The following is a 208,643-nucleotide window of genomic DNA, read 5'->3' as shown; positions in this document are numbered from 1 at the left end:
CAAATGGATGTCGAATCTGCATTTTTGAACGGAAAAATTGTATCAGAGGTTTATGTTAAACAACCAGAGGGTTACGAAGATGGTACTAACCGTGTATGTAAACTTAAAAAGGCTCTATATGGCCTGAGAGAGAGAGTCCTAGAGCTTGGTACGAGTGTTTAGATAGATACCTTGTAAAACTAGGATTTAAACGAAGTGATCACGATTACTGTTTATTCAGTATGAACGTGCAAAATGATAAAATTTATTTAATAGTTTTTGTAGATGATATGTTAATCTGTTGTAAAGATCAAAGAAATTTGAACAATATTAAAAAGCTGTTGACTGATAGATTTAATGTTAAAGATATGGGGAAAATTAAAACGTACTTAGGAATAGACATCGAACATGACGAGAAAAATAGTGAAATGTCATTGAGTCAAAGAAATTATATCGAGTCGTTAGGTAGAAAATATAAACTAGAAAACACAAAGTTATATAACACTCCAATGGAGCAAAATTTAAAGTGTGAGCCAGCACACACGTTATGTGAGAATATTCAATATAGAAATTTGATAGGAGCGCTTTTATATATAAGTACCGGAACGAGACCCGATATAAGTTACAGCGTAAATTACTTAAGCCGTTTTCAGAATTGTTATGATAATAACCATTATAAATACGCATTAAGAATTCTAAAATATTTATATCTAACCAAAGATTTGAAGTTGAACTTTAAGAAAAATGAAAAACATGAAATACTAGATTGTTTTGTTGATGCGGATTGGGCAGGAGACCCTATAGATAGAAAATCAACTACAGGCTATATCATAAGAATGTTTGGTAATGTAATAGAATGGAAATCCAGGAAACAAGGTAGTGTGGCCAAATCCTCTACGGGTGCTGAGTATGTCGCATTATCTGAATCAGTGAGTGAAGTTTTAGCATTGGGAGAATTATTAAAAGACTTTAATATTGAAATGAAAGGGCCAATTAAGATTTACGAAGATAATATAGGAGCAGTTGATATTAGTCACTTGGGAAACTTCACAAAAAGGTCAAAGTATATAGAGGTACACTATCATTTCGTAAACGAAAATTATGTAGCAGATAAAATTGATATCGAAAAAATAGACTCAAATGAAAATATTGCAGATATATTCACCAAGTCTTTGGGTAGAAATAAGTTTGAATATTTTAGAAAAGAAATGAGTTTGTTTTGAAAAGAATTTATAAATTGGGCTATTTATGACCAAAGATTATTATATTGTTTTTGAATTTGTATTTTAAATTTAAGGAGGTGTGTTGAGAATAGGCGTAAATTTAAAATTAGCGCGGTAGTATACACTCAGTCAAAAAAGTCTCCGTACAGTACCATATTTGAACTTCAACTATGTATAACTAAAAAAGTATACTTGATATCAAAATTTTTAATGTATTATTTAAAAGTGCGTTCTTCCATTAACTCATATACATGCACTTATGTAAATCCTATAATTAGTTTTGCTATACTCAAATGTTGAATACAAAGTGAACGGATATAGCGTCAAATAAGTTTCCGTACACTATCATAAAAGTTCGTGTTGTCAATAAACATATTGAGAAACTCGAGTCATATGATTCGTGGAGGTCATACCTTCCTTCAGTTTCCTATGATCAAGCAGAAAGTACGGATCAAATTCATAATAACGTACAAAAATGGAGATACCGGTTCCAATTCGCGAACTAATTATAAAACTACGAAAAGATGGAAAATCCTTAAGAGTAATTGCAGGAATAGTGAATAAATCTCGTTCTACGGTGCAATACATTATTAATAAATATCAGCAAACAAATTCTCTTGAAAATCGCAAACGTACCGGTCGTCCAACAAAATTAGAACACCATCATGAGCGTGCAATTTTGAAAGTTATACGCAGTGAACCGAAAACAAGTGCTCGCAAACTTGCGAATATGATTCACAATGATTATGGTGTTAAGGTTGTTCCTCAAACTATACGCAATGTGTTAAAAAAGTCGGGGTATAATGGTCGTACAGCAAGAAGAAAGCCCTTTATCAGCAAAATAAATAAGCAGAAGCGTATGGATTTTGCTAAAGCCCACATGTATAGGCCAAGGGAGTTTTGGAATTCAGTAATATTTAGTGACGAATGCAAATTTAACCTGTTTGGGTCTGATGGACGTGTAAAAATTTGGAGGATGAAAAATACAGAAATGGAATGCAAAAATCTGCGTGCAACCGTAAAACACGGCGGAGGGAGCATAATGGTATGGGGTTGTATGAATGCTGCAGGTACAGGAAACTTGGTATTCATCGACGGTATTATGGACCAAGATGTGTATTTGAATATTTTAAAGGATAATTTGGACTATAGTGCAAGAAAATTGGGACTGGATCGGAGATTTATCTTTCAGCAGGATAATGATCCAAAGCATACCGCACGACGAGTTAAGGAATGGCTTCTGTATAATACGCCAAAACAGTTGCACACACCACCTCAATCGCCGGATATTAATCCAATAGAACACCTATGGGACGAAATAAAAAGGCGTTTACAAAAACATAATATTAAAAACAAAACAGAACTGAAAAATGCGATATTACTAGAATGGAATAGTATTACGAGTGATGTGACAGAAAAATTAATTAATAGTATGCAAAAACGAATGTTTGCCATACATAAAGCTAAAGGCGGTCCAACTACTTATTAATGTTGCGAAAAAAAAAGAAAAAATTCTATTATTCTATATTTCTGTCTTTTTATGTTCCTGTACGGAGACTTTTTTTGTTCTGAATTGGTTATGTTTGCATATATGTTTAATTTTCTTGTTAAATAATAATCGTATGACAATAGCATTTGCCACGTGAATAAAAAAGACAATTAAAAAAATAATTGCAGAAGAATTACTCATTTACTACCACGTAAAATAAAATTATTAACCATTTAAATAGTATGAGTTAGGTGTACGGAGACTTATTTTACTGAGTGTAGTATGCGTACAGCGCTCAGTGTGTAAGAGAGGGGAACTAGAACAAGACAAAGCACTGCGCGTAGAAAGCCCGAGAATACGGTCCTGTTCCTTTGTAGACGTCGTATAGAGAAGACGTTAGAAGACGTGTTACGTATAAAAGTGTATTAAGTATATATTAAATAAAACATGTTAATTATCCACGAATATTAACACAAACCTTCAAGGGTTTAAGGGTTATACGACCGGAATTACCCCGAAGGTTTTACCTAGGCCCATTACGAATCAGCCGAGGATGGGCCTGCCATACATCTGGCAACCAGACTCGCCTGGTCCGATATCGTCTTGCCGGTAAATGGCCTTGGTTCGCGACGGGTCCAACTATCCCAGGTATACGCACATACAGGTTTCCGCATCTGGCGGACTATTCCGATGACGACCTTCGTCTCCCCTCCATGGGACGTTGTCCTTTGTAGAGGACAAAATAAAAAGCCCTCGGTAGGCGTCGGAGGGCCTCATTGACATCACTGTGTCTTGCTAGTCTGCATTAGATGTATGTATATTCCGCAAGCTTTGAATAAACTCTGTCTTCGCAAATCTGAAACTGGATAGACTTCCTTGGCATCTCCTTTCACCTTCGCCCTATCCACTTCAGCATAAACATCACGAGTTTAGGTATTCTAAGCAGGTTCATTAGAAGAGTCTCTTGATTGTTAACTATGATTCAATGATTGGTACACTTACCCAAAAACAGTGTGGATGCTCACTATGAAAAACTGTTATGCATACTACTTAAAACTGTTATACATACTTTCAGTATCAGATGAATGATAATGTGATATCACCAACGTACTAAAGGACTAAAATGTGGAAACACTTTTGTTTTTTCAATGATCGTCGCAAAAAATTGTTCTTACTTGAAAATGGATGGTACTATGGTATTGAGTTGTAAAAGAGTGTTAAACAGAGCTGCAATGCAGCCCATAAAAAATTAGTAGAACGGTGAAATAAAGAGTAAACTAGAATGTTTTCGTGTAAAATTATTTAAAAACAGTTCGAATATGTTTTTAAAGTCATCTAGTAAAAATCCTATGGTGCGGAGGTGGGAAAAATATTTATTCATGAAAGAAAAATTTTTTAATTAATAATAACTGTATAATATATGAAATAATATATGAAAAAAATGTACGATTGTGTTGATCACAATATCTCATTATAAAATTAATGTTCAGGATGGTCGCTTTTAAACTTCGATATGAAATCTGTTTGTTCGAAGTTTTCCGGGTTTTCCATTTTTTACAACTAGAATTTGCAACTACAAAATTGGAAAAAAATAAAATACGTGTAGCGACCATGGTGCGTGCAAATGTTGGAATTTTCGGACGCGGAAATTCTATCCTTCCCAAGTGCGTGCCGTAGGAGGTCGGGTTGAGGGCCTGGTCATTTAAATGACGATTGCCAGAACCTCCTCGGCCCGACCGTTACAGCATCCTCAAGAATAACGTTCCCGGATGCAGTTGTTTTGGGGAAGGAAACTTTCTCCATGCCCTTGTGGGGTGGAGAACTTCTCCCCTTATTTTAACGGTTTTCGGGGACTTTATATACGCGCCTTCAGGAAGCAGGAAAGGCAGAAAGCTACGAATGTTCTGTCTTGACGCATCCCGTTACGTTTGCGACCCGTCGATTCCTTGTGATATTGTAGCATTTTCTCATTGACGCCTTCAGTATATTAAACAGTTTTTTAACCCTTAGCACTCGAATGGCGACTGTAAGGCGCCACTAAACATTGCTGTATCATTATTCAAAATATTTTTTACATTATTAAATGTGTTTGTATTTAATAAGTTACTAAACACTTCGGTATTGTACAAGTAAATTGCACCATTTTTGTATATATAACATGAAAAAAATATTCAGAAGGGAAATATACTAGGTCAGAAGAAATGTTTCGTTTTGGAATTAAAATAGCTTCGAGTGCAAAGGGTTAATACCAATACGAGTTACAACATTCTTCTCTACCTAAATATCCTAAATACGTATCATTACAATTAATATTATACTTAATTTATATTAATTAGAGATTTTGTATATAAGATTTATATGTTAGTTGCATATTTCATGTAAAGCAATTAAGCTATACGTTCTAGTCTTGGTTAAAAAAATAATATGCGTTCGGCTTTATGCTAAAAGCTGCTCGGTTCTGTGCCATGTAAAAACGGCGACGTCACGAAAGTGGGAACGCCGAAACCCCAGGCGTGAGCACTCTCCTAACCTCTCTGTACAAAATGATTGACGAGTTGCGTCTGTGATGTTATGACTATATGTTCAAATTATATTTTTTTATTTGATGTCTTTATATTATATATCTATGATTATCTTTATCAATACAATATTCATAAATGCGGATACCACGTTTTCAAATTATAGATATACAATTTTTATCTATCTCGAACGTAAATAACTTTACGCATACATTTATTTTATACTGTTGGACATAGTTCAAATTGTGCATTTGTGTTTAAAATCTGCATCGGCGGATTTCTCGTCGCCGTCTTCATTATAATTCGATTCCCCGAATTAACCGTTTAATCCGGGTATTATTGCCACCGACACCGGCGTCGTGCATGAGCGATCACGCATCGGCGTTTTTGCCCGTCGCCGGTAAACACCGTCTTCCTCGCGCGACAACAGTCAGCTGTTCGAATTTGTAAACACTGGCTCTCGTGCGATTCTCATGCACGCGCCGCGCGGGCCGTTGGTTGTTTTCCAAACTCCGAAATCCACTGCCTCTACCCTTTGTTCCCATCGCAGCCCCGACCGTTGGGACGCCGTTAGGACGTCCTAACGAACGGGCTGCTCTGCCTCATCCGTGCCTATTTCGAAAACCCCACTCCTCATCCTGCCGAAACCAACGGCCCGCGTTAGTATAAGTAGACCTGCGTTTCCGAAACGGGTCTCCTTTTTGACTCCTGCTCGTGATCGACTGATCCTTGCATAGCGCTGATTTATTGTCTTTACGATCGACTGATCGCCGTCTAATACAAGTGTCTGCGGGCTTCGCGTTCACTCCTGTACCGTTACTGTTACCGTTCGTGAATATATCTCTTGTTTTCATTATATACTCTCTCGTTCGTCACACTATCCTCCTTCCTTACGTATTTCACTTTTCTTTCTCTACTGCACCTTTTCTGAGTCCTTCTGACTCAGCACTTGGCTATATTCCGCAACATTTGGTCCTTCGAGCCGGATACCTTTCCACCTTTCCATCCACGCGCACTTCTCCATCTCTTTTCTTGTATACTTTTCCTTTCTCTTCTTCTCCTTTCTACTCGTCATGGACTCGCTTATCGCCCATCAACACATTCTGTTCGGGCGCATCGCACGAACCGTGGACAATCTCCGGAAGCAGGGCAAAGCGAATATCAACAAGGGGACGATTTTGGCCAAATTGTCTTGTTTGGACCAGGCCTGGGCGCAGTTTCAAGACCGCGACGCTCAAATCATCGCCTCCACTACTGAGGAGAACCGTCAGGTGGACTACTTCACCGAGGACTTCTTCGACCAAACGCAGGATGTGTACTGCAATCAGAAGGGAATTCTGTCCACGATGCTCGAAGACGTCGAGCAGAGTCAGGCACCCTCAACTGCAGGACATCCACCCACGCCAGGGCCCAGACCTCGATCGTCACTGCCACGGATCACACTGCCCACGTTCTCCGGTCAATTTACTGACTGGACGCGATTCCGGGACCTCTTCATGTCCTTGGTCATCGACGACGAGGCCTGGACGGATGCAGAGCGCTTCCACTACCTGTCGGCGAGCCTCACCGGGGAAGCAGCGCAGCTGATTCAACGGATTCCCGTCACTGCCGCCAACTTTGACCAGGCCTGGAAACTGCTAGAGCACCGCTACCAGAATCGACGACTTCTGGTTGCCGCGCAGTTCGACGCATTGTACAACATCAAGCCATGTGTCAATCACAGTGCAACGGAGCTCAAGGGCCTCTTGAACTCCACGTGCAACGCGACGGCGGTCCTGAACAGCCTCGGGGTACCAGTCACCGACGAATCCCACTGGATCGTCCACCATACCATCCGTCGACTGGACAGACACACCTTGAAGGAGTGGGAAAAGTCCCTGGGAAACAGCGTGAATCTCCCCGCCTTCTCGGAACTCCTCGAATTTCTCGAGACGACGACGAGAACTCTCGAGGCTTTCGAGTTCCGTCAGGGGACTCGCACTCCCGCACCATCAAAACCGCCGCCCACGAAGGTCAAGGCGCTACACACCGCCACGGACGCCGCATCGAGGCCTCGGTGCAACCTGTGCCAAGGAGACCACATTTTGTGTTTTTGCAGCGCGTTCCGATCCTTGACCCCTGCAGCCCGTCTCCAAATGGTCACGAGTCGCCGCTGGTGTAAAAACTGCCTCGGTCCGCACACCGTCGGGAACTGTCCGTCGGCAAAGCGGTGCCAACGGTGTGCCCAACCACACCACACGATGCTGCACGAGGCGTCCGACGGATCCAGCAACGCATCGACGGTCGCAACGCTGCACACCACGAAGAGGCTCAACTCCACCTCGGACTCAGGTCCTGTCTTGCTCGCCACCGCCCTGGTCACAGCGACTGCAGGACGCCGGATGGTCACAGCTCGCGCACTGATTGACCCCTGCTCTGAGGTGTCGCTCATCAGCGAAGCACTGGCCCAGACGATGCGACTTCCTCGGACGTCGTGTTCGCGCCTGGTCCTCGGCGCCGGAGGAAAGGCCACAGCAACCTCCCGAGGAAAGGTCAGACTGACCCTGACGTCAACCGTTCCCGGACTCGGACGGTCATGCACGGTGGAGGCACTGGTGCTGCCCAGGCTGACGGCCTACAAGCCCTCTGGTGCCACCCACACTCCGCGCTGGCCCCACATCAACGGCCTGCCGCTCGCAGACCCCAGGGCAACCTCGGCGACACCGATCGAGCTCCTGCTCGGAGCGGATGTGTATCCCCAGATTCTTCTGGAAGGGATACGTCGCGGTGGACAACACGCTCCAGTCGCTCAAGAAACCATCTTCGGGTGGATTCTTTCAGGGCCGACTGCGAGAGGAGGATCACCCTCCCGAATCGTCTCCACTCACACGACCACCACGGACGATCTGGCCGCTCTGGTGCGTCGCTTCTGGGAACAGGAGGAAGTTCCAACAACCACCAGGCACTGGAACGCAGAAGAAGAGGCCTGCGACGAGGGGTTTCGTCAGACCCACTACCGGCAGTCGGACGGACGGTACGTGGTTCGCCTCTGCTTCAAGGACGCAGGCCACGGATTAGGGGAGACGCACAGCGTTGCCCGACGCATCCTGCTGTCCACCGAACGGCGCCTCCAGACCAGTACGACCCTCCGTGACCACTATCACAACTTCATGAGAGAGTACCTGCAGCTCGGCCACATGCAGGAGGTCGCCAGGGAACTCGAGTGTCCCCAAGCGCCGCACTTTTACCTGCCTCATCACGGAGTAATGAAGGGCACGGGCGCCTCCGCAAAATTGAGGGTGGTCTTCAACGGGTCCCGACCATCTTCGACCGGCCGCTCGTTGAATGACCTCCTCTCCGCTGGTCCCAAGTTACAGCGCAACCTCATGGACATCTTACTGAGGTGGAGGCGACACAAGTTCGCTTTCCTTACGGACGTGGAAAAGATGTACCGCCAAATCCAGGTGCATCCCGACGACCGGGACTACCAGCGAGTGCTCTGGAGGGACAACCCGGACCAGAGGATCCAGGTGTTCCACCTCACCACCGTCACATACGGACTGACCTGCGCCCCTTTTCTGGCCATCCGCACCCTGCTGCAGCTTGCGGACGACGAAGAGGAGCAATTCCCACGAGGTGCCGCCATCCTGAGGGAAGCCACCTACGTGGACGACATCCTGTCCGGAGCCGATAGCGAGGACGAGGCCCGACAAACCCAGGAGGAACTCGTCGGAGTCTGCAGGGCGGGCGGCTTCACGCTAAAAAAGTGGAGCGCCAACAGCACCGCCCTGACCTCGCACCTGCCCGACGAGGACCTTGCCCTGTCCTCCACGTTACCTTGGCAGCCAGAGCTGGGATGCAGTGCCTTGGGGCTGAAGTGGCACACACAGTCTGACACTCTGACCTTCAGTTTCCAGGGCCCTCCGACGTCTCCACTTCCGACACTATCGAAGCGGTATGTGTTGTCCCAGGTGGCAAGATTGTTCGACCCCCTCGGATGGCTGGCACCCGCGACCATCCGAGGGAAAATATTCCTTCAGCAGCTGTGGCAGCACCGCCTCGACTGGGACGAGCAGCTTCCATCGACCGCAGCTGAAACGTGGAGGAAACTTTCCGCCGACGCGGCCAACCTAACGTCGCTGAGGCTCCCACGATGGCTGGGCACGGAGCCAGCTACGACCACTCAGCAACTCCACGTCTTCGTGGACGCCTCCGAACGAGCCTACGCTGCAGCCGCCTACATCCGGACCAGCAACCCACACCGGACACAGGTCACTCTGGTTGCAGCAAAAACAAAGACAGCGCCGCTCCAGAGCCTGTCTCTCCCACGGCTCGAGCTGTGCGCTGCAGTACTGGGGGCCCGACTGCTATCCCACCTACGCCGCGAGATGGGACTGCAGTTCGACACGAGTCACCTCTGGTCAGACTCCACCGTCACCCTCGCATGGCTACACGGTGAACCGACGCGGTGGCGTACTTTTGTCGCCAACAGGGTGGCTGAATTCCACCGAACTGTACCGGACGTCCGCCTACACCACGTCGGCAGCCAGGACAACCCTGCCGACTGTGCCTCGCGAGGCATTCCCGCCAGCCAGCTCGCGAGTCACCCCCTATGGTGGCACGGACCCGCGTGGCTCACCGAACATCCCACGACGTGGGACACGACCTCGCCCACGCTCGACACCACCGAGGAGGAGCGGGCCCCGACGACGACCAGCTTCCACACCCGGATAGCCGACACGGAGCACGAGTCCCTGCTGCATCGTTACTCATCGCTGACCCGACTTTTGAGGGTCACTGCCTGGTGTCTGCGTTGGACGAGACGTCGACCAGCTCCGTCACCAGGAGACGTCTTCCCGATCCTGCATCCAGAGGAGGTGAGCCAAGCGGAGGCGCTCTGGATCAAGATTGTGCAGGGATCGACCTTCGAACGAGAGCTCTCTGCTCTCAATAATGGACAACCTCTTCGACCGTCCAGTGCCCTCCGAGCGACGACCCCGTTCCTCGACAACCAGGGCATTCTACGGGTGGGAGGGAGATTAAAAAACTCCCTGCTCTCCTATGACGAGCAGCACCCCATCATTCTGCCATCAGGATCAAAGTTGACCGAGATGATCGTCGAGCAGCACCACCGACGGACACTGCATGGGGGTGTGCAGTTGACCCTGGCATCCGTCCGCCAACGATTTTGGATACCACAAGGACGCCAAAACGTGAAGAAATGCGTCTCCCGCTGCATCAGATGTCTCCGATGGCGGGCGGCAACCGCCAGCCAATTAATGGGCGACCTACCACTCCACCGGGTCACGCCATCGCGCCCATTCACCCACACAGGCGTGGACTACGCCGGCCCGTTCAAATTAAAAACGGCGCCAGGACGTGGCCACAAATCTATCAAGGGGTATGTGGCCATTTTCGTTTGTTACAGCTCCCGGGCAGTCCATCTCGAAGCTGTGTCGGACTACACCACGGCCGCCTTTCTCGCAGCATTCCGGCGATTCACTGGCCGACGGGGACCATGCGCCTCTGTAACGAGCGACTGCGGCACAAATTTCGTGGGGGCTGACCAGGAACTGCGCCGCATGTTCCGGGCATCGTCCAAGGAAGCAGCTGCCATCGCCGGACAGCTGTCCAAGGAGGGAGTGCGGTGGAAATTCATTCCACCAGGAGCACCTCACTTCGGCGGGCTATGGGAGGCAGCCGTCCGCTCCGTGAAGCACCATCTCCGTCGCGTCGTCGGCGACAACGCTCACACGTACGAGGAGCTGGCGACGTTCCTCTGCCAGGTGGAGGCGTGCCTGAATTCGCGTCCACTCCAGGCACTGACGGACGACCCAGAGGACCTGACCCCCCTGACGCCGGGACACTTCCTCGTCGGAGGCCCCCTCCTGGCCACCCCGGAGCCCACGCTGCACGACGTCCCTACCTCGCGGCTCTCCCGGTGGCAACAACTCCAACAGCGGGTGGAACATTTTTGGCGACGTTGGTCCGCAGAATACCTGCACCAAATTCAAACGCGAAGGAAGTGGACAACCACCCAGCCATCCCTGGGCGTCGGGGACCTCGTGCTGGTGAAGTCCGAAGCCACCCCCCCCACGAAGTGGCCGCTCGCACGCATCACCGACGTCCACCCTGGAGCCGACGGCCATGTCCGGGTCATCACCGGTAGAACAGCCACCACTTCGTTCACCCGGCCGGTAACAAAAATAGTCCGACTTCTCCAGACCGGAGAGAACCAGGCATAACCTGCCGTCGCGCCGCGCCGTCCGTCGACATTCCCCCGCTTCCGCGATCTGTCCACATTCGGCGATAGCCGAAGGCGGGCGGAATGTTTAAAATCTGCATCGGCGGATTTCTCGTCGCCGTCTTCATTATAATTCGATTCCCCGAATTAACCGTTTAATCCGGGTATTATTGCCACCGACACCGGCGTCGTGCATGAGCGATCACGCATCGGCGTTTTTGCCCGTCGCCGGTAAACACCGTCTTCCTCGCGCGACAACAGTCAGCTGTTCGAATTTGTAAACACTGGCTCTCGTGCGATTCTCATGCACGCGCCGCGCGGGCCGTTGGTTGTTTTCCAAACTCCGAAATCCACTGCCTCTACCCTTTGTTCCCATCGCAGCCCCGACCGTTGGGACGCCGTTAGGACGTCCTAACGAACGGGCTGCTCTGCCTCATCCGTGCCTATTTCGAAAACCCCACTCCTCATCCTGCCGAAACCAACGGCCCGCGTTAGTATAAGTAGACCTGCGTTTCCGAAACGGGTCTCCTTTTTGACTCCTGCTCGTGATCGACTGATCCTTGCATAGCGCTGATTTATTGTCTTTACGATCGACTGATCGCCGTCTAATACAAGTGTCTGCGGGCTTCGCGTTCACTCCTGTACCGTTACTGTTACCGTTCGTGAATATATCTCTTGTTTTCATTATATACTCTCTCGTTCGTCACACTATCCTCCTTCCTTACGTATTTCACTTTTCTTTCTCTACTGCACCTTTTCTGAGTCCTTCTGACTCAGCACTTGGCTATATTCCGCAACAATTTGTGTGAACGTAAGGCTATCACCTTGGTGTTTACATTTCACTATTGGTCTGTCTACGAAGGAGAGTTAGTCGTCTGTACAATGGCCATGCGAATAACTGAGTCGTCGCCAGCTACGGTTTGTACGAGTCCTTGAACGCTTCGAACGACCAATAGTTTATCTGAACGCTATTATATTTATCATTACGCCGTAAAGGCTTATTAAACAATTCTTTTTATTCGTTTTCAAACCTTTCGGCTCCGTTTTGTTCACCAACCTTTACATATACATTTCCACATACGTATAATTATCATTCGTATTCCTGCAATTTTCTAACACTATTAATACGCATCTCTTTTGAATATATCTTGTAACTGAATTTAAAAAAGAAATTAATTAATATACTTTTACAATATAATCTTAATTGTAAAATTCAAAAAAAGTTAGGAATTGATTAATCAATAATTATGTAGTAGATCATTTTTTACGAGATGTCAATGTACTATATTTGACCAATGACTCAGAATGTAGTTATATTGAAATCTCAAAAGAAATCCATAACATATGATGCATTTATAAAATATTATTTAAAAAGTTGTCATCTTTGTAAAAGTGTCCCAATATTACTGTCGCAATTGGATATGTCATTTTTACAAAAATCTAAAAAATTGTGTCAAGTGTAAATGCAAAGTGCACTCTAAAAATTAAAGAATATCTATACTGCTACATGCATATTACAAGGTATACTTCAATTCATTATTTAGTATAGAATTTAAAAAATAATTAAGCATTTATACACAAGTATTATCATAGACCAGTTACAAAACGGTGGTCATTCGCGTAACTTTTTTATCGATGGTTATGCGAGTCTTAATAATCAAACGGTGTTATGTATGAAATAATCTCAACTCTATTATAAATAACATATCAAATATAACATCTGTATACATATATAGATTGTGTTTTCATTTTCATCGCTTGCTAGTCGGAGAATATTCAATTCAACAATACTGTAAAACACAATACCTTACAATATTCAATTCGAGCTAAGAATGTGTGACTCCATACACAATAACACGGGCTCGTCACCGATGTCTAAGTACTTGATCTTATCCTTCGTCGCAGGTTCCCAGACGACTTTTACGTATTCATCGATGCACGGTGTAGGATTTCTAGGTGACAAATAATCATCATATAATACAGAAACTGACCAAACTAACTACATAAGCCTGATTCGCAGCCGTGCAGTTGAATAAACAAAGTTATATGTATAAGGTGGTCATTAACTGATGGTACAACCGAAAAGGAGGTGATTCTTCATTAAAAAAATAAATGAAAAATGTAGAATAAAATTCATTCATATAAAGATTAGTTTTCAAGAAAATCTCGTTTGAAAATTTGACAAACACGCATCCTGTTGAATAGGAATCGTTTAACGCGTCTGTTCATGACCTACCAGTTCTACTTCTTACAAATACTAAGCTCGCGAACTTGGCAGATTTTCAAACTCCAAAAATTCTATTCTACATTTTCAACTTATTTTTTTATGTAGAATCTCCCCCTTTTCAGCTCTACCACCAGTTACCGATCACCCAGTATGTACAATGCTATTCTTCGTATTTAGTATACGCTCAAATAATTCGTTCAACATTCATATTCATGATATTGATCGAACTTTTTACTATAAACTAGTATCTATAAGTTAGTAAAAATTACTGTTAGTACAAGTTATTGTCGTAAGCTTAAGCCATTCGAGAAGCTACAGGCTCTTTCAACTCACCCTGTTTTACCGAAATTGGACCACATACGAGTTAGTCGTTCCAATGTTGCTCTGTCTTTCGTTCCTAATGCTGGTGGTTCTGGGTCCTCCAGTTTAAGAGGACCCAGGTAAAACAGGTACGCCATTTCATCGACATGTGATGCTCCTAAAGTATACAATTGTCTCAATACACTGCGGGTTTTATGTATTCACGACTAGACTGCGGATTCTTGTGCATGTATGAAGAAACTGACTGAGTAAAATATAAAATAGCAAAAGATTACAACAATTTAACAGTATTGGTATATTGTTTTCAACATGTCAAAATTATTAACGGAAGAAATTAAACATTTTATTTTGCATAAAGATCTGCAATCTATTAATGACAAACGGGAATATGCAAATCAAATGCAAGGCATTGAATATATTTGAAGAATTTAAGAATACTGTTACGTTAAGTGTATGCAAAAATTTTAGTCTTTTCCAATGGTAATTTTCATAATGACTGATAATTACGCTGGTTACGATCTTCCGTCTTTCTGCGCAATTTTTTATTTGCCACTATAAGTAAAGAATTCTAAAAAAGACTGAAACTTTTGCATTTACCTAATATTATTAGGCTCTTACAATTAGTTTTATCCATGCATCTAACTTGAATTCGCAATCGTACAAACTAATATGAATAACAAACTTTAAGTGCCTATCTACCCTCATATTTTAATTGTTATATTCTCTAGCTTCACAAACAAATTCAAAATTATAATATCTTCATATGTGACAAAGCAAACGTAAAAAATTTCATGCTTTGGTTTCTGTCAAGTCTACACATAGGCACCACTTTCGATGACTATGCTACATCGAAACGAAACAGAAAAAACTTCTATCGAATAATAATTTCAAAAGAAATTATTGCATTACGTTACTGAAGGGTGACTACTGGTCCTAGTGATTCTACAATTACGAGTAATATTACTATTGCTAATAGTAAACTGAACAACTTTGTTACTATGAATTAGTTTCAATAGCTGGACATAGTGCGTCGGTATGCGTAAATTTTTTTAATCTTTCTACTGCCTAAAATTACGCCCACTCAGTTTTGTCACAAATGCATAAATCCGCAATCTACTGTTAAATGAGTAGAGTGAGCAAAACGCGTCCTTGAAATTTATCTTACTTAATTAGTGCTGCTGCGATAGTCGATATGTATACTAAATGAGCTGCATGTAAGATATTTAAGAAACTAGATTACCTTTAATGACACGATCGACCAAGATGTCCGTATGTGTTTTCTGAGTGCCGACATATGTGTATATATAAAAGTAAGTAGGGGCTGATGTTCTCTTCACCCGATCCTCTACATACAATTTTGCGGAAATGCCGAAATAAACATCACTCAGGAAACGTACAGCTTGCTCTAATTTTTCCGGACCGATTTCTCCATCGAAATAAGTCATCTCAACAGCTTTTAATAACTTCTTGGTTTCTTCGGGACCTAAATCTTTTAGCGACGCTAATTTTTTCACTTGCGACGTTATAAGTTCATTGGGCTTTTTCGTTATCGCTTCTGAAATGCCTAAAAAATTACACAAATATGAAGTATGAATATACTTAACATTAGACTTACAAAGCACTAAAGGTGACTATTTTACAATACCACAAAAATAACAACAGTGTATGTATTCAAATTTTTAGCAATTTTTATAATATGTCTGAAGAAATGTATTTATTCAATAATTCAAGTAGTTCTAATATTAATGGAAACAGCTGAAGGAATATTATTGATAATAATCACCTCTTATAAACATTAGAAACTCGTGAGACGTGTATCCAACAATAACGGGAACACAAGCTTCTTTTGTGGCCATTTCCTCCATAGGAAATGGCAAAACTGGATTTTCCGCCATATCATCAGTGTTCAGCCCAATCGTAAGAGCAAAATCTTTCTTTTCCTATGAAAAGAACGCAAGAGGAATTATTATCTAACTGTGTATGTTTTTACGTGAACTATATTACTTTGCATAAATGCTACAGTCATCTTTAAATTGGCGACCCACAACAGTAGAATTCCATTTACGGTGACGCAAACATCTTTTTGACTTCTATTATATCCTCACATAAACGAATCGGTAAACAGGAAATTGAAATGTTCACAGTCCATTGAAATATTAAATTTTGAATACGTGTATGAATTGTAACAGTTTAAATTTGACATTATAAAACACCAGTGTTATTATTTAATAAATGATAACTTTAACGAAGTTTAGAGTTTCGATTTTACTTTTAATTTCTAATGTGCTTCAGAAATATATTGTAAAAATATATCGAAATTATAAAAGTTTGAAAACGGTAATGTACATGAAGTGCTAAAATATTAAACACAGATAGCTCAACATGTATATCTTATAACAATGTTTCTCAGATTTTTTTGCCATGATACGTGGGTCGAGCGAATATTAACCGGAATTAACCGGCAGAAGAAAATAAATTCCGGACTCTAGCAAAGGAATTCCAACTTTTTGAGTCCACTGGAAAAAGGACACCCAATTTTCAGCAACTTTTGGATGTTCTGTATACGATAAAGCCAACATCCGCACAAAATGAAAGAAATTTTTCTACGGCTACAGATTTTGTTACAAAAAAAAAGAAGTAGATTGTCTGATTCTACATTAGACGCATTATGCTTCTTAAGAAGTCGTTTCAAAACAAAAGCGTAATGTTTCACTTTATAAAAATTTGGTAAAAGTTTCCCAATATCCTTTTATTTTATTAAAAATTCTCGAGAATTCTCGAGAATTATCGAGAAATATAGTCTTATTTCTCATTTCTCGAGAAATGAAAAATGTTGAGAAATCAGGAACACTAGTAACAACTAACAATTAAAACAAGTAAGTAACAAGAGAGTGTTGAAAATGAAAATCACTAATGTCGCCCGTGGACCAACATGACAGGGGAGACAATTTGCACTGTTAACTGCCTTCACGGCAGTGCTCAAACAATTATTACTGACACTTGCAAATCGTCAGAAAAGACGCGAATTTCCCATTCGAGACATTATTCTGCTTTACGACAACGCCCAGCCCCGTACAGCTACACTAACACAACAAAATATTAAGGATTTCCCCTGGACTCATCTCTCTCATTTGTCATGTCTTCACTCTAAAAAATACTTGGAGGACGGAGATTTGACGACAATGCTGCTTTCGAAGTATTCTTGCGCAAATGGCTCGTGTCATAACCACCTTCATTTTACAACAGCGGCATAAAAAAACTACTTATTCGTTGGGAAAAATGTGTTTCCAAGTCAGGAGATTACGTAGAAAAGTAAGATTCATATTTTTATGATGATTCAATAAATTAAAAAAATAATAATTCAGATTTATATTTGATACACCTCATATCACAAGATCTGATCCAGAGATAAATTAAGCCTGTGTGTCCCCAATACACCTGTCACGATAACCCGTATCGCAGTTAATTACCACGTTAAACACGGAAGTACTGTATATTTACTGTCACATAAAATACATGTACACAGTCTTGTCCTACAGTTTTTCAATTTTCAAAATACTTGTTGCACAAGATAAAGAGTATAGTCTCAGTTATAGAGTATAGTCGCTTATACTAAATAAGAATCTAAATTTCTGACTTACTCAAAAGCATAATTACTAGAATCATAGATAGCCATTTGAACATTTTGTTCACGAACGTACTTGATCACTTCTAACAAACTCAATTTCGATTTTGTAATTCCCTAAATTTTTATATTTCTTAATCTTTTAACCGAGTGAGTTTGCAATTATGAACACATACGAAGACGTAACAAAAGACAAGTGACATTGGGTTAATAAAAATATTATCTTAATCGACGTAAGTGCGACATGGTTTATACCAATACGAATAGTGGAAGACAATTAAGGGACAGAGTTATTCGTTGAATTAAAGAAAAAATAAAGAATTTCTTAAAGATGATAGCGAATACCGATAACGAATTAAGTCGTCATCCTCGGTTAAGAGGTTAAAGCATGAATGAAAGCATAAAATAAATGTGATACTAACTATAACAGTTCCCTAAACGACTAAATAAAATACAATTTAATGCTCGTGTTGAAAAGTAGTCTAAAAAACTGTAAACCTACATGAAAAACCCAGTTACATGAACCACATGAATCCACTCGTTTCCCGCTGCGTTCACACGAATGAAGATTCTACTGTATCGTAGGGTTGCCCGTCATTATTAAATGCATTAAAAAAAAACTTATTTGCCTGCTGCGTAAGTACGCCCTCCAAAGCCATGACGATATCATTAGCGTCAATGGTACGAAGGTATCGAACAACTTCTTCAGGATCAGTGGAATCTGTGCCAAGGATTTTCGCAAGTCTGAAACCTCGCTCAGGTTTACTTTGATTCCAGCTCCACGGGCACGTCAACAATCCACTTTGCATAATCGCTTTGTGAAAGAGTCCTACGGACAACAATGACTACATAGTTTTTTATCAGAACGTAAATGTAGTTTATCGCTTTTCTACATTTTTGCAAACGAACGTCGGGCTTATTAATGTACGGGCTTATTAATGCTCGAGTTATCAGTCAATAAACAACGACTATTACTCTCATGCAAGTAGTGTCTAATATTGTAAACCCTCTGTGCTCTTATGAAAAGTTCACAAATGTATAAAAATTATATTTTTATAAAATTTGAACCTTCTTTCATTAATACTAACTGTACCGAGCACAAAATGTGACTAATAGATGTTATTTTATAAACATTGGAAGACTTAATTTATTTAGATTTTACGCAGTTTTATAACAACAAGTATTTTAATGAAGACGTTTATTTAATAATATCTCATGGAAGCATTTTTGTAATTTCAATAATTATCATAAAACAAGAAATGTGAAACCAGCAACCTGATCGATCGTAGTACGGTTAGTGTTAAGTACGAGAGAAATTAGTATAGGTATCAAGTACTCAATTGTAAATATTATATGCTAGACAGTAATTTTTGGAACGGACAATTTCTTACGTACAAGTGAACAACTTGTATATCATTGCATTAATCGTTAACTTAAAACTGAAAATACTTAATATTTCGAAATAATAGAAAATTGAGTTTAAAGATCCGTCGGGTTCGCGTGTTTAGTACCTATATGCAAGAAGTAGAATTGGGTGGTCATGATCAGACGCGTCAGACGATTCCTATCGAATAACATGCGTATTCGCTGCATTTTCAAACTGGATTGTCTCGAAAACAAAGCTGCGGTAAAAAAATTGTATTTCATATTTTCGACTTCTTTTCTCATGTAGAATCACCCCCTCCAAGATTGTACCATCAATATCGGGACACCCTCTATTTCTGCACATTGAACCAAATCATCTCAATGGGGTTGAGTTCTAGAGATTGTACCGAACATTTAAAAAACTGAAGATTCTGGTCTGTTGAAAATCATTTAAGGACACGTGCGCTATGTTTTCAGTAGTTATCAGCTTGATACACCCAAACAATTGCAATTCATCTCTGCGCATATAATTGCAATAACTTTTTTGTTACATTTAAATAAACATAACGGTCCATGATTTCTTGCAATCAATGAATGGGGCCCACACCATTCATGAACATCGCACCCCAAACAAATACCGATGTATCACCTTCATCGATCGTCAATTTTGTAAAATTTTGTGACGCTTAACGTTGCCTAAGTTTCGCCATTACATCCGAATCTGTATTTTGATGCACCTGTAAAAATTACCATGAACATTATTCTTTCGCAACAGCTATTCTGGCAAGTCGATTTTTGACCGAAACAAAGAACTTCTTTCTTGCAGCCCTTCCTTTTAATAGAAATTCATTTAATCGACGATGGACTGTGCTAACACTAACATTTTTATAAAGATTTGGTATTACAGTGAATTCGCGTAGTATGGCAGCAGTACGGGTCTTGATGTCGCTTGTTTTCCAGGAGTTACTCTACGTAGAAAAGGGCAACGAAGTGGCCTCGGTCGCTGAGGAGTGCAAACATAATACTAAAATAACAAAAATTCTTTATTTTTCATTATTTTTTAATGGGACTTTCACCATCATATTCGTGACATTTTTCTAATGAAAATGATATCAAATATGATATAGTTCCGATGATATTTACTTGTACAATGAACAATGAAAGTTACTTCCCATTACAATTATATTAACGGAAAATTAGTGTAAATATGATCCGAATGATATCGTGTTTTATATCATTTTAATCAGAAAAATTCCACAAATATATTCGTGAAAGTCTCATAAAAAAATAGTTAATAATAAAAAAAGTTTAAGTTTTGATTCAAAGGCCAGAGCTCACGCCAGTCTTTCATCTTTCCCGAACGCTTCGACTCTCCGCGTCTCTTTCTTTCCCATACGATGTCCTTTCCTACACGAAACTTTAATCGTTTATTACAAAAGTAATTATCATCGAAATTATATCATATTTAGTATCATTTTCATTAGAAAAATGTCACAAATATGTTGATGAAAGTCTCGTAAAAAAATAATTCGTAATAAAAAAGTTTAAGATTTGATTTGAAGGCCTGAGCTCACCCCAGTCTTTCCCGAACACTTCGACTCTCTACCTCTCTTTCTTTCCCATACGCTGTCCTTCTTTGCGTCCGAAACTTTAATCGTTCATTACATAAGTAAATATCATCGTTACTATATCATATTTGGTATCATTTTCACTAGAAAGATGCAATGAATATGTTGGTGAAAGTCCCATAAAAAAATAATGAAAAATAAAGAAGTTTTGTTATTGGATTAGTAGTGGTCTTCTGATCAACCCATATTGTGGTACACTCCTCGGCGACCGAGGTCTCTCAAGCTTCTTGGACCCTCACGTGGTATACCCCGCGATAGTGGGGATAATTCCGCGACCTTTATCATCCAGGCCTCGGCGACATATATCACGAACTCATTGTATTTCTTTATAAATGCCAACAGCTGTCTCAAATCTGTTCATTTTGGATAATTGATAAATAACCTGGTCTGTTCTAGAGTCCGTTTTTCATGATCTATATTTGCGAAGAATGTTATATGACGCTAAATATGTTGAATTTCATGGCAGCAAGTCATTACAGATGTCCCTGGTCTTCAACTATCTCTCGGAATTTTTTTCTAGCTTTGCGATGCATTTATACTTAACGTGGTCGATCTGATATCACATTCTTTCCTTTGTAGCGGCTAGCTGGGCGCCGGAAGAGAAATCTTCAGCGCACCGGCACCAAGAAAGATTTATGGTTTGCACAGCATAAGACGCTATTTGTGAGAAAACGTCTGTAACGTTTTTGGCCACTTAGCGGACAGATGTGTCCTTGTAGTTCCTAGCGACGAACTCAATAGCGCAAGTGGACGCCATAAATTTTCGGTAGTCTAAGGGTCTCCAGCCTAGAGTGTCTCAGCGACGCATGCCTGGTTTCTATCACCCGGGAAAGCTGGGCCCGTTGACGTAAGCCAGCAGTCACGTACCGCACTTGGCACGGGGCCCGGAAGACACCCCGCTGCATCGGGACAAGCATTTTCGAGGATATAAGGCAGCAGACTACCGACGCGAGCTAGTCGGTCACGAAGTCTAGTCACAGCCGATTCTCCGCCGAGTCACTTAGAGTCTAGTCGCAGTCCGGTCGCTGCTAAATCGCAGTCCAAGTTCAATCGCGAGTCGAAGCTAATCGCCGTTCTAGTTGAACTACCCCGGACGTTCTCGCGACATCACTCATAATAAATAAACGACTCAGCCACGTACACCTGATTTGAACACTTATTCTGAGGCACCCGTCTCCGACAACCCTGTTCCTTCACCTTCACTCATCGCGGTCACTTACAACGCACTTCTAATTGTCTCAAGTGTTCAATGAATATTGATAAAAGTTCCTTACAACGTTGATATATAGACGTACCGAGCTACTATCACAATGTACGCAAGTAATTGTCCGCCTCGATACTGTCAGCCCGGAACAAAGTGTACATAAATGTCATTGGAATCTCGGAATTAACAGAAACATTATTGAGACTTTATACCAGGAGGTACAAACTTGACGAAAGTATTGTTAGGATGCTTTTGCAAGCTTCCCAAGAAACTATACGCCACTTGGTATTCAAAAGATCATTAGTACGTAAGCAAATAGCCGCCATTGTGGTCATCAATTACCTTGCGCTCGTGGCGATATTGCCAATGCATGTGCCAAAGTTCCTCCAACACTGGCCCCGAATATTGTGACATTATTAGGATCGCCCCCAAAATTCGCTATGTTCTCTTTGACCCATTCCAGAGCAGCGATCAGATCTTTCAGTCCCTGATTGCCTGGCGCAGCCTTGTGACCCAGATTTAAAAAACCTGCGACATACCGTTTCAAATTTAATTACCTGAAATAAGACTAAACTCTTTTATTCATCCCTCGCCTTAGGGTTCTACTACTGATCGATACATATTTACAAAGAAGGACTTAGCCTCAATGACCTTTGTTTGATTCCGGGGTGAAGCGATCGAACACAAGTTAATAATAATTGCTCTTTGATCCATTTCAGAACTTATTTTAAAGCCTTACGACGCGTACAATGTTCGACAGAAGATCGGCGAGATAGTTATATAAGTATAGTACGAGACTGATTTAGAAATGTTGAATGGTTAAAGAATGCTGATTAGTAGGAGTGTGCGAGAACCCGAAATATCGGGTCGGTTCGGAAACACGAAATTTTTTCGGGTTCGGGACGGGTACCCGAAAATTTCGAAATTCTCGAAAGTATTAGGATTTCCGAAAAAGTCGGGATTCTCTAAAGAATCGTGATTTCCGGAAAAGAAGATTTGTGTAATGAGAAGTAACTTTCTTAGTTCCTTACACAAATAAATATCATCGGATTTATATCATATTTGGTATCAATTTGATTAGAAAAATACCACGAATATGTTCGTGAAAGTCCCATAAAAAAATAATGAAAAATAAAAAAGTTTTGTAATTGAATTAGCAGTGGTCTTCTGGTCTCACACCGATATACCCGATCGTGTTATGTCAGGGCCCGCTCTAGCGGTTACGACGCCCCGGGCAAAAAAACAAATTGCCGCCCTTTTTTAAGCACTAAGCACCGCGCTGAACAAAATGACCTTCTTTTTTTTAGCAAAATTGTCTGGCAAGGGTAGTCTGAAATTTTTTATTAATTGGGTATTTAACACATCAATATTTTTCTCACACTTACAGCCAAAGCCAAAATGGCGCCCCAGGCAAATGCCCGGGTTGTCTCCCCCCCCCCCTAGAGCGGGCCCTGTTTATGTACACTCCTTGATGGCGACGGCTCTCGAGCAGAGTTGAGCATTATTTAAATAACGATTCGAATAAAAGATACTTTACCTTTATTCGTTATTCGAAGGTTCGAATAAAAAAAGTATCTTTATTCGACGAGTATCGAATAAATAATTTTATTCGACGAGAATTTATCCGACGAATAAAGATGATTTTTTTTATTCGAAGCGGATTTATTCGAACTTCGAATAATTTTTTCATCTTTTATCTGTATCTTTTATTCGAAGGCTTCGAATAAATCTTCGAATAACTTTTGCCGAGCGCCGAGCTTCAAAGACCCAGCGACGACAGACGACTTACAATGTAAGCGAATGGAGAATCGCGCACGTATGAAAGTTTAAACTTTTAGATTTTTCAATATATCCTCATGAAATTGTGACGAGCGAATGGAGGGGATTTTCCTGATGAAAGTGAGGTCAAATTCGTGTGTAATCGAACAAGTTTCACTGATACGTAATGTTACGATAAAAATTACAATCTCGTTAAAGCCTTTCGAAGCCTTCGAATAAAAGATGTAGATAAAAGATGAAAAAATTATTCGAAGTTCGAATAAATCCGCTTCGAATAAAAAAAAATATCTTTATTCGTCGGATAAATTCTCGTCGAATAAAATTATTTATTCGATACTCGTCGAATAAAGATACTTTTTTAATCTTTTATTCGTTATACGAAATTTTTATTTAGATAAATATTTTGCCCAACTCTGCTCTCGAGCTTCGCTGTCCGTTTCTCCGTGCAACATTGTATCAGAGAAAGACATTTTGTCAGCCTTCTTGTCCCTATCCGACTGTGTGTCGAAATTTTGTTTCTATCTCTTACAATTTGTAAGATACAAAATAAACTCATAAAACAGCTAAATTTTCAGGAGTTAATTGTAATCCTTTAGAGGAAATTAGGGCAGCCAAATATGTAATAAGTAGACTGTGACTTTCTTCATTTATAACAAATAAATAAAATGTTTAATCGTATGAAGATTAAACTTTAAGGATACATTATCATTATCCAATTAAAATTATTTCAGAAATAAAGGCATTGCGATTTAGCTCCTGTCTCTTGTAATTGATGTAGAACATTTTTATTTTGCATAGAGATCCGCACTCCAGTAATAAATATCCATATATTTATTGACACAGAGTGTTATTAATTTTCTAAACTTTCGAATTGAAGATACTCCTTTTTCAAAAAGGTCGAATGATAACGCGTTTGTCGAATTCATCATATGGCAAGGGATTAATTAATTCATTATTTTAAATAAGCGTTAGATTAAAATGTTATTAATACATTTCAAATAACTAACCAAAAGCGCCAAGTCTATAATTAGTTGAAACCACCACGACGTCCTTTGCAACCAAGTAATCTGGCCGTTTATCTACGAAACTTCCTGTTCCTATTAGGAATGAGCCGCCATGGATCCAAAACATTACCGGTTTACGTTCACTAAGTGAATTAGTGTAAACATTAAGGTAGAGACAATCCTCTTGGCCGACTACATCGATCGGGGGCACTTCTCGTAATTGTGGACCACGTATCCCATGAGCTTCTGCGGTATCCTTGATACCGGTCCATGGAGTCGGTGGTTGTGGATCCTATTCGTTGAATCGAGAAAAAAATGATCGATCAATTTAAATCTAATAAACACCGTGTTCGGTACACAGATAAATCCAAAGTTTCCTCGTGATTTGCTTAAAGTAAAGCGTAAAAAGTATTTGACATTAGAGTTTGCTAAGAGTTGACATTCGAAACGTATCTGAACGAATATTAATCGATTTAGAAGATTTATTACCTTAAATCTGAGTTCTCCGATAGGGGGAGCAGCGAATGGTATCTCATGAAACGCGATGAAAGAGCTACCAAAGACACTTTTTTGTACAGCTCCTCGTAATTTACCTTGCTTTACTGTAACTATCGGTTCGTTCATTGTTGACCACGCTCTAACAAACTTGACAACGGTCCAATGTCCTCTGCGGAGAGTTTTGGTGTAAGGCGCGAATCGTATCCGCACTGTAATCATGTTATCTACTTATTGTATCAAAGTGTTGATATCAGAAAGGTGACATCAGAATCGTAGATGGAACAGTTTCAGAGAACCTTGCGTGATCTCAACAAACGTCTGTTTAAGTTTTTTAACGCTTTAACGTTGAAATATGGTACCGTGTTTAAGGTTAGAAAGTGAAGTCAGCAGAATGAACATGAAGTAAGCATTTTTTAGAATAAAGTAAGCAGTTTTCATAAACATCGACAATGATGTGTACAATAGTCGTTGATAATAGTCGAAATTAACGATTAATCTATCTATATACATCCAATACTTTTCACAATTCTATCAATCTCTATATTGCTTGGATTATTAAGAGTTGCTAAAAATGAAATAGATAATACTCGTTTGTGAGTAATTTTTGCGATACATTTACAATTTGCTTCTAGTCTCGTAGCCTACTTTGAGATACAGCAGATGAATAAGCGGAAATTGTGTACTTAATGATGTCAGGATTGAATAAAGTTACTACCGTGTCTATTTTAAAAAATGTAGAAAATCACGACTGTCGGTTGAACTTTGAATCTGCACTTCCCTAAAATTTTTTATACGTGTGATGCTGATCGTGACGACATAAGCCTGTCCATTAAGCGATCTCGAACTTTTTTACTAGATTTTTTATTTTATTAAAGACTATAGCCTGTTGAAGTAAACACTGCTTATTTTTCAAAGTTATAAACACAGTATCTACATATAATTCTAGTATACATTATACATGTATATGCATATACAACTTCGAAATTTTTGAAAGTCATTTATCTTTCCCGATCTCATTCAATCTGCTCGATATAAAAGTTTTTGTGATGACTTTTCCACAAACAATAAACCATTTACTTTTATCAGATCGTGTATTAATGATTTAAAGATAACAATGATAAGGACATTGACCTTTAATACAGTCTTTGATCTTCCAGTTCCTGTATCAAACTCGTTTATTGCGAAGAAGAAATAAATATTAATCATTGTTAGCGATTTTGAAAATTGTGAGCCTTTATGTACATCATTACAATTTTTTCAATAACAAAGTTACTCGATCGAATTAAAAATGATTGTTTCCTCGTTCTTTACAATTTACCTTCAAGAGGATATAATAAAAAATGATGGGATATTCATTTTCATAAGTTATCCTTGGTCGATCGTTTTTGTTAGTTCATTTATAATAACCGATCGCTCACAGTCGACGTAGCTTGCTTGCTCTTGCTATTACTTTGAACTTAAACGTTTCCGGCGAGTAACGCACTATTATAGGTAGACAGTTCTCTCTCTCTCTCTCTCTCTCTCTCTCTCTCTCTCTCTCTCTTTCTTTCTTATTACCCTATTTATTACATCCTTCCCTATTCTCTTACATTTTTATTATATATTCTTATTCTTATATATTAATTATATATTCTTTAATTCGTTATTATACGTTGAACATAAAATTTTATTTGTTGCTAAAAACTTGTAGTCCCATAATTGATATTCTCGACTCGTCACCAATATCCAGACAATTCAATTCGTCCTTTATCACAGGCTTCTAAAGAACCTTGACATATTTTATCGGTATTTGGAGTAGGATTCCTAGATTAAATGTATACGTCGTATATGAATATATAAATATTGAAAATAAGTTAAATTATATTTGGAATGTTATCATTACTATACCCCATTTTGGTAAAGTTGGTCCATATTTTACATAGGCATTTTATGAATAATTCTTTCCTTCGTCTCTTCCCTTCATAGCACAGAGTTTATATCTAATAGTAGGGCAATAGAACAGATACCCCACTTCATCCAAATGAGTCGTCTCTACAATATGATTAATTATGTTCCTTGTCGATAAACTTACAGTAAGGAGCAAAACTGAATCCACACTATTTGAAACAGCATAACTTTTTTAAAATTAGACCAAATGAATTGAGTGTTTTTAAGAAGTTGGAAGGATTAGTTTATTAGACGAGATGCAAAAAATTAAAAAAAAATTTGAATTGGTCGGAATCGCAAAAGAAATAGTAGAAGTTGGTTTTTTCAGCTTTTTTTACAATTGTACTCTTTTATTTGAGCCCCAAATAAAAGAAATATTTGATCACTCAAATAAATTATATCCATGCTGACAATTTCATCGATATTGGTTAAATCGTTTACGAGTTATGAACAATTAAAAGTGCGATTTTAAGTAAAAAATCGTGAAAAATAACAATTTTCCCACTTTTAATCGGTTAAATGACAGTAATTACGATTACAATTATTAAATACGCGACTAAAGTTTTGGGCGTCAAAAAGAATGGCGAACGGAAAAGAAAGAGAGACAGAGAATCGAAGCGTTAAACCTCAGTCCCTCTTTCTTCTTCAATCCCTAAGGCAGACCCGAAGTTTTCACAGTTACGAAAAGAATACTGTAATAGAACTTCTAAAGTAAAAGGAAGATAAAAAGAATTTCTTGCCTGTTCCGCAGAATTTGTCCTAGAAATTTGCTAACTGCCCAATTAGCCCACACTTTGCAAGCAAAAGATTTGCCCATTTGGTACCAAACCCTGCTTGGAGCAGAATTTGGTCCCCATTTTATATAAATTTGGCACCCAAATGTGTCGACAAATTCCTAGTCAAATAGCGGAGACAGATGGATCGCAAATTGAGTGCAAAGTATGCAGGCAAAATTTCATACCAAATGTTGCCAAAACTTGGCTACGTTCGGCCCTTGTTATAGAGGGCAGGTTCGTCGCACTAAGAGCGGACGTAACCTTGTTCGCAAAAGTGATGCGTAAACACCACAATATGCAGTGAAAGACAAAGCGCCGTAAAAAATTTATTGTAAAAAATAAAATATGTGTATAAATGTATTATGCTCCGATTTTCCCCGATATTTACTTTCAGAACAAGGTTAGGTTTCCCTCTTAATACGACCGACCTGCCCTCTATAACGAAGCTGAACGCAGCCAAGGTTTGGCTTCAATTTGGCATGAAATTTTGGCTATAGACTTTGCACTCAAATACTGAGCCTAATGCGGAAACGTATGGATAGCAATTTGGAGACAAATTCAAACCAAATTGTTTACTGTGCATTTCTCGCGGAATTTTAACTATTTTCTTGGGATCCTTAGAGTCTATGCAAAAGTTTAGGCTCATATTGTTCACCTGATAGCCAAGGACATAGCAAACATCCAGCATGTGCAATTGTTTTATGAAAAAATCCTATATTTGGAAATGAAAATATAAATTTTGAGAACCATTTTTCAATGTTCATTAAATTATAATCACCATCCGCAAAATTATTTCCAACAATGAAAATTGTTTTGTCATCAAAAGGGTGACAAGTTCAAAAGCAAGCCTAGGTGAAAGTAACTGAGAATCTCTGCAAAATATTACAGTACTTTATTCATTTAATCTGAGATAACGCTAATAAAACATGTTATGTTTTAACAACAATTTAAGGCCATAGAAATAAAAGATCAGAAGTCTCCAACTTCATCAACTCATGGAATCTTTAAGATTATAAATTTCTTTGTGGAACCTGTACCAAAAGAAATTAATATGTATAAACAATTGTGAGTTTTTAACTTTCCTGGTTTTCTGACTTTTTATAAATAACTGTCCAACATACAGGGAACTATCTTTAAAATGGATAACCATTGCTTTCTTGATACACTGTATAGATAGTATGTCCTCGTTTAAATGATGCAGTCAAATATTTCATAAAATACTTTGTAATTTCATTTACTTGCACTTCATTTTTTTTAAACAAGGTCATGGTCAGTTACAAATGTATGAGTTCATATAGAAACTGGTAAGTACATATAGACAAGCGTTAAGAGTATTAATGAGCTCTTATTATATGCTGCCATGCCAATCAATCGTCATGCTCCCAATATGCTCTAATAAATGGGATTTTACTATGTTCAAGTTACATTTCTAAATGCAAATTACATGGTTCAGAAGGATACACTTATTCATAAAACTGAACTATTTGTTAAAGTACTTTGGTACCGTAAAATTGAATAATAATAACAATTTTGAGCAAAAATAAAATATGAACATATATTTACAGTTTTAAAATCAGTTTTTCATCAGTTACAATAGAAATGTGAAAAAACCTTCGATAATATTGAAAACTCAAACTATATAACTTTTTCCTCATACACTTTTGTATGTGCTTTTGTAAACGAAACATCCAGTACTTACCCGTTATATTGTACTTACACATGTTGAGGATGTTAGAAACGTTTGAAATTTATTACAAATATATGAAGTTGTACCTTTCGTAAGTGGTGATACTACTAAATAATATGTTATAGCTGCTCTAACGCTATCACCAATAACTGTGACATTGTTTGATCACCTCCACTTTTAGCAATGTTTTCATTAACCAATTCCAAAGCAGCAATCACATATTTTACCCTCTGGTTACTGGATTGATTTTCATTGAACAGTGTACCGCTTTTGCTGTTAAATATTAAATTCGAAATTACTTGATTTAATGAAAGTACAGGCATGCATTTTGATATTGCTTTTATAAATATAAAGGTGCAACTAACCGAAAATATCCAATCTATAATTAGTTATAACGACGATGACTGTAAGTACAAGCAATCAGTAGACTACAGATTCTTTGCATTTGTGGCAATAATGCGTGGTTGTAATTTTAAACAATAGGAAGATTAAATGAATTTATGAATATCTAATTAATTCTTACAACTTAATAAAGCCGCGAAACAGAAAAGTAGACTGTTGTTTGGTTCCTATGTGTTGCAATTAATACGAACAATTTTTAGTTTGCATAAATATCCGCAGTTTAGTAATCAGGTCTGAAGAATTGTAGCTGCTGGATCCTTCTATGAATGTACCTTCGTGCTACCAGAACATAACTGGTTTACATCCGATCAAGGAATTAGTATAAACATTAAGGTATAGACAATCCTCACTTCCGTGGATCTTATCACAAAATTCATCTGATTTTTGTGTGCATACTATTCCAGTACTTTGGGAAACATCCTTCATATACCTTCCCATAATGCAACTGGTTGTGGATCCTAGGATATAATAATACAACATACAAACTAATAACATTTTTTCAACAGTTTGCTTAATAAAAGTAAAATATAGACGTAAACGTAAAAAGATAAATAATAATTCCTTTCTTGTAATGTCTTCTGCAACAGAACTTAATACAAAGAAAAAGTTATTTAATTTGTGAGAGAAAATGATATAGTTTTAAACACCAAATGGTTTCTTGAATAAAAATAATAATAGCTAAACGAGTATACTTGTAATTGTTCGAAGTATGTACAAATTTTTAATCTCGAGCTTAAGTTGAATTTGGTAAGCATTACCAAAGCATTATTAACCCTTTGCACTCGAAGGCATTTTAACTCCAAAACGAAACATTTCTTCCGACCTAGAATATTTCCTTCCTATACATATTTGTTCATGCTGTACATACGAAAATGGTGCAATTTACTCGTACACTACTGAAATGTTTAGTAATTTATTAAATACACACAAATTTAATAATGTAAAAAATATTTTGAATAATGATACAGCAATTTTTAGTGGCGCCTTACAGTCGCCATTCGAGTGGTAAGGGTTAATAACGACCAACTCACCAACTTAACAAGTTTTTCTAACTTATTCTCGTAAATTAGACAGATTTATGTTGATATATGAAAATAGCCAGCCACTTCATGTGTTCTATTATCAACGACCATATTAGTGCACATTGTCAAAGTAATTGCCATGAGTATAGAAATTATAGATTATATGTTTTCTACTCCGTTTTAGAATACAATAAAACTACATAGGTAAAACGTAACACAACAAAAATAAAAAAGTTTTTAAATCATAAGTAAAATAAAATTACTACATACGCTATTGAAATAAAAAATTCGGAAATTGAGAAAACTGGCTGTATTACGTTCACAAAAAGAAAGTTACTTTTCTTTTAAAAAAGCGTGAATATAATCAATATAGATATACATATACATTATAAATATTACATAACAATGTATATAAATATAATATCAAGTCACATCGTTATCTTCATAAACTATTGTATAAAAAATATAGTTCTGTTATTTTAGTACAGGCACTGTGTTGAACATTTATAGCAGTTTGGTAGGTTTCATCTAATTAAATCCATTACGTTTGTTTAGGAATGACATATTCGTGCTGATCATGTATCAATTAAAACGAAAGAAAGAAATATTGCATTGATAACTAGCGTTTCATCTTATCGAGTATCGGAACAACCATGTCAAATGATGGACGTTTCCCTGGATCTTCATTCATACAGATCCTGATCAGTTTAGCAAGGTGAGGTGAGATTCCCGGTGGTATACTAACACGCAAATCTTCGAGAGCAATCTATAACATATATACAATGAAATTATTCTAAAAATTTAGGATTTACAGTAAATTTTCTTTAAGCTTAATAAACTAACCTTCATGCCGCATTCCATCGGAGAAAGATCAGCGAATGGAACTTCTCTGGTTGCAAGTTCCCATAATAAAACAGCAAAACTCCACATATCACTGGCTTCCAAATTTATATCTGCTGGACGCTTGCTTAGTGCCTCTGGTGACATCCAGGCTGGTTCATAAATTCGTCCCACCTCTTGGAATGAGAATTTCGAATCTGCCATATTTACACGAGCCGTTAAATCTTCGTCAATCTGTAACATCACGGTCATTTGTTACATACGTATTTAAACAATGGCACCAATATAAGACGCTCCATTCACCAATATACAATTTAAAAAACAGAAGTACCATAATATGTTTACTATTCAACTGAAACCTGCATCTGTTTTGCCTCTCGAGTCCGTGAAGAAACGCCATAGCTCTTGCAACGTCAAGAGCAAGTCTCAATGCTCGTGCTGTGTCGACTACTACGCCTGTACCGCCGTGTAATAATCGGTGTAAACTACCACGAGCCATGTACTGCGAGACAGTTGCTAATTGTGGTGGTTGATTTACACATCCGAGAACTGGTAGAACGTTCGGATGTGAGAAAATTCTTAACTTCGGAAACTCTTCATTGAAATCTCTGGAGATCCTCGATGTACATTCGCGTATGGTCAAAAGCTTTGCTACTATGTCATTGTTTTGCCAACGTCCTCGCCAAGTTTCACCACTTGGAGTACTGGCCAAAAGAGTGTGCAACAACAAATCTGCCATATTAATTCCTTTATGCCTTGATAATGTTGCATCCCCTGCATGGAATAATTCGAGTTATCATTGTATATAGAGCTAATATCATTGTAATTGATTTTCAATAATCTGTATGGGTCATTCCATACCGATCGCTTTTTTCACTATGTCTTTGTGTAGAAGGGGAGAGGAGACAATAGGGCATGTACTGGAGGATTGTTACAAAACAAGGACAACGGAACACGTGGAAAGAGTGTTGGGGGCTGTGGAGCAAGAAATTGAATACTAAAGAAAATAAGTCAAAGAATATGGGTGGTACAACGGAAGAAGAGTGGGAGTACATATATGGACAATTGGATAGCTGGGGGCCTAATACTACCATAAATAATAGGATAAATATTAAGATAGATATAGAGTTAGTATTTCTGATATAGACAATGCAGTATAGACAGTATGGGTGAAACAATAGAGAGAGAGGATGAAAGAGAGAAGATGGACAAACAAGTGCAATGTATGGGTAGTATGTAGTTACACGATAACTGGAAGTCTGTATAAAGCCGAGAGGCAAAAGAACTATGTAAAAATTAAAAATAAAAAGAATAATAAACATAAACTTCCTTACGGCTTCTAGTTTTCAAACCCAGCCAACTTTGATCCTTGAACTGAATCTTTTTCAAGTCCTGCCCATATTCTACAGCCAGATCTAGAAATTAAAATCATACAATAAAATAGTTCGCAGTAATCACTCCCTTAATGGTAGCTTTATATAGTAAGTATTTTTATCCGTACCATGTAATCTTTTAGCAAGTAGACCTCTTGCCTTATCCAATGGGGTATCACCATCTTTATTTGCAATAGAGACAAGAGCACCTGCTGCAACTAATTCTTCAGCAACAGCCTGGTCACCCCAGAAGCATGCATAATGGAGGGCAGTGTTTCCATGCTCATTTGTAACATTAACATCAGCCCGATTTCTCAGCAACTATAAATTTGTATCTGATTAAGCTCATTATGTCTTATAAGATTTTCATAGTTTCGAGAAGTGCTTAAATCTTTTATATATATATTTTTTTTTACCAGCTGAACTATCTCCTTGTGTCCATGTGCAGAAGCTAAATGAAGAGGAGTATCATCTCCTCTATTGGTAGCATTTATTCGTGCACCTCTACTAACTAGTAATTCTGCCAATTTTAGGTGTCCCTCTTTACAGCACCAGTGAAGTGGACTAAATCCGTGGTCATCACTACACACAAATGAAATAAAATTATCATCAAAGCTAATTATAGTACATGGAATTCAGTCAATTGTAATCAAGCGAACATTATCAAGCACGAGAAAAATATGGAAAGATAGAAAACTTTCATTATTCATAACTAAGTAAACTATAAATTTAGTAAACATTCTAATCCGAAGTGATAGAAAATGGAATAAACATAACTGTGATAATACGAAACAAAATAAAATAGTTATCATTTCAGAGAAAGATTAGACAAAAATCGAATGCAAAAGATTAAACAACTGCTTCGAAAAGAAAAGAATTTTCTTGTATTTACCCTTGATTCATGTCATGTTCAGTATCATCAAGCCAAACGCGCACTTGCATGGCATTTCCTTCGCGACACCATTGAAAAATATCTTCCATTTTTTGAAATTATTAAAAAAAATGAAGATGTGTAAATACTGTGGCAGAGGAGTGGCAGTGTTCTGTGCTCCACAACAGTGGTCGTCATATACTAAATATAACCATATTTCTGCGGAACTGACGCTGACACAAAAACTACATAACTTCAATTAGAATACACAGTAAATGATACTTCTTCGAAGATCTTCTTCGATTACACATTGGAAACGAAAAAGTCAACTAATATGTTTATAACATCAAAGAATGTTTAATGCAACAGTTTTGGATGATACCACACACATGCACAATTATGCATGTTACCATATATGACCCGACGTATCACAACTACCACAACCAGCCAGGACGTGGTTACTTCATGTATCCCAATGTATCCTCCCCACATACTGCCATAAAAATTGAATGTGAAGAATGGTGACATAAAGTATTTTTACTTAGACTCAAATCTCCTGCGAATTTTTTTTTATTTTGAAGTCTCCAGAAAGGGAAAGCTGACATTATTTACAGAAAACGTTGCAGGGTATTTTTCAAATCTGCGACCCCATTACTTTATGTCCAACTGTTATGTATGAAAAGAAAAATGAGAACTAGGTAAAAATGAAAACATTTGGAAATACAGGCAGTATAATAATATTCAAGCTATAATATGTATTATAACAAAATCTATCATTTTTTTATTAATTTGTTGCCGAAATGATATCCTGATTAAAGATTGAACTGAAATAAAATACATATGAGGTTGTTCAGTTACCCGCAATAATTCCTTTAGAAAATAATTCTATGAGAAAAAATAAAACGAAAGACATAAGTAGCGAAATTGCGCTAGTAAAAATTGCGCTGTGCCTAAACCATAAACGAGGTATAGGCCTCTCTGTATATAGTAACGGAGACTTCCAGAATAAATTATAACATAAACCCATCTCCCATTTTAATTTAATTATATTTACCGTATTTCAATTTTGTTAAAATCGATACGATGTACAGAAAATTATAAAATATAAGATTGAATAATTTTCAATTTAGATACGTTCACATGTATCATTTCTTCAGAGCTACAGTTACAGTGTGATTGCATGCTAGTCGATCTCTTCATGTAGTTTTGTAGTTTTGTTGTTGCACTGCTATATAGTACAAAGCTGTATTGTTATTAGAATAGAAATTTTTATAATTTTTAAAGAAACTTTAAAATATAATATCATATAAACAAAAACAAAAAAATTAATTAATACAACTCTACCACGTATACTTAATTTCAATAATAGTGTATGTACATATGTTTACATATTTTTAAGGTTATGTGTCCCGGTATTTCCAAAGTATTTTGCTTCATTTTATAGTCATTATATTCCAATAAGCTGTACTGTGTGAAGTGTGTACGGTCTATTATGATTAAAGTTATAATACTTCGAACATTATAATAATGGATCAGCTGCAAACTGCATTGACTGCAATTAAAGTACTACGATCTAGTGTTGGTCAAGTGTTTGATTCTCTTGGAAATGGTTTACGGGCAGACCATGGAGAAGAAAATAAGGAAAATAAATATTTACTCGAATTGCAAGAACTTTTAACAACTGTCAGTGTTAATTTAAGGTATGATCTGGTTTTATATATGCACAGTATTGAGTGGGCACCCTTTAAAAACTAATAGCTTTTTTAAAATTGGACCAAACGACTTAAATTTTTCTAGATGTCAGAAGGATTAGTTTACTAGGTAATGTGTAAACAAATATTTTTGAAATTTCGAAGAACAAAGTGGTTATGATTTTTAACTTTTTCATTTGTGTTCATAACAAAAATTTAAAACATGTATTTTGTAAATCTAAGTGAGTTATATGTATACATATACAAATTTTCATCGAAATCGGTTAATGTTGCTATGAGCTACATGATGAGAGCTTAAGGGTAAAAGTCGCAGATTATCAATTATTATTAATTCGTAATGATTAGATTATCATTAATTCAATTTACTTCTTCGATATCTCAGATACGATTATCTTGTAAACAATGCATAATATCAATTTTTTACCTAATATGATTTTAACTGCAAATGTCTCCTCCTTCATAAATGTGTAAAAAAATGGGGGTATTATTTTAAAAAAATGATGGTGACCTTCATAACTCGCAAAGGTCACGAGTAAAACAAAATATTTTACATGCACATTATAGCAGACTTAAAACCTTGCAAATTTGTTTTATTAAACTTTGTCGTAACTTCAACCAGTTATGAAATATTTGCTCGGACATTTATATACGACACCCTGTATACCTCTGTCACTAATATATATTATAGTAAATATCTTTTATGTTTAGAGATGTTGAACAAGCTGTAAGCAGTTTGAATCCACCACCTGGACCATTTAATTTAGCAAGTACTGCATATTTAAGTCAAGAAACAACGCAAGAAAGACAAGCATTATATGGTACTCTTGTCAATAGTTATAAGTGGACTGATAAGGTTCACGAATATAGTCATGTTGCTCAAACGCTCCTTAGTCAAAATTCATTGAAGAGATCTTACATTAATACTAGTAGAGCAAAGAGAGGTAGAGTTCAAACGAGTAACCATAATGTTCCTCAACAGTAAGTTAAATTGCTTTACTAACATAAAATTTGAAGTGTTCTAATAACATTTTGTAATAATACATATTTTATATTTTTTCTAGGCAAGTGGATTCAATGATAGCCACATTTGATAGACTTTTCAATGATATGACAATATCTGTGTCCCGACCATTTGCATCAAATGCAGTATTACATGTTACTCTAGGACATGTTTTGAAAGGTGTAATAGCGTTTAAAGGTTTAATGATTGAATGGGTAGTAGTGAAAGGTTATGGAGAAACTATGGATTTGTGGACAGAATCAAGGCATAAAGTTTTTCGAAAAGTAACAGAAAATGCTCATGCTGCAATGTTACACTTTTATTCTCCAGCATTACCTGAATTAGCAGTTCGATCATTTATGGTAACTAATCTAACAAGATCATTACTTCTAAGATCTTACTATTTTAGGTAACTAACAATCTCCAATTCTTCTTTTAGACATGGTTTCATAGTCTGAATAATTTATTTAGTGACCCTTGTAAACGTTGTGGTTTGCATTTACATAGTGCTTTACCCCCAACATGGAGAGATTTTCGAACTTTAGAACCCTACCATCAAGAATGTAAACCATAATAATTTATATCAGAAATTGGTATATTTAATTGTATATTTATTACATAATGTAATTTTGATAAATAAACTAAATTAAAACTACATATCTATTTTGTCAGTTAATAACAATATAATTAAAAACACATACGTCTTACTTTGTAAATATTTTTATTTATAGATTTAAAAGATATCATGTATGATCTTTCCACTTAAATTGATCTGTTCACCTTAAATACATTAATCATAATTAATTAAAATATTATAAACAATTGTTACGTATATATACAATTGCAAAGAAACCCACGTTACAATATTACAAATTCACATGTCTCTTTATTAATCAAAATTCAAAATTATGTTGTACGTATCAGAAATTAGTCAAATGTTTCTCTAGATAATTTAATATCATTCCTTAAAAAAAAATAAAACGTAGTTATTAATTGCTACGTACATTTGGATTAAAATATCTTCTTGAATAGAAAGACTATAAATTATCACAAAGATATTTGTCAGTCAAAGGTTGCTTGAACTTACTTCACGAATTAGTTTTAAATTATTATAATAGCAGGGTGCAGTTAAGTTGGAAATAATTAAGTGTGATATATTTTATGATTAAAGTAAGTATCACCAAAAAAAAATATGGGGAGGATAATTAGAAGTTAGCATCTTTTACCAGAGAAACACTTATTTTCTCACTAAGATTTACGTATAATATACAAATGAGCAGGCATAAATTTTTCTTGTTTTGGAATATAATAATCCTGCAATCAATGATTTTCTTTCTTTTTTTTTAATCTGTACCCTACATCTGTATACCATTCTTTAATATTATTACATGTTATTTAGTTTCACGTAACTCTAAATAATATTATGTGTAAATATAATTACGATATAAGTACTTTTCACATAACTGTACACATTCACATTTGGAGTATCGGCGCTCTTCAAAAGAGCGCAAGTTGTTTGAGTGGCAGTGAACTTATTTTACAAATTGTTATTGTAATCACTTTGCTTGACTGTTCCGAATTCTTGTTCATTTATTCTCTTTCTTTTTTCTTTGTTTTACTTTAAGGTTCTATAAACGTTGCAATATTCGGTGAATTTTCATATCATATCATTGACTCCAACTACGTATGCAATCATTATTGATTTCCTTTATCAAAGTTGTAGTGAGTGTGCGGAATAGGTACTCTCATAAGAGTTACCATTGCATATGTATATATTAATATATGCATAATGTTACAGTTTTAGAAACGAGTTCACTAAATAGATTGTTACGTGTGTGAATGAATTATAGTGAAATTAAATCTGTTCTTATTTTTTTCTCTGGTATAACTAAAGTGTTTCTTGAAACCACTTTGAACACCTTACGTTACGTTGCTTTAGAACTTTGAGAAACAAGAAAAACATTTCCTGTTGTTTCACTGATTTTGTATGCATACTTGACATAACTGAATTTCAGTAGAATATTTATCTAACAACGCTAATTGTATTTTTAATCCTGGCGAAGGTAGAAAAATCGTTTATAGCTTATTCTTGTCTAGGTGTAGATCGTGTTGTCATTTGCTTGGAAATTTTCATTGAAGGTGTATCACAGCATGCCTTTTCTCAACAGGATAATAGTCCGAAAAGAATAATCACGTTTAAACTCGAAGACGCAACGAATCATAAATTCATGTGTCCGTTCTCGAGCGATTTCTATCGACTCGTTACGTCGCAACTGAAAGAATGTAGAAATATGAAAAGTAAAAGATACACAATTGTATTTAAAAATATCTTTAACCTAGCGCGGTACTATATAGGTCTCTTTTGAATTCAACTTATTTATTTCAATGATTTCGTCAATCGAATTCATAGTTAGTATATACGAGTCGGAGCGATTGCAACTACGATCGTATGTTTACGTGTGCACGTGTAGGTGTGAGTGTCCGTTATGTCAAGACTTTAATCGATTTAAAAAATGGATATGCTGCCAGTACTCGGTCCGCGTTTATTGTACAGCCATTACGAGTGAGAGAGGCGCGTATGTTTGTCCCCGTTCAACATACGTGTATGATATTAGCGAAATTTGCGATTTTCTTTATCATTAGTCTGTTTATATCGTGCTACTATAGACTAGTAGCTATGTATGTATTCATATACCTAGTCTAAGTATCAGTGATCAATAGACTAGAATTCTGATAATACCTATTATGCAAGGAAATCTACATTAGCATAAGTTTCAGTTCCATAGCGTTTATTGCCTTTCTCACCGATTCTGTATGATTTGGACAGCTTATACTTAAAGTGTTTCTTTCTTTCATTTTCGTTAAATTAGCACATGTGATTTTAGTGCATATGCCCCTTATTCATTTACTTTTTTTTCCTTCTATTCTACATATTAGTATGGTGATTACGTTGCCATACGAACCGATTTGAAAGTGTTTAATTTTATTCGATACGAGCTAACATGAAAGTGTCTCCGACTGTCAGCGTTGGCAGACCTCGTTAAGTGATGTTACGTTATTTCCCAAGGAAATCAAAAACTCTCCAAATCGCCTAAGAATTTCCAGTGTCTGCTTCTTAACAATTAAAATGAGTAAGTATACGTATATGTGTATTATATAGTTTGTTTCCTTCCAATTGATAATACATGCAAGCAAAATGGCAACAGAAAATGGATTTAAATAACACTCTAATTTTCGTCTAATTGAAAATTATAGTTTCATGTTCTGTATTATAGAATTTGTCTCGTAGTGTCAATAATAAATATATATATATATATATATATATATTTCGAAGAACATATGTTCGAAAGTAGTTTGTTCTCCAGTTAGAAGATGTCGCCTCAAACAGTGTACGGTGTTTCCGGTCGATGACCACCTCAGTTCGAGTGGTCAGGTCAGTAGAAAGGGATTCAGTGTCGAAATAGACAAATATCGTATGAACGACACAATCAATTTTTGTGTAACGCTATCTTAATAGGGAATCGGATATACTATGTCGAATAGTATAGGATTATCATACAATTGCTTATGCAACGACGTGGTAAGTACGATAGAAGTATACAGTATATACATATTATATACATACATATAAGGGAAGTTTCTCCCGAAGAGTTTTGCGTAACATCAAATTACGTGTATTTTCGTGTAAAATATCAACGACAAAATGTAGTAAGAAAAGGCATGCCTCCGAATGTGCTGGGTGTTGTCGAATCTGGTTGTTCAATCGAACGGGTGTATAATAGTAGAACTAACCCTTAAAATTTATCAAACGAAAAATTAACGTGTAGTTAGTCTTTTCATTTATCGAAATATTCATTAGAATTTCAACGTTATCGAACGCAGGTACGAAATTTGGAAAATGGAATTTGTTGAAGTATGCCGTTTTGAGACTAGCGACGGACAGTTCGTTCTCGCGTGCGCGCCGTTTGAATTTCGTAGTAATAGCTGACTCTCGCTCGTTTATTCTACCGCGTATTGTGTTACGAGTTCGAATGATCGATTTTTTAAACGTTGCTATTAAGAGGCACCATATTAAAAACGACGTTAAATAGCGCGATTAACGTCACTAGTAATTCGAATGTCGAAAAGCTAGTCCGAGTAAAATTTGGTCGATACCAGATTTCTCAACTTTTATGGTTCGAGAGATTCGTTCCGAATTCGATTTTTCAATCAACGAATAGATAATCATTTAGTACAGTGCAATCAGTTACAAAGACGACAGTGATACAAAATGTCATATAACCGCAATAAATCCTATGAAATGAACGATATAAAAGTGAAGTATATAGATATACACCATTCCATATTTCTCTCTGGGGTTTCGTTATACGATTCATCGCATCTAGCAATTATATCTTCTATATTCTTCGATGTCGCACGAAGTTCAATTTCATTCTCATTCAGTGATCATTATCTAACCTTCTCACGCGTTTCGTTCGAACGTAAATGTTTAGGCACAATCACTTTCGCAAAACGTTTCGTTATCTTTCGCGGGCTTTTCGAGCTATCCCCTTCCCAGTTATACTAGCAAGTTTTCCGCGGACCTACAGATACTCTCACTTTATCCGTTCGAAGTATTCTCATCATTCGGGATATTGGTATCGAAAATAAGATCGCGTTCAAGCGTATTCGTTACCGACCGAGTTACCGGCCGAGTTCCGACCGTTTTCGATCGACGTTGTCTCGAGTCAGCGTTCAAATGCGATCAACAGGTGACCCGGCTTGGTTGTCTCTGGTTGATTCAGGCACGAGACTCGTTAATGATCTACGAATCCTCTGTTGGCAGTCCAGCCGTTGTTGGACGACGACGCGTTCATTGCTCGACGAAAACCATTGCGCAGGTAGGCCGCACAGGTCTTGCCCCCCTCCGTGATGATCTCGTAGAGTTGATTTTCCAAAGTGAAGCTGTCAGTGGTGAACAGTAGCGGCAGTAGAATTGACGCGTTCGTGATCACTAGATTACCGATATTAAGAGGAGCTGTTTCCCATTGTCAGACACCGCTGTTCGGAAAGCGTGGCGGGGGAAGCGGGGGCGGTGGTCTCTCCGGCTGAGCGGGTGCGCCGGAAGATCGCTCTGACCCAGCTGCAAACACAACTGTTCATCCGGATTAATCAGATGTACAATTCCAATTCCGGCGAAACTGCAGAACAACTACCTACCCACCGATTTTCATAATTTTTCGATATGTTATAATTATAAATCTCAACACTTCGAACTACTTTTTCGTTTACATATTAGTGGCGGTTCCCGTTTAAGTTCCAAGATATTCACGAAAAACTATCGGACCGAAATGTAAAATACCGGATCTATACCGGTACGTTTACTTACATTTATCGGTCACTTTTTGGGTTCTTTTAGTTTATCGCAATACAATTTTCAGAATATTTTTAGACAAAGATTTAAAATGCATGATATTGATATCGCAGTAATGCCGGAACGAAGATATAGGGGTTTTGTAGGCATTATGGGCGAACCGGAGTGATTTTTAAAAGAACGTTAATAATACAGATACGGTTGCTCCGAAATACATACAGCGGCGGCCATATACTTACGTACACTTCATATTTTAACTTTAAAACCTGACTTATTTCTACGGAACTCAGATAGTAGTATCAACAATTTATTTCTAAGAGTGTTAGACCCTGGTGTACATATCTGCAGTAGAACTTTGACTTATTTCGAGAAAATAAGTATTTTGTAAATATTTTGTTTCGATCTGTCGGTTTTGTAGCGGACAACTACTTACGTACGCTGCTGTATCGCACAGCTAAGTCAAATGTAAACAATATTTTTACAGTTTACAGTTAGATGTATTACAATTGTGCTGTGATGAGTAAAGGAAGAAATATCACGCCAGAACAGCGGCGATTAGTGCAACAGCTTCGGAAGGATGGAATGTCCTCCGGAAGATTTCCGCAAAATTAGAAATATTCGTTATGGCTTGCCATTATTCTATACAACATATTAAACTTCATGGAACACCAGACAACGTCCCTCGTAAAACGAGATCTCGAAAAACTGATCAAAGAACTGATCGCAAGATTCACCGATTGTTTGAAGCGGACAGATTCAAAACTGCAGTTGCCATCCACAATGAAATATCAATAGATCTCCATGAAAAAATAAGTGTTAGAACTGTCCAGCGAAGACTTAATGGGTTTCAACTATACGGGCGCGTTGCCAGAAAGAAACCGCTCATTTCAGAAAAAAATCGTCGGGCTAGGATTGCTTTCGCGAAAGAACATTTAAACTGGACGCCCCAGAAATGGTGCAGAGTAATTTTTACAGACGAATCGAAATTTAATCGATTTGGATCTGATGATAAAGTATACCTGAGACGTCGCAAAGGAAATGAATTTTATAAAAATTCAATTAAACCGACTGTAAAAGGTGGTGGTAGATCGGTGCTCGTTTGGGGGGGGGGGGGGAGCTATGGCAGTGAAAGGTACAGGTCCTATTCATCGGATAATTGAAATCATGGACAGATACGTGTATTTGGATATTGTAAAAAATGTATTGCTACCATTCGCCAAAGAATACATACCAAAAGAGTGGATCTATCAAGCGGATAATGATACGAAACATTCCGCAAAAGTCGTCAAGACTTTCTTGAGTGACAATAATATTCACGTAATGAAGTGGCCAGCACAATTTCCGGATCTGAATCCAATCGAGATGCTGTGGATTGATGTCGACAAACATATAAATAAACAAACACCGAAAAATATTGATGAATTGTACACTATACTCAGAAGATGTGTCGCAGTTATAAAAAATATGGGTCTACATACAAAATATTGATGTATTATAATTATGAGTTAAAGAAACATGCGAAAATATAGGTGTTTCGATGTGTACTTAACTATGTGTCCGCAGAAAATTTTACACTTCAGTATAAAAATATAAAAAACTTTTTAATTATAGTAAATTAAGGGAAGCTATTTTGGTATCTTATTATATATATTGTGAACTTATAAAAAATATAATCGATTTTCGTATACTTGTTTAACGTATAAGTGTACAGGAAATAATATTTAATTTTATTAACTGTACATAAGTATATGGCCGCCACTGTATAATAGCGTGTGCTCTCTTACTGCGCGACGTTTGTTACCGGAGCGGCGCACAGTGGGCAATTTGGACGAAATCGGATTCAAAATCAAGGAACTTTCGATAGGAATGAGGTAGAGAGATGAAATTTTTTTTAAATGAAAGCTGAAACTTTGTAGAATATGGGAAAAATAGAGAGATTGTGGTACGAACGCTTTTCAACCTCGAGAAAATTCGTTAAACGCGCACAAATTCAAGAAAATTTTAGTTTTTCCAATACCACGCGCGGAAAAAAATTTTTTTTTTAACATGCTATACATCATTTCCCATAGATTTTTTCACGCTGATTTCAAATCTGGTCTCAAAATTTGTCTACGACCTCAGGATTTTGCAAAAAATAGATTTTTGTGACAAAAACTAATGAAGTCATTTTTTCGTTGAAATGATTGGATGGTAATAATCTCCCTATTTTTCCCATATTCTCCAAAGTTTCAGCTTTAATTTAAAAAAAGTTTCATCGCTCTACCTCATTTCTATCGAAAGTTCTTTGATTTTGAATCCGATTTCGTCCAAATTGCCCACTGTGCGGCGCGCAGCTGCTCCGAAATCCTCGCTCCTAATACCGGTATCAAAATCACACCCGTTTTAAGCCGCTGCTATCGGTACCACTACAACGAATTCTGTCTATACAAGGTGATTCAGTTGTGTGCCACCTAAATTACTCCTGAAACCATACAACTTTTGTTTCAATTATTTTTTCACATACCAAATCGTCGGTAGCACACTTAGTTGGGCTAAAGTTCCGAAAATTGGTCAAGTCGTATTGAGCACAAATTTTGCACATTGCCTCATTTTGCATTAAAAACATGTTTCTCAAAAGGATTTTTGGCGACTCGAAAGAAGTTATTTTCTACTACACCAATATAACATTTTATACCTTATCAGCATTTTCGTACCAACTTCATCATGTTTTTGTATCAAACCGATCAATGTGATCGCGTCACTTTTATTGTCTGTACACATTTCTCAGCGATATCTCCGCCACGCTCAACCGTGCCTATAAAACAATAAAAACTAAACATAATCATATCCAAACTTAACCCAGACCTAACCCAGACCTGACCCAAGTTGGGCTGTGCGAGTACTCGAAAAAGCGAGCCGAGCGTAGCTTTTAATTAAAATGTCATGATGCGAGTTACTGAGGGGAGATCGGCACGTCGATATTATCAAGCATTTTAGTATATTGAGAATGCTATGTTTGAGATGTTTTATTATATATTTTGATAGTGAAATAAATATAATGTTGAGTAATGTGGATTCAGAATTTGTATAACCTTTATTGAAGATAGTTATGCAATAACAACTATTTCCTAAAATGTAAATAACTAGATATGATCTCTGCAAAGAATATTATTTTATATACTTCTTTATATTACATTCTGGTTTAGTGTACAACGGTAAAAAGGTGTTGTCGCGAAATTGTTTATAATGTTGAAAATTAACGTTAGATGTATATATAATGTATATATAAATATTGTATAATATTGATATGTATGTATACGTGTACGTTCCAGTATGTGCCAGTCTACAACCTACCACCACCCAGTCATTCGGTACTGTGCAAGTATAGGTGAGAAGATTTTTACTTTAAATTTTGAAGAGATTTACAAGGAGAGCGCAAGTCCTTCGGGTCACCGATTTAGTTCTAATTTTGAACATTTGTAGATTTTGTCCCCCGGTTCCTGGAGATACATGATTATATGGGCCAACACTCAATCGTTCTTTAAATATTTATAATTAAAGATTCGCTATTAAATTGAGGCTTATTTATAACCTACCCGACTTCATTACGCTGTAGACCCGGGTTCAATCCCAAGTGGACGGATATAATTTTTTTTATAGTTTTTTAAAATTTTGTATCTATTTTTCGCATGTAAAAACACGTAATAAATTTTAAATAAATTTTAAATAAAATATCTACTTACTCGAAAACTTATAAGAGTTTTATTTGCTATAGAAAAAGTATAAAAATATAAACTATTGTTAATCGCAAATAGTACAGATTTTTTTGTAATAATTATATACTTATATAAATAACAAAATTTGAGCTCAGTCAGATTTGACCGATTTTCGGAACTTCAGCCGTCAGCTGAATCACCCTGTAGACAGATTCACTGTAGCGACTAGAGACAGTTTTGCGAATATCTCGGATACTAAGCGAAACGCCACTAACATGCACGGGAGAAAGATGTTCAAAATATTGGGATTTGTAACGTATCTAAAAATCATCGAAATCGGAAGGTAGATAGATAGCTATTCCACAGTATCACCTCCAATTTCACTCGCGGATTTGTTACACTACGTTCACATTCATCTACCAGATCGTTTCAATTTAAAAGACGACATACAGCAAGCCTCTACGATTCTTGTAGAAAGAAATTGTTACGGACAGTATCAGATGTTGCTTTTATTAGCGTATGTGTTCCTCGAGGTACCGATATGTTCAGGCGTTCTAATTACTCTTCTTAATCAGTAGGTAGCAATCGTAGGTTGTATGAAAATCAAGATGAAATGATCGTTGTACTGAAATTAAAATATAAAAGCATTATATTCGTTCTCTTCTCGGGATATGTAATTCAAATAAAATATACGTCTCCTCCGTTGTCTTCTCTTTTTAAAATAAATATAATGTATACTTTATGATCGTGTGTGTCAATAAATGTTTACTGTGTTATTTTAAGATCATCCTCCTGATTATCGGACCGTGCCTTGACTTTTTAACGTCATAGATGTCTGAGTTTACGAATTCAACAATAAAAAATCTTCTCATAGTACTCTTAGAAGCAAATGCAATAAATAGAATTTGCCTCGGTTCTCCTGAAAACATAACACAGATATAATTTATTATTAGAGAATCGGAGAAAATTAATTTTATTGTCCGTGATTAGTGTTTCCTGTGGTCTGATCATTGAATTGTAAAAATTTGAAAAATAAGCACCTGAGAACATAGAAATAATAATAATAATAATCATAATAATTCTTCAACTTGATGATTATTTACATACGCAGGCGAAGTGCTTACAAACATTAATAGTGAGCTCGGTAGACAGACGAAATGTTCCTGTTAAATATAATATCATCGTGTCCATAAAAACGATATTATTAATGTGGAAGGCTTTGATATTAGGAAGCGTGTATGTCATTTATTTTAAATGAATTGATGGGTTGATGATAATCAGTGGGAAATTTCTGTCCCACATTGCATCTTCTCGTGTCCAATATCATAAGGAATTAAGCTTAAGGGTAACCAAATTTTGAAATAAAAATGCGAGAGATTGATCAGTACTATTTAGATTTTCTTTTAATCTAAGTAAAATAAGATTACATTCATGCGCACATGCCCATTATATCATTCATGCTCTAACTGTGGTAGTATTGAAGTCGGTTTTACAGTTTTCATATAAAAAATAATAATAATGTGATATAATTTGTTTTGAAATCTTTGTTGAATCTCGATATACTCGTATAACACCTTCGTTATTTTTCTTGTTTACATCTTTTTTACGCTTACAAATTGATCTGTTAGAGACCATATTTGCGTTAGTGCGAAATCCATAATGGCCTACCTCCACTTACACTACTACAAAGGCCAGTGTTAATAGCACATAGTATTGTATATATATATATATATGTATATTCTTAGAATAGAAGTGAAAACAATATCATGTATATCTACCAATTTCGTTTATAAAAATACTTAGAATCGACTAGTTAGATACAATAACAGGATGACAGATTATCATACTGCACACAGATGATAGAAGAGAGACATTATATACCATAGAGCTTATAATACTGAGAGTTTCTTATATTATAGTAAAAACGGAAAAAATTAACTATAATAACGTCATCGTATCGCTATCTCTATTCGCGATAGTACGTCTCATTTGGTTTGTTTTATTTACAATCGCTGTCGTATGGTTTCCACGTATGTTGCGATATTATCAGAAATATAAGCTCTACATATATGGAAACAAAAATGCTTCAACTATTGTTCAACGTTTATTCGACTGTGTAGTGTGAGTGTTTTGCTGAAGCACTGTGAGTCGTGGAAAGCCACAATAAAGCTATGACCGATGCATGAAATGCCAACAGTTACCGAAAGTGGAAAACAAATTCGACAATAACCAATGCGTTTTTCATTAATGATATCATTACAAATTCCGACTTCGTCCTAGAAAATGGAAAAAAAATCAAACGACAATACAACTCGATCGAAAGTCAATCGAAGAAGTACCATTGCGTTTTTTCAGATAGATAAAAAGTGATTTCTACGAAAATCCTTACCATAGAACAATGAAAGACAAGAACGACTAGAAACGAACAATCGGAAATAACGCATATTTACAGGAATATGTATATATATATAAATAAACTTTAAACTGTCTAACGTCTTAATTACAGAAATACGCTTTGCATAAACCAATACAGTATCATGGTCAAGTGGCTCCTTGGCATTTGATAATTGTGATATATGTATATATATGTTCAATTGCACTCTCCTAAATATTTGCTATTGTCAACACGAAAATATAGGTAGTGTGATTTATTGTTCTCTGCTAGGACCACTTGTATGTCTTGTAGTAGCGAAGCAGCAATGTAATTTTTGTTTGTTTTTTTTTGTCACAGAATCAGCGGTTTGATTCCTCTGCACGTTTGAATCATACTGAAAGCAGAAAAATAATAGTCGCAAATAAATTTAAAAAGTATGTATCACAATGAGACTACAAATAAACAAAATTTACAAACATACATAGATGACATTATGACATGCACAATGATCGGTAGATGTAAGAGGCGACCACTGACAAACAATTCTCTTGTTCACGGGTCGTTAACACGATCTTAAACAAAGCGTTGCATCATCTTCTCTTAAAAATAAAATGTAGAATTAGTTATTGAATCAAGAACCTTTCATTCAGGCTTCATTTCATAGAGCTGATCTTTTAGTCTACAAAATGGCCGTGCTACAGCCGTATCTTGTTGAGGTGGACCTTTCCGCAACATTATACATAATATCAATAATTTTTAACGACTCTTATACTAGCACCGTGATTTACGTCATTATTATTATCCGCAGCGAGACATGTTTGGATACAGATTCAATGATTTCATGAGATGCACATGCTGGTGTTATTAGTTTTTTTGCGGGTGGACGCATCAACGACTTATGAAAGTCAACTTTAATTTATTTAATGGAACCGTTTACTCTTTTATGCACGAATCGATGTAGCTTCTTATTCTCTATAAAAAGAGTATTAACCTATGTATGTTGAGAAATGATTAGTTTAGGAGATATTTTAATTGAAATATACCTACAAAAAACTAATAACACCAGTATGTGCTTCTCTTGAAACAATTTAATCTCCATCCAAATATTTCTCGCTGCGAATAATAATAATGACGTAACTCAAGATGGTAGTATCTGGTGTACCACCCTGTGTAAAGAAGTACTGTGTTTACTCTATATATGTATGTCCCAAATGCCTAGTCGTTAAAAATCCCAGAACTATTCCCGCTGGCGCTCTTGTTTTGGACATATACCGACTAAACACTGTATATGGGATGTTTGCAATATATTGAAAACTTTTCTTGTACATTATACTTTTATACGAAAGTTTTAAAGCGTGAGATTTTCTTAGAGACATTTTTTTAGATTATAGAGACTGTACATTACGTTGGTCACAGAGTTTGCGTTATTCTGTTTAGTTTATCGATGGTATCTTTCGCCAGAATAAATATTAAAACCAAATAAAAACATTGCAAGATGCCAGAATGTTTTCGAATAGAATAGGCGACACACATATACTTCGTTAATTTCAATCCAGTGAAGCAGAACTTACCTGTAAACATTAACACTAAATCCACTGAGCATTAAAAGTCGCTGGTATATGTTGTCTTACAAAAATAAGTAGAACGAACTTATTTAGATTTTGAGCAATTGTTATTATATCATATGCTTAAATAAACAAATCTATCGAATTAATTGTCATGGAATTGCATCATTACTTTCAATAATTGTGAAATAAAAAATCTAAATACCCATTTGATCGGTGCACAGTGGGCCGTTTCTATAGAAAAGGTGGAATGAGCAACAAAATTTTTGTTGTGTCGTTTCAGTGTCCAACAATATTAGGGGACCGCTGAGTCCACTCTCCTCAAGAGAGAGGTAAATAAATCACAGTCAGTAGGTTAGAAAACTTGAGGTTGACTGTAGTATAGTGTTGCGACTCCTAATAAGATATTTTTTATCAAGGTATGTAGACTATGTATACAAATTTTTATGAAAAAATTGTAATGTTTTATAAAAAAGTTAATTTTTTAAACAATTTATTATTTTTTTAATCAGTTCAGACTAAAAGATTCGCCATTCAAAGATGCACAAATTGGATGTTTAAATTTTCATCTAGACCTAACAGTTTCGGAGGTATTCGATAAAATATATTTTTGAACCCAACTTCGAGGGCTATTTTTACCCCCTTAACATGAATGTCGGCAGATAAACAAAAATACGCGTTAAATATTTTTTTCGAGTTCTATATTATACAAAAATTCCATCAAAAGTAAGATAGGAATTTTGTAACTTTTTAATATGGTTAGATATGCAAAAATTTTCCATTGTTACGTTTAGGAAACACTACGGTTGAGATGAATTAAAAATTTAGCTGCAGCAACTTGTAACTGTAACCGTGAGGCAATTTTTTGTTTTAGGAAGTAGTTCCGTAATAAGTAGAGAATTGAATGTTCATGTTACGTTGTTTCGCAACTTTAAGTCTCTATTCGTTTAAAATTTGTTTTGGCGTGTCAGACTCGAAATCGGTAAAAATCATAACTTTCAGTAACATTAACTCTTTAAATATTTATTTACGAGGGTACGTCCATCAGACATTATTTGCTTAAAATCACATTCGAAATCGACTAGCAAAGTTTCAATTTCTTAGATTAAAACGCCTCCTATAAGGGTAGTTTTGTAAAAACAGTTTCAGAATTAGACATTACGACCTCGAAACCCCAAAAACCGTTCTGTTTGTAATGAATAGACTGCGGGTATTTATGCCAATTATAATTTTCAAGCATCAATTGCAGGTTACAGAAGTACAAATTTATTTTCGTCATTGATAATTTTAACATGTTGATAATAGTGACATTTGCGAATTCTTTCAATCTTTTTACTGTTTTAAATTGTACCTACACATTTTTCTCATAAATGCATAAAATCCGCAGTCTACTAATGAATAGCTTATAATTAACAGAGACATGAATTTTTTCCAGCTTGTTGTGATTCTGGCCCACTGTGCGGTGATAGTAGGTTTAGTGTTGAAACATACGAAGAGACTTTCCAACGAACCAAGTATTTCCAAGTTCAAGTGGATTGAATGAATTATATGAAAATGATGCATAAACACCGCGAAGAGGTCCGGTTTAAGAAAGACAGTGTAACGTCTATCATTTAAGATACATACAGGGTGTCCCAAAAATGTTGTACTTTCTTGAAAGAGGTGATTCCTGGGGTCATTTGAAGTCACTTTTTCCTCTGCGAAAATGTTCTCCGCGGCTTTGTTAAGGTGTTATGTATTAACGAAAAACACGGATCAATCAGAGTGCGGCTATTTTCGTAGAGGAAAAAGTTACTTCGAATGACATCAGGAATCACCCCTCTCGAGGAAGTGCAACATTTTTGGGACACCCTGTATAATACAGTTTCTATGAAATGTTTTTGACTGAATCTTTGATTTTCCATAAAACGTTCCATACGTAAATGTTATTTCTAGATAATAAGATGGGGCAACCCTTTAGAAAATAATTTTTGGTAGATGCTTTCGATAGAACTCGCGACGAAGGTACTAAAATGATATTGTATGTTCGAATGCGAGGTGAAAGAATTGTTTGCGACATAGAGACGGATATGATAATAGTAGTAGATGACTGTGGGCGATTTTGGTGAGGTTTTTAAGCCTTACATGAATCAGGATGTGGCTTCTCCTCGGCCACCATCAGGGCTGCACTCTCTGCTGGCGGTATGTGTCCCTCTAATGCATTCACACAGTTTAGCATGCTCCTGCAAAACATCACGCGACTTGTCCAAGTTTCCGCTTCTTCACACATGTCTATTGAATCTCTCCTTCTCTTATTACATTCCAGATCTTCGTCGAGGGCATCGATTCAACATGCACCGACGTCGTCGAACCATGAGAAAACAGTATCGCGCGGCATATCAACGACTCGTCAACGTAACTTTACATATCCGGAGGTTTTTTGTATTTATCTTATCCTAATTGACCTGGATTTGAATTTGAAAATTCAAAAGGTTTGTGACGTTGTAACCGGTTACAATGGTAAATTACGGTAAGTTTTCTTTGTTTTACGATACATTATAACACACACTTTTGTAAAGCAACCATTAGTCGAACTTTAATTTTGCCGTTTTATTTAATTCTTTTTTTGCTTTGTTTTCGGGTAATCTTTTCGTTTTATTTTTTTTTGTATTCCACTTAATCGCAGTCTTCGTTTCGTTGGATTTTTTTTTTGTTTTTTTGAGCATTGCTCGATCCCACTTTAACTTGTACTTGTACGTGAATCATTTTCAAGAAATGATTGTTCATTTCACAGTTTCTAGCCTTGTGTAGGATTACAGTGGTTCACTGGCCTGTGTAGTAGACTTGAGACATGTACTTATCGTCCAACATACTAAATATTGAACTTCGAATGTTCCCTGTCCCCATATTCGCCTAATAGAACGTTGAATGAGAGTCCATCGGACTTGTCTTCGAAAATCGAAACGGAAAAAGAAAAGTCGCGATAATTTCTGGTCGACTAATTTCCTCCTGCAAGATGAATAAAAATCGGGGCTGTGGTTATCTATAAGATAAAAAAAACATTAGAAAAGAAATAACGAACATAATTCCGCGTCAAGGTCGTTCGAATAAGTGGAAGTGAACTGAAACCGATAATTAAATAAACAAACAGATTTATTGTACAAGATCTAATATATACGTCGTATATATATATTAGATCCATGATCGGATATACGTATGTATATATTATATGGAACTTTATCGGTGATGCCGAAATATTCGTCGGTTAATACAATAACACTAGTTAACGAGTGTTCTAAAAAGTCGTAAACGCGTAATCAGTGATTACAATAATCCATATTAACGGTTTCTCCGCTACTAGTGTAATGCTATATCGTTGTCGATAACAATTACATATTTCGATTAGATTGACTGGATACGAGAAATCTAGAGTTACAGTTTCATATTATTTTCTCTCTTTATCTCTTTCGTTTCTTTCTCAGCGAATAATATTCGACACTAGGACTGATATTAAAATCGTTCACAAGTTATTATATGGTTTTTTTTTTGTTTATGGTTTGTCAGTAGCGTGGGTATGGTTGGCAGTGGTGGCGTCAGATAGGACGGTCTCCTTGCTAGAGTTAGTGGCGAGCTCCTCTTCCCTGCAATATAATAATGTTACATGCCCATCGAGTCTCGAATTGTTGTCAAGATCGATATTTTGTTTTTTTTTCGTTTGATTCAAGAGAGAAAAATCTTAGATTTGCGTAAGTCGTATGAACAAAGTATAAGCTTTTTACTTTAAGGATAACGTTTACATAAACATCCTACGCCGAGAATAACAAAAAGATCTGTTCAAAATTCTCAACTACGTATTTTCTTCAAACTTGGAAGGACACTCGTTCGGAATTATTAACACAATGGACACAACTAACTCTAAATTAGTTAGGCTGTCGACTAACCACAACGTATTTCGTGATGTAAACGGGTGGGGTCTATTGTTCTTGTGTAAATGATTGACAAAGAAAACATTAGACTAAATTTCTCAGTGTTTTTGAATTCGATCTTACAAATCAATCGTGTGTAAATAGTGTTTACCCGATATATGTCCAAAACACGGGTCTAGCCAGGGACATATATCGGCCAGGAGATACTATTCTTTGATTCACGCTGAACGTAGAAAAGGACAGCGAAGGTTTAATTTTAACTATACTTCTACAACTTTTAGAGGCCTCGGTTGATTGCCCCTCACGGGGTATGTATATCCCACGGCAGTGGGGATAGTTCTGGGACTTTTATCGGCTAGGCATTACGGACATATATAGTGTAAACACTGTATTAATTCAGGGTAAATTCCTATTGTCCTTTTCAATACAACGATATCTCGCTAATAGATCGAATTGATAATTATGGAAAATTTACGAGAAACAAGGATTGCATATACAGTACGTTCTTTAGCAATATTAATACGTTTATGTAAGATCTTTGTGAAGTGTCTTGGATGACAGAGAAGGAAACGCGTTGTTATGTGATAAATAGATTGCGGATTTTTATACATTTATAAAGAAATTCGCTGGATGAGATATAAAACAATAAAAGATTAGGAAAATCTAAGTATATTATTATGATGTTTTCAATGTAAAAATACTATTAACGAATGAAACGAATTTTGATTTAGCCCCTACGATGCAGAACATTTTTATTTTGCATGAAACTCCGCAAGCTAGTAATAAGAAACTTTATTGAAGTTTTCATTCTAATTAATAAATATTTTAAAAAACATATAAATCTGATTCTCCGTTAAATAGCATACTTCACTTGTACGTAGCTCGCGGGTTTTCTTTTCCGAAAAATGTTTATGTGTTGTAATATGTACCGGGTGGCATATATAATAATTCGTGATATAATAAAAACAGTTCGACTTTGTATAAAAATAACGAGCAGTAAAACTCTTTTATTAGACATTCTGTTCTCAAGGTTATTCTGGACACATACTGGCTTCAGAAGGTACTGGTATTCTTTTCTGATCGCCGAAAAATTGCGGTTATTTCTGTGGCTGCAAGGAAAAACGCCGACACAATTTCAAACAATTAAGTTTATGCAATAATTGAACTTTATAATATAGGATTTACGTATGTCTTTACCAGAAAAAAGTCATGAAAACAAATACGATAGGCTCAAAAAAATAATGCAGCAAGGAAAGATTACTAGTACAATGAATCAGTAATCACAACTTTAAACGGCAATACAGTGCTTACTCAATATATGTCCAAAACACGGCTTTAGCCAGGGACACATATCGGCCAAGCGATACTATTGTTTGATCCACGCCGAACGTATAAAAGGATAGCGAAGCTCTAAAGGCCTCGGTTCGTGTCCCATCACGAGGTATGTATACCCCGGCGCAGCGGGGATAGTTATGAGACTTTTATCGGCTAGGCATTTGGGACATATACAGAGTAAACACTGTATCTCGAAAGTGAATTTAACCTGTTATAATTTTATAAAAGAAGATCGTAAAGCAATAAACCTTTGTTCAATTTTAAAGCTTGAACCCTCCACTTTTCTAACACATCCTTCATTTTTCAGGACATTTTTGAAACGTCTTTAACCCTTCGTATGCTATGCCGAAGTCATTCGTGACCCGTAACGGTGTGGATAAGCTCGAGCTACCGTCAATATGTACAATTTTATTCCGATATGAGACGATGCTTTTCATTTCGAAATATCGGCGTGGGTCAGAAATGACTCTAGGCACAGATTTAAAACTCACAGGAGTCCCAGGATTAAAAACATTAAAACATTTTTTCGTAACTGAATTTATCATAGATTTGAAGCTTTTTCGTACGTTTTTTTCTTTTTTCGCTGTTTCGTGGAACAGGGGTGAAGAATAAATTCGTGTATTTCATGATCAGACTGTAGATTTTGTGTAATTATAGAAAAACTTGATGAGCGAGAAACAAAACTGAAAACATTGTTATTGACAGATGAAGTATTATACATTCTCATCTAACGTCTACAGCTTACGATCTATTTAGAAAATGTATTTTGCATAAAAATCTGCAATCTACTCGTGATGTATTTTATATACACAACGGCATATATTTCGTTCAAAGCTCAGTAAACCGACAAAAAAAAATCGTACATCAAGTTTTAGAGTGTAGTTGTAAAGAGAGAGCTTTAATCTTCAAATTCGTAGTGAATTTACGCATCAAAAAAGATTGTTGCACGTTTCTAGAGGCGTTTCAATTAACAGTATTTTCGACAAAAAGTTGTTTTCAAATTCGGCACTCGCTATCATGCAAAAAAAAAAATTGGAATGAAACGAATGATAGACTGCGAAAGTAGAGGTTTCGAGGCTTTGCTATACGACTTTTTTTTACGAACTTAGAACATTTTAAATATCAAGAACTTTTCGAAAATCGGGAACTTCATAATACAGTTTCTACTCGATATATGACCCAAACATCTAGCCGATAAAAGTCCTAGAATTATCCCCACTGCCGCGGCTGCACCCCGTGAGGGGCCCTAAAGCCGCAGTGGCCTCGGTCGTCGAGGACTGTAAACACAATACGGATCGAATATGTCGTTGTGAGACCAGGAGACCACTACTAATCCAATCACAAAACTTCTTTATTTTTCAATATTTTTTTATGGGACTTTCACCAACATATTCGTGGCATTTTTCTAATGAAAATGACACCAAATATGATACAAAGTCCTATAAAAAAATATTGACAGATATTGAAGTTTTGTTATTGGATTAGTAGTGGTCTCATCCCGATACACCCAACTCGTATTATGTTTACACTCCTCGGCGATCGAGGTCACAGATATATGTCCCTGGGTAGACCCGTGTTGTGGACAAATATCGAGAAAACACTGTACTTTTTGAAGCCACTCTAATAGCATGATTCTATCATAATAGCGCAAATATAAAAGATATAATTGTAATATCTATTTATTATAATAAACGTTCTGTGTGTTTGTAGAAACGAACATAATTCTGACATTACTATCTGTTACATCTTATGGTCGGACATGACAGGTAAATTTTACTGTATAAAGGCAAGTTGAAACGAAGGTGTTTTGGTACAAATTGCAAGCAAAATCGTCCATGAGCGTTTTTAAATGCATTTCCTTGAGAACAAAAGACACTATATTTTTATCTTAATTACCTACAGAAAAACATTGACATTTTCATCTTATCACGTTTTACACACGAGCCAAAAGTTAGTTGGAGTGAAGAAGATGGAGTCGATGAGCGATCATGAATAAAACAGTGTGAACCACATTGTAATTGTAAAATCATACCACAGACCGCCTAAGCGATTGAAAAATACAAACAGGTGTAATATATTAATGATCACGCGAATATGTTCAACGAACACGTAAAAGTCGATTCGAACACATACACAGTTGTAGGTTGTGAACAATTAAGTTCCATTCTGTATTGTAATGAGAATATTATAAAACAGCTTTCAATACTAATTCTATATCGTTCATCAACACTAGCGTTCAACGATCGTCGCAAACGAACAAATCGAATGAAAAATTCCACCAAATCATAAGTAACAAATGGACCATAACTATCGATCAGACAATTCATTCATGTAAAAGCTGATAACGATCGATCGAATGTTTCGGCAAAACCTTGTTTCAGCAGAATCGATATAATACAAACGAAACGGAACGGAACGAAAACCAGGAGAAACGGAAAACGAAATTGTTAACGAAATTGCGTAGCTTGCGAGTTTATCAAGAGCTGGCACCGATCAACATTCGAGAATTGTGGACAAAGTGTTCCAACACGTCTCCGTTGATGTTTTCCTTTCGAAGAATTTACTTTTTCTCGTTCTATTCAAGAAATCTCTGTTTTTTTTTCTTTTTTTAGCTTGATGCGCAAACAATGATGGAAGATTATGGAAAACGGGCTCTTGCTGCGTTTGCCTAACGAGCAAAGTAATCTGTCCACTCTGTATACAACTGAGAAACAGGTTTCGTACGCCAAACAGTAAATTGTAAGCACTAACATGCATTCGCATAGTACAGCGCCACATAACTCGTGCCAACTATATCGACATGAAAATAAATCCAAGACTCGAGAGAGACAATTTCTCGTCGAACACTGATCGGGGGAGGGGGGGGGGGGATAAACTGTTAGACTAAAAAAGAAAGGAGCATGCTGTCAAATACAAGGCTCCAGGGTTCGGGAGAAAGGTCAGGTCGTATAGTATAAAAATCGGGGCTGTTATGTAGCGAACCTTACCAACGGGTCATTGGTGCACCGGCGCGTTTTAACACGAGATCGCAAGAAGGCATTGGTATCGATCAACATAATAGCCCTGAGGAAACTATTATAGAAACTGTGAAATGTATCGCCGCAAACGAACCAAAAAACCAAAAGGAAATATTACAATTTCTCGTAACGAGTCTTTTCATGCAAACTATAGAGAACGAAACGTCGTCCTCCCTTTGCTCCCCCTTTCTCTCTCGCTTTCTCTCTCTCTCTCTCTCTCTCTCTCTCTCTCCCTCTTTCATTTGCTTCCTCTCGCTCTCTTTCTCCCCGTACGATTAGGTTAGCCTGACTGATAGCGTATGGAAACGGCGACTCGCAAATGAGCAAGTGACAGGTAGGTAAAGATGTTTCAACATGCCAGGCGCGTCAGACCGAGAAGTTGTATGGTAGTTAGTTAAATAGGCAGGTACAGGATTATTTTTTAAGTATACTCGAATCGATCCGCGTCTCATCTAATTCAATCAGTGAAAGATTACCCCGAGTAACAAAAAAAGAGAAAAGAAAGGAAAATAAACGAACGATTGCGATCGCGGTGGTTTCAGAGAGAGAGACCCGAAGTAATTGGCTAAAAAATAATCCTTTGTTTAAAGGCGACTAGTGGTGTCTTTGGCAAATAATCGATTCTCATGCAGTAAAGATATATAAGTCTTGTAAGTTGATATAAGTATCGTAACAAAGCCACCACAGTAATACAGAGGGTACGTATTGTTAAGACTCACCCATAAAGTCTGCTGTCCCGCAAGCTGCTCCTGCTCCAAATAACACAGAAAGCACAATTACGATAATGTACCAGACAGATGAACATGTAGATTTGTCAATTTGTTCGTTTCGTTTTGTTTTCGTTCGTTTCAGTTAGTTAAATATGTATACGGAAGTTAACTAAAAAAGGATTTACCAGAACCATTAAATAACGATTTATTGAAATAATACATGTACAATACGCTAAACAAATAAATATAATAATATCCACTTGGCCTTGAGGAAGTACGTAACAATAAGGATTATGAAGCGTTCAAGCGTTCAGCATGTTTTACAAATGAATACAATACGTATATACGTATATAGGTATTTAAGCGGAAATGTAAAATAAATCATAAAGCGAAGGTAAAAGAAGCGATCGTAGATTGCTCCGATCTATCGCTTTTTAATCGTATTCTATTAATAGACTGCAGAGCCTTGTGTATTTATAGCGTACAAAAATCTTCGGGAAATGCTCAATCTCGAAATTTAGTCGAATTGATTATAGTTTCCATCTATTCAGAGGTGGGTAATATTTGGCGAAACCGATATTTCAAATACTTTTTGATATTTTAGATTTCACTTGGCTTGAAAAATAATATTTTAAACGGGACATATAATTCCAAAAATAACATAATTTCTAAACCATATAATAAAATATTTTTGTTTCAAGAATCTGATTCACAAAACAAAATATTTCCATTTTAACAATCTAAAACACAAAATAAAATTGTTTATTTTGATGATTGGACATAAAATGAAATACTTTAATCTTACTTGATGTATCGGAATTATCCTATACGTACTGCTGCCTTTTCAATTCATTGTTTGATATCAAATTTAAGAGTTTCTATTGTCGAGTTATTAAAAAAGACATTAGAAAGCAAATTTTAGATGATGGTGATAAAACGTATTTCTGATAAAGTTCGTTTTAATATTCTGACGAATCGAACATTGAATAATATAAACTATTATAACAAACATACAATGTATCTTGCCAATAGGAAATAATTTATACTTGTGAGTATTCTAAATAGGAACCATTATTTTGGTAAAAATATTTAAAATAAGGGAAACAAAGCAAAATAAATCAAATGTTTAAAAATGAAATCAAAAATTTTTCAAATAAAATATAATACTATTTTCAAATTCCAATTTAAAAACTAATTGCATGAAATAAAATATTTTATTTTCGAAGTTGTACGCATACTTCAAAATAAGTAGGATTATTTACTATTTATTATTGAAAATATCATTTTACCCAGCTCTACACTACTTTGATTAATTTTTACTGTACCGACGAGGGAGAAAAGCTTTTGATAAATTCTTCGAGTATGTAAAAATTCGCATTAAGCCTCCGCAGTCTGTTCATAGATCACGATCGCTCGATGGAATGTTGAATCGTTGCTCGATGTGAATCTACGGAAACGGTGTTGTACCTTCTGCGTTTGTTACAAGAAAGACTTTGTTCGGTGTGACATACAAGCCGAAGAGGACGGTCGGCGTATGCTACGACGGTATCAACAATAACTGTTTACTATACAACCATGCGACAATCAGCGTGAACGATTTTACGGGAACATATACATACGATCTGAAAAGGTTGCTGCGTTAACACCTCTCTACGTTATTTTACGTTACGTTACGAGCTAAAAGACGGTGTCTTATTTGCACGAATCTCGAAAATGTCTATTAATGTTCCGAACAGCGTGCATTCGATAAAATTAATCCTGCGCAGTTCGTCGTGATCGAACCGTGACACGCGAAGCGAAATTTTCCGATTTTTCAGCCGATTCTTTCCACAAAGATGGAATATAATACAGCGTTTTCTCGATATATGTCCACACACGGGTCTACCCAAGGACATAGACTGGCTAGAAGATACTATTCTTTGATACACTGCCGAGCGTTGAAAAGGACGGCGAAGCTCGAGGAGTGTAAACAGAATACAGGTCGGGTGTATCAGTGTGAGACCACTACTAATCCAATAACAAAACTTCTTTATCGATCAAGTTCAAAACTTTAATCGTTCATTATATAAGTAAATATCATAGGAATTATATCATATTTGGTATGATTTTCATTAGAAAAATGCCACGAATATGTTGGTGAAAGTCCCATAAAAAAATAAAGAAGTATTTTTATTGGATTCGTAGTGGCCACCTGGTGTCACACAGATATACCCGGCCCGTATTATGTTTACATCACGGGGTATACCCCGCGGCAGTGGGGATACTTCCGGAACTTTTATCAGTTATATATTTGGGACATATATCGAGTAAAGACTGTATACAGTACAGTCGACTGACACAGCGATGCTCGCATTTCTGTTCCTCCTTTTCGAATCGTCTCGGATCGAACACCGAATGTCAACTGTTTCTCTTGTATTTCGAGCACCAAAGAAGTGTTCTTTGTATAAACAAGATCATAGGATCGTCTACTAATAAATACTTGAATTTTTATAATTCACAAAAGGAAAAGATATTCAATCGTTGTTCATTCTCTAAACTTTGAACTTTCGAATTAGAAGAAAAAAAGGTGTGCCGTTGTTTTTTAAATGATTTTAAATCTTTTTAAATCATTTGAGACTGTTCCACGATATACAGCATACATTTTTAGCGCAGCTTTAATATCACCAGGAAACTTTATAAACAGGTATGTAAATTTTCTACGTAAACAAGTTGTTTCATAAAATCTAAAAATGTAATGGTAGATCTTTTATCTGCGGCAAAGAGTATGTATTCTCTTCAATTTTACCAACACCAGAATAGAGAATAGCGAAGGAGAAGAAGGCAAGAAGCGAATAGTGCGTTAAAAATAGTCACGGAATGGTGTCATTGATCTCTATAGTAGCTAAAAAATTTACATAAAACTGAGGCAAAGATCTGCAGTAAACAATAAGAACATAGTAAAATAGCTAAAATATACCCCGACGAAATTGCACCATTTTGTTTATACATAATATAATATTGTACTAGTATAATGAAAAGGAAGCATAAAAATTGAAGCTTTCATTAGTAGATACTTCTTTCTATCGTTAATTAGACGGGCTTATTTCCCTTGTACACTAAATAAAAGAATCTAAAAGCGGAGCAAACATCCGAAGAGAAATTAGGACAGATACCGAGGGAGTTCTGTACTTCTCTCAAGAGTGCTCTCGAGAAATCGAATGAACATTATCACAGTTAAATTTGTATTTATAGCCACGCGGTTAGGCAACAACATACAGTGTCCTTTTTCAAAGCTGTCTTTTATAACATTTTAATTAACAGAGAAACACAGTCAGCGATCACGCCTCATCTACGAGATACATAGAAAGTATTAATTAAAGATTGCACTACGGTATGCTCGATATAATATAAAAGTCACAGAACTGTTGTTCATAATTATTGCTCGCGACACAAAGGTCGTTATGGGTCTCGTTCTTGAATGTGGACAATAGCGTACGTAATTACCATGCAATATTGTATGCGTGATTCGGTATTCTTTGCAGTATATAATTACTGTATTCGTAAATGTTCTGAACGAGTGTCTCTCGATCCATACTAGCTACTGTTAAATGGTACGCAATTAACTATCCCGCGTACGGAAAATGTCCCTAGGGATCGATCGGTAGCCTAACGACGAGTATAAGATGTACACTTGCTAGCCGTCCGTTCGTTCGCAGGAATCAACTGCGAGTTTCGTTTCCTGTCTGCGACCAAAATAATCTCAGAAGTCGCAGGTTAAACGCATTCGATGCTCTTCTTGGTATATGTATGTATAATATACACGGCCGGATGCGTGGACGGATAAGATAATGGTACTTATTTCGCGCATCGAATGCGCAGGAAACATACTACAGTCAATTCGCGGTATATGTCAGCAACACGGGTCTTGATGTCGTTTATTCTCCAGTATTCTTTAGAAAAGGACAACGATGCCCGCCGCCGAGACCTCGGTCGTCGAGTAGTGTAAATTGTCGACGAAATCCTACTAATCATTGATGCAGTATCGCTCGTAGAAAAGGACAGCGAAGCTTGAGTGGCCTCGGTCACTCACAAACTAACAAAACTTCTTTATTTTTCATTTTTTTAAATGGGATTTTCACCAAAATATTCGTGGCATTTTTCTAATGAAAATAATACCAAATATGATATAATTCCGATAATATTCATATGTGTAACGAACGGTGAAAGTTTCAGATGCAAAGAACGACAGCAGCGTATGGGAAAGAAAGAGACGCGGAGAGTCGAAGTGTTCGGGAAAGATGAAAGTCTGGCGTGAGCTCAGGCCTCTCAATCAAATCTTAATTATCTTTTTACGAGACATTCACCAATATATTGTGAAAGTATTGTGGAATTTTTCCGATTAAAATGATACCAAACACCATACAATTCGGATCATATTTACACTACTTTTCCGTTAGTATTGCATAATTGTAATGGGAAATAACTTTCATTGCTCATTAAACAAGTAAATATCATCGCAATTATATGATACTTGGTATCTTTTTCATCAGAAAAGTGCCACAAATATATTGGTGAAAGTGTCATAAAAAATAATTAATAATAAGGAAGTTTTGTTATTGAATTAGTAGTTTCGTGGTCTCACACCGATATACCCGACCTGTATTATACTACATTTCTCGGCGACCGAGATCTCTCGAGGTTCGCGGCCCCTTGCGGAGTATACCCCGCGGTAGTGTGTATTATTCGGTTCCTACTCGAGTTGATTCCGATCGATGATTAAGCACTTTTTACAAAACGATAGATACAAAGTCTTTTACTTATAATATCGGTACTATTAACAAAGGAAAATCATAACTAAAACGACCAAGCTGTCTGCGGCTAGAGTTACATAACATACGGATACATACAATAAAGGTCGACCGAAATCAGCAGAACAGAAAAAGGATTCGAAACTGAAGATTATCTATCTAATGACTTGCTATACGTATTAGGGATGGTATTAAGTGGTTTATTGATTGCGTACCTGTCGTTACCATGCCTGAATAACGCTAGAATTTCTTCGAATGTTTTATTCTTGGTCTCGGGAACCTTCCTGTACGTGAAGATCCAGAAGATGGCTAGGAATGCACTGAATGGTAGGAACGTGTAGTTATCAAGGCTAGTCTGTAACACATCGGCATCGAGAAGAATCAGTTATCCGATCGAGATGACGCGTATGGAAATTACATATTCTTACGTTGTTACTAGACTACGGATTTTATACATCGTGTTTCCGAAATAATTGTACAGGGTGTACAGAAATTGCGAAACTTTAAAGTCGTTTTTTGAGAGAACGGTTGACTCGAGGCCAATAGTTCCGTCGAGACTTTTTATCCTCTCGACGAGTAGATTACGATGCAACAATAAAAAATGTTGACCTTGAAAAAACCGGTCAAGGACAATTTTGCACGTAATTTTTCAAACATATCTCCACCGATCCAAAGGTATAGAATCCAGCTGTGACAGTCTGTACACACAATTTTGGTACACCCTGTACAAACGACCGGGACCGGGTGACTCCACTTGCAGAAACAAATCGCAAAAACGAAATAAAATTTTTTCGTTCTTGAGAAAATCGAGTTTAAAAATTCAGCGAAAACACGCTTCAGAATACTTCCTGAAAATGTTAGGTCGTTACATATGAAATTTCCGATTCATAATAGTAACTTTAAACAAACATAATTTCCTCTAAATAAAGTTTATTAATAATCATCATTGCTTATTGATAAGCATCATTGTACTCATCATATTCTGTAAAAAAATCATCAGTTCACCTTCCTCATTTATTAGATTGTCACCAAGGTTTTGAGCTTTTTCTATCATCGACTGTAACAGTACGTTCATTTACCACTACATTTTTACTAAACATCACATAATGTTCATTTTCTCACTCGTATAAAGAGAATACGCGACAATCACATCGACTGATATCGAAATAAACTATATTCATTGAAAAGGGAGGTTATTGGTGTCATTTGATGTAACCTTTTTCTTCGCGAAAATGTTCTCCGCGGCTTTGTTTAGGAGTTATGAACGAAAAACATGGATCAATCAGAGCGCGACGTTAGCATTGGCACTCTCTGATTGGTCCGTGTTCTTCGTTAATAACTTCTTAACAAAGCCGTGGAGAACATTATCGGAAAGAAAAAAGTTACTTCAAATGATCCCAGGAACTTTCCTTTTCAAGGAAGTACAACGTTTTTGGACACCCTGTATAAGAAACCTGCAGATTATAATAGTATTTCTCGATTAAAACATTTTATAAAACTTGCATTCTAAAATCGGTAATAAATTGTGACGACCTAACTAGAGCAGGCGAATGCGACGGATTTTCAAACTCGCTTTTCTCGAAAACAAGGCGTCAAACGAAAAGAAAATGTTATTCGTTCTTTTCATAATTTCAGCACCAACGCCCTGTGTACATAGTATTTCAGTTAAATGTGTCACCTAGATTACATGCAAACTATTTGGCATATGAAAAAATGGTTGAAACGGAAGTTGTACGGTTTCAGGAGTAGCGTACAAAGTAATAATTAGATTTTGCCTATTCTGCTATTTTATCGAGATATAAAGGTCACCTTGAATTTTTTTATTGTAAAAGGTTAATTTTAATCTTGTAGTGAATTGTATAGAAAAATCTATTCTACACCAAACATCGCAGAATGATCCGCGGTCATCATTTGTTGTATGGATTTTAAATTCGAGAGTTTCTTCTAATTCATTGAAGATTCGTATCTCAATAACTATTAGCTTTTTATCACGAGATACCAATGATGTCAGCAGATATGAAGAAGCGTATCGTTAGAGCATGTAATGTTATAACTCAAAAAACACTCCAAAGTTGGAATTGCACTCCAATTGTACTTATCGATCGACTACGCAACTTTAATGGAGAGCATTTTGAGCATCATTCACATTAAAAAACTTGTATAGAGAATATCTCAGTAATTATTAGTTTTTCGTTCCATATACTCTAATAGTTTTTTATTCAATTTTCTCTTCGACCACGAGATTAAAATTTGCCCTTTACGATAAAAAGAAACTCAAGGTGACTTTTATATCTCGATGAAACGATAAAATAGAAAAGAAATAGTTATTACATTGTATGCTACTCTTGAAACTAACTTTCGTTTCAACCAATTTTTCATATACCAAATAGTTTACAAAGGGTATAGACGGATAAGATGGTCAAAACTGCTCCAAAACCAAATTGATTTTTGGCCACACTATACGATAGGACTCCTAAAGAAAATCCTTATGCTCTTCTTTTTCTGTTCTCCTCAACAAAAAATTACGAGAAAATTCATAAACATTCTGCCTAATAGCACACATGACAGTGAATTATTTTCAAATTTTTGGTTGCAAAATTGATTTTTAAAAATATCCGGAAGCATAAAATTGCCGACTATATCTTGAAATTTTCAGAATACCACGTTTCTATTATTGCGTTGGTTGTATCTCATGCTGATTATTAATGTGATTTTTCGGATTATGCGAATATGTTTAAAAAAAATTGGAAATCTCCAAAAATTCGAAATAAATGAATATTTCGTATTGAAGTTTTGGAGATACCACTTTTATAAAAGTTCAGCAATGAGATATTCTGGAGAATATTGTTCTTAATTTGTTCCTTAATTTTTTATAAATTGCATCGTCGTTAAAAAATTTCAAAATCAATTTTTTCGATGCCTCTTTACCTTTCTGTAGGTTTATTATGTAATATTAAACATGTTTACATTCGGAAACATAATGTACAAGCTTAAAAATGCAATATAAAACATTTTATTTGTGTATATTTCAATGTATGAGGATAACTCCGAACAGTTTCGGTCTGTGTCGACCGAATGCTGCACAAAGCTTTTCTTTCGGAGCCCTTTTTTTTTTGTTCGAGTAGGTAATCTTATTACGTACACCCGACCCCTCCCCCTCGAGGGGGGTGGGGGAGGAGGAGGACCGGGTTATGTGGGACTCCTCGGTAGGGGTGTGCAATACCGACTATACCCACTAACTCAGTGGTGGACACGGTAGGGGCCCCTGAGCTGCCTGCTTCCCCCACCAACGTCTCTTTCGTGGAGCGCGCATCTTCTATCCAGTGTGCCCCCGCCTCTGCATACCTGCCTGGAGAGGTGCGCGGCCCCCTCCTGAAGACACGGTGCCTCGCCACTGTTAGGTCGCCCGATGGATATCCGGGACCCTGCCCAAGAGCCCGACGGCCTTCGGGGACGCCACTGGTGACCGAGTATAAGGGAACCCCCGGTCCCCCGCCTCGAGATCACCAAGGGCGCCTCCTTTTTTGGGAGCCCCATTAAACTTTTAACCATCTTATCCGGCTATACTCTCTACACCAGGGATGTGTATTTTTGTCTTAATTGAGACAAGACCGTCTCAGCCATAGGGCCCACTGTACCCTTCCAGCAAGTGCCGTTACCGTAGGGCAACGAAGACGCGAGACACCAGCGAACGCGACGGAGGTGCGCGCTGCATGAAAGAGAGTTTGGTGGGGGAAGCAGGCGTGCGAGGGGCCCCTACCGTGCCCATTACTGCTTTACGTAGTAGTTTACACTTAGCTGAATCACTCTGTATATCGATATATTACTGTAATAACCGATCGTTTACCAGAGAGGAATTACATATGTTAGGATAAGAACCACTTTACCTTCATACTCGGGAAACCAATGCCAACCAAAAAATTAGCCATCCAATTGACAAGAACCGCGATAGACATGGCGGCGGGTCTTGGACCCTGCGAGAACAGTTCGGCCGTGATCATCCAAGGAATGGAGCCGGGTCCGACAGCGAAGAACACCACGAAACTGAGCGTCGATACGACCGACAGATAAGACATCCAGTCAATCATTTCCTGCACATAACCGAAAAACTCCTATCAGGCAGTAGAATCGTGTTCTTCTTTCCTGAGCAGCCGGAGGAGTCTCTCTCAGGATGAACGAAAATTAGTAAGAAACCTATGGAACTCAATGAACAAATTAAAAAGTACCACATGCACTGGTGCAGCTCAACCCTGTGTCTTAAGGCTTGATGATGCGACTGCAACAATGTGAACGTGCTCTTGTTATGTACAGTTAACGTCTTGTCCTCTGTTTCAGTTTTTGTTCTTTCTTTTTTTGTTTTTTTCTTCAAGCGACGAAGCATGACTGGCTATATATTTACCACAAGGATCGACCGGGGACACTCGTTGCTTAGACCTCATTTAGAATCACAGAAATACACGTGAATTACGTGAAAACACGCCAGAGACATATACCACAATTTTCGTGTTGTTACAGAAAGACGTGGGTAATTACGTAGAACAGGATCCAGCTTGTCGATTTCAATGACCCTGATACATGTTGATACGGTCGAAATCAGGGATCTCATTATACTTGTAATTAAACAGCGGATGCTATGCGAAATGAAAAAATATTCTTCACCCGTTACAAGAAATAGAAACTACTTCAAAATTTCTTTCCGTCTTGTATAATTTTACCGAGTCAGAAACAATACGTCGATACTCATCAAATTTTATAATCTTTCTAACGTTACAAATTACTAATATTCCTTGTAAATTCGTAAAATCCGCAGTCTACTTATAATTGTCACTGACATTCATAAATTATATGAAATTATTTTCATTATCACGCATCGTATTATTTTTCGTTGTTTCAGTTCAGCTTAGGTCAATTTTAAGTCAAATTCGTTTTAAAAATATGCCTGAAAATATTATTGCTCTTTTAACATTGTTTTAGTTCATTTAGGGCAATATTGTATTGATCTTTCGACAATGAAAAGCTTGTAATTTCGTTTATTATTGTTTTGTTACGGGCAATGTATTCGCTGAATGAATAAACGTGTTACATTATTTGCCGGAATAGAAACGCGAAGTAAACATAAAGGAATACAGTGAATTCTCGATATATGTAATATGTAATTCTCGACCGTAGAAAAGGACAGCAATGGTCGCCGCCGAGGCCTCGATCGCCGAGGAGTGTAAACATAACACACGTTGAGTATATCGGTGTGAGATCAAGAGACCACTACTAATCCAATAACAAAACTTCTTTATTTTTCATTATTTTTTATGAGACTTTCACCACTATATTTCTGGTATTTTTCTCATGTTAATGATACCAAATATGATATAATTCCGATGACATTTACTTATGTAATGAACGATTAGTAGTGAGACCGAGGTCTCTCGAGCTTCTTGGCACCTCATGGGGTATACTCTGCCGTGGTGGGGATAATTCCGCGACATTTATCATCCAGGAATCGGCGAAATATATCGAGAATTCACTGTACTTCGAGCTTACATTGGCAAGTTATCATCACGGAACACGGAAAATAAACAAACATCGAACGATTTCCAGGGGCCATGAGTTTAAAGTAATTACAGTACTAGTGGTGTTAACCGAGAATAACTTGAAACAATATGATACGTGTTGAAAATATGTTTGTTCATATCTTTGAAAGCTGAACGGTATATATATATATAATTACTCAGGACCCTGTTCTATGCAATTACTGAAAAAAGGTACAACTGACACGACGAATTTGAATAGTGCGAGGAGAATACAGTCGTGCTTTGAAAATTACTCGTTTGTCATCTTCTTCGATTCTATGCCCTGTGCTGTTCTAAAATGTGTGTTTTAAACATTAACACAATGTACAGGTACTTTTATTTGTACTTATGATGGACACTTATCAAAGTTTTGTAACACAAATGATAAAAAAATACAAAATATACAGGGTAAGTGGTGCTACAAATCGAAAAGAGGGTGACACTACGTAAAAAAATAAGTCGAAGATGTAGAATAACATTTTTTCATAAGGGAGTTCGTTTTTGATAACATCGACTTCGAAAATGGGTCAAGTCCGCGTGTTTAACATTTGCAAGTATGTAATTTACAAGTTATAAAGAACCGGTCGGCCATGATTAGATGCGTTGGATGATTTCTATTCAATCACACGATTTTCTCGAAAACGAATCCGTATATGAAAACATTCTTTTCTACCATTCTCGACTCACCATTTTTACGTAGAATCACTTCCTTTTCGGTTGTACCACCAATTACCACACGTCCTGTATAATTGTGAAACAGTTGACGTATTGATCGTTTACTCAGCAACCACAAAAATTGGGAGTAATCAAAAAGGCTTATTTTAGAAAACGGAAACTGAGAAGTTAAAATTTATGATGTTAATTACATTTTCAATCCTCTTATATTGTATAGATAATAAACAAATTCTGTACACACTATTTATCACTACAGAAACGGATTTTTAAGTCTCGAAAAATAATATCGTCACTCGAGTATGGGTGACATGGCAGTCAACAAGTGAAATGTAAAAAATTTCAGCGACCTACTCAAAAAAATTTTGCAAATGTATAATCTAAAATTAGTTAAGTGTTTGTTATCTGTGATCGCATTGATCCATACATGATTCATCATTATTTTAAAGATTAGTCTAACAGAAGGAAGTTAGAAATTGCTCGTCCACGAGCGATTTTCGAAGCACAAACTCTTGTTCTGTATCTTTTTTGTTCTAAAAGCAGTTGAGGTGCTTCGTGGTGTGTATATTTGTGGACATAAAAGCTACACACAAACGAGAAGTACGTTGGAAAGAGGGTAGCTGTACTCTCCTCACACAGAAGAAATTGATGAAACCAAGTATACACACAGGATATTCTAGGAAGGTAGAACAACTTGGCAAGAAACATCGCTCCACGCGCAAGAATAAACGAAAAATATACCTGAAAACTTTTTCAAATAACGTTTCGCTGTCGAGATAATCGAATTGGACGTGCGATATCAATTATATCTCCAAAAACAAAGTGTCGTATGAAAAAGTTTGATCCTATTCTTTTCATTTTTGCACGTAGAATGACTGAATAAATCGTCTTCACCCCTTATTCTTGAACATTCTGTATAATGGTCCCGAAAGTTAATCAAGCTCTGCAAATATTCTGCATGAAGGAATACAAGGAAAATTTTAAAGATTAAAATATGTACCATATTTTCTCACAAATTTTCAAGAAAGCTTTGTGTACAGCATTTCCCCTACATCTGAGTTTCGTCAACACAGTCCGACTATTTTCGAACACTTTGTGTACCGGTCGAGTTTGTTAGATGAACGAAAGAAATAACGAAGTGTTATAGGTGGCTTTTGTAGCTTCTCTGAATCCGTTTTTGTTTCACAAAATACGTCGATTTGAATTCGAGAAGCAACAATAGCCGTACATTCGGCTCACGGTTGAAGATGTAAGAGATTAAGAGCAAATTAGATTTTTGCATGTATCGAACCAATAATACGTAACATGACAAAGGGTGACAGGTTTGAGCCAAATAGAATGTATACTAATAACAAAGGGAGTGTAAATGTCTCCTCCAGGCAGTCACGAAAGAGGTCGTTGTGAAGGGGATGGGAAGGGAGGGGGGGAAACAAGGGGAGGGAGAGATTCGGTAAAAAGCGGAATTAGTAAGCCTAAGCAACAAAATGTAACTGCATGCAACAAGTATTTGACACATAGATACGAAACATATTAAACCAGTGAGGACATTTCAATTTTGAAAGTAAGAGGAACGAGTTAGTCCTGAAGCTGCGTGTTCACGTGAAAACAGAGACTAGAATTCTCTAATGGACACAGGTTTAAGGGGAATCTCCAGACAGCTTACTCTCCAATAGCTATCGCTTTTGTTCCCGGGAATGAAACTCCTAACACTCTGATTCGAGTCGACGGAGACGCGGAAGCTGCTTAGTGTGGGTGTGTAGCATTACCCTCTGCTAATAGAGTCTCTCAGAAGCCGAGATGATCAAATTTATACTCTACTGATATATTGATAATATTTTATATTCTACTGTACGGGGCGCGTACAGTGTTTACTCTATACATGTCCCAAATGCCTAGCCGATAAAAGTCCCAGAACTATCCCCACTGTCGCGGGGTGTACCACGCGAGGGGCCATAAACCGACGCCTCTAGAGCTTCGTTGTCCTTTTCTACGTTCGGCGTGGATTAAAGAGTAGTATTTTGTGGCCGATACATTTCCCTGGCTAGACCCGCGTGTTGGACATATATCGAGTAAACACTGTATTTAGTAACCGGGCCGAATTACAACTCGATTGTAACTGAAAATAGAAAAGAATTGTAGAGGAAAGTTCTGCCCTGTGCAACACTAGGTTTACGAGATCCGTGAGAATGACGGGTTCTAATATTTTTACTTTAGGATGACTATTGAGAATATAAAGATGAAGAATTATTCATGAAATTTATTCCTTTGGGTGTGTGCATATTATAACAAATGATTGGCTAAAAATTTCAATAGATACATTCCTGTAAATTTTATAAAGTAATGTAGAATAGTCACTTTCAGAACTTCGTAAATGTAACGCAATCTTTATCATGCTATAATACATTTTTTTGAGGAATTTTTTGTTACTCTATGATTTTTATTCCCATGAATCGATTCGTCGCGGTATCAGAGTACAGTCGTGAAAAACTTAATATTTTTCGAAATATTTACCATTTTTCCAAAATGATCAAAATTTCTACCATCGTTGTAATGCAGATTTGCTTTTTGCAATTGTGTGCATTGTGCAATCGTGTGTGATGGACTTCCGTAAAATCATTTTTTTCTATCTTTTATAGCAGTCGAGTTATAATTTGGCCCAGATACTAGACACATTCTGTATAAATGTTTTGTTCTCATACAGGTAGACCACCTTTATCCTTTAAAAAAATCGAATGTTTTTCTAATTTTTCTATAGTTTCACATACGTAGAATGTTGTTGATTAAAACGATTTTTCAAAATTTCAAACATTTATGCTTTCTAAAACGTCCTTACGGTCCGGCTGTAATCAAGAAAATACTGGCGAATTAAAACTTCTCTGGGGCCCTTCTAGAAATGACATTTTCTCACCTGAGGGTTATTCACTTTTTAAAGTAATGCTTTGGATTTTGTTCAAATTTAAATATGTTGTAGTCTTTAGTGACGTATGAACGAATCTTAACGGACTTTTTTTGTGTCACCCTTTTTTCATTAAATTATAAAACTAGAACTAACAAACCGATGAAAATGAGTTTTTAGGAGCTTATAGTAAAAACATAAGAGTGTCAACAATGTGGATACAGAAAAAATGTGGATATAGTCCCAAGAGCGCCCTTTACGGACCTGTTTTTAAAAAAGCGGACACTTTAAAATTTACGAAATTAAAATAATTTGAAGTGAACGGTGCACCGCGATATACAGGGTTATATCCTCATTTTTTCAAAGTTTTGAAAAAGTACCTGCTATGAAAACATTGCATTTGTTTAAAACAATTGCAAAATAAATGGTGAAAAAAACATTTTTTTTCAAATCACAACATTTTTGGGGACACTCTTATGATTTCACTATAAGCTCCTTTTATTATGATATAGTTTAATGAAAAAGGGATGACATGTTTTTTTAGACGTCTGTAAAATCTAACAATTTTTAGGATATCCAAAAGATCTTTCAGATTCGTTCATAGGCTAAACTAAAGACTACAACATATTCAAATTTGAACAAAATCCGAAACATTACTCCGAAAAGTGTCCGATTTCGCGTGGAATGACCCCTGATCGATACAAAATCTACGGAATCCTATGACCGATTTGCTTTAAATTTTAAAATAATATTCTGAATATAGTACTCCAAAATGTCGCGGAGGACTGTTTTCATATCATAAATATCTTTTGAGTTATAAATGATTAAAGATGATTTTTCAACGTGAAAAGCGATGTTTTCGAATGAAACCGCTGCCATTTCTACTAATGATTGAATTTCTTAAAAATTCTACACTACATTTTAGATAATACCTTCTAGCGCGAGAATAAGAACGATTTCTCATTTCAGACGTTTCAATTGTTGTCAGCAATGGCGGCCAACCATCCATGTACCAATAAAAGGCCATTTCAAAAACAGCGAATAATTCTGTCATGTTGAAATACATATTTTGTTTTGAAAAAAATTGAAGAGTAAAGTTATAAATAAAAAGAATAAAAATTAATAAACAGTGGAATGCATTGAGTTCAGCCCTCGGTTGGCTTAGTTAATCATTGTTTCTGGTCCCAAGAGTGACTAAAAAGAAAAAACCCGTGAACCACCATTGAGAGTAACTATAACGTGAACACGTGGCTAAAACACAGGCTCGTTACGTGTCAACGTACCGACCGTACATAATCTTTCGGGCGCAACTAAAGTATAACATGCAGGAAACAGGGGGATAGACCTTACAAGTTACATGAATGTTTGGGAGTAAATTAAAATGAGTCATTGAATGCAAGTTTATATACGTAAAGAGGTGATAATTCTCACTGTCGGTGCAGTGCTGCACTCCAGCTGTGAACAAAGTGTTAGATACACCTTTTGCCAAGGTGCATGAAGTGACAAAGCACAAAGAGATAACTATAGACAATCCACGTTCATTGTGGTGTATTTAAATCTCCTACGAGAACTAATCTCTGCTCGACTTTCTACACAAGACGTTAATCCCCCTCTACGATAATACAAAAATTTCCATAAAAAAAGCGAATATCTTTTTCTTTGACATTCTCCGCGCGACAATCGCCATTGTGGTATAACCGCGACCGTGTCAAGGATCATCGTTACGTTTCGATTCGACGGAACTGTATACTTATACATACTCGGAAATAGACAGGTCCCAGAAGTTGAACTTACCTTTATGAGAAAAGAAATTGTGATGAATATTGAAAAGATAAACATGCCACCAAGACCGTATAAGTGAAGTGTACGTCTTCCTGTTCTATCCATAAGCGGGATGGATACTAACGTCATACAAACCATAATGGCACCTATGCCAATGGTTGCAAACTTGGCACTCTCCTCTGTCAAACCAGAACTAGTGAACAAATTTGTCGAATAATAAAACACCTGGAACATAGAGACATTTTGCTGACTATTACGTGTCCGTGGACAAATCACAGCTGCGGGAACTTAAACAATAGCGCACAGTGGGCCAGATCGTTGAATTAGCTGTTCAGGCCTATTTTAGCATTATTTCAAGACTTGAAGACCACATTAAACAGGTCGTTGGATTCGTCTTGGCGTCAGTTATAACGTTATTGAATAAAAAGTATACAGTGATAAATAAATAATCAAAGTGACCTCAATTTTTTATGAAAAAGAATTCTTCAAATTTTTTATATTGAGATTTGTAGAAAACCACGTACTGATTACATTTTGTAGGAAACATTTTTTTGTCATACCATCGGAAATGTCTGAAAAATCGTATGAATAATGAATAATCATTGAAAACTGGCTGTTCAGGCTTTGAAACAAGAGAAATCCATAATTTTTTAATCAATGAAGTATATTACATATAATAAAATAACAAAAATGTGTTATTACTGTCTTATTTAAAAAATTAAAAATAGTCAAAGAAAAATAAGTATTATATTTTAGAAAGTTACTGACTACAGTCAATTAACAATACAGATTTGTTGCTTATAATTATATTTATCTATTAATAAACAAAAATCTATACAATAATTCTTATTAACAGAAAATGACGAGAAATTTAGATTATAATAATTTTAGAACGTAAGAAACTAAATTTCTCGTTCGTATTTCATATTTGGGTATACACTACTCGCATACAAATGTTCACGAAAATACATTAATATTATAAGTAGAAAAGTGAATAAGTGTTTTTTAATATATTATTTAAACAAATGATGACATTTTACATTTTTCTATGTAAGTGTATCCCCCATAAAAAGACGCATAACTTTGCCATTCATACCATTTATCTATTTTTAATAGTTTCCAAGATATTCGTGAAAATTCTTTTCTACCCTCACTTTTGAGAGCTGTTTTCACCTGGATTCTTCCTTTGTAAGAGTTAGTAGAAAATTCAAATGCTTACGAATGATCCTATATTTTAAACAATTAGTAACATAAGCCTCTGCAATCTCAAGATCCAATGGGTGCTCGTCAACGCGGAATTGCGTGTCACGCAACGCTTTAAACTATCATAACTTTCGGGGTGGGACGAGGGGGGACGTGAACTTTGCTGGAACTTTTAGAGATGTTGCTGAACATGCTTCATTTAATTAGAGCATGCACTTTTACGCACTTCTAAACTTATCCCTCGTCAAATGTGGAAACTTTCTGGGAACTGGATTTTTTTTTGGTTCACTCAATATTTATTTTATAATAAATTATGAACAATAATTTTTAATTCCAGATCATAGATATATAATATTCATAAAAAAAAAATTGGGATCATAATGTTGAATAGGTTTTCCAGGGCATCATTACGAAAAGAAGGTATTTTTTCGGTGATAAATGATATCTAAAAAAGTTTTATCTTTGAACGCTTGTTTTAACGAGAGTTTCTAATAAATTTTATTAATATTATCGTTTTCGAATGTAATGGACATTTAAGAAACCATATACATTCGTTAAAAATCGATTTTTGAGCCCATGAACGGCTAGCGCGTCGATCTGGCCCACTGTGCGGCGCGATGACGCGTCGATACAAATTTCATGGCTTTTCATGTACAGAAGGAATTTATAGCTTGGGCTACTTACAGCATTAATGCCTGAAAGCTGTTGGGAAAGTTGCATAACGACACCGATAACGAGCGGCGTTCTCAGCGTTGGGCTACATATGAGCTCTGTCATTGATATTCTAGACTCGGCTTGTTGAGCCCGTTCTTCGGCTCTCATTTCCTCGATGTCTTCTTCCACTTCGTTACTCGCTCTCAACCTCCTCAGAGCTTTACGAGCTTCCTCCTCCCACTGTTTGGTAATGAGCAAATATCTGCGGAATACAGTTCAAAATGAGAAACCACTCGGCGCATTCACCAATTAACAAAATTGTAGTACTGTCCGTCCGTCAGACGATGGCCAGGCAAAATGTTTACTTTCCCATTCTATTCTGAGTCCCTTACCATCGCAGGCGTTGTCGATACTGGCCGAAGGCGATGACGAATGATGAAAGCGGTCGTATCGAGACCGAGTGAGATGGAACGATCAATTTCACAGGCTTCATAGACTACGCCGATGCTGTGAAATCATACTAATAGTATTATCTCCGTAACTGTCGCAAAGGTGTCTACCATAACTGTCAAGCGGTAAACACGCTCGATGACCGAGCCATCGAGCGGTAGAGTATCGGCGAAACTCACACTGATTGAAACGAAGCAAAAGATTGCAACTTTTCTAATTTTGTATGACTTTTTATGAAACTTTTACCATCGTATTCGTCTCGTTTTTCTAATTAAAACGACACCACACACTATATAGTTAGGATCATAATTATTTATGTAATAAGCGATTAAAGTTTTGGCCGTGAAAGAGGACGGCGGATGGAAAACAAAGAGAGACAGAGAATCGAAGTGTCCCTCTTTCTTTTTCAATCGCTCTCCTTCTCTACGCTTGGCACATTACAAAGAATGTAGCACCTCTACTGGAACCATAGTCACTAGATGAGGGTAGGGAGCACGAATCGAGGGGAAAAGGTTACCCTCTCTCTACTTGTACCGGGTTAGTCACGTGACATTGTGACACAGACACGACAAAGACGGAACGAGTCACGTGACCGGGCAGTGACGAGAGCGTGGGGGAACTAGGGAATTAAAGTGGGGGAACAAGTCTTGATCTGGCGACTATGACTAGCACTGTCACTCGGTAGATCCGACGATGCGACAGTTACGGAGATATTATAATGGATTTCAGTCGGTCTCGGTGTGGCCAGCTGACGTTTTTCGTTACAGTCTTCGGCCAGTAACAACAATGCGTGAGATGGTAGGGGATTCGGAATATAGTCAGACCATATTCTTTACCTAACCATCATCTGACGGACGAACAGTACAGTACACTTTCATATAACCAGTAATGGGCAAAAAGCATTTCTAGAAATACTTGAATAATAAATACATTATCAACTTGTAATTTATTTTCTTTTTTTCGAACGCGAAATGTAATTAGATATTGTATTCAATTACTACGTCATTGGAAAATACTTCTATTGAATACATAAATCAGTTGACGAATACTTTAGCATTTTGTATTTAATCATGTTATGGGAAATACTTCTGACAGACAGAAGATACTTCAGACATTACATTCTGTAATTTGTATTGAAGAGCTTATCGAATGCCAAATACAGTGAATTCTCTATATATGTCGCCGAGGCATGGCCGATAAATGTCGCGGAATTGTCTCCACTACCGCGGGGTATATCCCGTGTTGCTGACATATGTCGAGAATTCACAGTACTTTTCAAAAACATTTCAAAAATATGAAATACAATATCCGGTATTACAGTATTCGGTATTCGATAAGCTCTTAAGTACAAATGACTAAACTGCAGATTTTATGCATTTATAACAAAAATGGATTGGTCAAATATAAAACTATTAACACATTAGTGGAATTGAATGATGTTACATTATCTTCGACTTGCTAAAATTATTAAAAGAGGAAATGCATATTTATTTAGTCTCTGTTTCTTACTACAGTGAATTACCGACATAAGTCCCTACAAACCTAACGCTTAAAGGTCCCTGAACTACCAACACCACCGCGGGGTAAACCGCGTGAGGGGCCAAAGCTCGAGAGAAAAAACTTTTTTATTTTTATTATTTTTTTACGAGACTTAAATACGAAATACGATATACCGATATACGAGATACCAAATATGATATTCGCATCATATTTACATTCCATAACATGATTGAATACAAGATGACAAGGTATTCGTCACCTGATTTATGTATTCAATAGAAGTATTCGGTATTTTCTACTATTTCAAATACAAAAGCATGTGATGCTACCCATCATTACATATAACGCGATCAGAAAATTGTTAAAAAACTAATTGGACATATAATAGATCCAAACAGTATTTAAACACTACATTTCCGATTTTCAAAAAAAATTTCGATATTTCAATTGTGATAATTTCGTAAAAAGAAACGGTGCAACCATAAGCTTGGACTCATAATAAAGCTTGAAGCTTCTACTTTTGCAAAGCAGTGTTCATTTTCCTGTAACAATAAGATATTTTTGTATGGTGTAGCCGTGGGAAACTGAGGAGACATTGTTCCTAAAAATTTGTGCACATTCGAACAACTCGGAAAACTTTCAAAAATTTGTCTCGTAAATGACACTGCCATAGATTTGAAGATCGAAGCCTCCTTTTTATAAGTTTTATGGAACAAAAATGAGGATCAAATCTGGTCGCGTAAAGTCGTCGTGGTGTTACTTATTCTACTTTAAAGTTGGCGACATATCTCTCGCTCAAAGCTTGATAAAACAGCTAAAAATATCGTTCATTAATTTTTAAGGAGTCCTTCGTAAAAAATAAGTTTGAATCTTTAAATTCATGCTGACTTGCGGCCACGGAACAAAGACACGGAACAAACTCTACCCTTCATCTGTAAGGGTAGTTATAGAGAAAAATCGAAAAACCAGTCAGCCCGATACCATATCTGTAAGGGTAGTTATAGAGGAAAATCAAAAAACCAGTTTTGGTCCATTTTCCCTATTTAATGAGAATTTAAAATTCTGAAAAAGTCTGACACATTTCGGATCCCAAGCCACATATTCGGAATCGTTTCCAGATTTTTCCGTTGCAAACTCTGGTTGTAAAAAACGAAAAACAGGAAAAAAATTTTTTTAAATGCAGATTTTATATAGAAATTGAAGAGTTGAAAACCAAAAACTGGTTTTTCGATTTACCTGTATAACTACCCTTACAGATGTGGTATCGGGCTGAAACTTGGCAGAGAGGTTTCTTTTTGGTAGGCTATCCAATGGTTCAAACTCGATTAAAATTGGGCCGGGGGCGAATTTGAACTTCAAAACCGGATATAACCTTTTTAAAGTTTTCACAGACGTTTGAACGTGTAGCATTTTTGAGAAAAAAAGCGTTTTCGGTTTCTCACCCGCTACATCATGAAAAACAATCTTAGAGTAAAATGAACGATGGATTATGAAACTAGGGGCTTCTAGCTTTAAAAGGAGTCCAAACTTATTGTCGTACGATCATTTTTACAAAATTATCATAGTTCAAATAGAGGCAATTTTTCGAGAATGTATAGTGTTGGAATACATTTACGAAACGTATCTTTTGGAGTAGCATCTGCACAGTCATTCTGAAAAATTCTTTCTACAATTACTGTAGATTTACTGCCGCGTAAAACATATGATTAGTCTTTTTAAACAGTTTTTTAATCGCGTTGTACAAGCGTTTACTGTAATCTCGAATTTAATTAAGTTGTTGCACATGAAACGTCCGATTTTGAATAGTAATGGTAAACAAATGTAACTTAGTTTTTGAATGAAATTAATTGATCAAAGTAAACACTATTGTAATTTTTAAGTTAAATACGATCACCTAATTATCTGTACTGTTTACTGCTGTATAAAAAAAAAATCTCAGGACAAGGGGTACATGCAACAGCGAATAGTATCTTATCTCAAGAAAATATTTTAGCGAGATTTCAAGGTCATTGGTGATTTTATAAATGAAAGCTTCACATGAAAACATTAGCAGAAAAAAAGACCGATCTAATGACCTTGATAACCATACCCTTCTGATCACCCAATCTCGAGATATTTTTGTCTGAAAGCATTGTACATCTTACCTTTCAGACACAAATGATTCAGGCTAAATGACTGTAATGGTACGGTTATTAAAGTCGCCAGATTTGTGTTGCTACAATTTTTAAGAATATCGAAGAAAAAATATAAATAAAAATAAATATATAAAAAAATACCTATTACCTTGAAATTTTGTTAAAAAATGGGCCTGAAAAATTATTCTTTCCATTGTTACGTGAATCTACCCCTGAGATAGTATAACTTTGTTCTAAAAATTTATTTTATACAATAGCAAATAAAAGATATTTAGGTGATCCTGTTTAGCTGAAACACCCTGTATACTTGCTGTTCTACTGGTTACTTGCTTGGTGATTAACGATAGCCATACATATGTGTTTAAAACTGATTTATTACACACATATCATATAGATATACATACAAAAATCACATTACAGGGTGTACCAACTAAAGTATTACTGCTTCCTCAGAATCTAATGAAGATATCGACTTCATTTTTTTAAATTAATTGGTTAAGGGGGCTAATAGTTCAATATGTATACAAATTTTGGGAGGAAAAGGGAGGCCGTCAACATTTAAAAAAAATTGGAAGTAGTATTGATTTTTTGTTATCGTGATACCTCTCATTAAATTGAATAGCATTTACTTGAACTATTCTCTTTGATTGTGCATAGTTACAGAATTATAGCGAAAAATTTGTTCTGACTTGAAATTCTAAAGAAATGAAAAGAAAAACGAAAAATATCATAATAGCATTACACACGATTTAGAATTACACTAAATACTTTATAAATTTTGTACAAATACTCTGTCGAACATTTGATAACAATAAAGAGGTAACCAATACATAAGCAGTTCTTAGAACAAACTTAACTAGCCCGTAAATATATTCGCAGAATCAATTTCAATTGTTTGCTATAACTCTGTAACTATGCACAATAAAAAGAATGGTTCAAGTAAATGCTATTCAGTTTAACGAGAGGTATCATAATAATAAAAAGTCAATACTATTTCCCATTTTTAAAAAATGTTGGGGGCCCCCTTTTCCCCCAAAAAATTGTATACATACTAAAATATTAGACCCCCCCCCCTCTCTTAACCATGTAATCAAAAAAATAAAGTCGTTATCTTTATTAGATTCTCAGAAAACAGCTTGTAACATTTTAGTCGGTTCACCCTGTATAGATGTACCCTGATATATATGATATACATGTGTAGTTAACTTTAAAGCATAATTTAACAAACAAACAAGGATCTACTAATATATCATAGATCACGGAAAACATAGGTCCTCTTAAGAAATAAGTTTCAGGATTGTATTACGGTTATAATGTGTTCATTTACCACATTTTCCACTTGTATAAAAAAGAATACACAACAATCACGTTAATTCACATGAAATAAATTTCGTACCCTAAAATGTACAGCTTTGTATCTATTCAAGATATGTTTGTATTGTAACTATATCTGTACAATACATGTTTGTTCAGCTTTGTATTCGTACAATAAACCCGTGTACTAATGTAATAGTGTTTCTTGACCAAAACACTTGATAACATTTCCATTCTAAACTGGAACATTTCATATGCAACAACTCGGTACGCATGTATAAGAACTTGTGGGTACCGTAGCCCCTCGATAATTGCCCCGAAGTCGGGTCCGCTGGAGAGCAAGTAACGATGCGCAGCAGAGAGTTGTAAACCTATGCGATTATTTCTGCAATAAGAAAATATCAAAGATGCGCTCGAAGAGACTGTTTTCGAAAAGGGTAACGAAACGTTGACATAATCAATTTGACTACTCCTGGGCGTACGATTCGCCTGGCACAGATAATCACGGTTGTTTAGGCTGAACGCACGTGCAAGGATAGCTCGTGGATCAATATCGATGCAGTGAATAAGGTCAGATACCGAGGGACTACAGTAGAGAATGTATATAATTGATTAAAGATGCTACGCTGGTGTTTCTACCTTGGTGATTCAGGGCAAACTGGAAGCAGCAATAACTGTAGAATCGCAGGGCAGATAGCTAGCCCTAAGAGAACTGGCCAACCGTCATTTGTTCCAAGGATTTGCTCGATGCCCAGCACCTGGGAGACCAGGAGACCCACCGTAACAGCGAGCTGGTTCACCGTGCCTAGGCCGCCTCTCAGGTTCAGTGGTGCTATCTCCGATATGTACATGGGAACCAATGAGGTGTTTAAGCCACAATTGACACCGATGATGAACCGTCCAAAGAACAAGATTTCGTATGAGTGAGCAATCTTTGTACAACCCATCAGGCACGCCCCCACGATGCCCAGCACGTTGTTTAGCAGTAAGCCCCCCTTTCTGTGAGCGAACGTCAAACAAACAAAAAAACATGAACGATGTAAATGGTTGATTCATAGACAATTGTTACCTGCCAGTTTCACACACGCACGGTTTTCATGACGCAGGATTGTGTAATATTGTGTACAACAAGTCTGGCATATGCAACAGGGTTAGCGGATTACCGGCAAACGATTCTAGATTCTATTCAGAGTGTCGTACAAACCTGCCAAATCTGTTGGCAATTATTCCACCGCTAAAACCACCTAGCATACCACCGATCGCAAATATGCTTACGGCCACCGAGTACAATTTCTTCACGAAGTCGTCGGAAATATCCTCCCCATACCGATCCTTGTACACGTCTTTCATGAAATTTTCTATGTTCTGAAACAGGTTCGAGGGTGTCTCTTCGATTAAACATGATCAGTCATGGTCGCTTGTGAAATGTTTGTGTAGGGGAAAGTTGCCAAATGACCACTAGACACTCAAATTTTGTTGTATTTATGCAATGTCTAACGATCAATTGTATCTGAATCGTTACAGAGAATTCTCGATATATGTCAGCAACACGTGTCTTGGTGTCGTTTATCCTCCAGGAGTAAAGAGGATTCTTTGATCCACGCCGAACGTAGAAAACGACAGCGAAGCTCGAGAGGCCTCGGTCGCCGAGGAGTGCAAACATAATACCGAAATAACAAAACTTCTTTATTTTTTATTATTTTTTTACGGGACTTTCACCAACATATTCATGGGATATTTCTAATGAAAATGATACCAAACACGATACTATTCAGATCATATTTACACTAATTTTCCGTTAATATAATTGTAATGGGAAGTAACTTTCATCGTTCATTACACAAGTAAATATCATCGGAATTATATCATATTTGGTATCATTTTAATCAGAAAAATGCCACAAATATAGTGGTGAAAGTCTCATAAAAAATAATGAAAAATAAAGAAGTTTTGTTATTGGATTAGTAGTGGTCTCCTGGTCTCACACCGACACACCCGACCCGTATTATGTTACATTCCTCGGCGACCGAGGTCTTTCGAGCTTCTTGGCCCCTCACGGTAGTGGGGATAATTCCACGACATTTATCACCCAGGCGACGACGACATACATCGCGAATTCACTGTATTGTATGCAATGTCTAACGATCAATTCTATCTGATACATTATACAGTTTGTTGTGTCTACGTACATATAACGCAACCGTTGTTTTACAGTAGTATGCTGTTTTGTATTCTCTAAATTGAATTTAAAAAATCGAACGTCATTGATGTAGATTTTGCGAAGCACATTTTCTTGTTATTTCTTATTTATGTTTTCTTCGTTCGGTACGTTAATATTCATTTCGAACTCTAATGTTCATTTTCAGTGTTTTATTATCCCCAATCAAGTTTTATTATTTCAGGGGTACGATTTTGGAGAAGAATACGACTCATGATACCGCTAGCTAAAATCGTAATTTCTGAATACTTTTATATTGCAAGAGAATATGTAAATATTGCGTCATTGTAAATAGATTATTTTCTTGGAATATTAGAGCAAGATGCCACTCTATCGTTTTACTTATTATACTTTTTTAAAGAAACATATCATTTCCTGACTACTTCAAATTTTTTAAGTGCTATGATATTGGCAACTTTTCCCCAAATAAAGAGTTTGATATTCGAAACTTTCCTTTTTCCGTATTCAGAGCCAAAAATAACTATCAACGTTCATCTCTAATTACTACACTCTTATAAAAATTAACTAAACAGTTTATCATATTATAATATAGTTACAAGCAAGTATTTCTCCGTAATTATCAATTAATTGCTATCCCATTTAATTCGTAAGATATGGATTAGTGTACAGGAAAGTGGCCAAATATGGAATAGTGTTATTTTTAAGAAATAGAAAATTCTTACAAAAGATTGTTTAAAAACATTTGCTGCTGCAGAGTTTGATATTAGATACATAATTATGGAGAATGACTATTCTTTTATTCACTCTGGATTTTTATCCAGATCACTACGAAGAATAAAAACTATTTCTTGTTTATTTTCTATACGATAGAAATTTTAATATTAGTTCAATATTTCAATAGTTCAAAATTATTTATAATGTTAGAAATGTAAGGCTGCTCAGAACTTGAGCACATACGTATGGCTAATACCAACAAGAGTCTTTCATTTGTTGGAATTGATTTCTTATAAGGACATTCGAAAAACAAAGTGGTACTCCATGTTTGACTACATTCCTCTAACAATTATTTGTACGTATTTAACAAAAAGCTATTCAGTTTATTTCACTTACTGATATAGTTGTGCATACTGCATGTAAGTCTAAATTTCATTGAACAGTTTCAATTTTTCTCAATATTTTACTTTTCTACAACTTATTTACCTTTTTTTTTGAATACTCATTATCAGACTGCGGATTTTATGTATTTCAACTATTTAATTTAAAAGTGGTGCAAACAATTCTTTCCCTGTTTGGTTTAACACCACATTTCAAGAAATTAACCCTTGATTAAATAATGTAATTTTAATATAATATTATCGTGACTTATGTGAAACAAACGTAACACTCTCCGTTGTTATTGTGTTGTGCATAACTTTTACTGACATTCTCAACATCTATTTTATAATTCCTCAACTCCTCAATTTATTATTCCTCAATAATATTTTAACTTGCACCATTTCTGCATTAAACGACTCTTTTATAGTATATGTAAGTACGCTCTGTTTATATTTTTGTATAGAATAATATTTAACAACGTGTCTTGTGATTTTTATTGTGTTTCGAACTGATCAGGACATTTAGTACAGAGAACTAATTTCGATTTGGTTCTAGTTTCAAAAAAGAGATGGATCGGTAATTATTCGTACAACCGAAAAGGGGCGTAGTCAAATAAGTCGAAAATACAGAATAAAATTATTTCATACGAAGCTTTGTTTTCGAGAAAATCGAGTTTAAAAATTCAGCGAATACGCGTGCTATTGAATAGGAATTGTCTCGTTAGGTTCGCGTGGTCATGACCTACCGAATCTACTTCTTACAAATGCTAACAAGGGAGTATGTGCGAGATACATATTCAAGTTGTTAAGCCGATCTTGATGAAACTTATGTGAGACATAGCTCTTCGAAAAATATTTTACGTATTTTACACGAAGGGGTGAAGAGAGCCCTCGAAACCATATTTTTTGAGATATCTCAGAAACCAGAGGTCGAACAAGATTGAATTTTTTTTTAGTTGTGTGTTTTTGAATGGGAAATTCAGTCGTGTAAGCAAATTTTAACAAAAGTTATTTGTTTAAACAATATATTAAACATTTTGCTGCCTAATATTTTGCAAATAGAACCAAATCGAAATTAGTTCTACAAACTTTTTCGGTTGTACTAATCATCCATTTCTTTTTTTTTATAGAACCACTCTCTTTTCGCAGTATACTAATCACAGCTAATCTATCTCGTCCGCTCTGCCACAGACAAAAATTCTGTTGAAAAATTGTTGGCAGAACAGACGTTACCTTAATCTTCGCTAATGTGCGCATTGAACAATCTGTTGTTTAGAAAACGTACCACTTCCGGCGCGTTAATGACTCCGGTATTGTATCCAAACTGCAACATTCCTAAAACCGCTGCCAGTATTGCATACGACAGGAAAAGTGTCAGTCCCTGAAAATACCATCAACATTGTTTAACACATAGACTTGCAAAAGATGGATTTGCAAAAGGATACCAATTCACGTGAAAACATAGTAAAACAATCGCAGCGTCAAATAAAATAATTCGAGTGGTAAAAATCATAAAGATGAAAGGATAAATAAAAGAACGCCAGAGAATGTTAGACTGGTTTATTACAAAATATTCGTCAATATAAAAATCATACGCTACGCTATGAAGTAAAGAATGGTAATTATGAAATGAATCGGGACAGCATAACGAAACAAATACAGTTACGATGTAGGATGATGATGATGATGATCGTACAAACAAGCAGCCATCAAAAGCGGTATCGTACGTTCTCGGTATAAAATAAAAATGACACACCAATAAATAAGCATTCTCGATCGAGATACAAGGATCACCTGTTGCAAAAGTCTAAGTTTCCGCCGATGAGAGTGTTCTTCTAGTCGCTCCACATATTCTCGTAACTCTTCTATTTCTTCTTTCACCTGCTGTACTGTATCGAGTTCGTGCTGCGTTGGATTAGGAAATTATAGTTTACAAACAGGAAGACACTTTTTAACGAAACAACTAAACGATATAGCCAAACGTAAAGAAATTGGAATAAGCGTTTCTGAAATTGTTCGTCAAAACGGTCGATCAGCATTTTTCGTTCCGTCACGCGCAACAGTTGTTCCAAAAGTTTTGAGAATAATATAACAGCATTTACTTTTAGTTTCTTCTAAAATATAATAATACAAAGTAATCGTTTTGAACTTAACGCAAAGAAATCAACAAGATTCGAAACTAAATATCACTTTCTATGATTCATCGCGTACGTTTGAAGTAGTGTAAAACCTTTGGTCAGATGCAAGCGATCTAACAGATGCAAACAATAGTGGTTTAAATTGTCTTTTTATTTAGTGGAATAAATCTTTTTTCTTATTTAAAGATTTATACGTGTAGAAATTGTTTTGTTTCATATTTTATTCAAACTAAACAGGGGTACATCATAAACCGAAGGAGGCTTCTAATACGAAGTAGAAAACTGAATGGAAAAAATTAATTAAATGACTAAAGTTCCGAAAACCGGTCAAACCGGACTGTGCTCAAATTTTGCACATAGTCTCATTTTGCATTAAAAGGGTGCTTCCCAAAAGGATTTTTGGCGATTCGAAAAAAAATTTTTCATCATATTAGTATCATTTTCTACCTTACCGACATAACATTTTCTATCTTCTCGGTACAACGCTTGGGTTAGGTGCCGTTACTGAAGCTATTATTGCTTTACGTGGGTTGGGTCAAGTCTAGGTTAGATCTGGATTAGTTTTGGATGTGATTATGTTTAATTTTTATTGTTTTATAGGGGTGGTTGAGTATGGCGGTAGACATCGCTTGGAAATGTGTCCACACAATAAAAGGGACGCAATTACATTAATTGGTTTGATACAAAAACGTGTTGAGACAAGTTCCGGTAAGGTACAAAATGTTATATTGGTATGGTAGAAAGTGTCAATAAAATGATAAAAAAACTATTTTCGAGTCGCCAAAAATCCTTTTGGGAAACATGTTTTTAATGCAGAATGAGGCTATGTGCAAAATATGAGCTCAATACGATTTGACCGATTTTCGGAACTTTATGGTCAACATAAAATATCTTGATGCGTGGAAAGTATTCAAAATGAAACAATTTGGTGCTCGTAAAACCGAAGTATATTTCGGTTATTGGGGGTTTTTATCAAATGTTATTTTAAAAATATCGGGATCAACAGCTGTAGACATACAAGCTTTAGCAAATACCTGTGAAAAAAGAAGAATTTTATATTATTGGGTCACTCGAATTTTGATTTTAAACAAAGGTACATCAACTTAATCCTATAGCCACGCTGCTTCCAATATGGTGAGGTAAGACAACTTTTAGTACGAGCGGGTACTATTTTCTTTTTTTTTTTGGCGACATCAAGGAAGAATTGGAAAAATTTTGGTCTTAGAATCTTGAAGGTACACAAATTTTTTTTAAACGAAGTAAAGTAATAATACACTACGTATATTTTTTCATTCGAAGACGAGGTAAGAAAGATTGAAAGAGAAGTATCGTGCAAATTGGACACTTATGGTAACTTCCACATTTCTTGGTTTTTAAAGAAGGGTAGGAAGAATACAAAACATTTCACTTAAAAATATAGTGAACTCAGGAATTACTATTCCGATTCGATTATTTAGACTTTTAATCAGTACTATTGCAAGTACAATATTCTCCTATAAATAAATTGAACTTCCAGAAAATAAAAAACATTTTTGCGAAACTTGAAGAATTTAATAACCAGATAAACACACTACATTATGAAACCAAACAAAGATTCAATACACTTTTCTAAGAGTATATACAGTGCAAAATGAAATATGTAGGTTTCTTATTAATCCTCGGCAAAAGCAAGACTTTAAAAGTCAGAATTTGCATGAACAAGGTCTTGTAATAACTACTCTTACATTTATGAATTTATGCGTAGAAATGCAACAAGAACAGCAACTTTTAACAAGTTGCCCTTCTCATTTGTAGTCCGATAAAATCCTTAGCAGAAAAGCTAACTTTCAACTTCATTCCTGTTACCAAAAAGGATGGCCAGAAGTTAGAAAATTAGCACAAAGGTCCGCACGATCTTGTAACGAATAAGCTCAGAAGGAAGCTTTTTGCTCTGTGGTTCTCAAAACCATTGGAACGACCTGTCTGAACGGTATGTACGAATCTACTCGTATGGGAATAGGATGCCGGAATATTAGGTCTGTGCGAGAATTCGAAAATGTCGGCTTGGATTGGGCCGCGACATTTTTTCGAAATCAGGCCGGGCCGAGAGTTTTTCTCGGAATCGGGACAGATTCTCAAAAAATTTTGAAATTCTAGAATATGTCGGGATTACCGAAAATTGTTGGATACTCACATACGTTGGTATTTTCGAAAATTTCGAGATTTTTAATTATGTCGGAATTCCTAACAAATTTGTAAGATTGTTATTTCTCGATATAAGTCAACACGACGATAAATGAATTTCTGCCATCCAAACAATAAATAAAAAGTACAATTAATAAAAAAGATAGTAAATGATAGTAAAAAACAATAAATACAAAAGATAGTCTTTTTGATCACGTTATAAACAGACCTATTATACATTTACTGTCTGTATATGCGTATATATAAGTAGGGTGTTAATTTTAACTCGAATTATTTCCGCTATTATTGAAAGTAAGAAAAAATGACTAAATAAGATGTAAATGGTTTTAAGGAGTGAATCTGATGAAAAAATCCTGTGAAGGTCATTTTAACAGTTTTTTCAAGGTCGTTGCATTTTTTGTATATCAAGATGTACTTTGTATAACGCGACGTGGTAGTTGGCGTCAAGATGAGTTCAACGACCTTGCAGTGATCTTGAAGGCAAAAAAATCAGTTGACATGAGGAATAAGCTGATCATTGTGCTAATTGAAATCTACAAAGTTTGTTAATGGCAGTAGTAGCATTGGCTTATTGTTTTCCCTTCAGGATCTTACTCAGGATCTTAAAATATAATATAGAATAAAATAAAATAAAATCATATAAACAAAACTAACCTAAAATAAAGTAAATAATTTGTAGATATAATAACAGCTCTGATATAAATATTCTTTCAGTAATAAATCAAGTCCTTTGTCTCTCCCTATAATCCCTTACTAAGCTTCGCCTTTTCTTGGTTTCTTTTCTAGGAATTTATTTTTAAATAGGGCACAATTGTCTTACTTGTATTAGGTCCAACAAGATCAACGTTCATTTTAAAGAAGTAAGCAGAAAAATATGTAGACGAAACTTCATACGTTAGGGATTGGAAGGATCTAGCCACGACAGCCATCAAATTGTCGGAAGGCATCACCTCGCGAGGATGAAAGCGAACTTTATCGCGGTAATCGAGTCTTTGAGATGTTTAGAAACCCAGAAGATCCTCAGGTATCCCGAAATTTTCTGAGAATCTGAGCCGTCTCGAACTCAACACCTTCCCGACCCGTCCCTAGCATCGGTTAAGCCAGACATCTTCGGGTCCTCGCGCGTCTTTGCAGAGGATCGTTGGGCGAGCAAGGCAGCCGGAGAGTTTGGCCGTAGATCGACAATACCTTGATCGCGACCATGTCCCGTTTGACCTCGCTGACCTCGCTCTGACAAGACTCTACGCTCTTGGTGAGCTCCTGCAGCTGTGTGCGGATCTCGCATAGGGCGACGGTCGTCTCCAGCTGGCGGTCACCCCGCTGCAGCTCATCCAGCTTGGCACTCAAGTTCATACTCATAACGCTGACCTGTTTCTGCAGACTGCCCACACACATATACCCTAACGTAAATCACGCTGGCTCGCCCCGGGTAAGCAAGATTCGACATTGTCGAGCACATTGACAGACACTAGACACGATCAAGGCTAGAACTATAATGCCTATATGGAGAATATCCCTAAAGAGAAGTCCAACTAAATTTCGCGCGCGAAACTGCCGAGCGTTCACGGTTAGCCTCACGGTTTATACTGCACGCACACACAGCACGCGTGAGACAAACACACGTACACATAGTACTGTGTGTACAATCTCTGTCGCTGTATTTTGCTATCTTACTTCTATTTTTTTCTTTTTTCTCTCTAGTTTTCTTTCCTATTTATCTGGCGCTCGTTTATATTCTCCGTTTGTCACGTGCGAGGATATAAAGCTCTAGCCGGTAGAACGAAAAAAATCTCTGCTACACTATACAATAGAACTGAACGGGTGCAGCGTGTTGTCACACACCTTTTCTCGCCAATGATGCTTTGAAAAATTGTTAGCGAGCCAGCGGTAGCTCGGCAGCTAAGGAAGCGTCGGGTATTACACGATTATAGCATGTTATCAGAGAGAAAGATATATATATATACATATAAATATATGTATGTATATGCATATGCATATACATATATCGGACACAAATATACGTACTATATATATATATATATATCTATATATATCATGATCCGTCTATGTAATAATGAATATATGTATATAGAGAGTAATAATATCGAATCGAAAGAATATAGCACAATGTACAAACGCCACTAAAAGCAGGTCTAAAACTGTGTGTGGGTGAGTGTTAGGGTGAAAAACTACGGTGGTATATATATATACGTACATAAATATATACATATATATATTTATATACACACATTAAACATAGTTGTCAGAGCTGTGCACATTAGATGGGAAGTTTGTGAAGGTGAGAGATGATAACTAATCCCCGCATTTATAACGGGTGTAGGTCCCGGTTCCAGAGAATGATCGCGATTCTAGGATCGACGCGAAAAATATAGCAAATACGGTCACCCCAAGTTCTCGATTTTTCGTTCGAATCGCGATATATACGTAGTATATATTGCGATTCCATTCCCCGTAAATCGGTCGCGATAGCTTCGGCACACGCGAAGCCTAATCTACAAAACACAATGCGGGAATGTGCAAGTGGGTTGAGAGACAAATGTTCCAATGCTCGTATAGATCGTAAACGTTGCATGTAGACAATAAATAAGTAATGAGAACGATCATAAATCTCTTGATCGAGGGAGATTTAGCAAACTTATCGATCGATGTGCACAGCCAAGCAAAAAGGGTGATTTTAATCAACGGTCGAAACGAAAGAACAGAGAGAACCAAAAACCAAACTAAAGAGACAGAACGAAAAAATGAGGAAAAGAGAGAAATAGAAAGAGTGGAGAGAGGAGGAGAGACAGAGACGAGAACAGGGAGAATCACGCAAGGCATGAGTGACGGTGTGAATAGTGAAAAATGAATGGACACATGAACCGTGAGAGAAAAGAGAAAGAGATAGAATGATCCGAATGGAATGCTATCTCTGGCATAAAATATTCGATCGAAATCTTGAATTTGATTGTTGAACGAATTATTCGAGCATATATTAAATACGAAAAATAATACTGTATGTCAGAGAAATAAACACGCTTTCGCTTTTCTATCAGATATAAAATAATAAATTGCCTTCCTTTATGTGGAACCTACAAAGAAATTGAAATAGCATAGTAAAGAACCACACTTGGTTTAAAACATTAAATAAATATTAATAATAGCATGGCGAAGCAATAGAACACGTTTTAGTATTTCTGATGATACAAATATTCTTGGGGTTGTTGAACCCTTCCTTTAAATTTGCTCATTTTGTAGATTATCATTGAACTTGCCTTTGATGGAAATACTTTCCAGATTGAAACTATGAATAATTGGAGACACTTGACCAATGATGGACCAATGATGGATTTGTCCGATCGAATAATTTTTGCCAGGGGTAGCATTCGAATAATCCTGGGAGGAAGAGAAGAAAGAGAGAATGAGAGAGAGAGAGAGAGGGGGGGGATAGTGAACGAAAGGTGTAGTACATGAAATGAAAAGGGTCGAAAGAAAGTCAATGAGAAAAGAAGTGTGAATAGATAGACAGAGAGATAGAGATAGAGAGAAAGAAAGAGCAGTGATGATGTTGCCATGTACCTGGGTGGTAGGGAGACCATGGCTGTGTTCCGAAACTACAGTAGCCTCTATGCCTCCCCACTCACTCCTCTTGATTCAGTATTTCGTCTTATTCTCACAGATCTATTTGTTCTTTGCTTTGTTCACGACATATGTACGTACGTTGGATTATCCACCAAATCCAATCAATTGACTCTGAACGATTGCACAGCTTGTTGTCAAGTGGGTCCACAACCAAAGGTGGAGGGGTAACGTGTGGCGGGGGGTTTAAAGGCCGACGACGCCCGCCCCTGCCTCTTATCTCACTCACTCTGTAAAACTTTACCTAGTTTGGAAACACAGTCGTGGTTCAGTCAAAATCAATGTCACACAATGGTATAGTCGCTCGAATTAGTATCACGTGACGTCCGATTCTTCTAAAGGAAAGGCTCGTCACGTGCAGAGAGACGAATTTTTTGTAAAATAATTTTTTATCATCTTATAAAATTTTATCTTTTTATGCTTTCTCGTATTGTAAATTTCTTTTCTCGCTTAGATTCTCACGCATCGCTCATGCGACGCGCCGCCAGCTTACTCACCCCTGCCTAGTCGCCCGCGTCCACAAGCGAGCTTGCAATTTGAATGGGACCATCACTTTAGTTTTCTAGTTTTTGTCGTTTCTGGTTTTTTCATATTTCTCTTTGATTGATTTTGAAATATACATATATCTCAGCATATGTATATGTATATTGTATAATATATGCGACAAACGAACGGTTTGGCAAAATAATTGACAAAAATCAGCATGATCTCATGAAGTGAGTATAATAACAGACACGCACACAAATAAGTGACAACGGCGAGCACATTGAACAACGAGTGTATATCGATCGGTACCAATGCCCAAGGAAGTGTTTCTGCTATTTTGGCCGTACTGTACGTTATCGCGCGAGCTCGATCTCCGATAATACTCGATGATCTTTGTGCGGTCGCCGGTTGATTTCATTATTACGGTGCCTCTCTCTCTCTCTCTCTCTCTCTCTCTCTCTCTCTCTCTCTCTCTCTCTCGCGCGCTCGCTCGCTCGCTCGCACACACACGTGTAAGACAACGACTCGTGAATTGCATTTCAACTCCGGTGCGTGATTCACAAACTGGGGAGAGAACAAGGATCGTTTCGCGTTTTGCGGTAACCTTTTGTCCCGTCGTCGATATATTCTCTGTTATCGTTCAACGGCGCGGCGTTGCTCGCTTATTTGTGTACCCGACTTCGAAAGAACGTGACATGACATCGAATGGAATGAGCAATCAGTGGTAAGCCTGCGAGCGTCGCAGCCAAAAATAGAGATTCATGGAAAAATCTGTTAATGTTAGGTATGTAAAATGGCTACATATCAAAATGAACGTATTCTCGCCGGGTGTCTCGATAGTAACTGTTATGACCGAGGGGTGTGTTAGTATATGTACAAAGAATAGGACTAGAGCGAGTGATTTATAATATGTATAAATGATAAATGGCACGGCACAAAGCCTTGCAGTTGCATTCTCTGATACATAAAAATAGTCTATAATAAAAAATAATAAGCGGGGAACAAAAAAAAAAAACACGTCTGTCTTGTTGTTTTTTGTTTTTCGCTTTCCGGTCCTTTATCTTTCTTTTCTTTTTTCTTTTAGTATGTTCGTATTTGCGAACTGAACGAAACGAGGCACCGCCACTTAGGCCGGGAATTACCTGGATGCGGTTCCGAGAAAAACACTGACTGACTCAAAGACCGCTGTCATTCGAATGAGCAATGGTTTTGGTGGTAAACAAGGTTCGTTTAGATAGTTAATTCTGGTCTACGAGAGAGTTTTGTCGGTCGATAAAGCAAGTGCTATCGATTCGGGGTACTTCGGGGCGAATAATAGAGAGCGAGAGAAGTGTTCTCTTAATTGGTATGCAAGCCTTAAGAGCTTATACACGCTGTTCTACTGTACTGCTGGTGGCACTAAGCTAAGTTACTTCGATGAGACTTCAAAAGGTTTACGATAATTCCAAAGAACTTCAAACTCGAGTGAAAAGCTACGGTCGGCGCGTCTCAACAATAGACGAAAGAGAAATATGCTAAATGTAACTTTCTACGTTCAAAATCGCTTTAGAAACAGAGCATAGTACAGAGTTGCTATGTAGAAGAGCCTAAGAAAGAGATCACTACGGAATATTAATACAGGATCCTAAGAATAGGCGCTAATCTATTAAATGAAAATGTAAACGTTTCAATCAGCCGAGATCATAGTTCACGTTCGATGACCTTTCCAATTTCATTTGATACCATTAATTACGAATCGCCACGGTAAAAATAATGTCCACCACGTTACGGAGTATGGCAGTGTCTCGCTGCATCGCTATCGATCACATTTCCTATTTTCCATTTAGCTGTCGTTATTTAGCCGTATTTTTAATCAACCATACATTAATAAATCCTTAACACTAAACCTACTAGCATAGGTCAAATGACCAGTTTCATATTTCTGAATTGTTGAGATTGTAAAGACTAGTGTTTACTCGATATATGTCCAAAACACGGATCTAGCCAGGGACATATATCGGTCAGGAGATAGTATTCCACGCCGAACGTAGAAAAGGACAGCGAAGCTCTAGGCCTCGGATTATTATGGGCAGTGGGGATAGTTCTGGGACTTCTATCGGCTAAGCATTTGGGACATATATAGAGTCAACACTGTATTTCGTAGAAAATGGTTGAATCAATTTCTTTATCCAAGCATATATTATAATAAAAATGGTGAAAAATCTAGATAAATTCGATCTTGTCATTTTTATAAGGGACACACCAAACTTTTTTAGTGCTCGGTAGGTTTAGTGGGTTTAATAGCAGGTTTAATATTCATTTATGAGTCGAGACTATGATTTCACAAATTCCGCGGTTGTTGGTATAAAAATATCGTTTTTATTAACAAATTGTATTCAAAGTATTGTCTGAATTGATACAAAAAGATTAACGTATTTACATTTTCTGGTAAGTTACAATTTTTTTATAAGAATTCAGTCACCTCCAGAAGAAATTCACAAATTAATATCAATGTTTGAAAAACTTCGCGAATTAAAAGACACGTTAATTCATTTTTAATATACGTTAACAGTGAAAGCATGATCTCTAGCGGCTAGTTAGCGAGACTCTACGTTAGAATGAAAAATAAATCCGTTGATCGCCGAACGGGAGAGTAATAAAAAAAATGAATAAACCGACCCGAAAACGATCGGTGTTGTGTGGATCCAGTACATCCAACGATCCAGATAATTCTCAAAGACGTCGGTGGCGACGCCCATCGTGCGATACAACGTCCTCGGCAAAACTGAATCCGTGCGTATCGTGTGTTTCTTTGAAATCTTTCGAATTTTTGGTAGGTGAAATTCTCCCCTTTGTGGTGGTGTCGCTCAAGGTCCGGACTCGCGCGACGTATGGACAATCTACAGTTACTCATATTAATATTTGGACACTATACTATTTCTATAATTGTTGCTGTGTGTAAGAAGGATTGATCTAGACATAATATCGTTTATTTTACGAAAAGATATTCTTCTATGATTTGCAAATTTTAGTAGATAGGACTTAAACCTCAGATCGTGAATCTTATTCGTAATAATAAAGTTCGTGTCGCTTAGGACCATTCACCATTTGATTTATCAATTTTCTTTTTAACATGACGTAAGCGGCCAAGTGGCGACTTTACGTGCAAAAACAAGTTTACATGAAAAAATAATATTTTTTTCGAGAAAATCGAGCTGGAAAATTCATCGGGTACGCATGGTACTGGATAGGGATCGGCTGACGCGTCTGACTACAACCCACCGGTTCTACTTCCTGCAGATACCAGGGCACGCGTATCCGACGGATCTTCAAACTCGTTTTTCTCGAAAACGAGGCGTCAAACAAAAAAATGTTATTCCTCCTTATCGACTTGTTTCTGCACATAGAATCAACACTCGGCCGCCTGTACCATAATTTCAGGGACGGCCTGTATTTTCTAAGATAGTTTTTGTAAAAAACCAGTTGTTCCTAATATAATCTTTCTAAAAACTTGAAAATAAATTTTTACTAAATCTGTCACGTAAACCAACTTTTTGTTACGATGTACGAGACGTGAAAATATTGCAAATATCATTGTTACGATAAACTGTGTCTTTTCCATTCTTGTATTATTAAACAAGTTGTTTTGATTTTGTGTGACTTTTATGGGCATTGGTGTGGCTCTCAACATGTTAAATGACGATTTTAATACCTTAGGTTAAAATAGACCAGGGCTCTGCCGCCGAAGAGTTAAATCCTAAAGAGGATCTGTGAGTCGATTTAGTCCGAAGAATCAGAAAAGCAAGTGAGACTAAAAGGGAGAGTTCTGTTTTTTTAGAATATTAACACAAAAATACATACAGAAACGGTTACGCGAAGTTATTAAACAAAACGTACGACAAAACATTAAAATCATAATTTTTCATCAATTTTAGGTAGAAAATATTTACTTTTCATAAGCTGTCTGAACATTAATGTGACAATTCATTGTTGAAAACGTATCGTACAATTAAACGTTATTGTTAAAAAGAAATAGTTTTAGTACAACAGCCTCCCTTAGAACGCGATGATACAATTTTTTTAACAGAGACTGTACATATGTATATCGTTTATAGCATTAACAGTACAGTCCTTTTAAACAATTGTTTAACCATTTACTATACACCTAAAATACACGTATACAGTCTTATTGAAGAGTTTTTCGTTCGTATTATACGGGAGTCTATCGTATTATTGATCCAAAACAAATGTCTCATTTCCTCACACAATAGCCAACAAGATACTGACATCATGCCGTCCCACACACAGTAAGCAAAATACGGAAATAGTACAGTAGATCCCCGTATATGTAGAGCGTTCTTAAAACTTTTTAAAGAAGATTGTATATATGCATTTTACATGGCAGTAAGTGTACAGTCCTTTTAACCAATTTCTTATAAATTTACTGTGACATGAAATGCATATATAGGATGTTTCAGGACGGTGAATCATTGTGGAAAAGTAATGAAAAAAAAACGAATAACAGTTTTTCATTTGTCGCTTTGTTTTCGAGAAAATTAAGGTTGAAAATGTGGCGGTTATGTGTGCTGTTGAATAGGTATTTTCCCGTGTATGGTAGGGCACGCGACTCCGTCGAACATTCAAACTCAATTTTCTCGAAAAAGAAGCGTCAACCGAAAAAATGTTGTTCGTTCTATTGTACTTATTTTTGTATATAGAATCACCTCATGCCGGCTTGCATCGCCATGATTCCTGAGACATCCTGTATACAGTCTTTTTTAAACCGGTTTTTCATCGCTCTACGCAAGGGGAGGGGGGGGGAGGGTGGAGAGATTAGTGTATCGCGAATGAATATTGACATGAGTAACCGTAGCTGATCAAGTCGAGATTAGTGTTCCTGATTTCTCAACATTTTTCAGTTCTCGAGAAATGAGAAATGAGACTATATTTCTCGATAATTCTCGAGAATTCTCGAGAATTTTTAATAAAATAGAAAAATATTGGGAAACTTTTACCAAACTTTTATAAAGTGAAACATTACGCTTTTGTTTTGAAATGACTTCTTAAGAAGCATAATGCGTCTAATGTAGAATCAGACAATCTACTTCTTTTTTTTGTAACAAAATCTGTAGCCGTAGAAAAATTTCTTTCATTTTCGTATACAGAACATCCAAAAGTTGCTGAAGATTGGGTGTCCTTTTTTCAATGGACTCAAAAATTTGGAATTCCTTTGTTAGAGTCCGGAATTTATTTTCTTCTGCCGCTAAACTATTGACACTAAATTCTTGAAGGTTATCTGCAATTTCTAATTCCAACTGTTTTTCCAGTGATAGTTCTCCATTCTGAGAATCTGAAAGTGCTTCACTATTTTCATAAGAATCATTGTTATATTTTCCAAAAAGTCTGCTTAGACTTTGTTTTGCCATTTTATACATATCTGCCTTGGATGTTAAATAAAAAAATGTATCTTCTGAATCTTTTTGCAGAGATTCTGGATTATGCAGATATTTCATAAGGGATGCAACAATCTTGTCTCTTCTTTTAGACATTTCTTCTTTAATAACATCAAGAAACTCCTTACTCGATTCAGTATTCAGTTTTTCTAAAGTTTTAAATAAGAATTTAAGAGAATTGAAGAATTTATATGTTATAAAATAAATGAGACTCATAAGAATTTTCCTAAATTTAAATTTCTCGAGGAATATTGGAATTTTTCTCGAGAAATGAGAAATGATCAATTATAAAATTTCTCGAGAAATTCTCGAGGAGGAACACTAGTCGTGATCGAGTAACCGCGTGTCAACGGGTGGTCGGTACCCGCTTGGGTGTTCCACGGCCGAAATAAAACGAAATATTGTCCGTATCTTTCGAACGGTAAGAAAGAAGAGAAACTAGGTAATAGGGTGTATTCGCGCGGTGAGGGAGGGGTACGTGTGAGCGTACCTTACAAGCAACTCCCGTAGAGTGGCTTCATCGTCCTCCTGTACCTCTTCCTGCGTCTCATTACTGAACGCGCCGTGGCTTGGATGATGATGCTGGTGGTGCCTGCCGATCGGCCTGCCGGTCGGATAGGATCCTCGCAGCCCGTGATGATGGTGGTGATAGTGACCGGTGTTCGTAGAGGCCGAGTGCAAGTATCGGGCCACGGTGTTGCTAGAACGCCCCCTGGTCAGCTTGAGGCCGGGGCCAGGCGGTAATACGGCGCCTGTACTGGGCTCCACGTAGGTGCGTCTCGCGGCATACTGCTCCTCCTCCACCCTGACGATGTCCTGACGTCCGCTCGATGGCCGATCGGCCGATCTGCTGCGCGATCGCGCGCTAGTCCCGACACTTTTATGACTTTTGTTGGTGTTCGCACGCCCGTTGACGGTGCCGCCGATACTGGCGTTTCTCTCGGCTCGTTTGCTTTGCCTCCACCAGCTGCTGCTACCGCCGACCTGTGCGCCGAAATCGAGCCTCCCTCTCTGCCTCTCTTCCTCCTCCTCCTCTTCTTCCTCCTCTTCCTCTTCCTCCTCCTCCTCCCCTTCCTCGCCGACGGCGGCACCAGCCGGCCCTGGTTCCGTATCCTGGGACCCCGAGAGGCCCGCGATCTCTTCGTAGAGGCACTCCGAATCCGGGTCCGTCGACACTGCCGTGCTGTGCCACAACTGGTTTATTGGCTTGAAGCCGCGTGAATCGGCCATCGTTTGAGCTACGCCAGGACACAACACAGAGAATTTTATACGATCGACATCGTCCCCTTCAACGTCTTCCTCGGCTGGGATGAACTAAAGACCATCCGATGCTGCTTTTCCGAGGAATACTAAGAGTAACGTGTAATCAGTTTGGATTTTTTCTCTTATTCTGTACAGCCAGACACACTTTTCTCTAACTAACACGATAGCATTGATGGTGAGATGCGCTGAGAGCGGGATGCTTGAAAAGTTCCTTAAAGAATCGAGGTGATTCGGAGTCGAAGCGGCTAGACCGGTTACCGATCGCAGTTCCGAGTCTCGTTACATTTCTGTGTCTGCGGTCTAATTGGAGTATGGCCAAGTTGTCTATTGGTGTACAAGGGTGGGAACACTCGAGGGGGCTAGCTTTTCACTGCCAAGCGAAATTAGAATTTTCTGAAGAAGTGTGCGCTTGGGAAAATTCGTAAGGGTGCACAGGTACCCGAACTCCGGATCGGATTGTACCGCGGTCAGGGCGGATCAGGATCCTGAAAGTTTATAAAGTTCGGATACTCGCGATCACATTTGAACTCACGGGTACCCGAACTTTATAATCTTTCGGAATTCCGACCCAATCCCAAGCAAATTGCTTGACTCAGCCCGAGCCCGAAATTCCGGGTGCCCGCACACCCTTATAAATCTGTTCCAATCGATTTTTAAATAATCTTAATTTCTTCGGGGTTATCGTAATCCGCAGTAAACTTGGTAGTCACTGTCAAGTTATTGACTATCATTGTGATATCGTTTTCTGTTTTTTAATGATCCTGAAGATATTAACCCTTTGCACTCGATTGGTCCTGTAAGAGGACATCGCAAATCTATTGCGAATCCAGCAACGTGAATGTACCTTCTGAGGGAATGCAAAAAGGCTGCTGGTAATTTTAGAACATAAAACACTCGGAATACTCGTATATACAGAAATATGTGTAATTAACTCGTGTATACTGTGCAGAACGATAAAGAAAGAAAACGAAGATGCTGCCATTTAAAATTTGTAAAACTCTTAGTCGATCGATTGAGAGGCGACTGTCTACAACTTGTCAATCTGTCAAGTATGTTCTACACTATTACTAGACTACAAATTTTACGCATTTATGACAAAAATTAATACAGATTGAATACAAAACTGAGAAAATATCGAAAGAATTTTATGGATATCGTTATATCACTTTCGATTATTTAAGATGATTGAACATACATTTTCGTTTGACTTTGTTTTCTTACAATTGGCTCTGACAATTTTTATTTTCTATAATGATTCGTCGTTTAATTATTATATAGTATTCATATTTTAATCATACGAAAGGCAACGAACGAGATTGCATAGAAAAACTTCAAGACAAAAGACGGCAGACACATCATTATTAACAAACCTATACTGGTATTTGTTATGAAAGTTATTTGTTTAGGTAATTGTTTTGAATGGTATCATATGATCAAAAACTTGAATGTCTAAAATTTTACTCTTGTTTCATCAAATATACATATATTATAAGAATAAAGATTCAGTAGCGCTTAAATAGAATAATTATTATCAACGCTACACTATTTCATATAAAACGATACGTTACACAGTATATGTTCTGTGAAAAATATACGAGTGCGAAGGGTTAAACTAATAGAGAACATTGTGCAATTGAGTTACGCCGATTTTAATACATGTTTAGTATGATATCTATATCATTTGCAAAAATGTTTGACAATTTCTTTATATCGATTAGCGTCTATACAAGAGGAATGAAGATTTGGCTAAATGGGGTTGAAAAAATTAATATTAGTGGATTCTCAGAAACTATTTACGAGTAAACAGAGATTTTACAATGCAGATAACAAATTTTTCTATGCAAACAAACTTAAAAAAAAAGATTCGTTTAAAAAATATACAGTACACCAAATTAATTAAAGGATCATTAAATCGTAACCAACAGATTGTATTGAATACAGGTAATTTTGTGTAAAAGAATCTTACTGTGCTCAATTGAAAGCTCCATTTCCACAACTTTCAATTTAGTTTTTCCAAAAATTCTATTTTTATTATAAAACGGAGTGAAAAAACACAATTGTTTTGTTCCTTTTAAAATTTTATGAAACTAAAGTAGGGAAATAAAAAACTGTGTTCTGTACTCATTTTAATGTGATCTTGAAAAAAAATTATTATAATTTAATTACAATAAACTCTTAACACATTATCTACCAGCAGATATTTAATATTTTTTGAAACTGTACGATGCACTTCCGAGGATGGCTTATTCCATTTTTCAATAGCAATAAGAATTTCAATAATTTCAGTCACATGATCTAATAATTTCTTTCGGGATGATTTTATTGAAGGATTGTTCAGCCCACGCACAACAGCGCAGCGGCGACAATATACATGAGGCATAAGCCATAAGCATTGTGTGCATCATTCTAGTGCAACATGTTAATATTAACATAATAACGTTTATACACTATCCATAGATATAGTTCGTTTCTCATTATTAAATATGATTGCACAAGCAACGGTGTTCTTGTTTTAAAACCCTAACAATTATTTTAAACAATATTTTTAAGTTTCTTTCTAATTAAAAAAAAATTATTGAGAATCCCATATAGGCCAGTAAATAAATTGTTAAAACTTGATTTGCAATTTTTTTGTCGCAGTCCAGCATTAACGGGTTCATCTTATCAACATGGACGTTTGCCAAAATAAAAAATATATCTATCATTTTTGCAAATTCTGTATCTTACTAAAAGAGCATCAAAATCAGTGGTTGTCAATTGCGGATAGACAATTGCAATAAACAGATAGATTATACAGGCTGAACGGTAACAAGGGTGGTACAACTGAAAAAGAAGTGATTCTACATAAAAAAAAAAATAAGTCGAAAATGTAGAAAAAAACTTTTTTCGATATGTTCGAAGAATGATGCGTCTGTTCATGATCTACCGGTTCTACTTCTTACAAATGCTAAGCACGCGAACTTGACGGATTTTCGAAGAACGTTTCTCTCGAAATCAAAGCCTCGGATGAATACATACTGGGACACTCCGTTGACACATGAGATAAAAGCGAATACGCCTGCTATTAGATACGAATCGACTGATGCGTCTGATCATGACCGACCGGTTCTACTTCCTGTGGATACCAGGCCACGTGAACTCGATCTTCAAACTCATTTTTGTCGAAAACAAATAAGCAAAAAAACACACATTAAAAAACTTTATTCTACATTTTGGATTCATTCTTTTTTGTGTAGAATCACTTTTTTCCGGTTACACCGCCAGTTATCGATCAGTCTGTATTTTATCACGTAATGATTCATTTCTTAAATAATCTCGAGAATCAAATTTTTCCATTGATTGTTCCGTAAGAATTGAAACTGTTCACAACGGTTTGTTATTAAGGAATTTTTATCAGAGAATTGCTTTCGATTCGTCTATTATATTTGGTTTGATTTCCCCGCGACTGTGAAAGGATAGCATGTCAAACGTGTCACCAATCTGAAGCAGACCTACGCGTGACACGAATGTGAAAAACGATGAATAGAGTCTTTACTCGATATATGTCCCACATATCTAGCCGATAAAAGTCCCAGAACTATCCCCACTGCCGCGGGGTATACCACGTGAGGGGCCATAAACCGAGGCTTCTAGAGATTCGCTTTCCTTTTCTACGTTCGGCAGTGTAGCAAAGAATAATATCCGATATCCAGGGTATTTCACCTAACTTGACCACCTTAAATATATTGAAATTCCTTCATTTATCGTCCCCGAACGCGTACTGAAGTTACTGACAAACATTTCATAATTTCCTTGCTAAAGGTCACGTGAAGGTCAACATATTGCACCTCGTTGGATTCGTTTTTTTTTTATAAGCTATAAGACTGTTGTAGAGAAAACATGCAATCCCATTAAAAAAAAATGCGATGACCTTGAAATCTCGAAAAAATGACCTTGAGAAAAAAATTCGGCCCATCACCGTATTGGCGCCATCGAACAGAATATTTTCTCCCCCTGACATTTTTTCTGTGATACAAAATAAGCAATATATTTAAGGTGGTCAAGTTAGGTGAAATACCCTGTATAGTAACCGATATATGTTCCTGGCCAGACTAGTGTTATGGGCATATATCGAGTAGACACTGTAATTGAACGGGACGCGTTTCCGGGCCCGTTCTATAAAAAAGTTTTTCCAATACTGAAAGCGTGCTCCTCGTTTCCCTTTTGTTTTTTGAAATCGTGGCAAAACGATTCGAATGTTATTGTTCTCGATGGAGTTTAAGTATTATTGTCGGCTTTCTCTCGTGGCGTTCTGCACGAGGATCTCATCCCGTGGCAGACTGGTTCATATTCGGACGATAATAGCATAAACTATTTCTCTAACGGTTGGTTCATCGACCGCCGCAGTTAAAACAGACGGAATAAACATTACTAACAAATTCCTCGGAACAAAGTTAGTTCGGGAACTTTTCAGACATACCGCGTCTGCGTTCGTGTGCAAATGAACACCCTCGTCCACGTTGTACCACGTCATTATGCAATCGATATTTCAAAGTCAAAAATTTTCTTTCGACGTGGAGCGGCATTCCAACTGTGAAAACGAGTGCGTAAACGGTGACGCTGATTAACGTGATTTGAAATTATGTAATGATAATAAAAAATACCAATATATATGTATACTGTATAAGCACTAGTGTATTCACATATAACGGGTTTCTCGAAATTAAACAATCGAAATTTGTCGACGAAAAACAGAATACATTGCAAAAATGTTACTTCAAGAATAAGATCACAAAAAAACTATTTATTTTCTGTAATTTAAAATAATTAACTGAAATATGCAAATTTTACTGTACATATTATTTAACGCGACTTTTTCGAATAATATCTATGTATATGACCACATTGTTTACTTTTAACTTATAGAATATACCTTCAAAATTGAATTGTTTAATTTCGTGATAACCTGTGTAGTCGATGAAACAAATATAGTGACTTTCTTGGGACCTATTTAAATAGTTTATTAAACGATACATTAGTTAGGAACGGTTTGCCAATATATATTTTTGATTGCTAAAAATTTGTGTTTCGTCAGACTGAGTTTCTTTTGCATTGAATTTTTGGTATCGTTTTGTCTCGTATAATCATATGATTCTGTTTTTGTATTTATTAGTGTTGAAATTGTACACTTCTTCTTTTATAATAGATACAACGTAGAAACATTTGTGATTGGAATGGTATCTTTTTATGTACACGATAAGAAATTACTGTATTTATTAATTGTTTTTTTGGAAGAAGAGAATTTAGCAGATCATCCATCGTGATCTGGTCGGCGTTTCTGTTATTGATTAATGAGACTGTGTATAAACATTGCCAGTGATTCGATAGTATTGAAAACAAAGTGATACGTAGAAGTCAATGATTAGCAGATTACACCATACACTAAATAAAAAAAGAAAACCATTTTTAAGCAATCAACGAACGCATCGACTAATGTCTTAAGGATCTAATTATACCAAAACGACAGATTTGCACAGAAAATTTTCAGAAATGATCATCTCGGAAGTGAAATCGTATACCAGGAAAGGTTATTTTAAAGTTTCGATTGATTTTTATATACGCATGCGCAATCGGAATAGTTAAAAATGGTGGACGCATCGATCAATAATAATAATAATAATAATATCAATAATCAATAATACATTCCTCTATTATTTATTGTATTAAAAGCAGAATTTTTAGTGACTGCAATGTTGTATTTTCAACGACGAAAAATTTGCTCTGGTAATTGTTTCCATAACAGATAGGTGGAATTCATTTCTACACGGCACCTTTAGTTGTCGTCAATTTCATTTTAGCAATACAATACAATTTTCCTGGAAAGTTCGCAATTGATTTATAATTGGCCATGGTAACCGAGAAATTAAAAATTTCAACTCAATATGCTACACTGACTAGCTAACAATCAGTGAATATCTTGTTCCACCATTTTCCATTAAGGCCTCCTCTGAACCGCAAACCAATATCATGAATTATATTATAACCTGTAGGTATAATAATTTGAGCGTCCAGTTTTAATATTTTTATAAAAATTTACCATGGGGATGATAAAATGATGCGTTCGTAAGAAAGCATAGCTATTAACAGTAACCTTTTCACACCATATATAATTATTTCACTATATTCCGTTCACTCTACTAATTTACTAATTAATTTCATGAGTCGGTCTCAAGAATTCACCTTTCATATTTATAGTCATTGTAGCATTGCTTTGTCTTTATTTCACTATTCTTCGCGGTTTTGACTTCTTGTCAGAGCGACTTCACACAAAATTATTTCCCAGTTTACCTCATTCACTAATTAATTTCCGGCATCTGCTTTTGTATCTTTTTGCCAATGCATCCTCACTTTATTTTTATTCCGCTCTTCTTCAGCTTCTCCATGCTTTGCACCGGTAACTTTGTGTAACACCAAATAAATTATTCAATTTCACCCCGACCAACCCCGACCAGTCATCCCGACCAACTACCAATACTTTTATGTGCACTTGCTTTCTGCGTCTATCATGTTTCTATTCATCATTACACTACGAATCTTTATGCATTTCTGGTATACACAGATTTATAAAATACGAGGAAACGTATAGATTAACAATAACCGATAGCGTTCTAGTTTTACTCTTACAATGAGAAATATTTTATATTTTAGTTGACTAAGAAAATTAATCCTCTAATTTCTATTTTATTCACTGATTTTTAAACCTTTGCAATGTAATATCGAGTTAAGCTTGTGACGAAGGTTTTATATGGGATAATATAACACTATTATAAAGTAAAACATTAATGGCTTTAATTTCTTTAATATAGAAATAAAATTCTGTAATTTCAATATTTAAACGTTGAAGCAAATAGTACACTAAAATTCTTAAAGACACTCACCATAGTTTACCATAGTTGCGAAAAAAAATCATTATCAGGAGTGAAAAATGGAAATTTGCATAGAAATCCACAGTCTACGATTACTCCAATCAGTATTATCCTTCATTCTAAAAGAATCTACCCGTCAACAGGCGAGAGCTTTTCACGAAGTCACTATATCTGTTCCACGAAGTATCCGTGGACGAACGTTTATCTTGTCCCCCGGCAATTCGACTTGACGTGCAGACAGACTAGACAAGAATCCACGAACAGTTCATTGCGAATTAATCAGAACGATTCTCGTGTCAATTCGCTGAATGTCTGCCAGCAGCCGGAACGGAGCTAGGTTGATTAATTCACGCGAAGTTAGCCCGGCGCGCGCCGTACCCCGATGCAGCGCGATGCACTCGCGATGCACCGTGCAACAACGCAACGCGCACTACCCTCGATTCAAATTTCATGCCCATTGACAGTTCCTGTTACTCTAAGGATAGCGGCCCCGCGATGGCAGCGTAAATAACGGAGCCCATCGCTCTGCCAGTGACTCTCCTAGTAACGGAATGATTTCGTTTATGCGTACCGTAAAATCTTCGAAACAATCTGCACCTTAAGCTCCTGATAAAGTCAAAATTGTTTGTTCAAATTATACTACGAAGGGAATATGCCCGATGATTCGACATCGGTTCTGCACGCCAAATTGGAAACGAGCAGTCAGTTGCTGCAAGATTGTGCTGCAGTAATTAAGCGTGATGCCTGTATGCGTCGACTCGCCATACCAACGGCGATTAAAGTACCACGGTAACGAACATTATTAATACCGTTCGCTGTCATTAATTCTAAGCGAGTTTGAGTTCACTTTAACTGTGAAACTCCGCGTTCGAAGTAGCTCCTCTTTTTCTCTTTAGAGAGAGTGAGAGAGAGGGAGAGGGAGAGAGAGAAAGAGAGGTAGAGGGAGAGTGAGGGAGAGAGAGAGAGAAACAGAGAGAGACCTTCCGATCGAAAGCTGACAACTCGTTTCGAGTTTCAAGTATTATATTTTTTGTACGAACTTTCGCGTTAATTTCAATTGCTGTGTTGTCTTACGGTGTCTTCTTTTGGAGCGGCGAACATTTTTCACACAAAACCTCGCATGGTTTTCTGTTCAAGAAAATAGTGTGGCATGGAAAGATGACAATCATTTCCTTCAGTTATCAGTCGTCTGTTAGTACGAGCTTTTAAATAAACTTGTCTTCTTCATATGCTTTCCTGGCTGCTTTAAATTCCAATTTTTGGAGATTCTAGAATTACCGCTCGAGGAATTGTTTATTACAATAGAGAGAATAGCATTGCGAGATTTCGTACGATATCACGGTTCACTGTGGTCGGGTTTCGTGCAATACAGCTATTGCATTGAAATCAATATTTAGTTTACTAATCGCAGGTTTTGCTAGTTTGTAATAAATTCATTTCGAAACGGTACTTTCCACTGGTGACAAGAAAATTTGTAATTCGACACTGTGTACCAAATAGCACGTTTCATGTAAATCGATATAATAGATTTAGATTGAATCAATTTAGACTGAATCAATTTCTGATCGACCGACGCATATCGAAGACCGAGAATCATTCTGCATAATTCTTCTACCTTCGGGAAGCGTATGATTGAAGAAAGTGAATCAATAGCAAGAAGCAATTCTTATTAGCATTTGCGAGGTTAACAGCCTCCTGTTTCCTAACATTTTATATTGAAAATTAGTAGGTCATCTACATATATGGTTCAACGCTACATGGCGTTCCATTTCAATCTGCATTCAATATCTGGAGTAAATAATTAAATTTAATATCAGTTCGTTATACAGTGTTTTCTCGATATATGTCTAAAATATGTAGCCAATAAAAGTCCGAGAACTATCCACACTGCCTCGATCGCCGAGGAGTGTAAACATAATACGGGTCGGGTATATCGGTGTGAGACCACTACTAATCCAATAACAAAACTTCTTTATTTTTCATTATTTTTTTATGGGACTTTCATCAACATATTCGTGGCATTTTTTTTACTGAAAATGATACTAAACCCGATATAATTCGGATCATATTTATACTAATTGTCCGTTAATATAATTCTAATGGGAAATAAATTTCATATATATGTACCCGACCTGTATTATATTACACTCCTCGGCAACGAAGCCACTCGTTCGCTAGTGTATCAAAGAATAATATCTCCTGGCCTATATATGTCCCTGGCTAGACCCGTGTTGTGAGCATATATCGAGAAAACACTATAAATATTGGATACTGAAAAAGGTTCATGATACACTTTAAAATCTTCCATTGTATAAATTAGAGATCAGCATTTCCTGACAATCTCCTGTTTCCTACCATTTTGTATTGATAGTAACTCAAGTACATACATAAACACTGTATGGTATCTCAACCTGATTTATAATTAAAGCTTTGAGTGATTAATTAAATTTTATATCAATTCATTACAAATATTGCACACTAGAAAACGTACACGGTGCACTATAAAAGCCCCCATTGTATAAATTAATGACCACCGTATCTCGCCGAGAACAAAATAAACAGTGCTATGGAATAAAATAGTATTTATTAATTTGATTAACAAAATTTAATATGCAGAGGCCATATTTCATTATCGTCGCAATTCGACAGAGAGTCTTCATACGATTCCAATAGAATTATGAGTAAATGAAATAACTGCATATCATGTTCATCATTATCGCGTACAAGTTTGTCAGTTGTAATCTAAATTAAAAATATTTCCATTCAGATAAAATGATCGATGATAATAATTTTATTTTTCGTATGCAGATATGATACGATTCATTGTTACTCTCATTAAACAATGGTAATAGCCGTGTTTGCATGCCGACTGGTTCAATGAAATCCAATAAGTGGTGACAATATGTTAGTAGATTTTATGCAAAATTTAATATAACAGATCCGAACGAAAATAAAAAAAAACACGTTTGGAGGATAAGTATAGTAATACTCGTACAACGCGGATATTGGGTTCTGGGAAACATCGTTATGGGAATCGCATTAACAGGATAATTTCATGCGCGGAGTGAGTTTGCGTTCTAAGAACAATATGTTTTCATTTAACTGTGAAAATCCATTCAACGAAACATTTTCACTACGGGACAAAAAAAAGTGTTCGTATTCAAAATTTAATACAACACGAGAGAAATAGGATAAGGGACCCAATTACTGTGCCTATATTAATTATACTTATTTTTACATTAACTAATTTTAATGAAAAAAAATTTAACATCTCTTTTTTAATATTCATAACGCTTTCAAAATATGTATTTTATATTTATTTTATGCATTTATGACAAAACTGAGTAGGTGAAATTTACAACAGTCAAAAGATTAAAAGATTTTAAGAGTATTAATGCATTATTTTTACTACATTAAAATTTTTGGTGAAAAATATAAACATATGTTTAGCTCCCGTGTCTTGCAATCGGTACACAAACTTTTTATTTTGCATAAAGATCCGGAGTCTAATAATTAATATAGGCACAGGTATTGGCACCCCCACAGTAACTGGATCCCTCACTCAAGGTTAAACCTGTTCTAAAATGTATAACTAAGTCTCTATATTGTGACACGTTGTACAGCCAGATATCAAATTGCAACTTCAATGTATGTTATGCAAGTATTGCTACAATTTGTTAGTCATAAGTTACGTGTGTTTATAGAATGGAAAAATTATGTGCACGTTAAGGTTCGTGGGATTTTACGTGGAGTGTTTGTGGTGTGTCCAACTATACACATAGCTGTAACAATTGTTGGGTATTAACCTCGCATGATACTTAGTAGCATAATAATTCAGCAGGCATGGTTCAACAAGATGTCAAGACCACCAATGTTTACCGTAAATTGCGTCGTCTAGACGCTGACAAACCGTAATAAAGACTCGGTGTTTGCACATATTTACGTTACAAAAAGAGCGTTGTAGATTGTCCCTTGTTTATCTTTAAAAGCTTCACGCAACAATGTCAATGAGAGTAAACCACAAAGAACGAGCCAAATAGATAATTTTTCAATTAACTAGATTTCGCATAACACTAACACCTTTCCGATACTATGTTCGTAGAACAATTTTATTCGATACGTTCATTAACTTTTATTGGTACGCGATTTCTTTATTGATATTTTCTTAATTTCTTCATTAAAACTTTAAGGCAAGAAAAATCTAAAAGACTTTCAGAATGAAAAATCAATTGTGGTACTATCCATAATAGTAACTGTTGCACTGGTACTTGTAGAATTAAACTAATTCAAGAGTAATAATTAAGCAAACGTATCTGCCTATATGTACGTATGTTAGAGCGTACACTTTTATACAAAGTATCTCATTATATATAATTTCAATTGCCTCGAATATTCACAAAATTGATGGTGATGCTAAAAATGTTGCGAAAAAGGTCGAATTGTATCAAGAAGCAATATGATTTCAACTGTTTTGTCTTTTTCCAATCAAATCACATGTTTTTAAATACATTATTCAGTACCTTATCATACCTTATTATATAGTACTAACTACATTAAAGAAATATTTTCATGTAATTGGAGAACAATACGAGTTGTTTAAATTAAAATATATTTTCAATTAATAGTTCTTAGTTGTGAGAAATTTATCGTTTTCTTTTGTGGAGAAAGTCTAAGGACAATCTAATGTATACAAAAAATTTAATTAAACAATGCACAACTAGTTCATATTTTATTTAAGTGAATATTTAAGTGGACTGTTTTAAATGAGACACTCTGTATAAAGTTCCACAAGAAGCTGACAGAGCTCTTCAACTATTAATAATCTGCTTGAAGCTCTTTATTTCGAATCAGTGTTTTATTAGTAGATTTGCAGTTCTTTATGTGATCATGACGTGCAAATATCTCCAGTGATTTGTAAGATATAGAGTTTAATAAGATCCAACCACTTTAATTTCATGTTCGATTCTTCGAAGCCAGAAACGAAGGAAACGAAATTGTACACTCAATTTTGGTCTCTTCAAAGTCTTCTATGAAAATAAGAATCTCCACAAAGATTCTTAGTCCATCACCACTTTTGGAAACAACAATACCTTCGGGAAATTGTTTGAGGTCGTATTGGCCAGATAAAATCAACTTGAACGGTGCAAATTCAGAACGAAACGGGCCGTCTCAGCCTCGGAAACGCGAACGAAACTGCTTCTTGCTCGTGAGTTACGAAATTCAAAGCATGAAATGTATTGTGGGAATGTTTATCAGCATCGTTACGATTCTCGTCGCAAAATATCCCGCGACCTTCCCGCGTTACGGTAATTCACGGATTGTTAAGCCGTCTTGTCTCGACAGATTAGCAGTATACACACCCAGTAAGCAATTTGCTATGAATTTGTCTCAAAAAGTCAACAAATTCCGATCCATCTGTTTCCGCCAAAATTCCATACCAAATCGAGGCCAAATCTTGGCTTCGTTATAGAGGGCAGGTCGGTCGCACTAAGAGCGACCCTAACCTTGTTCCAAGAGTAAACCTTGCTATAGGAGGGAAAACGGAATTAAATGATTGATAATATACGACACTTAAAATTATATAATTTAGAAGTTTAAATAAAATTCTATTTTTCTTCCTGCAACAAGGTATACACCGTTTTTGTCCGATATGACTCGTGGAACAAGGTCTTAGTGCGACCGACCTGCCCTCTATAACGAAACCAAGGTTTAGCCTCGAATTGGCCTGCAGACTTTGCACTCAAATTCCGATCCATCTGTTTCCGCATTTGACTCGGAATTTGTCGACAAGTTTTGGTGCCAGATTCATAGAAAATAGGGACCAAATTCTGCTCCAAGCAGGGTATGGTACCAAATGGACAAGCCTTCTGCTCGCAAAGTGTGATACAAACATTGCGCAAAATTTGTTTGCAACAGGATTTGGCTAACTGGACATAGACAGTGGTTCTGAAAATTATGTCAACACTAAATTTCTGATTGTCGCACATCGTCGATGTTTAAACAGTTGCGATTGTTTCCGAATCGTACGAAAATAAATCTGGCCCCGTATTAAAACTTGAAGCCTCCACTTTCGTAATCCATTTATCTCTTTTCTAATTGTAAGACATTTTTGTGTGATGTAACGGGTAGCAAATTAAAGACCGTTTTCGTCTCGAAAATTCTACAAATTGAAACGTCTCTGAAAGCATAAATAAATTTTTTCGCGACTCAATATATCGTAGCTTCGAAGCTTAGAAGGTCCTCTGTACAAAGATCTCTCATAAAACTTGATGTACGATTTTTTTCATATTCCATGGAACAGAAGCGAGGGACATATTCGGTCTTGTAAAGCTTTCGTACATTATTGTAAAGTTTACAGTACACCTTTCATTCGAAATTCAATAAAACAACTCCCGAAAGTCAAGTATCAAGTTTTAGAGGGTTGTTGCAAAGAGGCAAAACTTCAATCTTCGAACCTATGCTAAATTCAGTCGTGAAACAAATTTTTAAATATTTTTACAGACATTTCAATTTATATCATTTTTCGAAAACAACGTGTCTCCATTCGTTGTACCATGCAGAAACGTCTAAACACTTTAACTGGGGATGACGAGTTAATTCGTCATTCGTTTTTGTTATCACCTGTTGGAAATTTTTTATTTTCTTCGTAATTCGACAAATAATTCTTTCATTTTATCGTATTATAATTGGACGGCGGATTGTATGCATTTACGACAAAAATATGTAGGAGAAACCCAAAACACTAGAAAACATTTAGAAGAATATAAAATTATTGTCATATTAGTTTCAACCTATTGGACTTATTAAGAAAGGAAATAAATTTCAATTTTATACCAGTCTGATGCAATTGAAGGAGACAATTTTTATTTTGCATAAAGATCCGCAGTCTAATCATAATATACACATTAGTACAAACAATATCGTGTTTACGTTGATTGTGGAAAAATTGTTATTACGTCAATTTGATTTGTCTTACGTTACGTCACCCTAAATGTTCACGATCGAAGAGTCGCTCAGTGAAAAGAAGATTGTGAAAGTAGTGGCATCAAGTTTTGAAACGAGTCCAGGCTTACTTGAAGTGATAAAAGTTAAGATATCGACGGTTTTCCGAAAGTCAGAATTATAGTGATCAAATACTTTTCAGAGCCACTGTACGTCTTCATAATCTCCATGATCTCGCGAGGTCCGTGTGTACGCGTTTATCCGGTGTAATTATGAGACGATTCGCAGGCCATCGAGTGTATCGCCGGCAAATTGGCGAGCAATTAGTAGAATGTCCGACTCACCTTAGAGACTTCGCAAGCCATCGTGCTTGACGATGATAGTTTATCACGCCAGGACGTTTCTCGTGCCTTGGCTCCAGCAGCCGCGAGGAGATCGCTCACTAGTCAGGATCCCTATAGAATGCGTCGAATAGAATCGTTCGTAACCTCGGCCAGGCTCTTGTCCACGTGACGAAAAAGCGTATAGAAGACGATGGTCGCGAGGAGCTAACCACGCGGACGTGAACGTAGGAATCAATCGGGATTTCCAGCCGCACTTACGATCGCCGTGATTACGTGTATATATCACGTGGTTCGAGGTGCCACCTGGTTCTTCCGAAAGGCCTTCACTTCCGGTTCAATGTGAGACGATGTGCAGATTGCAAACCTGCAATGCAAACGAGAATTTAGTGCACTAAGAGGACATTGAAACTTCGAAAAATCGATTTCTCTTCGTTTTTTACGAAACGGTATGCAGTAAGATCTCCGTAACTGTCCTATCGTCGGGTCAGCCGACCGACAGTTACAGAGAGGTGCTATATTCTTTGTATTGTGCCGAACGTAGAGAAGCTTTCTAAATTCAAAAATCAAAATTCCTTATTTTTGGTGTCTCGTTAATGAAACTTTTATCATCGCATTCGTCTTGTTTTTCTAATTAAAGTGACACCAAACGCGATATAGTTACGATTATAATTACTTGTGTAACGAGCGATTAAATTTTAGGCTTGACATTTGCGATGAAAGTACAACGAGTAATTATAATCAATCTTCAATCTTTTGTTTCGCTTGCGTGTGAGTCTCGCCGATACTCGATTCCTCGCTGGCTCGGTCGTCGTGTGTTTACCGCTTGACTGGTTCCAAGATGGATCCTCCAATAGTGGGGATGAAATTTTAATAGTTACGGTAGACAAATTTGCGACAGTTACGAAGATATTACTTTAACTCAACGATTCCAATGACCTCGAAGTATGTGGTCAAGGTTAACATTACGAACAGCATTTCTTTATACGTGTATGAGTCATTTAAGTTTTTTGAGGTATTCGCGATAATACGATAGTCAGTCAATAAATAAGTTATATCTTGTCTCTAATTTCAATTTTGAGGAATACGTAATGTTTCGATATACGGGGTGATTCAGCTAAGTGTGCCACCTGAATCACAGATAAACTATTTAGTATGAGAAATGGTTAAAACGAAAGTTGTATGATTTCACGTATGCATGTAATGTATAATAATAATTAGCTTTTATCTGTGTTGCTTTTTTATCGAGATAAAAAAAGTAAAGGTCACCTTGAGTTCCTTTACTGTAAAGGGTCAATTTTAATTTTGTGGTTGAAGAAAAACTTTAATCTTGAATAACGAAACTGTGGGGTGAAAAACTAATAGTTACCAAGATAATTTTCATAAATAATTTTCTCCATTAGAATTAATGCATTTGCGTAGTCGATCGATAAGTGCATGATTTTTATATCTCGTTAAAAAAGCAAAACAGAAAAACTAATTATTATATTGTATGCTTCTCTTGAAACCATACGACTTTCGTTTTAACCATTTACTTCATAGCAAACGGTTTACAAATGATTTAGGTGGCACACTTAGCTGGATCGGAGTGAATCTAGGTAACTGTGATCCTATTGCAGAGAGAAATACTTATCAAGCTCTATCATCGAGCAGGTTGAATTGCAAAATACAATAGCACTATTCTTTTAAATGGAACGTTACAATGTATTTTGCATTGTTTGAACCTTCGTGTCATTTTGAACAATAAAATGCTAGGACCTAATGTCAAAAAATTTTTATTACGGGAGATGTTTAAAAATTTTATACAATATCTATTGACATGGATTACCACTGTTCGGTATTGCTATTGGTAAATCTATCAATCATGAGACACCGCGGCTTTAATTAGTGAATTTTTAAATATACTTGATAAATAATGTTAATAAAAAGTCACTTAAATGTAAGAATAGAAAACTTTTATTTAAAAATGTGTAGAAAAAAGTAGATAAAACTTATTTCATTATATTGTCCAATGGTTTACAATTTTAGTCCAATCAAATACACTATTTTATTTACGTGACCCTAGACACTTGAAAAATGTATAAATGACACATAGTTAAAAGTAGAACAGTTTTTTACCCACAAGTAGTAATGCTTATAGAAAACATGTGACTAAAGCAACTCACGTTATTGCTTTCCCTACCACCTATTTCACATGTACGGAATACATAAAGACATAGACATCCTACGAAAATGAGAAACGCCTCCAAAAACGCAACAATATCCATCAGCCAAAAAGAAAAAGAGCAGATACCACCGCGTGTATGTGATGAAACTTCCGCTTTTTGCTCCTAAATACGGTATCTCAGAGTATGGACGTCATTTCGTAGCATCTCAGAAGACTTCAAAGAAGTAGTAATTGTAAGTCCTCGCCGTATTCTAAGAATTTTTGGTTCATGATGCAGCCTAAAAGGTAAATGATACTACAAAGCACAGTCGGGGCTTACAAGGATAAGTCACTTCCTTTACACTTTCAATAATAAAAACACAGTGTTTATTATCGTAAGAATAATGTACACACATGTTACATGTGTTCATTGTGATTCCACAATGAAAGCAAATGTAACAATTTCTCTTGAATAACGATTCATTATTACGTCACCAAAATGATTCCAATTTTTTAAAATGCTACCAATAACATTGATCTGCCACGAAGTTGTATAAACATACAATGTTAGTAATACAATATAGGAACGCCATAATAATATGTCACAAGTCACAGGTTGTACACACAAAAATATTCATATGTCTCCTTCTTCGTTCATGCTCTGCAGTTAGCGGCTAGGTACAGTCTTTACGCGATATATGTCCCAAATATCTAGCCGATAAAGGTACCCACTGCAGAGAGCAGTGGGACATAGAGTATAGCAGAATATACTTGAATATAGTAGAATAAAATAGAATATACCAGAATATACTTGAATATACTAGTATATAGCAGAATAGCCTAGGTTATACCAGAATAAACTTGAATATACTAGAATATAGCAGAATACACTAAAATATATCAGAATATACTTGAATAAACTGGAATATAGCAGAATACACTGGAATATAGCAGAATATACTTGAATATACTAGTATATAGCAGAATAGACTAGGATATACCAGAATATAATTGAATATACTAGAATATAGCAGAATACACTGGAATATAGCAGAATATACTTGAATATACTAGTATATAGCAGAATAGACTAGGATATACCAGAATATAATTGAATATACTAGAATATAGCAGAATACACTAGAATATATCCGAATATACTTGAATATACTAGTATATAGCAGAATGGCCCCACTGACGCGGGGTATACGCCATCAGGGGCCACCAAGCTCAAGTGTCCTCGACCGCGGAGACAACTCGTATTATGTTTACATTCCTCGGAGGCCGAGGCCATTCGAGCTTAGCTGTCCTTCTCTACTATCGACAGTGTATCAAAGAATAGTATCTTCCAGCCGATACATGTCCCTGGTCAGACCCGTGTTTGGGACAAATGTCGAGTAGACACTGTATTTGTCATTTCATAAATTTGAACGCAAGCACAAAGAACTTATACACATAGCTTTTTAATATTTTTCATTTCGCATAGTTTGATTCTATAAATTATCACACCTCTACTTCTCCGTATACAGTGAATACCCGATATAAGTCCCTGCAAGCCTCGCGTTTAAAGGTCCCTGGAACTACCCACACCACTGCGGGGGCCTATGACGGCCCAAGAAGCTCGAGACACTTCGGTCGCCGAGGAGTGTAATATAACACGGTCGGGTATATCGGTGTGAGACCAGGAGACCACACTAATCCAATAACTAAACTTCTTTATTTTTCATTATTTTTTATGGGACTTTCACCAACATATTCGTAGCATTTTTCTAATGAAAATGATACCAAATTTGATATAATTCCGATGATATTTACTTGTGTAATGAACGATTAAAGTTTTGACAGGGACGCGGAGAGTCGAAGCGTTCGGGAAAGATGAAAAACTGATGTGAGCTCAGGCGTTTAAATCAAAACTTAAATGTTTTATTGATAATTATTTTTTTACGAGACTTTCACCAATATGTTTGTAGAATTTTTTTGATTAAAATGATACCAAATACGATATCGTTCGGATCATATTTGCACTCATTTTCGGTTAATATAATTGAAATGGAAAGTAACTTCCATCGCTCATTACACAAGTAAATATCGACGGAATTATATCGGTATCATTTTTATTAGAAAAATGCCACAAATATGTTGGTGAAAGTCTCATAATAAGTAATAAAAAAAAAGTTTTGTAATTGAATTAGTAGTGTAGTGTTAGTAGTGTACATTAGTAGTGTTTTGTATTTCATTAGTATTACTGTTGTCTGGTCTCACACCGACATACCCGATCGTGTTATGTACACTCCTCGGCGGCGACGGCTCTCGAACTTCACTGTCCGTTTCTACGTGCAACATTGTATCAAAGAAAGACGTTTTCTCAGCCTCCTTGTCCCTATCCGCCTACATGTTCGGGGTTTTAGACATATAGACGAAAGGGTCATTTGCATTTCCAGCGTGCACTGTGTATTTCAAATGCAACGTTCGGTGAGAACCGCAGATGTCGTCTAAATGTCCCTCGCCAGAACCGCCCAAGGGACTTATATCGGGAATTCACTGTAAATATGTATTCAGAATGTAATATTCAATTCGTCTTATTCAGAACAGTCACAACAGGGAAACAATAACATAACTGTTGAACTATTAAAACGTAGACATTTTCAAAATTAAGAAGTATCTCTCATCTGAAAATTAACTTTTTTAAAATCTTCAATCGAAATCCAAATATGTATCATACAATGTGTGCATGACTAACATCACGTAATACCTCCTTCATAATCGGTAATTAAAAATGTCTGTACGACATTTACATCATGCTGATAAACATACGAAGCGACCTCGAAAGTCTTTTTACACGGCCTTCGTTAATTCTCAAGTAGGATAAGGGACCCAATTACTATGGGGGTACCAATTACTGTGCCTATATTAATTATACTTATTTTTAAAGCATAATGAATATTAAAAAAGAAATATTAAATTTTTTCATTAAAATCACGACAATACAATCACGACTGTTGTCTTAAAATTATCTACTGTTCGTGACCGATAAAGCAAATATATTCTCGTAATTTTGGGAAAACTGCATACAGCAGTTGCAGCATACACCGTTGCAGTTGCTATCTTGCATGCACCGTTTAAACCGAGAGTAAACACGAGTTGTCTTGATATGTACTGTTAGAAAAATAGTTACAAAAAGCTTCTTATAGTTTATATATCAGTATATCAGGTCATTCCCACAAGTAATGCGACTTTTTCATGATTTTGGAAGGTAAAATACTAACACATAATCACAAACATTAGTGTTCTAAATATATTTCCTTCATTTTCTACAATCCGTAGAATTATACATATACAGAACACTAATGATTGTGGATATTTCTTGTGTTTCACTTAAAAAAAAAAGAACAACAAAACTCGCATTACTTATGGGATAACCTAACAGAAGCCATCTCTTTTTTATGAATTGACCAAATCAAATACTATTGTCGTATTACTCGTACTAGTCGTAGTTTTTTCAAGTTAACAATAGATTAAATCTCTCATAAGAATTACAGAAATCGTCACTACCATTTGTCAGCTGTTTTTATCGATACATGTAGTGTACCTTCCATACTTATGTCAGTAAATTCTATAGGTACATAATCGATGCCTAAAAAATTGAAATTAAACATAGCGATCTTGTTAAGTAAGGAGGATAAAATTCTCAGAAAATCTCATCACGATACGAGTTCTTGAACCTTTCTATGGTGTTCCAGGTCTGTGTGACCCAGCCGGATATGTAGGCTTCTATAACTTTTTTAATTATCATGTTGTTGGAATCAAATTTAACTTTGCTCGTTTCTATGCATATTTTAAAGTAGTGATAGAGAGTTTTTTGCAAAATTAATTGCATAAGTGTACAACGAAAATTGTTGCATTGATGAAGTTCGGATCACTGTGACCCGTAACGCAAAAACATCAGCAAAATTTGTCCAACTAAATAAGTAATCAAATAAATAAACAGAAATCAATATACCGTACCGTCCACCAGTAAGTCCCCTTCCAGTAAGCGCCGTTACCATGAAGAAAGGACGCGCTTCGCCTGCCGAGAGTAGCTACGAAGGTACATATGGTGGGGCAACGAAGACACGAGACATCAGTGAACGCGGCAAAGGTGCGCGCTGCACGAAAGAAACGTTGGTGGGCGAAGCAAGCGTTTGAGGAGCCCCAACCGTGCACAGCACGGTTCTGAGTTTTACTTCTCACTCAATTCCCTACCATAACTCGGGAACAGAGCATTTCTTTGGTAGGGACAAAAACGGGATGAATCGCCAGTTTGGGACGTAACCCGAAAATTGTGTAACGCCTACCGACTCCGTGATTTCATTTTCCCACGTAAACCTCGTAGGACGCTGCACAAAGATTTCCCCGAGGATCTTTTCCCCGAAACTGGTGTCACCTTTCCGCTACGCGTAAGCCTGCGATGCGTCAACCTATTATTCAGTGGAGTACCGCTGCCTAAAGATGCCAATAAATATCTCAGAAATGACAATGTCCCGCTCAATCATGGCACAGAGCCAGACACGATGTCTAGACAATTCTGGACAGTGGAGTATCCAAAGATATGCACGCATTTTTTTAGTTGAGTCTATGTAACCCGAACACCATTAGAATAAGTTTTTATAAACACCGTAGAAGGGTTTGTCATGAACACATGGCGATTAATTTAAAATTCGGCCATCTTGTTAAATTTCTTGCCGTGCTAGTGCGCGTTTAGCCTAACAGCAGCAATCCACGAGTTCTTGTCAGCGCAATCGGTATAAGGAGGAATTTAATGGTAACGACAGAACACACTCCATGCAGAATATTGTCTTTGGAAATTGAACCGATAGCATGAACTACTAGCTTGATCAGAGTCACTCAACTTAGAACTGCATACCAGTATCCCAGGTGTCCGCAATTCGAACGGATCACTGCTATCTGATACAATGTAATTTACGTCCAAATTCTGGATTATTGACCAAACGATTTTCTAATAATGTTGCACAACGCGTTAACGCGATTGCACTACAACGCAGAAGTCTGGAACTCGTGTACCAGAAAAAGGACATACAGTAATGTCTCGATATGAGTGAAAATTACGCGACCGAAATGTCACTTGTATCGTGTAGATCAGAGCTCTTAAGCATCTGCCCGTACGAGCAGCGATTTTCTTGACCTGAGCATACACAGGACGGCGGGCACGAAGCCACGCCCCTGCGGGGCTGCACGTATTTGACACACGCATTGTCACAACTACGTGGTCAGCTACGGCTGTGTTACTGCTTTCCCCAACTCCACCAAGTCACTTTGCCCGTAGCTTTGCCCTTACTGTGCCCACCGACATCGGCGGGCTCCTTTGCCCGCTCTAATAGGTATGTTGAACAGCTCTGGTGTAGAACTGTCATATTCCTTGATTTCTTGCTGCTAGCATCCAACGTTGAAGAGGATAGTGATTAATCACAATATCTTTACTAGTGTATCGATGTGACAGCGATTAATCCAGCGATAAAACATTTTCGTTTTCAATTATTCTCTTATGAAATTTTTACTAACCCAGGCCTCGGAATTAATAGCTCACGACGGCCGAATTTCGAAGGCTACGCCCCTTTCGCCCGGCCGCGCGTCTCGTTCCCCGTGGCGGCCATAGTGCTCGGAACTCCTCAGTCGCGTACCATAGGAGCTATTCGTGGCGCATTAGGGCGACACTCGTATAAATAAAATTTTCACATCACCCATAAGGTACTATGTGTTTTTACGATTATTCACACGAGTCGTACACCTTCAACCTTTTATGTCACCTAACCAATCCTCGATTTTCTCCGCGATTGCCCTATCTATGCTTAAGCCGTGCCCAACCTATTAACCCTTAGCACTCGAATGGCGACTGTAAGGCACCACTCAAAATTGCTGCATCATTATTCAAAATATTTTTTACATTATTAAATTTGTGTGTATCTAATAAATCACTAAACACTTCAGTATTCTACGAGCAAATTGCACCATTTTTGTGTGTATAAACAAAAAAATATATATAGAAGGAAAATATTCTAGATGGGAAGAAATGTTTCGTTTTAGAGTTAAAATAGCTTCGAGTGCAAAGGGTTAACATGAACATCGACGATGTAGGTCGGGAAAAGGCCATAGAAAGCCCATAAAGAGGAAAGCAGAATTGAAGAGCTCAGGGCAACAAACGGTCAGCTCGATTTAACGGTCAGTTCGACTGCCCTCTTAGATTTTCTAAACGTTCACAGCAAGAAACAGTCAGAGCGACTGTAGCGACCTTATAGGTGACCATTTGTTGCCCGGAATTTGTGAGTTATTCGACATTCGCGCCAAGTAAAGATAGTCATACGAGTACAGTACACAAAAGCAATCGGACTGTATTCGTGAAAAATGGAAAACGACAGTAAATGTGTCGATAACAGTGCCAAAGTAAAAAAAAAAAAGAAAACGAAATCCATAGAATTGGCTATGAAATAAAAGAAAGAAAGCTTTACAAGGACAATGTTGTATTACTGTGCGTAATAAAGAAAAACCAGCAAGGCGAACCGGCGATTCTTGCGAATGCAAACAACAATGTTTTAGTAAATTTACAAATGAAGAGAGACTGAAGTTATTTAAAAAAAATTCATGTCTTCGAAAATGAAGTTTCACAAGATACGTACATTTTAGATCTTATACAAGCGAAAAAATGTCCAGTAAGTATAATGGCAACTATATTTTCACAAGAATCATTTTTTAATCTTAAAGTGCAAGTTACGTGCTATTTTTTATTGATTAATTTTATTAATTTCATTTCAATAGTCGAGATAATGGTGAAAATAATAAAAGTGAGCGACCAAAAGAAACTGATAAGATTCGCAATGAAATTTCGTCCAAACGAAGAATGTATCTGTACTATACATTCTATAGGAATAACAATAAATTTTTGGGAGAATTTTATCTCGTTCGGGGCAACAGTCACAAACGAAAAAGTATCGAAAAAATTTGTTCCTTTACAGCCACGTCAAAATCTAGATGATCATTTGTTGCCCTGAGCTCTTCGATTGATCAGCGTCGGAATTTCGGAAAGTTTCAAAAAAAAACGATAACTTTTTTAATATCGGACCATACGACTTGGATTTTTTTGAGAAGTTACAAACAAACAAAAATACAAAAAACAATATGTAGTACCTCATAGGCGAGTGGAAATCTATTGATACGAGTGTCGCCCTAATGCACCACGAATAACTGCTATGGTACGCGCCTGTAGAGCTCCGAGCATTAGGCTTGCCATAGGGAGCGAGACGCTTGGCCGGGTCAAGGGGGCGTAGCCTTTGAAAATCGGCTGTCGTGAGCTATTAATTCAGAGGCCTGTACGAACCTTTTCGTGTGATATTTTTCTGATTGAAATGACCCGAAACACGACACAATTTGGATCGTATTTACTTGTTTAAATCAGGATAGAGTGGAACCTCGATTATCCGAACTAGTAAATGGAGCATGAGTGCTCGAATAATAGAACAGTTACCTAGTTACACTGTTTGATTAAATCTTTATTCACTTGTACAGTGAATCGTGTTGTATATTTCCGCATAGATGGAACTGTTTACGTGTGAAACGCGTATCCGAATAATAAGGAATTCAGATATCAACGGTTCGGATAATCGAGGTTCCAGCAAATCGCCAATTGAATATGTTTGGTCTTGTTTTAATCAGAAAAATGTCACATGTTCGTTGGTAAAAGTTTCTTGAAACAATACTTAAAAACAAAAAGGTTTTGTTATTTTATCAGTATTGTCTCGCCGACATATCTAATTCCGTATCATGTTACACTTCTCAGAAGATCGAAATTTATAATAATTGCGTTTGTAGAATTTTTTTTTCCTAAGTTTAGAGTCGCATCAACATCTCAGGTTATTAGCGACTATATACTTGGTGAATATATATACTTGATTTGAATTCTTCGCAACGCAACGTAGTGTTTATCTTTGAAAAATGATTTCTAAGGTGTACATATATACCGTTAAACCGCACCGTTTTACCGCATATATATGCCGTTAATGAACGAGATTTTACCATTGCTTCAATTTTTTACACATTTCTTGCAAATCCAGTATACTTATGACAAAAGAATCTCGGAGCTCTTAATTTTGCGTAAACATCCTCTGTTATTACTATTATGCATTAATCATGAGTATGAGTACACGGGAACAGGCGAAGATCAATTTAATGATTACATGATTTGATGTTAAAATACAAAAAGATCGTAGTGAGAAGCAAATGTAAATTGGTAAGGTAAAGTATGAGGATTATTAAGTATGAGATTACATAAAGTATAAGATTCTTGTATTTTTTGCTTTGGATGTAACAGCGACGTTGGCATTAGTCTTACACATACAATTGCACAAAATTGACACACTGATAATTACCGGTGTACAGGGTGTCCCAAAAATGTTGAACTTCCTTGAAAGGGGTAATGCCCGAGGTCATTTGAAGGAACTTTTTCCTTTGTCAAAATGTTCTCTGCGGTTTTAGTAACAAGTTATTAACGAAGAACACGGACCAATCAGAGCGCGATTACAGCGGACGGATTCCGTCTCGGCCAATGCACATGCAACGCCTCATAGTGGCATCTGCGACCGTGCTCTGAATGGTCCATGTTTTCCGCTAATAACTCCTTACTCCTTAATGGCCTCGGGAATCACCTCATCCAAGGAAGTACAATATTTTTGGGACATCATATAGTATACTGCATTCACATTAAACCGTATTATGTGTTAAATGGAGCAATTTATGTATAACGAACATCTTCATACATTAAACAAATGATACAAATTTTCATTTTAAATAAAAATAATAAAATTTCATTTGAACAAAATGATGAAACCCCTGGAGGTGGGGGTGGGGGAAGATAAAAAACTTAAACGGGAACCCCCATTTTTTATTGCAGATTTGATGGCGCTGCAATCGACAAAAATCAAAATGGATAAAAAAGTCATTGAAAATTGAGGATATCTCGAGAAATATACATCAGATCAGAAAAATAAAAGTAGACGTATTTGATATTTTTAAAAATGCTATTCAATAACACCATAATTGATCCCTCACCCCCACCTCCTGGGGGTGCGAGAGGGAATTATTTCAAAATCTTCAATGGAAAACCCTGTTTTTATAGCAAATCTTGGTTCTTCATTGATTTGATATTATTGGTGTAATTTCTTTCACAGATGGCGCTGCAATCGAAAGCAGTTGGAAAAATTCATTGGTTTGTTTATCAATAAATCAAAAACTACTTTCAGTGTTACCTAGGAACAACGACGTAGACGTAGTATTTTTCTGTTCCCTTTGGGGTGCTTGTTTAAGTGAGTCCCCCTGCCTCTCACAAATTGGGGTGCTTGTTTTAAGCGAGTCCCCTTGCTTCTCACAAATCAGAGTGCTTCTTTAATTTGAGTCCCCTTGCCTCTTACTGTTCAATTAATTAGATTATTAGATAGTATCCACGTCGTTGTTCCTGGGTAACGCATTTTTAAAAATATGGCATATAATATCGTCTACTTTTATTTTTCTGATTTGATGTGTATTTCTCGAAATATCCCCAATTTTCAACGATTTTTTACCCATTTTGATTTTTGTCGATTACAGCGCTATCTGTGAACCAAAATGCAAAAACTCGTAGGTAAAATTGGGGTACTTTTTTCTGGAGAATCCAAATCTGCAATGAAAAATGGGGGTTCCCATTTAAGTTTTTTATCTTCCCCCACCCCCATCCCCAGGGGGTGGCGGTGGGGGTCGAGTTAGATATCATTCGATGTCCCCCTTCGGGACGAACAACTTTCATTACCCACTTTTTTTTGATCCTATGCATAGTTCTCGAGATATTTCAATGTCTTCAGATAAATCGTCCACTCTGTATAATCATCGAACTGATCTTGGTTTGTGCTTGGTTTGTACCCATGATTAATGCAAACTACGGATGTGTACGCAAGTGTACGTGATTTGCGAACTATAGTGAGTTTCTGCTGCGTAAAAAGTATCGACACGCTATTAATCTCCATGACTATTAAGTCCATGACCGTATTTAGAAGACAGATCAGAACAATTGAGTATTATTACTATTATTATACAATTATTAGGACAGAAAAAATGAGACCAAAGATGTAGATGAAATGCAAAAATAGTAAAATTATTAAGAAAAAAAAATAAATGCCCATGTAGCTCTTATATCATGGAATTAATGCAGACAATTTTTATTTTGAATAAAAATCCGCAGTCTACGAATTACTTGAGTTGTAAAGGTTGTAATGGCGCGTGTGAATTTGGTCTGGGAACGTCCTGGTTTTCCTGAAGCGATTCTCACAAATTGGCAGAATACAATTTTCTATTGTGGAGTTGATCTAGTCACGAGTAAGATAAAAATTAATTAAATCTCTGCTACGATTTTGGTTTCTTATATTTCACTTATATTTTCTCTTCATTCTCATGAACCTGAGATGCCTAATATTTCTTGTATGTACATTGGATGACTTGTTACATTAAATAGATGTTTTTTTACATTAGAAATAATAATAAAGGGTGCGTCAGTTTACAATAAAAATCACAAAAATCTGGATAAATTGCACTGTTGTCATTTTTCTAAAACATTTCGAGATAGAACATGGTGTTTACATACTAACGACAAATTTTTAGTACAACATTAGAATAATCGTGTCCTTTGAATGGTAAATGAAACGAGTAATCAGCATTGCTGCGCAACAAAGGCATAATTACAAACGTATTACAATTACAAGATGTGGGTCCAAAAAGACTCCGTCACGACCGCTTGTATAATTATTTTGGTAATGGTCGTGCGAGTGCTAAAAAGAATTTTTCGTTTTGGAAGCTGTTTTAAGGCATTTTGGCATATTTTTCTGTGAAAATGGTAAACGATTTTAAAATGCTGTTTTTACATTTTATCATTTAATTCTCTGTCCTTTATTTAACATTTCCCTCTATAAAGTATGTAAAAATGTTTAAAAATGGATGCCGGTGAAGTTAATTTTTTAGGAGACCGATATTAGTTTCTAATATTAGGTCATTACATGTGAAATAATCTAGTGTTCAACTTTTGAAAGTACCTTTAAAGAGACGTCATAATTTACTGAATAGAGTTCATTAGTGGAAGGAACAATATCAATCCACAAATTCTACGAAGGACTTACACATTAATTCAATTTCATTATAGTAAAAATTTAATTTTTCGTTCATTGTGTTCTTTATTTACAAGGTTTGTTATCATTAGACTGCGGATTTAATATAATTATGGCACCTGTAAATGTAGTTTATTAACAAAAGAAATTTTTATCTCATTCTGATTATTATAAAGTAATCTATGAAGATAGGGATTCGTATAAAGATGCACAGTTTAATCTTCCTAATCTTTGAATTTTTCTCGCATTTGACCTTGACCCTCAAAACGAAACGAAAAGGTGTGGAGAGTATTTAACAGCATTATTTATTTTCAATGTTTCGTGTTGAGATTCAAAGTCAATTAAAGTTACTTCGTTATGGGTCACTGAATTCGACTACAACGTAGCAATAAAAAAATATACAACGTCTATTTGAAAAACTCAAGGTCATCTTGATATCACAGAAAATACGTATGAGCTCTTAAAAAATCGAACTGTGTGTTTTTAATGAGCCCCCTCGGATACAATAAATTTCCTTTCAAACATTCTTCGATAAAGTCAATAAATGATGAGTTATTTCAGGTGGGAATTTTTACTGACTCACCCTGTATATCAATAAAAGTTGATAATGCTTTTATTTCATTTTTACCACAAAGAATCTTTTAGTCAACGAAGGAAATAATCCATTTATATTAATGTTCATAAAATAGGACATATGTAAAAATGGGAATTTGCCTAAAGATCCGCAGTTTAATACTTATAGCGAAGTCAATCGACGTAATACATAGTAAATAAAAGAATCATTTTGTTTGAATTTTTTTACACATTGTTAGACCACTTCGTAGTCATCGACACATAGCTATATACATACAGGGTGTTCATTTGAAAACTTTCCAGGCGAATATCTCGAAAAGTTTGAAAGATATTAAAAAAGCGTGTCCAAGGATTTCGAGGGGGAAAGTGGGGGGCGGTATCAGTTTTTTATTTGGGTGGCGTTTTCAAGGTCACTTGAAGGTCAACTTTGTTTTTTCAAATGGAAACCTATATTTTTTATTATGGGATCTTATTGTACGTAAAAAGACCAGCAATTTTCGTAGTATACTTTTTTAATCCACGCACTAGTTTTCGAGATATCTAACGAGAAGTAGAGTGAGGCATATTATTATGTAAAATTCTTTGACGCAAATCGTTTGTTTTCGATTGTCCTCTATTGATCTCTTGTTTATTTTGTCTGTCTTTCGATATAAGATTGTACTATTTAGTCTAGTGTGAATCATCGTAATAAGAGATACTATATCGTAGTACTCCATATGACCTAAATGTAATAGTTAACGAGATATTATCGAAATAATTTTCTTTCTTCTTTGGATAATATCTCGTTAACTATTAGGTTTAGGACATATGAAGGTCAACGCTTTTATACTCAGATTTTGATACTCTATCGATCTATGGTATAAAAAATGGGACATTCCATTTAAAAAAACAAAGTTGAACTTCAAATGACCTTGAAAACGCCACCCAAATAAAAGACTGATACCGCCCCCCTCTTTCCTCCTCGAAATCCTTGGACACGTCTTGGATACTTTCCGAGATATTCGCCTGGGAAGTTTTCAAATGAACACCCTGTATACATATGTAATCCGGATCCACTGAAATAACCAGCATTTCTAAAGCAAAGCATCACGGAAGCAGATCGTCTCAGCAGACAACAATTTCAGAATTTCTTGTGAAAGCGAAAGAACCTTGTCATAAACTGGGAACAAATCCAAGAAAACGGAATATGAGAAAGAACCATTCATTTTTTTGTAGTATCTTCCGCGGTACCTGGTTGAAAAGAATGCGAATGGTGGAAATTGCTCAGATGGCGCGAAAGAAAAGCATGATCGCTGTTGAAACGTGAATGCGTGTTCGCACAAAGATGTCCGTAAACACAGCCAGATAATGTATAATTACGGACCGCAGCGCAGGTGTAATTTTCCAATACGGCCTTGCTCCCGTGGATTACCGACCGTTCGAGTCGTAAATCCGCGCAGTACCTCATCTTATTGTTAGTATGTACAAGGTGTCGCAACAGTAACCGAGCGATTCCTATCATTCAAATCTAATCAATGTTTAATTGCACCCGTAATTGAAAAGTCCAAATTTATTATAATACTCTGAACTTTTTGGTTTCCATAAGCTGAGGGACTCAATTACTGTGCCTATATTAATTATACTTATTTTTAAAGCATAATGAATATTAAAAAAGAAATATATGACATATACATTAACTGATTTTAATGAAAAAAGTTTAATATTTCTTTTTTAATATTCATTATGCTTTAAAAATAAGTATAATTAATATAGGCACAGTAATTGGTCCCCCATAGTAATTGGGTCCCTTACCCTAGATACTTACAAAATTTTGGTTTACTGTATTTGTTACTATAATAATCAACTGTATTAGTTGATATTATCTGACCCAAAAATTGTAACAGTCATATTGTATGCAATAGGGAACGATTACATAAATTTCCTTATCCAAGCTCACATTATAATAAATGTTGTGCGAAATATAAATTTTGACAATACAGTTCTTCTCTCTCTCTCTCTCTCTCTCTCTCTCTCTCTCTATATATATATATATATATATATATATATATATATATATATATAAAATCGTAAACGAGTCAAATTAACTTGCTCCGGCAGTATAGTGTTTAAAGAAATGGAATTACCGATTTTTACATAAAAATCTTCAGTTATTAAATTACATTTACCCAAGTTATTTATCGACGATTGAAATTGTAGTTGCAATTGAAACATTCACTACGAAAATTTTTTTAACCATAAACTTTGAGAAAGTATTAAACAACCAGCGATGGGTGACGTATTCAGAAAGAAATGAATACTATTATATATTTTTTGTCGAGTTTCTAGCGAAATTGTTGTTCGATAACATAATAAAGACATTATACAGAGTATACTTTAGCTTCCGAATAAAAATATTGTTTACTATGTTACATTTTAATCTCTTGGAAATACGATCGTGAATTGTCACATTAAGACAGTATAAACTTCAAATGTAGCACTTATACAGGGTGTCCCAACAATGTTGTACTTCATTGAAAGGATACGTCACTGAGGTAATTTGAAGTAACTTTTTCCTTTGCGAAAATGTTCTCTGCGGCTTTATTAAAGAGTTATTAATACGTTGGCATTGACCGAGCCGGAAGGCGTCAGCTGTAGCCACGCTGTGATTGGTTCATGTTTTTCGTTAATAACTCTTTAACAAAGCCTCGGAGAACATTTTTGCAAAGGAAATAGTTACTTTAAATGGCCTCCAGAATTAACCCCCCTTTAAGGAAGCACAACATTTTGAGACACCCTGTATGTTCTCCAATTTAAAAAGGTTAACATTATACATATAGCTTCATCATAAGACCGCAATATTTTTCCACAAAACTGATAAAGAATTGGCGGCAAGGTAAAATGCAGGTATAAAAAGTGATAATCAATATATCGATTAATAAGTATTATACTATACTCTGTTTTTTTATTATTCTCGGCATTATTTATGGAATAACACGATAGCAGATCTTACATTGCTTTACTGAAGCAGAAAAATACAACAAAATTGTTAGAAATCGATTTGAAATGTATGCTTCGAATAAAAATTAAATTTTATAGATCCATTCGCAAATATCCGCTTCGTCTGCAATCATAATATAAATATAATAATGTCTGACAAAAACATTTTCGTCAAAATAATATGGAAAAAGAGCTCAAAAGATTGTTTTTTTACTTAAAAGCATGTTTTGCACAACTTCAAAAGTAAATTTTTCGTGAAGAAAGTCGTTTACAAACAAATAATATTTCGCAATTTTGATTGAGTTTTGCAAGCGGAGTAGTGGCCGCTAGTTTAGGATAAGGATTTGTAATTTAGATTATGCATATTTCGTGTAATTGCCACTTGCTCGTATCGTACTTCCCATAAATATGTAAATGAATGATTCATTAGTTATTCCTCTCCGTACGAAACACACACTACACATTACAACAATAAATATATTAATCGCGTTAACGATAAGTCTACTCTGCTTTTACAAGGTATTTTAAGTTAACTATCAGGTGTACCACCAAAATGTTTACAGATATATTTACTGGTTATAAATTTTAAACTTTTTATCGTGGAAGGAAAATTTTTGTAAATATATCTTTATAGTATTTCACATAAAAAACCAATAAAAACTTCTCTAGGTACTCAGTATACTTTAAATATTTATATCATTACAAATACACAATCAGTCAAAGCATGGTTAAAAAAAATGTGTGTTAATAGTAGAAACTCAAATTCGTTTTTCTTTACAATAAAATATGCAATCTTTTGCAGTCGTATTCTATAGCATAGTCGGGCAACTTCTTCCCCGCCGTCGCTGCGCGTTCCCCACCATTAGTTTGCCGGTTCTCCCACTTTTCAGCACTACTACTAACTTGCTTTTATCTTCAGAGCCGGGGAACTGGGTCCCGCGGGCTGCACACTATTTATTTCACAGGACACCAGTAGAATGGTGGGAGACTACAGTGAATTCTCTATATTATTATATGTCGCCGAGGCATGGCCGATACATGTCACGGAATTACTCCCTCTACCGCCGGGTATACCCCGTGGCGTGCCAAGAAGCTTGAGACATCTCGGTAGCCGAGGAGTGTAAAATAATTTTTTTATGGGACTTTCACCAACATATTCGTGACATTTTTCTAATGACAATGATACGAAACATAGTATAATTCCAATAATATTTGCTTGTGTAATGAACAATGAAAGTTTAGGACGCAAAAGAGAACAGCGTATGAGAAAGAAAGAGACGCGGAGAATCGAACCGTTCGGGAAAGGTGAAAGACTGTCGTGCGCTCAAGTCTTTAAATCAAATCTTAAACTTTTCTGTTATGAATTATTTTTTCACGAGACTTTCACCAATATATTTGTGGTTTTTTTCCGATTAAAATGACACCGAACACGATACCATTCGGATCACATTTACACTCATTTTCCGTTAATATTAATGGGAAGTAACTTTCATTGTTCATTACACAAGCAAATATTATCGGAATTATATTGTGTTTGGTATCATTTTCATTAGAAAATGTACGAAAATCTAAGACCAACCAATCTTACTTCCTGTCTATACTATAGCACGTGAACCTGACGGATCTTTGGATTCTTATGATTAACTATGATTATAATGACTGTATCTTGATTTTGACTAAGGAATTTATTGTCTCAATAAAAAACACATTTTTTAATTTCGCTAGACATTCTGTATAATGACCGGACATTTTATAGATTGACTGAAACTTGTTACGGGAATTCTGTATAATGTCTTATCGAGCAGGCATTCTATACAATGCCCGGTCATTTTGCAGAATGCCCATATTATACACATTGCCCGTAACATTTACACTCCTCGGCGGCGATCATCGCTGTCCTTTTCTATATTCGGCGCGGATCAAAATCTCCTGGACGATGTACAACATCAAGACCCGTGTTGCTGACATATATCGAGAATCCACTGTATTATTCTAAAATTCACCGATCCTGGGAGACAGACAGAGAGAGAGAGACTTTGTTCATCTTCGTGCATAACATTGATCACAACTTTTTCTACTTTCTCCATAAATAAGTAGCGCACCTACTTATTCTCCAAATGAAAATGTCACACTAACTACCTTACGAGCACTGCATGCGTTTATTAGCACTGAAAGATGTCAAAAGTTTAACAGCGTTAATTCACTAAATCTGCTGTTTTGTTTTGGTATTGTTCATCTAGACAATAGTTTAAAAATATTTTATTCGTCTTAATAGTCGCAATTTAGAGCAACAGAAAAAGATAAAAAATAACACTATGCAATAAAATAAGAAACGCAAAAGTTTAACTCGACAATGCTTAAAGAAGTTAAATGGCGATTGTGGTTTGGTTGTAGAACAAAATCAATCATATCATAAATCACCAGCAAACAAACAACGTAATCATAATATAAGACGAGCGAATCTGATAAACGATCTCGTTCATAGTCGTGTCAGTAATATGCGTTTATAATTACGGCAGATCTTATTATTACATAGTAGGAATTGAATTGTGTGTTTCAACGATGTAATAAATTAGGTTTAAAGTTTCAGACACTTCCATGTAATCATAGTTGTAACAGTTACATGTACAGAATACTAAAGACCATATCGTAAAAGTTTAACCTTAGCATGTATAGTGTAATCGCGCAATATCAGTATAAGAACAAACAAACTAATCGATGAAACATCTAAAATTCCGAGAGGAGAACAAAAAGAAGCAATAACGCTTTCTTATGGAAATAAGTTGTGTAATGTTTTGCAAAACAAACACTTTCTCATCTTTCGTAATCCATTTCTAAAGAGTATAAAGATTATGTTGCCATGCAATAAATATCAAAACTAGCGTAACTATACATCGAAATTTCATTCTCTCTCTCTCTCTCTCTCTCTCTCTCTCTCTCTCTCTCTCTCTTTCCACTTTATCATTGTTTAAGATTGTGTTAACCTGACAAGATATAAACAAAATTTAAAAAATGGATACACGAGAGTTGAAGCGGCTAGACATTTGGGACATATATAGAGTAAACACTGTACCTAGTTTTCCTTAAAAAAAAAATGCTGCCAATTGAAACATGTGCAAAAACTTTAAAAGAATTTTCTCGTAAATGAAGCTGTCATAGATAGAGTGCGGATTTTTATGCATTTATGAAGAATATGAGTAGGTGTAATTTAAAACTGTAGAAATATTACATATTTGTTGCATTATGTTCAACCTACTAAACATATTGAGAAAAGAAATAAACATTAAAATGAGCGTATGAGTAATGTACTTCAGTAATGTCCCTTGTTAGATATACTAAAGTAAAGTTGGCGGCTCACCTCTCATTCAAAGCTCAATAAAACATATAAAACAATCGTACATCAATTTTTAAGCTATTGTTGTAAACAGGCATCTTTCAATCTATGGTCGTTTTAATTACGAAAAAGATTTTTCAAAGCTTTCGCAGGCGTTTGGATGTGTAGCATTTTCGAAAAAAAACACGTCTTCAGTCATGACGAAACAAATCTTAGAATAAAATGAACGATGGATTATGAAACTAGAGTCGTTTAGCTTTAAAATGAGTCTAAATTTCTAGTACGATAATTGTTTACGTACACAGTTTAAACATAAACAAATTTTCGAAACTTATACTTTTTGGATCCACTGTATAACTCTCCTTGACGTCAGAGTTTTTGCTTATTTTTAATCGGTATATATGATGTCAAGCATACTTTTCGTATTAATCGTTTGCACTCGGAGCCATCAATTCTAGACTCTTAATGTCCCTTTAGAGGAGACATCTGAGTGCAAAGGGTTAATATGACTGTACTTATACAATTTATTCGGGTTCGTTTTTTGTTCTCTGTGCTCGTTTTGTAATGTAAGAGGTATAAAAATAAGATAAACTGTTGCCATGAATAGCATCTTTTCCATTTCAGTGCACAGTGATCTCAAGATCCTCCTGGTAGATTGATAAAAATATAACATATATAAGTTTTGAGCAGTACAGCCTTTACTCGATATATGTCCCAAATATCTAGCCGACAAAAGTCATAGAACTATCCCCACTGCCGCGGGGTATATTACAATACATGAGGGGCCACGAAACTCGAGTGGCTTCGGTCGCCGGGGAGTGTAAACATAATACGGGTCGGATATATCGGTGTGAAACTAGGAGACTAATCCAATAACAAAACTTCTTTATTTTTTAATATTTTCTATGGGACTTTCGCCAACATGTTCGTGGCATTTTGCATTTTGGGAAAATTCCACAAATATATTTGTGAAAATCTCATTAAAAAATAATTAATAATAAAAAAGTTTAAGTATTGATTTAAAGACTTGACAGTCTTTCACCTTTCCTGAACGGTTTGATTCTCCGTGTCTCTTTCTTTCTCATACGCTGTTCTCTTTTGCGTCCTAAACTTTCATTGTTCATTACACAAGCAAATATTATTGGAATTATACTATGTTTCGTATCATTGTCATTAGAAAAATGTCACGAATTTGTTGGTGAAAGTCCCATAAAAAAATAATAAAAAATGAAGAAGGTTTGTTATTGGATTGGTAGTGGTCTCCTGTTCTCACACCGATACACCCGAGGCCACTTGAGCTTCGCTGTCTTTTTCTACGTTCGGCACTGCATCAAAGAATAGAATCTTCTACCCGATATATGTCTCTGGGTAGACCCGTGTTGTGGACATATATCGAGAAAACACTGTACTGCTTAAAAAATCACGGAAGCGTTAGGCGGGGTACAATAGAGCTGTTTTGAAAGAAAATCTGGAGGATTGTATGTCTGAAAACATTTTGATTATAATTGTAATTATAAACTGCAATGAAAAAATCGAATTCATTTTGTACGGTCTTTGTACAAGATTTATTCAATCATTTTCCAGTGCTTATAATTTCAACAGTAATAAAATAAAAAACCGGTCATTTGAAGGTGGTAGGTTTAATGTCAATTCTATGTACAACTACGGTAAAACCTCGATTATCCGAACCTCCGATGTCTGAAGCTTTCAGTATCCCATCGTGCTTTAGAAGTAAATAGCACTATCTAAGGCGACCCATATTTACTGCATAAATTAATAGAAATAGAATCTAGCATTGCAACTGAGTAACTATTCTGATATTCAATCAGTCATGTTTTCCTGTTCATTTCGGACAATCAAGGCTCTACTGCAAGGATTCCCAAAGTTTCACCCAGGTGGGCCAAATTGTAAATTCCAAAATAGGTGATGGACCAAAAAAGAAAAAAAAAGGTAAGTTAGACACGAGGGAATGGTTTATACTAATTTTATAACATAATCGTTCTTTATTTATGACAATAATTACATTTTGTTACAAACTGTTACTTAACACATTACAAAAATATAATTCGCGGGCCGCACTTTGGGAACCCCTGCTCTACTGTATATGAACACAAACCGCACGATACTGTTCGAGAACGATCAAAACAGACGCGGACTTTCTGAAACGAAATAGCGAAAGATGCGAAGACCGCAAAACTTAAGTTTCGTCTCTCGATCTTCATGTTTCAAAAGCCCAAAATCGTCGTAGTAAAAAACGTTTAATCGATCATCAAACTTCATATTCAGTGAATTTTCCGAGCGTCTGAATGGTGAACGAAACGAACGGTTCTCGTCGAGAGGTCACTGAAATCTTTAACTTTCGCTTTCCGTGGATAATTACCGAGTCCAAATCGATGCCCACTCGAATGACAACAAAGAGAGAACGGGAACGGTCCTACGCTCGAACAGTGTCCTGATTCGAGTCGTCGAACCCAACGAATTTCGGCATCAAGTAGAAACTCGTGTGTTCGGTGGCGTATGGATATCACAGACTAGCCGACACACGTTCGCTGGCAACGTGTACGTTCGGTAGTAACGTAAAGTCAGCGACGACGAACACGATGATATGCTCGAAACGCGTTGTTTACCAGGAAACGACAACGAGGAGCGGTCACGTGCCGGTATATATCAGGCCGCGATACGACGGGACGGGAACGAGCGACACGAACGACTCGGCAGACCTCGCTATACTAATGAGTCCGCTCCAGTGTTTTGCGTCGATGATTAAACGAAATCCGAAGACTTTTCTCCCCCTCTTCCAGTTACTCCGTTCTCTGATCTCTTCCACTCGCTGTCCTCGTTCCGACCAGCATCGGTTCCACGTCCTTCTTCAACGAGCGTATTACGTGTCTGCCAGACTGTCGTCGTCCGGTTTCCCAGCGAGCAACGAGTCTCGCGAGTTTCCTTTTCTCCTTGTCTCCTCGATGACGAGCCTAGCTATAGTCGAGTCAAAGAAAGAGTCGACTCGAGAGTCCCCTAACAGTCGCTCGACACCATGGAAGAAGGAGAACGGTTCCTCCATCGCGCTGGAACGGGCTTTATAGGTAGAAAAAAAAAAACTTGTGAAATGATTCCCATTAACACGTTGTCTGCCACGGCTATCATATCTGGGTGAATTACTTGCGATCAAATAGGCTAAATTCTTTTCTTGTAATCGCAGTTTTATTTACTCATTTTTTAACACACTTCTAGTACAGCCATTACTCACGTTATTGTTCCTAATGTAACAGTTATTTATTAAAGGGTGTAGCCGGATAAGGAGGTCAAAAGTATCCCCAAAACAAATTGAATTTGCAATAGGCCATTGGATAGCTTATCCAAAGAAAATAATTTGTGCCCATTTTCTGCCCTATACGTCGACATGGCAGGTGATAATAGGATGACAAAGAAAATCAGGTTATTCCGTAATTTCCAATATCCCCTTCAATTAAAAATTCTGAAAAAATCAGACATATTTTAACTATTAGAATGCACGTCACGAAAGTGAATTTTAAAAAATAAAGAAACGTTTGAAATGCTGATTTCTGGTAGAAGTTATGAGATGCTAAGTTTATACTTTTACAGTTCTAACATCTCGTTATAGTTATTGACATATAATTTTTTCAAATTTTTCAAAGTGGGGACACATATTTAAAAAAATAAAAAATTTCATTTAACAATTAGCAATTTGACATTGGACTACGATTTCGCAAAAACTACTACATTTACAACAAAAATTGTTATGTCGATATTTTTCACAGCTCTTTGACAGTGTTGAGTCAGGAAAGCTTTGCTTTATGAGAAGTAATATCGAAATTGTTAATAAAAATTGGAGATTGAAGAACATATTACAAGCGTCCTGTACTCCGGAATGATTGCAATACAGCACAGGTTCAGTAATAACAGAATATTCCTTTTTAAATCAAAATAATTATGAAATTATGCAAAAAGAAGTGAAATAGAAAAGAAAAATTCATAGAAAAGAATTGAATAGAAAACAAATTCTTTAGAGAACTACATTATCTTCATTTGATTGTAATTACGGATTATTCGGTTTCACAATTGTAGAAAATGCTGTTCAATCCAATTCAATCACGCTTTTCAGTGCATTCTTCATATACTTAATCATTTTCATTTGGTTTGCTAGAATTGTATGAATGCAGCATACAAGGTTATAATACTCCTTGTACTCTTTATAATTACATTCTTCATTCATGTTCTTGTTTTCTGTTTACTTTCTTCCTTCAATTTTCTTCATCTTTTGCTGTTATTTTGCTTTCTCACATGTGTCCGAGTAGATCAGACCTGTGCAAATGTTATTTGAAATGAAAACGAAAAATAACTACTTTAAATAACTGATTTCGCACAGTTATTTTCAACGCCGTTATTTGAAAATAAAAATTGATTCACTTGAAATAATGTACTAAATTTAAGTATTGAACTTCCAATAATGTATTTTGTTACTTTTCATATGAAAGACAAAAGAAACAATCCTCAGCCTTATGTTTATTTTATAAAAATAAATTAGAATAAATGAAAGATATTGAATTAATGATTGTTAACATTTAGAAAAATAAATGCCAACAAAAGGTAATAGGAATACAATCATAATTATAGATAATTATGCATTATGTATATCATCATTTCCTCGATTGAAATGTTCAAATTATTGAAGTAATAATTATTTTCACAGTAATTATAATGAAAAAAAGGCTGCTTTCAAGACAGTTTAAACATTATTTGGCAATGCCTTCTAAAATTCGCATTTTTAATTAATATTTCTCTAGCCTCTATGACACACAATGCTCGAAAATAGCTGTAATTTGTTGAGAACCTATGACATAAATTTATTTTGTTGAACGATATTTATTAATAAATTCTACAGTCTATTAATATTAGTGTATTAATAGTATCAGAAAAGAAAAATGGTTACAGTGTTATTAATAGTAATTTAATTGATTATGAACTATGCTTTGGACCTAGTTTAGCTATGCACTTTAGGCAAGACAAATACTAACAATGTTATAAGTGGTATTGATTAACTATGATGAAATGAATCAGGGCCAACTTGGGCGTTGGTCCACATTATTGAAATTTCAAAGACCGTTTAAGGGGGATTATTTAATAAATTTATTTCTTTGAATGTATACTATAATAAAAATCGAAAAATCACTTCTAGAATTCCGTAGATCTACTGTTAATGAACTTTACGATTATTCTTAGGTGATCGCAATTAACACTTAAGTGAACCTTCAAAATGTACTTAAAAAAAGGAATGATCCAATCAAATTGCAAAATAAAAGGTTTCTACCTGAATTGCAACAACCTGTGGCGAACTATAAATTTGATTTCTTTCTCAACATTTTTAATAGATTGAAAATAATATAACGGTATCTTTAAATTCTTCTAATGTTTTCATTGTTTTAAATTACGCTCACTCGTTTTTGTCATAAATGCCTATAATGCGCAGTCTAGTTGTATTATTAATAGTTACACACGAAATAATTGTTAGCATTTTGAGTGGGGCCACATCGACCCAATGGGACACTTAAGGGTTAAGAAAGTGCTCGCATAGTTTTAAGCGGCCTTCGATTTACATAAAAAAAATCTATGCGATTTTATCGTCAATTGAATAGTGTGCCTTGTTAGTTTACGACAGGGGTGTGCATTTTTGTCTGAATTTAGACAAGACCGTCCCCACCATAGCGCCCAATGACCCCTCCAAATATAAGCGCCGTTACCGTGGGGCGACGAAGACACAAGCGAAGACGACGAAGGTGCGCGCTTAGTGTTCCTGATTTTTCAACATTTTTCATTTCTCGAGAAATCAGAAATAAGACTATATTTCTCGATAATTCTCGAGAACTCTCGAGAATTTTTAATAAAATAAAAAAATATTGGGAAACTTTTACCAAACTTTTATAAAGTGAAACATTACGCTTTTGTTTTGAAATGACTTCTTAAGAAGCATAATGCGTCTAATGTAGAATCAGACAATCTACTTCTTTTTTTTGTAACAAAATCTGTAGCCGTAGAAAAATTTCTTTCATTTTGTGTGGATGTTGGCTTTATCGTATACAGAACATCCAAAAGTTGCTGAAGATTGGGTGTCCTTTTTCCAGTGGACTAAAAAATTTGGAATTCCTTTGTTAGAGTCCGGAATTTATTTTCTTCTGCCCCTAAACTCTTGACACTAAATTCTTGAAAGCTATCTGCAATTTCTAATTCTAACTGTTTTTCCAGTGATAGTTCCTCATTCTGAGAATCTGAAAGTTTTTCACTATTTTCATAAGAATCATTGTCATATTTTCCAAAAAGTCTGCTTAGAATTTGTTTTGCCATTTTATACATATCTGCCTTGGATGTTAAATAAAAAAATGTATCTTCTGAATCTTTTTGCAGAGATTCTGGATTATGCAGATATTTTATAAGGGATACAACAATCCTGTCTCTTCTTTTAGATATTTCTTCTTTAATAACAACAAGAAACTCATTACTCAATTCAGTATTCAGTTTTTCGAAAGTTTTAAATAAGAATTTAAGAGAATTGAAGAATTTATATGTTATAAAATAAATGAGATTCATAAGAATTTTCCTAAATTTAAATTTCTTGAGAAATACTGGAATTTTTCTCGAGAAATGAGAAATGATCAATTATAAAATTTCTCGAGAAATTCTAGAGAAGGAACACTATGCGCGCTGCAACCCTAATAGAGAGGTTGCTGAGAGAAGCAGGCGTTCGAGGGGCTCCTACTATACCCATCACTGGTTTACGAGCCAGTACTTTTGCGAGCGACTGCGTATTTATGACAGCAAAGACCCAGTTTCGCGTAGCCCAAGGGCGGTTCTATCTTCTGCTGGTAATTCTTGTCGCGTAGAACCGATGGATTATCAGCGAACGAAGAAACACACCTGACAAAGTTTGCGGCGGAGTTGCGGCAAGTTCCCCGTGTTTCCGTGTCCTTCGGAGGTAGACATTTATTATACGTCGAGCTGTTACCCGCGAGAAGAAAAAGGATATAGAAGTTTTGATACGAAAATTGAGAATGATGTTACGCAAATGGGCCGTATTATTCACCGCTTGCAAGAAATATGGAATATATCGGCGGTGCAGGTGAAGTATGTCCGCTCCCGTGCGAACCGTATCGGTGTACGGAGTTACGTAAATTTATTGTGCCGATATCACAATGTGCCCGTTCAACGTCATGCAATCGTGAGGCATGGGGATAATATTATAAGTGATAGGAAAGTTATATTTTTCACATCCGCCGCCTCGTGTTTCCTCTCGATATCGCTGCTACCTTGATATACAATAATTCCACGCACTGACACGAGGTGAGAAGATATTGCTGCGGACGGCAGGAAACGTTTAATTTGTGAAACCACAACGGAACATTCACTTTGGACGGGGGTTGTTGATTTCAAGAAGGGAAATCCCTTTTCTTATTAGCCCTCTATAGCCCGGATTTTTTTTCATAAGTGTAACAAATCTTATGTAACTTGAAAATAGCGAATATCATCTTTTAGATACGAATTAACAACTAATTAACAGTTTAAAAAAAAAATTGAATTTACTCCTATATGTAAAATAAGAATTCACAATCGTGATGCACGTACCTTCTATGGTTACGAAGGAGATATAATAGGATAGTACTTTTGTCACGTTGTGGCTGAAAATAAAATGAGACTGAAAAATATTGATACATCTGGATTAAACTTCAAAGTTACACGGAACTACAGAGGGTTAATACTAAAATATAAATTTTTTAATAGTTTCTAGAAAAACAAATGCAATTGATCAATCTGACAATTTGTATTAGCTCTTTGTATACATTTTACTATTTATCATGTCACTCGAATTTGATAAGATCCAATTACTTGGACGTCGTACTGCAGTTTGTATCACAGTTAGTATCATCGACATAATATGTGCCCCTCAGTTTATCTAACATCAAAAATTTCAATTGGATTTTATTTTACACGCGTATAGTCATCGTTTGACCTACAATCAACTGATAAAATTATTTTTCGAGACATGATAACTGTTTAAATCAGACGATAAAAGGACTGTTTCTAAATATATAACTGATAAGTTATACAGTTATACAGTTTCAAGCTGTTCGGTCCAATACTTTTTTCTTAAAAATTCGTGAGTAGTTTTCATCATGTATAAGGCCAAGGACAAAATTAGGTGAGCACCCTTTAAAAACCAATAATTTTTTTCAAATTGGACCTCTGTGTGTAATCAAATTTTTTTGAAGTTTTTATCGCTCGGAATTTCGAAGAAAAAAGTGAAGGCTGTTTAACTACTTTATCTGTACCTATAATGAGAATTTAAAATATGCCTTTTGTAGATGCAAGTACATTATATACATGCACAAATTCTCATCGAAATCGATTGACGCATTAAAAAGCTACAGGCATTGAAAGATGTAAGAATCTTTGAATTTTCTGCTTACGGTTCATCTAAATCGCAGTTCCACATAATTTTCGGCATTTTTAATTCGTTTTTTTAGCTCGTAGCATCCGTGATCAATTTTTATGAAACTTCGTGCATATGTATGTATAAATTATTTGTATCTACAAAAGACATGTTTTGAATTTTCATTATAGGCCCAGGATAAAAAAGTTAAAAATCGTGACCTTCATTTTTTTCTTCGAAATTTCGACTCATGGTAATTTTTAATCAATTGTTCGTATACATTACCTAGCAAATTAATCCTCCCGATATCTTAAACTCAATAGAAAAAAGTTCGATTCCAAAAAATTGACAGGAGCCCATAAAGAACGGGAAACCCATATTCAGAGGATTAAAATTTGTTGTATTTGTTGCATTCGATAAATTATAATTGTGTAAGCTATAACGTAATTTGGGAAACCTCTAGTGTGATAAAATCGACAGAAAACTAACACGTATGGAACTATTGCTAAATCAATTTCATTATGTATTCCCGTCGCGAACAGTTGTTTCTTTGAAATATCGATAAATTAATAAAGTTAATAATGAAGTTGCACGTAGTATATTTTGAAAAACTGGTATCCGTGTATATTACATTGAAAAATGAGAATGATTTTATAGAGTTTCATATTTTAGAGAGGAAAAATGGCCGAGAGAACTGACAGATTGATATAATAGGACGCACGAAGTGAAATTTCCACTCGCGCCTGCAATAATAACTTCGCGCAGTGCAACTAAAGAGCATATAACTAGTTGAAAGTTGGCACTAATATTTTCAAATAAAGTCCGTTGTTGAACGCTTTCGACGAGTAACAGGTGTACAACCTACATTCGCGGCATTCATACTGCGTTGGCCTTCAGAAATCTCTGATTGGATGTCTCGCCAACGTGAAAGCGACACAATACCGTGATACAATGCGTTTACGCTTCTCTGAAACGCTAGAACATTAATCGATCTCGTTCGCCGATCAAATTTCGGTGTACACCCTCTTCACACCACTTGCCCTACGATATCGAGCCAGACTCCTGACGACAGATTCTGAAGAGAGTCGAATAAATATGTACATGTTATTCCTTTAAACCGAGATAAAATTCTATTTTGGTTTTGTCAATGGATATAAATTTTCTCCTTTTTTTGGGAAATTATGAACTACGAAAAAGATGTGATCACTGAAACCGTAAAATGAAACGTAATGCAAACTTGTGTGTAGTTTAAAACTTGATTCGCACGAACACTAACTGAAATAATTACTTGGTCAGCTTCCACAATAGAATAACTTTTTTAAAATTGAACCAAACACTTGAGTTTTATTGGAAATGGGTTATAATTTATTATACACTGGTATTTAACTGAAACTGTTCTTTATTAGACGGTGCTGGAGGAAACTCTTCACTGTTCAAAATCTTAGCTTTGAATGACTGCAGATGGAAAACCGTTAGCAGTTCTCCAGACTGTTTAGGTTTGGTCGCCACACTCCGGCCCTTGAAACTAATTGTAAGTATCAAATGGATACTTCGAAGTCTCTATTTAGAAAAGAGATTCTGAGATCGTTGATTCATTTTTGACAACAAACAATAAGTTCATTATGCTTGGAGCTTATTGATAAACCAACAATTTCCTTTTTTTTATGTTAGAAGGATGGCGCGTAAAAGAAATTTTAAAAAAATTGCAATTTGTCGAAATTGTGGAGAAAATAGAAATAGTATTTTATAACTTTTTTTATCTGAGCCTATACAGTGTCTACTTGATATAATGTCTAAAACACGGGTCTAGCCAGGGACATATATCGGCCAGGAAAAATGTAGAAAAGGACAGCGAAGCTCTAAAGGCCTCGATTCATGACCCCTCACAGGGTATACGTATCCCGCGGCAGTGGGAATAGTTCTGGGACTTTTATCGGTTAGGCATTTGGGACATATATAGAGTAAACACTGTATTGAAAATTTAAACCATCTGTTTGGTAGATTTAAATCAGTTCTAACACACTCTGGAAATTACTTTGACTCAACACACTGTAGAGACGCTTTTAACCAAATTCTAATATTCGAGATTCGTTTGGAGTTTGGAAGAGAAAGTTTGAAAATATTTGCCCCTGTTCCTTACATATTCAGAGCTGGGTACATTTGAAATAATATGTATTGGAAGAGTAATCGAAATACTTTTTTTTATATAAAATAGTATTTCAAAATTTATAATTCAATGACGACACTTTTTTGTTTTTAATCATATTTTTATGACACTTTTACCAAGATATTTGTAACATTTTCCTGACTAAAAAGATAACAAAAATGACATCGTTCGAAGCATATTTGCTTCTTCAATCGACAATTTAGTAAAAGCTCGATTATCCGAATCGGTGACATCTGAATTCTCCATTATCCATATACAGTACGTGTTTCACATGTAAACAGTTTAAACCCGACACAGACGAATTATTGTTCAAATCAATCAAGATTTTATCTAACACCGTAGCTAGGTAACTATTGTATTGTCCAAACGCTCATGTTCCAATGATTAGTACGGATAATCGATGATCTACTATATCCTGAATTAAACCAGTAAATATAATCCAAATTGTACCGTGCTTAGTGTCGTTTCAATCAGAAAAATGTCACGAATTTGCCAATTACCTAATTAGGAACCAAAATGTTTCGTCACTGGATTAGTATTGTACACGATATAAGTGACATTTGGGTCCCGAATTTTGCACATATATGTATAGAGACGTTACTACGATATTAGGAAATCCTAAATTTTTATAGTAGGTTAGGGAGAGGATATAACCGCATAAGGAGGTCAAAAGTGCCCCCAAACCAAATTGGATTTGCAATAGGCCATTCGATAGCTCATCCAAAGAAAATACTTTGAATGTCGACAATGTCGACATAGGGGGTAGTAATAGGGTGACAAAGAAAATCAGGTCTTCCAGTAGTTTCTCTTATCCTCTTCAATTGAAAATACTGAAAAAAATCAAGCATGTTTTAGCTATTAGAATGCACATCTATGAATTTTTTCAGAATTTTTAGCATCGAAACGGAATTTTAAAAAATAAAAAAATGTTTGAAATGCCGATTTCTTGTAGAAGTTATGAAGTACTACGTTTATATTTTTACAGTTTTAGCATCTTATTATAGTAGTTAACATTTAATTTTTTCAGATTTTTCAAAGCGGGGTCACATAGTCAAAGAAATTAAAAACCATAATCAATGATGACAGAGACGAAGACTGATGCAGCAGAGGGGTAAGAACTCTTCCATGGAAATAAATGCATATTGTTTAAAATTTGTCATATGAACATGATACTTGTACAGGCATGGAAAATGTAACAAATAGTTGTTTTCTATTTTTTTAAATATGTGCCCCCACTCTGAAAAATTTGAAAAAATTATACGTTAACAACCATAACGAAATATTAAAACTATAAAAATATAAACTTAGTATCTCATGACTTCTACAAGAAATCAGCATTTTAGAAGTTTTTTTATCTTTTAAAATACAGTTTCGAAGCTAAAAATTATGAAAAAATTCATAAATGTGCATTCTAGTAGCTAGAATATGCCTGATTTTTCCAGAATTTTCATTTGTAGAGGATAAGAGAAATTACGGAAAAAACTGATTTTCTTTGTCACCCCATTACTAACCCCCCACTTAGGGCTGAAAATTGGCACGAAGTATTTATTTCGGATAAGCGATCGAATGGCCTATTACAAATTCAATTTGGTTTGGAGGCACTTTTGACTTCCTTATCCGGTTACACCCTTTAAGAGGTGAACAGAAAAGCGACTCAACAATGTTGTACATATAATATTGTGTTGATGCAATAATTCCCGGTGCACATGTTTTAAGCGTCTTATATTATGTATGTGTGTTTCAGAACGTTATTGTATAAAGATGTGATTACAAAAATATCAGAGTCGGAAGATGAAAATAACGGCAACGGTGACAAGCTCGTGTACCTGTTTTGGCGAAAGCAGTGCGAGTATTAAGCCTTCGTAATTTAAACGGAGCAATGAGAGGCGATTCGGTGAACGGTGGAGCCAAGCTCTCCTCACTTCTGTACCAAGCTTCATCCAAGCGCCCGGCAATTGGATGAAGACGACGCGACGCGACGCGGGGATACATTTGAGGGTGGCTCAGTGCCAACAGGTCCTTCGAAAAATATATATACAGAGTGGGTCGCCACATTTTGCCATCTAGATTTACATCATTATTATTACGCATTGAATGGTTTTGAGAGTGGCACATTCTGATGGTACATTTTGTTGTAGGTGGACGTGCAAAGGACATATGAAGGTCATTGATGTTTTTTTTAATGGAATCATATATTTTTTATTGCATCAGCTGATGCTCCTTCATATTTTCTACAAAAAAGTATTAATCTATTTGTGTAAAAAAATCATTAGTGTAGGAGATATTGTGCGCCGCACAGTGGTGCCAAGGCGAAAAAAATCCGCTTTATAAATTTTCGATTTTTATAAAAAAAAATTATTTTTGTATAGCCTAATACTGATGATGTGCCAAAGTCAGATTTTTGATAACCATTTCCTCGCTCTTGGGAATTCATCAGTTTTCAGTGCAATAGTTATGTAATTACTCCGTCTATAATTGAATACTTAGGGGTATACAAATCATATGGGTTATTGCAAATGGTTTCAACTATTAACTGGCAAAAAAAATTTTCCACAAAAAGTTGTTTAACATTAAGTAATATGGACTAACCTGAAGCCCCTTTGCGTTACGCTCATTTTTTATTTATGGAGGAATACAAAAAATCCTTTGAATAGCTTCGATCTGGAACTAATCGTTTTGGCAAGTTATAATATTGATCTAGCTTTGTGCAAAATTTCATGAGATACTTCGAGATGTTTTCGCCGCAATTTAAGTTTAAATATCAACTTTCGGAATTTCCAAGAATGAATCGCGCGGACGTCACGATTATTTGCTGTTTCAGGTGAAATTTTTAGGGGATACATATCAGATAATAAAAAAAATGTGACATTCGTACATATAAAAAAATATTTAATAACAATTTTTTATGTTAAATAAACAAAGTTTTCGTTCACTGGACCACTGTTGCAAAAATGCAACAGGTATTTTTTGGTAGTGCTCCAATGAACGCTATAAAAATAATTTATGTAAGATAAAAAAAATTGTTATTAAATATTTTTTTACACATAAAAAATTAATAAATCATATGCACTTCACATTTTTCTTTATTATTTAGAAATATTTCTAAAAAATTTCACCTGGAACATCAAATAATCGTAACTTCCGCACGATTCACTTTTGGAAATTCTGAAAGTTGATATTTAAACTTAAATTGTGGCGAAAGGGTCTCGAATGGTCTCATGATTTTTTGCACAAAGTTAGATCAATATTACACCTTGCCAAAACGATTAGTTCCAGACCAAAATCTATTAAAGGATTTGTTGTGTGCTTCCATAAATAAAAAATGGGCAGAAAACAGAGATTTTCGATTAGCCCATATTACTTAATGTTAACAACTTAGTACAAAAATTTGTTTTGCCAAATAAACGTTGTACCTGTGGCAGTCTCTCCACAAATTTTCAAACAAATTCGTTGGATAGTTTCGTTTTTACAGATTTTTTGCCGCTTTTTGGCCATTTGGCACCACTGCGCGCCGTATTCCGTAATTTGCTCCGAACACTGTGTTTTCTGCGCGTATATCGGCGATTCTGTGTGAGCCTGTACATTAAAAGTATAAAACGGGGATGCACGATTGCAGATAAAACTGGAAAGTAATAAGTCGAAGGATCTCGGCATTGTTCGAACAGAGATTATAAAGGAGTGGAGCGTACTGCGGGCTCCGGGTGTGCCAGATAAGAACAGAGACGAGGATGCACGATCATCGCTGCGGGGCATAAGGTGAGATAGAAAGAGCGGGAGCGTGAGGGGGGGGCGGAATTTAGTTTAAAAAATATATGTATATGATCGATCAAGTAAACACGAATGTAAGTAGGTCATGAGCGTTCGCTCGTCGGCGTACGCTTCTTCCGTGCATTTTGCGGCGGAAACTTCTGAAATTTACCAAGAACTTTCGAACCGCCTCCTGCTGTCAGGTCGCGTCGCGGATTTATTAAAGAACATCCGGCGATGATTCATGCCCGTTCAAAGTTACCACTCGATATCATGTTCCGTTACAATATCGTCGTTATCGTTAAATAGGCAAAGTTTCGTCCAGGCGTGGGCGGTGGTGGGACTGTGAACGACTTCGATTCCAGCCATCCCCGCGGGTTGTTCACAATGAAAACTTTTCTCCGAGGAGATTCCCTCCGCGCTTTTAATTTGGGCCGATCGACGTCACGCGAGCACACGGGCTGTTTCACGCCGATCGTTCAATACACGCTTCGCGATTAATCGCCGATCGTTAGTCACGCTCTCTCTTTTCAGGTGCCGGAGTACTTTCCTTGCTCGATATCCGAGAGCATTAGCCGGATCGCGCGTACGTGAAAGACACAGTCACCGCACCTCGCCGCGACGTCTTAAACTAATCGGGAAAGTACACACACTTTATCGTGTGCGCGCGAGAACGCGGGCCTCGGTGCACTTAACGCATCGAAAGCCCGCCGGGGTGGAAGTGCACCTCTACACACGCCTAAAGTGTGTGCACTTTACGTATGCATTCAACCCCCACCCCCGCCTCTCCCCCAGTATACCCCGCACGCGCATATGCACCGCAGAACCTTTTATCGATGAACAAAAACCGGGTGAGAATATTTTCCTGTGCCCGGCGGACTCCCTGCAGAATTAACAGTGTTAACACTTAACCACCGCGCCGGCACATTTTCAAATATTTTAGCCGCTCATCACCCGCTCCCGGTAATGTAGGCCACGGTGTTACTCAGAGCAATACTCGGTGTTCTCGTACAATAGATTACAGAATGCCCGCCCATTTCTGTCCGCGTCTCAAGTGTTTTTATTTATTCAAACACCATGAAATATCATTTTCTCCGTGATTCCGACCGAGCGCTATTTTTTCGAAAAAGCTCTTTGCACGTCCGCTAGGAAACGAATTGTTAATGTCTCGGAAAAACGCAAGTTGCTCGAATTCATTTCGACACATTGTTAACAATTAATTCAATCGAGAGCATTTTTATTCGTATTTTCACATTTGACACGAATAGGGGAAGATTGGTCAAGTTGTACCACTGTCTAAATCGTACATTTCGAATTTTGGACGTAATATCTCAACAACAGCGCTTCTAGCGAAAATAATATGTACACTTTAACACGTTGACTGCCATGTCACCCATATGTGGGTGACGAAATTATTTATCCAGGTTTTAGAATGAATTTTTACGTTAATATATTCATTGTACCAAATTAGATTAGGATCTGTAAAATGCAACAAAGTTGGAGGATTACTCGATATCATACATTTAATTTTTTTCGATCTTTATTTCATTAAATAACTTACTTTGATTTTATGGAATTGTTGAGGTTTCTAGTGTGGCAGTCAAAGTGTTAATCAACCATATTGGTTCATATGGTGTATATCTGTCACCGACGACGCTTACTGCTGTATTCTTATAATTTTCTGTATATGTTTGGTAGTTTGTACACTAAGTAAATTATTGATAAAGTCACACTCCTTTATGCGTACTGATTCTTTAGTATTTAAATAATTTTTTAGTACAAACAAAATCGTATTAGCCTCATTCAATATTTTCTTATGTTCATTTAAAATAAAACTTTTGCTGTATCTTAAGTCGTACCCACATGAGATTCTCAAATTGTACTGACAGAAGACGTCCAAGAAAACACTGTAAGTAAAGTAAGACATGGGTGCATAATCTTTGAGCTGGAGTTAACAAAATAACAAAGAAATATATTTGTGATGTTTGTACTAATTGAATATGTGACAATGATATGATAAAAATATTTGCATTGAAATAAATTGTTTATGAAATGTTTACTTATTTTTGTATAATTTTATTTTTAGGTACGACTTAAGGTGTATGTGAATCCTTAGTCGTACCAATTCTAACTTTAGAGATGTACGGTATATTCAATAAAGTTTCACTGGATACAAATGGGGTACGACTAACCAACCATACCCTACGTCAAACACGATTAGAGGGATATCTAGCATTTATCAAAATGTGGGGGTCGATTTTCATTCGAGCGAAACTCGCTCGTATGTGAATTAACATAATGCTGGACACATGTGTAACAACTTTAAAACAAGACACTTTACACAAAGCATTATACACGACTTTAGATTATTTATTGTTACACAGAATGTTCCGATAAGTTCTCATTATTTTGAATACAGTTAATTAATTCGCTCAAAACTAATCAATTGAATGGCGACTTTGATATTCTGGGTCAAAATAGGCCCGAATTGCGCCGTTGCGTTGGATGGTTAAACATGTTAGGAAAGAAAATTAAATTATTAGTTCACTCCAATTTATTGCAGTTCAAACGGAAAATTTTTAGTTTGCATACAGTCCATAGTCCACAGTCTGGTAATTTCTTACACTGTAATTGTTGATCAAGTTTTAAACATTCGTTGTAAAGGGGAAGCTTCAATTGTTAAATCAGTGGTAGTTTCCGTCACGAAAAAAATTTCAACGTTTCTACATACGTTTCATTCTGTAATACAGTGTTTACTCCATATATGTCCCAAATGCCTAACCGATGAAAGTCCCAGAACTATCCCCACTGCGGCAGGGAAAGACCTCGGTCGCCTTTAGAGCTTTGCTGTCCTTTTCTATGTTTGACGTGGATCAAAGAATAGTATCTCCTGGCTGTTAAATGACCTTGGCTTTACCCGTATTTTGGACATATGTCGAGTAAACACTGTACTATGGACCAAAAAAGCGTTTTCAGTTTCCCAGTTGCTGTATCGTGCAAAAATATCTTAGATAAAGATGAACGATGGTTGGCAATCATAGCGGCTTCAAGCTTTAAAATGTGTCTAATTATATTGTTGTACTACTGTTTTAAACGAAATTATCACAGATTATATATCGACAATATCTCGATTTAGTATTCAATTTAGTATTCAAATGCCTGTTAATATACATACGTCACTTTGTGGACTATTAAATCGATACAGTATTGATTCTTACCATCGGATTGTAAGAATATACAGATCATGGAATTAGAGACTATTAAATGAAATTTCCTCAAGGATTTCGTTTTGAATATACAGGGTGGAGCAATAACTATGTCCAGTTTGAATATTGACCTTCAATGATAACTCGCTGAATTCGTCTCAACACTGGCTATCACATCGTGCTAAAAAAAAACATAGCATTCCATTTAAAAAAATAGAGTTGACCTTGAAATCTCCTCTATGCCTCCAGCCACGCAGAAAATGTTTGTGTCACAATATGTCCCCCTCTATACTGTGTAAGTTTTCTATATAACATTTTTTCATATTATTACAAATAACGGCAATATTCAAACTGGACATAGTTATTGCCCCACCCTGTATGTTTTCGGTACATGTGCACTCAAGCCTAGTTATAAAAGCTTTTGGAGTACCACGAGCTAAAGAGCAAAGTTGAAAACATATTTCTTTGTCGATTAATGTAATTTTAAACAATTATTTTATCATTTGAAATCATCGTTTCGGACACTGTGTGCCCTGTGAAAAAAAAGAACGCCCTGATCTGATTTTAAAAACTGAATTCTCAATTCAACAATACAAGCAGCATATTATTCAGATGCTTTCGCGCGAGTAATCTTGCGGAAGTGCAAAGGATAAAAAGCTTTAAAGTTTTGTCGCGTCAGTTCTTTAATGGACGATCGATACAAATCCGTTGATTCTTTCCATTCCTGGATACCTGGCAGGACCTCGATTATCCAAGCCTCCGATATCCGAATTCTTGTTACCTGTACACCGTTCCACATGTAAATAACTCAAACTAAAGGGATCCATATGGAACACTATTTATTGTACAAATTAATGAAGATTAAATCTAGCACTGTAAAGCAGCCGTTCTATTATTCGAAAGCTCATGTTACCCTGTTTAGTTTGGATAATTGAGGTTCTACTGTAGCCGATAGACGGGTACACACCCATAGAAAGTGTCAAATTATCATTCTCGTTCGAAGATTTTATGGTTGATTTTCTAAAGTCGTAAACCTGCGTCTTGCATTGATTAGGGCACCGCAGCACAAACACGAACCAATAGTAACGCAGACGAGTAGGGTAAGGAACCCAGTTACTGTGGGCGTACCAATTACTGTACCTATATTAATTATACTTATTTTTAAAGCATAATGAATATTACGAAAGAGATATTAAATTTTCCTCATTAAAATCAGTTAATCTATAAATGTGTTATATGTCTGTTTTTTTAATATTCATTATCCTTTAAAAATAATTGTAATTAATATAGGCACAGTAATTGGGTCCCTTACCCTATATCTCTGAGTGTTTCATACTGATTTCATTCTTGGATAATCATTTGAATTCGATAGCTCTGTAGTGCAGCGCGCAACTCCGAAAACGATGACGCACGAATGCATACTTTCATCGGGGCCGTCGAAACGACGCGACAATAGCGTCGCCGACCATAAGGAATAACATAAATAGGAATTGACCAGATTATTTTACCACTTAATGTTCTTGTAGTTTTGCTAGTTTTCGAGTCAATCCAAATATATCTCAGTTCAAAACACGAAAACGATTTTTACCCTTCTATAATAATATTAACGTTGACAGATATTGTGACAGTTTATGTAGGTTTATGTTGCTACAGCTTCTTTTCATTTTGTTTATAAATTTCTTAGGTTTCTTAGGTATCAACTTCGAGCATTAACATTCATATATGGTCCTTAAGTGAAAATTCACCCATTTTATGTTTCGGCTGATGCAAAATCGAATATATTTCTGTGATAATATTGTCGTTTCAAGTATTTGTTTAATACTAGAACTATGAAACTCCAAAATGACAAATGAAAAGTTAAAATGAATACATTAATGTAAAAATTAATTTCTAAATCTGTACAAATAATTCCGTCACCCATATACATATGAGTGACACGGCAGTCGACGTGTGTTAATCCGTTTACTGTTTTAAATGTCATCTAGTCATTTTTGTCAGAAACGAATTAAATCCGCAGTGTGGTAATAAAAATCTGAATACTCACACCCTTGTTATTTTTTTTTAAATAACGTAAAATAGCCACGTTTAGTGCTCCGTAGATCTCAAGTTCAAATACAAGTAAAATACAATATGTCGAATGAATGAAAATTATGGAAGGGGTCCCTTGTGCAGCTGTGTTGCTGAATTTGAGGTTGATAGAAATTGAAAATGATTTAATCTTGTAATGGTATCCTGGAATCTCTCATGACTCCAGTAAAAATTACTGTATACTGATTTTCGTATCAACCTTCGTGTTCTTTTGAATATTTGGGTTTTGTAATCTTAACTATACAATTGATAAGATTTAGGACCGTTCACTGCTTTATTTATCAATTTTTTAAAACATATTTTCGAAGATACTGTTAATCTTTTTATTATCACTAATGCAACAACTGTTCCTTTAATTAATTAGTCAGAAACTGAGTAATTGAATAACCATTTTGATACTCTGGGTCTAAATAGACCCGGACTCCGCCGGGTTGGAGGATTAAACTATACAGGGTGAGTCTCCTACTATGACGACTTCAAATAACTAAGTAATATTAAGTTATTCGTTGTACGAATAAAGATTTCAAACAAATGTTGAATGGTTTCCAGGAGGATGTACAGTACTGCAATCTGTTTTTTGTTACATTTCCTTTTTATCGAGATATAGGGGTCATCTTCAGTTTTTTAAACGGAATGCGCAATATTTTTTCTCGAATTCGAATAAAATACAAAATTCTCCATAAAAAAAATATCACGCTAAACAAAGCTTGAAATGAAAAATTTCTAAAATAATTGTAAGACAAATATTATTTAAAGCAATGCTCGAAGTGTTGTCCAATACAATCGATGCACTTGCGTAATCGGATTATGAGTAGACGAAGAACTTTTTCTAGTGTTTCTGCAGTTATTGCGGCACCTGCACTAATGATACGTTCTCGCATATCTACGGCCCATCGTTGATAGCTCGAGATAAACTTAATTTTTAATGTTTAAAAAATGAAATAAGTGTGAGAATATCTTAGTAATTATTAATATTGAGCCCTACTTGGTATAATACTTTTGTACGGAGAATTTCGGGCTTCATCCGAATTCGAGACAAAATATTTGGCATTCTATTTCAAAAACTGAAGGTGACCCTCGCATCTCGATAAAAAAGCAAAGTAAGAAAAAACAGATTACAGAACTGCACATCCCTCCCCCTTGAAAACCATGCAGCATTTGTTTGAAAAACTCTTTTCGTAAAACAAATAACTAAGGAGTTGTTTGAAGTCGTCGTGTTACGAGACTCGCCTTGTATACCTGAAAGCATTTTAATAAATTCCAATTGAATATTTAAGAAGATGCCAGTATGGTACATGTTGATCTGAGAGAACAGTGTACCGTTTGATGGTTAAATGAAGTAGCAATGCGTTTTCTTCGGTTGTCGAAGGAAAAAGAATAGCGGGAGAAGTCGGGATCTTAGCCGAGGGGAATCGGGCTTGAGGGACTGAACGATAGGTCCGGGAACGTGTAAAATGGTAATTCGAAACGGTGCACGGCTCGGAGGAAAATTGCGGCGAGAGGAATAGGCGCACGCGGCGCGCGTGATCGTTATCTAATAATGAGAAAGAGCTTAACGCCGCCGTGGCGTTCTTTTCCCCCGGATTTCGTGCAGAACGGTTCCGCGGAGCCCGTGCCATTTCCAAGTAACACAATTGCGAACATCGATTCGAACAGAGAAACTAGATACGAACGATTATTCCCGGCCGGGTGTATTATAGCTCGCGTGTGGATAACAATACGACAATAGGCGCAGTTTGCGTTGTATATGCGGAAGAATCGTCGAGGGGGAGGAGTGAGAGGGATGGGGGGGAGGAACAGTCGTCAAGTGGCGAACGGTTCGATTCGAAATTGACGAGGGAGTTCTTATTCGAAACGCAGAATTCCTGAAAAAAACTCGAAGGAATGAAGAAAACGGAACGAAGAAATCGCGGGATTCGGAACACCGCGATCGTCGTTCTCGTTAACCTACTTACTTTATTCACAGCATTCATTCATCCGCTTCGCGCGACGTGTATATCTATATGTGTGCCCGTATGCGTCTATATGCACTGGTGTACGCGTAGTTGTGTGTATATATGTGTATGCATCCGTGCATCACTGCCGGTGCTTTTGCGCATTCTACACGGGACGAATCAAAAACGAGCCTTTATCGTGTTTCGCACGCAAATGGCGTTCGAACGGGTAACGGCGGCGGCGTGTAATCGCGATTCCGTCGCTTCGGCTAATCTTCCTTATCTCCGACCGCATCCGCCTCATCTCGATTATCTCGCGTGCCCGCGTTACCAAGTTTCGCGAGCGAGCGAGTTAGCCATCCAGCCAGCCAGCCAGTTAACTGGCTCTCTCTCTCTCTCTCTCTCTCTCTCTCTCTTCCCCCCTCCCTCTCGTCCCACCCTTCCTGCGGCGAAAACGAACACGAAAATAGGATCCCGAAGCGGGCGATCGAACGACCGTGAGAGCCCGCGACCGTGTAATCGTTTCCAGGAGGATCGATCCTCGCCAATTAACATGGGCGAGGTTGAAGCCGTGTCATAAACCACCGAACACAGGATAGCCCGGGATATATTCCGGTCGTGTAATCGGCCAGGATACCGCCGGAGAGGGTGATTAAAGGTATCCGCTCTCTGGCGTACTCGATTCCTCTCGTCCACCCATGACACGCAGAAACTGGGCCAGGACGCATGTAGATCGTTGCCTCGATTCAAAGATTTTGCTTGTGTGCTCGTCGGGATCGTCCACGAGTTGTTCCTCGAGAACAGAGAGTCTCGGCAACAAGGTTCATCGATAGCCACCGCTCGACCCAGGAACGCGAGCTGGTGTTCGTTCCTAGGTCGATCTTGGTGAGCGCCGCGGGTGCTGTCGTCTTGTATTATCGATTGACGGAGGTTATGTGGTGTCGAGTCACCGGGGCACGACGACCGCGGATAATAGGACGAGAAATTCTATTCTAATCGTATACGCGACGCCAACGAATGAATAGAATCTCTTTTACGGCATTCGCTTTTCTTCCTTCCAGGCCTCTTTTATCCTTGAACATCCCCCACCCTCTCTCCCCCTCTCACGCTCGCCCTCTCTCTCTCTCTCTCTCTCTCTCTCTCTCTCTTCGTACACGTATATATATATATTGATAGATAGATATATATATATATAGCATTCATTCGCACTTCCTCTCTTCCTCGACCTCTCTTCTGTCCGTAATACCATTTGGCTCTCCCTTCGTTCGGTTTCTCGGTCTATTCTTCGCCGTGTACGCGTTCTTTCATCTTGCCAACCCCCTATGCAGAGGAGGAGAAGGAGAAGGATGAGAACGACGGGAAACTGTCGCGACAGAGAAGCGAGCCGATAGATGGATGGATGGAATGGGCTGGGTCGGTGTTTAAGAATTTGGAAACGGAGCGGCACTCACCTGTACGCACGTCAGGGTTACATCGTCTGCGGGTACGCGGTGGAAGCCTGTTCGGCGTCAGCAACAGTGATCATGCTCGCGTCGTCGAAAATGGCAGTATTGGCAGTGGCGTAACTGACGGCGGCAGCCACAACAGGGTTGACGGTGGTGGCGGTAGCGGTGGTGACAGCAGCAATAATAACGGCAGCGGTGGCGGTGGCGGTGACGGTAGCGGCGACGGCAGCAGCGGCTACGACGACGTCGGGGACGTTGTACGCGGACGCGGCGGCACTGACAGCGACAGCGTTAGCAACCAAGTCACTTATATCCGAACGATCCGGGGACACCATCTCCTTGCTCGTCCGATCGCGTACACAACCGACGACGATGCCGACGCCCGCACTGGCCACGGCGCACTGTGGTCGCGTTACCACGAGTACCATCGTCGTTGTCTCATCGTCGTCGCCGTGTCCGACACACGTTCCAGTTCCAGAGAAACAAAAAAGCAGGGGCTGAACGAATAGGCGGCGGCGGCGACGGCGACGGCGACGGCGGCGGGCGGCTGCGGCTGCGGCTGCGGCGTCTACCGCGTTACGTTACGTTCCAGCAACGGTCCGACTCGGTCCGGTCCGGTCCCGGGGCCAACAATGACTCGAAGAAGGCGGTGGTCGTCCCCCGATCGACTGCACGACACCGATGCTCGATGGCAGGAGACGCCCCAACACGGAGCACCTAGTTCGACGTATGCCGAGCGACGGCTTACCCCGCGATCCGTCTGCGCTCGACCCAACTCGCGCAGTACCGTAACCACCTAGGGTGCCCGCCTATCCAAGATCCCTGACACCCCCTACTCCGTTTTACCCCTATCCTCCTATCTACCCTCCGCGCATCCCTTACCCTCTTCGGCCGCCCCTCCCCTGATCGCCTCTCGCCCTCAACTCTCTCTCCTACGGCCACTTAACCGCGAAATTTTGAAGAACTCTTTATTTAGGCCAGTCTCCTTTTTCGATACCCGCTGCCGAACACGATCCGAAAGCCCTCCGATCGAAATATCCCGATCGATTCTATCGAACACGAACGATCGACGATAATCCGTAAAGATTCTCGGTAGATATAACGTGATCGATCCTTGCGTGGTAGTTTTCAAAATTCATAGCTCGAACAACGTTTCCTGTAATGTCACGCTGCTGAACGAAGGTGATGGGGTTCGTGCGAACCGTTGGAAAATGACGGGTTTTCGAATGTCAGGGGTCACGCGTTAGAGATGTACGAAGCTAGGTTGTCTTGTAACAGACACAAACGTATAGAATTGTTTTATTAGTCGCGGGCACCGACAGCCCTTTGGGGTGACCTGAAGCCGTCGGGCACTCAGCGGCAAAGCGGGGGGTTAAGGAAGCCCTTGAAATCAATAGCCAGTCGCTACTGCCGCCGCCACCCTGATCAGGCTGGTCTGCGCTGTGTACGCCGCTCCACTCTCTGACATCCACCTCCCTCATCCCTGATCATGATTTATCTGCAACCTACCTGAGGAAGTCCTATCCGACTTTAGTTCGCAGTCGAACGTCTCGGTACGAGTATCGTTCGACGGGTTTGATCAAAGGGAGCCACGTGTCCGAGGTGGAGGAGAGCCGATTTGCATCCGCACGATATACCACCACATGCCGTACACCCCCGATGCGCTATATCTATTTTCGCATTCGTCTGCGCATACTGTGTTATTTAAAATAGGGTAAACTAGCAGCTTTCCGTGTCGCGTGGGCACACCCGATAGTTTCTCGAAGGAAAATATTATTAGTATTCGCGTGACGTCCGTAGGGGGGATGTTAATGATGAATATAAATATCCGACGACGAGTATTCTCATCAACCAGAGGGGTGGTGTTTTCAGATTAAAATTAGTTTCCTGCGGATAGTGAAAGTATACCATTTGCGTGGAAGCGTTTGAAGTTGCGAATTGTGATCGATCGCTATTCGATCACTATTTGATCACGATGCGTCGAGATTGAGATAAGCTATCTCGTTGTTGAAAAGACGACGAATTTGATCGTTTAATCGATGGTCTCCTTGTTCTTTGAGTTTTTAAGTATCCAATACACCACTCTCTGTCTCGCCTATGAACGCTCCTTTTCCCCACCACCATTCGACGGACGAGGAGAAAGTACGCGAGTGCATGTGCACCCAGAAGGTTGCCTGATTATAGCTTGACCTAAACTACTTCGTTTCGCGCAATTACTTTTCGTTTCGAAAAAGTAGAGAATTTTATCCTCATATTTATCCTCCCACGTAGCTGATCGATTCTTCGACTGTATTCTGTTGTCATATCAAGTAACCTTCGCAATAATTGATTAATGATATTTAAAGTACGGATATCATTGCGTGGATGTATTGTTATGTTCGGAATTTTATTCAATGTACGTTGTAAGAAAATTGAATGCTACATATACAGGTGAAACAATTGTTCTGTAATACGTTTGATATTATTATTGTTTCTCATAGAGTAGTTAATATAATTGCAACCGTTCTACAATTTGCATAACATTCGGTCGTATTGCGGTTTATTTACACAATGGCGATCTCATTGTTTCGTTCAACGATCCGCGGTTAATGGCAGCCTGTTCTAAATTGTGACAATCTGCTTCGGATACAGTAATAACGTATAATAATAACATCGAAGCACAATGGCGCAAGAATTCGAACGACGACGATGAGGTCAATTGTTTGAAAAGAAATTCGTTTACAATCTATTCTCGGACGAAAGAATTTTTGTGCTGACAACATGACACACCGGATCGTGTTCATAATTTTGTCAATAAACCGTTCGGTCGGAATAAAGAATTGTTGTTCGCTGCCTTGATAAAGGTTGTTCTTTTTTTACCAGCGAACTCTCGAACTATTTCCTTAACGTACCCCCTGTATCCACGCGGAAAGAAAAGCAACTTATACCTATACGTCAGGTATATATTGAACAATCAGTCGTTTACAATATTTATTTTATAAACACGCGATACGGAGAAATTCCAATCAGATACATTTTTATAATTACAATATTCTCTTATCATGCCACTTCGTTACATATCGGATGCGATCTTTTTTTTTCTTTCTCCCGTTGAAGGGAAGCTGTTCGAGAACAAGTAACACTAATTCCGAGAACAGAAAATGCGAGCGGCGCACCCTCGTTACAAGTTTATTCGACGTTCCCGAATGAGTAACACTGAAGAAGGGAAGAATGCAATAGAAAGTATATTGTAGAACGATGAGATGTTGGAATAGTTTTGGATCGAGAAGACGCGAGCGCGTCTATTAAATAGTCGTCAGAAGTACACTTATATAATACGATAATATTTGAAGAGTGGTTTAGATCAGAAGCTCGAAGAATGATAAAAAATATCTAGTGATTATTACAAAAGTCGATATTCGATACAAGTGTATTAAATATATAAATAAATTGGAAATAATGAATGATGTAAGTCGTAAAGGATAAATGTTCGACGTTCCGTCTTTTCGTTCACATTTTTCACAATTTCCCAACTCCACGTCGGCGTATGCTACAATTCAATTCAACGATCTAATTTTTCATTAATGGAAATATTCGATATAGAAATATTCGAGACTGTTATGAGACTTCAATGAAGCGTGAATGAAGTTATATTGCTGCCTCTATTCCTAAGGCACGAAAATACAAGTACTCGTGTGTTATATGTTTTTAACTGCGTCATGCTCGATATTAATTGTGACGATGGATAATCTACAAAAAAAAACCTCCGTTTACAGGTGGAGAAACTTGAACGGTTTCGTTAAGATGAGATTTCAAGCGATACCATATTCGTGTACGCTATGCTCCACTTCCGGAATACATGAACGATCAATGACGAGAAAGGTACGAAGTATTAAAAAACGTCCGCCGTATGACATCCGAGATATCTTTATTTTGGATTTTTATAAGACAAACATAAAGAAATAAAAATACACTGAAGCGTCAAAAATTTGTAATGCATTAAATCGCTTATGTGATATACCATTGCTGATGGATAGAGCCAGCGTATCCAATTTCTGAATCACGAACCACTACAGTTAATAATCAGCCAGCCCCCCTCCCCCTCCTGACTATAAGTTAGACATTAATATATTATCTTAAACTGGATACATTATGTACAATCTTACATCGTGTGATTGTTAAGTACGTTTTAGTATGTCAAAAAAAAAAGAATTCATTTCTGTTTCCCTTTTTCTTTCCTCTCGTTTTTTTCTCTTTTTTTATACACAGATACAGACTTTATTCTGTAAATGAATACGTTTGTTTGAAAGAGTTTATATTTAATAAATTTCGTAATTCCATACATAATTCACTTAGTGACAACACGTGTTTTGTTTCTCGAAGACATCGCCGCAAGCAAATTCGTAAAGCAAAAATCCTTTCATAAGAAATGTCGAAAACGAAAAAAAATGGATGATCTCGGATGGTATTAACACTTCGTTTTTAATTCATGATTCAATATTGAAATCATTAATAGTTTACGACACTCACCGACAACAAAAAAATTTTATCTTTAACTTCTGCATTCTATGCTACTGCCTATGCGATGTGATTTCTTAAAAAAGGATTTAAAAGTTCAGTCGGTTTACCAAAATATAAGCACACTCCTGCAGCGCGTTTAATTCTATTATTGTAAACCACTACCTGTTCATGTTTATAGTATTTATTATGAACAACCGTGTAATACGATGACTGATTTTGATCTCTCCGATCAGTAAGTGGTACATGGTAGCAGGGGGGCAGGCTAAGAAACACAGGGGAAGAGGGGATGTGCCAAGTTATGCGGTATTGTAACGGCTGCTCAGAACATTTTTCCAAATAAATATCCTACTATGACCATGGCAACGGCAATGAGGATGGTATTTGGAGAAAATTGGCTATTGTTTCGTGAGATCAAACCTCTAGACGCTACTATACTGCTTCGTGGAATCAAACCTCTAGCCGCTGCTAAGGTAGCGTCATTTCCCAATGCTGCATTCTTTAATTTTAATATATCTTCCTACAAATAAAACCGATTTTGAATATATTTGTCGTCTCGCTGCATGTATCTTTCCTATAAATTAAATATATAATTTCTTACCTTCAACTGGATGTTTTCCTGCCTAAGAGTACTTTCTTCTACCCTAAGCTGATTAACTTCTTGTGCTGCTTTTAATAATTTTTCCTCTGCTTCTCCAAGCATCTAATAAAACAAACCCATAAGATTATGTTACATAATATGCAATTAAACATCATCAATAAAACAAAAGTGTACAGTAATCATTACCTTGGGTGATGACTTGCCAGTATCACCAACTCCTTTGTTTTTACCATTATTTATATTTGCTTCTGATTTAGTTGTCGTGGTAGTCGAAGTGGTTTTAGCTGTTGTAGTGTAAGTTACAGGATTTTGAAATACACATTTTAATTTTGATTCCATTAGCTCATCTACATCTGGGTCTTTCCACTTTAAAAACAATTTAAATTCATGGTCGGTCAAAGTTCAAAATGAAAAACAATTATTGTAACAAAACAAAAGGTATATAATTGTGAACACGATATAGTACAAACATGACTTTTATACTATTACATACCAGATCGATATATGTGCAATCGTCATCATCTTTAGGTGGAGCCATTAAAGCTTGTACCATAAATTTATGTTTATTCTTTTCCGTCGGATCAAAATCAAATGGTTGTAAAGTCACTGAAAAATATGACAGCTAGTAAATGAAGTTTTTAAATAACCAAGGTTATTCTTCAGAAATTTCATGATATTAGCTTTGTAAGAAACATTATCGAACTATTAATATTTAATGTATAATTAATTCTGAACTAACCAGTTACTTGAGATGTTTTCTTTGGCATAATAAATCCACAGTTAGGACGTACACAATATCTCTTTGGAGCAGTTGTCTTTATTTTAAAGTAAATTTTACGTTTCGTTGGATTCGTTAATGTTATGTACGACGTGACCGGTGCTGTTGCGAATGGGCCTGCAATACATTATAAAAATGATTCATCACTTAAAAGTCTTACTCGTATTACATCTTCCACTTGGTCACTCTCTAAAGGAAAAGCAAATATGTATATCTTTCATAAAATTTAAGTTTAGTAATTTACAGTGATGACAGTCTGTGGCACAAATATGATAAACACGTTTAAAATAGATATATATAGATAAAAGGCAATGAATATTAAATGCAAACAGTAAGTTGTACACACAATGAACCATGTTTTTATGTATGAATGAAACTATTTACATGGATTTTACTCTTTGCTTTTTCAAACTTTAAAATATGACAAATTCCAACAGTCACTTGATATGTGAAACAAAGTAAGAATTTACCACAGTAAGCACGGCATTCAACATTTTCTTTATTTCATAGTTCATCAAGAAAGTTGTCATTTTATAAATAGCAAAGTGAAAAATTCGAAATAAAAGACATTTACTAAAAAAAAAACTGTAAATTGCAGGCATTCGTATTTTTACAGGTTTGCTTAACTTAAATAATAATTAACGATACACGATACATTAGATGTCGAATAGTCGAAAAAAAATTCGTACAAAAATGGTTGTAAACAAAAATCAATGGACATGCATATATCTTTGTGAAAGAAGAATATGCAAAAATATGCATTTACGATATATATTACGTTAGCCGTGCTGAATTAATTTGTTTTTTTTTTCTTCTGCGTTGAACGTTTGTATATACAGGGTGTTTCATAATTTATATATGTACATAACTTTTGTGATGGATTTAGCGCGTAAAAATAAAGAAATTCGTACAGATATATGTTCGATTGACTTTTGTTTCGAGTTTCGATGGTGTTACACCACTTGTTTTCATGTCTTTAAAGAAATTGCTCTAAATGATCAATGACCACTTTCGATCCGAATACGTGACCCCAAACGTCATATCATTTGACATTCCGATTTCATTAAAAGTGTCAGGTGCGATTTGTAATCAGTGAGGAACCTCTTCAGTACGTTACTGGACTATGTCAACGTTATCTATTGCTTCGTTATAAACCGAAAACTACGAAAAATTAAAACAACTGAAAAATGACTATAAATCGGAAACAAGGTCATACCAGACAAATGTTTATACAAACACTTTTTTCATATTTTGCGGGCTGCCTTCATCACTGATGATTACTTATGCCCACATTTTATGGAACATCTTTGTACGTTATATACATCAAATATGTATATGTACATAATACATATACATATACATACATACATGTTTGCATAAGTATGAAAAATAAGTGTATGTAATACAACTCGATGAAAATGCTGACTGTATATCTCGTGGAAGATGGGACGTAAGAGGGGAGACCGAGAAGTCAATCATGACTGTACTTAGCTCTGACAGCGAATGACGTACAACGAATGGGGTTAGGTACGGCCACGAAGGCTGATTGTATCTACTAAATCGTCGTGCCTAATCTTATTTAGTCGTAAATCAGAATGCAATCAAATTGGCTACCGGAATCAACCTTACGTCATCTTGACAACGTAGCACACTGTGTGCGGTTTCGTGAGACCGAACAATGCGCCTCGTTTTGTCACGAAATCAGGATAGAGACTCGAACGGAACGGAAGACAAGACAAAAGAAAAAGAAACGTGCGAAGAAAACTACACATGAAAGAATGATTGGTCGTTTGAGCGTACCCTGGAACCGTAGTTCGCTTTCCGGTTCGATAATTAAAGCTTGATCCTGCTTCACCATCCTGCCTGGCAGTCGACCGAATCCTACGGACGATTAGCCGCAACACTTTCGAGTGCGTAAATAAAACAATACGGGACCACGTCTTGACAGGTTAATCAACGCTCGTTATGATTTTGTGCAACGGCACCGCTGTGTCTCGCACTCGCTACTTTCCGGGATTCCGTTGGACTAATTCTGATTTTTGCTCTGAATCGAATACGCATGCGTCACGACGGAAATTATCAGGAGTACAGCCGTTACGTCACGGACAGACGTTACCGCGGTAATCATATTCGCTACTTCTGCACGTCCCAAAACTTGAAATGCCGGTAAAAGACGCACCGTACAAACCAGAGACCAAAAACAACAGTTATTTTAGACACTTTTTCCAAAAACGATCGTTAACAAAATATTAATTGTTATTCGAATGGAAGTCAGGCGTTGGTAAATTTTGCAGATAGTTTTCGAAAAACGAAACAATTAAAAAATTTTAAGATTTATTTGTTATAGTTATAAATATCCATTATGAAGTAATTATGGATTTAAATTTTTTTGTTCACTAATAGCTATTATCGATGACAGAAGTCATTTCTGGTTACAAATCACTATTATCAACAACGAGAATTGTTTTCGGTTATGAATAACCATTATCGCTGATGAGAATTATTTTTTTGGTCATCACCCAAATTGATGACACTACCCAGTTTCGTATTGGTTACGACGTAACCAATATCGATGGTGGTACTTTTATTTTGGTTACGTTAATAAAATACCCAGATAGCACACGACGTCTTAAAGACGTCTTTTTTACGTCCATTTTAGGTCTGAAAGTCTTACGTCCTAAAAAGACGCCTTTCTCGAGACATCGTTTTTACGTCCGAAATAAGACGTTTCATTTCAGACGTAAAAACGACGTCTTATTTCAGATTACAAAGTTGTATCGAGACTGCTGCTACCTGCCAACGAGTACAGTGGCAGTCTGTCAACGTGAGATGCGAGCAACTCTTGAATGCTAAATACACCGCATTCGAAACTATTTCGTTCACTGATATGATCGGAAACTTTAGACGAGGTATCCAGGGGGAGTATTGGTTATGTTAATAAAAACTGTCGTGTAAAACGATATGTACATTTTTTTTCTAGAGTAACATGTATAACATTGCAAATGGCTTAAATATATATCTATGTTTATGGAATGGAATATGATGTGTTATTGTCGTATATTTTAATCTGTACCAAAATCGAATTTGTTTTCAATATACGCACAGCTAATATTACAATAATATTTATACAGGATGTCCCAAAAATATTGTAATTTCTTGAAAGGGGGTCAATTGCAGGGGTTATTTGAAAATTTTCTCCGCGGCTTTGTTAACGAGTTATTAACGAAAAACACAGACCAATCAGAGAGTGACTACAGCGGACGGATTCCGGCTCGGCCAATGCCAACGACGCGCTTCGTGTGTTCTGTCGCCGAGCCGGAATCCCTCCGCTGCATTCGCGCTCTGATTGGTCCATGTTTTTCGTTAATAACTCCTAAACAATGCCACAGAGAACATTTTCGTAAAGGAAAAAGTTACTTCAAATGGCGCCAGTAACCTCCATTTTCAATGAAGTACAACATTTTCGTGACACCCTGTATTTCAGACTTGTAATTCACATAGTATTCTTTGCGTGAGATTGGTAACCACGCATTTTCTTTACTAGACTTCACCATATGGCAGTGATGAAATATTGGATGGTTTTTTTCGCGTATGCGCGACCAAAACCAGTACTGTATCTACGTTGTGGAGAAAGTACTGGGGAAGTGTTGTTGGCGGGAAAGTGTCGGAAGAGTCCAAGACGATATATTATATATTATGTGTATATATATTAAATTTAATATTAATACATACATATACACATGTTGTATATTCATTTTTCAAAATCAAATCATATAAAATTTTGCGAAATTATGCGGGGTGACCAAGGTACCCCATTTTAACCAATCTTATTACTTCACTGATGCCAAAATCGTCACGCATGCGCGAGAAAAACTGTCCAATATCTTATCACTGCCATGCGGTGATTGAAGCGGTTGATTCATTTGTGTTTGTCGTGGTTACCAATAAAGCCGGTCGAGCACATGGTCGCCTTTGAACTCATATAAAAAATCGACTTTTAGAAAATATGGAGTCTGTGATAGATCCTAATTTAAACGCAGATATTTATAGGAATATGACTGCGGCAGACAGGCCGCCTGTGCCTGACAAGAATTTGCAATTCATTTTGATTCACAATGGTAACATCATATAGGTTAAATCTTCGATATATTCGTAATGAAATGTACACAATGTTTAACTCCGAATAACAAAAAGATTAATTTTTGTTCATTGGATTGGTAGGAAAGTAATGTAAATTTTGTGAATGCATAAGTAAAGCAATTTATTATAGTTATTACTTCATTTAATAAAGTATATACTGTAATAGGATGAAATACAGATTATATAGAAAACAATGAGCATTAAATTCATTTATTTATGTATTTGCATAACTATTTTACTTTCCTATTAACAGAGTAAGATCTGTTTGAATATGAAGATGTTAGCATGTCATTTCATTTACAGAAAAAAGTGCTATTCTTGGAGGTACTAATATGACAGATCGCTATTGGAGTGGTACTGTTTGGTATTACAATGACATTTTAGATTTCACTAGAGAGAAAGCTTTTATCGCTACAAAAACAGAAAGTGGTGTATGCGATGGTGCTCATTTAGGACAGGACAAATTTGTAATTAGCGAAGATAGTGGAGTCTTGCAAATTTTAGGCTTAGTTGAAACAGCTGATACACAATTACAAGAATTACAGTCTTTAGGATATGCTTGTCTACATGACAGCAGCCTTTTAACACTCTCTGTATTTCAAGACAATGCACGCTTAGTTACAGGTGGAATGGATTATTGGTAACATACTTCAAATCTTTCACTTAAACCATATGCGAAAGGATTAATACAGAAATATAATTATATTTTAGCATAAAGGTGTGGGATACAGCAGAATTAATTGCAACACATTCATTTAGTTTTGCTCACACAGATATAGTTACTTCTGTTGATGTTCAGCCAAAGAGCACTACTACATTTGTATCAACGTCATTGGATTGTGAAGCACTGATGTGGGATATAAGACAACCGAATCCAGCACAAAGTGAGTGCTATTACTATTAGTGTGCAATTGCTTTTGTCTATGTAAATGAAATATGTGCTGTTATTTTCTATTTAAGGTATTTTGAAGAAACAGTTGTTTGGTTTGACCACAGTGAATTGGAATTCTGTTCTGGATCATATTATAGCTATAGGTACCGATAATGGAGATGTTATATTAGTCGATACCAGAAAAGCAAGTGATTCAGCATTACAAAATGCAAAAGTATTTCCTAGATCAGTTCATAAACTTTTGTTTAATCCAAATCCAGAGAGGTATTATAAAGAATAAAGTTACAGCTATAAATGAAAAAAAATTTTATTAATCATTTGAAAATGAAAATTTAATCATTTATTTGTGTTGTATTTCTAGATCGGAAGAAATAGCATGCTGCTGTGACGACACTCTTGTGCGTGTACTTGATATAAACAGGAATTTTTCATTAATATATGAAAATGAAAGACATACTGATTTTGTACGCGGACTCGCTTGGTATAAAGATGAATTAGTTTCTTGCTCTTGGGATAATTCTGTGAATAAACATACAATACATCCCTGTGATGATCATTGATTTCTATTAGAATATTCTAAATTTCAATTATATTTTTAGTTGTATACTAACATTATTTTTTGTATTGATATGTTCGAAAATAGATTTTTTTACATTATTAAGTGCACCAGCTAAGCCACATACATAGTGGGGAATTTTGTCCCAAGTAATATAGACCCAATTAAATACACTCCTAAAGATTACTTATTTGTGTTCTTTATAATTTAAGCTTCTCATTCCATATAAAAAAAAGTAGAAAATAATTAAGTTTTTTTGAAAAAGGACATTGTGACAATATATCTACAGATTATTGTTTTATCCCAAAATTAACTTTTTGTTACACATTCCGTTCTTTATGTTTTTGTATCAGTCATAGCGCTATAGTAATAATAACTTAGTACAACAGTTTTTGCTTCAATGAAATGATAAAATATTTAAAGACAATATATCGGACAAAAAGTTAAATATAAGAAAAACTTCACCACACTATTTATTTGCATACTCTTCAGTGATGGTTAAAAGATGTCAAATCAGCGTAAATAACTATGTTTTGTATTATTAAATGAATGAATGAATAATTTGTGTAAAATATATATTTGAAAAACACTAATGTTGACATAAATAAAAAAGACTCACAGTTTATTTTCAATACATAGCATATGACATGTATATATGTCAATATAATAATGAAATTACAAATCAGTCAAACTTCTAAAGTACATAAATACTAACCCTTCGATACTTGAAAGATTTGCAACTCTGTTTCTAACAATATTATAAGTTGGTAGTTAATATTTAAATATTCATACTATGAACAAGCAGAAAGGTTTCTTCATATTTACTTGATGGGATTGTATGTAAACACAATTATTCTAAGAAACACTTGATAATACAGTTCATGAAATAATTTGATTTCGCAAAAGAGAAAAATATATAGCATTGTAGATAAAATCATTATCTCTATACATGTCTAGAGACAAATTATTATGGACTTTTTAAATTTACCATGTAATAATTAATTTGAAAATTTCTTTTTTTCGTTTTTTATCTGTTCCTACAATATATGACTTTATTTATATGTTCACTTCAATTATTAAAATATTGTTTATATGATAAATCCTTTGCATCAGCAAATTCACAAATGCTTGATTATAAGATATAAAATTTTATAGAATAAACGCTTATTGATATGATGCCCATCTAATTATTTCCACTTTAATATTCATAAAAATTTATAAGATGTTATTTGCTTTGATTACAAACATTCATTATTTCTTTCACTCTCAATAAGTTTGTATCCTGAAAACTGTGTGCAAAGTCGTAGAATAAATAATCTACTTGTCAATGTTTCTTGTTGTACATACTTGTTGTATTGTATTCTATACAGATTACATCTATCTATTTAGATGTAAATAGTTTTAATTCTATTTTTTTCGAAGTTATGATGACTATTTCACTGTAGGTATCATTCGTTATGTTAGAAATTTCTCTAAGGAAAGTATTGTTTGACATTACATTAAATATTTATAAAAATGACAGTGGGAGGATGAATCAATTATATATATATATATATATTTTTATATAATATGATATGAGTTAAAAAAAGATAAGTTGTGATTTATGTAACTAGAAAAGAATGTTTTCGCATTAATCCAGTTTTATGGCTACAAAGCGGCACCAGTTACTTAAGAAGATTAGTAATTGAATCTAAATAACAGATATAATTGTATAATATTTTTATTTGACGATGATTTGTATGTACACATAATTAACATACATATATATTCCATTTAATATCTTGACTATTTAAGTAATATTTTACTGATGCCACTTTTATTAAAAATATAAGAATATATTTTTCTTGATATGAGCTCTTATATACTTAAGTTAAATGAGTATGTTTGACAAAATGTACAATTATGAACTTTATAATCATCTGTATAATTCGTAAATAGTGATTATTATGCGACATAAAACACGTACAAAGAATGATTCTTTTTTATTGATTCTTTTAGATTCTGAATTGAAATGTAAACAATTAAAAATAAATTGCACATAGATCACGTAAAGTTTCAATTGTTTGTTGTTGTTGTATATACTGTATTCCTAAAATTCATGAAGAACAGAACTTTACATTCGAATACAAGATAATGAATGATGAGAATATATTATGCTATATATTATGCCACTGTTCCGTTTAAAAGTAACAAAATTAATGAAATTGTTATGTACAATTCATACTTTTATGTAATGTAATATAATTGCATCGTAATCAATGCAACGCATAACTCTCATATGGACATTTATTAGCTTTCGTAAATCTATGCGATAGATTCTTAGATATTTATGTATTTTATAACATGATGTCTTTTTCCCTGTATTAATCACTTTTAAACCAATTCTTGAGCATTTTTACAATCCATATTGTTTCTCATCGTCGTCACCGCCGCGCTGTTTCAAGGATTGCTAATAGGGCCTGCATCCTCACGTATGTCGCCATATCTCCAAATATTACGCCGACTATGTTCTGCATCTTCTTCCGCTTTCTTGTATTCATCAATCTAAAATACAATAAAACGCAAATAAATGGTTACTTGAAAATGCGTTCGTGCCAAGTAAGTGTATACGAATCGGTTACATTAGAAACTACTAAAAAATAGAACTTTTAATTTCGGAAATCCGAGAATTATGTTTCTTTTCTTAAATGAAACTTTATATATTTTTTGAAGATCATATGATAGTACATTAAAAAATAAATTCAGCAACCTCTAAAATATATACTTGATATCAAATAATGCTGAATTTTTAAGATATATACGAAATTTATGATCGAAATTGTGATAAAGCAAGCTTTTGCTTTTGTAGTAGCAAAATAAATAAATTTTTATATAAAATCTTTTTTGTATCTTCAATAGCTTCCGAGATAATTGACCCGTATACGCTTAGCGCGATGTTACACGATCATATAATATACAAAAGGTATGAAAAAGAAGATAGAAACTAACCAATTTAGTAAGTCTTCTGTCACGTTGGTTCTGTACGAGCAATAATCCGTCAGTGATAAGTCCTTTTGCAATATCTTCATTGGTAGTAGAATCAACTAATGTTACAGCGAGGACATTAATATTGGTAAGTTTGTATTCTGTGTTCATTAATAAAATTTTATCCATTACATCTTCTTTGAAGGCTTCAACCGCTGCTTTCGCATCATCAGTCTACAAGTAGTTAAAAAGGACTAATTAAAAACTACCTATAGTATTTATGAATTTGTAAGGATACATTATAATCGTTCCTATTATGTATATTCTAGTTTTTACATAAAAACACTTACATCACTTGGAAGTGAAACACATGCAAGAGCGTACTCGTGGGCATAAGGTTTATCGGTAGCAAACCGTGATGGTAAGTCAGCAAGTCTTGAAACATTGATTGTTTCTCTGTTACCGTAATCAATATAAAATACGCTGACATTTGAACCAGAGACTTTTTCTATCTTAACTCGGTACCATTGATCATCACCAGTAAATTTGGCAACAGCTAATTCACCTCTCATGGGTTTGTAAGCACCCGGAAGTGGAGGATTAGATGACAATTCTTGTCGTAGTTGCGAAAGTAAAGTTTCAAGCATACTACGTTGATCAACTTTTTGCACATAAAAATGAAGACCGTTGACTTCAGAAATTACTACTTCTTGATAGTCTATCTTTCTTTCCGCAACTTCTTTGTCATTATCATTTTTTTCATTCTCAACTTGTACTTCAACATAGTTCTTCCAAATCTGTAACAGTACATTAGCATGTGTAGAATTGGTAAATTAAACAATCTATTTTTAAACTGTATACAGGATGCTCGTGGTAAATTGGACCAGCATTTTTCTCGTAAACAGTATCTTTTATTGGCAACACGAAAACATATGTCAACTTTTTTATATTTACATTATTTCGTGAGAAACGAAGGTGTCTTTCAGTTTTTTTAAATGGAATGCTGTATGTGTTTTAATGTCATATGAAAGCATGGATTAAGAAGCATTCATTCATATGTAAAGCGATAACTTCCAAGGGCAGAAATTAGAGAAATATATAGATTGAACAGTTTGTTACATGGTTAAATAAATACAATAGTTGCGACTACAAATTAAAAAAACTACATATCGTATTTAATACGACTTCCATTAGCAAGAATGCATTTCTGAGCCCTGTTCACTCCTGGTACTTTGTGCTAATATTGCACTGGATATGGATGCACATGCGTTTTTTATCTTAGTTTGTAAGTCGTTTGAATCTCTTAGTAGTGTAATATAAAAAATATCTTTAATATGATTTCATAAAAAGAAACTCATGGGTGAGAAATGGGGAGGATCTTGGAGGCTATTTTATACCCAGTTAGGGTTAGGTAACTCTTTATTAATCCTGCTTAGAGCAGAATTTGGTCCCTATTTTCTATAAATTTGGGACCAAAACTTATCGACAAATTCCGAGCCAAATGCGGAAACAGATGGATTAAAATTTGAGTGCAAAGTTTGCAGGCAAAATTCCATGTCAAATTAAAACCTTGGCTTAGTTATACAGAGCAGGTCGGTCGCACTACATAAGTCCTTGCTCCACGAGTACATATCGGGCAAAATCGGTGTAAACCTTGCTTTACGAGGAAAAGTAGAATTATATTTAAACTTCCAAATTATATAATTTTAAGTTTCATATATTTTGAATAATTTAATTCCATTTTCACCCCGACACCAAGATTTACTCTTAGAACAGGGTTAGGTTCGCTCTCAGTGCGACCGACCTGCCCTCTATAACGAAGCCAGGGTTTAGCCTCGATTTGGCATGGAATGTTGGCTGCGAATTTTACGCTCAAATACCGAGTTTAATTGGAAACAGATGGATCGAACTTTGTAGACAAATTTAAGTGGCAAATTCATAGCAAATTGCTTACTGGGTAAGTCCATACGTTCTGATTAATTTATTGTTGAACATATTGTTCAAGAAATCTGCTACCTGTCTTAAACACTTTTAATTCAATAAATCAATACTTTGTAAAATTATAAAACAACAGATGTATCTTATTGAAGTTACCAGAATACTGGAACTACCCAGTCAGCCAAACTTGCTTCGAGCAAATCTTGATCTTGATGTTTGTAATCGTACTTTGCGAGCAAAAGCCGGTCATTTTGGTGTCAAAAGTATGTTTGAAGCAGGATTTGGTCCCTATTTGCACATAATTTGACACCAAAATTTGTCGACAAATTCCGAGCCTAATGCGGAAATAGGTGGCTTGATATTTGAGTCCAAATTCCATGCCAAATGGAGAGCAAACCTTAGCCTCCTTATAGAGGGTAGATGGGTCACACTAAGATTAAATATTGGGCAAAATCGGGGAAAATCTTTCTGTAGGAGGGAAAACGGAATTCGAAATTAAATAATTTTAAGTTTTATTTATTTTTTAAGATTGAAATATTTACAGATTTTAAAATTATTGTGTTTTTTCCCTCCTACAGCAAGATTTCCTCCGCTTTTTTCCCGATACTTACTCAGTGTGACTGACCTGCCCTCTATAAGGAGGCCAAGGTTTGGTCTCAATTTGCTTTCCGTTTGGCATGGAATTCCGCCTGCAAACTTTACACTCAAATACCGCGCTTAATGCGGAAATAGATGGGTCGGAGTTTGTAGACAAATTTTGGTGGCAAATTTGAAGCAAATCAAGAACAAATTGTTTACTGGGTACGTATTCAAACTAAGGAATACATAAGTAATGAGAAATATGAATAGACATTGAAATAGCCAACAAAAGCCATACTGAATATAATTTATGTATCCTTATCAATAGCACAGACGAGGTATAAGGATAGACCTATCATCTTATGGGACTTCATGTCTCATGTTCTGAAATATCGACTGTTCAAAAAACCAGAGGTTTTTAGAATTATTCGTTTATTTTCTCGTATTCGCGAGACTGCAGTGACTATATATAGCTATTTTTGATTTTAATTCCTATCCCTGAGGATTCTGTCAGCAAATTTTAGTTCCAATTGGTAATACAAGATGTAACACGAAAATGGTAATGGGGTTACGTGTCCCCAAAAACGTGGGCCACAAAAATACGTTGGACGATAGGTCTATCCTATACCTCGTCTGTGTCAATAGCCCAGTAAAGCATTTGCTCTTGATTTGCTTTGAATTTGCCACCAAAACTGGTTTACAAATTACGACTCTTCTGTTTCGGCATGTGGCTTGTATTTGAGTGCAAAGTTTGCATGCGGAATTCGAGGGCAAAACGAGGGCACACACTGTCCTCGTGTAGAGAGTCAATATTATTAAGAATTATTAAGAATTATTATTAAGAATTAACTATAGAAAGTAAGAGTAAATATCGGGTAAAATCGAGAATAAACCTTGCTGTTTTACATGAAACTTAAAATTATATAATTTAGAAGTTTAAATAGAATTCCGTTTTTCCTCCTACAGTAAGGTTTACTCCAATTTCGTCCGATATTTACTCTTAAAGCAAGGTTAGGTCCGCTCTTAGTGCGACCGACCTGCCCTCTACACGAGGGCAGGGTGTGCGGGAATGCCCTCGTTTTGCCTTCGAATTCCGCCTGCAAACTTTGCACCTAAATTACGTCCCATCTGTTTTGGCATAGGTTCTCCATCTGTCGACAGGTTTTGGTCGGCAAATTCATAGCAAATAGGGGCCAACTCCTGCTCCAAGCATGGTCTTGGCACCAAAATGACGGGCTTTGGCTCGCAAAGTACGATTACAAACATTGATCAAAATTTGCTCGAAGCGGGTTTGGCTGACTGGGAGTAAATACAATGTTACGAAATGTTTCGATCTACATATTTCTCTAATTTCTGCCCTTGTATGACCTTGCAAGTTATCGTGTTACATATGAGTGAATTCGTCTTGATTCAGGCTTTCGTATGACATCAAAAAACATATAGCATTCAATTTAAAAAATTGAAGGTCACCTTCGTTTTTCAAGAAATAATGTAAATATAAAAAATTGACATAGGTTATCGTGTAATCAGTAAAATGTACTGTAAGTTCTTCCTCCTCCCTTTTTTTTTTAAATGCTTACTGTTTACGAGAAAAACGGTGGTCTAATTTACCGCGAGCATCCTATATACAATATATGTACATTTTAAGCTACTTACATTCAATTTCTTTGTTTTCGCACGTTCCTCGGCTGCTTTAAGGGTTCTAGTTAATTCTCCAAAGTCAGGGAAGGTGACCACTTCTGCTAAACCCTCCTCAACCAGAGCGACAGACATGTTTTGATCGTTCACGGTCAACCAACCAATAAAACCGCTTCCTTTCGTCTCTGTACTTTCAACTTTAATTTCTACGTCCCTTTGGAAGCAATGTTCCCTGGTGAAAGCCAATGCCTTTTCACCATATTCATCGGCTTTAACTATACCACCACCTGGAAGCGACCTTTGACATCGAGGGGTTCTTATACCAGCCAGAACAAATGTAATAAGCTGGTCTTCTTTCGGCAAAAAGAGTTTCAAACGGGAACCACTCGTGACAAATTCAACCATAGCTTTAATGCCTTGTGCTCGCTTGAAAGACGTCAAGTACGACTTCACTTTTGTAGGATCGTTAGAAACATCTACTAATCTGTGCACAGGAATATCTTTCTTTGCATGTAAACCGTGTTGAGATTTTTCCGCTTTACTTTCTGCGATTTGTAATAGATTGTAGTGGGATGATCGTTGATCGTCATTTTGTCTGTATTTGATCACTCGCGCTAACCCTCGTGCAACCAATGCTTCTGCGATATTTCTGAATAAAGATATAAAGGAAAATGAATGACAATTGTTCCAAATAGTTCGGATTAAATTTAAAAGAAAGAAAAAAGGAAAAGTAAAGTAACATACGTTTTACCGCAGGTAACAGTGCAACACAACTTTTCTGGGAAATTGTCTCTAGCTGGTTGAGTATAATCCACAACAACTTTTACGTTTTTTCTAATGAACTTCTCGCGCAGAAACTCTCGAGCTTCTAACATCCATGGGATATCGTACAGGGGTTTAAAATCTTTTCTACCAGTATTGTTAGATTCTTCATTCAGCTTCTTTTCTCTGGACGGTGGACGAATACTGCTTAAAAAGACTTTCTTGTTTTCACCATTCTGTGTTCTGATTATAAGCGCATCCGCGTTCACAATTTCAACGACAGTACCAGTGAATTCTATTTGTGGCCCAGATGGTTTATAATCTTTCCATAAACGCAGACGCGCTTCTTTCGCAGCTTTTTCTGCGAGATAAAGCTTTTCTGCGCCAGCTCTACTGTTACTAATTGACCAATCTTGGCATTTAGCAAATCCTTGACTCAATAACATTTCTGCAATATTTCCTGTAAAACAGAAGAACAGTTAATTATGAAATATTGAATTACAAATTATTTTACGTGTTTAAATCAGCTTCAAACTAAATACTAACCCTTTGGATGTAGAATGCTTCCAATGAAATTGTTGTTATTAACTGATTCAAGCACAATTTCAACATCTCTGTGTAGAAGGCGAGATTCTACAAAATATCTTGCTTCATCCGCATAAGGATCGCCTGCTGAAGTTTCACGTCTACCGTTCGGCCAACCAGGACATCGAACACCTGATATCATTAATACTATGTTGTAATAATCCGGTAGCAAAAGTGCTTTGACTGTTGAACCGTCAAAAATAAATTCGATGATAGCCTTCACCGGCTTTTTTCCAAATTTTTCAACCAATTTTCGAGGATCATCCACTGTCCATTTAACATTACGTATGTGTTCAGAAGATGGTGATTCTGACCACTTTCCTTTTTTCGCTGCTCTGGCGGTATTTTCTAGTTCAATTAGCCGTGCCTGATCTGGGCTAGGATTTCGTGTATCTTTTTTCACAGTTACCAAACCCTCGGAAACTAAAGTTTCAATTACATTTTCTCCATTTCTGTCTGTAAATATAAAATTTTATATTATGTTTTAATACATTCCAACATATTATAAATAAATAAGTTTATATCCAAAGCTGACATACCTTTCCCTAACCACACAGTACCATAAGTTCTGTTCCCGTTAATCGATTTCTCTGCAACAAAAGTTACGTCCTCGCCAATGAGCTTCTTACGTAAGAATTCTCGTGCTTCCCAGGCATATGGTTCATCTCTGCTTTCGTCGGTGCTATAATGTTCAGAATTATATAATAAATTTATACAAAATTATAAAAATATTGATATATACCTGTCATTTCCTTTCCACCGTTCTAATTTTGGAGCAGTGATATTACAAAGAATAATTGTAATTTCAGGAGGTGGACCACCCATAGGCTGACCACGGATAACAATGGTGTCTCCCGAAGTAACCTTAAAGTATAAAATTTTACATTGAAAAGCATGGTAGGACAATTTATTTTTTACTCATAATATTACATTATATTAAATGATAGCATGGCACCTTACAATTTAATACTTTTCATAGAAGATTAGAAGAATAAACAGCATTTAAGCTCTTTGAAAATATAACAATATAGTCCAAAAAATATGTTAACTAATAGTAAGTAAAGATATTATAAAACATGTTTCTAAGATAACCATAGGCATCTATTTGCCTATTAATGATTTACTATCGAGGAAACTTGCGTACAGTACGAAAATACTTTAATGTAAGGACCATATGTTTTCGGTACAGATCTTTCGTTGTAACTATGTCGGGTACATCGCGTGGACGTCAAAATAATAGGTTACATATAACAGTAATCACATAAATTATATTTATTTTTGCCTAAAAAATTTCACTGGGAAACGGACTGCTGTAAAATTCAAGATGCCTCACCTGTTTCACTACTCCGTTTCTTGGTTTCACTTGCCCCTGCGGTGCACTCATCGTGTTGTTCGTTTACTACGTTAAGCACCGAGAAAAAATCTATAATTTCCCAGTCAATATTTTTTCTAGTTGTACTATTCGATGAACAGAATTTTTCTGTACACAAATCTTTGCTTTCCTCGTAGTTAGTCGTCAGAAATTTAAGAAAAATTTGACATGTTGGACCGGAGTAGAGAAACTCACGCTTTCCACGTATTGTGGAGGAGTCGGCACGAGCGCAATCTACACAGAAACATCGTCCAAGTACGTTTGATTTGGTGGTGATGTGGCAACACGCAACACTTCGACAAACAGCAGTGTCGCGCTCTATCGGTCAACTTACATCGATAAGTACCCTGATCGGTAGAAAAAGTGTTCAAATATTTTCACTATAAAATAACACGTGGATTTTTGAGTTCCTTTTCTTACTCTTAAACTATTTTAAAATATTCTTACTTTCAAATTAATGGTGACACAAGTTTTGCAGAAATAGTGTCAATGCAAAAACATGCGTATAGGTATATATACGCAGGTATATTTCAAGTAGTCGAGTTGTGAAGTCAAGTAATTTATCCACATGTAGCGTTATATAAAAAAAGAACCATGTACTTTCTTTTACAGGTATATGTATTGTTGATTTTAAAGTATATTTATACGCGTATATGCAAATGTTAGAGCTATAAATACTTTGATGAAACGATGGCTGGAGTTAGAATTTCCTATTATGCTTGCATGTATTAGCAACTCCTTCAAATAAAAAGGAACTTTTATATTACAATATAAATATATAAGTATATAATGTACCTATAAATGTTATGTTTCTGCGTTTAATTATAGAATGAAACTTTGATTCTTGTTTGTTATCATTGGACTGCAACTTTTCACGTACATTTTTACTTTTAACGATAAAGTTAAGTGGAGTAGTTTTAGTAAATAAAAAATTTTTTAAACCGAATTAAACTATGACTTTCACTGTTTACTTTTAATACGTTCATTTGCTGTAATTATTTACTAAATTCTGTTTTTCTATGGTCTCCATCAAAACACAGATTACAATTTTTTTTTAATTTATCATTAATTAGATGTTTTTTCTGTATTTTCATTTGAAATTTCGATAAAAGGATTAGGATTCTCTGAATGTTTATTGTAACTTGCTGTATTTATTTTAAAATTGAAAACTTTTGCACCCAAACCACATGAATAAATAGTGATATTTATTAGTTGCATAAGTGATTGGATCAAATTAAATGTCTATGATACAATAATTACGAGGTTTTTTTTAGTACAAGATTCTGAAAAATGTTTAATAAGGTAAAAAGAAATTACACTTGTTTAAATCAGTAAATAGTGTTTTTATTCCACACGAAATAGTTTACAACCATTTTAATCATTATACTACATAATAGTTTGGCAATGGAATGATGACAGTGTGAAATGAAATTGAAATGGTATAAATAGTAAAAAAGAAATCTCAATGGCAATGTAATGACATGAAAGTGATAGAAACATATTTGAAGACAGAATCAAGTGACAGGCTCCTACCTAAGTCATATTTATTAAATAAATATAGTGATTTTGCTATGCATTAAAATAAGCATGACACTTCATTCTGTCACATAAAAAACAAAAAAAAAAGGAAACAGAAATTGTTCAATACTTAAGTAAAAATAATTGATAACAGTCTTTCTACATCCTATAAGTCTTTGGATTTAATTAAATAATTTTAAATGAGAATTTTAATCTACTTCTTCCATTCTGGAGGCTTCTTCTGCTTCACCTTCTACTGGAGGAACTTCCGTGTCCATTTCCTCTTCTGCGTCTGTTCCTCCAACTGGTATATCATCGTCATCGCAGCCAATACCAAGCTTGATCATCCTGTATATTCTGGATGCATGTACTTGCGGGTTTTCTAGTGCGAAACCAGATGACAAAAGCGCTGTCTCGTAGAGAAGCATAGCAAGATCTTTTACAGACTCGTCATGCTTGTTTGCTTCTACCTTCTGCCTTAAGTTCTCCATAATTGGGTGGTCTGGATTGATTTCCAAATGTTTCTTAGCAGCCATGTATCCCATGGTTGATGTGTCTCTGAGGGCTTGCGCTTTCATTATCCTCTCCATGTTTGCGGTCCACCCATATTGCGATGTAACAATACAGCACGGAGAATGAACTAGTCTATTGGAAACAACAACCTTCTCAACCTTCTTGTCCAAGATGTCTTTCATGACTTTGCAAAGATTTTCGAATTTGGCTTTGTCTTCTTCACGCTTCTTTTTTTCATCTTCATCTTCTGGAAGCTCTAAACCTTCTTTTGTAACAGAAACCAGCTGTTTACCATCGAATTCTTTCAGCTGTTGTACAACATATTCATCGATAGGCTCTGTCATGTACACTACTTCGTAACCACGTTTCTTAACCCTTTCTACAAATGAACTGTTGGCTACTTGTTCTCTGCTTTCGCCAGTAATGTAATAGATGTGCTTCTGATTTTCTTTCATTCTACCAACATAATCCTTCAATGAACACATCTCATCTCCAGAGGCAGATGTGTGATACCTCAGCAACTCTGAGAGCTTTTTCCTATTCTGACTGTCTTCGTGAATACCTAATTTCAAATTCTTGCTAAATTGTTCATAACATTTCTTATAGTCTTCTTTGTCCTCTGCCAATTCTTCAAAGAGTTCTAAGCATTTCTTGACGAGATTCTTCCTGATAACTTTAAGAATTTTATTCTGTTGCAACATTTCACGGGAAATATTCAATGGAAGATCTTCACTGTCTACGACACCCTTAATAAAGTTCAGATATTCGGGGATAAGATCTTCACAGTTGTCCATGATGAAGACCCTGCGTACATATAATTTGATATTGTTCTTCTTCTTCTTGTTTTCAAAAAGATCGAATGGAGCACGACGAGGAATGAACAGTAAGGCACGAAATTCCAATTGCCCTTCAACAGAGAAGTGTTTGACAGCCAAATGGTCATCCCAGTCATTGGTCAAGCTCTTGTAAAAGTCACCGTATTCTTCTTGAGTAATGTCATCTGGATTTCTTGTCCAAATTGGTTTTGTCTTGTTGAGTTCTTCATCTTCAGTATACTTTTCCTTAATTGTCTTCTTCTTCTTCTTTTTCTCATCCTTTGGCTTATCTTCATCTTCGTCATCTGCAACTTCTTCAATCTGGGGTTTGCTCTCATCTTTCTCTTCTTCCTTTGTAGGTTCTTCTTCTTCTTCTTCATCGTCGCTCAATTCTTTGTCTCTCTCTTTCTCAACAACAAGTTTGATTGGATAACCGATGAATTGAGAATGTTTCTTTACAACATCCTTAATCTTTGATTCTTCCAAGTATTCTGTCTGATCTTCTTTGATATGAAGAATAATCTTAGTTCCCCTTCCAATTGGTTCACCATTATCTAGACGGACTGTGAATGAACCACCAGCAGAAGACTCCCATAGGTATTGTTCATCATCGTTGTGCTTGGAGATGACAGTAACTTTATCTGCTACCAAATAAGCAGAATAGAAACCTACACCAAATTGCCCAATCATGGAAATGTCTGCGCCAGCTTGGAGAGCTTCCATGAATGCTTTCGTTCCGGACTTAGCAATGGTGCCCAAGTTGTTCACAAGGTCAGCCTTGGTCATACCAATACCACTGTAACAAATACAATTTAGTTACTTATACATCTTGTTACGAAAGTAGAATAAGAAATAATCATTTTTTTTCTCAAATTGAAGTTCAAAACAAAATTTTTTAAATCAATAAAATAATCGTTAAAAGTTATAAACTTCAAATATGTAAATAAAATAAAAAGAACACTTACGAGTCAAGGATGGTCAAAGTGCGATCATTTTTGTTAGGAACAATTTTAATGACTAATTCTTTGCAAGTGTCCAGTTTTGACGGATCAGTGAGAGACTCGTAACGGATCTTATCCAAAGCCTGCAACAAAAAATCAGAACGTATTAATGAGTGTCCTAAATATATTTTACAAAATCATTCACAAATTGTTTTAATGAAATGAAAAATTTAACTCGAACTTAAACGATTTATCAAAATGTAGGACATAATTACACGGTAATTTTGACACGGTTAAAAAGATTTTACTTACGTCAGATGCGTTTGAGATCAATTCTCGAATGAAAATTTCTTTGTTGGAGTAGAAAGTGTTGATGATCAAGCTCATCAACTGTGCAATTTCGGCTTGGAAAGCGAAAGTCTCGACTTCCCCGGTGTCAACCATTGTTACGTCCTCGGGCATTTTTCCTATTTAATACTGTCCTTATTTAATACGATATAAATTATAATATTGAAACACAGATATACTGGGACCGATGTATTCTCACGTTGACGTTCGTAATTATTCGCACGTATTTGCAATGAATGAGCGTATTTTTTCGTCTCCTCTTGACAATCCGCGTCGCGCGCCGACACTTTTCAAAGTATTGAACACTGCTGCGCTGCGGCCGCTTTTATCGAGTTTTGAAGATTCTAGAAGGCATCTGCCGGAAGTTGGTCCTTCCTCTAGAATATTCTGTCAAATATCTTACTATAGCGATATTTTACTTACGGAGTTTTACCAGATATTTAATAGAAATATTCGCTAAATTCATTTTATAAATTTAAAAACTTCATAATAATCAAAAAGTAGCGACTACTGCACATGGTAGAACAAAATCCGACATTTTTGATCGCAGTCACGTAGTAGCCGGAAGTAGCGGCTTGATTGAATATGCTAGAAACTTCGTGATACATCGCAGTGAAAAATTAAGGGATGCTTATGCGACAAATACCAAAAATTGGTGCAATGACTTATTGCATATACGCATATGCAAACAATATATTTAATAACGGTATAAGTCGCGTTAATTACATTATTTACTTATTTCTTGTTACTTTCGACAATATTTTGTAAAATTGTTTTGTCATACTGACTTTTCCATTTCTAAACATCGAATTTTAATGATTTTAAACCTTAATGTGAAACAAGTATTGATTAAAAAGTACTTATAAATTGTATAGTTAAATTTATAATGACACTTTAATTTTCATAACATTTTGAAATATTTATTATCAAAGATTATTTAACCCTTTCGAGCCGATTGGTACTCGTATGTACCATCAGTGCTTTGAAAAGGACTGACTCTTCTGTTTTGCATTATTGGTGGTTTTAATGTGTATCAGTCCGTTTGGTAGTGTCCGTTCTGTTCGTACCGTCTTGAAAGGGTCAAAGTAAATTTACAGTTGCACGACATATTTATGTATACATATATGCATATATGCATTGAATGTACACTATTTATATGTATTCTGAAAGATTTTGAATACAGGTAAATTATTGTAGACTATGTAAATTCAATATTTACTTATGGTTCACAATCTTTTTTTCAAAAAAAGCATTTGTTTCAGAAAATAGATTCAGAAAATATTGAATTGTTCATGCGTTTTTTAGTGACATATTTGAGCCGTAAAATGTAATGGAAACAATAAAACAAATTCAAATTTAAAGTTAGATGCTAAATATAAATAATTCATTATAACATTTAGTAACATCATAAATTGTAAAGAAATCGGTAAAGTTAAAAATTTTAAAGGAAACAGGTGTATTTCCCTATTTCCATAGTGCATTATTACTATACTGATTTATTCTTCTCTTTATATATTTTACATAAAGATGGCGTTGAAGAGCCTGAGCTCTATTTGCCCACATTATTACCACAGACGAGGTATAGGAGTAGACCAATCACCATATGGGCAGAGAGGAATGAGAGTGCTCACGCCCGGGTTTTCGGCGTTCCCGATATAGTGCTGACATCTGCTCAGCCTTAGCATGGCACAGAACCGGTCAGTCTTTCCTGGAACAGAACCGGTCAGTCTTTTAGCATGGCACAGAACCGGTCAGTCTTTCCTGGGACAGAACCGGTCAGCCTTTAGGATAAAACTGAACGCACATTATTTTTCCAGGATTAGAACGTACAGCTTAATTGTTGTACATGAAATATGTAACTAACATGTAAATCTTGTGTACAAAATCTCTAATTAATATAAATTAAGAATAATATTAATTGTAATGATACGTATTTTATTTTTTTTCCAAGTTTGTAGTTGCAAACTTTAGTTGTAAAAAATGGAAAATCCGGAAAAATTCGAACAAATACAGATCTCACATCGAAGTTTAAAAGCGACCAGACTGAATATTAATTTAATAATGAGCTATTGTCATCAACACTATCTTAAATTTTTTCATATATATAGCTACTGTTATTATTAATTAAAAAAAAATTTCTTTCATGAATAAATATTTTTTCCACCTCAGCACCATAAGATTTTTACTAGATGACTTTAAAAACACATTAGAACTATTTTTAAATAATTTTACTCGAAAACATTCTAGTTTACTCTTTAATTCACCGTTCTACTAATTTTTTATGGGCTGCATTGCAGCTCTGTTTAACACCCCTTTACAACCCAATACCATGGTACCATCCATATTCAAGGAAGAACAATTTTTTGCGACGATCATTGAAAAAATAAAAGTGTTTCCTTCATTTCAGTCCTTTAGTGCGTTGGTGACGTAGCGCCCAGCACACCTACCTGTGTTCTGTGTCACATCTGGAGTTTTATGGTACGCTAACAATTGCTATTGAGTCGCAAGCCAGACCATACAAACGAATGCATCCACAACTTCCAGAGACCTGCCTCCAAAACTAATTAAAGGAAGGCTAGACATGCAGTGTGTACTAAACTCCTCAAAAGAGGTGGATTCCAGTCGCTCGTGTCATAAACCGCATTCGATACTTCATCGACAGGGTGATCTTACATATTTCTGTAACAGTTCCTGAACACATTATCATTCATCTGAAACTGCTTTGTACGACATTACACACGCCACATAATTTTTATTTTCTAATTTTATCAAAGTAGTATATATAACAGAATCATACAAGTGTCTACAATTACTTGAAATCCAAAATACAGAGCGTTTCTTCCTCTGCGACTGTAAAAAAGGACTTTAAAAGAATGTTTAGATAACAGGTGGGCTGTCCTTCCAAAAGGCACCTGTGACCAGAGTTGGGCATTATTTAGATAAAAAATTATTTAAATAACGATTCGAATAAAAGATACTTTATCTTTATTCGTTATTCAAAGGTTCGAATAAAAAAAGTATCTTTATTCGACGAGTATCAGATAAATAATTTTATTCGACGAGAATTTATCCGACGAATAAAGATAATTTTTTTTATTCGAAGCGGATTTATTCGAACTTCGAATAATTTTTTCATCTTTTATCTATATCTTTTATTCGAAGGCTTCCAATAAATCTTCGAATAACTTTTGCCGAGCGCCGAGCATCAAAGACTCAGCGAAGACAGACGACATACAATGTAAGCGGATGGAGAATCGCGCACGAATGAAAGTTTAAACTTTTAGATTTTTCAACATATCCACAAAAAATTGTGACGAGCGAATGGAGGGGATTTTCCTGATGAAAATGAGATCAAATTCGAGTGTAATCGAACAAGTTTCACTGATACGTAATGGTACGATAAAAATTACAATCTCATTAAAGACAGTCCAAATGATGTCGTGTTTGCACTCATTTTGATCGGAACAAGCTCTACAACTCATTCGTCTTAACAATATTGTTCTGATTAAAAACATAAAAGCATAAATTGCCAATAATGCTGGATTCTCCATCTGCTTACATTGTAGGTTGTTGGTCGGTCGTTGGTCTTTGAAGTTCCGAGCTCGTAGAGTCGCGAGATATCGGTGTGAAACAACTGCCAATCCAATTGCAAAACTTCTTTATTTCTCATTATTTTTTTATGGGACTTGCGCCAACTAATTCGTGGCATTCTTCTGATTAAAATGACACTAAACACGGTACAAATTGGACTGTATTTAGCATTTTTATCCGTAGATTTATTCGAAGGCTTCGAATAAATCTTCGGATAACTTTTGCCAGCTCGACGAATAAACGGCGACGACGGCCGACGAGGACCGACGTGCGCCGAACGTCGAAGACCCAGCGACGACAGACGACATACAATGTAAGCGGATGGAGAATCGCGCACGAATGAAAGTTTAAACTCTTAGATTTTTTAACATATCCTCATAAAATTGTGACGAGCGAATGGAGGGGATTTTCCTGATGAAAATGAGGTCAAATTCGAGTGTAATCGAACAAGTTTCACTGATATGTAATGTTACGATAAGAATTACAATCTCATTAAACACAGTCCAAATGATGTCGTGTTTAGACTCATTTCGATCGGAACAAGCTCTACAACTCGTTCGTCTTAACAATATTGTTCTGATTAAAAACATACAAGCATAAATTGCCAATAATGCACGATTCTCCATCCGCTTACATTGTGTGCCGTTTGGCAGTCGCTGGGTCTTAGACATTCGGCGCTCGTCGGTCCTCGTCGGCCGTCGTCGCCGTTTATTCGTCGAGCTGGCAAAAGTTATAGCAAAAATTATCGAAGCCTTCGAATAAATCTACGGATAAAAATGCTAAATACAGTCCAATTTGTACCGTGTTTAGTGTCATTTTAATCAGAAGAATGCCACGAATTAGTTGGCGCAAGTCCCATAAAAATATCATGAAAAACAATGAAGTTTTGCAATTGGATTGGCAGTTGTTTCACACCGATATCTCGCGACTCTACGAGCTCGGAACTTCAAAGACCAACGACCGACCAACAACCTACAATGTAAGCAGATGGAGAATCCAGCATTATTGGCAATTTATGCTTTTATGTTTTTAATCAGAACAATATTGTTAAGACGAATGAGTTGTAGAGCTTGTTCCGATCAAAATGAGTGCAAACACGACATCATTTGGACTGTCTTTAATGAGATTGTAATTTTTATCGTACCATTACGTATCAGTGAAACTTGTTCGATTACACTCGAATTTGATCTCATTTTCATCAGGAAAATCCCCTCCATTCGCTCGTCACAATTTTTTGTGGATATGTTGAAAAATCTAAAAGTTTAAACTTTCATACGTGCGCGATTCTCCATTCGCTTACATTGTATGTCGTCCGTCGTTGCTGGGTCTTTGAAGCTCGGCGCTCGGCAAAAGTTATTCCAAGATTTATTCGAAGCCTTCGAATAAAAGATACAGATAAAAGATGAAAAAATTATTCGAAGTTCGAATAAATCCGCTTCGAATAGAAAAAATTATCTTTATTCGTCGGATAAATTCTCGACGAATAAAATTATTTATCCGATACTCGTCCAATAAAGATGCTTTTTTTTATTCGAACCTTCAAATAACAAATAAAGATAAAGTATCTTTTATTCAAATTTTCATTTAAATAATTTTTTATCCCAAATAATGCCCATCTCTGCGAGGGCCGTTAGCACCGTGAAAGATTTACTTAATATTTAATTGAATTTAATAATTACAAAGAGGGTATCATGAACAAAGTGCATGCACTTGGAACTGTTACAAAAATATGTAAGATCACCCTTTCGATGAAGTATCGAATGAGGTTTATAACACGAGCGACTGGAATCCGCCTCTTTTGAGGAGTATAGTACACACTGCATGTCTAGCCTTCCTTTAATTAGTTTTGGAGGCAGGTCTCTGGAAGTTGTGGATGCATTCGCTTGTACGGTCTGGCTTGCGAGTCAATAGCAATTGTTAGCGTACCATAAAACTCCAGATGTTACACAGAACACAGGTAGGTGTGCTGGGCGCTACGTCACCAACGCACTAAAGGACTGAAATGAAGGAAACACTTTTGTTTTTTCAATGGTCGTCGCAAAAATTGTTCTTCCTTGAATATGGATGGTACCATGGTATTGAGTTGTAAAGGAGTGTTAAACAGAGCTGCAATGCAGCCCATAAAAAATTAGTAGAACGGTGAAATAAAGAGTAAACTAGAATGTTTTCGAGTAAAATTATTTAAAAATAGTTCTAATGTGTTTTTAAAGTCATCTAGTAAAAATCTTATGGTGCTGAGGTGGAAAAATATTTATTCATGAAAGAAAAATTTTTTAAATTAATAATAACAGTAGCTAAATATATGAAAAAATTTAAGATAGTGTTGATGACAATAGCTCATTATTAAATTAATATTCAGGTTGGTCGCTTTTAAACTTCGATATGAGATCTTTATTTGTTCGAATTTTTCCGGGTTTTCCATTTTTTACAACTAGAGTTCGCAACTACAAAATTGGAAAAAAATAAAATACGTATCATTACAATTAATATTATTCTTAATTTATATTAATTAGAGATTTTGTACACAAGATTTACATGTTAGTTACATATTTCATATAAAACAATTAAGCTGTACGTTCTAATCCTGGTTAAAAAAATAATGTGCGTTCAGTTTTATTCTAAAAGACTGACCGGTTCTGTGCCATGCTAAAAGACTGACCGGTTCTGTTCCAGGAAAGACTGACCGGTTCTGTGCCATGCTAAAGCGGCGATGTTACGAAAGTGGGAACGCTGAAACCCCGGGCGTGAGCACTCTCATTCCTCTCTGATATGGGATTTCGTGTCTCACGATCTGAAATACCGACATCGTTAACAACAACTAGATTTCTTACGCCCTCTACGCTGACGAACGACAAATGTTGCAACTAGATCCACGAGAAGCTTAGACCATATACCTATAATAAATGGAAGGACCTCCGATCGAAGGAATACCAATTTTAGGCAAAAAATATCAATTTTAAGAAAAGGAACTTTTGAAAAGTTCCGAAGCAAATTTCAATTAGAAATCCAGGAAAAAAGATGACGATGAAAAACTGTGTTTTTCGGTTAGTAATTCAAAGGAGCTTACCAAGAAGCTGAAGGTGGACCAGGGGAAAACAAGAAAAGCATTGAAGGCCCACCTTGGCTCATCCCGAGCTAGCCTAAAGTAAATTCTGACACAATTCAATTGAATACACAAGTTTTTATAATTAGTAAGTCTTAAATTCTATTATCGGAAATTATAAATAAGCAGCTATTAGCTCGATATTATTCTCTATTTGTAAGATACTAAAAGTTCTTACGAATAGAGAATAATACCGATTGCCCGGGTCTCACCACGAGGAGGTTGCTGCACGAGAGACCCGAAAGGAAGCCAGAAGGAATTCAATACGCTTTCTTCTAACTCCCTTTCTTACAACGACGCTTTCGAGTCTTACAAACTAAATTTCGCAGCGTATGTCGAGTAATTATTGCGGAGAAAAAGGCGCGAGTCGGAGAAGAAGTCTCCGATTCACGGGAGATGAAAAACGAATCAGGCAGAAGGCTCTGATTCTTTCAAAGAGAGAAACAAAACCGAACCAGAGCAGAAGGCTCTGGATCGAGGGTGACGCGACGCGTACAATGCTTGCAAGCTATCTGCCGACCAGTACGGTATCCGACGCTTCCTCACAGAGAACGACGGCCAGGGACGCCTCCACCGTACGGTAGAACTACCTTCCCCAACTACCCGCCACGAGCAACGCTGGCGCAACAAGGCGACGAAGAGACTTACGGACGAAGGATCCCCTGCTCCCGGCGCGAGCCACGCCAGCGTTGACATGACTTAGGCAGACATTTTACGAAAGAAGGGTTCTACCTGGCGAGTACTGCTCCCTGACCATCATTCTCTGTGCATCCACGCCGAATATCGCAACTGGACCGGTTCAACACTTGCAAGCAAGGTCCGACACAGCCTTCTGCTGTGTCGGAGTTGACAATCGAGTCGAGCAAAGTGAAGTTAGGGCAATAATTACTCGACATATTTACAACGACGATCTTAAGCATTAAACTAATTCTAGCTTACAATTACTACGATGTCTTCGTCGATGCGTTGTTTGATGTAGTCTCTTCGTTCGACGACCAAGATGCTCAGCTGATGGATTTTAGCTGAAACAGACTAACAATAATTAGACAAGATGTTGTTGACGTCTTCGTTCGTGGTCGATGTTGTTGACGTCTTTGGACGATGGGTTGTCCTCCGTCGATGACAAAGATGATGACCTGTCGTACTCCAGCTGAAGCAGACAAATCATAATTAGTCATAATTCCGTAGAGGTACAAAAATAGAAGGAAACGATGAAAAGAAGACGAAACGTTGATATGAAAAAACGACGAAATACAACTCTAAACCTCGTACACGAGTACGGCCTACCTAACACGCACAAGAGTGCGAATCTAACCAGCTCACGAGAGCCAAGCTAACCCCGTACATGAGTACGGCCTACCTAATATGCACAAGAGTGCGAATCTAACCAGCTCACGAGAGCCAAGCTAACCCCGTACATGAGTACGGCCTACCTAATATGCACAAGAGTGAGAATCTAACCGGCTCACGAGAGCCAACCTAAGACCAGCTCACGAGAGCCAAGCTAACCCCGTACACGAGTACGGCCTACCTAACATGCACAAGAGTGCAGATCTAACCGGCTCACGAGAGCCAAATTAACCCCGTACAAAAGTACGGCCTAACCGACAAGAAACTAAGAAGAGTAGATGAAGTCAGAACTTCAATCTACTGAGGTGGCGCTTCGGGTCGCCCCGGGTTCGCCAATACCCGTACTCACCCCCAGCAGTGAGCCCCTGAGGGACCTCCGTTCGGAGGAATACCAATTTAAAACCAGATATATAAATTTTAGAATAAGAACTTTTGAAAGTTCAGAAATAAATTTCAATTGGAAAGATGAACAATTCCAATTGAAAATAAATCAAACGAAATTGGGACGCAACGACATAAAGGCTAGGGTCATAGCAATTTTAAGAAACGGAACTTTTAAAAAGTTCAGAAGCAAATTTCAATTAGAAATCCAGAAAAAATGGACGATGTTTATTGAATGAAAAAGTATTCCGAAACAAGAAGTGTGTGTTTCGATTAATAATTAAAAGGAGCTGCCAAGAAGGCGTAGGTGGGCCAAGGGTAAACAAGGAGAGCGCGAAGGAAAGCAGGAACGACCCTTGGCCCACCCCATGCAAGTTTAAAATAAATTCAGACACAATTCAATTAAATACACAAGTTTTTATTATCAGTACGTCTTAAATTTTATTTCACAATGTTATCGCAAATTACAAATGAGCAGCTATTAGCTCGATATTATTCTCTATTTGTAAGATAATAGAAGATCTAACAAATAGAGAATATTACCGATTGCCCGGGTCTCACCACGAGGAGGTTGCTGCACGAGAGACCCGAAAGGAAGCCAGAAGGAATTCAATACGCTTTCTTCTGACTCCCTTTCTTACAACGACGCTTTCGAGTCTTACAAACTAAATTTCGCAGCGTATGTCGAGTAATTATTGCGGAGAAAAAGGCGCGAGTCGGAGAAGAAGTCTCCGATTCACGGGAGATGAAAAACGAATCAGGCAGAAGGCTCTGATTCTTTCAAAGAGAGAAACAAAACCGAACCAGAGCAGAAGGCTCTGGATCGAGGGTGACGCGACGCGTACAATGCTTGCAAGCTATCTGCCGACCAGTACGATATCCGACGCTTCCTCACAGAGAACGACGACCAGGGACGCCTCCACCGTACGGTAGAACTACCTTCCCCAACTACCCGCCACGAGCAACGCTGGCGCAACAAGGCGACGAAGAGACTTACGGACGAAGGATCCCCTGCTCCCGGCGCGAGCCACGCCAGCGTTGACATGACTTAGGCAGACATTTTACGAAAGAAGGGTTCTACCTGGCGAGTACTGCTCCCTGACCATCAATTCTCTATGCATCCACGCCGAATATCGCAACTGGACCGGTTCAACACTTGCAAGCAAGGTCCGACACAGCAGAAAACTGTGTCGGAGTTGACAATCGAGTCGAGCAAAGTCAAGTTAGGGCAATAATTACTCGACATATATACAATACTAACAAACAAGCTTAATAACTAACGCATGAACTTAAGTCGAGCAATTATTGTGAGCAAAAAAAAAAGAACTAAGTCTAACAAGTCTCTGAATAATGACAGAGAAAATAAAAATGGAGCACAAGGCTCAGATTTACGAAAAAAAAAAATGAAAGTAGCGAACCAGAGCAGAAGGCTCTGGTTCGAGGGTGACGCTACCAACTGCAAATCAACAAGCGAAAATAACAAAGTGATTCTAACACAATAATTGCTCGAGAACTAATACGAACTTATAAATAATGTGATGTCTTCTTACTATTGGTTGTCTTCGTGCGACGATGATCTTGCTGAACTGTTGTGATTTAACTGAAACAGTCTAATAATAATTAGACACAAAATAAAGGAACACCGAAGTAATCAATGAAGAAACGATGACCCCGTATACGAGTACGGCTTACCTACCACGCACAAGAGTGCGAATCTAACCGGCTCACGAGAGCCAACCTAAGACCAGCTCACGAGAGCCAAGCTAACCCCGTACACGAGTACGGCCTACCTAATATGCATGAGAGTGCGAAATCTAACCAGCTCACGAGAGCCAACCTAAGACCAGCTCACGAGAGCCAAGCTAACCCCGCACACGAGTACGGCCTACCTAATATGCACAAGAGTGCGAATTTGACCGGCTCACGAGAGCCAAACTAACCCCGTACACGAGTACGGCCTACCTAATATGCACAAGAGCGCAAATCTAACCGGCTCACGAGAGCCAAACTAACCCCGTACACGAGTACGGCCTACCTAATATGCACAAGAGTGCGAATCTAACCGGCTCAAGAGAGCCAAACTAACCCCGTACACAAGTACGGCCTAACCGACAAGGAACCAAGAAGAGTAGATGAAGTCAGAACTTCAATCTACTGAGGTGGCGCTTCGGGTCGCCCCGGGTTCGCCAATACCCGTACTCACCCACAGCAGTGAGCCCCTGAGGGACCTCCGTTCGGAGGAATACCAATTTTAAATCAGATAAATAAATTTTAAAAGAGGAACTTTTGAAAGTCCAGAAATAATTTTTAATTGGAAAGTTGAACAATTTTAATCAAGAATAAATATAGGGAAATAAAAACGCAACAACCTACAAGCTTGGGTCGCCCCGGGTTCGCTAATACCCGTACTCACCCACGGCCCGGCCCGTGAGTGAGTCCCTGAGGGACCTCCATTCGGAGGAATACCAATTTTAAATCAGATAAATAAATTTTAGAAGAGGAACTTTTGAAAGTTCAGAAGTAATGCTTAATTGGAAAGATGATCAATTTCAATAAAAAATAAATGTAACGAAATTAGGAAGCAACAAACACCAAGCTAGTGTCGCCCCGGGTTCGCTAATACCCGTACTCACCCACGGTCCGGCCCGTGAGTGAGCCGCTGAGGGACCTCCGATCGGAGGAATACCAATTTTATGTCAAAAATATAATATAATATAATAAAATTTCAAATACCAATTTTATGTCAAAAATATAATATAATATAATTTCATGAAAAGAAACTTGTGAAAAATTCCGAAGCAAATTCGAATTAAAAATACAGAAATAATAATTGACGGCGTTCGTTGAATCAACACGTATTCCAAAACAGAAAATGTATATTTGTGTTGTTACTTACCATCTGCTGAAAGTTGACCAAGGTGAGCGGAGACGGCTTCCAGGAACCGCGGGCCGACCGCGAGCCAGCTTAAGGCGGACCAGGGTTGACCAGTGATGTCCACTGCAGCTCTGGAGAATCCCTGGTCCACTCGAGGGTAGGCCAGGGTGGGCCAAGGCAGCTCTGGAGAACCTCTGGTCAACTCCAAGGTCCTTCGTCCTTCTGGTCCCGGAGCCCTCCCGCTCCCTCCTGAGTGCGCACCTCGACTGACGGACTGAGCGCGGCCGCCGAGATCAGGTGCGCGGTGCGCGGTGCGCAACTCCCCCACCCCAAACTAACTTCGCTAGATTTCAATCGCCGCGATAGTAATTATTGGTAAATTTGTTATTTCTGGCTGCTTAATGTTTATAACAATTTCTTTTGGTAATGGTATCAACAAGCAATCCCTTGACCATCTTGCCATCTAATTTTTTAGTAAAAATACCTAATAGAACTCGAGATACAGAGTAACTTTTGAACCATGAATATTCGCTCGTATTAATTTATCGAACCCATTTCACTGATAAATTAATTATTTCTGGCTGTTTAATGTTTATAACAATTTCTTTTGGTAATGGTATCAACAAGCAATCCCTTGACCATCTTGCCATCTAATTATTTAGTAAAAATAAATTATAGAACTCGAGATACAGAATAACTTTTAATCCATGAATATTCGCACGCATTAATTTATCGAACACAATTCACTGGTAAATTGATTATTTCTAGCTGGTCAATGTTTATAACAATTCTTTTTGCCAACTATGTAGACAAGCACTCCCTTGACCATCTTGGAATCTAATTTTTTAGCAAAAGTAATTGATAGAACTCATGATACAGAATAACTTTTGAACCATGAATATTTGCCCCCATTAAATTATCGAACGCAATAGACTGATCAATTTCTTATTTCTGGCTGTGTAATGTTTACAACAACTTCTTTTTTCCAATGATGTCGACAAGCACTCCTTTGACCATGTAGCTATCTAATTTCTTAGAAAAGGTAGGTAATAGAATTCAAGGTACAGAATAACTTTTAAACCATGAACATTCTCACGGTATTTTATGCAGAGAGGAATGAGAGTGCTCACACCCGGGTTTTCGGCGTTCCCGATATAGTGCTGACATCTGCTCAGCCTTAGCATGGCACAGAACCGGTCAGTCTTTCCTGGAACAGAACCGGTCAGTCTTTTAGCATGGCACAGAACCGGTCAGTCTTTCCTGGGACAGAACCGGTCAGTCTTTTAGCATAAAACTGAACGCACATTATTTTTTTAACCAGGATTAGAACGTACAGCTTAATTGTTGTACATGAAATATGTAACTAACATGTAAATCTTGTGTACAAAATCTCTAATTAATATAAATTAAGAATAATATTAATTGTAATGATACGTATTTTATTTTTTTTCCAAGTTTGTAGTTGCAAACTTTAGTTGTAAAAAATGGAAAATCCGGAAAAATTCGAACAAATACAGATCTCACATCGAAGTTTAAAAGCGACCAAACTGAATATTAATTTAATAATGAGCTATTGTCATCAACACTATCTTAAATTTTTTCATATATATAGCTACTGTTATTATTAATTAAAAAAAAAATTTCTTTCATGAATAAATATTTTTTCCACCTCAGCACCATAAGATTTTTACTAGATGACTTTAAAAACACATTAGAACTATTTTTAAATAATTTTACTCGAAAACATTCTAGTTTACTCTTTATTTCACCGTTCTACTAATTTTTTATGGGCTGCATTGCAGCTCTGTTTAACACCCCTTTACAACCCAATACCATGGTACCATCCATATTCAAGGAAGAACAATTTTTTGCGACGATCATTGAAAAAATAAAAGTGTTTCCTTCATTTCAGTCCTTTAGTGCGTTGGTGACGTAGCGCCCAGCACACCTACCTGTGTTCTGTGTCACATCTGGAGTTTTATGGTACGCTAACAATCCCTATTGAGTCGCAAGCCAGACCATACAAACGAATGCATCCACAACTTCCAGAGACCTGCCTCCAAAACTAATTAAAGGAAGGCTAGACATGCAGTGTGTACTAAACTCCTCAAAAGAGGTGGATTCCAGTCGCTCGTGTCATAAACCGCATTCGATACTTCATCGACAGGGTGATCTTACATATTTCTGTAACAGTTCCTGAACACATTATCATTCATCTGAAACTGCTTTGTACGACATTACACACGCCACATAATTTTTATTTTCTAATTTTATCAAAGTAGTATATATAACAGAATCATACAAGTGTCTACAATTACTTGAAATCCAAAATACAGAGCGTTTCTTCCTCTGCGACTGTAAAAAAAGGACTTTAAAAGAATGTTTAGATAACAGGTGGGCTGTCCTTCCAAAAGGCACCTGTGACCAGAGTTGGGCATTATTTAGATAAAAAATTATTTAAATAACGATTCGAATAAAAGATACTTTATCTTTATTCGTTATTCAAAGGTTCGAATAAAAAAAGTATCTTTATTCGACGAGTATCAGATAAATAATTTTATTCGACGAGAATTTATCCGACGAATAAAGATAATTTTTTTTATTCGAAGCGGATTTATTCGAACTTCGAATAATTTTGTCATCTTTTATCTATATCTTTTATTCGAAGGCTTCCAATAAATCTTCGAATAACTTTTGCCGAGCGCCGAGCATCAAAGACTCAGCGAAGACAGACGACATACAATGTAAGCGGATGGAGAATCGCGCACGAATGAAAGTTTAAACTTTTAGATTTTTCAACATATCCTCAAAAAATTGTGACGAGCGAATGGAGGGGATTTTCCTGATGAAAATGAGATCAAATTCGAGTGTAATCGAACAAGTTTCACTGATACGTAATGGTACGATAAAAATTACAATCTCATTAAAGACAGTCCAAATGATATCGGGTTTGCACTCATTTTGATCGGAACAAGCTCTACAACTCGTTCGTCTTAACAATATTGTTCTGATTAAAAACATACAAGCATAAATTCCCAATAATGCACGATTCTCCATCCGCTTACATTGTGTGCCGTTTGGCAGTCGCTGGGTCTTAGACATTCGGCGCTCGTCGGTCCTCGTCGGCCGTCGTCGCCGTTTATTCGTCGAGCTGGCAAAAGTTATAGCAAAAATTATCGAAGCCTTCGAATAAATCTACGGATAAAAATGCTAAATACAGTCCAATTTGTACCGTGTTTAGTGTCATTTTAATCAGAAGAATGCCACGAATTAGTTGGCGCAAGTCCCATAAAAATATCATGAAAAACAATGAAGTTTTGCAATTGGATTGGTAGTTGTTTCACACCGATATCTCGCGACTCTGCGAGCTCGGAACTTCAAAGACCAGCGACCGACCAACAGCCTACAATGTAAGCAGATGGGGAATCGAGCATTACTGGCAATTTATGCTTGTATGTTTTTAATCAGAACAATATTGTTAAGACGAATGAGTTGTAGAGCTTGTTCCGATCGAAATGAGTCCAAACACGACATCATTTGGACTGTCTTTAATGAGATTGTATTTTTTATCGTAAAATTAGGTATCAGTGAAACTTGTTCGATTACACTCGAATTTGACCTCATTTTCATCAGGAAAATCCCCTCCATTCGCTCGTCACAATTTCATGAGGATATATTGAAAAATCTAAAAGTTTAAACTTTCATACGTGCGCGATTCTCCATTCGCTTACATTGTATGTCGTCCGTCCTTGCTGGGTCTTTGAAGCTCGGCGCTCGGCAAAATTTATTCCAAGATTTATTCGAAGCCTTCGAATAAAAGATACAGATAAAAGATGAAAAAATTATTCGAAGTTCGAATAAATCCGCTTCGAATAGAAAAAATTATCTTTATTCGTCGGATAAATTCTCGACGAATAAAATTATTTATCCGATACTCGTCCAATAAAGATGCTTTTTTTTATTCGAACCTTCAAATAACAAATAAAGATAAAGTATCTTTTATTCAAATTTTCATTTAAATAATTTTTTATCCCAAATAATGCCCATCTCTGCGAGGGCCGTTAGCACCGTGAAAGATTTACTTAATATTTAATTGAATTTTATAATTACAAAGAGGGTATCATGAACAAAGTGCATGCACTTGGAACTGTTACAGAAATATGTAAGATCACCCTTTCGATGAAGTATCGAATGAGGTTTATAACACGAGCGACTGGAATCCGCCTCTTTTGAGGAGTATAGTAAACACTGCATGTCTAGCCTTCCTTTAATTAGTTTTGGAGGCAGGTCTCTGGAAGTTGTGGATGCATTCGCTTGTACGGTCTGGCTTGCGAGTCAATAGCAATTGTTAGCGTACCATAAAACTCCAGATGTTACACAGAACACAGGTAGGTGTGCTGGGCGCTACGTCACCAACGCACTAAAGGACTGAAATGAAGGAAACACTTTTGTTTTTTCAATGGTCGTCGCAAAAAATTGTACTTCCTTGAATATGGATGGTACCATGGTATTGAGTTGTAAAGGAGTGTTAAACAGAGCTGCAATGCAGCCCATAAAAAATTAGTAGAACGGTGAAATAAAGAGTAAACTAGAATGTTTTCGAGTAAAATTATTTAAAAATAGTTCTAATGTGTTTTTAAAGTCATCTAGTAAAAATCTTATGGTGCTGAGGTGGAAAAATATTTATTCATGAAAGAAAAATTTTTTAAATTAATAATAACAGTAGCTAAATATATGAAAAAATTTAAGATAGTGTTGATGACAATAGCTCATTATTAAATTAATATTCAGGTTGGTCGCTTTTAAACTTCGATATGAGATCTTTATTTGTTCGAATTTTTCCGGATTTTCCATTTTTTACAACTAAAGTTTGCAACTACAAACTTGGAAAAAAAAATAAAATACGTATCATTACAATTAATATTAGAGATTTTGTACACAAGATTTACATGTTAGTTACATATTTCATATAAAACAATTAAGCTGTACGTTCTAATCCTGGTTAAAAAAATAATGTGCGTTCAGTTTTATGCTAAAAGACTGACCGGTTCTGTGCCATGCTAAAAGACTGACCGGTTCTGTTCCAGGAAAGACTGACCGGTTCTGTGCCATGCTAAAGCGGCGATGTCACGAAAGTGGGAACGCCGAAACCCCGGGCGTGAGCACTCTCATTCCTCTCTGTTTTATGTCGTGCGACACAAAACAGCATAAGATGAGATGACTGAACTGGCCTATTCCTACATCTCGTCTGTAATATTAGTTCCACAATATTAGTTCCAACCGATACGGTAGGATGTGACAAAAAAATGGTAATGGGGCTCTAGAGCCCCGCGGACGTGAGACAGAAAAATACATTGGGTGATTGGTCTATTCCTATACCTCGTCTGTGTTATTACCAGTGGATATATATCTCGTCGGTGACATAACTCGTCAATCATTTGTATTTGACCAGATTTGATCATTTTTGTGGATCTAGTTCCAACATTTATCGTTTGTCAGCGTAGAGGGCGTAAGAAAACCAGTTGTTTACATGTGAGACACGAAACCCCATATGGTGATTGGTCTACTCCTATCAGAGAGGAATGAGAGTGCTCACGCCCGGGGTTTCGGCGTTCCCACTTTCGTGACATCGCCGCTTTAGCATGGCACAGAACCGGTCAGTCTTTCCTGGAACAGAACCGGTCAGTCTTTTAGCATGGCACAGAACCGGTCAGTCTTTTAGCATAAAACTGAACGCACATTATTTTTTTAACCAGGATTAGAACGTACAGCTTAATTGTTTTATATGAAATATGTAACTAACATGTAAATCTTGTGTACAAAATCTCTAATATTAATTGTAATGATACGTATTTTATTTTTTTTCCAAGTTTGTAGTTGCAAACTTTAGTTGTAAAAAATGGAAAATCCGGAAAAATTCGAACAAATAAAGATCTCATATCGAAGTTTAAAAGCGACCAACCTGAATATTAATTTAATAATGAGCTATTGTCATCAACACTATCTTAAATTTTTTCATATATTTAGCTACTGTTATTATTAATTTAAAAAATTTTTCTTTCATGAATAAATATTTTTCCACCTCAGCACCATAAGATTTTTACTAGATGACTTTAAAAACACATTAGAACTATTTTTAAATAATTTTACTCGAAAACATTCTAGTTTACTCTTTATTTCACCGTTCTACTAATTTTTTATGGGCTGCATTGCAGCTCTGTTTAACACTCCTTTACAACTCAATACCATGGTACCATCCATATTCAAGGAAGAACAATTTTTTGCGAAGACCATTGAAAAAACAAAAGTGTTTCCTTCATTTCAGTCCTTTAGTGCGTTGGTGACGTAGCGCCCAGCACACCTACCTGTGTTCTGTGTAACATCTGGAGTTTTATGGTACGCTAACAATTGCTATTGACTCGCAAGCCAGACCGTACAAGCGAATGCATCCACAACTTCCAGAGACCTGCCTCCAAAACTAATTAATGGAAGGCTAGACATGCAGTGTGTACTATACTCCTCAAAAGAGGCGGATTCCAGTCGCTCGTGTTATAAATCTCATTCGATACTTCATCGAAAGGGTGATCTTACATATTTTTGTAACAGTTCCAAGTGCATGCACTTTGTTCATGATACCCTCTTTGTAATTATTAAATTCAATTAAATATTAAGTAAATCTTTCACGGTGCTAACGGCCCTCGCAGAGATGGGCATTATTTGGGATAAAAAATTATTTAAATGAAAATTTGAATAAAAGATACTTTATCTTTATTTGTTATTTGAAGGTTCGAATAAAAAAAAGCATCTTTATTGGACGAGTATCGGATAAATAATTTTATTCGTCGAGAATTTATCCGACGAATAAAGATAATTTTTTCTATTCGAAGCGGATTTATTCGAACTTCGAATAATTTTTTCATCTTTTATCTGTATCTTTTATTCCAAGGCTTCGAATAAATCTTGGAATAACTTTTGCCGAGCGCCGAGCTTCAAAGACCCAGCAATGACGGACGACATACAATGTAAGCGAATGGAGAATCGCGCACGTATGAAAGTTTAAACTTTTAGATTTTTCAATATATCCTCATGAAATTGTGACGAGCGAATGGAGGGGATTTTCCTGATGAAAATGAGGTCAAATTCGAGTGTAATCGAACAAGTTTCACTGATACCTAATTTTACGATAAAAAATACAATCTCATTAAAGACAGTCCAAATGATGTCGTGTTTGGACTCATTTCGATCGGAACAAGCTCTACAACTCATTCGTCTTAACAATATTGTTCTGATTAAAAACATACAAGCATAAATTGCCAGTAATGCTCGATTCCCCATCTGCTTACATTGTAGGCTGTTGGTCGGTCGCTGGTCTTTGAAGTTCCGAGCTCGCAGAGTCGCGAGATATCGGTGTGAAACAACTACCAATCCAATTGCAAAACTTCATTGTTTTTCATGATATTTTTATGGGACTTGCGCCAACTAATTCGTGGCATTCTTCTGATTAAAATGACACTAAACACGGTACAAATTGGACTGTATTTAGCATTTTTATCCGTAGATTTATTCGAAGGCTTCGATAATTTTTGCTATAACTTTTGCCAGCTCGACGAATAAACGGCGACGACGGCCGACGAGGACCGACGAGCGCCGAATGTCTAAGACCCAGCGACTGCCAAACGGCACACAATGTAAGCGGATGGAGAATCGTGCATTATTGGCAATTTATGCTTGTATGTTTTTAATCAGAACAATATTGTTAAGACGAACGAGTTGTAGAGCTTGTTCCGATCGAAATGAGTCCAAACACGACATCATTTGGACTGTGTTTAATGAGATTGTAATTCTTATCGTAACATAACATATCAGTGAAACTTGTTCGATTACACTCGAATTTGACCTCATTTTCATCAGGAAAATCCCCTCCATTCGCTCGTCACAATTTTATGAGGATATGTTAAAAAATCTAAGAGTTTAAACTTTCATTCGTGCGCGATTCTCCATCCGCTTACATTGTATGTCGTCTGTCGTCGCTGGGTCTTCGACGTTCGGCGCTCGTCGGTCCTCGTCGGCCGTCGTCGCCGTTTATTCGTCGAGCTGGCAAAAGTTATCCGAAGATTTATTCGAAGCCTTCGAATAAATCTACGGATAAAAATGCTAAATACAGTCCAATTTGTACCGTGTTTAGTGTCATTTTAATCAGAAGAATGCCACGAATTAGTTGGCGCAAGTCCCATAAAAAAATAATGAGAAATAAAGAAGTTTTGCAATTGGATTGGCAGTTGTTTCACACCGATATCTCGCGACTCTACGAGCTCGGAACTTCAAAGACCAACGACCGATCAACAACCTACAATGTAAGCAGATGGAGAATCCAGCATTATTGGCAATTTATGCTTTTATGTTCTTAATCAGAACAATATTGTTAAGACGAATGAGTTGTAGAGCTTGTTCCGATCAAAATGAGTGCAAACACGACATCATTTGGACTGTCTTTAATGAGATTGTAATTTTTATCGTACCATTACGTATCAGTGAAACTTGTTCGATTACACTCGAATTTGACCTCATTTTCATCAGGAAAATCCCCTCCATTCGCTCGTCACAATTTTATGAGGATATGTTGAAAAATCTAAAAGTTTAAACTTTCATTCGTGCGCGATTCTCCATCCGCTTACATTGTATGTCGTCTGTCGTCGCTGGGTCTTCGACGTTCGGCGCTCGTCGGTCCTCGTCGGCCGTCGTCGCCGTTTATTCGTCGAGCTGGCAAAAGTTAAAAATGCTAAATACAGTCCAATTTGTACCGTGTTTAGTGTCATATTAATCAGAAGAATGCCACGAATTAGTTGGCGCAAGTCCCATAAAAATATCATGAAAAACAATGAAGTTTTGCAATTGGATTGGTAGTTCTTTCACACCGATCTCTCGGGACTCCGCGAGCTCGGAACTTCAAAGACCAGCGACCGACCAACAGCCTACAATGTAAGCGGATGGAGAATCGATCATTATTGGCAATTTATGCTTTTATGTTTTGAATCAGAACAACATTGTTAATACGAATGAATTGTAGAGCTTATCCCGATCAAAATGAGTCCAAACACGACATCATTTGGACTGTCTTTAATGCCGTTTTGATAGTGTAAAGGCTATTCGATTTCAAATTCGCCAATTTCGAAACGCCTTGATCAAAATTGGCAACAACGCATCTGACAATAAATTGAAAATTGAGATTTTGTCTATTATGCGCAAGATAAATGAATTTGAATTTATTACCAGTTTTATCATTTGGTACGAAATATTATCAAAAATTAACATCGTCAGCAAAGTATTGCACAATCAAAAGATGCACATCGATTTGGCCACGAAGCATCTGAAAGGTCTTAACGTATTCTTTGCGGAATACAGAAATGAAGGATTTAGCAAAGCTATGATCGCAGCAAATAAAGTTGCAAAGGAAATGGACATAACACCAGATTTCAAATCATCATACCTTCTCGGTAATTTTTGTATGCGTTTATTACAAAAAGACTTCTCCAATTTGTATTTTACATATTCCATAAAACATTACATGTGTGAAACATAAAAAAAATACATATAAAATACATATTTAGAAAGTAAAAAATAGTTCGGAAGTTTATATTTAAACAATTACGTTTTAATAAAAAAGATCCATGAGAATTAATTAAAAATTATTGTTTAACAAAAAATGCGATCTGCGATCCAGGTTTGTACATAGAGTAGCTTGCTGAGACGGCAAAATTTTCCGGGTTTTCACCGGGTGTGTACGCGTTGCCGAAGACGGGCGGGAAGGTTGACCCGAACCCCAGTACATGGTCGTGACCAGCTGTTTTCGTGGCTGTAAAATAATTTAGTTTGTTTTAATTTGGAGCCTTTCTTGTTCCACGACGGAACAATGAGCGAACACAGAGTTAATCGTGTTCGATAATTGAGAGAAGATACTTCCTCAGTTACATATCCAAGTAATTAAAATATTCACTTGCACTGTTGTTTATATATATGTAAAGGGTTCCATATTTATATTCTATAATCTGCTCTGTGCTAATTTTTCTATATCTATGTTCACCTTTTGTATTATATTTATTTTCTCCTTAAATTAGATAACGTTTCTTATTTTATTACATTCATTGTATTGTTTATTATCTGTATTATATTTATTACTTTATTTAAATAAGTAGATAATACTTATTATTTTGTTGTTCGAATGACAGTAAAAAAGGATTGTTATCAAGGTTTCTTGGAATAAATAATTCCTGAAATTTAAAAAATAAAGTTTAAGTAACTTTAGCCCGCTCTTTCTAGAATTTAAGAACCGTTCCCATACAGTTAAAATGGATTACATTAACCTTCCTTGGTTAACCCAATTTAACCCCTTGGTTATGGTTAAGCGACGGTTCGAACCCCTGTTAACGAATAACAGAATTTACGGTACGAGCGACTGAAATCCAGTGTTTTTGAGGATTTTGGCACACGGCATTTTCTGTGTTCCTTTACTTATTTTAGCCTTGGAGTCAGGCCTCTGGAAGTTGCGAATGGGTTTGCTTGTACGGTCTGACTTGCAACTCAATGTCGATTGTTAGCGTGCCATATAACTCCAGATGTGACACAGTAGGGATGTGCGGGCCGGCTCGTGAATCGGGCACTCGAATCGGGACACGTCGAGAGGCCCGAGCCTTTCGGACGACCCATGACCCGACCTCATCGAGCGCGTTCGAAAAGAATCGGACAAGTTCGGGCGAGCGAGTTATCGCAATACCCAAGATTCAACTCTGCGTTCTTTTTGAAATAAACAATGCTAATAATAGTATTTCATTTGTAACTTATAACGCGATTTTTAATATATTTGATTTTTTAAATAACTACATTAGGTATATTCGGCAAGTATGTGCGTAATCTTTATTTGTATTAATATTTGAAATAATTCACGTGAAAAACTTAAAAGACAATATTCCCGGCATTCTAACGAATTTGTTTCGAATGAACTTACATATGAATCGATAATATCATTAAAATACCCTTACGGAGTTACATACACATAGAAGGTATATAAATATGGTAAATCATCATAATTTTTTGGAGGGTGATGTTATTATTAACTGCTATATGGCTTGCTTAATATCGTGTTATTTAACTTACTGAACTATCATTAACCTTACGTAAATTGTGCAACGCCTACTGACGCCGTGAATTCATTTTCTCACGTAAGCCTTGCAGGATACTGCACAAAGATCCCTTGTTCAAGGATCTTTCCCCGAAACTTGTATCGCCTTACTCCTGAGTGTCTGCCTGCGATGTGTCAATTGTCATTGAGTGGAGTACGGCTGGTCTGTCTTCTTGTTTCTAGACCCGTACCCAAGCCCGTAACAAATTCTTAAGGCCAAGCATGCCAATAAATAACTAAAAAATTACAGTGTCCCACTCATTCGTAACACAGACTCAGACATGATGTCTGAGCATGGGCAATCATGATGCCTAAACAATTCTAGAAAAATATAATATTAAATTCCCTACATTTCAATTTAAATAAGATAAGTTAATTTTTAAAGTAAGTTAAATTACAATCAAAGTAAATACTTTTGTCTACACGTATAACTCCACACAATCAAATTGTACAAAAATTTTAACAGCTTACAGCTAGCAAAGATTATTCGAAGAAAATTATTCGAAGCGTTTGAATAGCAATACACATCAAATTATATCGTGTTTAGTGTCATTTTAATCAGAAAAACTCCACAAATAGGTTAATGGAAGTGCTATAAAAAATAATGAAAAATAAAGAAGTTTTGTAATTTGATTGGTGGAGTTTCACACCGATATACCTGTTCTCGCCTCGGTCGCGCGGCTGCCGTTTATTGCACCGCTGGGCGACCGAGGCTTCTGGGCCTGGGCCGACGGGGCTCGAAGCCGCTTATTCGAGCTGAAGAAATTATTCGAAATTCGGAAGAATTAGTCGTAGCCTCCGAATAACAGTACAGATAAAAAATGAAAATTTAATTTGGAGCTTCGAATATAAAACAGTATATTTATTCGTCGGATAAATTCTCATCTAATAAAATTATTTATTCGACACTCGTCCAATAAAGATGCTTTTTTTTTATTCGAACCTTCAAATAACAAATAAAGATAAAGTATCTTTTATTCGAATTTTTATTTAAATAATTTTTATCCCAAATAATGCCCAACTCTGCGAGGGCCGTTAGCAGCGTGAAAGATTTACTTCATATTTTATTGAATTTAATTATTACAAAGAGTGTATCATGAACAAAGTGTATGCACTTTCGATGCAGTATCGAATGAGGTTTATAACACGAGCGACTGGAATCCGCCTCTTTTGAGGAGTTTATTACACACTGCATGTCTAGCCTTCCTTTAATTAGTTTTGGAGGCAGGTCTCTGGAAGTTGTGAATGCATTCGCTTGTATGGTTTGGCTTGCGACTCAATAGGGATTGTTAGAATACCATAAAATTCCAGATATGACACAGAACACAGGTAAATAGGTGTGCTGGGCGCTACGTCACCAACGCACTAAAGGACTGAAATGAAGGAAACACTTTTATTTTTTCAATGATCGTCGCAAAAAATTGTTCTTCCTTGAATATGGATGGTACCATGGTATTGAGTTGTAAAAGAGTGTTAAACAGAGCTGCAATGCAGCCCATAAAAAATTAGTAGAACGGTGAAATAAAGAGTAAACTAGAATGTTTTCGAGTAAAATTATTTAAAAATAGTTCTAATGTGTTTTTAAAGTCATCTAGTAAAAATCTTATGGTGTTGAGGCGGAAAAAAATATTTATTCATGAAAGAAAATTTTTTTTAATTAGTAATAACAGTAACTAAATATATGAAAAAAATTAAGATAGTGTTGATGACAATAGCTCATTATTAAATTAATATTCAGGTTGGTCGCTTTTAAACTTCGATATGAAATCTGTATTTGTTCGAATTTTTCCGGATTTTCCATTTTTTACAACTAGAGTTTGCAACTACAAAATTGGAAAAAAATAAAATACGTATCATTACAATTAATATTATTCTTAATTTATATTAATTAGAGATTTTGTACACAAGATTTACATGTTAGTTACATATTTCATATAAAACAATTAAGCTGTACGTTCTAATCCTGGTTAAAAAAATAATGTGCGTTCAGTCTTATGCTAAAAGACTGACCGGTTCTGTTCCAGGAAAGACTGACCGGTTCTGTGCCATGCTAAAAGACTGACCGGTTCTGTTCCAGGAGAGACTGACCGGTTCTGTGCCATGCTAAAGCGGCGATGTCACGAAAGTGGGAACGCCGAAACCCCGGGCGTGAGCACTCTCATTCCTCTCTGCCTATACCTCGTCTGTGTCGATACTGAACTTTGGAAAACGTTCCTAGCTCCCCTACTGGACAGAAATGTTACTATTTAGCTTCCTCTAGCGGCCGTTCGTTCTTTCATAGCGTGACGATCATTATGTGTCGGGGCATTCGGAGCTTGCCCTGGTCAGGTTCGGTTCCCTCCCCTTAATATTATTTGTTAAAAATTTTTAACTGATACATCAATTAAAACCATGGCTGTGGCTGTCAGAACATTTTCAAAATTCACAGGTAATATTCGGACGATTTTCTTGTGCCCTGCGACCTTAAGATTACGCCCCTCTTGATTTTTAAATCTATAAGTACGTGTTTGTGGAAATACTGTGAGATTTCACTACTGTACACGTGATTCTAACCGTGTCTAACCACAGACGAGGTATAAGGATAGACCTATCATCCAATGCATTTTCGTGTCCAACGTTTTTGGGGTCACGTAACCCCATTACCATTTTCGTGTCACATACTGTATTACCAACTGGAACTAAAATCTGCTGACAGCGTCGTTAGTGGTAGGAATTAAAATTAAAAATAGCTATATGTATACTCACTGCAGTCTCGCGAATACAATAGAATATTGTTTTCTAAAATACTAATTTCGGTTATGATTAGTTAAACTTTATGTTGGGTATAAATAACAAATGAATGAAACTGTACGTACAATAAAGAATATGTTTAACTGCAAAATTCGAAATGTTGTAAACAGCCAAATATTAATATGTACTTTATAAATGTAACGTATACGCGAATAAATTAATTGTTCAGAACTGTATTGTTATTGTTAGAGGATGATATCATTTTGTTCCTATTATTAATTAACTACATTGCTTTGAACAGTAATTATTATATAAATATTTTTTAAATGGTTTTTATGAAAATTTTCATGAACATTACAAGACAAATGTTTTAATAACTTACTAAAAACTACAAAGCCCAGCTTTGAACGTTACTTGGTTATATATAAATAACCTTTTGTAATTTTGAAATTTGAACACCAATTATTACTATATTTGTTAACAATAAATAAAAGATTCGTCTTAACATCAGCTACAACAATATGTAATAAAAAATACTTAGTTTTATATTTACTTAAAAA

At 36.5% G+C, this 208,643-nt stretch overlaps 9 protein-coding genes across 33 annotated transcripts; 3 read left to right on the top strand and 6 right to left on the bottom strand.

The window, feature by feature from the left end:
• Positions 1-6,283: 6,283 nt before the first annotated feature.
• Positions 6,284-11,434, top strand: LOC143355576 (uncharacterized). The gene has a single exon (XM_076790505.1). It carries the CDS (start codon positions 6,284-6,286, stop codon positions 11,432-11,434), a length of 5,151 nt encoding a protein of 1,716 aa, XP_076646620.1.
• A 1,666-nt stretch (positions 11,435-13,100) lies between these two features.
• LOC143355982 (esterase FE4) lies at positions 13,101-26,460 on the bottom strand. 4 transcript variants are annotated; one of them, XM_076791261.1, is made up of 9 exons: positions 25,381-26,460; positions 25,076-25,293; positions 24,590-24,878; positions 22,146-22,331; positions 18,236-18,435; positions 15,765-15,921; positions 15,222-15,545; positions 13,994-14,138; positions 13,101-13,385 (listed from the first exon to the last, which is right to left on the bottom strand). In XM_076791261.1, exons 2-9 carry the CDS (start codon positions 25,208-25,210, stop codon positions 13,250-13,252), a joined length of 1,572 nt encoding a protein of 523 aa, XP_076647376.1. In that variant the 5' UTR covers positions 25,211-25,293; positions 25,381-26,460; the 3' UTR covers positions 13,101-13,249. The 4 variants fall into 4 exon arrangements, with proteins under 4 accessions (XP_076647376.1, XP_076647374.1, XP_076647375.1 ...); XM_076791259.1 differs by having other exon boundaries at positions 25,730-26,460; XM_076791260.1 differs by having other exon boundaries at positions 25,800-26,460.
• A 5,044-nt stretch (positions 26,461-31,504) lies between these two features.
• Ilk (integrin linked kinase) lies at positions 31,505-34,465 on the bottom strand. The gene is made up of 7 exons (XM_076790258.1): positions 34,003-34,465; positions 33,527-33,692; positions 33,239-33,431; positions 33,072-33,152; positions 32,069-32,511; positions 31,741-31,971; positions 31,505-31,663 (listed from the first exon to the last, which is right to left on the bottom strand). The coding sequence occupies exons 1-7, from the start codon at positions 34,089-34,091 to the stop codon at positions 31,517-31,519; spliced, it is 1,350 nt and encodes a 449-aa protein (XP_076646373.1). The 5' UTR covers positions 34,092-34,465; the 3' UTR covers positions 31,505-31,516.
• Positions 34,466-35,166: 701 nt separating this feature from the next.
• Positions 35,167-37,349, top strand: Med27 (mediator complex subunit 27). The gene is made up of 5 exons (XM_076790460.1): positions 35,167-35,351; positions 35,426-35,681; positions 36,402-36,671; positions 36,755-37,055; positions 37,133-37,349. The coding sequence occupies exons 2-5, from the start codon at positions 35,509-35,511 to the stop codon at positions 37,265-37,267; spliced, it is 879 nt and encodes a 292-aa protein (XP_076646575.1). The 5' UTR covers positions 35,167-35,351; positions 35,426-35,508; the 3' UTR covers positions 37,268-37,349.
• A 1,480-nt stretch (positions 37,350-38,829) lies between these two features.
• Glut1 (Glucose transporter 1) lies at positions 38,830-158,243 on the bottom strand. Of its 21 annotated transcripts, none has more exons than XR_013082519.1 (16): positions 157,447-158,225; positions 114,214-114,577; positions 99,250-100,108; positions 90,391-90,583; positions 86,675-86,785; positions 86,166-86,261; positions 82,812-82,972; positions 82,247-82,606; positions 76,239-76,470; positions 74,364-74,576; positions 67,322-67,546; positions 63,650-63,789; positions 58,657-58,686; positions 51,805-51,902; positions 41,030-41,827; positions 38,830-38,966 (listed from the first exon to the last, which is right to left on the bottom strand). XR_013082519.1 is itself a non-coding variant. In XM_076790440.1 (16 exons), the coding sequence occupies exons 4-16, from the start codon at positions 99,987-99,989 to the stop codon at positions 41,724-41,726; spliced, it is 2,703 nt and encodes a 900-aa protein (XP_076646555.1). In that variant the 5' UTR covers positions 99,990-100,108; positions 114,214-114,324; positions 114,472-114,577; positions 157,447-158,225; the 3' UTR covers positions 39,587-41,723. The 21 variants fall into 21 exon arrangements, 19 of the variants coding, with proteins under 19 accessions (XP_076646555.1, XP_076646556.1, XP_076646554.1 ...); XM_076790440.1 differs by lacking the exon at positions 38,830-38,966 and having other exon boundaries at positions 39,587-41,827; positions 114,214-114,324; positions 114,472-114,577; XM_076790441.1 differs by lacking the exon at positions 38,830-38,966 and having other exon boundaries at positions 39,587-41,827; positions 99,250-99,997; positions 114,214-114,324; positions 114,472-114,577.
• Positions 158,244-161,330: 3,087 nt separating this feature from the next.
• Positions 161,331-165,344, bottom strand: Vap33 (VAMP-associated protein 33kDa). Its single transcript, XM_076790461.1, has 6 exons — positions 165,117-165,344; positions 163,278-163,433; positions 163,032-163,144; positions 162,725-162,904; positions 162,539-162,640; positions 161,331-162,457 (listed from the first exon to the last, which is right to left on the bottom strand). The coding sequence occupies exons 1-6, from the start codon at positions 165,172-165,174 to the stop codon at positions 162,260-162,262; spliced, it is 807 nt and encodes a 268-aa protein (XP_076646576.1). The 5' UTR covers positions 165,175-165,344; the 3' UTR covers positions 161,331-162,259.
• Positions 165,345-166,953: 1,609 nt separating this feature from the next.
• Positions 166,954-169,478, top strand: LOC143355766 (methylosome protein WDR77). Of its 2 annotated transcripts, none has more exons than XM_076790875.1 (5): positions 166,954-167,448; positions 167,760-168,096; positions 168,168-168,340; positions 168,417-168,612; positions 168,710-169,478. In XM_076790875.1, exons 2-5 carry the CDS (start codon positions 167,789-167,791, stop codon positions 168,906-168,908), a joined length of 876 nt encoding a protein of 291 aa, XP_076646990.1. In that variant the 5' UTR covers positions 166,954-167,448; positions 167,760-167,788; the 3' UTR covers positions 168,909-169,478. The 2 variants fall into 2 exon arrangements, with proteins under 2 accessions (XP_076646990.1, XP_076646989.1); XM_076790874.1 differs by having other exon boundaries at positions 166,955-167,434.
• A 993-nt stretch (positions 169,479-170,471) lies between these two features.
• On the bottom strand, positions 170,472-179,007 carry Tudor-sn (staphylococcal nuclease domain-containing protein 1). The gene is made up of 9 exons (XM_076790870.1): positions 178,704-179,007; positions 178,113-178,234; positions 177,910-178,052; positions 177,332-177,826; positions 176,768-177,245; positions 176,042-176,672; positions 172,219-172,665; positions 171,893-172,102; positions 170,472-171,448 (listed from the first exon to the last, which is right to left on the bottom strand). Exons 1-9 carry the CDS (start codon positions 178,752-178,754, stop codon positions 171,344-171,346), a joined length of 2,682 nt encoding a protein of 893 aa, XP_076646985.1. The 5' UTR covers positions 178,755-179,007; the 3' UTR covers positions 170,472-171,343.
• A 1,054-nt stretch (positions 179,008-180,061) lies between these two features.
• Hsp90 (heat shock protein 90) lies at positions 180,062-183,190 on the bottom strand. Its single transcript, XM_076791092.1, has 3 exons — positions 182,842-183,190; positions 182,554-182,672; positions 180,062-182,384 (listed from the first exon to the last, which is right to left on the bottom strand). Exons 1-3 carry the CDS (start codon positions 182,989-182,991, stop codon positions 180,470-180,472), a joined length of 2,184 nt encoding a protein of 727 aa, XP_076647207.1. The 5' UTR covers positions 182,992-183,190; the 3' UTR covers positions 180,062-180,469.
• Positions 183,191-208,643: the final 25,453 nt, after the last annotated feature.

Source organism: Halictus rubicundus, chromosome 7 (assembly GCF_050948215.1).
Source record: "Halictus rubicundus isolate RS-2024b chromosome 7, iyHalRubi1_principal, whole genome shotgun sequence".
Classification (NCBI taxonomy): Eukaryota; Metazoa; Arthropoda; class Insecta; order Hymenoptera; family Halictidae; genus Halictus; species Halictus rubicundus.
This window is presented reverse-complemented; position numbering and strand designations above follow the sequence as displayed.

Excerpts from the sequence above, each read along its gene's own strand:
- LOC143355576 (XM_076790505.1), top strand. The coding sequence starts at position 6,284 with ATGGACTCGCTTATCGCCCATCAACACATTCTGTTCGGGCGCATCGCA.
- LOC143355982 (XM_076791258.1), bottom strand. The coding sequence starts at position 25,303 with ATGATTACAGTGCGGATACGATTCGCGCCTTACACCAAAACTCTCCGC. Across the intron at positions 15,546-15,764 it reads GTTTCTAATGTTTATAAGAG|GCATTTCAGAAGCGATAACG; the intron begins GTGATTATTATC and ends GTAATTTTTTAG. Across the intron at positions 14,139-15,221 it reads GGTCGATCGTGTCATTAAAG|GAGCATCACATGTCGATGAA; the intron begins GTAATCTAGTTT and ends TGTATACTTTAG.
- Ilk (XM_076790258.1), bottom strand. The coding sequence starts at position 34,091 with ATGGAAGATATTTTTCAATGGTGTCGCGAAGGAAATGCCATGCAAGTG. Across the intron at positions 32,512-33,071 it reads GGGTTTGAAAACTAGAAGCC|GGGATGCAACATTATCAAGG; the intron begins GTAAGGAAGTTT and ends TATTCCATGCAG. Across the intron at positions 31,664-31,740 it reads CGATGGAATGCGGCATGAAG|ATTGCTCTCGAAGATTTGCG; the intron begins GTTAGTTTATTA and ends TATATGTTATAG.
- Med27 (XM_076790460.1), top strand. The coding sequence starts at position 35,509 with ATGGATCAGCTGCAAACTGCATTGACTGCAATTAAAGTACTACGATCT. Across the intron at positions 35,682-36,401 it reads ACTGTCAGTGTTAATTTAAG|AGATGTTGAACAAGCTGTAA; the intron begins GTATGATCTGGT and ends TTTTATGTTTAG. Across the intron at positions 37,056-37,132 it reads TAGCAGTTCGATCATTTATG|ACATGGTTTCATAGTCTGAA; the intron begins GTAACTAATCTA and ends TTCTTCTTTTAG.
- Glut1 (XM_076790439.1), bottom strand. The coding sequence starts at position 99,989 with ATGGCCGATTCACGCGGCTTCAAGCCAATAAACCAGTTGTGGCACAGC. Across the intron at positions 74,577-76,238 it reads AGCTTTCAGGCATTAATGCT|GTGTTTTATTATTCGACAAA; the intron begins GTAAGTAGCCCA and ends TCTATGTTCCAG. Across the intron at positions 51,903-58,656 it reads CGGGACAGCAGACTTTATGG|GAGCATGCTAAACTGTGTGA; the intron begins GTGAGTCTTAAC and ends GATGTTTTGCAG.
- Vap33 (XM_076790461.1), bottom strand. The coding sequence starts at position 165,174 with ATGGTGAAGCAGGATCAAGCTTTAATTATCGAACCGGAAAGCGAACTA. Across the intron at positions 162,905-163,031 it reads ATTGCACATATATCGATCTG|TGGAAAGACCCAGATGTAGA; the intron begins GTATGTAATAGT and ends TTGTTTTTAAAG. Across the intron at positions 162,641-162,724 it reads CTGGCAAGTCATCACCCAAG|ATGCTTGGAGAAGCAGAGGA; the intron begins GTAATGATTACT and ends TTGTTTTATTAG.
- LOC143355766 (XM_076790874.1), top strand. The coding sequence starts at position 167,323 with ATGGAGTCTGTGATAGATCCTAATTTAAACGCAGATATTTATAGGAAT. Across the intron at positions 167,435-167,759 it reads ATTCATTTTGATTCACAATG|AAAAAAGTGCTATTCTTGGA; the intron begins GTAACATCATAT and ends TTTCATTTACAG. Across the intron at positions 168,341-168,416 it reads ACAACCGAATCCAGCACAAA|GTATTTTGAAGAAACAGTTG; the intron begins GTGAGTGCTATT and ends TTTCTATTTAAG.
- Tudor-sn (XM_076790870.1), bottom strand. The coding sequence starts at position 178,754 with ATGAGTGCACCGCAGGGGCAAGTGAAACCAAGAAACGGAGTAGTGAAA. Across the intron at positions 178,235-178,703 it reads GAAACGGAGTAGTGAAACAG|GTTACTTCGGGAGACACCAT; the intron begins GTGAGGCATCTT and ends TTATACTTTAAG. Across the intron at positions 178,053-178,112 it reads CGGTGGAAAGGAAATGACAG|CACCGACGAAAGCAGAGATG; the intron begins GTATATATCAAT and ends TGAACATTATAG.
- Hsp90 (XM_076791092.1), bottom strand. The coding sequence starts at position 182,991 with ATGCCCGAGGACGTAACAATGGTTGACACCGGGGAAGTCGAGACTTTC. Across the intron at positions 182,673-182,841 it reads TGATCTCAAACGCATCTGAC|GCTTTGGATAAGATCCGTTA; the intron begins GTAAGTAAAATC and ends TTTTTGTTGCAG. Across the intron at positions 182,385-182,553 it reads ACTTTGACCATCCTTGACTC|TGGTATTGGTATGACCAAGG; the intron begins GTAAGTGTTCTT and ends TATTTGTTACAG.